The following is a 213439-nucleotide window of genomic DNA, read 5'->3' as shown; positions in this document are numbered from 1 at the left end:
TGTGGTCCACCCCCCAAATCACTCATGATATTTTCCAGACTCTCATCTCCCTTTTTGAGGCCTTTCACAATGGATACTGTATTCAAGTAACATTTGCCAACTGCATGTGTTAACTGCCAATTAATTAGATACTTACCTATCACTTCAGGAACTGTTTAAATCCCTCACTACAGGAAATACAAAGGGATATTAATTTTTGATCAGATCCAACAAAGTTATGTGGTTACTAATGTTGAATTCTTTAAAAATTGTTTGGAATGTGGATTGAATGAACACATTAAGAATGTCTGCTAATCTCTGTATTCCTTTCTCCCTGTAATGATAAGGGGTTGCTTTTATTGTCTGAAACTGGATTGGATATTTCTCTTCAATGCTTTGAGTGCTATAACTAATTTGGAATCTAGATCTATAATTATTGATTAAACAATTAGTTAGTGTATTATGCATTAGCTGCAATCTTGTATTGCTATTGTTATCAAATGAGAAATCTATGTCTTAGCACATTCAACAACCTTGAGTAAATGTTAGTCAGCTGTGTTCTGCTGTATTAGCCATGGGAGCTGTCAGTCATTTTGTGCTGCTGAGTCATGGGGAGACCTAACACACAACACCCCCACCCATCACACACTATTCTCCATCCCTCTCACACTCCCCCAACCCCTCAGACACCCCCCCATCCCTCACACCCTCCCACACGCTCTCCATCCCTCACACAGTACCCCACAGCTACACCCCCAAAGAACCTGCATCACACATACCCCCCCGTCACCTATGCCTGTTATCATGCACCTGCCTCACACACACACACTGGGTGGTGTAGTCAGGATGCCATGAGTTATAATTCAGCATATGTCCTGGGCCCATGGGGAATCCCACTGTGGCAAATGGTGAAATTTTGATTTGGTAGGGGAATAGCATTTAAGAGTCACAGAGTCATAGAGATATACAGCACGGAAACAGACCCTTTGGTGCAACTCGTCCATGCCGACCAGATATCCCAACCCAATCGATTCCCACCTGCCAGCACCTGGCCATATCCCTCCAAACCCTTCCTATTCATATACCCATCCAGATGCCTTTTAAATGTTGCAATTGTACTCGCCTCCACCACATCCTCTGGCAGCTCATTCCAAACACGTACCATCCTCTGAGTGAAAACGTTGTCCCTTAGCTCTCTTTTATATCTTTCCCCTCTAACCCTAAACCTATACCCTCTAGTTCTGGACTCCCCCACCCCAGGGAAAAGACTTTGTATTTATCCTATCCATGCCCCTCATGATTTTGAAAACCTCTATAAGGTCACCCCTCAGCCAGGGTTCAGAAAAGGGTTCAGAAAAGATTTACAAGGATGTTGTCAGGGTTGGAGGATTTGAGCGAAAGGGAGAGGCTGAACAGGCTGGGGCTGTTTTCCCTGGAGCATTGGAGGCTGAGGGGTGACTTTATAGAGGTTGACAAAATCATGAGGTGCACGGATAGGGTAAATAGACAACATCATTTCCCTGGGGTAGGGGAGTCCAGAACTAGAGCGCATAGGTTTAGGGTGAGAGGGGAAAGATACAAAAGGGACCTAAGGGGCAACTTTTTCATGCAGAGGGTGGTACGTTAATGGAATGAGCTGACAGAGGAAGTGGTGGAGGTTAGTACAATTGCAATATTTAAAAGGCATTTGGATGGGTATATGAATAGGAAGGGTTTGGAGGGATATGGACCGGGTACTGGCAGGTGGGACTAGATTGGGTTGGGATATCTGGTCGGCATGGACGGATTGGACCGAAGGGTCTGTTTCTGTGCTGTACGTCTCTATGACTCCATGGCTATCCCTGCTCCTATATTTCATGGCTATGAGAGCAATGAGCCTTTAAGATCCACATGCTCATCAAACTCCAGGCTTCACGCTGTGCACCTCTTCATCACCTTCTCAAGTGCAACTAGAGACAGGTCGTAAAAATGCTCACCCAGCTAGCGATGCCCACGTCCCATGAATGAATAAAAAAGAACTTAAGCAGGAGCCAGTGAGGGTCAGCAAGACTTGGATGATAAAGAAGAGGGACTTGAGGACAAGTTAAAACATAGGCAGCAGATCTTTGGCTGGCCTCAAGTTTGAGGTTTCATATCCTCGAGTTTCCATAAGCCCCAATCTTACAAACGCTGATGAGCAGGAAAGGATATGAATGTGTCCCACCCTCAGGGGACAGCAGGAGTCCATTGGAAGAAGCTTCCAATTTGTCAATGGGTCTGGGGCAAACATAATGGGCTGAATGGCCTCCTCCTGCAATACGAGATGTGATGATTTTATGAACAGGAGTCCATTGGAAGAAGCTTCCTGCACAGAGTCAAAGTTCATTGCCCCAACGTAACCTCAGCCCAAGATCTGTACCTGGTTTAAACCAGGCATCATCTGAGATGTATGTTTTACAAACACAAAAATAATAGTGCAGAGAAACAAGGCTGTTCAGACAATTGTGTCTGATTCAGTTCATTGAGTATTCCATTCAATTAGGCCCACTTCCCCATTTCATATGCACGACCCTGCAACGCTTCCCCCTTCAAGTATTCGATTGAAAGCTTCCACTGAATCTTTCTCCGTAAGAGCATAAAATGCTGAAGCAAAAGTAGGCCACTCAGCCCCTCAGGTCAGTTCTGCCATTCAGTGACATCTGGACTGATCTGTGGCCTAACTCCACACCCCTCCTTTGGCCCATATCCTTTCATATATTTGATTAACAAAAAAAAATAATCTCAGAGTTAAAGCTAACAACTGATCCAGCATCCACTGCCATTTGTGGAAAAATGTTTCAAATGTTGACCAGCCTTTGAGTATAGCAGCAGTTCTTAACATCTCTCCTGAATAGTCTGGCCCTAATGCTCACACTTTGTCCCCTGGTGCTAGAATTCCCATCTTGTAGAAATAGCTAATCTTTATCTACCCTGTCTTTTCTTGTTACAATCTTGAAGACTTTGATTAGATTAGTGCTCAGCTGTCTAAATTCTACAGAAAACAGGCCTAGTTTGTATAATCTCTACTGGTAACTCAACCACTGATGTACAGAAATCATTCATGTAAACCTACTTTGTATTCCTTCCAATGCCAATATACCTTTCTTGTGATGTGGTGCCGTGAGCTGCCAACAGTACTCTAAATGGGGTCTAACCAGAGTTTTGTGTAGCTGCAGCATAACCTCTGCATTCTTGAACTCCAGTCCTCTGAATATAAAGGCCAGCATTTCATTAGTCATCTTGATTATTTTCTGCATTTGTTCATGGCATTATAACAACCTATGCATCTGAACCCCCAAGTCTCTTTGGACAGTCACTGTAGTTAACTTCACACCACCTAGAAACTACCCTGATCTGTCCTTGCTTACTCCAATAGATAACCTCACACTTGGTTACATTGAATTCCATCTGCCACAGTTTTGCCTATTCACCCGATCTATCAACATCCCTTTGTAATTATATTCTATCGCTATCAACAATGCTGCCCAACACTGTGTCATCAACAAATTTGGATTTATGACCTTCCACGTGCTTATCCAAGTCTTTAATAAATAATATAAATAATTTAAGCCCTAACACAGATCCTTTTGGGGCACCATTGACCATTTCCTGCCAACTTGAGTATCTGTCCATTATCCCTATTTCCTGTCACCTGCCACTCAGCCAATTTCCAAGCCATGTCAGTAATTTGCCCTCAATTCCATGCGCTTCTACCTTAGGTAACAATCTCTTGTATGAGACTTTATCAAATGCCTTCTGAAACTCCAAATGCACAACATCTAAAGACATTCCCCTGTCCACTACCTTAGTCACCTCTTCGAAACATTCACTAAGGTCTGTCAGGAATGACCTACCTGTCACGAATCCATGCTGGCTCTCCCATTCTCAAGATGTTCAATTACCCATCCTTGATTATAGACTACAACAATCTCACCACCACAGATGTAAAGCCAACTGATCTCTAATTCCCTAGTTTTTCACTTTCACCCTTTTAAAAGGCAGAATGTGTGTTAATTTCCAAACCAGAAGGATAAATATCTACAATGTGCTGCGCTACTTCCTTTAACACCCTCGGATGGAAACCATCAGATCATAGTCACAGAATCATAGAGATGTACAGCACAGAAACAGACCATTTGGTCCAACCTGTCCATGCCGACCAGATATCCCAACCCAATCCGGTCCCACCTGCCAGCACCCAGCCCATATCCCTCCAAACCCTTCCTATTCATATACCCATCCAGATGCCTTTTAAATGTTGCAATTGTAACAGCCTCCACCACTTCCTCTGGCAGCTCATTTCATACACATACTACCCTCTGCATGAAAAGGTTGCCCCTTAGTTCTCTTTTATATCTTTCCCCTCTCAATCTAAACCTACTTCTGGACTCCCCCACCCCAGGGAAATGACTTTGTCTATTTATCCTAGCCATGCCCCTCATGATTTTGTAAACCTCTATAAGGTCACCCCTCAGCCTCCGACGTTCCAGGGAAAACAGCCCCAGCCTGTTCAATTCCCCCCCCCCGTTAAAAAATCAAAACTCCAACCCTGGCAACATCCTTGTAAATCTTTTCTGAACCCTTTCAAGTTTCACAACATCTTTCTGATAGGAAGGAGACCAGAATTGCACGCAATATTCCAACAGTGGCCTAATCACTTTGTTTTGGGGCTTTATCACTCTTTAGTTCCATTCGTTTCCTCATTATCAATATTGTCCTTACATTAAATTTATTCAGTCTCTGTCTGTGATCGTCCAATAATTTTCTCAGGATTTCGAGCAAGCAATCCTCCTTATCTACAATAATACTATAAATAAATACTAAATCCTCAACTCCACTTTCCTGCCTTTACCCTTGATTCCCTTCCTAATGAAATATCTGTCCATTGCAGCCCTCAATATACCAAATGACCCAACCTCAACAGCTCTCTGTGGTAAAGAGTTCCATACATTCACTGCCTTCTTCCTCAGCTCTGTCTTAAGAATGTAACCCAATCGTATGAGCATATTCCCTTTGGTCAGGGACTCTCCCACAAGCGGCATCAACCCTGTCAAACCCCTGAAAAATCTTATCTGTTAAAATTAGGTCACCTCTCACTCTTCTAAACCTTAACGAGTACAAGACCAACTTACGCAATCTCTCCTCGTAAGCCAGTCCATCTATAACTCCGATCAACTGAGTGAACCTTCTCTGGGCTACCAGTAAGTCTTTGCTTAGATAGGACCTCAAAATTGTTCATAGTATTCCAGAAAATCACTATGGAAAACCAACTTTTCTCATCTCTCTCTCTGGTTCTTTTGCTGATAATCATAATTCTCTGTGTCACACCCTGGTTTCCAACAAGTGAATTTGATATTTAGTTTATCAAAGCCTATTACAAGGTGCAATTGCTCTAACAATTATGAAAGGGTATTGAAGTGTAAGTTCCATCCAATTAATCCTCATCCCACCCCTTTCCCCATCTTCTTTATTCACTCGTGGGTGTCGTTGGCTGGGCCAGTGTTTATTGCCCGTCCCTAGTTGCCCCTTGAGAAGGTGAGGGTGAGCTGCCTTCTTGAACTGCTGCAGTCCTCCTACTGTGGGTTGACCCACAATGCCCTTATGGAGGGAATTCCAGGATTTTGACCCAGCGACAGTGAAGAAACGCTAACATATTTCCTAGTCAGAATGGTGAGGGGCTTGGAGGGGAACTTGCAGTGGGTGGTGTTCCCATGTATCTGTTGCCCTTGTCCTTCTAGGTGGGCTTGGAAGCTGCTGTCTGAAGATCTTTGGTGAATTTCTGCAGTACATCTTGTAGATAATGCACACTGCTGCTACTGAGTATCGGTGGCTGGACATTCTAAAGTAATCTCCCCCTCGTCCCAGGAACTAATTTAGTGAACTTTTGCTGTACAGCCTGCAATGCAGATGAACATACAAATTAATGGTGAGAGTGGATGTTTGTGGATGTAGTGCCAATCAAGCGGGCTGCTTTGTCCTGGATGCTGTTGAGCTTCTTGAGTGTTGTTGGAGCTACACTCATCCAGGCAAGTGGGGAGTAGTCCATTCACACTCCTGATTAGTGTTTTGTAGGGGGTGGTCAGGCTTTGGAGAGTAGCTCGCTGCAGTATTCCGACCTACTTTGTAGCCACCATGTTTATGTGATGAAATCCAGTTCAATTTCTGACCAATACAAATCCCCAGAGATTTGATAGTGGGAAATTTAGCAACGGTAACACCATTGAATATCAAGGGCCATTTCCCCTTCAAGTATTTATCCAACTCTCTTTTGGAAGTTACTGTTGAACCTGTTTCCATTGTTCTTTCAGGCAACACGTTCCAAACTCTGCCAACTCACAGCATCAACAATAATCCTCGACCACTCCTCTCTGTTGTTATTATTGCATTGTGTGATGACTGACCCTCTTCCAAACAGAAACTTTCTCTCTTTCTTTATATTATCACAACTCAGCTTGCCACAAGTTGCATTCATCCAATATATCAAGCAGATATTCAGAGGTTTGAAGAGAGTTTTACCCTTTGTTTCCATTTTCTCTTGTATCGTGCTTGTGTTTGTACTCTGTGGATGAGGTCACATATCCCACTGATCATATCATTCCTCAATCTATTAGATCAGAAGACACAGTAGTGGGTGTAAGGCCATTCAGCCCATCAAGTCCACTCCATCATTTAATCATGGCTGATGGGCATTTCCACTTACCCGCACTCTCCCCGTATCCCTTAATTCCTTGCAAGATTAAGAATTTATCAATCTCTGACTTGAAGACATTTAACGTCCCGGCCTCCACAGTGCTCCATGGCAAGGAATTCCAAGGCCAACCACTCTCTGGCTGAAGAAATGTCTTCTCATTTCCGTTCTAAATTTGGCCCCTCTAACTCTAAGGCTGTGCCCTAGTCTCCTCGCCTAACGGAAACAACTTCCCAGTGTCCACCCTTTCTAAGCTATATATTATCTTGTAAGTTTCTATTAGATCTCCCCTCAACCTTCTAAACTCTAATGAATACAATCCCAGGATCCTCTACTGTTCATCATATGTTAGGCCTACCATTCCAGGGATCATCCGTGTGAATCTCCGCTGGACACGGTCCAGTGCCACTATGTCCTTCCCGAGGTGTGGGGCCCAAAATTGGACACAGTATTCTAAATCGGGCCTACCTAGAGCTTTATAAAGTTTCAGAAGCACATCACTGCTTTTATTATTCAACTCTCATGAGATAAATGACAACATTACATTCGCTTTCTTAATCATGGATTCAACATGCAAGTTGACCTTTAGAGAATCCTGGACTAGCACTCCCAGATCCCTTTGTACTTTGGCTTTATGAATTTTCTCACTGTTTAGAAAATAGTCCATGTCTGTATTCTTTTTTCCAAAGTGCAAGATCTCGCATTTGCTCACGTTGAATTTCATTGGCCATTTCCTGGACCACTCTCCTAAAATGTCTAAATCTTTCTGCAGCCTCCACACCTCCTCAGTACTACCTGCCTGTCCAGCTAACTTTGTACCATTGGCGAACTTCACCAGAATGACCCCAGTCTCTTCATCCAGATCATTAATATATAAAGTGAACAGCTGCAGGCCCAACACTGAACCCTGCAGAACACCACTTGTCACTGGCTGCCATTCCTAAAAAAAGCCTTTTATCCCAACTCTCTGCCTTCTGTCAGCCAATCCTCAGTCCATGCCAGTAGCTCACCTTGAACACCAGGGGCCCTCACCTACTCAGCAGCCTCCTGTGAGGCACCTTATCAAAGGCCTTTTGGAAGTCTGGATAGAAAACATCCACTGGGTTTCCCTGGTCGAACTTACTTGTTACCCCTTCAAAGAATTCGAACAGGTTTGTCGGGCATGATCTCCCCTTACTAAATCCATGCTGACTTGTTCTAACCTGACCCTGCACTTCCAAGAATTTAGAAATCTCATCCTTGATGATGGATTCTAGAATTTTATCTACAACCGAGGTTAGGCTAATTGGCCTATAATTTTCCATCTTTTGTCTTGATCCTGTCTTGAGCAAGGGTATTACAATAAGTCAATAAAGTGAGAAGGGAAAGATTTAAAAGGGACCTAAAGGGTAACTCTTTCACACCTGTATGAAATGAGCTGCCAGAGGAAGTGGTGGAGGCTGATACAATTACAAAATTTAAAAGGCATCTGGATGGGTATATGAATCGGAAGGGTTTAGAGGGATATAGGCCAAGTGCTGGCAAATGGGATTAGATTAATTTAAGACATCTGATCGGCATAGACAAGTTGGACCAAAGGATCTGTTTCCATGCTGTACATATCTATCACTCTACTAACCTATAATAGTCCTACAGATTATCCTCACTGAGGCCTGAGGAAATTGCTGCACAAACCTTTCTCACAACTTTCCATGGGCCTTCTCAGAAAAAGACAGCATTTGTTCCACATCCCCCATCCCCCCACACCACATGGTAGAAATATTGGTTGGAGCAGATGTCCAGTTTTGGGAACATTGCTGGATGAATCATTCCTCGTCTTTTGTAAATCCCTCTTTTTAGCTGGATGTCATAAGAATACCCTGAGTGCCATCTGCTGGATAGCCAAAAAAACTGCACTTGCTGGAATCCAAAATCCTGCCTGTGTATCTGCTAGAGAGCTGCAGAATGGCTCAGGCCCAATCTATTTACAGAGGAGGATTAGACATTTAAAACTTTAATTCCTGGGGTATGGGTGTCACCGACTGGGCCAACATTTATAGCCCATCCCTAATTGCACCTTGAAAAGGTGGTCATGAGTTGCCGCCTTGAACTGCTGCAGTCTCTGTGCTCTAGGTTGACCTGCAATGGTAATACGGAGGGAATTGCAGGATTTTGACCCAGCAACATTTAAGTCAGAATGGTGAGTGGCTCAGAGGGGAACTTGCAGGTGATGGTGTTCCCATGTGAGGAGGGGAGGCAGCGGAAATAATCTGGATGTCATTGTGCCTGCACCATCACCCACTGACCCCTACAAAAAATGGATTCCAGATGGCGCTGACTCTGTGAACTCTGACAGCAAATTTTATTCTAACATTTCTTATGATCATTCTGCACTTTTAATCTTGCTTTGCGCACCTTCTTTGCAGCTGTAATCTATATGTCTCTCTCTCGAAGTACCCTATGATATGTGGGTCCTTGTTTGCTATGATCTACCTGCACTGCTTGCAAAATAAAGCTTTTCACTGTACTTAGGTACATGTGACTACAATAAATCAAGCAAATCTTATTTAGATGGCTTTTGGAGTAGAGAATGAGGAGGAGGAGGAACCCATCCTGAGCACCCATAGCCCATCACCAGTAACTGGAGAGTATCAGGGTTTCTGGCAACTTAAATGGAGTGGTACATCAGCGCTGGCAATCTGTTCAAGACTGGCACAGGAATCCATCAGCCCCATGTCTGAGTACGCCAACCAAGGGGCAGCCGTGGCTCAGGCGGGAAGATTGCCACCCTGGGACAGAGGTAATGGGTTCAATCCAAGCCTAAACCTTCAGGCTGACACTCAGTGATGAGTGAGTGCTGCACTGCTGAAGACGCCAACAGTGACGATGATAAATGATGGCCCAATTGCTTCTTCAGTAAATATGAACGGTCCCGGTGCAATGTTTCACAAAAGAGTGTTTGCCCAGGCCAAAGTATACATCACTGCTCATTAGCACACTGCTGTTTGTGCCATTCAGCTGTGCACATGATGACTGCAAGACACTAGTGACTGCACTTCCAAAGTACATACTTGGCTGTAACTACGGCTGGATTAGACATACTGAGCCATTAAACGATGCCGAGTTTAAGGGACCCCATAGCATTACTAAACAATAGTATTATATTTGCTTAATTATGTAGACAAAAGCACAGTTAGAAGTGTCTAAATGGATCTTGTGACTGTCGGAAGGTCACAGACTGGGGGCAGCACTGTGTTTAATACGGTGTTGCCTTACAGGTATATCTGAGGTATATCAAAACAAAAGTGCTGATTTAGGGAGTCTTTGTTCCCGGCCTCATTTATTTTTCAAACGATTATGTAAAACTTGAAATTTAAATGATTTGTTTTCCCTGATAGTAGGAGGCACTTAAGTATCACTTTCACAGCTGATACCTAAATCTGCACTTGATGTATTGCACAATGAGATGTGCTGAGAATGTGAAGGATGCCATATAAATGCAAGTCGACGAGAAAAGGGTCTTCTGGAAATGGCACTCTTCACCAGAGGATTCATTATCCCTGTACTCACATCTTCGTGTAATGAAGATTTGGAGATGCTGGTGTTGGACTGGGGTGTACAATGTTAAAAATCACACAACACCAAGTTATAGTCTGACAGGTATAATTGGAAGCACTAGCTTTCGGAGTGCACAACCACCTGATGAAGGAGCAGCGCTCCGAAAGCTAGTGCTTCCAATTAAACCTGTTGGACTGTAACCTGCTGTTGTAATGAAGGTTAACAATCCAATAGCCTTCCTAACAGCTTACTTCTCTGTCAGTTATCATTCAGTGACTTATTGATAAGGACACATAAATCCCTTCGCATATCTGTACATTCCAATCCCTCATCATTTAATACTCTGTACATCTGTTTCTCCTACTAAAGTGAGTAACCTCATATTTTTCCACATTGTCATCCATTTGCTGTGTTCTTGCCCAATCACTGAGCCTGTCAGATTCTTCTGAAAACATTCAATGTCTTCCTCAGATTCTCACTTAGCTTTGATCATCTGCAAATTTAGAAATCTTATATTTGTCCTCAATCCAAATTTTATATATACATGTGTGAACAGTTGGGGACAAGTACTGATCCTTCTGGTACCCACACTAGTGACAGCCTGCCAACGTGAGAGTGACCCACTTATTCCTATGCTTTGTTTTCTGTTTGTTAGCCAATCATTAACCCACACCTGGACATTACCTCCTATCCCATGTGTTTTAGTTTTACTAGTCTTCTGTGGGGGACTTTATCAAAATTCTCATCAAAAATACAAATAGGATTAGATTATTTACTTACAGTGTGGAAACAAGTCCACACTGACCCTCCGAATAGCAACCCACCCAGACCCATTCCCCTACACCTAACACTACGGGCAATTTAGCATGGCCAATTCACCTAACCTGCACATCTTTGGACTATGGGAGGAAACCGGAGCACCTGGAGGAAACCCACGCAGACAATGTGCAAACTCCACATAGACAGTTGCCTGAGGCAGGAATTGAACCCGGGTCTCTGACGCTATGAGGCAGCAGTGCTAACTATTGTGCCACCGTGCCCCACTACTTTCAGCTCCCATTTATCAATTTTGTGAGTACATTTTCAAAAAACTCTGACGCATTTGTCAAACATGATTTTCCATTCAAAAATCCATGCTGACTATGTCCAATCCGATCACTTTTATCCAAGTGTCAAAGTAAATATTTCACACAAGTGCAATGTTAATGCTGAGCCACTATGACACCAGGACAGAAGACAAAAAGCTTGGCCACAGAGATTTGTCTAAAAGAGCTTCTTAAAGGTGGAGAAACATGTGGAGAATTGGACAGGTTCAGGGAGGGAATTCCAGAGCTAATGGTCCAAGCAGTGACCAGGAAAGTAAGAAGCAGTGAAAGACAATGGCAGGGATTTTGGGGTAAAGTGTTAGAGAGAAGGTCATGAAAAGGGGCAATAGGATTTTAGGAAGGCAGCGGAGAGAAGGGGCTGAACAGGATCAAGGGGAATGAAAGATGAAAGGTTAAACACACTTCTAGTTCACACAAGGTTGAATAGAACTTTCCGGGCCACATTTCCTCATTCCTTAGCTCACATTCCAGCATCTAGATTGTGCAGAAGATGGGGATACAGTGGTTGTACAAGACCAGTGCTCACCTCACGGGGAAAAAAAATTCATACAATTGCAAAATGGCTACAGCACAGATGGAGATCATTTAGCTCATCAAGTCCATTTTGACTCTCTGCAAGAGTGATTCAGCTAGTCTCTACCCTCCACTATCTCTATTTCTGGAATTGTATTCTCTTCAGACACTAATCCATTTCTCTAGTAGGACAAGGGCAGCAGATACATGGGAGCACCACCACCTGCAAATTCCACCCCCCCCAGCCACTCACCATCCTGACTTGGAAATATATCACCATTTGTTTAGTGTTGCCGGGTCAAAATCCTGGCATTCCCTCTCCAAAGGCTTTGTCAATGTACAGCATTTGGACCACAGAGGTTCAGGAAGGCAGCTCAAGGGCAACATGAAATGGGCAATAAAGGCTGGACCAGCCAGCAACACCCATCTCCCATGAGTGAATTTACAAAGTCTTACTTGTTTAGAATTGCTCATTGATTTAGAACAGAGCCTACACTTCCCTCAGGTTTTAGCACCACCAGTAAATATTACAATATTGATAAAACAATACAATACTTACAATCCTGACAAAACTTATAGTTTTTAATAATACCAGTTACTGATTTATCATTTGATATTATGAACTTCAGAATTTTAGGAACGGTTCATGAATTGAATGAATCGACAAAATATAAATTGTTACACACCAGAAGCAGCAGCAATAGTTCTGCCTGGAATAAACTATTAAAGTCAGGGACAAAATTATACAGGAATTGAAACCAAATAGCCATGCCTGGGAGTTGAAATTGTTTTGCTATTTACTTAATAACTGGATGCCACAGGACATATGATTGTCCAGCAAAAGAATTTAAGGAGTTAACTGTAGGAAAGCTGTGTCTTTAAATAGATATTTAAGGCCAAATGTAACAAGGAATAGGGAAGCTACTTCTGATAGGAAGACAAGCTGCAAATTTGCAATCATTTGGATGAAAGGATTTTTTAAAAAAGCATCAATAATATCACACATATACCTGAAAGATGAAAATTTGTATAAGAATCGAACACCAGAACTCCCCCTTTAGCAGGACTTCGAAGAACAACTTTGCATAAGGATCGAACACTGGATATATCCAAAGACAGACACTCGAGTGGGAATGCAGCTGAGTTCCAACATTAATTGCATAATAGCCAAGTTGAGTTGTGAGGCTTAACCTGCTTACTTGAGGTATCTTACTATACTTGCTACATGCAATAAAGTTGAATTATAGTTTTGGTACTGGACTGTCTGTGAGATTTCTTAACACGTAGCCAAATTAAAGATTACTTGTGGTGATTTACCCACAGTAATCCGCTCCTTCGGCTGTACAAAAGTAGAAATTAAATGATCGAGAGAGAGAGAAAAGATTAGCAGAGAAAAACACCTCCTGCCAACCCTTCACTAACACAAACCCTTGAATTCTCCACTCAGCCCAATTTACATATTGCAGTAAATCTTATTTAGAACACTTCTTTATCCCTCTGTGCCAAATTCTCATTTGGAGCCAAATTTCTAGATGCTAAATCAGCCTTTTCTCAGTCAGGTCAATTCTTCCTTGCACTGATTATATGTCCTTAAACTATGTCACTATTATTACACTGTGGCCAGGCCAAAATCCTGCAAAGGTTTGAGAACACAGCTCACCACCACCTTCTTGAGGGCAATTAGCAAAGGGCAATAAGTGCTTGCCCAGTCAGCAATACTCACACTCCATAAATTAATTTTAAGAAGTCCCTTACCACCAACCACCAAACTCACCGGAGGTGGGGGGGGGGGGGGGGCACAAGTTCCAGCCCCGGGTCACTGAGTCAAACTTAAACTTAACCTTCTCAAGGGCAATTAGGTATGGGAAAGTCTATTCCCAAAACCAAACAAAAAACACAAGGGGTCCAGGTTCTTTGAGACTTTGAGGGAATGGTACAGGAGCAGAAAGAAAAGCTACTGGATGAGATTCTGATTTTAATTCAATAATTCAGAATAATGGATCAAGATGAGGTCAGCGCCACCAACTGGTGAAGCTTTGAAGGAGATGTTACGGTCAAATAGTGCCATTGGCTGCAGACAGGTTAAGAAGGAAGGGTGAGTTTATAGAGTCAAGAGTATTTCCGTATGGGAAGAGGCCCTTGGGCCATTACACACTGTATAACTATACTTCAGCCCATTTTGTCCATGCTGGTCAATTCTAATCCCATTTCCCAGCACTTGGGTAGCCTTGAGTGTATGGTATTTCAAATGCTCATCAAAAAGCTTCTTCAATGTTTTCATTTTTCACGTTTCTACCATCCTTTCAGGCAGTAACTTCCTCTAAACCTCCTACCCTTTACCTTAAATATAAGTCATCTAATAATTTACTCTCTATTAAAAGGTAAAGTTCCTTCCTATTGATTCTATCTGTACCCCTCATAATTTTGTACTCTTTGATGAGGTCCCCTCTCATCCAAGGAAAACAACCTCAAGCCTATCTCACCTCTCTTCACAGTTTCCAGCCCAAGCAATGCCTTGGTGAATCTCCTTTGTATTTATTTTACTCGGTTCAGTGATGCTATTACCCACCTCTGAAGCAGGTGGGACTTGAACCCAGGCCTCCTGGCTCAGAGGTAGGGACACTGCCTCTTCACTACAGAAGCTCCCGAATTGCATATGTACCCTCTCTAGTGCAGAGAGCTGTGGCTGTGATCAGGATGAATTTGTGAGTGAACTGGTCTTTTCCTGTTTCGACTAGACCTTACAGTGTGGCACCAAAAGAGGGCTCTCCATTCCACATTAATGTGATCTCTGTGCTGGGTTCTGTCACAGCAGTGACAACTCTGGGCTTCACCTACTCATTCTGCCCCTGAATGTGGCTCTGGCTCCAAGTCTGGTTTATCTACCAAGTGTGACATGTAGCTGACAAAGCAGTTTGCACTAACTGGAGCGAGGTAAGTGAGGTTAAAGCCTGCTGTCTGTGGACTTGTACTGAACATGCGGGGACGGGGGAGGGGGGGGTGGCGGAAGGTGATCATACAGACAGAGAAATAGGTTGCAGAGAACAGGCTTATAATCCCCCAAGTACAGAAGATTAAAGAATGCTTTAGTTGAGACGCGCAGAATCACAGAATTCTTACAGCACAGAGGGATGCCATTCAGCCCATCATGCCTGCAACAGCACGTTAAATGAGCATCTTTACCTTGTGGCACTCCCCTGCCTTTTCTCCACACCCTTGCACATTATTTTTATCCAAATAATCATGTAATACCCTCACAAATGCCTCAATTTAACTTGCTTCCACTACATGTCAAGTTGTGCCTAAATGCTTGCTGTGTGAAAATACTTGTCTGACATCTGACATCACTCTTGCTTCACTTGCAAACCACTTTAAATCAATGCCCTCTAGGTCTTGATCTTTTTACGAATGAGAACAGTTTCCACCTATTTACTCTGTCTCGCCTGCTCATGATTTTGCAAAGCTCTATCAGATCTCCTCTCAGTCTTCAGCTCTCCAATGAGATAAGTTCCAACTTCTTTAATCTATCCTCATCACTGAAGATCTGCATTCCTGGACTATTCTTGAATGCTGCTTTTGCACTTTCTCCAGTGCATTTACATCTAGTACACAATACTCCAGCTGAGATCTAAGATTACTAAAAAATTTATGAATGCAAATTTATAATTATAAATTTTAGCGTATTTTGGCCCTGTTTTGGTTTCCTTACCCCTGGGCTAGAAGATCTGGGTTCAAGTCCTACCTGCCACAGACACTCAGCATTTGATGATGATTCAAATATCTTTATATACAGTGTGAGTGACTGGAATGCACTCAGCTTCTAGCTTCTGGGTAGGGTTGACTACATACACATTATGCCGAGCCCACTGGTTTGTGCACAAATATGGAATAAGTGATGAGGGGAATCTGGGTGATTGTGGGCCATGTTCATTAAAACATTCCAGCTGATAGACAGGTTGGTAATCTATATCTGACCCCAATGATTAATCAGTGATGTGAGCATGCTGCGAGGAATGCCCTTTCCTCTGTAGAACTGTCATTGATCTTACTGTCTGCATGTCACTGAAAATAAATGTGTGGGTGCAGGGGGTAGTAAAGAAGGCAAATTGTATGTTGGCCTTGATAGTATTTGAATACAAGAACAAGAATGTCTTAAAATATTGTGTGCAGTTTTGGTCTCTTTATCTGAGGAAGGATGTTCTTGCTAACAGGGAGTGCCACAAAGGTTTACCAAGTTGATTTCTGGGATGGCGGGGCTGACGTATAAAGAGAGATTGGATTGATTAAAACTGTAATTCAGTGGAGTTTAGAAGAACGAGGAGGGAGGATCTCATAGAAAACTATAAAATTCTAACAGGACTAGACAGATTAGATGCAGGAGGGATGTTCTGATAGTGAAGGAATCCAGAACCAGGGGTCACAGTTTAAGGATAAGGAGTAAACCTTTGCAGAACGGGCTTGAGGGGTCGAATGATCTACTCCTGTGTTTCTCTGAATGGAAGGGACTCGAGGAGCACCTTTCACAATCCCAAGACTCCCAAAGTGTGTGTGTGTGTGTGTGTCTCAATATCGGTGACCGGTCGATATTGACAACGTCCGTTAAACAGCAGGGAGGGTATGGCCAAAGAACAACAGAGAAGAGATGAGTGAGCCCTGGAACATAGGAACAAGATGAGGCCATTCACCCCATTGAGCCTGTTCTGCCCCTCAGTGGCAGATTGCAACCTAACTCTGTATTGCCTACAGCCCACTTTGTCCCATATTCCTTGAGGCTGTTGGTTATATTAATCCCTGATTTAAAATGGACTCTTGGTCCATCATCATTTACCACAAAGACATTTTTTTGCATGTTCTGTTTTCTGCAAATTATCTTTCCATGCTAATGTTACCCACTACAATGTGAGCTTGCACAATAACCGTCTGATGTGGCACCTTTATCGATCCACTTACCCATACTATTCTCTTCTACCCTGTAATTCTTTGTTCCTTTTTCCTGCTCCCATTTGAATGGCTTTCTGTACCATGGTGCCATGATCAATTTGCTCATTTATCCTGCAGTCATTTGAACAAGCTCAGAGAACCTCAAACTTGTTGGACAACTGCAGAGGCTGATATTTCTGCTATCTGTGTCCCCTTATCTATCACTTGTAACCATGCACTCCTGCCCCTACTACTGACCAGATGACCCTCTCCTAAGTGGTCTGACTGTCTCCGAATACAAAGACTACTAATTCTCTCTCTCAGTGTCTGACTTAGCTTCCCTCTCAAACTTTGAGCCAGACTTGCATAAAGTTCAAACACTTGCTGCCGATATTATTGCCCTGGATCATGATGGTTTCCATAAGTTTTCACATGCTGCTGCCTTGATACATCACCTTTCCTAAGTGAGTTTTAGTTAACTATTATTCACTTCATAGAATCATAGAATCCCTACAGTGTGGAAACAGGTCATTAGGCCCAACAGGTCCAGATTGACCCTCTGAAGAGTACCCCACTCAGACTCATTCCCCCTACCCTATTACTCTACATTTGCCCCTGATGCATGCATCTAACCCACGCTATGGGCAATTTAGCATGGCCAATTCATCTAACCTGCACATCTTTGGACTGTGGCAGTAAACCAGAGGAAACCCACGCAGACATGGGGAGAATGAGCAAACACCACACACACAGTTGCCCGAGGCTGGAATTGAACATGAGTCCCTGGCACAGTGAGGTAGCAGTGCTAATCACTGAGCCACTGTAACTTATTTAAGTTTTTATAAGTTATATAATATATAAGTTTTTATATATTAACTTTACCATCAATTTGTAGACCGTTAAATCACTGAGACCTGAACCACTTGCCAAATACACAATAAATGGCTATCTCCTTTTTGTGAATCAAGCAACAGCACACATTAATTGTTCAAAGAAATCCAATAACCTGATCAGGTGTGTCTCAGACCAGAAGGCACAAGTTTCAGGTGAGGAGTAAGTGGTTTAGAGGAGATTTGAGGAAAAATGTTTTCACCAGAAGGTGGTAGGAATATGGAATGCCTGCATGAGAGGGTGATGGAGGCATATACTCTCTCAACATTTAAGAAGCATCTGGATGAGCACTTAAAATACCAGGGCATGTTAGTTATGGACTAAATGCAGGTAGTTTGGTGTTCATTGGTCTGCATAGACATGGTTGGCTGAAGGGCCTGTTTCTGTGCTGTATGACTCTATCCTACTTGCAGAATAAGATTCTAACATACTCCCATCCTGTCGAAGTTTTCTTTCTATGTTTTCCTCTATAGTTTATGTTTTAATGGCCCCAGTCAAAGATTTACCAGGATGCTATCAGGACTGAAGGGTTTGATTAATAAAGGGAGGCTGGATCAGCTAGGAATTTTTTCACTGGAGCGTAGGAGATTGAGGGTGACCTTACAGAAGTTTATAAAATCAGGAGGGGCATACACACAGTGAATGGCAAAGGTATTTTCCCTAGGGTAGGGGAGTTCAAAACTAGAGACCATATTTTTAAAGTGAGAGGGAGCTGAGGATCAACTTTTTCACACAGAGTGTGGTTCGTGTGTGGAAAGAACGATCAGAGGAAGTAGTGGATGCAAGTACAGTTACAACATTTAAAAGATACTTGAATAGGTACATGCATAGGAAAAATTTAGAGGAATATGGGCCAAACACGGGCAAGAGGGATTAGTTTAGTTTGGGAAACTTGGTTGACGAGGACAAATTGGACCGAAGGGTCTGTTTCCACGCTGTGTGACTCTAGTCCTAAATTTCTCAAACAGATTTCTCCTTAGATACCCTGATTGTTTCCCCCTCAATAACTTGAAATTTTTAATCGGATCACCCTTGACTTTCTAAAGTCCCTAACTGTGTAATTATGCCCCATGATTTAATGCCTTGTTAAATCTATTGTGGTGAAGGGGTTTTAATCAACATGCTCACAGCCTGTCCAATGATTTGCTGAGAATGAGCGGGTACTGGAGTGTGGACAGGAGTGAAATCAATGCAGAAGTGTTCAGCCTCCATACTCACACCTGTCGAATTGGCCTCTCAAATGAGGGCGCTTTAGGTGCTGACAGACAGTGATATTAGATACTAAGTCAGTGCCGTCAGAGATGGGATTGTTCGGCATAAATCACACCCAGTGCTCCTAATCTATTGCTCCACGTGTGGGCATCACTCAGGAATGGCAAGGAGCTGACTGCCACCTCCATCCTGAGAACAGACATTTGTAGGTCGGGAGACCCTGCTGATCTCAACTGCATTCCTCCCAGTGAGGGAGGAAATCAAATGAAGGAACATTTTTCCTTTAACTCCCTGGGAGCTCTCAGAACAGCCTGCCAACCAATATGTACCCACCCATCCCCAGTTGATTCAATCCCATTCTGCTTTATGGAATCAAAATAATGAAGGAAAAGTTATTGGAGACACAGGGAGGGTTTTATTTAGTTTTATTGGAATGGTCAATAGTGAAGGATCAAGGAACAGAGATAATAATGAAAAGAAATAAAGAAGAACTTGCATTTCTATAGTGGCCTTCATAATCTCAAGTAATCCAAATGGACCTCAGCAATGAAGTAATTTTTGAAATGTTGCTCATAAATGCACCCGCTTGATTGAGCACAGCAAGCTCCGACTAATGGATGAATGACCCGAAGTTCTATATCACAGATATTGGCCAGGACATCTTGAAAAATCCTCTCCCCAACAAGCTTTCACACTGCTCTTCCCACAGCTCTTCTTCAAGTGCAGCTTAACAAAGAGTTTGATACATTTTTAGATGTTCAAAGCATCAAACACTATGGAGCGAAAGCACGAATATGGCATTAAGATAGTAAATTAACCATGATCATATTGAATGGTGGAGCAGACTTGAAGGACTTAATGGTCTACTCCTGCTCTGAGGCAGCTCACTACTACCTTCTCAAGAGTAATTAAGAATGGGCAATAAATGCTGGCCTAGCCAGCAATGTCCACATCCCACAAAAGAACAATTAAAATATGTTTCTATGTTTCTGTATGTATGAGAGGGCAGGAATCCTTCATAGTTAAGGAGAAGCCAAAGGGATTTTATAAATACATCCAGGACAAAAGGGTAACTAGGAAGAGAATAGGACCCCTCAAAGATCAGCAAGGCAGCCTATGTGTGGAACTGCAGGAGATGGCCAAGATAATAAATGAGTAATTTGCATCACTGTTTACTGTGGAGGAGGACATGGGGAAATAGATGGTGATGTTTTGAAAATGTCCATATTATAGAGGAGGAGATGCTGGATGTTTTAAAACACATAAAGGTGGATAAATCCCCAGGACCTGTTCAGGTGTACCGTAGAACTCTGTGGGAAGCCAGCGAAGTGATTGCTGGGCCCCTTCCTGAGATATTTCAATCATCGATAGTCACAGGTGAGTTGTCGGAAGACTGGAGGTTGGCTAACATGGTGCCACTCTTTAAGAAAGGTGGTAAGGAAAAGCCAGGGAACTATAGACCAGTGAGCCTGACATTGGTGGTGGGAAAGTTGTTGGAGGGAATCCTGAGGGAGGGGTTTTACATGTATTTGGATAAGTAAGGACAGATTAGGGATAGTCAACATGTCTTTGTGCGTGGGAAATAATGTCTCAATAACTTGATTGAGTTTTTTGAAGAAGTAACAAAGAAGATTGATGAAGGCAGAGTGGGAGAAGTGATCTATATGGACTTCAGTAAGGCATTTGACAAGGTTCCTCATGGTAGACTGGTTAGCAAGTTTACATCTCATGGAATACAGGGAGAACTAGCCATTTGGATACAGAACTGGCTCAAAGGTAAAAGACCGAGGGTGGTGGTGGAGAGTTGCTTTTTAGACTGGAGGCCTGTGACCAGTGGAGTGTCACAAGGATCAGTGCTGAGTCCACTACTTTTCATCATTTATATAAATTATTTGGATATGAACATAGTAGGTATAGTTAGTAAGTTTATGTATGACATCAAAATTGGAGGTGTAGTGGACAGCCAAGATGGTTACCTCAGAATACAATGGGATCTTGATTAGATGGGCCAATGGGCCAAGGAGTGGCAGGTGGAGTTTAATTTAGATAAATGAGAGGTGCTGCATCTTGGAAAGGCAAATCAGGGCAAGACTTATACACTTAAATGGTAAGTGTTGCTGAACAAACAGACCTTGGAGTGTAGGTGCATGGTTCCTTGAAAGCAGAGTCTCAGGTAGATAGGATAGTGAAGAAGGCATTTAGTATGCTTTCCTAATTGGTCTGAGCATTGAGTATAGGAGTTGGGAGGTCATGTTGCAGCTGTACAGGACATTGTTTTGGCCACTTTTGGAATATTGCATGCAATTCTGGTCTCCCTCCTATATGAAGGATGTTGCAAAACTTGAAAGGGTTCAGAAAAGGTGTACAAGGATGTTGCCAGGTTGGAGAATTTGAGCTATAGGGAGAGGCTGAATAGGCTGGGGATGTTTTCCCTGAAGTATCAGAGGCTGAGAGGTGACTTTATAGAGATATAAAGGGCATAGATCGGGCATAGAATAGACAAGATCTTTTCCCCGGGGTGGGGAGAGTCCAGAACTAGAGGGCACAGCTTTAGATGAGAGGGGAAAGATTTAAAAAGGACATAAGGGGCAACTTTTTCATGCAGAGGATGGTGCATATATGGAATGAGCTGTTAGAGGAAGCGGTGGAGGCTGGTACAATTATAACATTTAAAAGGCATCTGGATGGTTATATGAATTGGAAGGGTTTGAAGGGATATGGACTCAGTGCTGGCAAATGGGGCTAGATTAATTTAGGATATCTGGTCAGCATGGACGAGTTGGACTATTTCCGTGCTGTACATCTCTATGGCTCTATGATTCAATGCAAAAGTCAGTACTGCACTGGAAGGTATCAGTATTTTTGTTCAAGCTTCGAGAGTGAATCAAGAAGCCACAAGCTTCAAGCTCAGGTGTGAAAATGATAAGTTTTGAGTTATAAGAGACCCTGCCAGGAAACAAGGCAAAATGAAGAGGAGAAAAACCTGTTGAGGGTTGTGGTGAGAAAGAGAAGATTCAGTGCACTGGTTGTTAATTATGAGAGGAGGGGAAGAGGGACAGAAACATCAAAACATAGGAAATAGGATCAGGAGCAGGCCATTCAGCCCTTCGAGCCTGCTCCACCATTTAATATGATCATGGCTGATCATCCAACTCAGTTGAGAGTGTGGTGCTGGAAAAGCACAGCAGGTCAGGCAGCATCCGAGGAGCAGAAGAATCGATATTTCAGGTCAGAGAAAATTCCTGATGAAGGGCTCCGGCCCTAAACGTCAATTCTCCTGCTCCTCGGATGCTGCCTGACCGGCTGTGCTTTTCCAGCAACACCCTCTCAACTCTGATCTCCAGCATCTACAGACCTCACTGTCTCCAAGTTGATCATCCAACTCAGTCCCCTGTTTCTGCTTTCTCTTCATACCCTTTGATCTCTTTAACTCTAAGAACTAGAAGAGAAGCAGATAGGTGTAAGCTCATCCAAAATGTCATCACTAACTTGTATTCACCCATCACTTAATGCTCACTCATTAATAGTGGCTCCCTGTACAACAACGCCTTGACTGAAAAATTCTTATATTTGTTCTTAAATACTTCCATTCCTTCAAACCCTTCCAGTCTGTGTAGTTCCCTCCACCTCCACATCCCTTTAAGGTCTCTGCAATTCTCCTCTGGCCTCTTGCACATTCCCAGTTTTAGCTGTTCTTCCTTTAGCAATTGTGCTTTCAGCTGCCTGGGCCCTAAACTCTTGAATTCCCTCGCTAAACCATTCTGTGTCTCTCTCTGTTTCTAAGAGGCTCCTTAAGACCAAAGTGATTTGGTTTTTGATCCTATTATCTCTTTGCGTGACTTGGCATTGAGGTCTGTTGAATAACCTCAGCCTGTGAAGTGAGACCCTGGAAACTCTTCATTACATTAAAGGTGTTATGAAAATTCAGATAGTTGCTGTTTGAAGAGAGTTGACTGATTGATTGAATGCTCATAATTTGAGCTAAAACATGGATTACATCAGAAAGATACTGGCAGATTGTCAGCAACTAGAAACTTCATACTGCCTTCATGAGAAGAAGAAAAATTGGGAGAAAGCAGATGTGTGAACTGATCAGAATACTGAATGATAGAGCTGACCCAGTTTTGAGAGGCTGAATGGTCTTCTCCTGTTCTGTAAGATTCCCTGATTGTATTAATTGCTAAAGTAGGAAGGTGGGAAAACAGTGGGTGGTATGTTTGATACCATGTCTTCCTCTAATACAAGGCCATGGAGCTTGGAGCTTTTCTCATCTCCCAGTTCAGTGTCACTGTGATATGGAAGGTGCTGCAAGAAGCAGTGGAAATTATTGTGCATGTGACTGTGGATTGGAAAGAACCTGCTGAGCGGAGCTGTTTCACAGGAAGGTCTGTGTGAGGACTTGAATTTATTGGCAGGCATTTGACCACAACACATGGCCCAGTGTTTATCCATTTACTGAAACAGCTGGGGAGAAGTAACAGCAGCAGCTGCTGCCTTTCTCAATATGGCAAATAAATAATAGCATTAAAGGGGCAGTGTGACATTGGAATGGGACGTCAGCAGCACAAAGAAAGGAATAAAGAGAGACTTGTGCCTTATTGTCTCATTCAGTAATAAGTACAGAGTTTCACATCTCTTCAATTGAATAGACATAAAACAACTGGTGTGATGAAGACAGGAGACTGATGAATGTGCAATGAGAATGGAACGGTACAGCCTCTTGTGTTTTTATAATGGGTGGGATCTATAGAGCTGAACAGCCTCGATTTTAACATCTACAACGGGACAGGAAGAAAACCGGTGGAGAGGGACAGGATGAACAGTATCTTTGTGCTGTGTGTAGGTTCTTTGTGTAATTCTTATTGTCTGATGATTGTTGATGGTTTATGCCATAAGAAAAATAACGACGGAGGGCCCAAGAATCACCTTCGCTGAGCCAAGGATTATACCTGTCCTGTCAGTGCTCTTTTGCATTACATTTCAGTCATCTCGCCAAGACTTTTGTAAATGCTCAGAGACAAAGTGTCTAAATCCAGGACCAATCTAGCCCTGTGCTCATTCAGTTGAGGCTTGTATGTTAGAGACACAATATGTTTCTCACCAGCTGCTTCTGCAATAATTATAGAACTACAAAAGGACAACCCTCCTCTAATGTGAACATACCCTTCACAATCTCTTGACATCCAGAGCACTTTACAGTGAACCCACAAGCCACGAATCAGATCTAAGCTCTACAGTCCTGCCATACTCAGTCATAACCAAAATACAAGGCTGCATCAAAACTTAACTCCTTAACTGTGGGAGAGCCTAGCACCTCAGAGCAAAAGACAGGCTGAATCATTTGTATCCATCTTCAGCCAGAAGTGCTGGATGGATGATCCATCTTAACATCTTCCAGGGATTCCCAGTATCACAGGTGCTTGTCTTTAGCTGATCCAATTCATGCTACATGATATCAAAAAACATCTGGAGGCTCTGGATATTGCAAAGGTTATGGACCCTGACAACATTCCAGCAATAGTATTGAAGAGTTATGTTCCAGAGGTAGCTGTGCCCCTAGCCAATCTGCTTTGGTACAGCTACAACACTGATAATCTACCTGACAATATGAATTTGATTCACGCAACAATATACTATATTCATAAAATATCTAATATTTCAAAGCATTACAAATTTGACATTATTGTAATTGCATTAAAATTCAACTTTTGTCCATTGAATTCTTTTGCCTCAGTCCAACTGAAACACACATGGCATTTATTCTATACAGTCAGCCACAATCATCCAGCCTGAGAGATTCTGTGGGTTTCCAGTCTCTTGTTACATTATGGCAAAAAGACCTTAGGAGCTGGTCTTTCCCGTTGCACTTCTGCAATGACTGTTCCAAGTTTTAGCACATCCCTCAGTATATAGTCCTGAACCTTGAAATGTGCCATTCTGCATTGTGTCCTCTACTTTTTGTCATTTACATAAATAATTGGGTGTGAGCATAAGAGGTACAGTTAGTAAGTTTGCAGATGACACCAAAATTGGAGGTGTAGTGGACAGTGAAGAGGGTTACCTCAGATTACAATGGGATCTTCACCAGATGGGCCTATGGGCTGAGAAGTGGCAGATGGAGTTTAATTCAGATAAATGCAAGGTGCTGCATTTTGGGAAAGCAAATCATAGCAGGACTTATACACTTAATGGTAAGGTCCTAGGGAGTGTTACTGAACAAAGAGACATTGGAGTGCAGGTTCATAGCTCCTTGAAAGTGGAGTCGCAGGTGGGTAGGATAGTGAAGAAGGTGTTTGGTATGCTTTCCTTTATTGGTCAGAGTATTGAGTACAGGAGTAGGGATGTCATGTTGCGGCTGTACAGGACATTGGTTAGGCCACTGTTGGAATATTGCGTGCAATTCTGGTCTCCTTCCTATCGGAAAGATGTTGTGAAACTTGAAAGGCTTCAGAAAAGATTTACAAGGATGTTGCCAGGGTTGGAGCTATAGGGAGAGGCTGAACAGGCTGGAGCTGTTTTCCCTGGAATGTTGGAGACTGAGGGGTGACCTTATAGAGGTTTACAAAATTATGAGGGGCATGGATAGGATAAATAGGCAAAGTCTTTTCCCTGGGGTCGGGGAGTCCAGAACTAGAGAGCATAGGTTTAGGGTGAGAGGGGAAAGATATAAAAGAGACCTACGGGGCAACTTTTTCGCATAGAGGGTGGGATGTGTATGGAATGAGCTGCCAGAGGAAGTGATGGAGACTGGTACAATTGCAACATTTAAAAGGCATCTGGATGGGTATATGAATAGGAAGGATTTGGAGGGATATGGGCCGAGTGCTGGCAGGTGGGACTAGATTGGGTTGGGATATCTGGTCGGCATGGATAGGTTGGAGCTGAAACTTTATTGCTGGAACAGCACAGCAGGCCAGGCAGCATCCAGGGAACAGAAGATTCGACGTTTCGGGCACATGCCCTTCCTCAGGAATGAGCAGAGAGTGTTCAGCAGGAGAAGATAAAAGGTAGGGAGGAGGGACTTGGAGGAGGGGCGTTGGAAATGTGATAGGTGGAAAGAGGTCAAGGTGAGGGTGATAGGTCGGAGTAGGGTGGAGGCGGAGAGGTCAAGAAGAAGACTGCAGGTCAGGAAGGCGGTGCCGGGCTGGAGGGATTCGGCTGAGACAAGGTGGGGGGAGGGGGGATGAAGAAACTGGTGAAGTCCAAGTTCATCCCCTGTGGTTGGAGGGTTCCCAGTCGGAAGATAAGACGCTCCTCCTCCGACCGTCGCGTTGTTGTGGTTTGGCGGTGGATGAGTCCAATGACCTGCATATCCTCGGTGGAGTGGGAGGGGGAGTTGAAATGCTGTGCTACAGGGTGATTGGGTTGGTTCGTCCGGGTGGCCCAGAGGTGCTCTCTGAATCGCTCCGCAAGTAGGCGGCCTGTCTCCCCAATATAGAGGAGGCCACACCGGCTGCAGCGGATGCAGTAGATGATGTGGGTGGAGGTGCAGGTGAATCTGTGGCGGATATGGAAGTTTCCTTTGGGGCCTTGGAGAGAAGTGAGGGGGGAGGTGTGGGCGCAAGTGTTGCACCTCCTGCGGTTGCAAGGGAAGGTGCCGGGAGTGGAGGTTGGGTCGGTGGGGGGTATGGATCTGACAAGGGAGTCGCGGAGGGAGTGGTCTCTACGGAAAGCTGATAGAGGAGGGGAGGGAAATATATCCTTGGTGGTGGGGTCCGTTTGGAGGTGGCGGAAGTGACGGCGGATGATGCGCTGTACATGGAGATTGGTGGGGTGGTAGGTGAGGACCAGTGGGGTTCTGTCCTGGTGGCGGTTGGAGGGGTGGGGCTCAAGGGCGGAGGAGCGGGAAGTGGAGGAGATGCGGTGGAGGGCATCGTCGATCACGTCGGGGGGGAAATTGCGGTCCTTGAAGAAGGAGGCCGTCTGTGTTGTGCATATTTTGAACTGGTCCTCCTGGGAGCAGATGCGGCGGAGACGAAGGAATTGGGAGAATGGGATGGCGTTTTTACAGGGGGCGGGGTGGGAGGAGGTGTAGTCCAGGTAGCTGTGGGAGTTGGTCGGTAGGTTGGACCAAAGGGTCTGTTTCCATGCTGTACAACTCTATGACTCTATGACTCAGCCAAGGATAAGTCTGTGGACTGGAAGACAAGCAAGTTTCAGGCAGTCTTTTACAGAAGTCATGTCTCTACAGTTTGTATCCCTGGTAAAAATTACCCAGGTATGCCCTGTCCACAAAAAGCAAAGCAAATCCAATCCCACCAAATATCACCCCATCAGTCTCCTCTGAATCATCAGCGAAGTCATAGAAAGTATCAACTTTTTTTTGTATTTTTTAATGGGATGTGAGTTTTGCTGGCTGGGGATTTATTAGCCATCCTTCATTTCCCCGTGACAAGATGATGACGAGGTGCCTTTTTAAGCCACTGCAGTTCATCAGTGTATGACTTGGATGGAAACTTGCAGTGGTGTTCCTGTGTACATGCTGTCCTTGTCCTTCTAGATGGCGCTATCGAGTGGCATTTAAGAAGTAAAATCCTTTTTCAATTATGGCATCAAGGAGCTCAAGCAAAGAGGAGTGAATAGGAAATGAAGGAATTCTGTATTCTGAAGAAGGGCCACTGAACCTGAAAGGATAATTCTGCTTTCTCTCTGTAGATGCTGCCAGACCTGCTGAGTTTTCCCAGGAATTTCTGATTTTGTTTCTGATTTCCAGCATCTGCAGGTCTTTGAGGTTTTTTGGGGTAAAATTCTAAGCTTCTGACCTGTTCTTGTAACCACATCATTTATATATCTGGCCTAATTTAATTCCTCTTCAATGACAACCCCTAAGATGTTGATGGTGGGGAATTCAGCAATCGTAATACCATTGAATATCAAGTGGGCAAGGTTAGTTTCTCTCTTGTTTTGGATTTTGGGTAATCCAAGATGGACGATGGGAAAAATTTCTGGCTGTAAGAGCTGCTCCTTTTTTTTTGAGGTATTTTAGGTGTTGGAGGGAATTCCAGGAGCAGCAATTACTGTTTAATATGCTGGTGCATTGTTTTGGAACTTTGGGAAAAAAAAGTCAAAACAACAGCAGTTTTAAAAGAGAGAAGAGCAGACAAAGGAAGCACATGGTGAGGACAGTGCAGGAGACAGAGAGAGAACCTGCACAGTTACCGCCTTTGCTGTTTGAATTTGTGTATTGCTGGACATCGGAGTGCATCTGGGAAAATTAACAAACAGTGACGTGTATGGAATGAGCTGCCAGAGGATGTGGTGGAGGCTGGTACAATTGCAACATTTAAAGGCATTTGGATGGGTATATGAATAGGAAGGGTTTGGAGGGATATGGGCCGGGTGCTGGCAGGTGAGACTAGATTGGGTTGGGATATCTGGTCAGCATGGACGGGTTGGACCGAAGGGTCTGTTTCCATGCTATACTTCTCTATGACTCTATGACTCTTGTTTGGATTGGTCATTGCCTCTACAAATGTAGAACCTTGTATAGAGTGAATATAGCTGAAAATGTGTTGCTGGAAAAGCGCAGCAGGTCAGGCATCATCCCTGGATGATGCCTGACCTACTGCGCTTTTCCAGCATCACATTTCCAGCTCTGATCTCCAGCATCTGCAAACCTCACTTTCTCCTCATAGAGTGAATATATCTTGGCATTTATTTATCCAAGCCTGAATGTTGTCCAAGTCTTATTGCATATGGACTGCTTCAGTTTCTGAAGTATTGCAAATGGTGTTGAACACTGCAATCACCTGTGAACATTGCAACATCTGACCTTATGTTTGAAAGGAAGCACATTAATGAAGCAGCTGAAGAAAGTTGGGCCAAGGACACATACCTGAGGAACTCCTACAGTGATGTCTGACATCTCAGCTAATTGGCCTCTGAGAACAACAATTTTTGTGTGAGGAATGATTTCAACCAATAAAATGTTTTTCTTCAATTTCCAGTGACTCCTCTTTTGCTGGGATTCCTTGGTGCCATAAATGAATAAGTGCTGCCTTGATGTAAAGGGCGATCATTCTCACCTCACCTGTGGAGTTTAGCTCTTTTGTTCATGTTTACACAGGACTATAATGAATTGCCCTGGTGGATTTCAAACTCAGCTTCAATAACCAGGATCTTAAGAAGGATCACTTGACCCAAAACATTAATTCTGTTTTCTGTCCCTACAGACTTGCTGAGTTTTTCTAGCAAATTCTGATTTTGGAATTTTATGTCATGTAACTCAACTCCTAACTCCCCCAAACCTGTCTACCCTCCCCAGGCACAAGTCAGGAGTGTGAGAAAATCCTCCCCACTTGCCTGGATGGGGTGCAGCTCCAACAACACTCAAGAATTTGACATGATCAAATTTGATTGGCACTCTATCCACCAACTTAAATATTCACTCCATTCACCATTGATGCTCAGTAGCAGAGAGTTTACTATCTACAAGAAGCATTGCAGTAACTCATCAAGACTCCCTTCACAACTTGTTCCAAACCTGCAACCTCCACTACCAAGAAGAATAAGGGCAACAGACACGTGGGAACACAACCACCTATAAGTATCTGCATACAGCATTTTGACTTGGAACTGTATCACCATTTCTTCACTTGGGGAAGTTGCTGAGTCAAAATTATGCTCTGTACCTACACAACATGGAAAGCAATGGATCACAATGGCATCTCACCACCATTATTTTTCCCCTAAAAATATAATTTATTCATAAAAGTCATAAAGATTTTACACAATTATTTTGACTTGGATATACAATCCTGTTGCACTCAATAGGATTGTATTAGATTTAATACTTACAAAATGCATTCCACGTCAAATATACAGCCCAGGGATGAAAACATTTCAAATAGGAAATTAGAGAAAGTGTAAAAGTTGCAAAATTATCCTCAATCCACTATTGTTCACTCTGAGGTGCATCAATACATTGCCAATACTCTTAATTTACTTTCTTTTTAAGGCACACAGCCTAAGGATTTCTGCAGTTCCAATTCACTTAGTACGCAATGCTTAAAATGCTTTAATCTGCAAACTATCCCCATTACACCTTTGTGGTGGCTGCCCCAAGCTTTAATGCAACTCTCAGTGTTATCACCTGCCTTCTCAACGGCCATTAGCAACGGGTAATAAAATGTTAGTCATGCCAACAATGCTCATATCCCATCAAGGAATTAACAAAAAGAGGTCAGAGGCTAGGAATCCTGCAATGAGCAACTCACCTCTTGACTCACCAAAACCTTTCCACCATCTACATGACACAAGTCAGGTGTGTGATGGCATATTCTGTACTTGACTTTCAATTCAGCTCCAAAAATACTCAAAGGGCTCAACACCATCCAGGACAAAGCAGCTCGCTTGATTGGCACCATATCCACAAACATTTACTCCCTCCACCATGGAGGCTCAGTAGCAGCAGTGTGTGCTATCTACAACCTAGACAGCACCTACCATATCACAACCACTTCCATCGAGAAGGACAAGGGCAGCAGTTCCATGGGAATACCACTAACTGCAAGTTCCCCTCCACACCACTCACCATCCTGACTTGGAAATATATCTCCTTTCCTACAGTGTCACTTGGACAGAATCATGGAATTCCCTCCCTAAGGGCATTGTGGGTCCATCTACAGCACATGGAATATGTGGTTCAAGAAAACAACTTAGCACCACCTTTGGGGGCAACTAGGGATTGACAGTAAATGCTGGCCGAAACAGTGACACTTATGCCCACAACTGAATAAAGAAAGCGCCTTCAAAATGCTGTGACTGATGCAATGTGACAAAATTCAACCAAATTGCTTACAAGCTATTTACATACGTTGTTAGCAGATAATGAAGGAACAAGGCACCAGAGACCTTTACCCTGCTCTGTTTCAGATAGTGTTGATAAAGTGTGGCCAACATAAAGTGCAGGCAGCATCTGAGGAGCAAAAGAATCCTGATGAAGGGTTAAGCCCGAAATGTCAATTCCCTTGCTCCTCAGATGTTGCCTGACCTGCGCCACACTTCATCCACTCTGACTTCTCCAGCATCTGTAGTCCTCACTATCTCCTTTTTCAGATAGTCCCATGGGATCTGAGACTGTAAAACAAGCCTCAGTTTTTACATCTTAACACATCCAAAAAAAACCGCATGTCCGACTGTGTAGCACTCCCTCAGTTTTTCCAGAACTAGAGGGCATAGGTTTAGGGTGAGATATAAAAGGGGCAACTTTTTCACACAAGAGGGTGGTATGTGTATGGAATGAGCTGCCAGAGGAAGTGGTGGAGGCTGATACAATTGCAACATTTAAGAGGCATTTGGATGGGTATATGAATAGGAAGGGTTTGGAGGGATATGGGCCGGGTGCTGGCAGGTGGGACTAGATTGGGTTGGGATATCTGGTCAGCATGGACAGGTTGGACCGAAGGGTCTGTTTCCATGCTGTACATCTCTATGACTCTATGCTGCACTTTGTGCTGAAATCTCTGGCATGGGATCTGAACTCAGTCCCAGACGCTTCATTTTGAAAACCCATTCAAACAGCCTCCATGAGCTCAATTCTCTATTGAAAAATGTTTGCAAAAACGTTCAGTACATAGCATTAAATTGTTAATAAACTCATCCGGAATAGTCCAGGGATTTTTTGTTAAATCAAAACTTCATGTCTTAATGGATAGGTGGTTAATTAATGCTCCTGAACTTTTCTCTAAGATCCAGATCAGGCAGCGTGGGTTGGGAGCTCCATATAAGGGAGAGAGGGAGGGAAGCTGATTATACTGTCCCAGACCCATTCATAAATTAGTCAGTCAGAGAGCAGACTCCAATTCGAGTGCTACAGTAGCAGCGTTTTCTTGTTGCTTCCATGCTCGCTTGTGTAATATTTTAAGGAGGGGATGGTTAGACTTCCGACCGACGTGTGCTTGAAGTGAATATCGCCTGAGTGACTTTAGATCCTGTGTATGTACCAGGAAGTCGATCCTTTACGTTGTTGAGCTGTGGTTCTGTGAAACACGCTGTCTGCATTCTGTAGGACTGATTTATCTGGAATGGCACTTTGATCTCGCATACAATGGCCACTAAAGAAGAGCTTTACAGCAAAGTTGTGCCCCGAAAGAATAGGCAGAACCGACCCGGGACCGTTAAACATGGATCAACACTCGAGGTCTTCTTATCAATGGGATTCCCTAAAGCCCGGGCGTAAGTTGGATGAGTTCAGATGTATTTATTTATTTCTTTGTTTCCTTTTATTTTGTAGCTTCCCACATTGTTACTGTATCCAAATGGCGTTTGCTCTGATTGTGTGTTTCCATTCTATGTAACGTTTCTTTCTATAACAGATCTTGCTACATTGTTGAAGAGGGAGTTGTCACATGGCCTAGAGATTCAAAATATGTTTAAAACAGGGAATAGTGTTTGTTCAAAACGCCCGGTGTTCAGTAGGGGATATGACAGGCGAACGTTTCACGGTCTATCTCTCCTTCGTATTTAAGACAAAAAAAGATATAAACGCGCCACTCTCACCCTTTCACACACACAATAACACAACTGCAATGTAAGGCCTGCAGGCAGGAAGGTGGGTGATGGTCCGGGTTTGTTCTGGAACTGAATGGAGTGGTTCCGTTGCAGTTTTATTGTCGGTCACCCAAAGGCTGCGGAATGGTTTTGGAAAGTAAACAGTCCCGGGGCTGTGAGGATTTCCCAATTGGGGATGTGTCTGTTTCAGTCACATTCCTTCCCCCTCCCATTTTTGTAAAAAGGCTGATTGAAAGCTGCTTTTTAAAAAAAAAATCAAGCGTGAAATTTTAACAAAGCAAACATATTGCTGTAAGTGTAACAGAAAATGCTGTAAATACTTAGATTTGGCAGCATCTATGGAGAGAAAGTAGAGTGAACATTTTCAGGTGTCGATGACCTTTCATGAACCCCCTGCGTACTTCTAATACATTTGTGTTTTTTTTACAATGAGCTGGCTCTGCATTCGGTCCAGAATGAACATACAGCCCTGTGCACGCTACTGTTTTCCTAAACCGCTAATGGAAGCCACTTTCTCTCTCTCTCCCCGCAAGCCGCTCATACAAAGGTGAATGCGGCAAAATCCTTTTCCCTAACTAGACACGATTTTCTAAAGCAAACACTGAGCACAGAAAGGCTCCTTTACTCTTATTTTACTGTGTTACAGAACAACGCATTGACATCCTGTACTAATAGTCCCTACACTGAAATACAATTTTAAAACATTAGACTGTTTCTCTCCACTCCCTGTATTATTCTGGAATACCACTACTTTTTATAATTATCCTCAAATGGAGAACTTTGTTGGTATGCTTCATTGTGGTCATGTCCACAGACTGTGGAGTCAATATAGAGACTGTTTCCACTGGCAGGAGAGTCAGCAACCAGAGTTAGGATCATTCAAGTCAAAAGCGCCGAGGGGAGGAAAAACATTTTTGAAATATAGTAAATTATAATCTGGAATGTGTTGTCTTTAAAAAAAAAAGTGATCGTAGCAGATTATTCAATTTTCAGAACTGTATAAATACCTGGAGGTGGGGAGAGACAACTGCAGGGGAGTGAGTCCAATTGTCCAGACTCAGCACAAACTAGATGGACTGAATGGCCTCATTTTCTGCTACAAAGGCAGATTCTGTTTTTCTAATGTTACCAGTTATTGAGCTTGCATTCTGTGATTATATCCAATCATTTATTTCAGTGGAAAACTGAAAACAAATGCCTTTGCCTGAGCAAGAAGGAACAAACTTATTTTTCTACGACATCCAGCATTACTTTTTAGAATGCCCCTATTTCATAATTATTGATTCAATTTTTTTTTATTAAAAATGCAGTCACTGTGGTAATGGGATTTTTTTTGTCTGCTGACCAGCTTTACCAGATTCCTTGTTGGGTACAATCACAACTCCATTAACCTTAATTTCCCAGTTTGCAGTATTTTGGTGTAGGTCTAGTGCATCCTCTGTTGTAACAAGGGATGTGAAGCTGCAATCATACAGCTTCTGCAGGATTTGGAATCCCATTGGGACTTCAGTCAGATAGATATTTAGAGAAAGGCAGCATTATTTAACCATCATAGAATCATAGGATCATCACTGTGTGGAAGTAGGCCACTCGGCCCATCAAGTCCACACTCACCGTCTGAACAGCATCCCACCCAGACCTAACCCCCCTACCGTATCCCTGTTACCCTGCATTTCCTATGGCTAATCCACCTGACCTGCACATCTTTGGACTGTGGGAGAAAACCAGAGCACCCGGAGGAAACCCACGCAGACACGGGGAGAACGTGCAAACTCCACACGGACAGTCGTCTGAGGGTGGCATCAAATCCAGGTCCCTGGCACTGTAAGGCAGTAGTACTAACCACTGAGCCATCATGCCACCTCCAGTTTTTCAGTTTTTTGATTAGGTTTTTTTTGATGAGGTAACAGAGAGTGTTGGTGAGAGCAATACAGTTGATGTGGTGTACATAGACTTCCAAAAGGTTTTTGATAAAGTGCCACATTAATGTTGTCAACAAAGTTGAAATCCATGGAAGTAAGGGGACAGTGATAACCTGGATATGTGGTTGATTGAGTGACAGAGAACAGGACCCTGTAAATGAATGTTTTTGGACTGGAGGACTGTATTAAGTGGAGTTCCCTAGGGATCAGTGATTAGGATTCCTCCTTTTCTTGATGTATATAAATGATTTAGATTTGGATGTGCACAGCTTGATGATGCAGAATTTGGAATGATTGTGAACTGTGAGGAGGGCAGTGATACTCTTCAAGGGTTTGGAGATAACAATTGCTTGTTGCACCAGTTTTTGAGATTAATTTAATGCAGGCAATAGGAAGAAATGCATTTGGTAGGATAGGATAGGAAAATATTAGAATACAATTCTTAAAAAGGGTGCAGGAGCAGGGGGTCCTGGGCATATATTGAATACAAATCAATGAAGGTGGCGAGGCAGGTTGAGAAAACAGCTAAGCAATACATTTTCTGCAGAGAGCTCTGTCAGGTGGACCTCAAAAATCCCATGACACTATTCTAAAGAAGAACAGTGGAACTTTCCCAGCACTTGGCTGACATTTATCTTTCAAACAGAATCAATTTATTTTATTTATGATTGCAAGAACTTGCCTTTAATTGCCTGTCAGAGAACCAGTGTCATTTTAAATGTAGCCACTTGATCATTTCCATATTGCTGTATGTGGAAGCTTGCTGTGTGCAAGTTTAGCTGAGCTTTATAAATAGAGAATTAAGTATAAACACAATAAATTTATGGTGAACCTTTGTATAAAATACTGGTTCAGTCTTAACTAGAGTATTGAGCAATTTTGGACAGCACACTTTAGGAAGGACATGAAGACATGGAGAGAATGCAAAAAATATTTACCAGAATGATTCCAGTTTTGTGGACAGATTGGAAAAGTGGAGGCTGCTTTTAGAAAAGAGAAAGTGGAGAGGAGATTTGATTGAGGTGTTAAAATCATGAGAAGTCTTGAATGTGTAGGCAGGGTAAAACTGTTCCCATTGACAAGAGGATTAATACCAGAAAGCACCAATTAAACGTGACTTGCAAAGGAAGCAATGGCGACATGAGGAAAGACCTTATCATGTTGCGAATGATTAGAGTCTGGAATGCACAGCCTGAGAATGTGGTGGAAACTTTCAAAAGGAAATTATAAACAATTACCTGAAGAAATAATGTGTAGGGTTACTGTGAAAGGGCCAGGAATGACATGAGCTGTGTGACTCCTACAGAGAGCCAGCATGGCTACAAGCATTCAGCTCCCCTCACTTTTGAGCTGCAAAATTCTATAATAAAGAAAAAGGAGTTAGTTTCCCCTCATAGCACTGCACCTGTCAAGGCAAACTAAAGATTATTAGCTCAGGGTACAGTGAGTCATGGAGGTCTATAGCACAGAAAAAGGCCCTTTGGCCCAATGAATCTGCACTGGTCAAAAACAACTGCCTAACCAATCTAATCCCGTTTTCCAGCACTTGGCCCATAGCCTTGTATGCCTTGGCATCACAAATGCACATCTAAATACTTCTTAAATATTATGAGGGTTTCTACATCTACCACCCTTACAGGCAGTGAGTTCCAGATTTCCACTATACTCAGAAAATATTTTTCCTTGCATCTCGTCTAAACTTCCTGTCCCTTACCCCCAGTCATTGGTCCTTCCAGCAAGGGGTAAAGTTCCATTCTGTCTATGCCCCTCATAATTTTAGACATTTTAATCACATGTCCCTCAGTCTTCTTTGAAGCAACAAAAACAACCCCAGTCTGTCCAATCCCTCTTCAGAACTACAATTTTCCAATGCAAGCAAAATCCTGGCAAATTTTCTTCTGCGCTGTGTCACTTGCAATCACATAGCTCCTATAATGTGGATTTCAGGACTATCAAATACAACCTCTTGGCTTGGTTACATCTCAGTACCAGCCTCACCTCCTGAATCAGAAGGTTCTGTGTTCAAGTCCCACTCCAGAGGCTTGAGCACAAGATTTAGGATGACATTCCTACTGCAGTACTGAGGGAGTGCTTCATTACCATACGAACCCTGTTTCAGATGCAGCTTTAAACCAGCCCCTCTCAGATGGACCTCAAAAATCCCATGGCACACAAGAACAGGAGAGTTTCTCCCTACTGCCTGTCTGGTATTTATATTTTAACCAGTGTCACTTAAAATCAAGTCATTTTCAGGTTTGTGGGAGCTTCTTGTGTGTAAATTAGCTACTGCCATTTCTATGTTATAGCAGTGATAATATTTAATTATCTGTAAAGCACTTTAATTCTGAGGTAATCAAATACACTATAGAAATGTGAGTCTTTTTCACTTCTGAGAGTGATGTGTATTTATGATCTCATATAACTAGCCAGACCAAAAACTGTATCGGAAAGATTGCACTCGCTGCACTCTCTCAATCTTTGTGATGCTGCTAATGCATTAATTTTAAACTGCTCCCAGTGCTTATAGCTCTTGCATTTCACATTGACAACATACAGCTCAAAATTCTTCTTGCTAGATTACAACCCAAGGTTACTGGGGTAAAATCTAAATTGGGTACTGCAGCAGTTTTTTTTTGACAATCAAGTGGCTTGCATTTCATATAAAAACTGACATCCCACTGACAACACTGATGTGTCGACATGAAAGCATGATTATTCTTAATACATGCAGTGGCTGAAGAACTTTCTGGCACTCGATTGCATATTAATTGCAGCAAAAAAAAAGTCAGCTCTATTTGAATCTTTCAGCATGGATGTAGCACTCTTGATGTTTGATGACAGGCCCAAAACCAAGTAAGACCAAAATGAGACATTTACGTACACAAGAAAGAAATGAGCAATTTTTGTGGGAGAATTGCAAGTATAGGTACTGGAAATAAATCGGAGCAGCAACTCCAGAATGATAAGAACAGCAGGTTTATCAGCCTTGGAGAAATAATGGACTGAATGGCCTCTTCCTGTCCTTTCTGATGCTACGTGAAATATACTTTAATGAGAGGTATTTGGCCCCTCAATTTGTTATTTCGACTTTAATTATAATCCTCCATTTTGTTTCTAGCTCTTCCAAATAAAAAATTCAATTTTTTTTTGCAAAGGAAGTACGATGATCATGGCACATATCAATGTGTCGCACAGAACATCAATCAGAAAACTTAATGGAATGCAGGCTGGTATCTCAATGGAGCAAAGTGGAGGAAACTGTGCTCTAGTTCTCCAAAGCCTTGATTACATCCCATTGGAGTAGTGCTTTGTTCTGCTCACTGAGCCTCAGAGAATATACCAGTGTAACAGATTCACCAGAATGAAACCAGGCACAAGTTTTTAAAAAAAAATTGGCAAAAGAACTAGGGATTAATTGAGACTTTCTTATGCACTGAAGTATTAAGATCTGCTTTGCCAATCTCTTGGAGAGTTAGAATCTGATTCCTTGGAAGATTTCAAAAGGCAATTGGTCGTGGACTTAAAGACTAATATGCAGAGTTAAAGAGAAAAAGCCAGAATGTATGGCTAATTGGATAGCTTTTTCCAATTGTAAGCACAGAAGAGATGGGCACAATTATCACCTTCAGTGCTATACAATTCTGTGACTCAAGAGAAGGATTAATTTGAGGCTGAATGAGACTTGATTAGGAAATTAAGGGGTGAGCTAATACCGATGTTTAAAATTTTGGTGATGCGGTAGGTACAAAGGAATCCTTTTCTGTGATATTTTGGGGCACTTTGGGGGCAAACACTTTAAAATTAAAGCTAGTCCACCTTGAAATGAATCCAGGAAACACTCTTCAACGAGAACCAGAATTTTAGAATTCTCTTCTCCCTAAAGACTGTGAATGTTAGATCAATTAACATTTTAAGACTGAAGTTGATAGTTTTATTCTTAGTTCAGGATCATCCATGATCTTATAGAGTGGAAGAACTGTTTCAAGAGGCTGAACTTTATAAGGGGTTATAGAACAAAGAAAGTTACTATATGGAGGTGGGCCATTGATCAGCCACAGTCTCATTAAATAGCAAAATAGACTCAAGGGACTGAATGGCTATCTCTTAATCCTAGATTCCAATACTTAATCTTTGCTTTCCCTTCCTTCTGCAGTATTTTAAATACAAATTCATGCCCCTGAATCAATTACTGGTATCTTTACCTCTCCATATTTAGAGTCTTTTTAATACATAGTCATCTCACTAACCTTCCAATATGCTATTTAGAGAAAGTTTGGCTTCCCTGCTCTGTTGAACCAGTTCTTTCTCACAGTGGTTACAGCCAGGGAGAGAGACTAACAATTGTATTTTGTAATTATTGAGGTGTGCAGATATTTCTGTCAAAATGTGACAGCCAGCAAGGAAGTTGTTTAAAGTGAGGGGTATCAAATGGAGGCTGTACACCAAGCAGATTAGTTCTTGAGTAATGGAAATCCTGTTCCCATTGCTCTGACATCAGTGATTTGCCTTATCTCTCAGTAGCAAAGCAACAGCACTGAAATTATTTGTTTAAACAAAAAGAAAATTTGGCATTAAAAATGAAGAGCTTTTGTTGAACAACCTCCCATGTTTGTAAATGGAGTTGTAGCCTCCATAACAAGGGTGCAATTGCCATGTAGTGCAATGGTAGTGTCCCTACCTCTGAGAGAGGAAGCCTGGATGTACATCCTTCCTGCTCCAGAGGTGTGTCATGTCTTCTCTGAATAGGTTGATGATAAAATACTTTTTTTGTAATTGCCATTCGTCGAATAATGAGGGCTATGTCATAATAATATGCATGAGAATAGATTTCATTAAATGGGCTACCATTTTGAATCTGTTCTTAATAACAGACTACATTTAATACCTTATTAAATACAAACTGCTCCATGGGTGACAATCCACATCTTGACTTCTGAATAAGAAGTTCCAGCACGTTCAATGGAGATGACTGGGAAGTATTAGAAATGCATGTTGTGTATTTAATAGCCCTGAATTAAGATTTCACAGCTATGCTGAAGAAGAAATTGTTTTACATTTAATAAGTAAAACAGAAAATGCTTATCAGGTATTTGTAGTTTTAAAATAATCATCTTTGCTACCATCTTTCTCCACGGCTTCACCCCGTACCAACTCTGGGAAGTCTGGTTTCAATTCTGGCTCCTCCAGCATCAACAATCTTTAATCAGACCATTATTAGAAGCTGTGTCTTCAGCTGCCTGATTTAATCCTGATGTGCATTAGCTTTTGGAGATTTTGTTATATTAAAGGTATTAGGTAAACACAAGTTCTTGTTATAATGAAAAAGGAATGTTAATATTTAGTTTTCGATCACTGCCCAGAATCATGAATGCTTCCGGTGCAGAATATTTATCGTTTTTTGAACAGTTTCTAAGCAGTTGGTGTTTTTGTAGAGTTTTCTACATGTGATCTGGATCTTCACTTGCCTTTCTTATTATTCATCCATGAAATAAGGGGATTGATCGTTTGGCCAACATTTATTGCCCATCACTAATCAGCCTGGAAAAGGCGGTGATGAGTAGCCTTCTTGAATTGTGATGGTCCTTCGCATGTAGGTACACCCACAGTGCTGTAAGGGAGAGAGTTCTAGGATTTTGACCCAGTGGCATTGAAGGAATGGTAATATATTTCCAAGTCAGAATGGTGAGTGGCTTGGAGGGGAACTTGCAGGAGATAGTGTTCTCGTGTATCTGCTGCCCTTGTCCTTCTCTGTGATTAAAGTCTACAAGTTTGGAGGGTACTGTCAAAGGGCCCTTGGTGAGTTGTTACAGTACATGTTGCAGATGATACACCCAGCTGCCACTGTGCATTGTGCTGAAGAGAGTAAATGTTGAAGGTGGTGGATATGGTTCCAATTAATGGGTTGCTTTGTCCTGAATGGTTTTGGGTTTCTTGAGTTATTCAGACAAAAGAAACATTCTATCACACTCCTGACTTGTGGTTTTGTGGACAGGCTTTGGCGATTCAGGCAATGAGTTGCATGTTCCTGATCAGCATTTGTAGCCACAGTATTTGTATGACTGGTCCAGTTCAGCATCTGGTCAGTGGTAACTGCAGGATCAAGAGTGTGGTGCTGGAAAAGCACAGCTGGTCAGGCAGCATCCATGGAGCAGGAGAATCGATGTTTCATGCATCAGCCCTTCATCAGGCTTATGCCTGAAACGTCAATTCTCCTGCTCCTCGGATGCTGCCTGACCGGCTGTACTTTTCTAGCACCACACTCTCGACTCTGATCTCCTGCATCTGCAGTCTTCACTTTCTCCTAGGTAACTCCAGGATGTTGATGGTGAGGGATTCAGTGGTAGTAACGCCAATGAATGCAAAGGAGAGACAGTTAAAAAATGTCTTGTTGGAGATGGTAATTGCCTGGCACTGTGTCATTATTAGCCCAGGTCTGTATGTTGTCATGGACTGTTTACTTGGCCTGTTTCAGTAGTTTTTAATGTTGTGTTTGAACTACCTTTTAGCTGTCTTAATACAATTTGCATTCCTTCGCGATGGTAAAAGTTTGTGAACTGCAGCATTAACTTGTGTTTCTCAGCAACCAGCTGCATATTATCACTTGTTTCATGTAAAGTAATTTAACACCATTGTTACCTTTGAAACACGGGCATCATTGTGTTGCACCTTCTGGTCTCAGTTATGATTCAGCGGGTGGCAGTCTTGTCTCCAAATGTAAAAATTGCGGGTTCCAATCCCATTGTGGAAACCGGAGTACCACATCCAAGCTAAGACTTCAGTGGAGAACTGAAAGAATGTTGTAGCATTTGAGATATAGTTTTTCAAATGGGATATTAAACCGAGGCCCAGTCTATAAATGATCCCATGATGCTGTTACAATCAGTAATTACATTACTGATTGTAATTTTGCTATGTGCAAATTGGCTGCCACTTTTGCAATGCATAGGTACTTTATTAGTTATAGTATATTTTGAATGTTGATTTTGAAACGTAAGACTTGTAAACCTTTTTTAAAACAGTACATCAAATAAATGTTCTGTCAGTGCTTCAGGTGTCACGCATGCATCTATCCAGAATTCCCTATTTGGAATAGGTAACAACTGAAGAGGAAGGGAAATGTAAAAATGAACCACCAAGAAAGGAGATAGAGAACCTGTTTTTGAGAAAAGACTGAAGATGTCAATAAATATAAAGAGATTGAGGAATGAAAGATCATTGTTGCCCACAGGCAAAGCTGCATCGGTTTAGTTTTGTGAATATTTTATAAATAAAACATGTTTTCTTAAGGAACACATTTAAAATTACAGGTGATTTAGCAAATGAGCCTTGAAGTTAAACTTTTTTTGGCTAACAAGTATAATTGCAGAAGTATTTGACAAAGCTGAGGAGATGCAAGTTACATTTATACAAAATATAGTTTTGATTATAAATTAATCGAGTAAAGAAGTTGTAAATTGAGTAATCAAATCGCCAGGATTCTTCAAGAAATTGGTGTCAGCAAAACCTGGAGATAGAGACATTTTTTATTTCGATACATTTTCATTTTTGCTTCAAATGTTTTAATTTATTGTTTACTAAATTATTGGAGGTGGGATTAAAAGGATAGGTTTAGTCAAGCATCATTAAAAGACTGTGATTATGATTCCAATTAGTTGTGGTTACAAGCTTTACATTCCAAGCTAGGTATATTGGTGGGAGCAACCTGCTCGCTTCATCTCTCATGGAATATTTATCTGCTGTCCTCACCAGATTTGTGTCAGTGTGACATTTTTCCAAAAATTCTTTCAGCTACAGATGATTTATGCTCAATATATGGATTGTTAAGTGGATTTATTCCCACTAGGGGATGTTGTGAAACTTTCCGGGTTTAATTCATTCTCAATTAAATTGTAACAATGACTAAATATTTGGTTGACAGCTTAATGTCTCTTATTGCACAGTATTGCAACTACAAATTACCTTGGGACATTTGACCTTAGTAAAGCGACTAAACAAATGCAAGTTTTTGTGATTGGGTTAACCTTTTGGAAAGAATATTTGGAACTGGGACAGATACAGACTCAACTTTTGGGTTCCACATCTACAATGGAAATATCACATTGAAACACTCCGTCTCAACACATACGGGAAAGATGGCAACGGGAGAACTGCTTGTGGAAGGCAACTTGAGAATTTTGTTTTGGAATGTACTTTGGGATGTTGCATTAAGTTAAAGGTATAATACAAAGATAAGTTGTTTTTTTGTGAAGAACCTTGTGACATTCTATATATGTTAAATATGTAACATAAATGCAAATTGTTCAGAACAAGGAATCAAATTTTTGGATAAAGTAATAATTTACAAAAGTGTATTAATAAGTGGAGATGCACAAAATTGATTCAAATTATTTTTGTCTTTGGATAATGTATTTGCTGCAAACTTGACATTTAAAACATGTTGTCAGAAGTTACTGATTTCCGTTTTCTCCCCCACAGTCCCCTCCTTCCCTGCCATCTTGCTAATTCAGGAACAATGTTGTTGATCCGACTTCCTTGAAATCCATTGAGCTGGTTTCAGACTGCATTGTGCATCCTGTTTGAATTGTGTTCAAAACCCATTCCCCACCTACCTGGCCCCATCCCCCTCCTTCCTAGTTGCTCTGCTGTTGAATTCCTGCCATGCTGTAGATACACATTGACTCCAGACAGAAAGAGAGCAGAAGTGAGGAAGCTAACACTGCCATCTACATCCTAATAAACCTTTAAGTGGCAACATTAGTACAGCTTGTTCAGTTGGACTGCATGCCCACGTTCCAACTCAAGACATTTCATTGAGTTACTAGGAGAAAGTGAGGAATGCAGATGCTGGAGATCAGAGCTTAAAAATGTGTTGCTGGAAAAGCGCAGCAGGTCAGGCAGCATCAAAGGAGCAGGAGAATCGACGTTTTGGGCATAAGCCCTTCTTCAGAAATTTCATTGAGTTACACCAAGTCCACAATGATGTTAAGTTTGGGATGCCAATAATCTGGGTCTTCTGAATATTTCTTCAACATCTCCCTCCAGTCTTGAAAAGAAAATTCTCAACCTGCATGTATATAGTGCTTTTTGTGACTTCAAGATATCACAAGATGCGCTACAGTCAGTTAATTTTTTTTAAAGTTTAGAAATCTAGAGATTCGAGAGCAAATTTGCGCAAACACAATTCCTAGTTGAAGGTTAAATCTCATCCCAAAGACACGGGGAAGAACTCAGTTGCTTTTATTCTTTTGGATAGGAACCATGGGGTCTTTTACTGTACAAGACATTTACTGTTCCAGAATATATATACCCTACCCTCATGTACAAAAATGGCAAATTATGGACAGCCTTTTAATACTAATGCATGAACTGTTGGAACAGGTTGCAGCAACAGCTTGTATTTTGCTGTTTGACATGAAATTACTTTGAGAATACTGTGCTGCTGGAAATGGGAAACAGTATTTTGTTGCTCTGTAATAATCTGCAAACAGCATTGTCAGTTTGTGTTCAAGATTCAGATGCATTGAGAAATCTGTAGTAAGGATAACCCAGAGAATTGGGGGTTTAGCTCAATGCTGTGCTAGTATGGTGCTGACTCTCCAGTAAGCCTACAAAACTATAATACAAACTGCAACATGCTACATTTTCCAGCAGTGTCTTTAATGAAGATATCCTCTCCAAACATTTGTAAAAGGATAAAGGTAAAGGGTTAGATGCCACACTATGTTGAGATAGTCATGGAGTCTCCTGGAATTGAAGGTTGACCTCCAGTTTACTACTGTAAACAATTTTAAAAAGAAGCCATTGAGCTGTTTTACTTTTGAAAATGTGCATTAATTTAGTTGAACACCATCCACCCCCATTTGTTAAAGGTGAAAAACATACTTAATTTCACAGATGCAAAACATCCTGAAGTGTTTACAGTCCAAGGCTAACTTCTGAAATGTAGCCAAAGCTGTAATATTTGGTTGGGGGTTGGGCGGGGAATCACATTTAGAGACGATGGTAACTGATGATAGAAGAGAGACTTGAGCACACAACTGGAGTTGGCATGTCAGTGCAGTATTGATAGAGTGCTACACAGTTAGATGTATGCTGTCTTTTGGATGGTACGTTTCCTTCTCATGTGGATATACAAGATCCAAAGGCATTATTTTGAAGAAGAGCAGGGGTGTTCTCCTCAGTGTTCTGGTCAATATTTATTTGTGAACTGTCATCATTAAAATGGTTTGGCTATTATGACATTTCTTCTCTAGGGAGCTTGCTGTGCACAAATTGCTGCATTTCCTGAATAGCACTGTCTCTGCTTCAGAATTAGATATATCATGAAAGATGCTGTATAAATACCAGTTCTTTCTTTTTCATATCTCTTCTCTCAAATGCAATTCACCAAAGGAAATGCCATTTGTCCTCTGGTCACCTGGTTTTTCTGGGAGGGTGAATGTCCTGATCAGTGCCTTACATTTCTTTAGTTCTGATTATAAGGTTTTTCCAAAAAAACTGAACATAACCTTCTGCAGCTGTGCACCTGTTGTTGTACTGATTGGAATTGAGAGGAAAAAATATCGAAGGAATTGAACTACATCTAAAGTTGGCAGTGTCTGTGCTGCAAGTGCTCCTCATTGAGCCACTGCAAGGAGCTGGTCAGACCTGGGTAGAGAACCTCTGGGCGCATCCTGCGTCACTGGAAAGAGAAACATTTCTGAAACTGATGACTGATTTTCTCCCTAACATGCTTCAGTGATTAGGAAGACTCTGACCACTCATCACTTAATCACCATACATCTTCTACAGAAATGCAATGGGATGTTTGAAATAATTTGCATAAAATAAAGCCATTTACTCAGCACTAACATTTAAGTTAGAATGCCTAGTTGTCAGATAAGTGATTATTTTTTCTCATAAATCCCTCTCTCTCATTCTCTCATCTTTTTTTCTCTCTCTTTTTCCTTTTTTTGTCTTTTCAATAACCAACACTGGCCATTCTTCATTTCGAATGAACTCGCTTGTCCCTCCAGTGCTTCACATTCTTCATCTTAAACCAGGGATTTACTTCAATGCATTCATTCATATTTCACTCTCAAGCTATGGAAATCCATCCATCTTTTTTGGTTTCAAAACTCAAACTTCATGTCATCCAACCATTACTTCTCCCTGACTCTTTCTAACTCTGGTGGTCTGGTCTGTGGTTCTGAACAGTTTTTTTTTAAAACAAAGGCAACATGGGCCTCTCTGACTATTTCCAAAGGGAAGAAATGTTTCACTGATCACAGTAATGCCAGCTCTACCAAAAAATATATTGGACTAAACTTGTTCACAGTTTAGGCAAAAGTGACGATTCCTGATGAAGCGCTTTTGCCTGAAACGTCAATTTTCCTGCTCCTCGGATGCTGCCTGACCTGCTGTGCTTTTCCAGCACCACTCTGATCTAAACCCTTATTCACAGTCTGTCTGCATTGCAAACCCTTGGAAACTCCCTAATCTAAGATCCTTGACACCCCCATGAGATAACAGTTGTCCTGGGAAACTTTGACAATAGTCAAGTGTCAGAGGAGATAGTGGGGTAATGGAAATGTTACTGGACTAGTAACCGAGCATCCCAGCAAAGCTCTGGGAACATGGGTTCAAGTCTTACTATGGTAGATGGCAAAATTTGAAGTCAACTGGTCTAATGGTGACCCTGACTGTCAATTGCCATAAAATTCCATCTGGTTCACTAATGCCCTTTTAGGGAAAGAAATCTGCCATCCTTACCTGGTCTGATCAAGTACTGTATAGATCCACAGTAAATCAGACTCTGGATGATTAGGGGTGGGCTATAAAAATATAAATTGAAAGCGAATTTGGCCCAGAACTATTCTATCTCATGTTGTATTGAGGGCTTCTTCTATGATCTTAACCTATTTAAGAAACTTTCCAGGCAGTCTCTGCTTAAATCAAGCACAAGGAGGCACTGCATGTGGAAGTTGATCCGGGGGACTTCATTTGGGTCAAGTGTAAGGGTTGGCTGGATAATGGAGTTGTGTGTGGGGTTGGATTCGTGCATGAATGAATCAGCTATCTGAACTATGGGAGTGCCAGGGATTAGAGAAAGCTTTGGTTTAACATTACAACATCAATCTCCTTAGCCAGTGACTGAGTTGTCTGACCTCATTTGAGGCCTCAAGAATTTTCAGCTAAAAGGATAGAAAAACTGAGTTATCTTTGGTGTTATCCAGTGGTCTGACTCTTTCATGGATTGACTGAAATTGAAACAGGAAATGCTGGAGAAACTCAGCACATCTGGCAGCATCCAATGTGGCAATTTCCAAGGTACTTTTTTAAAAAAATAGATTTACTGTGACTCTTCCCATGACTAAACGTACCATTGACCTCACTCCATATTGTTTCATATAGAAAAGGGTCATCACTTACAGAAGAGTTAACTGTATTGTACCTGTGAAGTTGTAGTCAATCAAGTATCGAGACATTTCGGGCAAAATCATCTGTGTATATTTTGGGTGGTATTTTCTAAGATCCTGTGCTAGTAACATACTGGAAAATAAGAAGCATACTGCCTACAATTATCCTTTGACTTGAATCAATGGATAGAACATCCCTGGGAAGTGCTACTGTCATTTCTAAGCTGCTCGCTGCCTGTAAAGTCCCAGCAGTGGCATAGAATCTCAAATTTCAAGCTGTAGCCCATCCCCAGATGAAGTAGTCATTTTTCTTTTCCAAACAAAACAAATGATTATCTGTCTGCAAATGATGTGCTGACCCACATCTCCCTTAATCCATGTCACTCTATAACAAATGCTACAGACTTGTCAAATATTCAGCACAGGCCATTGCAATATGGCCTTTTGTGTTTTGGAATTTGTCTGTGGTAATTTCCGAGGTACTTTTTTTAAAATGAAGGTGGATATGGATGCAGTGTGACAGGCAGCAGGAAGGCTAGCCAAGAGGCAGTACTCCTCCCGAAGGATTTTCTCCTCTTTTGTCAGTGACGTACAGGACTCCTCTCGAAGGTGTGACTATTTTACTCATTGGTTTGGGGTGTCAGTGGCCAGCATTTATTATCCATCGCTAATGACCCAGAAGGCAGTTAAGAGTAAACAACATTTGCTGTGCGTCTGAAGGCACATGTAGGTTATGCCACTAAAGGTGACAGATTTCCTTCTCTAAAAAACATTAGTGAATTGGATGGATTTTTATGACAATCAATAGTGGTTGCCTGGCCACCATTGTTTTGGATAAAATTTCCACTTTTGCCAGAATGGGATTCAAACCCATGTCTCCAGAACATTAGCCTGGGTTCTGGGTTACTAGTCCAGTGTCATTACCACTATACCATTGCCACCTGAAGTTCAGAACTTTTGGAGTTCTGAATAAAATTGTATCATGCTCGAAATATTAACTCTGTTCTTCTCTCTGTAAATGCTGTAAGACTTTCTTCACTTTAAACCAGTGAGGAAATTCAGGAGAAATTTCTTTAGCCAAAGTGTAATGAGAGTTTGGATATTGGCACCACGAAAAATTGAGCCAAATAGTACAGATATTTTTAAAGGGAAGCAGAATTCAGTCTGTACAAGAGAAAGGAATGGAAAGGTGTGCTGACTGAGTGGGATTAAATAAATTGACCAGAGGCTCATGTGACACATACATATCAATACATGCCTGTGTTGCACACTCTTTGCCTTTTGTTTTCATGGTTGGGGTTAAGAAACTGAGTTCAGTGGAGAATTGAGCTGGCTGTATTAGAATCAGAGATTGCTGTCTTTCACAGGAGCATGACTGTACTGCACATGGTTTATTTAATTTCCGCCTTAAGAGAGGCCTGACCCATAATGTCACTACCTTCACCATGTCTGGTGCAAGGAGGCAGGTACTGAATGCAGGCAGAATGGGTGTTGAACCCTGTACTGTTGGCTCAAAGCTGATCTATGCCAGCTGCTTGACTGAGCCAGTTACCTCCAAAATGGCTCATTCATGTTGCTGGGCCAACTGATACTTTTACGTGCATGAGGCCTGGAGCTCTGAATAATGATGGTAGATGCTCCAATTGTCTTTCCATCACATGGCTGAGTAGGAATCAAAAAGGGATTGGAAATCTGGAAGTTTTCGTCAAATCCAGAAGTCTGATGGTAGGGTGTGGGCCCCAATTGCAAGTTTCATTACTGTTACTAATACTCACAGCAAACAAAAAACTATCAAAAGTTATAGAATAAAGGCAATGGATAAAGTGGAGAGACTTATTTAATTTCAGTTAGATCACAGCTGAAAATGCTGAACGGGATGAATATACCCACATGCCTATACCAGATTTGTATAAAGGACAACTTATTTGGAAACTTCTACTAGTTGGTAGAAGTGGTTTCTCTGAAATTCATAGGTCAAAAGCATGAAGCCACTGTACCTAGAATTGTACACAATCATTCTTAGGAGGTTAAAAAGATTTTGGATCTGCAATGAGGAGCAGATGATAAACAGCCTTGTTACCAGATTGCTTACTTACTGTTCACTAAAGGCTGAATTGCCTCCTCCTGTTTCTTCAAGCCTGAAAACCAGTCAATGAGATAACAGCTGATCTCTACCTTAATTCCATATACCTGTCCTTTTTCATATTAATTAGGAAAGGTATCAATGTTGAAGTCTCCACTGGTCTGGATCTTTTGAAAGCATTTATGTTGTACTTGGTGTGAATAAATACTTTCTGAATTCTGTCCTAAATGTTCTTCCTCAAAATTTAATCCTGTCATCTTGTTTTTCAATTCTTACCAAAGGAAACAGTTTCTCTTTATCACTAAACAAATCCTAGATCTTATACATCATGATCAGATCACCCCATCATTTTTTACACCTCAAGGTAATAAAAGCCACGTTTTTGCAACATTTTCAAGTTGCTGTTTTACTAGGGGTTAGATTATTTCGTTCGTAACAGTTCCATTTAGTCACATACACCCACACTGTTACATGATCCTTGCACACTTCACAGAAGTGACTTGTATTCCCCAACAGGAAGGGAGCTCCCCGTATTACTAAAACAACCACGGGGGCTATTCAGATGCAGAACTAAAACTGCTCACTTACTCTTTTGTGGTTGAGTGATTCTTTACTTTCATTTCCACTGTAGGTTCTATCGTATTGAGCTCTGGCTGGTTGAGGTGTTGTACTTCTACCATTCCTCATTTATGCTCTTTTAAACATCAAATTAAGAAATGGTTAAAAGTAATAAAAATACAAAAAGCAGTCAACAGAAATTAAAATAATATTGTCCAGGATGATGATGCACCCCAGCCCCTGCGGTGCCTACTGGTCTCTAAAGGCCTTTATCATATCAGACGTCACATACTCCCTTCCCCCTCCATTCTGTTCCAAGCCTAAGGGCCTGCCTAATTATCAGTGATAGAGGATAGGCCACTGGTGAGTCTCAATGAGAAGAAGCACTTGCCTTATATAAAAGCGGGCAGTTTTTTGAACAATAGCAATAGGTACAAGTTACGTTGCCTTACATAAGTCCAACAAGGCAATCAAAGAGCTGGACATCTTGTGTCTGTCTCCACTGGGATCTTGAGCTCACCTGCCTGATCCTCCATGCAAGACTGTGTGACATCTTCAGACTGGATGGAGCTTATAACAACTTAAACATTAATTCTTTCATAATCATTACCTTATATAGCAGTAAAGTAAAAACAGCAAGTCCTGGAGAAGCTCAATAGATCTGGCAACATCTGTGGAGAGAGGCAAACAGAGTTAATATTTTGTGCTCAATATGTCTCTTCTTTGAAATATCCAAATGATCCTTTCATTCATTAAGAGTCTAGCTGGTGTACTGTTCCCAGGCCCCCTTTATGAGCCATGAGTGCAGGTTTGTTGCTTTCCAATAGCACAGGAGAGGAACCAAAGAAGTACAGAATGAGTATATTTGTGCTAATTTAATACTAGTACCTGGTATCCCAGCCCTTCACATTTTCTGAAGAATGTTAACAATTGACAACTGTTTCATAGTAAATTTTAGACTCTTAATCCCAACTATGGCAAATAGTGGAATTTGAACCCAGAACATTAACCTGGGTCTCTAGATTAATAATCTAGCAATAATACCGCTAGGCCATATTGATGAACAAGATCAGGAGAGGAGAACTAATTGGGCAGTTTTTCAAGGAGCTAGCATCAGTTCAATGGGTCAAATGGACTCCTCCATGGTCTTTATAGCAAGCCAAGAAATGACTGTCAAGATGTTTATGAATGAAGAAACTTAACAGCATCATGTGACATGGTTAGTCCACTCTTTGTTTAAGCAGGGACTTCCAACCATTAAAAAGAGAGTTTTTTTTCTTTATTCATTCACAGGATGAAGGTGTTGCTGGCTAGGCAGCATTCATTGCCCATCCCTAATTGCCCAGAGGGCAGTTAAGAGTCAACCACATGGCTGTGGGTCTGGAGTTGTATGTAGGCCAGACCAGGTAAGGATGGCAGCTTCCTTCCCTGAAGGACGTTAGTGATCCAAATGGGTTTTTCCAACAATCGACAATGGATTCATGGTCATTATTAGACTCTTAATTCCAGATTTAAAAAAAAATTGAATTCAAATTCCACTATCTGCTATGGCCGGATTTGAACCCAGGTCCCCAGAACATTACCTTCGGTCTCTGGATTAACAGTCCAGCAGTAATACCGCTCAGCCATCGCCTCCCCTCAGGTTAATGTTAAAATATTAGGCAGAGGATGAGGAGTGCCCTAAAAAGGGATTTATGCATTTCTGATAGTGGGTTCCATGCTTTCTACTTTTTAAAAAATAAACAAACAATAGTATTTAGATGACCCCCTAATGGGGCATTGTAACAAAGCAATCAAAAGGTCAATGAAAATTTCCTAATGCTTTCTATTTCATAGTGATTTTATAAATTGTGTTCATCCTCTAAAGGAACATGGTAAAAACAATGATTGCAGATGCTGGAAACCAGATTCTAGATTAGACTGGTGCTGGAAAAGCACCGCAGTTCAGGCAGCATCCGAGGAGCAGGAAAATCGACGTTTCGGGCAAAAGCCCTTCATTAGGAATAGAGGCAGAGTGCCTGCAGGGTGGAGAGATAAATTAGAGGAGGGTGGGGAGAAAGTAGCATAGAGTACAATAGGTGAATGGGGGTGGGGATGGAGGTGATAGGTCAGAGAGGAGGGTGGGGGAAGGTAGCAAAGAGTACAATGGGTGAATGGGGGTAGGATGAAGGTGATAGGTCAGAGAGGAGCGTGGAGTGGATAGGTGGAAAGGAAGATAGGCAGGTAGGACAAGTCATGGGGACAATGCTGAGCTGGAAGTTTGGAACTGGGGTGAGGTGGGGGAAGGGGAAATGAGGAAACTGGTGAAGTCCACATTCGTTCCCTGGGGTGAAATGTTCCGAGGCAGAAGATGAGGCGTTCTAAAGGAACATGGGTAAACCTGTCCACCATCGGCATGGCTCTGACTTTGCCTGACTACAGCAGTAGCAAGAGTGTTGTTGAAGCACTTGGAACCATATGCAGTGTTGACTGTAGTGTGTGCCAGACCCAAAATGCTGAAGGATTCCTGTGACAACTATTTAGTAAATACGTCTGCAACTAAAGAGGACCAGCTGCTGCCATGTACAGTTGATGACTGTTCTTTAGGCTCATGGGGCCAGGATATAAATAGATCTCAATTTCTATCGCTGTACTTTTGATGTCTAAATGTTTCTGTTTGTGCTTTTGTGGTTGCAGTTACTAGATGGCATTTGATTAAAGTTTGCTGGTTGGCTAACTCTGTAATGACCATTGAAGGCTTTGCTTGTCGTTTACACCTAATTAAGGGAGATTTACTGGTATTTTGTAGAAGGATAAATACAGGTATCAACAACACAAGTAATGTTACTGGACTAATTGGCAGAAGGAACAAAGTTTCTAAACAATTGCCCCAATGCCCTTTTTAGATCTAAGGGCAGCAGTGGAAACAGTGCACAGCCTGATCCTACATTGACCCCAATGCTCTTTATAGCTAGCTATTGAGAAATATCAGTGATCTGTTTCCTGTCTATGATTGGAAGGTGTCAGGTCCTCTGTTCACTACTTCTCCCTCCATGTTATTCACAAAGAGTAGAACAGGATTGATATTGAACCACTGCCATATGGGGAACTAATAGTTCAGAGGGAACAGTGATGATGGGTGAATGGGACTTAGTGCAGGTTAGGATTTGAACAGCAATTTTGAATGAGTTCAAGGATATGGATGAGAGAGAAGATGAAACACTAGCCAGGAATAAATAAGTCTAATGGGTTGAGGTTTTTGCAGCAGATGACCTGACATCGGACAGAATCGGGCCGAATCACAGAAGCAGAAGTAGGAAATTTTTATGATGACATGAATGTGTGGTTGGCAGCTCATCTTAAGACTAAGTATGATAAGATTGCAAAATGTCTGATTCATCCTTCAAAACTTACACTGGGTATTTAAGTTTCTGAGTCAAGAATCAAAGAATGAACTGGCACAAAGGAGACCATTTGTCCCATACTGCCTGGGCTAGCTTTTTTTTTTAAAAGAGCTATCCAGTTGGTCCTCTTCCCCTGTTCTTTCACCATTGAGTTGAGTAATTTCTCCTTATGGTGGTCTCCTTATGATGAAAGGAGATTTAAATTTTAGTTGAGCATCTGAGCCGGATAAACCTTAAAAACTGCAGGGGAAGCAGGAGGATGAACTTAATCAATAGGCTATGATTAGTTAAGGTTTTACATGCTCGGTGGGAGAAAGGAAGTATTCAATTTAAATGTTGGAAAGGATAATTGTATTTAACAGTTCAAATAGTCCAGGAACCAACTTTAAGTCTCTCGTCATATTATGGTCTTCTTTATTCAACACAATCAATAGCAGGGGAGATTCACTTGTTCCTTTGCAGTACATCAGATGACAATTACTTATTGCCCTTTTTACCATTGTTTGTCTATTAATTATTAACTTTCTAATCATTATTTATCTATTAATTATTGACTTTCCAATATCAATGTTGCATTTTTCCCACGTTTTGGGCTTACCTTACATTTTGCTATTCCCATTTGTAAACCAGGGATAGAATTGTTGTTGTGAAAGGAATTACTGTACTGCAGGCCTGAGAAAACCCAAACACTATCTTAATTGTAGATGGAACAAAGAACGATGGGGTGAGATTTCCTCCAAGCACACACTCTCTTCAGATTGACTTTTTGCATGTCACTCATCAGGAGTTTAAGATGAATCTCCCAAAGTTTCCATTGTGAATGGAACATTACACAGCATTCACACCACAGAAATAGTTGGTACAAATGGTCCTCATTTATGTTTTGTATATACTTTCTGAAGTTTATTTTCACTCTTCTTCTTATCTCTCTTAATATCCACTTTCTTCTTAAATGCATCTATATGTTATTCACCTCAATTATTCTTGTTTTCTGGGTGAAGAGGTTTCTCCTGAATTTCTTAGTGGATTTATTGGACACTATCTTATACGTAAGCTCCCTAATTTTGGTTACGCTCATAAGTGGAACATAGAGTCATAGAGATGTACAGCATGGAAACAGACCCTTCGGTCCAACCTGTCCATGCCGACCAGATATCCCAACCCAATCCAGTCCCACCTGCCAGCACCCCGCCCATATCCCTCCAAACCCTTCCTATTCATATACCCATCCAAATGCCTCTAAAATGTTGCAATTGTACCAGCCTCCACCACTTCCTCTGGCAACTCATTCCATACACATACCACCCTCTGCGTGAAAAAGTTGCCCCTGAGGTCTCTTTTATATCTTTCCCCTCTCACCCTAAACCTATGCCCTCTAGTTCTGGACTCTCCAACCCCAGGGAAAAGACTTTGTCTATTTATCCTATCCATGCCCCTCATAATTTTGTAAACCTTTATAAGGTAACCCCTCAGCCTTCAACGCACTGGGGAAAACAGCCCCAGCCTGTTCAGCCTCTCCCTATAGCTCAAATCCTCCAACCCTGGCAACATCCTTGTAAATCTTTTCTGAACCCTTTCAAGTTTCACAACATTTTTCCGATAGGAAGGAGACGAGAATTGCATGCAATATTCCAACAGTGGCCTAACCAATGTCCTGTACAGCCGCAACATGACCTCCCAATTCCTGTACTCAATACTCTGACCAATAAAGGAAAGCATACTAAACGCCTTCTTCACTATCCTATCTACCTGCGACTCCACTTTCAAGGAGCTATGAACCTGCACTCCAATGTCTCTTTGTTCAGCAACACTCCATAGGACCTTACCATTAAGTGTACAAGTCCTGCTAAGATTTGCTTTCCCAAAATGCAGCACTTTGCATTTATCTGAATTAAACTCCATCTGCCACTTCTCAGCCCATTGGCCCATCTGGTCCAGATCCTGTTGTAATCTGAGGTAACCCTCTTCGCTGTCCACTACACCTCCAATTTTGGTGTCATCTGCAAACTTACTAACTGTACCTCTTATGCTCACATCCAAATCATTTATGTAAATGACAAAACGTAGAGGACCCAGCACCGATCCTTGTGGCACTCCACTGGTCACAGGCCTCCAGTCTGAAAAACAATGCTCCACCACCACCCTCTGTCTTCTACCTTTGAGCCAGTTCTGTATCCAAATGGCTAGTTCTCCCTGTATTCCATGAGATCTAACCTTGCTAATCAGTCTCCAATGGGGGACCTTGTCGAACGCCTTACTGAAGTCCATATAGATCACATCTACTGCTCTGCCCTCATCAATCTTCTTTGTTACTTCTTCAAAAAATTCAATCATGTTTTCTACCTCTCGCCTATCGCACCCCTCCATCTTCTAGCCCTTCATCATTTACATCTCCTCTTTTATTGTTCAGAAAAGGAACTGCAGCCTCTTCAGCTATTTGATAATTTAAAACCTCACACAGTTCTGGTATTGTCTTTTTGCATTTACTATAGAATCATTTGAGCACAATATCCGACTGTGGTCTGGTTAACATTCTAAGTTTAACAATACCAACATCTTGTGGGAGGCACATGTTCAGATGTCTGCCTTCAGGAGCATAGTAAGCTCGACAGAAAAAAACATGGGAGACAAAAATTTGCCCCAGTTTCTGTATTACCCGAGGGCAAGTAATGCAACATTCAGATTTAGTCTGTGTTAATGTGCAGTTATAGATTATGTGAGAATGTTGTTGTTATTATTTAACTGGTTAGTGTTGACCCAATCCAATCTGAACCAGGTATCTACATACACTGTACAATTGAGAGAAGGTAATTTTGGTCCTTCAGTCCATTCTACTATTCAATTAGGTCATGGCTGATGTGTGTCATTCACTCTACCTAGCCATCTTCATTGTATAACCTTAATGCTCAATAATGATTTGTCCATCTCAATGTTGACATTTTTACTTAAGTCCTCACCCCTCACCTTTTGGATCTGAAAAACTATCAGCAGTGAGCACTCATAATGATGTTTTCCCTCAACAAGAAGGATACTTGTTCAATTTTAACACGTGCACTGCCATTATCAGATGGGTCAGAAGATGCATGTTGTTTTGTCAGAAGCCTAATTTTTCTAAACCAACAGGAAAGAAACCATATTTACATTCCCTTTGCCTCATCAGAGGGTTGCAGGACTGTTGAATCTGCAACAATTTCATGTGGAAATGGGATGGAAGAATAGGAGGTGTGAGTCCTGGACACGATAAGCTCAGCATTAGGGAAGGTTTAAATAGTGCTGTTAAAACTCTGGTTTGGAGGAAACTTGATGAATGTTTAGCTTGGTAAGTGCAGGAAAGGCAAGCATATGACAATGACAGCTGGTTGCAGGTCATGATCCAATAGGTTGCTGTTCAATTTCAATTATGCAGGAAGTATAGCTGTGATCCATTAAAAGGCCAAAGAGGCTGGAAGGGCTGAATGTCATCGTCTATTCCTGTGAGGGTTGAATTTGGAGTTAATGCATGAGAGGAAAGGAAAGAAGTGGTCAGGAGTCAGGAGCACAGTTATGAGATTTACCTTGCTTGCTTTCTTCTGTGTCATCTGTGTTTTATTTCAAGAACATTCCACAATGTAGGATAGGTCCTACTCCACAGAGAGAGAGATCTTAGACTCTTTGCCTTTACAAAGATGACCGCTTACTAAAAAATATGCAATCTGTTCAACTGCATTAGGAATGACTTATCAAAAGTGAATTCTGATGGTTCTGGGAAATAAGTGTTCAATAACTGGGTCATTAGCTGCCCTGGGCTGCTTCAAACCACACAGTCTTGGTCTTAATGTTGCCTTGGTGATGGTAATTTATTAATGCTGCCTTGTTCTCACTATTCTGTCACTCCTCTGAATTATACAGAACATATTATGTATAGCTTTTTTGATTAGCAGTGATTTGTAGTGCAAGAAGCTGGTTGATGAACAGCTATGTTTGACAGAGCAGACACAAGGACCTGAATATCCTTCTGCTCCCATCTCTCATGTTACTACCGTCCAACTCAACACTTTTTATTAGAGCTGGGGAGCTGTGCATTTTCTCCTAAATCATAGGGGCAATAAAAACATACTGAATAACTTTTATTTTTTCAAAATTCTTTTTGTCACTTGGAGAACAACTGGGATAGGCAAAAGAAAGGCAGATTTTTAATAGCTAAGAATCATTCAATCAGGTGAATCAGGTTTTTGATTGACCGTGGGAAATTGGCATATCTATATTGGGGAGACAGGCCGGCTACTTGCGGAGCGTTTCAGAGAACACCTCTGGGACACCCGGACCAACCAACCCAACCACCCTGTGGCTCAACACTTCAACTCCCCCTCCCACTCCACCAAGGATATGCAGGTCTTTGGACTCCTCCATCGCCAGACTATAGCAACACGACGGTTGGAGGAAGAGCGCCTCATCTTCCACCTAGGAACCCTCCAACCACAAGGGATGAACTCGGATTTCACCAGTTTCCTCATTTCCCCTCCCCCCACCTTGTCTCAGTCAAATCCATCGAATTCAGCACCGCCTTCCTAACCTGCAATCTTCTTCCTGACCTCTCTGCCCCCACCCCAGTCTGGCCTATCACCCTCACCTTGACCTCTTTCCACCTAAGACATTTCCGACGCCCCTCCCCCAAGTCCCTCCTCCCTACCTTTTATCTTAGCCTGCTGGACAAACTTTCCTCATTCCTGAAGAAGGGCTTATGCCCGAAACGTCAATTCTCCTGTTCCCTGGATGCTGCCTGACCTGAATTGAAAAATTGGAACAGAAACATAGCAATTAGAAGCAGGAGTAGGTTGTTCAGCCCTTTGAGCCTATTCCACCATTCAGTATGATTATGACTGATCCTCTATCTCAAAACCATATTCTCAATTTCTCCCATATCCCTTTTAAATCTAAAGTTTTTATCTAACTCTTTCTTGAATATTTTCAGTGACTTGGCCTCCAGTCTGCTATGGTAGACAATCCCACAGGTTCACTGCTTTCTGAACGGAGAAATGTTTCATCTCAGTCCTCAATGACATACCCTGTATCCTGAGACTATGCCACCTGGTTTTAGACTTCTCAATCAAGGGAAACACGCTCCCTGCATCTCGTCTGTTTAGACCTGTTACAATTTTATGCGTTTCAATCTGATCTCCTCTCATCCTTCTAAACCCTAATGAATACGGGCCCAGTTGAACAATGTCTTCTTATTGGACAGTCACGCTATCCCCAGTATCAGCTGAGCAACCTTCCACTGTACTCCTCTCAGGTAAGTATATCCTCTCTTACACAGAGACACCAAATTGCACACATTACTCTCCTCTAGCTGTAGCCTCACCAAGGCTCTCCTTCTGAACTCCAATCCCTCTTGCACTGGAAGTGGTACCATTTGCCTTCCTAATTGCCTGATGCAGCTGCCTGTCAATTTTAACTTACTGGTGTACAAGAACAACCAGATCTTTCTGTGCTCCACACTCCCCAATATATCACCACTTAAATAATAATCTGTATTTCTTTCTTCCACACTAAACTTCACACTTAATCATGTTGAACTGCATTGGTCATGTGTTTGTCCACTCGTGCAACTTGTCCAAATCATTTTTAAGTTTCCTTCCATCTTCCTGACAAGTCACAATCTTGCCTTGTTTTGTGTCATCAGTAAATTTTGAAATGTTGCATTTGGTTCTGTCATCCAGGCCATTTATATATAATGTGAGTAGCTGAGGCCTAAGTACTGACCTTTGCAGTACCTTACCAATCATTGCTTGCCATTTAGAAAAAGACCAATTTATTCCCACTCTGTTTCCTGTCTGTCAAACATTTCTTAATCCATGCCAATATATTGCTCTGTATCCCATGTGCTTTAACTTTAACAAGCATGATTTACAGATAGTGAGAACTGCAGATGCTGGAGAATCAGAATGGATAAAGAATTGAGTTGGAAAAAGTACAACAGGTCAAGCAGCATCAGAGGAGAAGGGGAGTCAACATTTCAGGTCGGAACCTTTCATCAGAACCTGCCTTTCATCCAATGTCACTTAATGCTTTCTAAATGTTCTGTTATCACACCTTTTATTATAGGCTTTAGCACTTTTCCCACTACTGATATTCTAACTGGTCTGTAATTGTTTTATCGCTCCTTCTCTTTTTTTTAAATACACTAGTGGGTTACATAAGCCACCCTTCAATCTATAGGAACTGCTCCAGTGTGTGTAGAATTTTGGAAGATGACAACCAATACACCCAATATTTACAGGGCCACTTCCTTTAGTGGTCTCGGATGTAGATTATCAGGCCCTGGGGATTTGTCCGCCTTTAACCCCATTAATTTTCTGAAGCACCATTTTTTTACTAATACTGATTTTTATTAATTGTGCTCTCTCACTAGACCTAGATCTATTTCTAGGAGGTTGTTTCCTCTTTTGTGAAGACAGAACCAAAGAGTGTTCAATTCTTTGTTCCCCATTATAATTTCCCCAGCTTCTGACTGTGAAGGGCTTGTATTTGTGTTTAGTAATCATTTTCTCTTATGTTTACAGAAGATTTTATGATCCGTTTCCATGTTCCCTGCAATTTTATTCTCGTCCTCTATTTCACCCCTCTTGATCAAACTTTTTGTCCCCAGGCTTGCTAATTTTTACAATTCTCCAAATCCTTAGGCTTGCTGCTTTTATGGTCGACTCTACATGTCTCCTCTTTTGATCCGATATTATTGCAAATTTCTTCTGTATGCCATGGTTGAGCCACCTTTTTTTTTTGTCAGACAGGAATTAATCATTGTTGTAATTAAAACACATGTTCTTTAAATATGAACTGTTGCCAATTTGCTCTTAACCCCTGCAGCAAATTTCTCCAACCCATCCTTGTCAACCTGTGCCTCATACTCTCATAGTTCCTTTTAAATCAAATTCAGGACCTGTTTCCGATATGACCACTTCAAAAATTATGTTAAACCTGCATTGAACTTTCCTTATGCGACACTTGAAATACTGTGTGGAGTTGTATTATATTTATATCTTAAAGTTTATTTAGAGGTGATAGGACATTGTAGTAAAGGTTTGCAAGGATGATGCCTGAAATGTCTGGGAATGATTCAGTCTTTTCCCTTGAAAACAAAATAAAGCTGAGAGGTAACCTAATCGAGGTGAAGGATTTTGGAAATTTACAATAAGTTTTAATAGAATGGAAACCAAGAGAATGTTTTCTTTTGTGGGTGTAACAAATCCACAGAGGCTGGTATCCTGTCACCAAGTCTCCCTTTACTAATACATGGAGAGTCCTTCACACTCATCCAGGTCCCTCTGAGCCAGGTCTCCGAGTGAACAGAATGTCTGACACTCCTGTTCTTATCTGTCAGCCAATGCTCTCTGACTGGACTGGATTAACAGCCCTAGTCAGAGAACATCTATTCTATGAAGTCCACCTGGCTGAACTCATCACAATCACTACATGGGTGATTTTACATGAGTAGAGCATTATCACCAACATGCACTGGTTGGACCGAATGGCTTTTTCTTGTTGTGTATTGTATATCACCAGAACCTTATCTCAATCCTTTCTAATTTTTTTTCTGCTGCACAGTCCTCATGTAGTCATTAGAGGAAGATTGCTCTGCATAACAGTACACTACAACTGAGTTTAATTAAATCTTCCAGATAAAGAACAGGCATTTGCTAATTTGCCCCCAGCCTAATTTTCCATTAACTTTCAAAATTCTGCTCATTTTGCAATTCCAGCAAATGAAATATTAACACAAAATCCTCAGTATCAGATGAGAGGCTGTTGAATCTGTTTCTGTTAGCCTTCTTCTTAGAAGCAGATCCTCCCTCATTAAGGATGTGGTGAAATATTCACTCTGCAAATGAGACCATCTCACTGAGCCCTCACTGTGATTCAGTGAGTTTACTGAGTGAATAATTAACTCTGTCACATACTCCAGTGAGTGTGCAATTTGAGAACTGCAGCTGGCCCCCATGCCCCAGAATAGGAAAGAAAAATCAGTCAGGGTGCCTGATTCTGAAAAAAAAACAAAGAACTGCAAATGCTGGAAATCTGAAACAAAAATAGAAATTGCTGTAGAAGCTCAGCAGGTCTGGCAGCATCAGTGGGGAGAGAAGGCAGAGTTAATCTTGTGAGCCCAGTGATCCAATTTCTGTTTTTGTACCTGTTTCTGATCATTTGCAATGATCATGGTCTCTCTGTCCACACTGGGACATGACCAGGTGCCTCTCTGGCTGTCTTTGCAGCAATCTACTTTTGTACATGTGTAAAGAATTTTTTTAAGGACTACGATGTGTGGAACTATTCCCCTACAGTCTGACCACATCTAGTAGTGAATGGTGGTGGACAATTAAATAAGACACTGGAGGAGGAGGCTCCACTTCCTCAATGCTGGAAGAATGACATATAATTGTAAAAGACAAGACTAAAACTTTCGCAGCAATTTTCATCCAGAAGTACTGAGTGGATGATCCGTCTTGGCCTCTCCATTGTTTCCTAGCATCACAGATACTATTTGATTCCCTCAACGTTATATGAAAAAGTAGTTGAAGGCACTAGATATTGCAAAGGCTATGGGCCCTGAAAACATTCTGGCAATACTACTGAAGTTGTGTGCTGCAGAGTTGACCACTCCCCTAGCCAAGCTGTTCCAGTACAGTTACAACATTGGTATCTACTGGACAATGTGGAAAATTGCCCAGTTACATCCTGTACATAAAAAGCAGGATAGATTTAACCCAGCCAATTAATGCCCCATCAATCTTCTCTCGATTATCAGTAAATAGAAGATGTCATCAACAGTGCTATCAAACAGCATATACTCAGCAATGACCTGCTCAGTGGTGCCCAGTTTGGGTTCCACCAGGACCACTCTGCTCCTGACCTCATTACAGTCTTAGTTCAAATGTGGATAGAAGGTTGAATTCCAGAGATGAAGGTTGCATCAAGGTTGCATTCAACCAGTTGTGAGATCAAGGAGCTCTAGCAAAACTGGAATCAGTGTGAATTAGGGGGCAAACTCTCCATTGGATTGAGTTATTCCTGGCACAAAGGAAGATGTGTGAAGCTGCTGAAGGTCAGTCATCTCAGCTCCAAAACATCTCTGCAGGACTTCCTCAGGTTAATGTCCTAGGCCCAACCATCTTCAGCTGCTTCATCAATGACCTTCCCTCCATCATAAGGTCAGAAGTGAGCTTGCTCACTGATGATTGCAAGATATTCAGCACCAGTTATGACTCAGAGACTGAAGCAGTCCGTATCCAAATGCAACAAGTTCTGGACAATATCCAAGTTTGGGCTGTCAAATGGCAAGTAAAATATGTGCCACACAAGTACCAGGTAATGAACATCAACAATAAGAAATAATCTGACCACTGTCTCATGACATTCAAGGTCTTATCATCACTGAATCTCCCTCTCTCAACATATTTGGGTTACTGTTGATCTGAAACTCAACTAGACTATCCACATACACACAGTGGATACAAGAGCAGGGCAGAGGCAAGTAACTCACCTCCTGACTCCTCAAAGCCTGTCCATCAACTACAAGACACAAGTCAGGAGTGTGATGGAACACTCTCCACTTGCCTGGATGAGTGCAGTTCCAACAACACCCAAGAGGATTGGCACTATCCGGGACATCATCAAGCATTCACTCCCTCCACCACTGATGCTCAGTAGCTGCAGGGTATACTACTTACTAGATGCACTGTAGGAATTCACCAAAGATCCTTACAGCATGCCTTCCAAGCTCATGATCACTTTCATCTTGAAAAACGTGGGCAGCAGACATGGGAACACCACCACTTACAAGCCACTCACAATCCTGACTTGGAAATATATCACTGATCCTTCATTGTTGCTGGGTCAAATTCCTGCAGTTTTCTCCCTGAGAGCATTGTGGGTCAATCCACAGCACATGGACTGCAGCGGTTCAAGAAGGCAACTCACCATCTCCTTCTCAAGGGATGATAAATGTTGGCTAAGCCAGTGACACCCAAGACCCACACATTAATTTTTAGACATCTGATTGGGGGGATAGAATTTTTCTAAAACCAACGATTCCCATATTTTTGCTCAACTGAATTACTCCTGACTTGGGTGGCTTCCTACATCATTTCAAGAGGCAGTTATGAGTCAAACATGTTGCTGAGGGTCTGGAGTAACACATTGGCCAGAAAAGGTAAGGATGTCACATTCCCTTACCAAAGGAGTTTAGTGAAACAAACTATCACAGCCACCATCACCAAGACTAGTTTTCAATTTCAATTTTTACTAAATTCAATTTCCATTCCAGTGGAATCTGTGCCCATGTCCCAGTACATTTGGCTATCCTTCTAGATCACAAATCCAGTGACATTACCAGTGCCTGGGTGGATGTTAGGATCTGCCTTTTCACTATTATTCCTCAATTGTTAAGCAACTCAGTTGCCTTTTCCTTTTCCCACTTATCACTTCTTTTTGAAATTAAAGGGATTTAGTCAGAATATGTGTAAGGCAGCCAGAACCTGGGAAACATCCATTAAGCAAGCGAGCAGATACGGAACAGTTCACAGTTCCACGAAAACCACTGGTGTCATCTAGCCAGTGAACACATCAAATTCTTCCGTGATTTAATGCTGAGTTAATGGAGAAACCAAACCAGCATATTAAATGTCAAACTGCATCATCCTGAGAAATTGGTACAGAGGAACATTTGTTCTTTGAACTTAGCCTTAAGGGGTGCCGGGGATGAGTACAAAGAGCCCTTTGAGTTAGGTTGAAAGAATTAGTCTACCAGCTAGCGGGGCTGGGTGTGTTGTTTTCTTGCAATGTAGTAGGGCCCTTGCCATCTAGACTCTGCTAAGTCATTTGTTTTTAAAAGCTTTTTCAAAAAAAGTCTAATTGTAGCTTTTTTAAAACAAGGCCATTTATATAACCCAGACAATCTTGTGCCATTTGGTCTGGTGATTATGAACATAATCCTCTTCTTGTATGCTTTACAGTGTATTTCCTAACTCATTGATCACTCCACTCAACTCCTCATCAAGTAGTGCTCAAGACCTACTTTGATTCCTGGTTCAATATCACATCACAAAACGATTTTTTAAAATTGTCATCCATGTTTACAAATCCATTTATAATCTCTCCCTGTGTGATCTCTTCCAGTCACCTTTTGAGATTTCTGCATCCTAATTCAGGCATCTTCCCCATCTCTAACTTTGATCATTCCATCATTGTTGTCTGTACCTTCAACTATCTGATGTTAACTTCGAAGGTTCCTTACCTAAACCTCTCCAGCTCCTGTTCGCAGTTTGTTAAGACATGCTTTAGAGGCAACACTTTGACCACTTTTTTCTCATATCCCTTGTATGGCTTGATGTCAGATTTTGCTTGATACATATTGGTGTGAGGCTCTTTGAGGTGCTTTAACACATTTAAAGGATTTATAGAAATGCAAACTCAATATCAGTAATTTTGCAGGTAATGAGGCATAGGAATCTTATTCAACATTGATATGAAATAATTGCTTAATTTTACAATTTATCAATGTTTGAAATGTCTGATAGAAGTAACTCTGAAGATGGACGAGGGAGATCCAGTAGATGTAGTGTATCTGGACTTTCAGAAAGCTTTTGATAAAGTCCCACATAGGAGGTTAGTGAGCAAAATTAGGGCGCATGGTATTGGGAGCAAAGTACTAACTTGGATTGAAAGTTGGTTGGCTGATAGGAAACAAAGAGTAGTGATAAACGGCTCCATTTCAGAATGGCAGGCAGTGACCAGTGGGGTACCGCAGGATTCAGTATTGGGACCGCAGCTTTTTACAATATATATTAATGATATAGAAGATAGTATTAGTAGTAAAATTAGCAAATTTGCTGATGATACTAAGCTGGGTAGCAGGGTGAAATATGATGAGGATGTTAGGAGATTATAGGGTGACCTGGACAAGTTAGGTGAGTGGTCAGATGCATGGCAGATGCAGTTTAATGTGGATAAATGTATGGTTATCCACTTTGGTGGCAAGAACAGGAAGGCAAATTACTACCTAAATGGAATCAATTTAGGTAAAGGGGCAGTACAGAAAGATCTGAGTGACTGGTGTACAAGAACAATGAAAGTAAGCATGCAGGTACAGCAGGTAGTGAAGAAGGCTAATAGCATGCTGGCCTTCATAACAAGAGGGATTGAGTATAGAAGCAAAGAGGTTCTTCTGCAGCTGTACAGGGGCCTGGTGAGACCACACCTGGAGTACTGTGTGCAGTTCTGGTATCCAAATTTGAGGAAAGACATTCTGGCTATTGAGGGACTGCAGCATAAGTTCACGAGGTCAATTCCTGGAATGGTGGGATTACTTTATACTGTAAGACTGGAGCGACTGGGCTTGTATACCCTTGAGTTTAGAAGACTGAGAGGGAATCTGATTGAGACATATAAGATTATTAAAGGATTGGACACTCTGGAGGCAGGAAACATGTTTCTGCTGATGGGTGAGTGCCGAACCAGAGGACACAGCTTAAAAATACAGGGTAGACCATTTAGGACAGAGATGAGGAGAAACTTCTTCACCCAGAGAGTGGTGGCTGTGTGGAATACTCTGCCCCAGAGGGCAGTGGAGGCCCAGTCTCTGGATTCACTTAAGAAAGAGTTGGATAGAGCTCTCAAGGATTGTGGAATCAAGGGTTATGGAGATAAGGCAGGAACAGGATACTGATTAAGGATGATCAGCCATGATCATATTGAATGGTGGTGCAGGCTCGAAGGGCAGAATGGCCTACTCCTGCACCTATTGTCTATTGTATCTATTGTAAGTAAGTCATCATATTAGATACTAAAGATTTTACATCTCTCATCTCTCCATTATCAAATGATTCAATTATAAATTGCCCTGTTTACATGTCCTTTGTAAACATGTCATATTGTGGTTTCACCATCTGACTTAATGATGGTGCTATTGTATCTTCACTTTGCATCTTCCAGCTTCAATGCGAATGTTCCAGAGAAACTCTGAACCAGGTTTTTGTATAGCAGTGCAACTTCTATCCTCTTGTACTTTCCAGGCAGAAAAGCCACTATTCTATGAGTCTTTCTTATTATTTTCCATACCCTGTTCATGGCATTTTAATGATCTAGGTGAACACCTACGTCTCTTTAGAACTCTGCTTTTTCTAGCTTTTTACTATTTAGAATGCCTGAAGTGGATGAACACATTCATGCCTATATTAAAATCTGTTTTGCCTCTTCATTTAATTTATTCATATTGATTTGTAATTTTATGTTTTTACACTGTTAATAATGCTACTTCTCCTTGTGTCATTGACAAATTTTATTATATGGCTTTCTGTCTAATTAGCTAAGTTATTAACTAATGCAGGGAATAGTTGAGGCCCCAACACAGATCCCTCTCCAATTAGTCATATCCTGACAATTGAGAACCTGCCTATGATCCACATGCTCTTTCCTGCCACTCAACCAATTTCTTAGTGATGATAATAATTTGCCTTCGAATCCAATTTAGAAGTTTCTTACAAGGAACTTCATCAGTTATCTTCCAGGTGTCCTTTTTAATAACATTTACAGGGATTCCTGTGCCAGCCACATTGAATTTTTTGAAGAAATCATTGATCTGATCTAATGGTGTCATCTTCTTCTAATTTAAAATTTGTTGCTGGTTCTGCTGCTGATCATTGTTTCCAGAGCCTCTAATCTAGTATGGGGGTGTGTCAAACAAGCAGTGCAGCATGTTTTAAGATATAAGTCGACCATTTTGAGTGCCCCATCTTCTGAGCCGAGTCAGTAATTCCAGAACAATGATGGTGACATTATCTGATTTATAGTCAGCCTGCTAGTCAGTTTGTCACTTAGTAAAATTGGATACTTCAAATCCTGAGAAAGACAGCCAGGATTGAAGCTGTTTTGTTTTCCCACTGTTGGTCAATGGTTAACCTTTAATTGGGAGAGTTACATTTTGCATTTGGGTATTGTATGGGACTGAATTGCAGTTGGTTATTGAAATAACTCCAGAGGCCAGTATCCTGTCACCAAGTCACCCTTTATTTACATGTGGGGAGTCCTTGACACTGATCCAGCTTCCTCAGAACCAGCTCTGAGTCAACTGGATATCTGATACTCATGTTCTTGTATGTCAGCCAGGACTCCCTGATTGAACCAGATTAACACTCCCAATCATGGAACTCATTCCATGAGGTCCACCTGGCTGAACGTCCATCTTCCATAGTTACACCGGCACCACTCCCCACCTCTTCCTCCGCTACATTGATGACTGCATCGGTGCCACCTCGTGCTCCTGCGAGGAGGTTGAGCAGTTCATCAACTTCACCAACACATTCCGCCCTGACCTTAAATTCACCTGGACCATCTCTGACACCTCCCTTCCCTTCCTGGACATCTCAATCTCCATCAATGATGACCAACTTGACACTTACATCTTTTACAAATCCACTGACTCCCACAGCTACCTGGATTACACCTCTTCCCACCCTACCTCCTGCAAAAATGCTATCCTGTATTCCCATTTCCTCCTCCTCCACCGTATCTTCTTCCAAGAGGACCAGTTCCACCACAGAACACACCAGATGGCCTCCTTCTTTAAAGACCACAATTTCCCTTCCCACGTGGTTGAAGATGCCCTCCAATGCATCTCATCCACATCCCGCACCTCCGCCCTCAAACCCCAGCCCTCCAGTCTAACAAGGACGGTTACATTGGGGAGACTGGACGCCTTCTCTCAGAACGCTTCAGGGAACATCTCCAGGAGACCTGCACCAATCAACCCCACCACTCTGTGTCCCAACATTTCAATCCCCCTCCCACTCTGCCAAGGACATGCAGGTCCTAGGCCTCCTCCATCACCACTCCCTCACCACCTGGAGGAAGAACGCCTCATCTTCCGCTTCGGAACACTTCAACCCAAGGGCATCAATGTGTACTTCACCAGTTTCCTCATTTCCCCTCCCTCCACCTTCCCCCAGTTTCAACCTTCCAGCTCAGCACCATACTCATGACCTGTACTACCTGCCAATCTTCCTTCCCACTTATCCACTCCACCTTCCTCTCTGACCTATCACCTTCCCCCCCCACCCCCCCCACCCCAATCCACCTATTGTACTCTTTGCTACATTCTCTCCAGGCCCACACCCCCTCCCATTTATCTCTCCACCCTAGAGGCTCCCTGCCTTCATTCCTGATGAAGGGCATTTGCCCGGAACGTCGATTTTCCTGCTCCTTGGATGCTGCCTGACTTGCTGTGCTTTTCCAGCACTACTCTGATGTAGACTCTGATTTCCAGCATCTGCAGTCCTCACGTTTTTGCCTTGTTACAATCACTACATCTATGATAATCCCAGGGTACAGTAGTATTCTCAGTTCTAACTGAAAGATGTAATCATGAAAAGTGATCTCTAGGGATCAGCTGTTCATACTTTCACAGGAGAAGAGATTGGAAAGTAAGGCAGGAGACTCATAAAAATCCAAAATGACTGCTTTTATGCTGCTAGTCTTGCGGTTTATAACTTTATTGATTTGTTAAGACATGAATGGGCGAGAGAGGCTAGGTTGTGTAATTCTGTAGATTTTCAGGTGTTGGAAAGGGAACAAGTGAGACAAGGAGATGATGTGACGAGTCTTGCTTCCAACATAGCAAGCATGCAAGAGTTAAGAAGAGTGTATGTGATGCTTTAGTGAATGGAGTTTTGATCTATAAACTGTAGAGAAACAGGGCCAATCAGAAGTGATGTTGCTGAGACTCACCAGGGTCAGAAATGATCTTGGAGTCACTTGTCTAAACTACCAACCTTTTCTTGTGTCTGACTAGATTTGGAAGAGAATCAAAGGTGAGCTTTGCCACTCATCTATTGAGTTTAGGATTTGGTATGTTAATTTTTATATTTAAAATATTTTAAATAATTTGGACCATTTCTTTAATTCATTTTAAATTTGACTGTAATCATTCTAATCATATTCACAATATCAATTTGGTAATGGTACAATTGGCCTTTAAAATAGTTCCCATTAAAATTAGGAGTTGCAATTTTTCACTTTTGTTAAAACTGTAATCTTTTTATGTGTAATTTCACATAACGAGTGCACATGAGTGAGTGTCAGTACCTCTACTGGAAATGATGAGGTACATTATGAAAACTCCTCTTGTAAATTGTTTTATTTTTGTTCTAATCTTGTGAATGATGTGAGCATATTTCTCTACACTTGCTGAAGCTTCTGCATCAAGATTGGAGGTGCAGCTTAAACAACAGTTTATAGAGATTTGCTGAGTTTTCTCTCACTCTGTTTGTGTGGGTGAGCTATTTTCTTTCAGGCACTGTGGTTCAGGATGCAGCGTTATCAGGGCTAGTCTCTGAAAGAGAGCTGAAAAGTCAACTCCAGTTTTTCTTTTCAAAACAGAAATGATCTGCACCAACTTTAACCAGAGTGAATGCTCCTTTAACTAAGTTGCATTTATTTAATAGCTCACAACTTTCCTTTACAGCCAGTGAAGTACTTTTTAAAGTGCAATGGTTTTCGTGTTGTTACCTAATTGAAAGTTGGAGCAGGAGTGGGCTTTCAGCCCTTGTCAACATTCAATATGTTCATTATTGCATGATCATAAATAGGACACCAGGCAGCCAATTTGTAAGTAGCAAGATCTTGGAGACAGCAATGTTGTGATGGCCAGCTCTGTTTCGTTGAGAGATTAAGTATTTGGCCAGGACACTGAGGAGAATCTCCCACCTGCTCTCCTTTGGAACAGTACCGAGTAATTGGAAGATCAAATGGGATCTTGCCTTAATATTTTATCTCAACAATCAGCACTGGAATGTCAGTCTTGATTTTTGGTCCAGTCTCTGGAGTAGGACTTGGACCCATGTCTTTCTTGGTGGGAGATCAGTGTGCTACTTACTGAGCTGTAGCTGACAGACAAGGCCAATCAGACAGCTTTCTACATTAATTAAGTTCAAGTGAAGTCACTTTTGTTGGTTCACCAATGAAGTCTTGGCTATGTTCTAAGACTCACACCTCCAACTGCAGTGACTTATCTGTCTTTAACTGAAACTATTCAACTGCCATTAGGTTTAATGAATCCTCCTCATTACAACACACCGGTGGCTGATTTACCATTTCTTTGACAGCTTATGGCAGCAGAGTTGAAAAGTGTGGTGCTGGAAAAGCACAGCCAGTAAGGCAGCTCCAAGGAGCAGGACAGTTGATGTTTCGAGCATGAGTTCTTAATCAGGAATATGCTTATGCTCGAAACATCGACTCTCCTGCTCCTCGGATGCTGCCTGACTGTCTGTGCTTTTCCAGCATCACACTTTTCGACTCTGATCTCCAGCATCTGCTATCCTCACTTTCTCATGGAGTAGAGCAGCACGGTCATTTGAGAGGTTGTTGTCTCTTGTGTGTCTCCCGATGCTCAGGTTTACAAGCCATGGCCAATGGTTTCAACCAAGCAGTGGATATTTTGTGGTGATGACAGAAGGGCTAGAGGGACAGCAACTGCTTACAGGCCAAGAATACGCTGACGAGAGGACGTGGGATTCCTTTTAACACAAGGAACGCATCAAGAAAAACATCTCATGTATTGCTCATCCTTGTTGTAAAACTAATTAAAGTGGAAAATGTGACGCTGTTGTCAGCAGTTGGAAAGGCAAGCATTGGATTGTAAGACATGCAGAGCTCCTGTCCTTGGGCAGACACTACTAGAGGCAAAATTGAGGACTGCAGATGCTGGAAATCACAGTCAAGATTAGAGTGGTGCTGGAAAAGCACAACAGGTCAGGCAGTATCCAAGGAGCAGGAAAGATGAAGGGCTTTTGCCCAAAACGTCGATTTTCCCGCTCCTCTGATGCTGTCAGACACTACTAGAGGTCTGGGGGAGAAGGGGGGATTACACTCCTTTCCTCTCCTCCTGCTCTGAAAATAGTGTCTAACACTGGAAACCCTTGTGAATGAAAAGTAGAGTTTTCTAAAACCTCTGAGTATCATCCCCAGGGTTTAATAGGATATAGAAATGTTGGTATGATACACAACTATCTGTGGCTTTGGTAGGATCCCTGTCACTTAGAAGATTGCAGGTTCAAGAATCATTCCAGAGACCTGAACACAAAATTCAAGCTGACACTCCCATTGCAGGATAGAGACAATGCTGCTTGTAAGAAGTTCTGATTTTCAGATGAAATATGAAACTATGGCTTACACTCTTGATGCAAAAAGGTTGCATGGCACCTTTTTGAGACAGGGGATTCACCTTGATATCCTGGACAATATTTATCCCTCAACAAATATCACTGAAACAGATGACATGCTTACTTTCACATTGCCATTTCTTAGAGATTCCCACATGCCAATTAACCACTACAGTACTTTTCCTACATTACAATAGTGACTACACTTTTTGAGACTTTACATTGTTGTGAGAGATATAATATAGACAAGTTTTTTTCCTAGAACAGATACAATGGGTTAAATAGCCTCTTTCTGTGCCCCAACTTCACTATAGTTTCATACGCAACAGTGCTCTTGACTGAATTAGTAATAGTTGTGGAGCTCCAATTGGTGCCACCCAGAGATAGTACGATCACTGCTAGATAAGGTGCTTTTGAGGTGCCAGATAATGGCATGATAGCACATGCTGTCCCTTTGCTGGCGTAGCAATTACCATCAGGATGAACAGTGTTTTGTATGTGTTTATCAGCAGATTAGAACTGCACACTAACAAGTCATGTCTTCAGAAAACCAGAGAGTGCCTTCAAGCAGGTGAGAATGTAATTAAAATGATTTGCCTGCAGCTGAGAAAATGATTTAATTGAAACATTCAAATTATTGATAATTAATCACCATATATGTAAAAGTGACTCACTGACACATTTTGAAATAAAGCATACTTGTTAAGATAGCCAATGTGTTAAGGGTGGGTTCAGGCTGCAGGATTTGGCTATGGTGATGCAGTTGAAGAGATGGGTAAAGAGGGTTATTTGTTGTAAGCAACTGAAATTTATGATTTTGGTTTTCTGGAGTTTGGAAAAAAGATTTTTTTGAAACACTAGATTTTGAGATAAATGGTCGTGCTCATTTCCATGGTGATAGTCATAGTTGGCAGTTGCAGTTTTTTTTTCTGAGTTTCTCCAAGCTTGTAATTTTTTAATGGTATCATAGAGGATTCAGATCCAGAAATGGAAGGAACTCCAAAGCTGATGCCAGAGACACTGGAAGGTGCTGATAATCAACTCCTTTGTCTGAATTTTACGGAACTCAAAATGCACAAACTGAGTCCATTCTCCCCCAACACTCCAGCGAACAGGTAACTCTGATTTATTCAGAAACTGTTTCCCCATTCCATTTCCAGCTGAACTGTTTGGTCAGACAGGGAAGTACAAAATATATTGCCAGAGGTGGTGGATAAAATTAAACATTTTAAAAGGCATCTGATGGGTACATGAATAGGAAGCATTTAGAGGCATATGGGCCAAAAGCTGGCAAATGGGACTAGATCAGTTTAGGATTGTTGGTTGGCATGGACAAGTTCGACCGAAAAATCTGTTTCTGTGCCTTATGATTCTATGATGTGCCAGTTACCTTTAATAAGAATCGTTTATAAGGATATAAATGTTCTTGCTTGTAAATGTACAAAATGACCTTTTTCTTTGACCTGTTGAGATCCACATATTCACCTTTTGCACACTCTTGATTCATTTATTGCTAATTCATATGTCAATTCTGGATAAATTTAATGTTTACCTTTTTTTCAGTTCCTCAACATCCCACGAGAGGCTCCTTTTGATGATGAGTTTGCTTTAAATTGTTTGCCAAATAGTAAATGAATAATGTAGAATGGAGCCTAGTGGCATTATCACTGGACTATTAATACAGAGACACCCAAGTAATATTCTGGAGGCCCCGATTCAAATCCCATTATAAATGGTGGAATTTGGATTCAATCTGAAAAAGATTTGGAATTATTAGTCCAATGATGACCATTAAACTACTGTCAATTGTTGGAAAAACCCATCTGGTCCTTTAGGAAAGGAAACTGTTGTCCTTATCCCATCTGGCCAGCATGTGACTCCAGACCCACAGCAGACACTTTACTGCCATCTGGGCAATTAGGTAATAAATGCTGGCCTAGTCAGCGATGCCCACATCCTGTGAATGAATAAAAATATCTACCGAGCCTATTCATGCCATGGCACAATGCAAAAGTTGCCTCAACCAATTGCTGCAGACTGGCACACTCAAAGGTCATTGCACTTAAGGTTGGGCAGCTGCTGCAGAGACACACTGGGGGGAAGGTCACTACCTAAGACCTTTCAACCATAATACACTGAGAGGGCTGGAAACTATAGTACCTTTCCGACCGTGTACAATGTACAAAGAGTGTACTTGTAAGTCAAGACAATTGAAAGTGAATTGAGGCATCTCAGAGTGGGATTGGTGTATAGAGGAAATCTTTATATCTCTTGCAATTTGTGTTTTGCTGTTGGGTTGTATACTTCATAGAGAATGTATTCTGTAAATGTTAATGCTGTTACAGTCGTATAAAATGGAACATGCTGTATTGGGACAAGTTGAATTTACTTGCAAATTCTGTAATGTTCGAGTTAAATGACTTTGTTTATAAATTGTACGAATAAAGTACATTTTTTGGAAAACAAAGCTTTAGTATATCAGCCATTGTGTAGAAGAAGGTGATATAACTAAGTTGACAATTTGCATGTTTCCAACTGAATTGAATGAAAATCTCACTCTTGCACAGGAAACTGCAGTCAGTTCAACAGCAACATAAAATAGCAAACTAATGCCATTTAAAATTACACACAGCTTTTGTGACCTCAGGATGATTCAAAGTGCTTCAGAACCAATGAAATACCTTTTGCTTGCGGTTACTGGTACAGGAAGCATGACAGTCCACTTTTGGACAGTAAGGTTCCACAAACAGCAATGTAATGTTGACCAAATAAGGTCCTTCATTTTTGGCTTTTGGGCAACCCTGATCTTCACCACTTTGCAATTTGCCATCAGCTCCTGGGCTTGAGTTGCCAACCCTCCAGGATTCCCCTGGAGCATTTATGAATTGAAGATTAATCTTCTGCAAAAAATAAAAAACAAAAGAACTGCAGACGCTGGAAATCAGAAATCAGCATCTGTAGAGGGAAACCAGAGTTGACATTTTGGGTCTAGTGACCCTTCTTCAGAACTGATGGTAAATCTATGATTAATTTTCTGCTCACTGCTGTCAATAGCCTAGGAATTATTTTTCTCTTTCTTCGCAATGGAGATGTGGCAGAAAAAATGGAGTTGCGATGGAAACAGGAATAAACCATTCAGCTTGTTCTACCATTCAATGAGATCATTGTTGATCTGTAGCCTAACTCCATATACCTGACTTTGGCTTATATCCATTATTACTTGTGCTTAGCAAAATTTATCAATTTCAGATTGAAAATTAACAACTGATCCATCATCCAGTGCTGTTTGTGGAAAAGAGTTCCAAATCTCTGTGACCCTTTGCTTGTCAAAGTGCTTCCTAACATCTGTCCGTAATGGTGTGCTCCTAATTTTCAAACTATACTCCCATTCTAGAATTCTGAACCAAGGGAAATTGTTTATCCCTATCTACTCTGTCTTTTAACTTGAAGACTTAGATCAGATTATGTCTTAACTTTCTAAATTAGGCCTAATTTGTATAATCTCCCCACATAACTTAACCATTGAATACCAGATGTCATTCTTGTAAATCTATATTTTACTCTCTCCAAGACCAATATATCCTTCCTATGGTGTGGTGCGCAGATCTGCTCACAGTACTCCAAGTGGAGTCTAACTAGGGTTTTGTATAACTGCAGCATAACTTCTGTTCTTGTACTCCCATCGTCTAGACATAAAAGCCTGCTTTCCATCAGCTGTGTTGATTATTTTCTACACTTTTTCATGGCATTATAAAGACCTATGCATCTGAACTCCCAAGTCTCTTTGAACATCCATTGTCATTAACTTCACACTGTCTAATAAATACCCAGATCTATCCTTTCTCAGTCCAAAATGCATAACACACTTGATGGTGGCATGGTTGGGGTCAGGTTTGTGATTAAAATCCCCCCCCGGAATCTATCCAAACAGCATGAGCTGCTCTATCCTTTGGAATTCCCACCCTTAAAATACTCTTTTCTCTCTCTTTCTTCTTTTATAAAATAATCTTTTGACCAAGCTTTTTGGTCCTGTCCTACAATCTCTTTTTATGTGGCTTGGTGCTGTGTTTTATCTGATGGTTGTCCTGTGAAGTGCCTTGTTTTATTAAATTAGGGTAGCTTCAATGCAATTGTTCGAATGATATTGCTTGAGAGAAAATGTATGTTTAATTTCTTTTCGTGGGTGATTTGGGTGTCACTGGCATAGCCAGTATTTGTTGGCCATCCCTAATTACTCTTGAACCGAGTGGCCTTTTGGACCATTTCAGAGGGCAATTAAAAGTCCACCACATTTGAGTCTGTTTGGAGTTACATAAAAGCCAGACTTGGTAAAAACTCAGCAGATTTCCCTCCCGAAAGACCTTGGTGAACCTAGATGGGTTTTTACAACATCCCAATTTTTGTCATATGACATCCCTGTGACTAACTTTAGATTTTGATATCAAAGTGGAATTTCACTAGCTGCTGTGGTGGGATTTGAACCCATGTCCTTAAACATTAGCCTGGGCCTCTGGATTTCTAGTTCAATGACAGTAACACTACATGACCACCTCCACCTACTCCTCATGTTAGAGGTCAAAGAAAAAGACCCAGTGCTCAACAGATGCAGTCTGACCTTGAACTGTAAACAGGAATTCACATTTGGCAACACTCATTTTCTGGGGTAGGCATTTTAAAAAAGTTTAGAATCACAGAATCATTACAGGACAGAAGAAGGTTATTAACCCATCATGTCCATGCTAATCCTCCTGAGGAGCAATTCACTTATTATTACTCTCCTCTCCACAATCCTCCTCTTCAGGTGTTTAGAATATTCAGAAAACATGGAAATATTGACAGCACATAAGGAGGCCACTTTGCTCATTGTGTCTGTGTAGCTTAAAAATGTGCCTCCCAGCCTAATCGCAGTTCCAGCACTTAGTCCATATCCATTGAAGTTATTAGACTTCAGCTGCATATACAGACACCTTTTCAATGAGTTGTGATTCTGTCTCTACAATCCTTTTCAGTCAGTGAGCTACAGATCTCTCAACTTTTAGGTGAAGAAGCCTTTCTTTATCTTCCCCTTATTGGAAGGAAGGGATGGAGGAAAGAAGGATGGAAGGAAGGAAGAAGTGGAGGTAGCAAGGAAGGAAGGATAGAAGGAAGGAAGAAGTGGAGGAAGCAAGGAAGGAAGGATAGAAGGAAGTAAGAAATGGCAAAATGGAGGAACGAAGCAAGGAAGGAAGGAATTGAGGAAGGAAGGAAGAAAGGAATGGAGGAAGGAAGGAAGGAAGGAAGGAAGTTCCCTAGTCATTGATCTCTCTGCTAAGGGAAATAAATCCTTCCAATCCATCTCAGCCTTGCGTACCTCAATCAAATTTCCCCTCAGCCTGCTCTGTTCCAAGGAAAAGAAACACAGTCTACCCAACCTTTCTTCATAGGACTGCGTTTTTCCAGTCCTGGCAACATCCGTGTCAATTTCTTCTGTACCTACTCCAATGCAATTGTATTCTGTGTTATGAGGTGGCCAGGATTGTACACACTGATGTGAATTTGTCTCCAACATGATTTTTTACCTGATGAGGCAACACTTTTATGTTATTTCTTGTAACATAATAAATGAGAAATGGATATCATGTTATTGAAGAATCCAATGGGAATGTGTTACAAATATGTACAAACATTACATTCCCCAGGTATAGAAATGTCCAGGCTAATAGGAAATTAGGTTACTACAGAGGAGATTGGTTCGAGCAGAATATCATGTTTCAAGTGATCTGGGATATGACTGAATTTGATAGATACTTTTTATACCCTGGGGTCACATGCTATGATATAGTGATGAGATCAAGAGCATATCTCTTTTAAAGACATGCAGACATACTTCCCATAACACATAATACAACACACAGTTGTCAACCTGAGGTCTAACTAGGGTTTATATGTCTCTAGCATAACCTCCTTGCTCTTGTATTCAGTACCTACCCACTGAAAAGGGAAATAAATCTTTTTCACCCTGTCATAAAATCAGCACTTTCAACTGGAAATTGAAATTCTGTACACACATTACAAAATATGAATCCTCTGGTGTTGAGCAGCACCAGGTCTCTTGTAAGCCTGTGTATTTACTATGTGTTTTTCTTTCCCTTCCTGTGGTCACCACAGAGGTCACATTATCTATTATCTCTGCCAATTGCTGATTCTAAAGCCATTTCCTTAGAGTCTGGTAGTTATCTTTATTCTTGAGCTTTTCATTTGATGTTAAATTTTGAATTGATTTGTGTAGGCTGATGAGAAAGAAGCTGTGTGTGAGATACTATAGTAGCCCCTGTGTTTGACCAATTTTGTGTGGGTGGTATTTAAGAATTTGATCTATATCTGCACAGCATCTCTTGTCTAAAGCAACTCTCTTTGAAACCAAACAGCAAATGTCCAAATTTGTTTTTGTTTATACTAAATTGTGGTTTATTGAATTTGCTGTCATCTGGAAGCCACCTGAAGCCTATCCACATTGGGAAAGTTAACGCTTGTTGTGACATACAAAGTTCAGGTTGGCTTGGCATTGCGTTGTTTCCCAATATTCTGTGGATTGTGGGGAGCACACTGCAATTGAGCTGATCTTGTCCTCACTGTTTGTACAGCTTTGCAATGCATGTGGATGGTGTTCAATTTTATACTGTCTTCACCAGGCTGCAAGAAACTTCAAACTCACCCTAAACTTGGTCGACTCCATTCCATTCTGCTCTATGTTCTGTTCTCTGCTTCTGCATCTGAGGGTTCAGAGGAGGTTTACCAAGATGCTACCTTGACTGGAGGGCTTATCTTCTGAAGAGAGGTTGACTGAGCTCGGACTTTTTTCATTGGAGAAAAGGAGGAGGAGAGGGCACCTAATTGAGGTATACAAGATAATGAGAGGCACAGAGAGAGTCGATAGCCAGATACTATTTCCCAGGGCAGAAATGACTAACACGAGGGGTCATAGTTTTAAGCTGGTTGGAGGAAAGTATAGAGGGGATGTCAGAGGTGGGTTCTTTACACAGAGAGTTGTGAGAGCATGGAATGCCTTGCCAGCAGCAGTTGTGGCAGCAAGGTCATTGGAGACATTTAAGAGACTACTGGACATGCATATGGTCACAGAAATTTGAGGGTGCATACATGAGGATCAATGGTCGGCACAACATCGTGGGCTGAAGGGCCTGTTCTGTGCCGTACTGTTCTATGTTCTATCTTGGTGCTTGCCTCCACTGGTCACTCAGCCTCAAATGCAATGAATTCAAAATCTTAATTCCTGTTTACAGATCTCGTCCAGATTCTGTGTTGTCTTCAGCTCAATAACAAAAGGGTAACAAGGGAGAGAATAGGGCCCCTTTAAGATCAGCAAGGACACCAATGTGTGGAACCACAGGAGATGGGGGAGATATTAAATGAGTATTTTGCATCAGTGTTTACTGTAGAGAACTTGGGGAACTAAATAGTGACATACTGAAAAATGTTCATTACAGGAGGTGCTGGATTTCTTCAAACGCTTAAACGTGGATAAATCTATGAGAACTGATCAGGTGTACCTTAACACTTTGTGGGAGGCTAGGGAAATGATTGCTGGGCACCTTATTTGTATTATTGATAGATTAGATGCCGGAAGGCTGTATGTTGGCTAATGTGGTGCCACTATTTAAGAAAGGTGGTAAAGAAAAGCTAGTGATTTATAGACCGGTGAACCTGATATGGGCAAGTTGTTGGAAGGGATCCTGAGGGACAGGAATTATATGTATTTGGAAAAGCAAGGATTGATAGGGATAGTCAACATAGCTTTGTGTGTGGGAAATCATGTCTTGTTAGCATAATTGAATTTTTTTTTGAAGAAGCAGTGTAAATGATTGATGAAGGCAGAGTGGTGTACATGATCTATATGGACTTCAAATAAAGCGTTTGACAAGATTCCTAAGCTAGACTAGTTAGCAAGGTGGTGGTGTAGAGCTGAAAAATGTGTTGCTGGCAAAGCGCAGCAGGTCAGGCAGCATCCAAGGAGCAGGAGAATCGACGTTTCGGGCATAAGCCCTTCTTCAGGAATGAGGAGGGTGTGCCAAGCAGGCTAAGATAAAAGGTAGGGAGTAGGGACTTGGGGGAGGGGCGTTGGGAATGTGATAGGTGGAAGGAGGTTAAGGTGAGGGTGAGAGGCTGGAGAGGGGGTGGGGGTGGAGAGGTTGGGAAGAAGATTGCAGGTCGAGGAAGGTGGTGCTGAGTCCGAGATTTGGGACTGAGATAAGGTTGGGGGGAGGGGAAATGAGGAAGCTGGAGAAATCTGCATTCATCCAAACAGAAATATATCCAAACAGACCCCACCACCAAGGATATATTTCCCTCCCCTCCCCTATCAGTGTTCCGGAAAGACCACTCCCTCCACGACTCCCTCGTCAGGTCCACACCCCCTACCAACCCAACCTCTTCCCCTGCAACCGCAAGAAATGCAAAACTTGCGCCCACACCTCCCCCCTTACTTCCCTCCAAGGCCCCAAGGGATCCTTCCATATCCATCACAAATTCACCTGCATCTCCACACACATCATTTACTGCATCCACGGCACCCGATGTGGCCTCCTATACATTGGGGAGACAGGCCGCCTACTTGCGAACGTTTCAGAGAACACCTCTGGGATACTCGCACCAACCAACCCAACCGCCCCGTGGCTGAACACTCTAACTCCCCCTCCCACTCCGCCAAGGACATGCAGGTCCTTGACCTCCTCCATCGCCAGACCATGGCAACATGACGCCTGGAGGAAGAGCGCCTCATCTTCCGCCTAGGAACCCTCCAACCACAAGGGATGAATGCAGATTTCTCCAGCTTCCTCATTTCCCCTCCCCCCCCACCTTATCTCAGTCCCAACCCTCGGACTCAGCACCGCCTTCTCGACCTGCAATCTTCTTCCCAACCTCTCCACCCCCACCCCCTCTCCGGCTTATCACCCTCACCTTAACCTCCTTCCACCTATCGCATTCCCAATGCCCCTCCCCTAAGTCCCTCCTCCCTATCTTTTATCTTCGCTTGCTTGGCACATCCTCCTCATTCCTGAAGAAGGGCTTATGCCCGAAACATCGATTCTCCTGTTCTTTTGATGCTGCCCTGACCTGCTGCGCTTTTCCAGCAACACATTTTTCAGCTCTGATCTCCAGCATCTGCAGTCCTCACTTTCTCCAAGGTGGTGGTGTAGTGGACAGCCAAGAAGGTGACCCCAGATTACAACAAGACCTTGATCAGATGGGTTGATGGGCCAAGGAGTGGCAAGTAGAGTTTAATTTGAATAAATGTGAGGTGCTGCATTTTGGAAAGGCAATTCAGGGCAGGACTTATACACTTAATGGTAAGGTCCTGGGGAGTGTTGCAGAACAAAGAGACCTTGGAGTCCAGGTTCATAGTTCCTTCAAAGTAGAGTTGCATGTAGACAGGATAGTGAAGAAGGTGTTTGGTATGTTCTGTTTTATTGGTCGGTCCATTGACTATAGGAGTTTGGAGGTCATGTGACTATACAGGGCATTGGTTAAGCCACTTTTGGAACACTGCATTCAATTTTGGTCTCCTTCCTAAAATCTTCAGAAAAAGACTTACAAGGATGTTGCCAGGATTGGAGGGTTTGAGCTATAGGGAGAGACTGAATAGGCTGGGGCTATTTTTGCTGGTGCGCTGGAGGCTGAGGGTGAACTTCTAGAAGTTTATAAAATCATGAGGGGCATAAACAGTGTGAGTAGCCAAGGTCTTTTCCCTAGGGTAGTGGAGTTTAAAGCCAGTGGGCACATGTTAAAGGTGAAAGGGGAAAGATTTAAAATGAATCTAAGGGGCAACGTTTTCATGCAGAGGGTAGTGTATGTGTATGGAATGAACCGCCGGAGGAAGTGGTGGAAGGTGGTACAATTACAACTTTTGAAAGGCATCTGGATGGGTATATGAATAAGAAGGATTTAGAGGTATGTGGGCCAAATGCTGGCAAATGGGATTAGATTAATTTAGGATATCTGGTCAGCATGAACAAGTTAGACCGATTGGTTCGTTCCCATGCTGTACAATTCTATGACTCCAGGTACATAAAAACAAAAGGAGTAGGAGGAGGCCATACAACCTCCTTGAGTCAGTTTACTACAAGCATCCCGATCTTTGTCAACACTTTTTTTTTCCCTCTGCTACTTGTAAAGCTCGAAAGTTCATTGTATTCTATCAACCAACTTAAACAATGGCCTTTTAATTTTCATTTTGGGCTCTGCGAAGTTGCAGTGTAGTGTTGGCGCCAGCCTTCGTTTCTATGCTGAGTATGAGGGCCTTCATTAACAAGATAAAGCACTTGTCCTACATTTCAAGAGGTAATTTACTGCATGATGGCAATAGCTAAAGGTAACTTTGATTAGGTATGCATAATAATTGAAGACTATTGGGAACCAGAGATAACACCTGTCTCTCCATCATGACATGCTAGACTGTTTCTTCTCAACCCAAAGACTTTGTCACATCATCAGATTGAGTACAAAGTATTGCAACTTCAACATTAATTATTTCAAAATCATTAATCACTACAACAGTATACTCCTGCCCTCAATTGCAGTTTTGGGAGCCTTTAGCCATGTTGTCCCAACACATCATCCTCCCTAGACTCCAATTCTCCCCTCATCTTCACACTCTTCAATTCACTGTCTGATTACTAGAAAATGTTGGCGCAATTATTGAAGTTGAAACTGAAGTGAACAAAGGATCAGGCTCTGCTATAATAATCCCTCGTGATTGATTAGAGTTGTCTTAATCTGCTTTTATTAAAAAAACTGCCACTTCCTGTGAAACCTCTGTGAGTCAGTACCTTCAGGAGAAAAAAAATTAAGAGCAAATAAAGATGTATTGTCTGTAGTATTTATATCTATTTTATAATTAATTTTAGACTTTTTCCATTCTCAAACCACAATATGGTGGATGGAAAAGCCTCTCAGGCTAAAAAGAGTTCAACTGTGTTTGAGTGATGTAGATAACCTCAATATGAACCACTTGGTGCAGCTGTGCACCCTGCCTGTGTATACTCTCTTGGATCTAGACCAATTTTTCTTTTGTAATTTTCCACTTTCTGAAGTAAATTCTTTATTTGCAAAATCTGAATGGAATTCTTTTGCTGAAAATATTTGGGACCCAGTGCTTACTTCTCTCCACCTCACATCTCACTGGAGGGAAGCTGCTGCAAGGGGATGGTAGTAAATGTTAATGCTGGCTCTGGTCTGCCATCTTTGTTCTTAAATAGAAGTATTTCCTAACATGTTGACTTGACCCCAGTGGTAAGAAGAGAATGTCCCTCTTGACACTTACTATCAGGGGTGCAGACAATTGACCAGAAAACTCCCCGAGATGATGGTTTCATTTCTACTGAAGCATTTCTACTCCATGCTTGACGTAGAAAAAACAGAAAAACACAGCCTTTCTGTAAATATATCAAGGCAACTAAATAAACACAGCATGAGCTTAATAGGCCACAATTTTCAATTTATTTGTCCATCTTCTAATCACCCCTCCCATCCCACTAATGTTTGGAAGTTGCAGTCAAAGCTCCCCTTTTTTAGTTGTGCATGCATTTGCGTGCATAGTATCTTGTTTTGAGTGGCTGCATGGTTATGGTATTTTCAAGGGGACAATCTGTAAGCACCCTGCACGGACTGCTGGAACTGCCTGTGTGTTTAGCTAACGGGGAACTTGGTTGAGTTGTAGGCAAAACTGTAGGCGTGTTTGCACACAGCAAGATCCCACAAACACATTGTGATAATGGCCAGTTTCCATGATGTGGGATGGGGAATGGGGCATGGATTTTGGGTGGGATGCAGCCCAGAACATGCTCTCATTCTTCATAATCTTTTGTGTCTAGCTGATCTTTAGCACATTTCAAGTTTTTTTTCAAAACTCTCACCATTTCTCTTTCCCTGTGACATTGTCTCTTTGCTATGAAAGAAGGCAAAGTGAATATGTGACAGGACGGTTGCATTTTCAGCTCATCCTGTCTAAAGCAGCCCTCCAAAATGAGCAATTTTTAAAAATAGAGTTGTTACAGTGCAGAGCAAAACTGTTACGGTGGGGAACTGGAGGGAGGGGATTAAATAAGTCAGAAGGCCTTTTTCAAATTTTTGACTTTCCTGCTGTTGAGTGTTGCCAAACAGAATTGTGTTTTTTATATGTTATCCTCCGAGTGTGACTCCTACTTTAGCAACTAGAGTTAAAGGGGTTGTAGCTGCTTTGAGAAGAATGTGGTGATAATGAGGAAGATGGAAGCTACCTTGGGAAAAAAAATCAACAGAATAAAGTTTAATTCCCAGTCTGATATATTTGATGTTTTATACAATTCATGTGTTTGCACAAGCAAGGTTATTAATTGTGTGAACCACTGTATTGGGCTCCTCCCCTGAATTTGGTTTTTGTATTGGAACAACTTAATGGAAATTGTTTAATGGAGTTTGTAAACAACAGATTACGTGATTGACATTGGCCGACCTGTGTCAATGATCCAGTTTGTGCAGACATGGCCCAGGGGGATATGGCTGAAATTTGAATGGTGTAAAAATGAGTGGGTGTTTTTCTCTTGCAATGACAAAATAAGAGAGAACACGGCCTTGTTTCGGAATTTATCTCTGCCCCACCACAACAAGCCTCGTGTTTTAATCAGGCACATTCTGAATATTAGATGAGAGTCTAAAATTGTACAGCCTGAAACTATTAAAACAGAATCTGCTCATGTTATCTTCTCACACTCTGAATTCTCACCTTCTAGAATCTTTCTTTAAACCGTGGCTCTTCTGCAGAGTGACCACTCAAGTAGTGTCGAACCTCAGAGATATGTCAGCCAGTGTTGAATTACATTCATGCAACTCAGCAAACTTTTCAGTACTTTCCACGGTACCTTTTGGTCTGTTTTGTTTTGTGCCTGTCTGACATTGGCTTCGCCATTAAACTACCACAAGTGTCAGTGCTTCATTGACTCAGGCACTACACTCAAAGCTCTGAAAGGTTTGGGTTCAATTCCCAAACCAGAGTCTTTGAGAATGTGAGCTAAGCTGCTAGGCCCCAGTGCAATATTGAAGTAGTACCAAACCTTCAGGGGCACCATCCTTCAGGTGAGATGTTAATCAACTGGATGACTACAATATTCAAAGATGAGCAGCGGAGTTCCTCCTGGCCATTGTTTATCTCTCAACACCGCTAAATAACCAGAACTTCTGTGTTCTGATCGTCTTGCTGTTTATGGGAGCTGACTGACTGTTGCATTTTGTACTTTATAATAGTGACTGCACTTTAAAGAAGACTTCACTGGATACGACGTGCGTTGAGATATTGTAAGACTGCAAATGGTGGCTATAGAAATGCAAGATCTTTACTTTCCTCTTTATAAATACTTCTGCTTTCTCTGGAACACTTATCTGGATTTATATTCACAAGATGGTTGTGCAAATTGATTGGGTAATTTTCATGTAAACGGCAGAGGAATTTCACAGCATGATCTGTGTAATTGTCTTGTTGTAAGGGCCACAATTTACTGAAACTTCCTTTTTTAACCTATTGCAGCACTTATCAGTCAATTTTCGAACATCCTTCCTCACATGTTTGTGGTTTAATTTTTTTTCTTTTACTGAAGGGATTATGAATCTTTTAGGAATCCTCTACCCGAGAGAGTTGTGGATGCTCCATCATTGAATGGATTGAAGACGAGGATAGAAAGATTTTTGGACTCCAGGGAATTGAGGGATATGGGAGTAGGCAGGAAAGTGGAGTTGAAACCTAAGGTCAGTCAAGATCATACTGAATAGATGAACAGGCTTTACTCCTGTCTGTATTTCTTTTGTTTGTGTTCTGCATTTGGACTCCTAATCCTGAACCTGAATATACCAGTGAATGAAAGGTCTAATTCCATGACATTAGTTTGAAAATTTAAAATCAAAAACTGCCATCAGTAATATTGATCTTTGAAGCTGTGATTTCTGGAAAATAGAAATTCTATTTGTGGATGCGGTTTGTTGTCTTTGCACAGAGTGTGTGTCCTGTTGAATGGACACCCCTGTGGTGGAAAATGAGAACCTTCAGGTAGTTCACTATTTTTAACTAATGTTATCACTTTGTCACAGGCAGCAATTTACTTAGATTTATCAAACAAATAACCAATGGCTCAAAAGGGCTCATCACCACCTTCTTGGGGCAACTAGCGATGGGCAATAAATTTTGGCCTTGCCAGTGACACCCACATCTGAGAATTAAATTTTGTTACCGGTACACATTACTTTATGGTGGCTTTGCACTGTTTTGATCTATCACATCTTCTGATAATTCATGACCAATTTAGAGTGATAAAGTCATAGAGATGTACAGCACGGAAATAGACCCTTCGGTCTAACCCGTCCACGCCAACCAGATATCCCAACCCAATCTAGTCCCACCTGCCAGCACCTGGCCCATATCCCTTCAAACCCTTCCTATTCATATACCCATCCAAATGCTTCTTAAATGTTGCAATTGTACCAGCCTCCATCACTTCCTTGGCAGCTCATTCCATACACATACCACCCTCTGCATGAAATAGTTGCCCCGTAGGTCTCTTTTATAACTTTTCCCATCTCACCCTAAACCTATGCCCTCTAGTTCTGGACTCCCCGACCACAGGGAAAAGACTTTGCCTATTTACCCTATCCATGCCCCTCATAATTTTGTAAATCTCTATAAGGTAACCCCTCAGTCTCCAACGCTCCAGGGAAAACAACCCCAACCTGTTCAGCCTCTTCCCTGTAGCTCAAATCCTCCAACCCTGGCAACATCCTTGTAAATCTTTTCTGAATCCTTTCAAGTTTCACAACATCTTTCTGATAGGAAAGAGACCAGAACTGCACACAATGTTCCAACAGTGGCCTAACCAATGTCCTGCACAGCCGCAACATGACCTCCCAACTCTTGTACTCCATACTCTGACCAATAAAGCAAGCATACCAAATACCTTCTTCACTATCCTATCTATCTGCGACTCCACTTTCAAGGAGCTATGAACCTGCACTCCAAGGTCTCTTTGTTCAGCAACACTCCCTAACCTTACTATTAAGTGTATAGTCCTGCTAAGATTTGCTTTCCCAAAATGCAACACCTCGCATTTATCTGAATTAAACTCCATCTGCTACTTCTCAGCCCAATGGCTCATCTGGTCAAGATCCTGTTGTAATCTGAGGTAACCTTCTTCGCTGTCCGCTACACCTCCAATTTTGGTGTCATCTGCAAACTTACTAACTGTACCTCTTATGCTCACATCCAAATCATTTATGTAAATGACAAAACGTAGAGGACCCAGCACCAATCCTTGTGGCACTCCACTGCTCACAGGCCTCCAGTCTGAAAAACAACCCTCCACCACCACCCTCTGTCTTCTACCTTTGAGCCAGTTCTGTATCCAAATGGCTAGTTCTCCCTGTATTAGGTGAGATCTAACCTTGCTAATCAGTCTCCCATGGGGAACCTTGTCGAACGCCTTACTGAAGTTCATATAGATCACATCTACCACTCTGCCCTCATCAATCCTCTTTGTTACTTCCTCAAAAAACTCAATCAAATTTGTGAGACATGATTTTCCACACACAAAGCCATGTTGACTATCCCTAATCTAGAGAAGTGATTGCTGGGCCTCTTGCTGAGATATTTGTATCACCAACTTGTGCAGATTAGAAAGCAGGATGTGTTTTGAACTTGGGTGACATTTCTGTTTGCTATCCATTCAGTCAAGCCTTGGATTGCAAATATGTCACCTGGAATAGGACAATAGACACTAGGTGCAGGAGCAGGCCATTCGGCCCTTCGAGGCAGCACCACCATTCATTATGATCATGGCTGATCATCCACAATCAGTATCCTGTTCCTGCCTTATCCCATAACCCTTTGTTCCACTGTCTTTAAGAGCTCTATCCATCTCTTTCTTGAAAGTATCCAAAGCCTTCGTCTTCACTGCCTTCTGGGGCAGAGCATTCCATATATCCACCACTCTCGGGTGAAGAAGTTTCTCCTCAACTCTGTTCTAAGTGGCCTACCCCTTATTTTTAAATTGTGTCCTCTGGTAGGAGCAGTGTTGATCACTGGTAATAAAGATGTTGGAAATTCTAATGTGAACAGAGACGTTAGGAAACAATGTTAATCATTCCTTGAAAATTTAGGAAGAGTTTGGAAATTTTCTCAAATTAACAAGCTGCTAATTTTTAGTGTAAAGTCAGTGAAATATTACTGAATGATCAATTCTGTCATTTGGTTCATTTTTCTTTATTTCTCCTTTCTTCTTTTCCCAGCCCATCTTTCATTTCATTTTATCCTGATTTGAGATTCCATTGCAACTTTCAAAGCATAAATGGGTAAACAGTTGAAAAGAAGAACTTCAAGATCAGGAGTGTGGGATAAATTAAATACCTCATTCACCAATCCAGTAATGACTCGATGGGCTAAATAAGCTCCTACTTTGTTGTGTGAGCTCACTCAGCACTGAGCAATGATTTGAATCTGAGATCTTGATGTCTTGAGTATCATGTGAATTGACTCTTCCTGAGCACACTGAGAGACATCAACAATCAGATCAAAGGTTTTGGCAATCAATTCTCTTATTTTTGTAATATTCTCTAAGCAGGAAGGATGTTGAGATGTATATTTCTAAAAATGAGTCCCTGTCAGTAGCATAGCACAGCATAGCTGGTTCCCTACCTGCTAGCAAGACTTTTACAGCTGGTCGTACTTAATTAAACACCAGAGAAATCAGAGTCATGTCCACCTCCACTCATGGCATTTTTCTGGATTTATTGGTAAACCAGATATGGCAAATTTCCAACAAGAACTGTTTCACTTAACTGTCTCTGGCTATCGAGGGCAGTTCATTGCACTTGTCAGTGGGAGGCTTGAACCAGAAGAGAGCAAACTGTCCACGCTGGATGAGGAAGTACTGACTGCAAACTGGACTTTGCAGTTATTCTGAGCAAACTTATTTTCTTTATCCCTGACTCCCACAAACATCCTAATAATTTAGCCATAAATTTGCAAAAAATTCTCATAATGCACTGTCATATCCTGGAGACCATTTATCATTTAAAAAAATATGATTTGTACTACTTAAATCTTTCCTAACTATTTAGCTGATAGAAAGGCCTCTACATATGCATATCATTTTTTCTTCTGACTACTGAGTTTTAAGACTGTGTCACTGACTTGAAGTCAGTCTTTAGTAAAGGAATAGGAGGAGACCATTTATTTCCTCAAGCCAGATGCACTTAAATCATGGCTGATTTGCATCATATTATTGAGTTTTAAGAAAGTGCTACTGATGAGGCTGAATGTAGGCAGACTCGATGGGCTGAATGGCCTAATTCTGCTCCTATGTCTTATGGTATCTTGACTCCATCAGTCGTCCTAACCCTTAATAGTCTTAATAACAAAATTCAAGCTTTACCATTGGGCTTTCCTTCTCATTAAACAAACTTCTTATTGAATTTAGTCTCAGATTATTAAGGACACTTTTTAGGGTATATTTTGTCTTCAGCTTCCTCTTGTAGGGGTAGGTGAAGCCATGACCCTAGTTATTAATGACTACCCTCTCCCCAACACCAAGGCCATTACAATGGGTGGGGTGAATGAGGAATATCACTATAATTTCAGTCATAATGAAGGGACATAGAAAATATGCACTACTGAGAAATTGTTTTGATATTGGGAAGACTTCTTGCCATGGGGTATTTATTAGATTGGGTTGCTGGAGGCCTAACTTTGGAAGACAAAGTTAAATAGTATCTGAGAGCATTGGGATACTAGACACAAACTTGCATTGATCTCTTTAGGTCCTTTAATTTCCTTCATGGTCTTGCGTAACTCTTCACCAGTGTAGGAAGCCCCAGGGGATATTTGTGTACTTAACCTATCTGATCAGGATGTTCTTGATGTCAAATTGTCTCAGAAAAAAATGACAAGTGCTAGAATTAGTTTTCAAATGTTGGCCAATCTGTTCCAACTGGGTTGGATTATTTCACTGACCAAATGTAAAAGTAGAAATTACGGACAGGGCAGTGAGTGACTACCAGAAGTGGATAAAAGTCTTTTGTGTGATGTGTAATTTGTGTTCCTTCTCCTTTTCTGCTAATGATTGTTTGATAATTCTTTTGATTAACAGCAAAATGTGTGATTGTTATTGAGCCCTGATTAGATACAATCATTGTGTTAAATGTCAGAAGATCATGCATACATGTCAAAATAATAAAGTTCCTGAGTGGATTTCTCCAGTTTCCAAGTAATATAATTAAGTACTCTCGCTGTGAGTCAAAAGTTTTGGGTTTAAGCCCCGCTGGAGAAACTTGCCATAATAATACAGATTGCCGCTCCCAGTGCAGTCTGAGAGAGGGCTACACTGTTATTGGTGCCATCTTTAAACTAGGATGTTGTATTGACACCCTGTACTATCTCGTGTGAGGATGTAAAAGACCCCTTGCCACTGTTACAAACAAATCCAGGAGAATTCTCCCTTTTTCTTCCGATGAATATTTATCCCTCCATCAATATCGCTAAAGGAACAGTTATCAGTTTATTTATCACACTCTGCTGTTTGTTGAAGATCAGTGGGTGCAATTGGCTGATGTGTTTTCTATATTACAACAGTGATTATACTGGTTCTTTGGTATGTCCTGAAGTTGTGAAGGTTGCTATATAAATGGAGTCACTACATAAATACAATAAATATAAAAACATTAAGATGTTCAGAATGAGCAGAAGGCACTTAGCCAATGAATTGCACCCCATTCAGAGACAATGCACATTATTCTACCCCAAAAATGCCTCCCGCACCACATCCTTCTTATCTTTAGATGCCACCCATTTCCTTTTCTGTTCTGTTCTCTTCTCTCCCCACCCACTGGAGGGTTTGTGTTAGGAAATGCTAGGAAATCCTGTTAAAGTATCAGTGCAATTTGCTATCAAGCTTGACTTTGCCATTTGAACCAGGCTTTGCAACAGGTGAACCCGGGTAAAGCTTTCTGTATAAACTGGGATTAGATTTAAAGTAAAGCTCTTTCTAACTGTCCCCATCAAATCGTCCTGGGGCAGGTACATCACGGAAATAAAAACAGAAATGCTGCAGAAACTCAATAAATCCACCAACATCTGTAAAGAAAAAACAAAGGCAACATTTTAAGTCTAGTGACTCTTTTCTGCAGTTCTGCAGAAGAGTGATATCAGACTCAAACTGTTACTATGTTGCTGTCTCTGCAGATGCTGCCAAACCTGCTGAGTTTCTCTGCAATTTCTGTTCTTTTCTCAGCATCTATAATATTTTGCTTTTATAACAGGTACAGAGTAGACTCCTGTGTGTCTTGCACTGTCTGTATGCGTCTCTTGCCTTCTAAAAACCACATACTTCTGCATTGATGAAGCACAGCATGTTGGTTTTGATCCCAGTGACCCAGAGATGGATTTCAGTAACCACAGCTGGTTTGTTGTCTGTATTTGACCTTCAGAGTGAGCTTGAATCCACCAGCCTGCTGCATGCAGTGTAGTTCTAACAACCCACTTCCATCTTCAGAGACTTGTCTTTTAATTAACATATCCAGATATTTTTGGTTAGAATATTTTTGTTAGGCATTTGAGTTAGTACAGCATTTAAGTTTTCCCTTTTTAGAAAAAGAAGTGAAATTTACATTTTTTTTTCTTTATCCAGCTTGTGTTTTCCCTGTCTCTTTCTGTTGTGTTTTAACTTTTTTTTTAAGCGAGGTAGTGTAGATACATTGGTCAATTTCCCCCCCCAACATCCCTAATATATAGACTTACAGCACCTGCATTTGAGTTGGGCTGGGGGAAGCATGTGACTATGAAGAGGTCTGTAACAGTGCACTGGGGAACTACAGGCCACATGTTACTTCCTTAATGGTACAATACTGTGTTATGGGCCATACCCTTCATTCCTTGATGGTGTTGAAACAGCAATGTGATCTTCATGGGTTGTTTTGTGTTGTCTATCTTTTTAAATGGAAAAAATTTGAATTGATAGTAGTTAAAATCCACCCCTCCTCAGCGGTGGCTCTTTTTCTGTCAGTCCTATGTGAGATATGTGTGTGTTTAATCCAGGTTTGTATTCCCAATGCTGCAGTGTCTGTAGTGCTGCCTTTAAAAGGGCATAGAAGATCCCATGACAGAATTCAAGAGGAGGAAGGCTGGGAGAGGCAATCTATATTATTATGGCAAGTTTCTCCAGTGTGGCTTAAACCCAAAACTTTTGACTCAGTGAGAGTACTGCCCACTTAACCGTATTACTTGGAAACTGGAGAAATCCTTTAGCTCCCATTGTCCCAGCCAAAATCTATCCCTTTTCTATTTTTCTTTATTTTGGATTGTGGACCAAAAATGGGAAAAAGATGCTTTTTTAATCCAAGAACCTTTGAAAGAACTATTGCAGTTCTTTCAAATGAGTTACTGGAATTGACCATGTTGCCATGTTCTAGCAGCGGGGGAAAACATTGGAGATCCATCAGTGCTGTGAGTGAGAGTTCAGGGCAGTTTTACCTAGAGACAGGCTGTTTATTAGTTTTTCAATTAGGATCAGTTATGTGGGTCAAGAGTGCTCAGCTATCAACAGCTCTCTGGCTTCTGAGTAGGTGGGCAGCCTGTGAGTGTGCAATTGACAGCAGAAAGCCCCCAATCTCTCTTAATGATAAGAACCTAATGAATAATTTGGAAGATAGTTAATTATTCTCACTCACTAGTTGCCAATCAGTGTCTCTAATCAGTGATTGAGAGACTGGTTCAATAATTGTTCAATCAACCAGAAAGTTCAGTAAAGAATTGAGGGGACTTGGGATGAAGATGATTGGAGGCAGGAAGGACATAGAGGAAGTAAAAGAACCCCTCATTTAATCCTGTTGACTGGTACTATTGAACTGTGCTCCCTTAAATTTTTTTTCTGCCCATAACATGTGTTTTTTTGTTTGCCTTTGTCTGTCTGCATGTGTGTTTAGGGTTTAAGGGCAGAGTTTAAGTTAGAGAGTTATAAGTTGTTATTTTCTTTACCTGTGCTTAGAATTTATTTTATTTGTAATAAACAGAAGTTTCTTGTCCACAGGAATTTGTTTAGTGTTTTCTATTGACCTGAATCAGGCAGGTAAACTGATGATTTTGAGCAATTTGATTAAATGTTTAATATTCCAAAATTTTGGGGGTCAAGTAATGATACCTTTTAATGAACTACTAAAGGAAAGTTTCATTTCTTCATTACTTCCTTGTAGTCTGTGACAACTTGCATTGCACAAATTCAATTTATTTATGTTATAATCATGACATCACTTCATTGGCTGTATACCTTTTGGGATGTTGTGAAATGCATGTAGTGCTAATCTTTATTATCAAATAGTTGATGGGGATGTTAGCTGTGCTTGGAATGTCCTCCTTCAGTTCTGGCCTTTTCTACATCCTGACTTTCCTTTGCTCCACTAGACAACCTGTTCAACTGCCTGGGCCCTAAATTCTGGAACACCCTCCCTTAACCTCTCCACCACCTTCTGTCTCCTTTTAAGAGGGTCCTTAGAATCTACATCTTTGACCAAGCTTTTAATCATTTGCCCTAGTAGCTCCTGATGGGAGTCAATGTGATTTTTCTCTTTGTCCTTTCAATGCTTCTATAAGGATTGTAAATTGTGAATGTACATTCTGTCTTTGATCATGGGAGAAGCAGCATATGCATAGTGGTAACAGCAGACAGCAAAGGTTATATGAGAAATAGGACCTTCTTCAGACATTTGTTCTCAAATATTCCAAACAAATGCTTATCTCTTTTTTTTTTGAAGACCCTTTCATCAGGAAATTACTTGAACTGGAGTTGACTGGAGCTGGGGGAAGGTGATGGCCTCGTGGTATTATCGCTAGGGTATTAATCTAGAAACTCAGCTAATGTTCTGGGGATCTGGGTTTGATGGCAGATGGTGTAATTTGAATTCAATATAAAATAGCTGGAATTAAATATCTACTGATGACCATAAAATTTATTGATAGTTGGAAAAAAATCCATCTGTTCACTACTGTCTTTCAGGGAAGGAAATCTATCATCCTCACCTGGTCTAGCCCACCTGTGACTCCAGACCAACAACAATGCGATTAACTTTTAACTGGTCTCTGAAATGGCCTAGCAAGCCACTCAGTTGTCTCAATTATTCAACCTACAGCATTTGGACCGCAGCAGTTCAAGTCGGCAGTTTGCCACCATCTTCATAAAAGGCAACTAAAGACCGGCAATAAATACTGGCTAGCCAGCAACTCCCATGTCCCATGAATGAGTTTAAAAAAGTGTTAAAAAGAACAGTTGAGCAGGTGGGGGATGAACAAAATATTAGTTAATCAACATTGAGAGGATGTTGGATTCTAATTTACACCTGGAATGTTCTCTTTCACTGCTGGCCTGTGTTACATCCATAATTTCTTCCATTCAGTGAGGCTGTTGCTTCAATTTTCTGGGCCCTAACTCTGGAATACCCTCCCTAAATCTCTCCCAACCCCTCTCTCACCCCTTCCCTGTTTTATAGACTCCTTAACACCTGTCTCTTTGACCAAGCTTTTGGTCACTTGCCCTAATATTTCCATATATCCCATTTTATTTTGCCCTTTTAATGCTCCTATGAAACACATTAACTTCATACTATAATATGATATTTGTTTTGTGATTATTATGTTTCCAAAACCAATTCAAATTTGGATTGAAATTGCTCGCTTGCCATATCTTCTCCCCACCCTATAAACATTTATGACCTTAATGTTTATCACGTTCTCAGATGCTGAGCCAGATTTTATTCACTACTAGTTTCCACCCACAGTTTCTGAGACTGCTGAGCTGGGCAGAGGGTGAGATTAGTCGTTTGATGACTTGAGTGGAAAGTAATAATCATCTTTATTAATACTGCCTTTCTAGAACATTCCACTCTAATCTAACACATGCATGTTAAGATCCTGACACAGGCTCCTTTGGTCTTTTGCTTGAAGAGAGCGAAAAATTTTTTTTTCTAATTGCTGTTTTCTACAATGATTCTGAGCTGTTGTTTCCATCTCACTCTGAGACCCATGGCAGCATGTATGTATGTTGATGTCTATCAAAGTCACAAGGTAGCCATTTTAACACCGAATCTTTCAGACTGTGTATCTTCCTGGCTATTTCTGTGATATTCTAAACATAATCTAGATTTTTTTTTTACAATAGTGTTTTCTTTACAAACTCTGGCCCCGCTCTGCATCTCCTGAGTTTCTTTGCTTCCATCATTAGCATTTGTGCATTTAGCTGTCTGGACCCGAGCTCTGGAATCATGCCCTCAAACCATACCATTTCTTTCTTGTCTCTTTTTAGAAACACTCCTTAGAGCCTACTACTTTGACCAAAGATTGGATCCTCTCTTAGTATCTCCTTTATCGGGTTCCGTATGAATTCTGTTTGATAACATGCTGAATATGTCAGTGCTATCTGAATGCAAGTTTATTTGTTCTATGATTACAAGTTTGTATTAGAATTGTGTTTATACCTGATTCATGGTGAGATAATCCAGGGTGAGATTTGCATGCCTCTCAATACTGACTGTAACACCATCTCATTTCTGATTCACATTCTGCTCACTTTTCTCACTTCTATCTCTGAAAGACAATACTGAAAATGGCGTGGATAAGTTTCAATTACAGTGATGGAAATGTGTACTCTTGTCGGTTACTCTGTAAGGTGAAGTCAAGTCAGTTCATAAATTGATACCTTTTTTGGTAAAGATGTGAGGTTGTTCATTAAAGATTTAAATTGATATTGATGCATTTTCCAAAACCTTCTATTATGATTTAATAAAACCAGATCATTTGAATCTTTCTCAAATTAAACAGAAGGTTTGGGCCTGGAGTTGTATATGCCATTTTGTGAGGGATTTACAGTTCAGGCCTCTGTGTGCAGCATCAGACATTCCCAGGGCAGCTACAGCACAGTGTTAGATATGTTAAAGCTCCCTCTAATCTTCTAAACTAAAAGTAGAGCTCCCTCTGTGGTCCTCATCAACCACTCCCAGGACAGGGATAGCATTGGGTTTGACTGAGTGAAGCTTTCAGCTGGCCTACCCTATTAAATGCCCTTAGCCACAATCTAAGTGGTTAGAGAAGTGTTTCCTGTTGTTACAATGCAACATTTTCCACCCCAGCTATCATTATACACTGACTATTAGTGTGCACTTGTACTACAGGTACAAATTTGAGTTTATTAACCTTTTTCTATTTGATCATGTGATGTGGACTTTGCTGGCTGAGCCAACACTTATTGCCTGAAACGAGAATGCTGCAGAGGTTGGAAATCTGAAATATAAACTGAAGATGCAGGAGAAGCTCATTGAGTTCAACAACTTCACAACATGACTTCTGTCCTCCGTTGTGATTTATAGATTCTCCCTACCCCACCCACCGTGAATTGTTTGTCTTGTTGGCTTTTCTGTCAGCATCAGTGGACCCATTTTTCACATCTATCACTTACACCTATTTTAAATCTCTACCACTCTTCTACTATCTTTAGTGCTCCCTTTGTCTTTTGCTATGCCCCCTCCACCATATTTTTCCACTAGCTCCTCCTCCCCACTTGTCAGCAGCATAAAACCATTTCCCAGTCCCTTTCAGGCTTGAATAAAAGTCATATCAGAATCAAAATGTCAACTCTGTTTCACTCTCCATAGATGTTGCCAGATTTACTGAACTTCTCCAACAATTTGTTTTTATTTCAATATTTATTGCCTGCACCCAATTGCTGTTGAGAAGGTGGTGATGAGTTGCTTTATTAACCGCTGAAGTCCTTAGTTGTATATACTTCCAGTATGCTATTAGGAGGGGATTTCTAGGATTTTGTCCTGGTGGCAACCATGATGATTCAACAATTTCATTTAAAGTCAGGATTTTATTTAGCTTGGGGTGGGGGGAGCTATTTAAGGGACTTGCAGAGCCAGTTATTTTGTGAAAATGCTGCCAATTCACATTACTCTCTAGTCAGAAAGCATGTAGCTGCTTCCACCAATATAGAAGTAGCTGACATAGTCCCACTGGAGCATAGGGCTGCTCTCTCATTAGAGAAATGTCTGGTGGTAAGTTTAACCTGAGGTCACCACACCTCAGGGCAGGGGTGCGGTCAAAAAAGTGGGGCCATCATGGTAACCTCAGCTGGTGTGGGAATTGAACCCATGCCGTTTACATCATCCTGCATTGCAAATCAGCTATCCAACCAACTGAGCTAACCAATAACTCCCCACCCCCAAAGTACATGATGAATTGAAGAAATAATAGGGTAAATAGCTTCTTTCATAATATCACAGGTGTCCACATTTTAACTTTCAGCAGAATTCAGTTGTCCTCAATCTTATTTGACTCTTGGTGCAACAATGAAAGAGCTGTCTATGTGCTGTTGTATAAAGCTGAATTGTCAGGAATGAAAACAGTGCTGCTGACACATTGAAGTGTAATAGCTTCACACCATTTTGTAACACATTTGTAAACATAATCTTTCAATGGTTACTGTTAGCACTGAACAATGCAAATCCTCTCCTTTTTGACACAGCATTCAAGATGGGATACTGTATATCTGACTGACTCTGACTCTGTGCTGTCCATGTCCTAGGAGTGTTTGCTGGGGAGAGTGTAGAGAGAGCTTTACTCTCTCTCTCTTCATTAAATGTTTGTTGTAAGCCATCTACTATTTACAGAAATATTAAGTGACTTTTGAGAAAGGCAAACAAAGCTCTCAAGGAGGTAAGAGATGGAATTCATGGCCCTTAATTAATTACTGGGAGATCCTGGTTTTGAAAAGACTAAGGGGACATTTATGCTATTGGTTGCCTAGTAGCCCTTTCTGGATTTGGTTCTCTTTTTTTTTCAGTCCTAAGTGGTCAGGAGGATAAAACCTCCCAAGGCTTGCAGTAAAAGCAAGTCGCAGTCTCCTAAAATTATTTTCTCAGTAGACATTCATGGCAACCTGGGTCTGAGGGATAACTTTTCACACAGAGGGTGGTGTCTGTATGGAATGAGCTGCCAGAGGAATGGTGGAGGTTGTTACAATTACAACATTTAAAAGGCATCTGGCTGGGTATATGAATAGGAAGGGGTTAGAGGATTTGGCCAAATGCTGACAAATGGGACTGGGTCTGATTGGGATGTCTGGTTGGCATGGACAAGTTGGACTGAAGGGTGTTTCTGTTCTGTATGACTCAATGACTCAATGATTCTATGAATCGATTTAACACTCACCTGGGAGTGTTTGTTGGGGACAGTGTAGAGGTAGCTTTACATTGCAATCAGGTTCTCCTATATGTATTGCATTGTATTTCCTTCTGTATGGAAATGTTTTATTTCCTTGATTTCTTTATGTAGACTCTGACTGAATCTCGAAATTCACGCACAGAGGTATATTCATCCAATTGTCTAACAAGGAGTCATCCAACCTATAACATAGAACTTTACAGCGCAGTACAGGCCCTTTGACGCACAATGTTGCACTGACCTGTGAAACCAATCTGAAGCCCATTTAACCTACTCTATTCCATTATCATCCATATGTTTATCCAATGACCATTTAAATGCCCTTCAAGTTCGCGAGTCTACTACTGTTGCAGGTAGTGCGTTCCATGCCCCTACTATTCTGAGTAAAGAAACTACCTCTGATATCTGTCCTATATCTAGCACTCCTCAATTTAAAGCTATGTCCCCTTGGGTATATGAATAGGAAGGGGTTAGCATCACCATCCGAGGAAAAAGGCTCTCACTATCCAACCTAACTAACCCTCTGATTATCTTATATGTCTCAATTAAGTCACCTCTCAACCACCTTCTCTCAAATGAAAGCAGCATCGAGTCCCTCAGCCTTTCCTTGTAAGACCTTCCCTCCATCCCAGGCAACTTGGGTGGCAACTCTTAAGGATCTATGTTCCTAGACAACTCAGATCTTTCTGTTCATCTACACTACCAAGAATCAAAGCCTAATCCCGTTTCTCAACTCTTAGTCCATTTCCAAATTGTTTGCAGCATTTCAAGTGCCATCTGAGTATATTTTTAAATTGCAAATAGGGTTTTTGCCTCCAACAACTTTTTTCATGTAGTGAGATCCAGACCCTTGCCATCCTGTGGATGAAAAGAATTCTGCTCAAGTCCCCTCTAATTCTTTTGCCAATTATTTTAACTCTGTTCTTCTTGAGGTTACCATGAAGTTCCACCTTCTCAATCTTTCCTGTCACCTGAAGTGTGGTGATCCTTAGGTCCATCTGCCACCAGTCATCTCTGCCTCTCTGTAGAGAGGAGCCCCATGGTCCTCTGGGATTATGGCCACATCATCTTACTTTCTACCTTTTTATTCTCTCTAGTTACTGACCTCTCTTCTAAGGGAGGTAGGTACTTTCAAACTACTGTGTTGATGGTTCATCATTTTAAGACAACTCAATTAAATCTTTTCTCAGCCTCTTCTGTTCCAAAGAAGATAATCCCCAGCTTTTGTAGTCTTTCCTCAGCTAAAATTCTCCATCCCAGGCAACATCCTTGCAACTTACACTCACTAATGCAATCAAGTCTGTCTTGTAATGTAGTGAACAGAACACAGTACTCTGCCTGTGATCAAACTACAACTTTCTAACATAACTTTCAGCTTTTATGTTCTATACCTCTGTTAATAAAGCAAAATATTATATGTAGTCTTTGTAAAAGTATTAACACTTTGCACCATTTTTTAAAAAAAAAGTTTTATTCTCTATTTTTAAAATTGAGAAGCTGCTTCTTTGTATGGAATCTTAGAATAATTTGAAGATGACTTGTTCATTGTTTCTTCCTCCCATTGTGTTTTGCTTCAAGCTTACCTTGGGATGGAAAGCTGATGCTGTCATTTTAAGAGTTTACAGCTGTGTGTCCCAATAAACCTGCTGGATCTGAGTACATTTTCTCTCCCTACACCAGCACATATGAATCTTCTCCCTTCTTCCGCACTTGTGTTCCTTTCACTAAAGATTACCTATACTCTCTCTATCAGTTGCATTGCTGTAGTAGCCATGGCATTGAACCCAAAAGTTGAGAGTTCACAACTTTTATTAGAATATGTTTTTGAATAAGTCTGTTAATGTACAGACTTGTAAGATTAGATGACCATATCACTTGCATATATATTCACCAGATTCCCTGCACCTTCTCCCCCTTATGTTCTCTGTGACATTTGATGCAAAGATGTGCAGGTTAGATGGATTGGCCATGCTACATTTCTCATACTTTCCAGGGATTTGCAGGCTAGGTGGATAAGCCATGGCAGGTTTACAGAGACTTTTGGGGGGGAGGGGGTGTGTGGGGAGGGGAAAATTACAGCTCAGCAACAGGCTCTTCGGCCCTCCAAGCCTGCATTGACCTAGATCCTCTATCTAAACCTGTCGCCTATTCTCTAAGGGTCTGTATCTCCTTGCTCCCTGCCCATTCATGTATTTGTCCAGATAAATCTTAAATGACGCTATTGTGCCTACCTTTACTACCTCTGCTGGTAATGCATTCCCGGCACCTAACACCTATGTATAAAGATCCTTGCATGCATATCTTCCCTAAACCTTTCCCCTTTCACTTTAAACTCATGACCCATAGTAATTGAGTCCCCAACTCTGGGGGAAAAAGCTTCTTGCTATCCACTCTGTCTATACCTCTCATGATTTTGTAGACCTCAATCTGGTCTCCCCTCAATTTCCGTCTTTCTAATGAAAATAATCGTGATCTACACAACCTCTCTTCTTAGCTAGCGCCCTCCATACCAGGCAACATCCTAGTGAACCTCCTCTGCACCCTCTCCAAAACATCCACATACTAAACGCAGTATTTAAAATGTGGCCAAACCAATGTCTTATGCAACTGTAACATAACCTGTGAACTCTTGTACTCAATGCCCCGTCCAATGAAGGAAAGTATACCATATTCCTTCTTGACCACTCTATTGACCTGCGTTGCCACCTTCAGGGAACAATGGACCTGAACACCAGATCTCTCTGTACATCCATTTTCCCCAGGACTTTTCCATTTACTGTATAGTTCGTTCTTGAATTGGCTCTTCCAAAAAACATTACCTCACATTTGCCTGGATTGAACTTCATCAGCCATTTCTCTGCCAACTCTCCAATCTATGTATATTCTGACAGTCCCCTTTTCTTTGCAAAATTTTTATTGAGAAAAAGGTTTTGAATTTTTTTAAAAATTAGAAAATTACTACAAAAAAGCACAGCAATCTTAAAAGTAACAACAATAACAATAATCAAACTACTATACTCCACAAACAATTTAGAAGAAAAAAAGAATAAAGAGGAAAAAAAACCTACGCAAACTACAATTCAACAAATAACTGAATCAAAAAAAAGATACTAAATTAAATCAAATTGAATCAAGGCAAATTAAATTAAGTTACAACACTCAGGCAATATCACCAAAACTCACCACGACCAGGAACATCAGTTGGCATTTTGAGGAGAAAGTGAGGACTGCAGATGCTGGAGATCAGAGCTGAAAATATGTTGCTGGAAAAGCGCAGCAGGTCAGGCAGCATCCAAGGAGCAGGAGAATTGACGTTTTGGGCATGAGCCCTTCTTCAGGAATGAGGAAAGTGTCCAGCAGGCTAAGATAAAAGGTAGCGGGGAGGGGCGTTGGAAATGCGATAGATGGAAGGAGGTCAAGGTGAGGGTGATAGGCCGGAGTGGGGGCGGAGAGGTTAGGAAGGCGGTGTGATTTCGAGGGATTTGACTGAGACAGGTGGGGGGAGGGGAAATGAGGAAACTGGAGAAATCTGAGTTCATCCCTTGTGGTTGGAGGGTTCCTAGGCAGAAGATGAGGCGCTCTTCCTCCAACCGTCGTGTTGCTATGGTCTGGCGATGGAGGAGTCCAAGGACCTGCATGTCCTTGGTGGAGTGGGAGGGGGAGTTGAAGTGTTGAGCCACGGGGTGGTTGGGTTGGGTTGGTTGGTCCGGGTGTCCCAGAGGTGTTCTCTGAAAGGTTCCGCAAGTAGGCGGCCTGTCTCCCCAATATAGAGGAGGCCACATCAGTTAGCATACCCGTATTTGTTTGGAATTATTTCTTCCAAGGGCCCCTTGGAAGCCCTCATAGTTACACAAAGGCCCTGATCAATATAGCTGACAAGTTTGCATCTGTATAATGCAGAAAAGGCTGCCATGTCCTATAAGAGTTCTATTTTCTGATGCACCATACTTGTAAGGAAGTCCAGGGGGATGTGCTCCATAACTAACCTATGCCACCCTGAGACTCCTGGGGGATGTTTCGACACCCAACTCATCAGGATGTTCTTCCTCGTACAAAATGAAAGAATATTAAACAGTTTCTTCCCATGTGCATCCAAAGAGGGGAGATTAGGCAAACCCAAGAGGAGGGACACTGGATCTACCTTGTCAGTCCTCTTCACTATCTGCTACTCCACCAATCTTCGTGTCATCTGCAAACTTGCTAATCAGACTACCTATACCTTCCTCCAAATCATTTATGTATATCACAAACAACAGTGGTCCCAGGTTGGATCTCTGTGGAACACCACTAGTCACAGTTCTCTATTTTGAGAAACTCCCTTGCACTACTACTCTGTCTCCTGATGTCAAGAAATGGTTGGAGACATTGGGTACTGCAAGGGCTATGGGCCCTGACAATATTCCAGCAATGGTACTGAAGACATGTGCTTCAGAACTTGTTGCATCCCTAGCCAAGCTCTTCTGGTACAGTTATAATACTGGCATCTACCTGAAAATGTGAAAAATTGTCCATGTATGTACACAAAAAGTAGGAGAAATCTAAGTTGGCCAATTACTGCCCCATCAGTGTACTCTTGATCATCAGTAAAATGATGGAAGATATTATTGACAGTGCTATTAAACAAGCAGCACCAGCACAGCAATGACCTTCTCAGTGATGCCAAAGCAGGAAGCTAGAAGAACAAAGCAAGCCAGACAGCATCAGGAGGTGGCAAAGTCAGCATTTCAGGTGTAACCCTTCTTTAGGACTGGGGGTGGGTGTAGGGGGAGCTGCAGATAAAGGAGATTTTGGGGGCAGCGTGGTGAGGTGGGGATAGAGGAAGACAGGTAGTGGGTATGACCTGGTTGGTCAGTGGAAGGAATGAATCCAGTAGGTGGCTGAGAGGATTGGAAGGGAGGGGGAGGGGCTGGGAAGGGAGTCCGGGGGATCGGAAGGGAGGTTGACTCTTTTCATCCCTGGTCAAAGTGGCTGATACCTTATTCAAAGTCTGTGAGCTCCTAGGTCTAGACTCTCCAGGGGACAATGTTTTAACAACTTCCTTGTCCACTTAAGAATTCTTTTTATGTTAAACAGTGAAATCGTTATGTGAAGTGTACTTGCTATGATGTCTCAAGTTTGATTATAGTATTTTTGTATAAGTTTTTGGCTTTTGTGTCTTGGACTCAAGGAATTGTTTTATGCACTTGTTTGTCTTTCAGAGCCTAACTGAAATGATTTTTGTATGAATGAAATGTTTTTGCCTCTTTACAGCTGATTTTTAAAAAAGTATTTATAGATTATTCATTCCATTGACAAACTCCTCCATGATGATACTTGATCTGACACTTGACTTCTTTAAATTTAGATATTCCTCCTTCACCCTGTTTTGTTCAATGTAATGAAGTGGCTCATTTCTCCTTCAGTTCTGTGAAAGTAATAACATCTGAATGTGTTAATTCCCCTCTTGTTTTCCTCAGATGCCTGTATTTCAATCATTTTCTGTTTCAGGTGTTCAATGCTTGGCAGTACTGTACTTGTTTTTTTTTCAACACAGGGTATTGGCTATATCATCTTTTTGAATGTGTTGTGTTATGCCTTCTGGGCAGTTTGCCAGTGTAGCTTTTTAAAGGTGCATGCTCATGATATCATCACTGTATCATAGCTAATGACTTGAGGATACAAAAGGTCTCAAACATCATCTTCCCTCGGATCTCTTGAAATATGTCACTCTACTGGAAGCATGCTCCTCTGTTGTAACTTAATATCTTAATGTTAGCCGAAACACTAATGTGTCTGAATGTGATATTTGTACATATTAGTGAATATTAATATATATCAGTTGGATTCTTTAGTCCAATGTTATTCAAGTAAGTTGATATAATTTGCACCATTATTTATTTTTCTATCATAATAAAATTCTACTTAGAAAGTAAAAATAGAGCTGTGTTTGTTGAATGTGATTAGAAAAGCTGCAGTACATTCCACTTTATTTAACATTCTTTCACTGGATGTGTGCATCACTGGCTATACCAGCACTTATTTCTCATTCTTAATTGCCCAGAAGACTGTTAATAGTTGACCACATTGCTGTGAGTCTGGAATTATATGTATAGGGCAGACTAGGTAGGGATGGCAGATTTCCTTCCCTAAAGGACATTTTTATGACAGTCAATTGTGATTATATGGTTAGATTAGATTAGATTACTTAGTGTGGAAACAGGCCCTTCGGCCCAACAAGTCCACACACACCCGCCGAAGCGTAACCCACCCATACCCCTACATTTACCCCTTACCTAACACTATGGGCAATTTAGCACGGCCAATTCACCTGACCTGCACATCTTTTGGACGGTGGGAGGAAACCGGAGCACCCGGAGGAAACCCACGCGGACATGGGGAGAACGTGCGAACTCCACACAGTCAGTCGCCTGAGGCAGGAATTGAACCCGGGTCTCTGGCGCTGTGAGGCAGCAGTGCTAACCATTGTGCCACCGTGCCGCCCTGTTATTTTACCATTAGGCTAGCTTGTTATTACAGATTTTTAAAAATTAAATGCTAATTTCATTATCCGTCAAAGTGGGTTTTAAACATATCTACCAAGGACATTAGCCTGGGGTTCTGGACAGCTAGACCAGTAACATTGTCATTATGCTATTGCCTCCCCAAGGTGTAATTTTCTTCTTGAAATCTCTCTCACACGAAACACTTGGCACAATTTGATCTAGACCACTTTATTTCTGAATTGCACAATACATTTTATATTTATGTGAAGCCAAAAGTGCTGTCCATTGATGTAGCAGATATTGTAAACACACTGTATACCTGTAGTCAGTTTATGAAAAGTGATGGGCAGAGACTTCTTTAGGAACTGGATGGTAGAAGTTCCAAACTCATTTCGTGGTAGAGTGGGTGTCTTATTAATTAATCATTCTTGATTAGGCTTTCACTCAATTTCACAATATTCTTTGCCTCCTCAATACAAGTAACCCACAGAACTAAGGGGTTTACACAATCCTGCACAATAGCATCAAGTGTTTCCAAGTCTTGCAATTTACAGTTGGTTGCAGAGTTATTCCTTTAACTCTGCTGCAGTTGAGTTGCTAACTCTGGATGTACTCCTGGAGGTTTCACCACATGAGTTCCTGAACTTGTGCTTTCACTACATGTCCATCTTTATAGGCACTCAAATTGTGACCGATTGGAAAGTGATCAGATTATTTGTTGCCTGATTGGACGATTCCTGATGATCAGTTAAAAAGCTTTCCTCCCACTTGTCTTTCCCAATATGTTTAATATTCATAACCTGTGAGGAATAGTGCCCTAGATTTTCATCCTTAATTCCTGGAGAAATGGGAACCCTATGGTTACGATATTTCCAAATCTAACTAGTGAAGAGCAGTCACTGTTGAATCAATAACTTATAAAGAGGAAAAGTGTAGGATTTATGTAGCTCTAGCCTTTTCTGACTGACAATGATCTTTTGTACATGAACTCAGTTGACATAGGACCTCTGACACACAGAGAGAGGCTTCTAACCTCTCTTTACTAATTCCATGTTGGTGAGAAAAATGTATGCTGAAATATTTGCTGATTTTAATTCTTTTGATTTTATTTCCTTCCAGGAAAAGATGCTATATCTCTATTTAGATTTCTAATTGCAGAGTACAAATAGAATATGAATGATAAAAAAGAAACAGCTTGCTTCATTTCAATGATATTAATCCAGCATATAGACTGGGCAATCCAGCAAACTTGGATATCCATTTGCAATCTTGGTCATTTTTATTTTTGTTTATTCCCTTACTCTTGAATAACATCTTGGAAAGTGTCATGTTCTATAGAGTGTTTGGTTGTCTCTGTTTACTTCTTCTGGCTGTTGGCACTTATTTGTAAAAATGGCCTAGAATTTTCTGGAGCAGTTCACCATGTTCTGTCAGTTAAATTGTTTATGTTGTAATATGCTGGAAGTTAGCACTGATAATGGTATGAAGTTAATAATGAGCCATCTGGGATCTTGTGAATATTGGGACTAACCGTCTTCAATCAGTGAATTTTAAGGACTGAGGGAAAAACTGCAGAAATGCTGCAGAAGAAAATTGGGTGACTTAGAACCAAGGCTGAAAATGTGTTGCTGGAAAAGCGCAGCAGGTCAGGCAGCATCCAGGGAACAGGAGAATCGACGTTTCGGGCATAGGCCCTTCTTCAGGAAGGGCTTAGAACCAAATCAGGTACAGAAAGAGGAATAGAAATAGAGGGAAGGAAAGAGTGGGTTGAGAAAGGAATTAGTTTCAGGCTAAGTTCTGAAGAAGTGTTATATTAGATTCAAAACATCTACTCTTGTTTCCCTCACCACAGACTTGCCAGACTTGCTGTGTTTCACAAGCATTCTGTGTTTGTTCAAATTGTACTACTCTACAGAGAGCTGGCTTGAAATTGGCGGGCTGAATGGTCTCCTTTCATGTTGTTTATAGCTCTATGAATCTTTATCCCATAGGCTACTGACTGGCAGATGCTGGGATACAGTTCACTTTCTACCAGCAACCTTGTGAAACTTTGAAGAGTAAACATTCACCAACACATCTTGGCAGGGATTTAATAAGATCGGTTCACACAATAGAGTTAGGTTCACACAGTTGAGTTCACCAATGGTTTTGGTTACCCAGCCAAGTACGTACTTCAATGGCTCAGTATGAAATTTTCTTTGATAATGGCTTCTGTGAAATACCTTGAATAGTTGTTATACTGAAAACATCACAAATTACATGTTGTTGGTTAGAAACCGAAATTGTAACATTTTTTTAGATCCCCTTATCCCCTTCATTAACCCAGGACCATCGGTGGCGGGTCCCTATCCAGAATCTTGGCTGTTCTTCAATGTCTCGACAAAGATTGTAACCAAAGCGGGGCTCTTCTGGCCTGTAGAGTCCAATACTGGCTGAAACTGTGGCTTATAAGGAATTTTTGTTGGCGTATTAAGATTCTTCCCTGCTTAAGTTATGAACACTAGTACAAAACTGATATTTTTTTCTTATTGTTTGCTCATCAATAGAGTTTGTTGGACCAGTGCACAAACCAGGACATCTGTTATTGGGAAAATATTACAGTCAGTTATAAAGGATGTAATAGCAGTGCAGTTAGAAATCCATAATCTAATTAAGATGAGTCAACATGGTTCCACGAAGGAGAAATCATACCTGACAAATTTATTAGAATCCTTTTGAGAAGGTAACAAGCAGTTAGATAAAGGGGAGACAGTAGATGTGATATATTTGGATTCCTAAAAGATTAGATTAGATTCCTTACAGTGTGGAAACAGACCCCTTGGCCCAATCAGTCCACACAGTCAGAAAGGTACTGCACATAAAGCTACTTAATAGGAGCTCATGGCTTTGCAGGAAATATATGAACATGGATGAGTAGGGCTCTTGAGGCACAGGGGTAATGTCCCTATGTCTGAATCAGATGTTCCAAATTCAAGTCCCATTTGCCCCAGATATATGTTATAATGTACATGAATTGGTTACTTAAAAATATCTATTAGCATGACTTGAGAATTAGCAAACTAATAGAAAACAGAGTTTGATAGGGGAGAACATTTTCATGATGGCAATCTCTAACTATTAGAATACTGCAGGAATCAGTGCTGGGGTCATAATTATTTGCAATATATATTAATAACTTGGGTAAGGAAAGTGAATATACTATAGACCTATTTGTGACTGACACAAAAATAGCTAGAAAGGCAACTGAGGGCGACACAAACAGTCCTTGGAGTAATTATAGACTGGTTAAATGAGATTGCATCTGACAAGTTTTTGCACAATAATGTGGAAAAGTGTGAGGTTATGCACTTTGGCAGAAAGAATAGAAGAGATGAATATTATTTCAGTGGAGAAAGCCTGCAGAAAGCTGCAGCTTAGGTTCTTGTGAATAAATGACAAAAAACTAGCATCCAAATTCATCAGTTAATAGGGAAGACAAATAGAATGTTGGCCTTTATTTCAAAGGAAAAGGAGTATAAAATTGGGAAAATCTTGCCATAACTATACAACTACACTGGCTTCTGCAGTTACTGATGCCAAAACAGTGAAGGCTATGAGCTAAGTGCTGAAAAATTGGATTAGGAAAATCAGGTGGATGTTTTTAACTGGTGCAGACTTGATGGGCCGAAGTCCTTTTTTTCTGTGCTATAGATATCTATGGCTTTAAGGCACTAGCTAAACTATACCTAGAATACTGTGAACAGTTTAATCCCTTATCTAAAGAAAGATTTACTTACATTGGTGGCAGTCCAGAGAAGGGTTTACTTGGTTAATCCCAGATATGCAGGGTTTTGTTTTAATATGAGAAGAGGTTGACAAAGTTGTGCTCATTGGAATTTAAGAGAATGAGAAATGGCCTTATTGAAACATAAGAGATTCTTGACCAGGTAGATTTTGAGAGGTTGTTTCCCTTGTGAAAGAGTCTAACACAAGAGGGAATAATCTCAGAGTGGGGAGGGGGGGGGGTCATTCATTTAAAACAAATGAGGAAGAATCTCTTCTCTGAGAGGTGTGATTCTGTAAAGTTATTTGTTACGGATGGTTGGAATAGCTGGGTTGTTAGTATATTTAAGGCTGAGATAGGCAGATTTTTAATCAGTAAGGGAATTGAGGGTTGTGGGGAATAGGCAGGAAAGTGGAATTAAAGACTATCAAATCAGCCATGATCTCACTTTTGCTCCAAGATCTTACAGTTTTGCCAATGTGGATATGGTTTCTCATCTGGATTGATAAACAATCATGTTTGGTACCATAATTAATTTCAACCACTGCTTGGGAAAAGCAAAGTCAGTGACATTTCTGCTCCTGATTTACTATCAGAATCACTAGCAGGGATACATTCAAGGGGAAACTATAAATGTATTTTTTCCTCCCTCACTTATCTAAGGGCATATTGATAAGAGTGAGATAAAGTAAGAGACTTATATGGGCATTGAGAAGTTGGATTGAATGGCTAGTTATGGCACCATACACTTTGTCTTTCTGTGTAATGACTTAAAGATACTATCAGTTGAGACAAATATCAAGTATGGATATATTTTCTCCATTTCCTTCTTCCTCAAGGTTTATTCAGTTTATTCTCACACCTGAACCACACACAGGCCTTTCTTCATTAAAAGGGTATGGCAAGTTCAAGGTTATAGGTATGGGTTCTGCCTCAGAACTTGAATGGGTAATCTGCCTTTTCCTTTGTAGAGACACAGTTTTGCCTTTTTGGTTCTTATTTCAGCTTCCTTTTTATATTTAGTGAATGCATAGAGTTAACCTGGCTTGTTTAAAATTGAACAAAGCTTGGCACTGAACTACTAATCATCAACTAGTCATCTGGGATATTCACCATGGCAAGGACACTTACAATCAGAGTCAATTTGCCAACCAATCAGCACTGTCCTCTTATACAGTATAAATATTGTTTTCCCAATACTTTGGTATTTCCTGAGAATTGTCTTAATAATTGCAAGGTGAACAGTTTTGACAAAATGTATTTTCAACAACACTCCAGTTCTGTACTATAGAACAATGATATCCTGTATTTGTGACCACAGATTGCATGGTTACATTTCAGTTTAGTACCAAAAAAAAATTAAGATTGTGCCTTTTAACATAGAGAGTGTAAAAACGGCCAAGGAATGTTAAATAAAAAGGTGGAGGAGAAAGGAGGAGATAAACGGTTCTTGTTGGGAGAAATAGACAAAATTATTGGTTCTGAAATATTCTCGGGGCAGAGAGAATATGAACAGTTTTAGATGGCAGGGTGGCTGAAGCTCACATGATAAAACCTCCGGAAGGATGTCTGAGCAGAGTTGACTAAAGAGTTTAGGAGTTTAGGAAAGAGAGGTGCAAAGGGATGTGGTTAGATCTCTGGTGTGCAAATTTGACCTCTGGAAAAAGATGGACTTTTGCCAAACGATTTTCTCCTGTTCCAAAATGCTTGTTATTAGCCTTGGGTATTGCAGATTGATGGGATGGATTTTATTTTCAATGTTATATTTTCCTGAAGGTGATGAGTCTGACAGATGGTTGGTTTGTCAATCATGTATCAGTCGTCCACTATTTCATGGTTACAAGCCAATAACTGAAGCAGTTAAGAGGATCCAATCCTTGATTTAAAATTTTGTGCTGTTAACCTTGACGTTGCTGGCTGTTACTCAATATTAAAATGAGTTTTCAGTTTTAAGACTGGTATTCATAGGGACAGAATGTGGTCCTTCAGCTCTTTGAGCATTCATTTGGCTCACTGGTGATCTGATGCTTAACCTCTGCCTGCCTCGGTTGTAACTCTTCATGTACTGAACAACAAATCCTATCCGTTTTGAATTAAACCCCAGCCTTGATAGCCTTTTGGAAAAATGGACCAGGTTTCTAATACCTTTTTCTGTGATTAAATGTTTCTTGACATCACCCCTGAATTTTGATGTTTTGCCCTCTTCTTGATTCCCTTCAGCAGAGGGAATAGTTTCACTTGTTCACTTCTCAATTCATCATCTGAAATGACCCATTTTAAACTCATTCTATATTTAAACCCACTGCCTCCTGCTTCATTTCTTTGTATTTCCCTGCACCCACCCCATTCTCCATGTGTACATATAGTAATGCTGGCTCTGGGAGCTATGCAAGCCCAAGGCAGGGTTCACATATTTTCTTTCTCACTGTGCAGAAGAACCTCCTGTTCCATCTGTTCAAGGACTCTGGCAGATGGCCCAGGTGAGGTCAGAAAATTGTCACTGTGGGCGGTCAAAGCAAAGAAGACTGTGACCTTCAGCTTGGCAGTCAATGTAACTGGGAGTCAATGCCCCAGTGATCAATCTGTGGGGAAGTTGGTGCATTTGCTGGTTAATCTCACCCTGTGAAAGCTTAAATTATCGGAAGTGAAGCCGAATCTGACTGTTATCTGTTTCAAATTAAAGACCCAGAGAGACAACAACTTTCTTTTGAGAAATGTAATTTATTAGAAGCATCAAATCATTTAATCATATATACACCATTAATTTTCAGGCATATAATGCAAATTGTCAGTACTGAAGAGTCAGAGGCCTGTGGGTTTTTCAGTCAAATTTCTTGCTCTCCTGAACTCAACTCCCAACTAGACAGTGCACTTCAATTTCTGTGCACATGACACCAGATTAGTAACCAAAAGGAGCGGTTAATGAGCTGAGGTGCAGGTTCAAATCTCGCCACAACTGCTGTAACTTAAAATCAACAAAATTCAGAATTGAAAGCTAGATCAGTAATGGTGACAATGAAACTAGCATTGATTGTAATAAAAATCCATCTCATTCACAAATGCCCTTTTGGAAAAAGCATCCAGAAAAATCTGCAGTCTTTACCTTGTCTAGCCTACATCTGACTACAGACCTACAGTAACTCTTAACTGTCCTCTGAAGTAGAATTGCAAATCCGTGAGGGCATGCATTTGCTGAATTAAGGTACTGACATTATTTTAGCCTATTGACATTAACAGTAAAACTCAACTCGTGGGAGGGGAGTCGGATAACAGGCTAGCGCATTGTCGACCATCATAGATCCCTTCTAAATTTATTGTACCTTGAATCAAGGCTGGAATATGCATTCATTTGCCTTTCCAACAAATACTTGCTGTGAATTATTACATTATAAATCTAACATTCAAAATTCTGAAAGTAACTTTTTTGAGGAACTAATTAGATTACAAGAAAACTAAATTTAGGTGCAGTTTGAAGCATAATTTTCTGTCCTGAATTATGCTGTTCACAGATTTTTCTTTTCTCTCTCAAGGGGATTTTGTGAACCAATGGCCTTTTACAACCCCTCCCCTGACTTGGGCTTCGGCTGTTGGGTTTACTTCTGTTTAACGCTTGACATTTGGACAAGGAAGTAGCGTTTAAGCAAGAGATAGTGGCGTTTGGTATTTATCAAATGGTATCATTGGAAAGATTTGACTTTCAAATTAACGTATATGAAACGAAAAAGGGGGAGCCGTTAAAACAAATGTCTACAGAGAAATACTGAGCAAAAGATTCAGTCCTGAATCCTTTTACCTAGCAATAGTTATTTGTACGTTTCTTTTCCCGAGCATTAAGCTGAATAAATATTTCACTAAACTGGTTGGTTTGTAGAAAAAAGAACCTGCGGATGCTGGAAATCAGAAACAAAAACAGAAATCGCTGGAAAAACTCAGTCCCTAAAACGTTAACTCTGCTTTCTCTATACAGATGCTGCCATATTCGCAATTTCCAGAAATTTTTGCTTTTGTTTCTGTCAATAGTTTATAAGGACATTGAATCGATCATGCATTTCGCCATGCGTCTCAAACGTCTTGCATTTAATATTCAATGAATTATCTTGAGCTCGTGATAGTTTTTTGGGAGGATCCTTATTAACCTCTGGTAAAGATGTCCCTACGTGGCTCCTAAACCAATGAGTGTTGTCTGGTTCCTTTTGTCTGGTTACGTTGCTTGGAAAGGGTATTGGAAAATTTAGCGTTAAAAGCGCAACGTGTTGTGATAGACAAATTCAGCAGTCCATTTTCTTGTTATCAAGATGTTGCAAACAATAATGGAATAGAACTAGTTAATCTAATTTTTGTTCTTTTTTCCTCGAAGTTACAACGTTGATGAAACACAGGTTTTGTAAGATACATTCACATGTCTTTCTTTGGTGAGGAACTGTCTGATGCAGTTTAGAGTTCCAGAAAGTGGTTGTTACGGTTTATTATAGTGAGGAAGTGGTCTTAGATTTCTCACAAGTTCTTCCTGTTACTTGTCAGAAAAATGTCTCCGTTCACTGGGACACAGAATAACCACAGTCTCTCTGGGTGAGGATGAATGGAGAGTGGCATTGCTTCCTTTGACGGTCACGATCAGCTGTTCAAAGTCGAATACTTATGTCTGGCATTCCACATTCATGTTCAACATAATGTGTCTCAGACCACTGGAAGTATGAGAAACTTAACATTTTTATCATTAAGATCACCTTTTGATTAGTGTGATTTTTCCACCTCAGCAAGATTGGACTATCCACCCACACTCCTTTCAGAATCTACAATCACTATATTCTTTATCTCTTTTCTTTCACCTCCCAATTGTGTTAGATTTTTCACTTACACTCATTGGTTTAGGTGTTAGTCCTTGATGCTCGATTAATGTAATCAATATATTAGTGTAGTTATACAGTAACTGGAGAACATGATAGAAAATCATAGATGTTTCAGAAGGAAGCCATTCAACTGATTTATACCTGTAGCTTATACCTGTTTATTAAGTATAAATAAGATGAAGCCATTTGGTTCCTCTAACCTATTCTTTCATTCAATGATAGAATGGCTGATTTACATTCTCACTCATCTTAACTCCACATCTATTAATACCTTTAGTTAACAAAAATATATCAATCCTAGTTTTGAAATTAACAATTGCTCTAGGATCAATTACTATTTTCAGAAGAGAGTTTTAAATTTTAAGCAAATTTTGTGTGAAGATTTTTCAAATTTTACAGTTGGGAAGTTCTGATTTTAATTTTTTGACAATAATCACTAGTCCTAGATTTTCTGACTAATGGAAGTATTTTCTCCCAACCTACCCTCTTAATATATTGAACATTTGATTGTATGAACTCTTAACCTTCCAAATTAGAGGGAAATGAAGCACTGTTTATTCAATTTCACTTTATTTCTTAATGCTAGTTTAATGCTAATTTAACTTAATGCTTAAGTCCAGGTACCATTGTATTAAACCTACACAGTACTTCAACCAAGGCAAAAATATCTTTTCAAATATGAACTGAACACAGCATCCTCCCAATTCCCAGGTGTTGACTGACCAGAGCTTTGTAAAGCTAAAACATTGCTAGGAGAAAGTGAGGTCTGCAGATGCTGGAGATCAGAGATGGAAATGTGTTGCTGGAAAAGCGCAGCAGGTCAGGCAGCATCTAGGGAACAGGAGAATCGACGTTTCGGGCATTAGCCCTTCTTCAGGAAACATTGCTAACCCATTTGAATTCTAAGTGTTTACCTAGTTCTCTCTTAAGTTCCATTGCCAATAGTTTGCTGGGCACTGAATAAAGTATTCCATTGTTTTGTAGTTGTTTTGCGTGAATATATTTTTGAACTCTCCTTATCAGTACTAATAATTGAACACCCTTTGTTCTGGTTGATGTGATAAAACCATCTGTTGGAGAAGGAGGGGAAATGTCCACTTGCGATGCTCCTAGTTTCATGAATAGTCAAAATCATAGGTCAGGTTGTTGAAGTCAGTTTTTGTTGACATTCTTCTTGCATCTATCTGAACAAATATGGAATGAACTGTCAGAGGAAGTGGAAGATGCAGGTACAGTTACAATATTTAAAGAACATTTGGACAGGTACATGAATAGGAAAGACTTAGAGGGTATGGGCCAAATGCAGACAAATGGGACTAGTTTAGTTTGGGAAACCTGATCGGCATGGATGAGTTGGACCGAAGGATCTTGTTGGATGGGTGGCTGATTTTTCATGCCTGTGCACAATTTTAGTTCGTAATTTCACAGACCAGAAAACATTTGGGCAATTGCTACATTTGATGTTTTGGACCCCAAGAAATAGCAGGGAGGGGAACGCAAAAAAGATCAATGCTGCTGTGCTAGAGAATAAAGCTGCAGGAGAAATGTTCTGTTCCTGATTTAAAAACCGATATTGCTGGAAAATGCAGAAACAGAGCAATTTTGAAGAACGGTCACTGGACTTGAAACGTTAACTCTGCTTTCCCTCCACAGATCCTGCCAGATCTGTTGAGTTTCTTCAACAACTTGTTTTTGTTTCAGATCTTCAGCATTCACAGTTCTTTGTTTTATGTTATTGTTCTGTTCCTGATGATTGTGTAGTAGTGAATGCTGTATGTGTTGTAATTGTCTGATGAGGACAGATTGTGGAACAGTTGTGATCCCCTCCACAATGGTTTTCTGGCAGTTTCCGAGATATTGAATAGCTGATGGAATGCTGAAGGAGAGGTGTCTTTGAATCCAAACATTATGTTACACCTTTTATTAAAGGAGAGAAAATCGGCATCTCCTTATTTTTCCACTTGTTATAAGTGTAAATTTCTGCCCCTTGTCCACGTTATTATTGCTATATATTATTAGGAGGAGGGGCCACTTGTGGCATTGCTTAACATGTGACGGGATAAGATACAGTAGCTACTTCACCTGGTCGCTCTGCATTTTGTGTAATTTCATTTAGCACCCTGGCCTGTTTATTTAAATGTTTTTAAGATTTAGAGAGTAGCACCTTTTCATATCTCCAAGATGTTCCCAAATACTTTACTTCCAAGTAAAGCCACCATTGTAGTGGAGTAAAACGAGATGGGCGGTGCATGGCAGGATCCTACACATGATAATAGCCTAAATAATTAAGTAATGGTGCAAAAACAAATTGTTGGAGGAACTCAGCAGTCTGGCAGCAACTGTGGTGGCAGAAAGCAGAGTTCATGTTTTGAGTCCAGTGACCTTTCTGAAGATCTATTGATGCTATCAGACCTGCTGAGTTTCTCCAGCAATTTTATTTCAGATTTTCAGCATCCATTGTTCTTTTTTTAAATCAGGTAAAGGATATTTAGTTGAGGGATGTAGTTGGTGGGGATACTGGGGAGTACTCTTCTTCTTAATTGTGACTTTGGATCTTTCTCAACATCTAATAGCCCAGACAGGGTCTTGATTTAATTTCTCAGCTGAAAAGTGGTACCTCCAAAAGTGCCACACTGGGAGTGTTGGTCTCCAGGCTTAAGCCTGTGGAGTGGGGCACAAAACCACAATCTTCTCACTCCAAGACAAAAATGTACTACTCACTGAACCACAGCCTCAGTGTACAGTGCAAATACATATTCTAGCTGTCAGCAGAACTCAGCAGTGAATATTAGGGTTGAAGTCATGCATTTTAGCCTCACTGTGGAAAATGGCTTATAGAACTGTGGAATAAGGTCAGAGGTCAGTTATGTGACTGTGATATATCACCTCATTTTCTCAAATACAGTTTTTATTTTTGTCTTGTTCCTTCTTTTTATTCCTCTTTCATGGTCACTGACAAACTTATAGGGTAACAGCATTTTCGAGGGTGGAGGATGTTAGCCCCTCTGAATGTCACAAAAAAAACTTTTATCTTAAAGTAATACTTTTTTTATTTTGCAATATTTACAGAAAATGTTAATTTCTTTGAGACTCAACTCGATGTTTACGCTTCATGGCTGGATAGCAAGTGCCTTTAACTCTAAAACCCACAAAAGAAAATAGGGTTAGGGAAGGAGTTGAGATAATTTGAGTTTTACGCTTTTCAAAAAATGAATTGGACTATTCATTACATGGGAACAATTCCTGCTAGTCATTGCATCAGTTGCATGACACTTTGATCCTTGACTATAAATTCTGTGTCCTATGATCCTGCCCCACTAACTATCTGATGAAGGAGCAGTGCTCTGAAAGCTTGTATTTCCAAATAAACCCTTTGTACTATAACCTGGCGTTGTTTGATTTTTTTTAACTTTGTCCACCCCAGTCCAACAGCAGCACCTCCAAATCATGTTAGTCTATTGCCATTCAACAGAAATCTCTTATTTCTACAAATGTGCAACAGCACCTTGTATTAATATTGCAGCTCCTAAAGTAGTAAAAACATCCCAGGGCATTTTACAGTTGTCATCGGACAAAAATGGATAGAAACAAAGACTTTAGGACAGCCAGCCAAACAGAATGAAAGGTTTTGAAATGGTTAACACTGAACAGTGCCTTAAGCACCATTCATTATGTTAAGGTCATATAGACTTTTAGGACCTCTAATTAGTGAGACCTAACATTTGGTAACATCACTGTAACAATATCTATCACATCAATGTAACCTGTAACTAATTGCTAATGTCTTATAAATCATATATTGGTCAATTGTAAAGCTTCTTTTATTTAGACAAGTAGATGGTTTTCCTCTATCACAACAGACCATGCAGAACCAGTCGATTCATCCATTTGAAGAAGAGCAGCCGCAAACCTACCACATGATGAGCTGCAAACTTGGTCTGTTGCATATACAATAGAACATTTTAGAGAGGGTCTTAAAGGAAGAGAGGGCGAAGTAGAAACTTCAGATTGAAACTGCTGACAGCACAGTGACAAGAGGTAGAATGAAAGAAATGGGGAATGCAAACGTGCATGATGAAGTCATTCAGGGCATTACAGCCTCACTTCCTAGACACTTGCATGGTGAATTTACCATGTGCTTTCTCTGTCTCACCCCAATTTCAGGGGAACAAACACGAGAGAGATGAATGTGTGAGATTGGGTGCTGCTGACATATGTATGTTTCACACCTGCTGTGCAGTTTGTCACACTCTTGTTATAAGCTATCAGTATAAACTTTAGCAGCATACTGGAACCTCAATGTGAACTGTTTCTCGGTTTTCTAATAAATATTGTGAGAGTGGGGGCTTGCCACATTGCATGGGTGGCAATGATAAGCATATTCAGTTTCTCATTGGGGGAGCAAGGAGGCAATGACTACAGTTACACTCAGAAACATGTTTTTCAGATCAAACAGTTTTGGGTTTGATCTCCAACCACCAAGAATAACTTTAAACTGCTCTTCATTCTTACAAGTGCAAAACAAAAAGAAAGAGGTTACATTTCTAAAGCACATTTAAATTATCAGGGCATCGAAAACCACTTTACAGCTAATGTAAGTCATTGTTCTAATGTATGAAATGTGACAGACTTTTTTTTATTCATTCTGGTTTGAATGATGCTAACTTTATTGTTGGATGTACAAAATGTGAGATCACAAGATAGATTTTGACCAAAACTATTCCTCTGTCCTTCTGAACTCCCTCTTTCAGAGGGATTCTCATTATACAATCCAATTGATTCATAAAGGGACCTGGAAGAGCACAGCAGTTCAGGCAGCATCCAAGGAGCAGCGAAATCGACGTTTTGGGCAAAAGCCCTTCATTAGGAATTCCTGCACCACTAATCCAGAATCTGGTTTCCAGCATCTGCAGTCATTGTTTTTACCTCATAAAGGGACCTGTCAATGGCAGCTATTGAATACCTTGTGCATCAATATATCTTGGTGCCTGTATTCCTTTTACCTAAGTCCACATTGATATACTCCTCTAAAACATTCTGTCAGAGCTGTCTCATCCGTAACATTCCCAACTGTCCTTGAACATCCCGGAGACTTTAGGAATGAAAGATTAACATCCTCCCTAATCAGGTCTGACTTTACTCAGCTGTCTAAATTTGACATTAGATTGTTTCACCTAGAAATGCAGCAGGAACTATGTGCAACCAGTAAGCGTCCTCTTGTTTTATGGATTGGTGTCCCTTTTTAAGTTTGGTTTCTTGCATCCCAGTCCAGATGAGTGCAAGACAATATTTTGCCTTTGTTACATACAATCATGTGAATTAGGAACATGAGGTGGTCATTCAATTCTCAAACCTGCTCTGCCTTAACCAATATGATCATGGCCTAACTGATAACTTCAAACTGCCACATTACTACAATAACCTTTGCTTTTCAAGAATCTAATCAGCTCTAACTTGAAATATTCAAGAACTGCTTCCCCCACTTTTTTGAGGAAGAGAATTCAAAAGATTTATGACCCTCTGTCAGAAAATAAAGTTACTCCTCCTCCACCCAGCCTGACTCCACCTTCAGCATTATCTACCAAGCTTTTCCGAGCTACAGTCAGTCTGAAGAAAGGTCACTGGACCCAAAACATTAACTCTGCTTTCTCTCCATAGATGTTGCCATTCCGACTGAGTTTCTCCAGCAATTTCTGTTTTTGTTATTCTCATATCTTTGTGTCATTGGCAAATTTAGCAACTTTATCTTCAGCCCCTTAATCCAAGACATTTATATAAATTGTAAAAAGTTGAGGCCCAGCACTGATCCCTGTGACACACGATTCATTACATTTTGCCATCCAGAAAATGACCCTTCTATGGCCATTCTGGTTTTTGTTAGCCAGCTGATCTTCTATCTATGCCAATATGTTAACCCTCACACCATGGACTTATATTTTCCACAATGACCTTTGTGGCATCCCAATGAAATTTCTTCTGGAATCTAAGTACAATACATCTACTGGTCTCCCTTTATATACAACACATGTTACCTCCTCAAAGAACTCCAAAAGAATTGATTAGACATGATTTCCCATTCACAACACCATGTTGACTCTGCCTGATTACCTTGAAGTTTGCTAATTGTCCTGCTGTAATGTATTTAATAATAGCTTCTAACATTGTGGGCGGCACGGTGGCACTGTGGTTAGCACTGCTGCCTCACAGCGCCTGAGACGCGGGTTCAATTCCCGCCTCAGGCGACTGACTGTGTGGAGTTTGCACGATCTCCCCGTGTCTGTGTGGGTTTCCTCCGGTTTCCTCCCATAGTCCAAAGATGTGCAGGTCAGGTGAATTGGCCATGTTAAAATGCCCGTAGTGTTAGGTAAGGGGTAAATGTAGGGGTATGGGTGGGTTGCGCTTCGGCGGGTCCGTGTGGACTTGTTGGGCTGAAGGGCCTGCTTTCACACTGTAATGTAATGTAATCTAATCTAATCTAATCTTTTCTGTGATGGACATTTGTAATTTATGTTTTCTGTCTTCCTCCATTTTTGAATAAAGGAGTTACATTCACTATTTTCTAATCAAATAGAACCTTATCCCAAATCTACGGAATTTTGGAAAATTAAAAGCAACATGACGACAACTTGCTCACTAGTCATTTTTTTAAAGACTGTAGGTTAAAGTCCATCAAGACCCGTGGACTTGTCAGACCCTGATTCCAATTATTTGATCAGTATCATTTCCCTCATGACCATAATTGTCCTGAGTTCTTCCCACTGTTCCATTTCTGATTTGCAGCCATTTCTGAATATTACTTGTATTCTCTTCAGTGAAGACAGATGCAAAATACCTGCTCAATCTCCATATTTTCTATTAATAATTCTTCTAACTACTTACTATGGGACCAATGCTTACTTTGTTAACTGTATTATAATTTGAATATCTCTAGAAGCTCATACTGGCTTTTTTATTATATTTGTGACAAGCATTCTCTTGTGCTATAGGTCTTCCCTTTATCAATTTGTTTTGTTATTCTTTGCTTTTTTAATATATTCTGTTCAATTGTTCATATGGTATCTAATTTTAACAATCTGGATGATTAACTTAATTGCTACAAGTTAAGTTAATGCTTTTAGAAAAATCATTGAAGAATTTAAATTTTTTTAATATTAATTTGTTTATTTTGTTATAATAATTGTTTGGCTTACGTCCATACTTATACGGAATCCTGGAAGTGTTAATATTTACAAGCAGGTCCCAGAATGCACTAATATTTATGAGGGTGTTGCTGGAGTGTGTTAGTGGATTTTTAGGCATATTCATTTCGAAAGATCTCAGAAATCACATTTCCTTTTCTCATCCTTCTATCTGCTGTATTGATACAAGTGACTGATGTGTTATGTTCCTGCCACCTCTCCCTTTGTTCCATTTTAGCATCCCATCTGGAATTCTGTCCTGTTTGCCTGTTGTTTTTTGAACTGAAGACGAAGCCTATCTGTATTTTATATTTATGCTGAATTATGTAGTGATAAGTGTCGAAACAAAAGCCATATGATTTTCATGCTAAACACAACACAACAAAAATATGACGTGGAGGAGCCGGTGTTGAACTGGGGTGGACAAAGTTTAAAAATCACACAACACCAGGTTATAGTCCAACAGATTTATTTGGAAGCACTAGCTTTAGGCAGCTACCTGATGAAGCAGCAGCACTCTGAAAGCTAGTGCTTCCAAATAAACCTGTTGGACTATAATCTGGTGTTGTGTGGTTTTTAACAACAAAAATAGTGATCATTATTTTTGCTGTGATTCCACCAGCAATCTACATCATTCCCCCATCACCACTCCTCAACCTCACTCACTTAAAATAAAGACGGTTCCCTGAGCAGACTGTCAAACTCACTTGGGAGAATGCCATTTTGAACAAGTGGCTAGATGTTGGACATTGGTGAGAAGGGCACCACTGTCAGATCTTTTATGTATGCCCAGACTCTGTCACTGTACTGAGGCAGCTACAATGACGAAGGGACTGTTGCACGTATGTGTCTTTGCAAAGAAGCCTGGGAGAATGATGCAGTGATTTATCTTGTGGTTCATCTTGAACAGTTCTGTGACACAGGACTCTGTGCTCTGTCCTCTGGGATGCACATTGAGACAAACATCAATTGTGTCTGGAGGTCCATCAATTCAGTGAAAGACACTCTTTGGTCTGCTTGAAACTGTGTTGTAAACTGGCACATTTCGAGGTCCTGAACTACGTGCTGACGGATGCACTAAAACCTGGGGCAGCTGCTGTCTTGATGCAGTGGGGAATGTAAATAATTTCTGGTCATATTTAATAAATAATCCTATTTTGCATTTGGATGGAGATAACCTAGGAGTGCAATGCTCAAATGGAAATATGATATTTTTATTGTATTTTTTGTAATGTTCTATTTGAACTGTTTTACAATTTACACATATATAATTTGTGAATAGAATATATTTTTGCTGAATGTATAGACCAGTGTTTTTTAAAATGACTTCTATTAATAAATATTCCCAAATTCTTTACAGCTGTTGAAGTCCTACTGAAATATAATTTCTCACTTCCTTCTCACGCTGACGCTGTTGGGTGTGAATTGTGGTAAATTTATCAGGGTGATTATACAAAATTCAGTACTTGCTTCCATGCATGTGCAGCTGTGGCCAGTGATGTCAGTAGATTGCAGGAGAACATGCACTGATGATGTCATCACAGTCTCTGTGCACTGACATTATCATCAGTGTGTGTAGAGGGATGGGGTTGGGGAGGCTGGGAGGCCCTCTCCATTATTGCCTTGCACCCCCTGCCCCCTTATTCACACATTTACATGTTCAGCCAATTCCTTTTGTCACTTCTGTAATGCTGAGTTGTGATGGAGCGCATACAATAAACACACCTTTAAGTTATATTGCAGGGTACGGACACTGAGACTGTAACCCCCTGATTCTCTACCTGGACAGCATTCTTCTTGTATACATCTTGAATTAAACTCCACTAGGGAGGACCATACATCTCACAGTGTGGGAGTCACAGATTATCCAAAATTGGCAGTTGAGAATTTGTATGAATTTAAGGTTGGTTTATAATAACCCTTTACTGACTCTGGAGGACAAAAGGATGGATGGCACAGTATGTGTTATCTCCAACATCTGGCAGCAAATCTCTGCTCAGTTGCTGAGGGAAGTTCTTCCCCTGATCTTTCTCCCATTTGAAGAAGACAACTACTTGATGAGGACAGCCCCTGTCTTCATGAATATACTTTCATTTAGGTCCTCTCTTTTTACCCTGTGTTAATTACCTGTTTGAATTGCTCTAGCTGAAGACTGCAGGACTCTAAGCCTCGGTGTCATCCTGCCCGTCCGTTACTTTAGTTCAAGTTCACCTTTAACTTTAACTCATACTAAAAATCTTTCAATAACCTTTGCCAGACCATGTAAAAGACACTGTTCTATTAACATGAAAGCCTGATCTAGCACACCTTGACATTTCCAGCATCTGTTAATATTTTTCTCAAGAGAGGAAGAAGGAGAAGAGAATCTACTTTTCTGCCAGTGACTTCTTGCTTGCCTGCTAACACCATAAGAAAATCCTAGAGTCTGCAAAGTGCTATTTTTTGCAAGGCCCAATGCAGTGCTCAACTGAACACAAGCCAGGCACAAATGTGTGTGAGCAGATTCAAAGCTCCAAAATAAGACTAGGGAAATATATGAGCTGCTTTTCCTCTAATGGATTGGAACTAAAATATAGTACTGGCCAGTTTTCCCATCTCCTAGTATAAGGCTTTGGGATCTACTAGCATGTAGCTATCATACGGTTGTCCAGCACAAACTTACAATCAAACCAAGGATGGGCATTGTGATGATCCCATTGTATCAAGAGGATGAATTGGGGAAAAAAATACAAAATCATAAAACCAAATGAAACTCAGCCACATCAATCTTTCCATTAGAGCAGGACTACAATACAGTCTTTTACTGTGCACTTCTTTTCCTGATGTTTAAACCTCCTGCGACTGTAGTGAGCTTCTCAATGTTTGACACACACACATTAATTTAAAGTATAGTGTTTTATGTAGAAATAGGTCTCCCCGCCCAACAGGTATTTTCTCCAAATAAACCTCCTCCCTTGACACCCTGTCAGCACTGACCTCTTTTTTTTTCTTCTTTATGTATTTTTCCAGCTTCTCCTCTGTTATAGTAGTCCTAATCTATGCCAGGGCAGATCCTCTAATCATTTCTCCATACCTCACAGTCTTGTGCTTTCTGCCTCAATTACTGTTAGGACTCTCCCATGATTAGTTTTGATGAACCAAATAATTATGGAAAATAAATGATTTTCCCATTGCCTGCCTCATGTTTACTTGAAGGGATTAAATGTCCTCTTCCTGAAAGCATTTTGGAATATTCTGGGATGGATAAGATTTTATATACATTTCAGAATTTCTCTTTTGAAAGGCTATCAAGTACCTTCCGCACTCTTTAATCAGAAAGTCCATTGCTTTCTTGGCCAAGGCTCTGTCTCCTGCCAAGATCTCTTACCTGGTGTCTTAAGTGAATCATTCACTGATGTGGAGCTTAATGGGCTGTTTATGAGCTGGATAGTAATGAATGAGATCAATGCATGCTAATATCATAAGAAGGGAAAAGAGGAAACCAGACTTGATGGGACAACAATTGAGGTCCATTATTTGTGACCTTGCCCTCATTTCCCTTGGAGACCTTGTCCATTTTTGTTGGTGGATTGGAAGGTTGTTGTTAACCCTCTGAGTGACTGTGTTTTCTTTTTTTCCACTGTCCACAGTCGCATTTTCATTCTTTTGTTTGGTGTTTACAGGCTTCTGAGAATCCAATCAACATTTATGTTTTGCTTTCATAAATAACTGTTATATGTAGTCAGGTGGAATCGATGACTGAGTAGATCATCCATTTCTATATCTTACTCAGTTCTGGGCAAGTGATAAACTTGTCTGATGGGCCACCTGTCTCTTACTTCCAGTTCTATAACACCTCTCATTTGCTTGTCATGATGATAACTCAATCTGATCTATTTCTTGGTAAATACCTACCACCTTGTGTTACCAGTTTGCAGTTAAGTACAGGAATCTTGATCCTTACCCATCCTTTTATTAGTCTGCAGTCCGTGAAGCAAGTTATATTGTTCCCATCACTGTACGGGGCTAAGTAGAACTAGGCATTTTGAGATGATTAGCAGATTTCTATTGTGACCACCGACCCTTCCACCGACACCCTCCTTCGACTGACCGAACTGGTCCTCACCCTGAACAACTTTTCTTTCCAATCCTCCCACTTTCTCCAAACAAAAGGAGTAGCCATGGGCACCCGCATGGGCCCCAGCTATGCCTGCCTCTTCGTAGGTTTTGTGGAACAATCCATCTTCCGCAACTACACTGGCCCCACCCCCCATCTTTTCCTTCGCTACATTGATGACTGTATCGGCGCTACCTCGTGCTCCCACGAGGAGGTTGAACAGTTCATCCACTACACTAACACCTTCCACCCCAACCTCAAATTCACCTGGACATTCTCGGACTCCTCCCTCCCCTTCCTAGACCTCTCTGTTTCTATCTCAGGCGACCGAATCAACACGGACATCTACTACAAACCAACCGACTCCCACAGCTACCTGGACTACACATCCTCCCATCCTGCCCCCTGTAAAAACGCCATCCCATTCTCCCAATTCCTTCGTTTCCGCCGCATCTGCTCCCAGGAGGACCAGTTCAAAATACGTACAACACAGATGGCCTCCTTCTTCAAGGACCACAATTTCCTCCCCGACGTGGTCGACGGTGCCCTCCACCGCATCTCCTCCACTTCCCGCTCCTCCGCCCTTGAGCCCCGCCCCTCCAACCGCCACCAGGACAGAACCCCACTGGTCCTCACCTACCACCCCACCAATCTCCATGTACAGCGCATCATCCGCCGTCACTTCCGCCACCTCCAAACAGACCCCAGCACCAAGGATATATTTCCCTCCCCTCCCCTATCAGCTTTCCGTAGAGACCACTCCCTCCGCGACTCCCTTGTCAGATCCACACCCCCCACCGACCCAACCTCCACTCCCAGCACCTTCCCTTGCAACCGCAGGAGGTGCAACACTTGCGCCCACACCTCCCCCCTCACTTCTCTCCAAGGCCCCAAAGGAAACTTCCATATCCGCCACAGATTCACCTGCACCTCCACCCACATCATCTACTGCATCCGCTGCAGCCGGTGTGGCCTCCTCTATATTGGGGAAACAGGCCGCCTACTTGCGGAGCGATTCAGAGAGCACCTCTGGGCCACCCGGACGAACCAACCCAACCAAACTGTAGCACAGCATTTCAACTCCCCCTCCCACTTCACCGAGGATATGCAGGTCATTGGACTCATCCACCGCCAAACCACAACAACCCGACGGTCGGAGGAGGAGCGTCTTATCTTCCGACTGGGAACCCTCCAACCGCAGGGGATGAACTTGGACTTCACCAGTTTCTTCACCCCCCCTCCCCCCACCTTGTCTCAGCCGGATCCCTCCAGCCCGGCACCGCCTTCCTGACCTGCAGTCGTCTTCTTGACCTCTCCGCCTCCATCCTACTCCGACCTATCACCCTCACCTTGACCTCTTTCCACCTATCACATTTCCAACGCCCCTCCTCCAAGTCCCTCCTCCCTACCTTTTATCTTCTCCTGCTGAACACTCTCTGCTCATTCCTGAAGAAGGGCCTGTGCCCGAAACGTCGAATCTCCTGTTCCCTGGATGCTGCCTGACCTGCTGTGCTGTTCCAGCAATAAAGTTTCAACTTTGATCTCCAGCATCTGCAGACCTCACTTTCTCCTCGAAGATTTCTATTGTGTACAAGGTGTAGAGATACTCGATGAGAATTTTGATTTGCACTTCACTGGGGAAAATATAGTTTGATAGGGGTTAATAATCCATTCATCGACATCAAAAGTATCCCAGGACATTGTGGGAAATTAGGGAGGAAGCTGCAGGGTCCCTAGCAGAAATATTTGTATCATCAATAAACACAGGTGAGGTACCAGAGGACTGGGAGTCATTAATGTTGTGCTATTATTTAAGAAAGGTTGTGAAGAGAAGACTGGAAACTACAGACCTGTGAGTTTGTCATTGATGGGGTTAAGTTGTTGGAGGTGATTCTGAAGGATAGGATTTACATGCATTTGAAGAGGCAAGGATTAATTAGGGTTAGTCAGCATAGTTTTGTGCAAGGAAAATTTGATTTGAGTTTTTTAATGAAGTAACCAAAACGACTGATGAGGGCAGATTGGTAGATGTTGTTTACTTGGAGTTTAGTAACGCCTTTGACAAAGTTCCACATGATAGACTAATTAATAAAGTTAGATCACATGGCATTCAGGGTGAGCTTGCCAATTGGATACAAAATTTGCTTTATAGTAGGAGACTGAGGGTAGTGGGGGAGAGTTCTTTTTGGATTGGAGGCTTGTGATCAGTGTAGTTACACAGGGATTAGTGCTGGGTCGACTTTTGTTTGTCATTTATATAAATGATTTGGACGAGAATATAGGAAGCATGCTAAGTTTGCAGATGACATCAAAATTGGTGGTATAATGGGCAGTGAAGGTTATTTAAGGTTATAAAGAGATCTTGATCAATTAGGTCAATGGGCTGAGTAGTGGCAGATGAAGTTTAATTTGGATAAATATGAGGTATTACATTTTGGTAATACAAACAAGGACATAACTTATACAATAGATGGGACGGCCCTGGGTAGTGTTGTAGAACAGAGAGACCTAGGGGTTCAGGTATATAATTCTTTGAAATTTGCATCATAGGTAGAGAGATTGGTTGGTTAAGAAGGTGTTTAGCATGCTTGCCTTCATTGCCTAGACTTCTGAGTATATCAGTTGAGATGTCATGTTGGGGTTGTACAGTACTTTGGAGAGGCCTCTTTTAGAGTACTGCGTGCATTTCTGGTTGCCCTGTTATAGAAAGGATATTATTAAATTGGAGAAGGTTCAGAAAAGATTTACCAGGAAATTGCCAGGAATTGAGGGCTTGAGATAGAAAAATAAACTGGAAAGACTAGGACTTTTTTCACTGGAGTGTAGGAGGTTAAGGGATGATCTTATTGAGGTTTATAGATTAATAAGAGCCACAGATGAGGTGCACGATGAGGGTCTTTTTTCATAGGGTGGTGTAGTTCAAAACTAGGGGTCATATTTTTCAGGTGATAGGAGAAAGCTTTAAAAAGGACACAAAGTAACTTTTTTAGAGAGAGTGGATCATTTGTGGAATGGACTGCCAGGGAAAGTGGTGGATGTAGGTACAATTATAATGTTTTAAAGACATTTGGATAGATTCATGAATAGGAAAGGTTTTGGAGGAATATAGGTCAAGAACAGACAGGTGGGACAAAGTTAATTTGGGAACATGTTTGGTGTGGACTAGTTGGAGCAAAGGTTCTGTTTCCATGCAACATGACTGTATGACTTAAGGTGATGCAGTGTGAATGGCTGTGAGGCCTCTAGAATTGGTTCTTTCAGAGCAGGAGTTCAGTGTGTGGGTGATGGTCTGACTTTGATGATCACAGTCACAATTCGAGCTGTTCCTCCTGTTCCATTTGTGGAGCAAGTAGCCACATCTTCCCAGCTTGACGTTAAGCAGTTGAGGGTTGCCCAACGTTTCCATAGATGGTTTAGTGTTGGACTTTACTGCTCAGATCAGTTATCAGATTGTGATTAATGATACTTATCACCCATGAGGTGAGCCATCAAGAAGCAGAGCTGGCGTTAATTTGTAGAGTGCGAAGTGTGTACCAGCAGGTGCTGTGGATTTCAGACAGGTGCGTGGGTTTTACTGTGACAGTAATTTTAGTTCTTAAAGCTGACTATTGGAAAAATACTTATACACTTAAATGTTTTAAATGGGTAACAAAATCCCAACAGAGAATTTCATAATTACCTCTGACTCTGATACCACAACTTCCTGCCTTTAAAAAAAACCACTCTGTTTCCTGCCTTGCTTCCAGTGGTCTTATTCAAACAATAGAGAATTTTTATTTTCCAAAAACAGAATGTGCAACCACAGGCCCCACCCAAATTTAGTTAGCATAGGCCTAAGTAACTGGAAAGTGTTTGTGGAAAAATTAAACTACTAATCTTAGCTGCTGTTCTACAATTAGGGAAGTTGGAGTAGTGTGTGGCACTGTTGAGGAGCACCAAAAGACATTTTCATGCTATTGCCAGCAGCATAATTGGTCAAAAACAAAATGAGTCATGAGATTATTGGTTAAGAGTCCAAAACCGTGGTCAAAGAGGTAGGTGGGTTTTAAGGTAAATTTTAAGGAGATAGAGGTAAAGAGATTTAGGGAGGGTATTTAGGCCCCAAGCATAGCTGCCGATCGTACAGTGTTTAAAAGAGCTGAAGTTCATGAGGACAAAATGGGAGGAGCACAGCAATCTGTAAATTGTTAAGGGTTGGAGGATATTACATAGGGAAGGAGGGATGATGCTTTGGATGGCTTTGAGCATAAGAATAAGATTTTAAAATTAAGGCTTAACCATATCAAAAATCAATGTAGGTCACAGGTAATGGATGAAAATTACACAGTGGGTGTTCTTTCTAACATAATAAGTCCATAATTAGGCCTGACTGTGCTTTGGTCTTTGCACTCCCTGTAATGTGACAGGCTAATTGAATTGGATTTTATGATTGGTCTGATTGCTCACAGCTTGATTGAACTATGCTAATGCTGCTGACTAGAGTCCTATCATTATTATCTTTGTAGCATCTAATGACAGAGATGGATATTATAGGATCTTCATACAGACCCCTTTGCTTTACTTTGTTGCAATTCTGCTCTACTTTACGTGACTTTATTAAAAACTCTTTTCTCTTACCTTCACAAATGCAAAATACTCCAAGTCCTGGGGGTCCGAAATAAAAGTTAGAGAGGCAATGGCTTAGCGGTATTATTGCTGGACCGTTAATCCAGAAACCTAGGTAATGCTCTGGAGACCTAGGTTTGAATCCTGTTAGAATAAGCCTAGCGAGCGACACCCTCATCCTGTGAATGAATTTTTTTAAAAATGCTGGAAATACTCACTAAATCAGACAGTATCTGTGGAGACAAACAGTGGGTGAGTGGGATCCTACATTATAGAGTTGATGCTTGGTTTTGACTGCAAGTGGCCATCATTTGCTCTTGGAATAGGCCAGCTCCTCTAATGCAGTCACATGATTCTCCTCTCATTACATGTGTCTTCGTAAGTAAATCCTTCCCCCTCGCTAGTACCTTTTGGGGTCAAATGTCCTGCTGCCCTTCACTCACTTTCTGCAAACTAGGAGTGTCACACTGGCTTTTGGAATGGGCAATAAACATTCTACACACTTTTCCCCAGTCAGCTAGCCAGCCAATTTCAGTCTCCCTGACTAGTGCACATTACCCTCTAGTCTCACTTATCTTTCATGCCCAATGCAACTTCTTCACTACTCAATCACAATCATGGCATGGCATGGATGAATGCTTCCCAAATAGGATAAAGCAGCAGTTACTCCCTCTATTGTCCAGTGAGTCAAGTACCTAGCTGGCATGCATATATGGGAAAGCATATGTTACCTATTTGCGACAAACATATTAGGACAGGGAACTTAGATGATGAGTGAGATGATTTTTCAGTAAGCATGCACGTTATGCAAATATATGCAAAAGGACCTCTTGACATTTACTGTTGGGAAACTAATCTGCCTTTTAAAGTTCAGAGAACTTGATTGCAAATACTCATTCAGCTGTAAGGATTCTGAATTTTGGCCTCCTGCAAAATTAAGTTTTTCTGCCCACCTCTGTTCCTGCTCTTGGGAGCAGCACAAAGTTCCACATGGGGTTTCTGGTAAATGATCATTATCAAACCAACAATGGGTAGAAATGGAGAACATAGAACAGTACAACACAACCACAAGCTCGTCGGCTGATTTACAAGGATGTTGCCACGGTTGGAGCATTTGAGCCATAGGGAGAGGTTTAATGGGGTGGGGCTATTTTCTCGGAAGCATCGGACGCTGAGGGGTGACCTCACAAAAGTTTATAAAATCATGAGGGGCATGGATGAGCTAAATAGACAGGGTCTTTTCCTTGAGATGGGGGAGTCCAGAACTAGACAGCATAGGTTTAAGGTGAGAGGGAAAAGATTTAAAAGGCTCCTAAGAGGCAACGTTTTCACGCAGAGGGTCGTGCGTGTATGGAATGAACTGCCAGAGGAAATGGTAGAGACTGGTACAACTACAACATTTAAAAGGCATCTGGATAGGTATATGAATAGGAAGGGTTTAGAGGGCTATGGGCCAAGTGCAGGCAAATGGGACTAGATTAATTTAGGATATCTGATCGGCATGGATGGGTTGAACCGAAGGGTCTGTTTCTGTGCTTACCTCTCTTTGACCCTATGTCTTCACTGACCATGATACCATTCTAAACTAATCCCATCTGCCTACATATCGACCATATCCCTTGATTCCCTGCCTGTTCATGTGTCTATCTAAATGTCCCTTAAAAATTGCTATCATATCTGCTTCTTCCACCTCCCCTGGGAGTGTTTTAGGCACCTATCGCCCTTTTTATAAAAAAAACAACTTGCCTCACGCATCTCCTTTAAACTTTATCCCTCTCACCTTAAACCTATGCCCCCTATTATTTGACATTTCCACCCTGGGGAAAAGATACTGACTATCCACACTATCCATGCCTCTCATAATTTTATATACATCTATTAGGTTGCCCCTCCACCTCTAACACTCTAGTGAAAACAATCCAAGTTTATCCAACCGCTCCTTATAGCTAATACAGTATACCCCAACCCAAGCAACATACTAATAAACATTTTTTTTGCACCCTCTCCAAAACCTCCACATACTTCCTATAATGTGGTGACCAGAATAGCAAATGACACACCAAATGTGGACTAACTAAAGCTTTATATTGCTGCAACCTGACTTGTCAACTTTTATATTCATTGTTCCAACTTATGACGGTAAGCATACCACATGCGTTTTTGACCACCTTATACACTTGTTGCCACTTTGCGGGAGATATAGACGTGTACCCCAACATCTCTCTGTATGTCAATGCTCCTAAGTTCTAGCCGTTTACAGTATTCTTTCCTCTTGCATTTCACTTTCCAAAATACGTTACCTCATGTTTGTCTGGATTAAACTCCAGCTGCCTTTTCTCTGCCCATCTTCTCAGCTGAGCTATATCTTGCTGTGTTCTTTGATAACCTTCCTCATTATCCACAACTCCATCAACTTTTGTGTTGCCTGCAAACTTACTAATCAGAACACCTACATTTTCATCCAAATCATTTATATATATATATATTATAAACACAGAGGTCCCAGCATTGATCCTTGTGGACATCACTGATTATAGACCACCAGTCAGACCACCTCGAGAACTACCCTCTGTCTTCTATGCCCAATCCAATTTTGTATTCAACTTAACAACTCACTGTTGATCCTGTGTGACCTAATATTCTAGACCAGCTTACCAGCCTGTCAAATAATTTAGTAAAGTCCACGTAGACAACATCCACTACCCTACTTTCATCAATCATCCTCGTCACTTCTTCAAAAACCTCAATCAAATTTAGTGAGACAAGACATAGTTGAGTCTGAGAGTAGGCTCCTGAATCTAAAAGGAAGAAACTGTGATGGTATGAGTTAGCAAAAAAGATTGGGGGAATGTTATTCAAAGGGATGGTGGTGGAAAGGGAATGGCAAATATTCAAAGAGCGCATGGGTGAACTGGGATAATTGTTCAGAAAATTGATCAAACTGTGACTTACAAGGAAAATTAGAGATAGTATTAGATCCAACAAAGAGGTATAAAAATTGGCATGAAGTTAGATCCAACAAAGAGCCTTACAACTTGGCATGAGAAAATAACAGACCTGAGGAGTCCAGATAGTTTAGAATTCAGCAAAAGAAGACATAGGTTTTGGTAAAGAAAGGGAAAATAGAGTTTTGAGAGTAAGATGGCAATGAACATATAGATTGATAGTACACTATAGCTATGTGAAGAGGAGAGTATTGATGAACACAAATGTAGGTCTCTTACAGTCAAAAACAGGGAAATTTATAATAGGAAAACAAAGAAATGGCTGACCAACTAAATACATTCTTTGATTCTGTGTTCACAAAGGAGGTCACAAATGACAAACAAGAAATGTTGAGGAGTACAGGAATTAATGAGAAGGAGAAACTGAAGGAAATCAGCATTAGCAGGGAAATGGTGTTAGGAAATTGATGGGATCGAGTGAATCCAATGAATCCTCAGGGCCTGATAACTATATCCCAGAGTACTTAAGGAAGTCAGTCTAGAAATATTGGATGCATTGATTGTCAATTTCCAAGATTCTCCAGACTTTGGAACAGTTTCAACAGATTGGAGGGGCTTGCTAATCTAACCCCTCTACCCCTCTATTTAAGAAGGGAGGCAAGGAGAAAACTAGGAATTGCAGACCATTTAATCTGATGCATATTGGGGAAATTTTAAGGGTCTATTATAAAAAGATTAATAACTCAGCATTTGGAAACCAGTGACAGGATCAGACAGAATCTTCACTGACTTACAAAAGGAATACATGCTTGACAAATCTTCTGTAATTCTTCAAGGATGTAAGAGTTGATGAAAGGAATCCAGTGCTGGCTTATTTGGACTTTCAAAAGGCTTTAGACAAAGTCCCACTTAAAGATCAGTGTGTAAAATTAAAGCACGCAGGATTGGGGGTAGTGTATCGAGATGGATAGGAAATTGGTTGGAAGACAGGAAACTTAAGGGTAGAAATAAAATTTTCTGAATGGCAGGCAGTGAATAGTGGGATACAGCAAGGATCAGTGCTGGATCCCCAGCTATTCAGAATATTTATTAATGATTTTGATGAGGGAACTAAATGTAATATCTCCAAATTTGTAGATTACACAAAGGTGGGTGGGAGGGTAAGCTGCGATGAGGATGTTTGTGTGATTTGGACAAGCTGAATGTGAGGCCAAATGCATGAAGGATGCAGTAGAATGTGGACAAATATGAGGGTATCCACTTTGGTAGCAAATACAGGAAGGCAGATTATTACCTGAATAGCTATCAAACTGAAATGTTAATTATGCCTCTGTCACCACTGATGTTGCCTGACTCCTGGTTAATTCAGCATTTACTGTGTTTATTTTCCTCTGCTCTGTCAGCCTTTCTTCTGTCGAGTTCATTTGTTTTCTTGCCTTGGACTTTGAGGGTCTGGATTCTGCACAAAACCGAGGGAGTGCAACACTGTGCAATCTTTGGGTGTGATTTTAAACATGGGTGGTCTTAAAAGATTACATAGCACTATTTTGAAGATGAGCAACACAATTCTCCCAGGTGACCTGGCCAATATACATCCCTCAACTAATACCTCTCAAAACAGATGGATGTGGTTGTCTAAACAGTCCTGATTGTTGGATCTTGCTGTGTCAAATTGCCTGCTATTTTTACCTTATTAGAAAATGTACTTATTTTTAAAGGTGTTTAATTGGCAGTAAAATGTTTTGGGATGTGTTGAGGTCCTACATTGTCTCTAAAAAATCTCTATAATCTACAGGTGATGGTTCTTTGCTCATGAACAGCTATACTTAGTAGGAGAATGGGATGGGATGTTGTTGAGAAAGACATTTGTGGGTTTGTTAGTAGTCTGTGACATGGGTGAAAGGAAGCTGCAAAGATAATTAAACAATATTTATCTAATGTTTTCTCCAATACAAAGCACTGCCCAATACAGTAAAAGATTACTCATTTAATAGGAGGATAAAGTAAGTAACTTTGAGAAAATCGATGGGAGAAAGCTGGGGTATGTTTTGTTTGATCCACTTGCAGATACTGGACCTGCAGTCTCCACTCTCACCAAGGTTCAGTGGGTAATATATTAACCTGGACCACTGATCATTTCTTTCTAGCACAGAATGACACAAAAGATTCACTGCATTCTAGGTGTGCTTTCTATCTATTCTGAAATATTGCAGGATCGATGTTAAAATTCATCAGGAAGTTCAGTTCCTGCTGTGAGGAAGAGCTGGATACTATTTTAAACACAAGCTTTTTGAAGTTATTTTCTTCATGCTTGTAATAGGACTGAATGTTTCAGCACTGACTGACTGTGTCAGGAATTGGACCATTCTGCTTGCCGTTTGATGATCTGTTCCAGTGCTGCTTAACTAAGGAATAGAATCAGTATTCAGTAACCATTTGCTTTTGTCCAGGTGGAATCTGCATGGACTGCAATGTGCCAGTAACTGATGGATGAATTCTCTCGATTTCTGCAAATACCCAGTGTGTTAACAATTCTCTTTCGTCTTTTTCTTCCAGACTAAAGGCGTTAGCATCCACAGGCGGGAAGAGTGTCCAGGCAGCTTGTGATTGGTTGGTATGAGATTAATATCTACAAATGCAGCTGGTTGTTTTTTTCTTGCAGCTTTAACTTGTACTGTGATATGATAGTACCTTTCTGTAATTTATTAATTTCTAGAGTCAAATGATGGTACTTGCACTCTTATTGCAAACCTAGATTTAAGGTGAATTGAACATTATGGAAGTGGACTCCCTTCTTGTTCACTTGGGTTCCCCTGACCAAAAACTCCGCATGAACTCCAACTAAAGGTTCTCCGGAAAAGGGGAAAGGTATAATCCTATATCACCACTCAATAATGAACAAATGGTATCACCACATTTAGGGAATTAGATTGCGTGGCTATGGAAAAACTATTTCCAATGGCGAGGGAACCTAGAACTGGGTGACAAGATCTTAAACTTGGAGCCAGGTCAACAGAAAAGTCAGAAAGCACTTTTTCCACACATGGGCAGTGGCAGAAATCTGGAATTCCCTTTTTTCCAAAAAAGGGGGATATTGGGGCACGATTAGAGTCATGAAGGGTAATCTACTCTACAGTTGTAAGAAAACACCAAGAATTCCTGGTAACTAGACATGTCTCTTTATAGATTTTAATGTTAAATGTAGAATGATATAGCACAAAAGGTGGCCAGTTATCTATACACAACCACTGGAACAAATACTTTCATTGGATGTGAAACCAATACTCTTCTATCTGGAGCTTTCTATAGTGAGGCCTGAACCTAAATCTTTCTGACCTATTTTCCTTGGGCACTGTGTTTTGGAAACACTCACTAAAGCTCTCTGAAGGGTTTCAGGGCCAAGTATATAAAAGGCACACTTACATACACATTGTTATGAGATAGCAGTTACTCTAACTGGATACAAGCCACAGATAAAAATAGACCCAGCATTACACCCATGTTTTACTTTCTACTGAAGATGGGTCTGAGTACATTGTCTAGAGGCAGCATTGCTCAGGTCTTTGGAGGTTGTGGACAATAGACCTGTAAAAACTAAGAAATGTCTTTAGGCAACACGGTGGCTCAGTGTTTAGCACTTGGGTGACTGTCTGTCTGTGTGGAGTTTGCACGTCCTCCCTGTGTCTGCTTGGGTTTCCTCTCACAGTCCAAAGGTGTGCAGGTCAGGTGAATTGGCTATGCTAAATTGCCCATAGTGTTAGGTGCATTAATCAGAGGGAAATGGGTCTGGGTAGGTTACTCTTCGGAGTGTCGGTGTGGGCCTATTGGGCTGAAGGGCCTGTTTCCACACTGTAGGGAATCTAATCTAATCTAAAATTGAATGAGGTGTGTTAAATTTTGCCCTTAACTGAAACTATATTAGAAATATGAGCTGCACCAAAAAAAAGAGGCTAATTAGCATGGAAGAAGATGGCAAAAAAATTCAAAAATCTAAATTGAGGGAAGGAGAGAAGAAACAAATCATTTCTGGTGCTATTGCATAATACATTTCTAGGTATAACCCTTGCTAATACCACTATCGATTTGAGGCAATGTAGCAGCACTAACCAGGCCAACCCAAGCTACTGAGTGTTTCCTGCTTTGCCGACTTCAGTTTTGTGCTCAGGGGATCCCTTAACTGTCTACAATTACTGCATCTCTACTCACAGGATGTGGCTAGTGTGGTTAGCCCTGTGTGTGTTCTCTCTAAGGTGGCAGGTGCTGTGTAAAAGAAAATGCAGAGTAGAACATTTTTGCCAAGAAAGGCTTTTTAAAAAAAGAAAACTTTCATCTGTTCTGTGTGTGCTGAATCGCTTTGTCGTCTGGCTATTACAGTGCTTTACGTTAATGACTTAGTGTAAAATCTACTTAAGTAATGTGTTCTTAGATTCTACAAGTAGACACTTTCACCTTCAGCCTTTATTAATTAGACTTTCTGTCAAAAGCTCACACAAAAATCCCGATCAAAATCCTGCAAATAAATCAATGAATTAAACCTGAGACTGTGTGAGACCACTACCTCAATCATGTCTTTTTTTGGGGAAAAATAAAATTGTCAATGTTATTGTATTGATCTTAAAGCAGACAGTAACTTTGGGAGATGAATGTTCAAAGTGATGTGACTTTCCTAAGTTATTCCTTTATCACCAACAATTTCCTGCTCTTCTGTCAAAAGCTTTTATTTCTCTTCATTCTTTCATGTGATGTGCTCTTCTTAACCAGACCAGCATTTGTTACTCATTCCTCATTGCCCTGGAGAAGATGTTAGTAAGTTGCTTTCTTGAACCACTGTAGTCCTTGAGTTTTAGGGACATCCAGATTGCTGTTAGGAAGGGAATGCTAGGACTTTGACACAATGACATTAGCACTGCGCCCACCATCTTTTTCTGTTATGGATTATTCTTCAGTTCTGATTCTGTGGGAGGTGGCAACTTTTCACCTCTTGTCAACCTTTTGGATAAATGGTGGCAGCTTAGGAAAAGATTATTTAGATTTTTTAATTTTTTTGCCATGGTAGAACAGGTGCAGCAGGCAGTGAGGAGAGCTAATGGCATGCTGTCCTTCATAGCGAGAGGATTTGAGTGTCAGAGTAAGGATGCTTTGCCGCAGTTATATAGGGCCTTGGTGAAGCCACACCTTGAGTATTATGTGAAATTTTGGGCTCCTAGTCTGAGGAAGAACATTCTTGCTATTGAGGGAGTCCAGCGAAAGTTCACCAGACTGATTTCCAGGATGGTAGGACTGACATATGAGGAAAGGTTGCATTGACTGGGCTTGTATTCGCTGGAATTTAGAAGAATGAGGGGGGATCTAATAGAAACATATAAAATCCGCATGGGACTGGACAGACGAGATGCAGGATGGATATTTCTAATGTTGGGGAAGTCCAGAACAAAGTGTCACAGTCTAAGAATAAGGGGTAAACCATTCAGGACTAAGATGAGGAAGAATTTCTTCACTCAGAAAGTTGTGAACCTGTGGAATTCCTTCCCACAAAAAGCTGTTGGGGTCACTTCATTAGATATATTCAAGAGGGAGCTAGACGTGGCCCTTGCAGCTAAAGGGATCAAGGGTTACGGGGAGAGGGTGGGAATGCGATACTGAGATTGCATAATCAACGTGATCATATTGAATAGTGGTGGAGGCTCAAAGGGCTGAATGGCCCACTCCTGCACCTATTTTCTATGTTTCTATAAATCCAGAGTGTCAGCATGTTCTTTGAATATGAACAGAACTTTATCATAGCCAATCCCAAATTTGGATTTCTGCATTTACATATTCTTGAGACCCCAGAGATGCTTTAAGGTCCCTAGTCTACGGGGCTGAAATGAAACATGGCACGCGTGTGCGCACACACACACACCTGCAACCCCTTCTCCCCACTCCCTTCTCCAGTTATTCAGCACAGATATGGGTGGACAAGGAGAGTGGGTAGGGTGACTAGTCTCTCCCAACACCTCAGATGAATACCCTCGACTTTACAGTTTTGTCTATTCAAAAGTTTTCATAAGGTGACCATGAGCTATGTTCTCTTCAAAGAGAACAGCAGACTTAAGTTTGCTACCAAATGACCATGACAAAGGTATTAATCAAATGCTTTCTACATGGTTTTCTTCCCTAAAATAAACCAGTTTGAGTTTTATACTTGGCAATCCAACATTTTTAGATGTTTCTTATGTGCAAGCTCAGATTAATTAATTTCAGTTTTTTAATTTCCCATGACCACCCTGCTGGTGAATCCATTGAACAATGGAATTGGTCAAGAGCGACCAGCAATGGTTGGATTATTGGATCCAAGAAACATAGAAGGATAATTTAACAAGGTGATTGTTTAAGTCCTTGCTCAACGAGGTGAGGTGATCTTTCACTTATTGTAATGACCAATAATTTAAAGTTGAAAATTTCAATTCATTATGGAAATGCATATTTAAATCTTATAGTATCTAGTTAGGCATCAGCAGACTATGAAAATCTGCTAAATTGTCAACACACACAACTGACTCACCGATGCCCTTCAGGGAAGTGGACTGAATATTCCAAACACAATTTGCTTGACTCCATGTGACTCCCGTTCCACACTATGGTCAGAATCTTTCATTCAACAGTCCACATTTGTCGGCAGATTGGAAGTATGTGTCACTTCCAGGAGACAAGTTAGCTTTTCTTGCATGATTAGGGGGTTCTCAGATCATTACATGTGCACCCATGAGAGCACAGTCAATCTTGTGGTGAGCGTATCAGGAAATCAATGCCCCACAGTTACCATACAGAATTGGAGATCCTAGCATCACATTTAAAGGACAGCAGGACAGGTATAAACTGCCTATAAGCCAGGAACATCGCTCGGATTCTCAGAGTGGATACCTGCAGCTAAACAATCTGACCTTTCTACCCTTCCCAGGTCAGCTGGTCTTCCTTGTCCAGACAAATTTGTACCTTTTACCTATCAGTTATGACATGGTATTGATGAATGCTCTCCAAAGGAGACAAAGCAGTGGCTACTAACCCTAATGTCCACCAATAGAATGCTGTATGGTTCTTCTAAGCAATTGGCAATTGGAAAGTATGCATTGCAGAGAACTTAATTGGGAAAATAATTTAATTCTGGTGAGCTGGCCTTTTAACGAGCAAGCAAGGTATGCAAAAGAGCTTCCTAATTCCTGTTGTTGGGAAGTTTGACCTGCTTTTATAAAGTTCTGAGAACTTACTTGCAACCTTCTTCACTGTGCCATGACAAAACATAGTTTTGGACATTTTACACAATTAAAACCTCCAGCTTGCCTTGCTTCCCACTGTATATTCTTGATTTTTAATAACCATCATTGCAACTTGGAATACTGCCTACAGTCCAACATAGAACTAGAGAGAGACCTGCAGCTCCATTCAACCTATTTTACCATTCTTTTAAATCATGGCTATAAGACGAGAGGACGTAGGAAGAAAAGTAGGCCATTTGGCCCATTGAGTTTGCTTCGCTAACCAACAAAATCAAGGTTGATCTGATAATCCTCAACTCCACTTTCCTGCCTTTCCCCCATTACCTCTGATTTGTTCACAGATAAAAGAAAGTCTGTCCATCTTGGCCTTGAATAAACAAAATGGTCTAGCATCTACAGTCCATTGCAGTAAAGAATTCCACAGATTGAATACCCTCAATAGAAGAAATTTCTCCTCATCTCTGCCTTAAGTGGGTGACCCCTTATTCTGAGAATGTGCCCTCTGCCCTCTGGTCGTAGACTCTCCAACAATATGTGATAACCTTTTTGCATCCACCCTGCCAAGCCTCCTGAGAATCCTGTATGTTTCAATAAGGTCTCCTCTCATTTTTCTGAAGTCCAGTGAATACGATCCCAAGCTCCTCAACTTCTCCTCTGATGTCAATATATCTTTCCTTAGATAAAAAGACCAAAACTGTTTGCAGTATTCCAGGTGTGGTCTGCATCGTGCCTTGATAGTTTTAACGTGTCTTCCGTACCCTTTACATTCCATTCTCTTTGAAATAAAGCCCAATAATGCCAATTGCCTTCCCTATTACCTGCTGAAACTGAATGCTTTTTTTTGCAATTCATACATGACAGCCCCAAACCCCTCTGTGCTGCAGCTATCTGCAGTCTTTCCCCATTTAACTAATATTCTGCTCTTCTAATTTTCTTCTAAAGCCGATAACGTCACATTTTCCTACATTATATTTCATGTCAATTTTTTGCCCACATATTTAAACTTCTAAATCCATCTTTTGACTCTTTTTTGTATCATCTTTGCTCATCAAGTAGGCTGTTTTGTCCTGGCTGGTGTCAAGCTTATTGAGTGCTGTTGATGTCCACCCATCCAGGCAAGTGGGGAATATTCCATCACACTGATGTCTTGTGCATTGTAGATTTTGTTTTGGGAGGGGGGTCAGGAGGTGAGTTATTGTTGCAGTCTTCCGAGCTTCTGACCTGCTTTTGTAGCCACTGTATTTATATGGCGAGTCCAGTTGAGTTTCTTGTCAATGGTAACCCTAAGGACGTTGATAGTAGGGGATTAAGTGATGGTAACACCATTGAATGTCAAGGAGCGGTAGTTAGATTTTCTCTTATGGGCTATTACCTGTCATTTGTGTGGTGCGAATGTTACTTTCCACTTTTCAGCCCAAGCCTAGATATTGTCTAGATCTTGTTGCCTTTGACTGTGGACTGCTTCAGTATCTGATGAGTCATGTATGGCACTGAACATTGTACAATCATCAGCAAATATCCCCACTTCTGACCTTATGATGAAAGAAATGGCATTGATGAAGCAGCTGAAGATGGTTAGGCCTGGGACACCTAGCCTGAGGAACTCCTGAAGTGGTGTCCTGGAGCTGGGATGATTAACTACCAACAACTGCAACCATCTTCCTATGTGCCAGGTATGACTCCAACCACTGGAGTGTTTCCCTCTAATACCCATTGATTCCAGTTTTGCTAGAGCCCTTTGATGTCACATTGTCAAATGCGGCCTTGATGTCAAAGGCTGTCACTCTTGCCTTATCCCTGGAATTCAGCTCTTTTGTCGATGTTTAACTAAACTGCAATCAGGTCAGGAGCTGTGTGGTTCTGTAGGAACCCAAACTGGAATTAGAATTAGATTTTGATTTTATCATCACTTTGCTCAAGTATAAGAATATATGAGGAGAAAGTGAGGTCTGCAGATGCTGGAGATCAGAGCTGAAAATGTGTTGCTGGAACAGCGCAGCAGGTCAGACAGCATACAGGGAACAGGAGAATCGACGTTTCGGGCTTAAGCCCTTCTTCAGGAATGAGGAAAGTGTGTCCAGCAGGCTAAGATAAAAGGTAGGGAGGAGGGACTTGGGGGAGGGGCGTCGGAAATGTGATAGGTGGAAAGAGGTCAAGGTGAGGGTGATAGGTCAGACTGGGGTGGGGGCGGAGAGGTCAGGAAGAAGATTGCAGGTTAGGAAGGCGGTGCTGAGTTCGATGGATTTGACTGAGACAAGGTGGGGGGAGGGGAAATGAGGAAACTGGTGAAATCTGAGTTCATCCCTTGTGGTTGGAGGGTTCCTAGGCGGAAGATGAGGCGCTCTTCCTCCAACTGTCGTGTTGTTGTAGTCTGGCGATGGAGAAGTCCAAAGACCTGCATATCCTTGGTGGAGTGGGAGGGGGAGTTGAAGTGTTGAGCCACAGGGTGGTTGGGTTGGTTGGTCCGGGTGTCCCAGAGGTGCTCTCTGAAATGCTCCGCAAGTAGGCGGCCTGTCTCCCCAATATAGAGGAGGCCACATCGGGTGCAGAGGATGCAATAGATGATGTGTGAGGAGGTGCAGGTGAATTTGTGGCGGATATGGAAGTTTCCTTTGGGGCCTTGGATGGAGGTGAGGGGGGAGGTGTGGGCGCAAGTCTTGCACCTCATGCGGTTGCAGGGGAAGGTGCCGGGAGTGGAGGTTGGGTTTTTGGGGGGTGTGGATCTGACGAGGGAGTCAAGGAGGGAGTGGTCTTTACGGAATGCTGATAGGGGAAGGGAGGGAAATATATCCTTGGGTGGTGGCGTCTGTTTGGAGGTGGCGGAAATGACGGCGGATGATACGCTGTATATGGAGATTGGTGGGGTGGTAGGTGAGGACCAGTGGGGTTCGGGTTCTGTCCTGGTGGCGGTTGGAGGGGCGGGGCTCAAGGGCGGAGGAGCGGGAAGTGGAAGAGATGTGGTGGAGGGCATCGTCGACTACGTCGGGGGGGAAATTGCGGTCCTCGAAAAAGGAGGCCATCTGGGTTGTACGTTTTTGGAACTGGTCCTCCTGGGAGCAGATGCGGCGGAGACGAAGGAATTGGGAGAATGGGTTTGGCGTTTTTACAGGGGGCAGGGTGGGAGAAGGTGTAGTCCAGGTAGCTGTGGGAGTCGGTCGGTTTGTAGTAGATGTCCGTGTTGATTCGGTCGCCTGAGATAGAAATAGAAAGGTCGAGGAAGGGGAGGGAGGAATCTGAGACTGTCCAGGTGAATTTGAGGTCGGGGTGGAAGGTGTTGGTGAAGTGGATGAACTGTTCAACCTCCTCGTGGGAGCACGAGGCGGCGCCGATACAGTCATCGATGAAGCGGAGGAAAAGGTGGGGGGCGGGGCCAGTGTAGTTGCGGAAGATGGACTGTTCCACATATCCTACGAAGAGGCAGGCATAGCTGGGGCCCATGCGGGTGCCCATGGCTACTCCTTTGGTTTGGAGGAAGTGGGAGGATTGAAAAGAGAAGTTGTTCAGGGTGAGGACCAGTTCAGTCAGTCGAAGGAGGGTGTCAGTGGAAGGGTACTGGTCGGTACGGCGTGAAAGGAAGAAGCGGAGGGCTTTGAGTCCTTCGTGATGGGGGATGGAGGTGTACAGGGACTGGATGTCCATGGTGAAGATCAGGCGTTGGGGACCGGGGAAGCGAAAATCATGGAGGTGGAGGGCGTGGGTGGTGTCCCGAATGTAGGTGGGGAGTTCTTGGACTAAGGGGGACAGGACCGTGTCGAGGTATGCAGAGATGAGTTCGGTGGGGCAGGAGCAGGCTGAGACAATGGGTCGGCCGGGGCAGTCAGGGTTGTGGATTTTGGGCAGGAGGTAGAAGCGGGCGGTGCGGGGTTGTGGGACTATGAGGTTGGAGGCGGTGGATTGGAGATCCCCCGAGGTGATGAGGTTATGGATGGTCTGGGAGATGATGGTTTGGTGGTGGGAGGTGGGGTCATGGTCAAGGGGGCAGTAGGAGGAGGTATCTGCGAGCTGGCGTTTGGCCTCAGCGGTGTAAAGGTCGGTGCGCCAAACTACTACCGCGCCTCCCTTGTCTGCTGATTTGATAGTGAGGTTGGGGTTGCAACGGAGGGAGTGGAGGGCTGCACGTTCCGAGGGTGAGAGGTTGGAGTGCGTGAGAGGGGTGGGGGAGTTCAGGTGGCGGTTAATATCGCGGCGGCAGTTGACTATGAAGACGTCGAGGGCAGGTAGTAGGCCAGCATGGGGTGTCCAGGTGGATGGGGTGTGTTGGAGGCGTGAGAAGGGGTCGTCAGAGGGTGGGCGAGAGTCTTGGTTGAAGAAGTAGGCACGGAGGCGAAGGCGGTGGAAGAATTGTTCGATGTCACGCCGCGTGTTGAACTCGTTAATCCGAGAGCGTAGGGGAATGAAGGTGAGGCCTCTGCTGAGGACTGATCTTTCATCCTCAGAGAGGGGTAGGTCTGGGTGGATGTTGAAAACACGGCAGGGCTGGGAGCTAGGACCTGGTGTGGTGCTGGAGTTGGGTGTGGGGGCGGGGTTAGGCCTGGGGGCGGGGACGGAGATCGGCGTGGGGGCGGGGTTGGGCGTGGTGATGGAGATCGGCGAAGGGGCGGGGTTAGACGTGGTGACGGAATCGGCGTGGGGGCGGGGTTAGGCATGCTGTCGGAGATCGGCGAAGGGGCGGGGTTAGGTGTGGTGACGGAGATCGTCTTGGGGGCGGGGTTAGATGTGGTGACGGAGATCGGCGTGGGGGCGGAGACACATGCGGCGTATAAGAATATATGAGTATAGTGAAAAGTGTACAAAGTCACCATTCTCCGGTGCCAACTTGATGACAAAACCAGGATTTAAAACAAAACAGCAGGAATAAAAGAAACCCAAAAAGTAAGTAGAATGTCCAGATCTTAAAGTCTAAGTCTTCTCTCCATAAAGTTCTTTGGAACCACTGATGCAGGTTTCTGGGCCTAGTCACAGCCTGGGGTCTCGCATTGATCACCAGGAGGATTAGCAGGTTATTGCTGAACAGGTGCTGCCTGGAAATACTATTAATGACAACTTCCATCACTTTACTGTTGAAGCTGTAATTGGCTGGGTTGGATTTGTCCTGCTTTTTGTGTACAGGACATACCTGGACAATTTTCCACATTGTTGGGGAGGTGTCAGTGTTGTAACTGTACTGGTAGAGCTTGGCTACAGAAGTGGTATGTTCTGGAGCACAAGTCTTCAGTACTATTGCTGGAATGTTGTCAGGGCTCTTAGTGTTTGCAGTATCCAATGCCTCCAATTTTTCTTGAAATCATCTGGAGTGAATTGAATTGGCAGAAAACATGTATTTATGAACTACTGGAGGAGACCAAAATGGAATCATCCGCTTAGCATTTCTGGCAAATTCTTCAGCCTTATCTTTTGCATTGATATGCTGGGTTCTTCCAACGTTGAGGTTGGGGATATTTGTGGAGCCACCTCTTCCTCCAGTGAGTTGTTTAATTCTACACCACCATTCATGACCAGCTGTAGCAGGACTGCAGAGCTTAGATCTGACCCATTGGTTGTAGAATTGCTTGGCTCTGTCTACCACTTGCTGTTTATGCTGTTTGACATGCTGTTTGGTAGCATCACCAGGTTGATATTTCATGGTTGGGTATGCCTGGTGCTGGTCCTGCCCTCCTGCTTTTTCCATTGAACCAGGGTTGATCCCCTGACTTGATGGTAATGATTGGGTGGGGATATGCTACGATTGTATACAATACTGAAAAATATACTCTGTTGCTGTTGATGACCAACAGTCCTTTATGAATGCCCAGACTTAAGTTGCTAAATCTGTTTGAAGCGTGTCCCATTTAGCATGGTGATAGTGCAATACAACACTATGGAGGGTATTCTCAATCTGAAGGTGGGACTTTGTCTCCACAAGGACTGTGCAGTAATCACTCTCACTCATACCGGCATAATTGATGACTCAGGGCACACAAAAGATCGAAATATTGTGGATGGAGATGAACAACTCTGATTCAGTTTTCTTTAGCCAAGGACAGGATTTATGAAAATTTGAAAGCAATCTTCGCACTTACTGAGGCTCCTGTAAAGAGGATTACCACATGATTGATTGTCTTGTGTTTTACACACTGAAACAGGAAGATATGTTGAGACAGACTGTTGCCAAATTGATTGACTGCTCCATGAATTCCCCAGTGCTTGTGTACAACCAGGAAGTTTGTTTCTCCACAGTCCTTCCCCCAGCTAATGGTTTTCATTCTTTTCTGTTCTAGTACAACAATTGATTTTGTTTGGAGGGGGAGGATGTGGTGAGTCAGTCCTGGCTGAGAATTGACTGAAGAGCACCACATTGATTTTTCTTCTAAGTCTGTGTGTGAATCTGACAACTGATTGTTTAAAGTAGTGTGGCATGGCTGTGCATTAAAGTGACAGTTGCAATATGCCATCTCTTATGTAAGAAAACTCTTTTCAACTTCTTTTCTACCATTTTCCTTCACACTAGGCTGTTTTCACATGTGGATGACCCCTTCCTGGATGACCCTCTTCCTCGAGAATATGTTCTTTACCTGCGTCCCACTGGACCTTTGGCCAACAAGCTTTTTGAGTACTGGCATCAGTCACGGCAAGTGTGTGGCAAAAACAAGGCGCACAACATCTTCCCTCACATCACCCTTTGCCAATTCTTCATGGTGAGTGATTTGGGTTTTCAGAGCCAGTTTCTGAGGAGGGTTAGGTGTTAAAGTGCAGGGTCAAATAGTTCAGCAGAAGGTCATTCAGTCCACCCCGTGCCTGTGCTGAAAATAGGTAATTTGTCATTGAGCGGAGGGAGTGAAAGTTATTTTTTCTCACTTGTCTAGCTCATGTTGGGTTGCAGATTTCCAGAGGCACCAACTGCCCCGTGATGTAAAGTTTGTGTGCCCCATGTTTGAAATTGAGCAGGTTATTTGGTGTCATACATAGCAATCACCTCCACATATGATCACTATTTGAGGTCTTTGTGACTGATTTTGCTTTCACCTCTCCCAATGCTAGCTAGGAATGTGGAAGCTGGTTATAATACCCCAGCTTCTTTGACTTGGGCATTTCAGCACAGCCCAGGCACTGACCTATGGTCTTTTGGACCATGGTCTTTTGGGCTCAGTATTGTATGATAGTGCCATAATCCATGTCGGCATTGGAAACACTATTGTGAATAAAGCAGAAAATGTAACTATTAAAAGCATAAAATGTCTGTGGTATGAGGTGTGTTCACTGGGTTCAATGGCAGTGAGTGTAATGTGTCACTGGGTTCCATAGCAGTGTGAGTGTAATGTGTCACTGGGTTTTATAACAGTGCAGGAGTAGTTGTGGAGGGGAGTGGGTATTTAGTGCTCAATGCCCAGGATCTGATAGTAAATAGACTGACACTGGTTGCTGTTGTTCCTGTTTCAGTGTGAGGACAGTAAAGTAGATGGTCTCTGTGAAGCTTTGCAGAACACAGTGAGTCGCTGGAAAGAGACCTTTCCTCTTCCCCTTCCCCTGGAGCTATACACTTCATCAAACTTTATTGGCCTCTTTGTGGAGGAGCAGAGCGCAGAAATCATCAAGAAATTTGCTGCAGATTTTGCATCAGAAGCTGCAAGTAAAGCAGGTGGGAAATCTGCCCGTTAAACATTGTGTTACCAAAGACTATGAAAGTGAAATTGGACTTGAGCAGCATACAAAAGTACTTTTGCTGTTTTTACAACCAGCTGAGGAAGGGCAAATTCGCTCCTCTCTTTTTAACCCTCCTTTTGATCGGTTACAACGAGTTTTGTTTTAACGTGCAGTTCAAGAGTAGTTTGCTAGAATATGAAGAAGCCAAGTACTAAGATTTTCTTGAGTGAACAAAAGAGGGATTTTGTTACCTACTAACCTGGAAAGAAAGTAATAATAAAATGCAACATCAAAATAAATACACAAACACATGTAATGAGTTTTAAAAAAAGGTGTGGGGAAGGTATGTAGGACAAACAAGAAGATGAAAACAAATTCAGTTTGTTCTTTGTAGGGCCCTTGAGTCCTGATTGTGAAAGCTAAGTTCAGCACTGTTTAGCTATTGTCTTGCTTCCTCGGCAATAGTGAGATTTGTAGAATTCTGGAGTTCATAGAATAGAATTCTACAGTGTGGAAACAGGCCCTTCAGCCCAACAATCCACACTGACCCTCTGAAGAGTAACCCACCCAGATCCATTCCCCTGTCCTGTTACTATACATTTACCTCAGACTAATTCACCTAACCTGCACATCTTTGGATTGTAGGAGGAAACCCATGCAGACATGGGGAGAATGTACAAACTCCACACAGACAGTGGCCCGAGGCTCGAATTGAACCTGGGTCCCTGGCACTGTGAAGCAGCAGTGCTAACCACTGAGCCACCGCGCTGCCACAGTGAATGATTGATTATTTTTACAAGTGACCTTTATAATGGACACTGAATTCAGATGGTGAGAGAAAGCAAAAGGAAGAGAGAGAACAAACCTTCCATGTTCTGTTGTTATAAATCCATATTTCCCTTTCTTTCGGCTGTGGTAAACAAGCTTCTGAAATATGGTCTGTTTGTATATTCCCAAGTTGAGTTCTACTGTTTTTTTCCAAGCTGAATATACCATAGGCAACCTTTCATTTCCCAATATGAGAGATTATTATGCATGAAAATTTTTTTAATTGTCTGGCTTTATTGTTTTTGGACAAAATTGTAATTTTAACATATCTGGTTTAGTTTGTTCAATATATATTCCCTGAACTTGCCTCAATCTATGGTCAGCTAATCACAGTAGCCATTTTAGGTCACAATTTGTTTATTTTAAAAATCGCTTGAGTCTAGGCCATCTCAATTATTACAATCAGGCAATTGGAATTGAATATTAATCGTCCATATTCACCACAATCATAGCACTGTCAACCAGAGCTCAGTGGGCAACATATTCACTTCTGTGTCAGAGGGTTGTAGGTCCAAGTCAGGGTGGAGAACAAATACTGGTGTTACCAATGACACTCACATCCCACAAATGAGTTTTTTTAAGAAGTCTTGTTTCAGAGATTTGACTTCAGAAGCCAGGGTGAAATTCCAAATCCAATACTGAGAGGTAAATATAAATTATTTTGAAGGCGAGCAGGGGAGCTTTCTGCAGTGTTCTGAGGATTGAATTTAACCTGTGATCAATATAATTAAAAACAGATAATCTGATCACCATCACATTGACTGTGAGATCTTCCTGTACACAGAACATTTGTTGCATTTTCCATATTACAACACTACAACACTGACAACACATCCAAAATACTTCATTAGCTGTAAGTGTGTTGGCATGTCCTGGGATTGTGAAAGGTGTTATAAAATACAAGTTCTTGGAATTTTTTTTCTCTTTGTATTTCTGTATTTCCCATGGACCTCTTACTCTTGGCCTCTTATATCTGACCTGCTAAGTGCATCTACAGATACACTGTTGGCTAGTCAAGGACATTAGGTGATATGAAACCAAGGCAAGTGAATATGGTTATGAGATAGATCAGCCATGATTTTGTTCTGTGGTGAGATAGGCTGAAGGAGCTGAATGGCTTCCTCCTGTTCCTATAAAAATTATTTCTGGTTTGCTCGTCCATTAATTAACATTTGTGCTTTTTCTTCCTCTTTATTCTCTTTGTCTCTCTTTCTCCATCATTCTTTTGTAGATGTGCAAGTGGAACCCCACAAGAAGCAGCTTCATGTCACGCTTGCCTATCATTTCCAGCCCAATCACCTGGCCACACTGGAGAAATTAGCTCGCATTGTAGACCTGAAGTTGGGCTGTGATTGGGTAGCTGCTCTTTATTCCCGTGATATTCGATTTGCTAACCATGAGGTAAATAATCTTACACAGAAGAGTCTGAGTATAGGCAAGTGCAAGCTTATAGTTACTCTTTATTGAAGGTTAAGGGGTGATCTGATTAAGATGGTTCAGAATGACTAAATGATTCAATAACTAGGATAGAGAGAAACTGTAATCTCTGTTTGGAAAATCCTGAACAAAAAGTCTTAACATTGGAATTAAAGCTTGGAGTGATGTCAGGAAGAACATTTTTACATAAGGGGTGGTGGACTTGTGGAATGCTTTCCCACTGCCCCCCCTTCAAAAAAAGCATTTGATGCTGCAAAATCAATTAAACATTCAAAGTTTGTGAGAAGATTTGTAGCTCGGGTGCTCGTTGTTGTGGTTCTGTTTGCCGAGCTGGGAATTTATGTTGCAGACGTTTCGTCCCCTGTCTAGGTGACATCCTCAGTGCTTGGGAGCTTCCTGTGAAGCGCTTCTGTGATCTTTCCTCCGGCATTTGTAGTGATTTGAATCTGCCACTTCCGGTTGTCAGTTTCCAGCTGTCCGCTGCAGTGGTCGGTATATTGGGTCCAGGTCGATGTGCTTATTGATTGAATCTGTGGATGAGTGCCATGCCTCTCAGAATTCCCTGGCTGTTCTCTGTTTGGCTTGTCCTATAATAGTAGTGTTGTCCCAGTCGAATTCATGTTGCTTGTCATCTGTGTGTGTGGCTACTCAGGATAGCTGGTCGTGTCGTTTCGTGGCTAGTTGGTTTTCATGGATGCGGATCGTTAGCTGTCGTCCCGTTTGTCCTATGTAGTGTTTTGTACAGTCCTTGCATGGGATTGTTGTTGAATGTGAAATGTGTTGTGAGGCACAAGTCCAGTAGTTTGAGTATGCCGTCTTTGTTGATGGGTTCCCATGCAAGGACTGCATAAAACACTACATAGGACAAACAGGAAGACAGCTAACGATCCGCATCCATGAACACCAACTAGCCACGAAACGACACGACCAGCTATCCTTAGTAGCCACACACACAGATGACAAGCAACATGAATTCAACTGGGACAACACTACTATTATAGGACAAGCCAAACAGAGAACAGCCAGGGAATTCCTAGAGGCATGGCACTCATCCACAGATTCAATCAATAAGTACATCGACCTGGACCCAATATACCGACCACTGCAGCGGACAGCTGGAACTGACAACCGGAAGCGGCAGATTCAAACCACTACAAATGCCGGAGGAAAGATCACAGAAGCGCTTCACAGGAGGCTCCCAAGCACTGAGGATGTCACCTAGACAGGGGACGAAATGTCTGCAACACAAATTCGCAGCTCGGCAAACAAAACCGGAGGTATGGCATTGAGGGTGAGTTGGAGGTTTGGATTAGGAATTGACTGGCTGGAAGAAGACAGAGGGTAGTAGTTGATGGTAAAGGTTCATCGTGGAGTGCAGTTACTAGCGGTGTTCCGCAAGGATCTGTTTTGGGACCATTGCTGTTTGTCATTTTTATAAATGAGCTGGAGGAGGGGATAGAAGGTTGGGTGAGCAAGTTTGCGGATGATACGAAAGTCGGTGGAGTTGTTGACAGTGAGGAAGGATGTGTCAGGTTACAGCGGGATATAGATAAGTTGCAGAGCTGGGCAGAAAGGTGGCAAATGGAGTTCAATGTAGGTAAGTGTGAGGTGATTCACTTTGGTAAGAGTAACAAAAAGACGGGGTACTGGGCTAATGGTCGGATACTTGGTAGTGTGGATGAGCAGAGGGATCTTGGTGTCCATGTACACAGATCTCTGAAAGTTGCCGCCCAGGTAAATACTGCGGTGAAGAAGGCATATGGCGTACTGGCTTTTATTGGTAGAGGAATTGAGTTCCGGAGTCCTGAGGTCATGTTGCAGTTGTATAAGACTCTGGTGCGGCCACATCTGGAGTATTGTGTGCAGTTTTGGTCGCCATACTATAGGAAGGATGTGGAGGCACTGGAACGGGTGCAGAGGAGGTTTACCAGGATGTTTCCTGGTATGGTAGGAAGATCGTATGAGGAAAGGTTGAGGCACTTGGGGCTGTTTTCATTGGAGAAAAGAAGGTTTAGGGGTGACTTGATAGAGGTGTACAAGATGATTAGGGGTTTAGATAGGGTTGACCATGAGAACCTTTTTCCACGTATGGAGTCAGCTATTACGAGGGGGCATAGCTTTAAATTAAGGGGTGTTAGGTATAGGACAGATGTTAGGGGTAGATTCTTTACTCAGCGAGTCGTGAGTTCATGGAATGCCCTGCCAGTAGCAGTGGTGGACTCTCCCTCTTTATGGGCATTTAAACGGGCATTGGATAGGCATATGGAGGATAGTGGGCTAGTGTAGGTTAGGTGGGCTTGGATCGGCGCAACATCGAGGGCCAAAAGGCCTGTACTGCGCTGTATTTTTCTATGTCTATAACCACAACATCAATTGAACATGCTTGATAACGTTTTAGTTGACATGACTGGACCATTATAGAAAATGTAGGTGGGGTTTAGATACAGATCAGCTATGGACTTTTTGAATTAAGGAGATGTTGTGATTAAGTGGTACAGTCAGTGGGGTAGTAATACAGAACTCTATAGGCTAATATTCTGAAGGCATGGGTTCAAATCGCACCATGGTGAAAGTTGCATTCAATAAAAGTTTTAAAATATGGATTATAAAGCTAGCCTAATGATGACCATTTAACCACTGACAACTGGTCCCCCAGTGTCTTTTGGGAAAGAAATCCATCTGGCTGACAGGTGTCCAGACCCACACACTGTGGTTGACTCTTAACTAATCTCTTGGATGGACGATAAATGCTGCCCTAACCAGAAATGTCCACATCAACAAATATATAATAAAATGATAGAATAGGCTCTTCCTATGTTCCTGCTACATGATATGCTGAAGAGTGGGGATGATATAAACAAAGGAGCCATATTTAATTTCTTCAATTCTTTCACAGGATGTGGGTGCTGCAGAATGAGCATTTGTTGTCCATTCTTAATTGCTTTTAAACTGCATTGTTTGCTAGGCGATTTCAGAGGGCAAGTAAATGTTAACCACATTGCGTTGGGTCTGGAGTAACATGTAGATCATATTGGGTAAGCATGGCAGATTGACATTAGTGAACTAGGTGGTTGTTTATGGTCATCATTATGAAGACCAGCTTTTTGGACTTAAATTCCACTATTAGAAGTGGGATCTGAACCAATGTCCTCAAAGCATTATCTTTGTGTTCTTGATTGGTAATGTAGTGCCACTGTACCACACTCTCACAATATAAATTCGTATTACAGAACCAGAAGGAGTTATTGTTCCACCTTCAGTAAACTGATTTCATTGCTGAATACAACAATCAAGCCAACAGGTTATTTTTAATTGGACAATAATCTGGAGTTTGTTGTTAACTGATCTGTCTGTAAAAAGTTCTAACATATAACCACACTCCAAATATTGCCTCCAAGTATGATTGACAGGAGAATTACCCAACCATCTCCCTTGTGGCTGGGACTTGTGCACCTGAGTATGCAACTTTTAGGTGATGAAAGAGATAATGGGTTTATCTTGGTTGTGCTTTGGATAAAATATAAACAATTATTTTTAATTTTTTTGTGTGGATGGGTTCTTCATGGCTTGTTGGCTTGACCTACAACATTTATAACCTGTTTTGATTCCATTTTCCTGTATGTTCTTTATTAGACTCTGCGAGTGATGTACCCATACACACCCCAGAATGACGATGAGTTGGAATTGGTGCAGGGCGATTTTATATTCATGTCCCCAATTGAACAGAGCAGCACGAGTGAGGGCTGGATATATGGTACCTCCCTAGCAACGGGCTGCTCAGGGCTACTTCCAGAGAACTACATAGCCAAAGCGGATGAATCTGATACATGGGTCTTCCATGGGTAAGTGACGTATTGCTGACTGTGTTGCAAAGAATAATGATGATGTAATATTGCCGTGGTACAGGCATCAGGAGGAGAATGAAAACCTTCTAAACCCATAACCACTACCATCTAGGAGAACAAGAGCAAAAGGTACATGGAAAAACACCCACCTGCATGTTCCCCTCCAAGCCACTCTCATTCTTGATTTGGAATCATCTTCATTCTTTCATTGTTGCTGGGTCAAAACTACCTTCTACAAACAACGTCAAGAGTAGCTTAAGTGATCTAAATGGGGAAGAAAGAACAATGAATTAGAGTCAACAATACACATGACTTTTATCTTTATGGCACCTTTAACTTGCTTGGGTCTAGGCAACTCAATTCATGGCCACTAATAATGGAGCCATTGAAATGGGAATGCATAAGAAGCTGGAATTAGAGAACTGCAGATATGTTTGAGGGTTGTAGAGCTGGAGGGCATTACAGAGAGATGGAAAATTGAAGCCTTGGAGAGATCTGAAAACAAGGGCTTGAACAAGAATGAGCATAATTTGACATGCACAAGAGTTATAGGGAATTAGAATGTGCTGCAAATAAAGACACTGGAAGCACGTTTTGGATGATCTCCAGTTTATAGAGGGTAGAATGTGGAAGAGCAGTCAGGAGTGAATTGTAATGGTCAAGTCGATGATGAGGGATTCAGCTGAAGATGAGCTGAAAAGTCAGGAAATGTTGGTGCTTGAGTTTTAAAAACAATAATTCATCAGATAATATGGTAACCTTAAGTTTAGGAGGTTGTATTTATTTTTGACAGGTTTAGACGCTTTGTAACATCACTTCTTCCTTTGCTATGCTATTCTTGGGATGATCTCTTAGAGTCCTGGCATAGCTAAACTTATTCCAGCAAATTACCTGGTCATGATCCCATTATTGTATTTGTATAAATTGGCTGCATCTTCTATGTTATAGCAATGACTATATTGCAAAAGGGACTTCCTTAGCTGTAAAATACTTTGAATATCCCAATTCCCTGAAAGGTGCTTGAGAAATAAAGTCTGTCTGTCTTTATTATATGGTGAGAATTGATTATATTTTTGAAGTTTTAATACTTGAGGGAGAACATTCTCTTGATACAAAAGGGTAGATGATTCCAGGACCTTTTGTACAAAGTCCCTTCCCAATTTATTGTGCTTTCCAAATTGTAGTTTTCTTTACTTTTTACATACCTGAAAATATTGAAGTACATTCAAGACACTGATCAATAGCTTTTTGGGAACAAAGGTAATTGAAGAACACTGGCATAGCATGGGAGAAGAGGAGTTGAGATAGGAGATCAGATATGATCTTGTTGAAGGGCGGAGCAGAATCCAGCGGGGCAAATGGCCTGTAGATTGTCCAATAGAGATACAGTCCCAGACATTGAAGGGGATATTTCAGAATATACAGCATAATTACAATGCAACTACAAAGAAAAAAATTACTGTGCTTTAGCAAGAAAAGTTAAAGATAGTATCAAACTTAAAGAACAAGCATATAATTGTGCGAAGATGGTGGTAGGTCAGAAGATTGGACAGAATATAAAAAGCAGCAAAGAATGACTAAAAGAAACTAGCATACAAGAGAAAGCTAGTGATAATATAATAATAGATGTAAAGAATTTATGTTGATGATTTTTAAAAATGGGTTAACAAAAGAAGTATAAATAAAATCTCAGCCAAACTAAATAAGAGGGAAGGGGAGGCATTCCAGAAAATTACACTCATCAGGGAAGTGTTACTAAGCAAATTGTTGAAGGAGCAAATTACTGCAGATGCTGGAATCTGAACTGAAAACACAAATGCTGATCCAGGTCCTAGAATCTCAAAAGAAATGGCTAGTGAGATAGTTATAGATAGAGTTATAGAGATGTACAGCACGGAATCAGATCCTTCGGTCCAACTCGTCCATGTCGATCAGATATTCCAACCCAATCTAGTCCTACCTGCCAGCACCTGGCCCATATCCCTCCAAAACCTTCTTATTCATATACCCATCCAAATGCCTTTTAAATGTTGCAATTGTACTAGCCTCCACCACTTCCTCTGGCAGCTCATTCCACACACGCACCACCCTCTGCGTGAAAAAGTTGCCCCATGGGTATCTCTTCTATCTTTCCACTTTCACCCTAAACCTATGCTCTTTTGTTCTGGACTCCCCCCAGCGCAGGGAAGAGACTTTGTCCACTTATCCTATCCATGCCCCTCATGATTTTATAAATCTCTATATGGTCACCCCTAAGCCTCCAATGCTCCAGGGAAAACAGCCCCAACATATTGAATCTCTCCCTATAGCTCAAATCCTCCAACATCCTTGTAAATCTTTTCTGAACCCTTTCAAGTTTCACAACATCCTTCCTATAGGAGGGAGAATCAAAATTGCACACAATATTCCAAAAGTGGCCTAATCAATGTCCTGTGCAGCGCAACATAACCTTTCAACTCCTGTACTCAATACTCTGATCAATAAAGGAAAGCATACCAAACGCCTTCTTCATGATCCTACTCTACTTTCAAGGAGCTATGAACCTGCACTCCAAGGTCTCTTTGTTCAGAAACCCTCCCTAGGACCTTACCATTAAGTGTATAAGTCCTGTTAAGATTTGCTTTCCCAAAATGCTGCACCTCGCATTTATCTGAATTAAACTCCATCTGTCACCTCTCAGCCCATTGGCCCATCTGATCAAGATCCCATTGTAATCTGAGGTAACCGTCTTCGCTGTCCATTACACCTCCAATTTTGGTATCATCTTCAAATTTACTAACTATACCTCTTGTGCTCACATCCAAATCATTTATATAAATGATGAAAAGTAGTGGACCCAGCACTGATCCTTGTGGCACATCACCGGTCACAGGTCTCCAGTCTGAAAACAATCCTCCACCACCACCTTCTTCTGTTTTCTATCTTTGAGCCAGTTTTGTATCCAAATGGCTGGTTCTTCCTGTATTCCATGTTGATACATGGTTATAATTTTCCAAAGCTTCCTTGATTCAGAGAAGGTTCTATTAGATTGGAAACTAGAGAATGCAACTCATTTATTCAAAAAGGGAGACGAACAGCAAATGTTAGAAACTATCACTAAAGATGTTACAGCAGGACATCTTGGAAAAATTCAAGATAATCAAGCAGGGTTAACATGGTTTTGTGAACCTGCTCTTAATTTGTATGTTTGTAGTTCTGCTCATATTAGGCAATTTGGCCCCTCTAGCCTGTTCCACCATTCAATAAGATCATGGCTGATCTGATTGTGATTTTAACACCACATTCCTGTCTATCCCTGATATCTTTAGACTCTTTGTTAGCCAAGAATCTTTATATTCTTAATGGCTTTGTTGGTAACTCGTTAATGTTTACACTTTGATAACATATCTTCTTGTGTCAGTGATGTTCCTGCACTTTGAGAGGTGCTACATTATTGTGCTTTGACTTAGCTATCTGGTGACACTTATCATCTCTCCCTTTTTGTTTGCTTAGCTCTAATTCATTTTTAACTGCGACTGCCTCTGCTGGTGCCAGTCTATGCGACAGGGTTTTTCGAAGGAGATGCCAGGAGGAGCAGGGACCGGGCGAGGCTCTGTCATTGCCAACCAATGTCATCTGTCAACCAATGCCAGTAAGCTCCATTCTAAAGAGTGAATGTGAAATCTTGGTGTTGGGGAAGATCCCCATGAGATACAATTCTGAATCAAAGTGGCAGTTACACACTTTGAACAAATCAGATGTTGAGGGAAGGAAATTGATCCTCATAAATCAGGCAGGGGAAATGCAGAATCAAAGAAGGAAACCATTCAGCTCATCATGCCTATGGACTCTTGGACAAGGTTATCAAGTTAATCCCATGCCTTTGCTTTCTCTCCACAAACATGATAATATATTCCCTTCCAGTCTTTTTTTTAACTCCCTTTTCAAAGTTACTTGTTAAATCTGCTTTCAGATCATCATTCAAGAATTTAAAAAAAACCTCTTGATCTTGTTTCTTTTGTCAAATACTTAAATCTCTGGTATTGAGCCATCTGACTGTTCTCTGCTCTAAGTAAAAAAAACACCAGCTACTCCCTTCATCCCTGGTGCCATTCTAATAAATCTCTTCTGCATCTTCCTAGTGTTTTCAGACCAACTGGAATTCAACCTTAACATTTGTAAGAAGAATTGGGTCAAAACGAAGAACTTTTGACCTCCCCAATTCTTTGATACAAAATGTGCACGGTACACCCTCTGCTGGACAATATGGGCCAAATTCTTTTCCCCTTATCAGAGCATCTTCACATAATTTCCATGAGGGGCTGTTGTGTGGAAGTAATAATGCACTTCTAGAACCACCCCACTACCGATCTAAGTCAGCTTCCAAAAGAACAATGCTGCCATTTGAAAGCAAACATTAATGAAAAACAACAGAAAACCAGCAATGAATACAGATATGTCTCGATTGCACATTGTCAGATGCCCCTGCTCAACCGCCCTCTCCCCTATTCAAAGTCCCACAGGGGCCCAGGATCAATAACATGAAATCTGTGGAATGAACGTTCGACATTTTGGGAAGGTGAGAGGCACTGAGAGATGAGTGGATGAGGGTGCAAGGAGGGATAGGAGTTTACCTCCAACTCCAGGAGGAAGAATCAGGCTCATTTTGCAAGTATGTCAATCAAACCATTAAGGCAAATTCACTCTCCTTCACCCATGAGAGGCCCACTCTGGCTATTTTGCTCATTCCCACAGGCCAGTGGCCAGAACAAGTTCAACTGTCCACTAAAATTCTTACTGACAGTGTTCATTGGATCTAGATGCAAAGTTTCTAAATCCTTTGTGTTTTTTAATAGCCTCCCCATTGCCCATTTTTAACTATTCACCTTCTCGGCAAAGCTCTGGCACAAATGACAGAAAACTAACAGGTGGCATTACCTGTCTCTTCACAAACCAGAGCATATCACAGTGGGAAAGCTGAAAAAATTCACAAAGCATTTCACTCCAGATCTGTTGGGAAATTGCATTTAGGTCAAATTGGAATCTGGGGCAGAATGTGGAGGCCAAACTATACTTTTTAATTCATGTGTGTCATCTTTAACTGGGTCAATCCACAAGCAGATCACTGAAATATCTTTGTGTGAAAGGGGACCCAGATAAAAATCACATTATTTCCTGCAGCAAAGAAGGTCAGAAAAGCTTTTGCATTCCTGCTGTATTTTTTAATTGAATTGCTGGTTGTCTTGAACTGTCATTGAGAAATGGTAATGTGTTTTGTCTGTCACAGATGGTGTCCAAAAACTCCCGGTCCTGTCTGCAAAAGCGGGATCTGTATGTCTGCCGACATGGGGAGAGGATGGATGTGGTTTTTGGAAAACACTGGCTGACTCAGTGCTTCGATGCAAAAGGTCTGTCCTGTCCTTGTGCTATGCCAGCATGGACAGTCAAACCCCTTTCATTTCTCCAGTCATTCCATTTTCTCCACTCCTTTTGACTTGAGTCAGGCTGACACACCTCAGTGTAGTATCAAAAGTACTGCATTGTGAGACGTGTCATCTTTTGCCGAGATATTAAACAAAGTCCTGGCCTGCTCTTTCAATTGGACACAAAAGATCACAGGGTATTATTTGAAAAAAATTGGGAAGTTTTCTGAATGCGCCATCAAAATAAAACCCTTAGCTAATATATCTCAGACAGATTATTTAGTCATTAGTAAATTGCTATTTGTGGGAGCTTGCTGTGCACAGATTGGCTGTTTATTTTTACATTCCAACTGAGACCACACTTACAAAGTGCTTGACTGATTGTTCAAGCATTTTGGAACATCCTGAGGTTGTGAAAGGCGTATGAAAGTGCAAGAGTTTTTCTTTCCAGGGAAACAGTTCCACAAGTGACTCTTCATGTGGCATGAGTACTCAGGCAAGTTATTAAGCCATTGTGAACATGCCTGCTGATCATAAATCCATACCTGCTTAGTGTTCATGTGCACATTTTACGATGGGTGTTTTTGGGTTACAATCAGCAATGGAAATGTTGACTAATTTTCTTCATTCCCTCAGATACTGGGGCATACGTTATTTTTCTTTACAGCCTTACTGTCACTATAAATTGAAACACATGAGAGATGCAAATGGATCAATCTGATTGCTCAAGATAATCTACATAACCTTTTGAGGCTGCCCTTCTGCTGATTGCCATCTATTTACGACTAGCAGCCATGCCTTCAGTTGCCTAGGGTCAGGGATTCTTCTTAAAATCTATCTGTGACCCAGCTTTTGGCCATCTGACTAATATTTCCTGATTGGATTTGTGCAAAATCTTGTTTGGTAATGTCCCTGTGGAGTACATTGACACTGCTTATTATGTGAAAGGTGCTATATAAATGCAGGTTCACTATTGTGCTACCTGTTACCCCTTGCTGGAGTTGCAATGGCACAAATGAAAATTTACCATGTGACATCGGCATAGCTGTGATAGGACAGCTGATGGCAAGGTTTTGCGCAAACATGAGTGATTGATGGAGTTCCTTTAATACATTGTTGATGACTGTCAACTTTGTACCCAAAGGCCAGGGGACTGAAATGCTGTCAGTTGGCTTTTAGACTGTCGATCTTCATGAATGTTATTGGATCTTATTAAACCTCCTTCTTCCTTAAGGCAATATCCAGCACATTCAATGTTTCTTCTTTGTTTTGTTAACTAACAGTGTTACTCACTGAGGACTCTGACTTGCAGCTGTTGATTCATGGTTAATGTGGGGGTTGGTAAGCTCAGTCAGCTGGTTGGTGATATACAATGACGCCAACAGCATTGGTTCAATTTCTGTGCAAGTTAAGGTTCACGAAGGTTTCTCTTTCTCAACCTCACCCTTACCTGACGTGTGCTGACACTCAGGTTAAACCACTGCTAATTGTCTCTCTCTTTCTCTCCCTCTAATGAAAGAGCAGGACCCTAAGGAGTTCAAAACTAGAGGGGATAGTTTTAAGGTGAGAGGAGAAAGATTAAAATGGATCCGAGGGGCAATGATAGGGATATGGGCCAACTGCAGGCACATGGGACTAATTTAGTTTGGGAAATCTGGTAGGCATGGATGAGTTGGATTGAAGAGTCTGTTTTAATGCTGTATGATTCTATGACTCTGGGTCTATGGTTAACATAGCACTAATTTCCCCTCAGAGTTACGAGTGTGCAAGTTCTGATTTAGCTGCAGGGATATTGTTCACAGCTGTGAAGAGTTATTTTGCTGACATTTACTTTTGAAATAGGTAATTACATACGGTCCAATTTGAATATGCCACCGATTCTACCTCAGAGAAATGGTGGATACCGGGACTATGAGAAAGATGCTCCCATCACTGTGTTCGGCTGTGCACAGGCCAGGCTTGTCGGTGAGTTAATTTTGTCAACACTTGTGAACCATTTTTAACATATTAGTGTTGTTTGTTTAATGGTTTGCTCATTGTCCCTAATCATATTAGCTCTCCTATGCCATTTTAACTTCTTGGTGATGCAACAACAGAGCAAGTCTAGAAATGTTATTCTCTGCCCCCATTACTTTTACCTCTAGGCAGTTGTGTTACAAAGAGAAAGAAATTATGCTTCAATTGCACTGAGCCTTACTCTGATCCCATTCAGTTTTGGTTCCTGTATTTAGAGATAGATATATTTGCCTCAGAATGAAAACAATTCTCCTCCACTTCCATCTAATTCTTCTGGCAGTTACTTTAAATCTGTGCCTCCTGTTTTTTTGTCTCTGTGCTTTTTTTAACTCCATCTTGCCCCCTCATAACTTTATATACCTCAATTATCTCTCTTAGCCTTCTCTGTTTCAAAGAAGACAATGACAGAACAGATGCAGTCAGTGCTCTTAATCAGATTTCAACCAAGGATGATGCAGTGATTTTAACGATTGAGAGAAAAAGACTTTATTGCCTACTTACTCTCAGGACAACTAAAATGGGAAAAGTGATTCCTTTGGGGTATTTTATAACTGTAATGATTCTCATCGGAAATGCTGATGCATCCTATCTTTTGGGAGCTTGTGAAAGATTTATGATTTTAATTGATTTTAAATAAAATGAGTGGCCCATCTTCATGAATAAATTGTTTAATACTCTATCTGTGACAGTGACTTCACATGTCATGAGAGGTGAACAAAATAATAGACTTGTCTGTTAGATTACATATCAGTGTCAATGCATGGGTCTAATTGATAGATCTTTCAGAGACCAGGTACAGGTATGATGGTCTGAATTGGTTGGGCTCTAGCTGTGAAAGATCCCAAAAGAATTGGTCTAAATGTTTCAATTCAATCTCTTTTTTTTTAAATTTTGAGGAACAGGAGGGCGGTAAATTCATAGGCAAGCCTTGATGATCAATAGGTTCAGAGACATGGTCTCTTCATATTTTACAAATGCTGAGTCATCTTCCTGCTTCTTGAATTATTTAATCAATACCCATCACAGCCAGTTTAATAATTTAACATCATAGAATCATACAGCACAGAAGAAGGCAATTCTGTTCATCATGTCTGCCCTGGTTATATTGCAATATTGTAACTAATTAGTCTCAAATTAGTCACTGCACTTTAGATAGATCTGAAAAATTTTCCTTTCCCAGTATTACTTAAGTAATCCAATATTTATCCAAACCTTTGTTTGTTAACGCCCCTGCGGAGTGCATCAAGGCTTTTTGTTATGTGAAAAGTGCTATATAAATGCAGCTTCACAATTGTGTTGCCTGTTACCTCTTACTGGGGTTGCAGTGGCACAAATGATTCGAAATGTTCCACGTGACTGGAGCAATGTCGGGCAGGTGGATCTCATAGAATCTGAGTTCCCTGATTGGGGTTATTAACCTGTCCCAATCAGGGAGTCCTGGCTGACAGATATAAACAGGAGTCAGGGGTTCTGCTCTGGGCTAGTTAGATTAGCATTATGTATTATGCACATGTAAATAAAGGGTGACTTGGTGGTGGAATACTGGCCTTCGTGGAGTTATTTCAGTGACATCTGCATAACTGTGATAGGACAGTTGATGGCAAAGCTTTGCACAAACATGAGTGACTGATGGAGTTATTATGATACATTGTTGATGAGTATCCACTTTGTACCCAAACGCCAGAAACTGAAAAAAGTGTCAGTCTTGTAGGCTGTGGACCTTTATCAATCTTATTATCCTCCTTCCTTAAGGCAATAACTAGCACATTGCAAAACTCTCAGTTGACAGTTACTATTGGTTCTGAATCTCTCGCACTTTTAGGTAGCACATTCTGTGTCATATAACTCCTCTCTCCAAACCTCTCATGATTTTGATTTTTTTTTTTTGCTTTATGAGATGTGGGCACCGCTGGCGAGGCTTTCACCTCCAGTCTCTCTCTAGCTTAGTGGGTCTCTAGGCCACTTCACGGGTCAGTTAATAGTCAACCACATCACTGTGAGTCAGGAGTCATATGTAGACCAGACAAGGTAAGGAAGGCAAATTTAATTCCTTAAATGATATTAGGGAACCAGATGGGTTTTTACAAAAATGGTTACATGTGTGCCATTGGTCAAGCTTTTAATTTCAGTTTATTATTGAATCAAATTTCAATATGTCACAGTGGGATCTGGATTACAAGGCAAAATGACAATACCACTATACCATCATCTTCCCTTGAATACCTCTACTTCATCTCTGTTCTCTTGGAACTTACTAAAACTTAGAGTCATCGAGTTATAGAGATGTACAGCATGGAAACAGACCCTTCAGTCCAACTTGTCCATGCAAACCAGATATCTTAAATTAATCTAGTCCCATTTGCTAGCATTTGGCCCATATCACTCTAAACCATTCCTTCCTATTCATGCACCTTTGCAGATACCTTTTAAATGTAACTGCATCAGCCTTCATCACTTCCTCTGACAGTTCATTCCATACATGCCCCACCCTCTGCGTTAAACGTTGCCCCTCCGATCTCTTCTAAATCTTGCCCCTCTCATCTTAAATCTATGCCCTCTAGTTTTGGACTCTCCTACCCTGGTGAAATGACCTTGACTATTCATCTTAACCATGCCTGTCATGATTTTATAAACTTCAATCAGGTCACCCCTCAGCCTCTGGCGCTCCAGCAAAAATTGTCCTTGCCCCATTCAGTCTTTCATAACATCATAGAATCCCTACAGTGTGGAAACAGACCATTTGGCCTAACAGGTCCACACCAACCATCAGAAGAGTAACTCACCCAGACCCATTCCCCTACCCTATTACTCTACATTTACACCTCACTAATACACCTAACATACACATCTCTGGACACTCTCTGGGGCAATTTAGCATGGCCAATTCACCTAACCTGCACATGTTTGGATTGTGGGAGGAAGCCAGAGTACCCAGAGGAAACGCATGTAAATATGGGGAGAATGTGCAAACTCCACACAGACAGTTGCCCGAGGCTGGAATTGAATCCAGATCCCTAATGCTGTGAGGCAGCAGTGCTAACCCTATAGCTCAAACCCTCCATTCTTGACAACATTCCTCTAAATCTTTTCTGAACCCTTTCAAGTTTCACAACATCTTTCCTATAGCAGGGGTCACAGAATTGAGTGCAGTGTCCTGTACAGCTGCAACATGACCTCCTAACTCCTATACTCAATGCACTGACCAATAAAGGTAAGTATATCAAACGCCTTTTTCACTGCCTTGTATGTTTGCGTCTCCACTTTCAAGGAACTATGCATCTACACTCCAAGGTCTCTTTGTTTGGCAACACTACTCAGGGCTTTATTATTAAGTTCTACATCCTTGGTATTATTCTCCTCTATACCGTTTCTAAGGCCTGGCACCCTTCCTGAACTTCAGCAGAATTAGACAAACTATTCCAATTGTGGTCTAACCTGTGCTTTATGAAGTGTTTAGGAAACTTCCTTAGTTTGTAAAGCCTTTTCTCTAACTCTTTTTCAATATGTCCTGTCATTTTCAAAGATTTAAGTACATACACTCCCAGATCCCTTGGTTCCTACATGCTCTTTAAAATTGTACCAATTAATCCCCTCCAAGCCACTACACATTCTAACTTGGAAATATGTCGCTGTTCCTTCAATGTTGCTGGGTCAAAATCCTGCAATTCCTTCCTTCACTGTAGGTCTACCTACAACATTAGGACTGCACCAGTTCAAGAAGGCAGCTCATCGACACCTTCTCAAGGGCAACTGTGGACAAGCAATAAATGCTGACCAGCCAGTGATTTCCACGTCCCACAAGAGAATAAGAACAAATTATGTTGTCTCTTGGTTTTAAATGCAAATTTGACTTAATTACCTGAACTGTAAGTATCAGATTTCTGGTGCACTTTGTGCAGTCTGAGGCAGATTGATCACCTATACCCTCAGTCATTATAGGAGCAAACAGGTAGCTCCAAGAAGTCACAAACAGCCCAAAAATGGAACAACTAAATGTACAACATTAGCTGAAATTGGCTAATTCAGTGCTGACCTGGCTAATGAAGAGACAGCATTGTGATGCTATGGTTAAGTACCACAACTGCACTTACATCCCATTAATGGGGAAGTTCCATTACAAACCACTCCAGTTCAGGGTAATGAGGCGAAAGTAGAGGAAACCCAAGAAAAGGCTTCCTGCCTGAACTGCTGTGCTCTCCCAGCACCACTAATCCAGAATTCCTATTCAGAGTTGATCTTAGATGAATCTGATTGTTGGATGTTATTAACTTGCAGGTGAGGCTTTACTGGAGAGTAAATCGAGCATTGATTACGTATATTGCTCACCATCACTACGCTGCGTGCAGACAGCATTCAACATACTGAAAGGTAATGTAACACCCTCCTATGTTCACAAAACCTATCGTTGCCTCCCCCTGTACAGACTCTCCACATTTCTCTTGATATAAAGAAGAAAATGAAACTTTCTGCTCTTCTGCATTAGAATTTATGAATTCACCTGATTTTCAATTCTCTTTTTCACTATGACCAAGTCTTCAGACTCAATGCCCTTGCACCCTTAAATTGTCTTCCCATACTTATTGGCTTTGGTGCATCTGTTTTGCATCCCACTCCTGACTTTTCAACAGAACTGCTTGAAACATATCCACAGGCCTCTTGAGCACAGATACTCAAACCCAGGGAGAGTTGGTGTTTGTGTGGAACTGTACCCCAGGGAGAGTAAATGCCTATGTGGAACTGCACCACAGGGAGAGTTGGTCTGTATATGAAACTGTATCCCAGGGACAGTCAGCATATGGAACTGTACTCCAGAGAAAGTCAGTGTATGTAGAACTGTACCCCAGGGAGAGTTGGTGCGTGTGAAACTGTCTGTCAGGGAGAGTTGGTTTGTGTGTGTGTGTGTGTGAGAAATTGTACATAGAACAGTACAGTGCAGATCAGGCTGTTCGGCCCTAGATGTTGCACCAACCTGTGGACTAATCTAAGCCCATCCCCCTACGCTATCCCATCATCATCCATATGCTTATCGAAGGACTGTTTAAATGCCCTTAATGTGGCTGAGTTAACTACATTGGCAGGCAGGACATTCCATGCCCTTACAACTCTCTCTGAGTAAAGAACCTGTCTCTGATATCTATTTTAAATCTATCACCCCTCAATTTGCAGCTATGCCCCCTCATACAACCCAACGTCGTCATCCTAGGAAAAAGACTCTCACTGTCCACTCTCTCAATCCTCTGATCATGTATGTCTCTATTAAATCCCCTCTTAACCTTCTTCAATGAGAACAGACCTAAGTCCCTCAGCCTTTCCTCATGGGACCTTCCCTTCAGACCAGGAAACATCCTTGTAAATCTCCTTTGCAAGCTTTTCAATGCTTCCACATCCTTCCTGTAATGGGGCAACCAGAACTGTACACAATATTCCAAGTGAAGCCCCACTAGAATTTTGTACAGTTGCAGCATGACATCACATCTCCCGAATTCAATCCCTCTACCAATAAAACCTAACACACCATATGCCTTCTTAACAGCACTATCAACCTGGGTGGCAACTTTCAGGGATCTATGTACATGAACACCAAGATCCCTCTGCACATCCACGCTACCAAGAATCTTTCCATTGACCCAGTATTCTCCCTTCCTGTTATTCTTCCATCGTGAATCACCTCACATTTATCTGCATTGGACTCCATTTGCCACCTCTCAGCCCAATTCTGCAGTTTATCCAAGTCCCCCTGCAACATTCTTCCACACTGTCCACAACTCCACTGACTTTAGTGTCATCTGCAAACTTACTAGCCCATTCACCTATGCCTGCATCCAAGTCATTTATAAAAATAACAACAGCAGTGGTCCCAAAACAGATCTTTGTGGCACACCACTAGTAGCCGGACTTCAGGCTGAATATTTTCCATCAACCACTACTTGCTGTCTTCTTACAGAAAGACAGTTTCTAATCCAAACTTCTAAAACACCCTCAATTCCTTGCCTCCGCATTTTCTCCAAAGGCCTACCAAGTGGAACTTTATCAAACACTTTACTGGAGTCCATGAACACCACATCAACCTACCCTACCTGCTTGGTCACCTTAAAAAAAAAATTCAGTAATACTTGTGATACATGAACTGCCCTTGACAAAACCACGTTAACTATTTCCAATCATATTATTGCTTGGTAGATGATTATAAATCCTATCTCTTATAATCCTTTACAAAACTTTTTCTACAACAGATCTAAGGCTCATTCGTCTATAATTACCTGGGCCATGTCTACTGCCTTCTTGAACAAGGGCACAACATTTGCAATTCTCCAGTCCTCTGTAGACAATGACGACTCAAAGATCAAGGCCAAAGGCTCCGCCATCTCCTCCATGGCCGAGGGGAGGTTGGTGTGTATGTGGAACTGTACCCAAGGAGAGTCAGTGTGTGTGGAACTGTACTCCTAGGCATGTTAGTGTATTACAGGAAGATTCAGCACCTTCAGGAGTAATGTTGATAAAGTTTTATGATTGCAAGCCCATGGTTTATGTACCCCTAATTTGAAGAGTCTCCTTTAATTGAACATGAAGGGTATCGCCTGTAGAGAGAAGAGTTAATGTTTTGAGTCCAGTGATACTTTGTCAGAAATGATGAAGGGCATTACTGGACTCAATATCTTATCTGTTTTTCTCTCTACAGTTGCTGCCAGACCTGCTTGAGTTTCTCCAGGATTTTCTGTTTATGTTTCATGTCTCCAGCATTTACAGTTCTTTGTTTTATTTTATTATACTAATCTGTTCAAAGCATAAGCATATCTCTGAATTTTCAGTTGATTTTGATTCTCTGCTCCACTTCACAAACAACACTTCATCAATCTTTGTCCTGTGTCACTGTATCTTCAATTTGTTTACAGGACTTCAGCAGGAAAACAAGATAAAACTTCGGGTGGAGCCTGGGCTGTTCGAGTGGACTAAGTGGGTCTCTGGAAATACCTTGCCTGCATGGATGTCAACAGAGGAGCTTGCAGCAGCAAACCTGGGAACTGATACGACCTACAGGTAGGAATTGGCACAGGAAGTGCTCACTAAACACTAATGTTTAAATGAGACACTTCCCCTTTGAATGGATTAAATTGTTTGGTCATGAATCATTCTATGGGAAGTACTCAAATCCTTTGAGACTATGTGGGTACGTCTATAAAACCATTGAATGACACAGCGAAGGAGGAGGTTATTTGGTTTATATTTGCATGCTAGGGCACTTAGAATCTGAACCACTATTAGTGGGACATACTTGAGGTTAAAGTTACTATTCTACAGTTTGTATTGTGTCTAACCACGTTTGAGTTCCATGTGATTATTTGGAAAGATTGGATAAGGAGAAATGTCTTATGAATACTTAGAGTTAATTCCCCACAAGGGCTTTGGATGCAGTGTCATTGAGTATATTATGATTGTGTTTTTGTACACTGCAGGCCACATTTTCCGGTGAGCAAACTGGGTATTTCAGAATCCTACGAGACATACATTAGCAGGAGTTGCCAGGTGATGAGGGATATCCTGGCTGAATGTAAAGTCAAAGGTAACTGCAAGACTTGGCTGCTCCTTATCATGGTGCTATTTGTGAGATTTTGTTTGCAAATCAGCTGCTGGGTGTCATTCTTAATGGTAATACTGATGCTGATTAGGGCTCTTGTTGTGCAGTGGTTGTGCACAAACAGGAGGCCTGGGTTCAAGTCCCACCTGTTGCAGAAGTGTGTCATAACATCTCTGAGTAGGCTGATTAGAAAATATTGAATGCTGAGTGAATGATGGAACAGGCTCAAGGGGTGTCTTAGAACCATAGAAATGAAACAGCACAGAATGGGGCCACTCAGCCAATCTTGTCCAAATGCACTGAGAGACCCTTTCTAATCCCACCAGATACCCTTTTGTATGTGCCCCTACTCGTTAATAAGATGCTCTTTTTTGTTGCTTTTAACTTGCATTGGCTCCTCTAAGGAAGCCTTTCTATCAGGGAGTCCTTTTTCAGTCAAGAACCTGTTTGATAAGGATATCTGTTTCTTATCACATTTTGTTTGTGTGAGTTTGCTAGTGCATAAATGGCAGCTATACTTCTTGCATTCCAATAGCAGTTAAATTTTAAAAGCACTTCATCAATTGTAAAACAACTTGAGACATCTGAGGCTGTCAAAGGCACTACATTAGATGAATGCAAGTTATCTTCCTCAAGCTGAATTGTGAACTGAAATGATTGTTGGCTTCTTTTTGCCTTTTAGGTACCAGTGTCCTGATTGTAGCACATGCCTCCTCCCTTGAGGCTTGCACTCGGCAGCTCCAGGGTCTTTCTGCACGCAATTCCAAGGACTTTGTTCAAGTGGTTCGAAAGGTCAGTGTGTTGTGTGTCCTCTCACTGAAACAGAGAGTACTACTGTGGGGTGGGAATGGGAAATATGTTTTCAACTATGACCATAGAATGGTTAAAGGTCAGAAGGAGGCCATTGTGTCTGCTGTGTATGTGCTCTGAAGAAACATTTTACCTAAAGCCACTCCCCAATAATCTCCCCACAACCCTGCACATTCCTCCTTTTTAGATAATGATCCAATTTCCACTTGAATACCTCAAATGAACCTCCAGTATACTCTTGGGTAGCACATTCCAAATCCTAACCAGTTTATGACAGTGAAGGTTTTTGTCATTGTCTTGGTCCTAATTTGTTCCCAATCATTTGATGGCTTTGAAAATAATTTAGAAGTGAAATGACTGTTTTTCACCTACAGTCACGCACGCTATTGAAAACTGAAACTTTGTAAGGTTAGCAATACTCTGTTTTCAGGATTTACTTCTTTTAAATTAATCTCTGCAACTGTCAGATCAGGCAGCATCCAAGGAGCAGGAGAATTGACGTTTTGAGCATAAGCCCTTCTTCAGATTCCTGCAACACATTTTTCAGCTCTAATCTCCAGCATCTGCAGTCCTCACTTTCTCCTAACTGTCAGATCAGGTCAGACCTACTGCAACGAAGCAAAGGAATTAATTATTTACACATCTAATACCTCTTTGCTCAGTGCCTGACATGTAGAAAATCTCAACACTGCATTTAACAGATTTGGTGACAGTACTTCTGAATCTTTTTTCATAAACATGCGTACCTGGAGGTGATGAAGGGTGTTGATGTTAACTAGAAGTGAGTATATGCTGGGTGAGGTAGGGTGGTGATTTTAGCGATATGAAGGGAGGAGGCAGTTTGAGGCTTTGCAAGTTTCAACTGCCATGTCTTGTTTTGACTCCACTGGCCAAATGAGAAAGCTGGAAATGGGGAGCAGACCAACTCTGGACAGATCAAAAGCCTTGGGCCTACTGGCAGCTCACCTACACTTAGGTAAACATTGAAGGAGTGGGCTAACAAATGGGAACATTGAAGTCATTTCATGAGTTGAACGGGGTCCCTGGGCAGCAGAAAAGCACAGTTAATACTGATTACATTAGAAGAAAAGAAATTTCAAAGTGTATTCCCTCCATGCAGAGTGGTAACTGGAATTATCTGGCAGAGTAATCACCCAGGAGGGAAAGGGAAAGGAACAGTTTGAAATCTTAGTTGACTGGAGTAATAGAGTTCTAGGAAGGGGAAACATGATTGGGCCTTTCCTTATCTGTAAATCAGTTCACAGAATCATGGAATCCCTACAGTGTAGAAGCAGGCCATTCAACCCATTGAGTTTGCACTGTATCACCCTGTGTATTTTCCATGGCTAATCCACCTAACCAAGACATCCCTGAACAGTATGGGCAATTTAGCACAGCCAGTCCACCTAACCACGTCTTTGGACTGCGAGAGGAAACCCACAGAATGTGCAAACACCACACAGACAGTCGATCAAGGGTGGAATCGAACCCAGCTCCCCAGTCCTATGACACAGCAGTGCTAACCAATGAGCCATCATGCCTTAAGTTGTTTTAAAGATAATCAAAAGAAATTCAATGATTCACAGCCGATTTCCCTCCATTAAGTTTTCTGTTGTAACTTGTGTTTCGGCTAATTTAGTATAATTTCTAATGCATCAGTTCATATTGCACAAATTAATATATGAATTGAGAATGAGAAAAGACAGTAACAAATTATTTGGAACAATTTACATTGGAGTTAGGATTATAGAGAAGCAAAATAAATTTTCAAAAAATTATGTTACAACTGTTAAGACTCAGCATTCCATGCTTCAAAGGTTGGTGGGAATGGATTCAATAGCAGCTTCCACAAAGGAACTGGGCACAATATATGTTTTGAAAAAAAAAAATGCCATGCTATGAGAAAAGAGAACAGGAATGAGTAGCTCTTCAAAATACTTGGCACTGGCATAACAGACTAAATGTTTTTCCTATGTGTTATTTGATTCCACTATCAAAATGTATTTTTTATTTTCGCATGGAATGTGAATATCACCAGCAAGGCTGCATTTGTTGCCTGTCCTTAGTTGGCCTTGAACTGTAGGCATTTCAGAGGACAGTTAAAAGTGAATCACATTATAAAATAAGAGATCAGCTCGAACCTTTTCACCCAAAGTGCAAAAGTCATTCTTTTATAGAATTGGAAGCAATCAGGAAAATGCATCCAATTACTGTAGAATTGAGTAATTGCGTTTAAAAGATATGTTTCTGGAGAAAGAATGTGATATGAAGATGGGTTTCAGATTAGTCTTTTTGGTCCAAATAGTTCTTACAGCAGTGGAACTGAATGGCTCTTTTGAAGAGCCAGCATAGGTATGATGGACTGAATGGCCTTTTCCTGTACTGAATGAATTTATGATTTATGTTTTCTTTCCTTCCCACAGATCCCGTATTTGGGTTTCTGCGCCTGTGAAGAATTAGAAGATGCGGGTATATGGCAACTGGTAGATCCACCAATCCTACCACTCACACATGGTCCCAATCACAGTTTTAGCTGGAGGGACATCTTATACCAGGACTGAAATAAAAGAAGAGAAGCCCATCCATCACTGGAAGATAGAGCCATTAATAGCATGTGCTTCCACTAACTACTTCATCTCTTTCCCACATACTTGTACAGCAGGTTCATTCCACTGCCACACTCAGTATAATGTGTGATTCAACAACCATCTGAGGCCCTGTAGTTTTAATTAATTAATTGTCTTATATGCCTGTACAATACTTTTGTGTTTTGACAGGAATGTTTTTCATTCATTTAATTATATTATGAATGATTTATATTATTTGGTGCCAAATATATTTAGATATAAACATGACAAAGTTCTGAGGTCTAGTTTGAATGGAACTTTTGTGAATATTTTAAAATGTAAACGTAGTTGAGGGATCTTGTGGTTGCTGTAGGTCTACAATATATTTTTGAAAGATGTGTGACACGGTTTTACTGAAGCCTGTGGTGTATAAGAGTCATAATTGCAGCATAGGATTCTATGCAGATGGCTTCAGAAGCAACAATGGATGACTTAATGCATTTCATGGAACAACGCTGACTGGGATTCCTGCTTCATGTATATGGATTCATGAGATTTTACTTATCTCAGATTCTTGGGACAGTCAAGTGATTTTTGTTCTCTTCCTTGCTGATTCAACTGAAGCCAAATAACGAAGTATTTTATGAATTTAAGCCAAAGGAATGGCTCATGAGATATTACCGAAATCAAGTTCATAATCAGATACTTAAGGTATAGTGAACTTTCACCCTTAGTTACTAGATTACAATTAAGAGATCCTATTTATTGCATGTAATGTTAGACTAATCTGCTTTAATGATTGTCCTGGAAACACAATCATGTGAAATGTTCTGGCAGCAGAGAATTTTTAATTTTTGATTTGGAACAGGTAGCTTACTCTCAAATGCAATGTGGCTTAGAGACTAGCTACAACATTGATTGCCTTTAATTCTACCATTGATGTTCCATGCAAGCAGGATTCTGTACTGTGAGTGCAGGATTGGGAATTAGTTCAAATGTTCTAACTGAGATCACATATTAAGGGTGAAGTATGACTAAAGGAAGCCTCAGAAATATGGAGTCATGCATCTGAGCCTCCTTCATAGTTAATTCCTTATTCCATTACTCAAATGTAGGCTTGATCCTTCTCCCTTCATTCAGCAGAACTCTTCAATGTGAACACATTCATCTTCCTTGCACTGTGCTTCACATGTATAATTTTAAGAAAGGCATGTCATAGCTGAGAACCTTTATAATATGTCAGAACCTTTTCTGACCAATCTTAATTTCTAATGAATAGCTTTATTTTCCTCAGGGTAGAGATTTCCAGCCTGATTTGTTCTTCATCTGAAAAAGGAAGGTAATTTTTGTCTTTAATAATGTGTGATTGTTGTAAAGCAGCCCTCTATTATCTCTATTATAGTAACAGCTCAATTTCCATCCAAATTGTTTAAATGGGATGAAGAGAAAGATAAGTTTCACACTGGGTTTTCAAGTACTAACATTACATCGCCTGGTAATGGTGGGGGGGGGGGGGGAAGAATGGTAAAAACTATCCCCTTGTTATTTTTATTTTAGATATTGCCTATGTCCTCCCCTAGAAGATTGTTCTGTGAGTTTCTTAAGTAGCACTATAAGGGTTAAAATAGCAAAAGTGATTTTGTTTTGGTTTTATGGGTAAAGGGGGGCTAGAGAGAAATGAGTACCGCTTTGAAATTTCTGGACAATCATTTTGATTCTCAAACCTAAACTGGGCGTTTATTTGATAATTTTTCACAGATGGAATGTTAAGCTGTTGCATGTGGATATTTGGATAATTTGGGAACAAAGCACTGCCACGTGCACTGATGCCTCAGACCGCCAGGGACCTGGGTTCAATTCCAGCCTCAGGTGACTGTCTGTTTGGAGTTTGCACATTCTCCCTGTATCAGCATGGGATTCCTCCCACGGTCCAAAGATGTGCAAGTTAGATGGATTGGCCACACTAAATTGCCCATAGTGTCCAGAGGTGTGTAGGCTAGGTGGTTAGCCATGGAAAATGCAGGGTTACGGATATAATTAGGGTGTGTGGGGTGCTCTTTGGAGGGTCAGTGTGGACTTGATTAGCCAAATGGCCTACTTCCATACTGTAGGAATTGTATGATTCTATGATTTGATGATGATGATGATGGGATAGTGTAGGGAGACGAGCTGAGAATAGTTCACAGGTCGGCGCAACATCGAAGGCCAAAGGGCTTGTTCTGTGCTGTATTGTTCTATGTTCTATGTCCTATGATTTGTTTTATTTTATTTGTGAGGTGGTATCTGCACAATCATTTCAGCAGCATGAAGAATATTAAACTGTTGCCCACTATTTTGTCCCTTAACATCACATTCTCTAAGGAGATAGTTAAACCCAAAACAAGACTTGATTGAATCTCTTGAAGTGGTGTAATGCATTTTTGCACGTCTTCTCTCTCAAGCAAGCATTAAAATAACATGTGATAATAACAAATCATTCAATCACAATTCCTAGGGCATAACTTTAATGCAGAAAGGCAAACAAATGTCAGTGGCATGGAGAATTTGGTACCATGATTTATAAATGTTGAGCGATCCTTCTATCTTGTTCAGGTGACACTAGGCTTTTAGGGTGTGGGCTGGACATTTATAGCTTCCAAGGTTGTGATATCCTTTATTTGTGTCAATTTGCAGTTGAAATTCTCTCAGTAGAGCCTGTCTACTTCAAGTTATACTTAATGAGCTACTTGTGTAGGGGAGATATGTTTGTGGCTGAGGAATTGAAGATTCAGGAATGGACAAGCAGAATATGCTTTCAGAAATTCTAACTGCTTCTCCTTCAGTAGTTAGATAAATATTGTCTAGTAAGTTGCTGTTTCACACAGACCATGGAAATCCCAGGTTTGTTTATTTGACCAGTTTTGTAACATTTGATGTTAACTGAGCTATAGTGGGGATGAGTAGCTATATCTTGCCCCTTGAGGATATGAAATTTATTAAGGATCCTGTCTAGACTTAAGTCATTATGATGCACAAGAAGTTGAACAATTTATTGCCATACTGGTAAAACACTAACATGAACACAATGGATGAGAGGAAGATATAGGTAGATAACTGCAATTATAATCCAGCAATAGGTCAATACCTAGAGGAGGGAAGGCACTGTAACTTTGATGAACCTCCAAACACAACCACACAATCAGTAAAACCACCCACTTCCTACCATTGTAACATTTCCCAACTCCACACCTGTATCAGCATATCTGTTGTGAAACCCTTATCCATCTCTTTACTGTCTCTAGACTTGACCATTTTAATGCACTGCTGGTCGGCCTCCAACATTCTACATTTCATAATCTTGAGATAATCAAAACTCTGTTGACTGTGTCTTAACTCCTACCATGTCTTTCTCACTGCTCTGCTGGATGAACTACATTAGGTCCCACTTAAGCAACCCCTTGATTTAAAAAAAAAGTTTCAGCCTTTTTTTAAACCATTTCCTCCAAATCTACTATCTCTCCAATGACTTGTAGTCCCAAAAACCCTCAGAGATATCGCCACTCTTCCAATTTTGACCAATCAAGTATCCCTTACTTTAATTCATTGGTGGTTGTGCTTTCAGATGACTAAGACAATATTTACAATAAATTGAAGGTAACAGTGGTATTGGACAGGGTTTAAATGTGATGATGCGCTCAATCCTTGGCCTTCCACCTGGCAAGGTAATTTACAATTTCTTATGTTCCAATGTCTTTCTTCCTCCAATCTAGCCAGCATCGAAGAGGTGAGGCTGAGGGAGGGAGGAGGTTGTTCAAAAATTTTCTCATTCTAAGTGTTACAATTCTATGTGAAATAACATTGGTCATCCTGTTGAGTGTTTATTGAAATTAATGTGCAGTGTAAAACGCAGTCATCTGTAATTTGAAAAGCTCTGTACAGACATCAGATTAAGTCTTACAGAGTTGTATCACTGAACCAAATGAAGAGTACTAATTAAAAAGAAAACCATGCAGCATTAGAAAATCACAGCGCAGTTAACCCATCCCATCACAAAAAGTTGACCTTCACCAAATGGTTATTAATATTTTTGTCTTGTTTCCATTTGCATAATTTTGGCATTTCTTTGTGGTCATTCATTTATTTATTCAACTCCATGTTGACACATTCTAAGCAATGAACTGATATGCAAAATCAATTCTTTCAGCACATTGTGATACCTTGCTTTTGCTTTCTACTGCAAGTTCAGTACAACTTTGTTTGCTAAATTATCACAAGTCCAGACAAAACAGTGAGAACTACAGACTCCAACAGGCCCACTCGTACCCAGTAACAGAATACAATTATAAATATGGAGAGGGTTCCTCATGGGTCATGGTTTCATCCTTGAGATTAATTCAAAGATTAGCAATAGCCTGGGAATTGATGAAATTCTGATGGTCATTTTTTTTTGTTGCATTTCCTTTCTGTTGTCATCGGTTGAAGAACAAATAGAGCATCCAAAGTTCCTAAACAATTCATTGTACAAAAACATCCAAGTCCACTCAACTAAACATTTTTTTCTTTAGATGGATCCTATTTACTTTGCATTTTAAGAGCATAAATATATTAAAAAAACCTCATGTTTTATGAAAAGACTGAGGCGAGTGAAATTTAGCTTGGGTGGTACACAAAATCAATAGTATTGCTTTTCCTGCCAGTTGAGCATTGTGGTTTGCTATCCAGTTCCATTTGTTTTAATGAAAATAAACATTGCAGAGGGTAGGCAATTAGTGGAAAATGTGGTGCCAACAATATTTTCTCCTCACCCAAGTTCAGTTTCACCTTCAGAATTTTCCATGAATGACAGAGTGGATCCTCTTATAAATGGTCTGCTATCAAGCATTACATTAGCTTGTGGAAGGCATTCTTCAGTGGGAGGGAGAATCAACTGAAGGGCACAACATTTCAAAGGATGTCCATTCATGACTGAACAACTTGTTTGTACAATTAAACATGGCCTCTTAAGCAGTTATAAACAAGTTCTGACTAAAATAAAACAAAGAATTCCAGATACTGGAAATCTGAATCAAGAATAGATATTGTTGGAGAACCTCAGCAGTTCTGGCAATATCTGTAGAGAAAAAGCATAGTTGATGTGTCATGTGTTCTGAAGAAGGGCCACTGGACTCGAAATATTAACTCTGCTTTCTCCACGCAGATGCTGCCAGACCTGCTGAGTTTCTTCAGCAATTCCTGTTTTTTGTGACAAAATGATCTTGCTGGTTAGATTCAGGAGGATTTGGACATCCTAGCTTTCAGCTGGAAAACCTATATATCTCTTTTCTCCCCAGTTCCTCTCTGATTTTGAACATCTTTGAAGTCATACCACAATGACATCAATCTTTTCCATTCTTCCTATAATCCCCAGGTCTTTACAAGCTTGGGGTCAATTAACCACACCTTCCTGGTTTTGTACCTTCTTCTTTCATCTTTAATATTTGCATTGTACTGCATTATGGGCCCTTGGTTTATATTTAACTAAATATTGCTTGACACAAAACTGATCGCCTGTAAATTCTTCTTCATTATGCCTATAACTAGAAACTTAAATAATCTAATTTTTAGGAAAAAACTTAAATAGCAATTGATGTATTTACACTGTTGCTCACTCAAGGATTGTAACAACTATTTCATTTTTGAGGGGATATGCTGTTAGTCTGTCCACCTTTGTGCAGCTTTTTCACTCATTGTTTATCTGACTATCTTCTATTTTCTTTCAATTTCTCTCCATTTTAAAACTCACTCCCTCATTGCATTCTCATGCATTCTGTTTTACAGCATTGCAATTTCTGCATCTACCATCTAGGTGAATGTGATCACTTGCATTGCTGTTGTCTACAAACTAGGCATGCATTATTATTTCATGTTTTTGCTAAGCACTACAATGACGTACCAACTCTGTCAGCAGGATTATTCTGATATTAATACTTTCTGCAGAAAAGTCTGTTTTAAATTATTGGAGCTTGGTTTTATTAAACAAAAAATATCTAACTATCCAATTCAAGTAGATGAGAATAAATGGTATTTAAAACTACTTAACTAAACATCTTTATTTCTGGAACAATCAAGTTCAAGGCGAACTTCATCTCCTTTATTGTTTTGAAAATGGGGTATGTCGAAGACCAATCAAAACACCACAAAAATTCCCAACCAAATTCCAAGGGTTAATTAGCTTTGCCTATTACTTAAATCTGCTTAACTTTTGATGGAACAATGACACTTGCTACCATGTAGGAGTGGGACCGGGATGTGCCTGTTGGAATCCAATCCCAACTGTGTCACCATGGGATGAGAATAAGCCTTACCAATTCTTGTAAAATGACATTGTCTACAGCTTGGCGAGGGTTCACCACCTGACCTCTTAGTTGTCAAAAGATCAAGTTAAAGGAAAAGTTTGCACCTTTTGCAAAATAAAACTTCCAAAGATTGTCATCTACTGGATGAGCTGAGCCATATTTTGGAGATTGGTCCCCAGTCAAAGAAATTAATTGTTGGGTTGCAACTGCACCAGCTGCTCTAGCACAGCTGTCAGGGCCAACTCGCACCTTACATTTGGTCAAAGATTGAGAAGTTGAATAAACCAGAGCCAAAGAAACAAATAAAATTGGCTTAAAAATAAACGTAAAGCCTTGTAAAATAGCATTTCCAGCAGAAATGTGTTCAGTTCACATCAATCAAGCATTAGATTGCATTTCTTCTTTAACAATGTAAACCTTACAGTATATGTTTTCCACATTAGTTTTGTGTCAGAATTGTGAGTCTCAAGTTGACCCTGGTTGTGTCTTGGATCTTGTGGTCCCTACTTTTCTCTTATTTGTAGGCAATATACATAAGCAGACTATAAATAAATTAAAAAAGAATATATTAAATTAAATATACACACTCTATTAAAAAAAGCCTGGTGCTTTCATGATTATATGGTGGGGTGGTAGGGGGAAACGCTAGTTTTTGGCATGTCATTTAGTAGTAATTTGTTTTAGCTCTAACAGGCACACCTCAATTCAAATGTCAAGTCTCTTGTTCTTCTAACAAATGCTTTATGTATTTAAATTATTGTTCCATTTTATATATTCAGAAGTGTTTTCAAGAATGTGCAATTTTTTTGTTACAATTGTCTGCCTCGACAATTATTTACTGCTTCCTACTGTGTAAATTATGTTGCAAAATAAATGTTTCATTAGCGTTAAATATCACCATTTCTTTGGTGTATATTTTCAGGTTGTTTCAACTGTTTACTTGGTATAGTGAGTGTGTAATCATTGTGAGTCACTGCTCTATCAAGGAATTAATAAATAGGCAAGAAAGTTAGACTGAGTTATTGTTGGAATTTCGTTCAAATATAATGTTGGGTGTCAGAAAATTTCATACTGAGCTCTTGAAAATCAGCCAATAGGAGAGTTATGAATTGTTTCCTTCCAAACCTGAGTTGTGTGGGGAGGTCCATGAGCTGGGTGACACCACAATGAATTAACGCTGGGAACAGATCCATTGTTGATGCTGGTTCTGATGGAGACAATTTATAGTAGTAAATTAACAGTGGCAGACAGGCAATCTTCACACAACATTAAAGTGCCTTAACTTGTATGAAACCTTTTCTATTGAGTATTACAATACATTAAGCATTGTCCCAAAGCTGAACATATTTATTGCTGAGAGTCTTTTCCTCACCAGTTAAGAAGGATTATACCAAAAGAGAAGGATTTACAGTGTACAATTTCAGGAGATCACCAACTAGCAATCAAGTCATGTACTGAAGTACTTTTGAAAGATGGTCAGAGTTACAATGTAGAAACCATGGCAGCCAATTTGTCCACAGCTAGCTCCAATCAACAACAATAAGCTAAATTTAAAATTAATAATAAAACAAGAGAATTGGATATCTAACTGAAAAGAAATTTTCAGAGCTATGGGAAAAGGCAGGGAATGCAACTAAATGAATTGCTATTGCTAAGAGTTAGCAAAGACACAACAGGCTGAAAGATCTCTACTGTAGCTGTTTTCTGATATACAATTATGTAGTCATATTAATAAGAAATAAGTTTTGGTGAAAGACACTGGGAAGAATTCCACTGTTATCCTTAAACATGCCATGCAATCTTCTACATCCACCTTTACCGGGTAGATGGGGCCTAGATTTAATCTCACACGTAAAGGTCAACACCTACAACTGCACAACAATCTCTCAACCTAGATTATGTGGTCTCTCTAGTGGAACGTGATGCCATGATATTATGACTAAAGTAAGAGTACTAAACACTAAGCCATAGCTGACTTAGCTTCAGACATTCAGTATCAAAAAAATCTAGACTGGTGAGGACTTGGTAAAGCATATACAAGGAGGGGAATAGATAATTAACAGAGGTTCCCACTGGCGATCATTCGGCAGTCATGTTGGTTGGAAAGTATATTTGGGATTGAGTATAGCTTTGGTTGCCCTTCCGTTTCCTGAAAGCTCAAGGTATGCTTTATAATGCTGAATATAACGCAATTTTAAAGTCTGGAAAATTACTCATTTTAAACATGGATGAGTGTTTTAGGTAATCCACTAAATTTTCATACTAACAAACTCTGCTGATTAAGGATTGGAGTGGACCCTTCCCAACATGCACGCTTCCGTCACCAACAGTGCGCGCGTCTGCGGCTTGATTCAATCAGGAGCGAAATTCGGGTACATGCACACGCACCCAACTGTCACTACGTCAGAGAGCAATAACTGCAGGTAATATCATTTAAACTGTTAGTCCAGAAATGGATGAGACTACAGAGAATAGTTACTAGATTGCCTTTTAAAAAAATAACATTAAGGTTTTGTCATATCTCATTTAGTTTGTGCAGCTTTTTTTTCATGGTCACCGATTTATTCTGTTAAGATTAGAGGATTGACCATTTTAAAATGTTCAATTTCTTATGGTGTCCCTTCCAACATTTCAATTGAAAATAGGTGGGAAATTTTGGGTGTGCTTCCTGTCTAAATATTGCAAAGGTTCACAATTTTCCAACTCCTTTCAATTCTGAAGAGGAGTCATACTAGACTCAAGAGGTTAACTCTGTTTCTCTCTCAGATGCTGCCAGACCTGTTGAGTTTCTTCAGCACTTTGTTTTTATTTCAGGTTTCCAGCATCTGCATTATTTTACTTTTATTTATTAGTGAATCAGATAGGTATTTACAACAATTGATTTCAATGTTACCATTAGGTTAATTTTTTAAGTTCAAATTTCACCATCTGTCACACCCATGTCCCCAAAACATTAGCCTGGATACCCACTTCAACATGGGCTTGCAGTTGCCTACCAGTTCAACATATCATCATGTTCCCTAGCAGACATTTCTGTCTCAGGCTTGTTGCAATGCTCCAGCAAGGCTCAGTGCAAGCTAGAAGAACAGCATCTTATTCCCCAGTTATGGATCCTGCGGAATCAGGACTCAGTATCGAGTTCAATAATTTTAGAGCCCAAATACTTCCTTCCATGTCCTTTACCCACCCCACACCCAAGGCCCTGTCATGACCTGAGTTGCTTTCAGCACAACCAACCCATTTTCACCTATTCATTGCCCCCATTATCAGCTTTTCTCCTTCCTGCCATACCATTATCTCTTTCTTAACTTTCTCTCCCTCTGGGCTCCATCTCTACCTATCCATTCACTCCTTTCCCCCTGAACCCCTGTCATCACCATATAGCCAATCTTTTCTTAACTACTATGAGTTCTGAAGAAGGGTCACTGGACTTGAAACATTAGCACTGCCTTCTCTTTACAGATGCTGCCAGATAATCACAGAATCATAGGTATTCAGCACAGAAACAGACCCTTTGGTCCAACTTGTCCACGTCAACCAGACATCCAATCTGACTGAGTCCCATTTGCCAGCATTTGCTTGTATCCCTCTAAATCCTTCCTATTCATGTACCCATCCAGATGCCTTGTAAATACTGTAATTGTACATGTCTCCAACCACTTCCACTGGCAGCTTGTTGTGTACATGCACCACCGTTTGCATTAAAATGTTGCCCCTCAGGTCCCTTTAAAATTTTTCTCCTCTTACTTTAAAGCTATGCCCTCTAGTTTTGGACTCCCTTATCCAAGAAAAAAAGACCTTGGCAATTTACCCTATCCATGCCCCTTATGATTTTTATAAACCTCTGTAAGGTCATTCCTCAGCCTCCAACCCTTCAGGGAAGAAAGACCCAACCTATTCAACATCTCCCAGTAGCTCAAACCCTCAATTCTGACAACATCCTTGAACCCTTTTTGAACTCTTTCAAGTTTAACAACATCCTTCCAACAGCAGAGCGACCACAACTGAATGCAGTATTATAAAAGTGGCTTCTGTACAGATCTGCTGAGTTTCTTTCACAATTCCTGTTTTTGTTTCAGATCTTCAGCATCTGCAGTTCTTTGTTTTATATTAGCCTAGATCACCAGTCCGGTGACAATATTACTGTGTCATTGCCTTCCCATGTTGCACAGCAGGAACAGGCTGGGAGAGGAACTTTGTTTTTACAGACACTTAGCCTTAACCTCAAACTCTCATATAGCTTTGTGAATACATGGACAATGGCTTAGAGCTCAGCCTCTGAATGTGTATTCATACTGCAATATGATGACAGACAGTGGGATGGTCTTGCTTCTGGACTGGGTGGTAGGGTCAGGGTGAGAATTGAAAGGTTTCTCCCTTGTTCTGAAGCTCCATTCCAGTAGAAGTATTGTGATTAAGAAGATGGAGAACAGCATTTGTGTAATGACAACCTAGCTTGACCCATTTTGCCACAGATTGGATCAGTGGTGAATTAGTTGATGAGGATCATAGCTTACATGTTGTCATGTGGCAGGTGAAATTAGTGACACGTTTTTGTGGACTGTTAAATTTGAGGAGATTGCTTCAGAAATTTCTCTCTTACCGGAGAAGCACTGCATGAGGTCAAAGAAGGCCATGTCTTGCTGCTGCTTTCTGCATTTTGATGGACTTGTCTTATTGTGCAGTTCTATTGTACAGCCCTTGTACATCTTGAGAGACAGCATTCGCAATTTGATTCTGATGGGAGCCACTGGAGAACGTAACTGAAGAGGATTTTTCCAATGGATTTCCTTGGTCAGCAGTGAGATGTCTCTGAAGTTAGCACAATTAGTTTTACTTCCTTTCTTAAAGATGGTCAATGTTACAGTGCCATGCTCTCCACATTCTAGACTAGAGAAATGAGGCATGTATTCGTACCAAGAGAACTCCTGTGCCATACTTCAGAATTTCAGTAGAGATTCTGTCTGTGCTGGCATCCTTGTTCGCTCTCAGCTGGAGATTGCTTGTTCAACTTGTGTCAGGCTAATATTATGCTCATGGTGATGGGTGGCAATCTGTGGGATGTGGTGTAGGTCACCTTTATCAAGGGCTGAGCTTTGGTTAAGGAGATCCACGAAGTGCTCCTTCCAATGAACACACAGTGTTTCTCTGTGTTCGGTGAGCATAGCTCCATCCTTAGCTCTCAGCACAGTAGATCCTTGGTGGTTGATCTGCAGATAGTCTTGACTGCACTGAAGAATCTGTGCATATCACAGGGCTCAGCTAGTTGCTGAATTTCCTGCACTCTTTCTGTCCACCATTTGTTCCTTAGGTCACAAGTTTTTTTTTTGTTTGACTGTAGTCTTGATTTTCTGTATAGACCTGATTTCTTTCCTTCGAGCTCTGCAGTTCCTGGATCTCCCAGTCATCGTAGTGAAATTGGTCTTGATGTTTCCTTATAGAGAAACATACAGTCTTTTTGAATGTGTTGTATGTGACAGATTTAAGAACAGACCTGGTGCTGTGGATAATAGTGAATGATTATGATGTAGTAGGCATCACAGAGACTTGGTTACAGGGGGGTCAGGACTGGCAGTTAAACCTCCATGGTTTTTCAACTTATCGAAAAGACAGAGAGGTGGGCAGAGGGGGTGGGGTTGCCTTGTTAGTTAAGAACAAAATTAAATCTATGGCGTCGGATGATGTGGAGTCTGTGTGGGTGGAATTGAGGAACCACAAAGGCAAAAAAAACATAATTGGAGTTGTGTATAGACCTCCTAACAGTGGTCAGGACCAGGGACGCAACATGTATCGGGAAATAGAGAAGGCATGTCAGAAAGGCAAGGTTACATTGATCTTGGGAGACTTCAATATGCAGGTGGACTGGGTAAATAATGTTGCTAGTGGATCTAAAGAAAGGGAATTCATGGAATGCTTACAGGATGGCTTTTTGGAACAGCTTGTCATGGAGCCCACAAGAGAGCAGGCTATTCTGGACTTAGTGCTTTGCAATGAACCAGACTCTATAAAAGATCTTAAAGTAAGGGAACCCTTAGGAAGTAGCGACCATAATATGGTAGAGTTCAGTCTGGAGTTTGAAAGGGAGAAGGCAAAATCGGATGTAATGGTGTTACAGTTGAATAAAGGTAATTATGAGGGCATGAGAGAGGAACTGACTAAAATAGACTGGAAGCAGAGGCTAACCGGGAAGACAGTAGAGCAAAAATGGCAGGAGTTTGTAGGTATAATTGAGGACACTGTACAGAGGTTCATTCCCAAGAAAAGAAAGATTAACCGGGGAGGGATTAGACAACCTTGGCTGACAAAGGAAGTCAGGAAATGTATTAAAGAAAAAGAGAGATCCTATAAAGTGGCTAAGAACAGTGGGAAATCAGAAGATTGGGAAGGATACAAAAGCAAACAGAGGATAACAAAGAGTGTAATAAGAAAGGAGAGGATCAAATATGAAGGTAGGCTAGCCAGTAATATTAGAAATAATAGTAAAAGTTTCTTTCAGTACATAAGAAACAAACGACAGGCAAAAGTAGACATTGGGCCACTTCAAACTGATGCAGGAAGCCGAGTGATGGGAGATAAGGAAATAGCAGGAGAACTTAACAAGTACTTTGCGTCAGTTTTCACAGTGGAAGACATGAGTAATATCCCAAAAATTAAAGGGTGTCACGGGGCTGAGTTGAGTATGGTTGCCATTACGAAAGAGATAGTGCTAGAAAAGTTAAAAAGTCTTAAAATTGATAAATCTCCTGGCCCTGATGGGATACACCCTAGAGTTCTGAGAGAGGTGGCTGAGGAAATAGCAGAGGCATTGGTTGAGATCTTTCAAGAGTCACTGGAGTCAGGAAAGGTCCCGGATGATTGGAAGATGGCTGTTGTAACCCCCTTGTTCAAGAAAGGATCAAGGCAAAAGATGGAAAATTATAGGCCAATCAGCTTAACCTCGGTTGTTGGTAAAATTCTAGAATCCATCATTAAGGATGAGGTTTCTAAATTCTTGGAAGAGCAGAGTCTGATTAGAACAAGTCAACATGAATTTAGTAAAGGGAGGTCACGCCTGACAAACCTGTTGGAATTTTTTGAAGAGGTAACAAGTAGGTTAGACCAGGGAAACCCAATGGATGTGGTCTATCTAGACTTTCAAAAGGCCTTTGATAAGGTGCCACACAGGAGGCTGCTGAGCAAGGTGAGGGCCCATGGTGTTCGAGGTGAGCTGCTGGGATGGATTGAGGATTGGCTGTCTAACAGAAGGCAGAGAGTTGGGATAAAAGGTTCTTTTTCAGAATGGCAGCCGGTGACGAGCGGTGTCCCGCAGGGTTCGGTGCTGGGGCCACAGCTGTTCGCATTATATATTAATGATTTGGATGAGGGAACCGGGGGCATTCTAGCGAAGTTTGCCGATGATACGAAGTTAGGTGGACAGGCAGGTAGTACTGAGGAAGTGGGGAGGCTACAGAAGGATCTAGACAGGTTGGGAGAGTGGAAATGTGTTGCTGGAAAAGTGCAGCAGGTCAGGCAGCATCTAGGGAACAGGAGAATCGATGTTTCGGGCATTAGCCCTTCTTCAGGAATGAGGAAAGTTGGTCCAGCAGGCTAAGATAAAAGATAGGGAGGAGGGACTTGGGGGAGGGGCGTCGGAAATGTGATAGGTGGAAAGAGGTCAAGGTGAGGGTGATAGGTCAGACTGGGGTGGGGGCGGAGAGGTCGGGAAGAAGATTGCAGGTTAGGAAGGCGGTGCTGAATTTGATGGATTTGACTGAGACAGGCTGGGGGGAGGGGAAATGAGGAAACTGGTGAAATCCGAGTTCATCCCTTGTGATTGGAGGGTTCCTAGCCGGAAGATGAGGCGTTCTTCCTCCAACCGTCATTTCGCTGTGGTCTGACGACGGAGGAGTCCAAAGACCTGCATATCCTTGGTGGAGTGGGAGGGGGAATTGAAATGTTGAGCTACAGGGTGGTTGGGTTGGTTGGTCCGGGTGTCCCAGAGGTGTTCCCTGAAACGGTCCGCAAGTAGGCGGCCCGTCTCCCCAATATAGAGGAGGCCACATCGGGTGCAAAGGATGCAATAGATGATATGTGTGGAGGTACAGGTGAATCTGTGGCGGATATGGAAGTTTCCTTTGGGGCCTTGGAGGGAGGTGAGGGGGGAGGTGTGGGCGCAAGTCTTGCACCTCCTGCGGTTGCAGGGGAAGGTGCCGGGAGTGGAGGTTGGGTTGGTGGGGGGTGTGGATCTGACGAGGGAGTCACGGAGGGAGTGGTCTTTACGGAATGCTGATAGGGGAGGGGAGGGAAATATATCCTTGGTGGTGGGGTCCGTTTGGAGGTGGCGGAAATGGCGGCGGATGATGCGCTGTACATGGAGGTTAGTGGGGTGGTAGGTGAGGACCAGTGGGGTTCTGTCCTGGTGGCGGTTGGAGGGGCGGGGTTCAAGGGCGGAGGATCGGGAAGTGGAAGAGATGCGGTGGAGAGCATCGTCGACCACGTCTCCAGCAGGCTAAGATAAAAGATAGGGAGGAGGGACTTGGGGGAGGGGCGTCGGAAATGTGATAGGTGGAAAGAGGTCAAGGTGAGGGGGATAGGTCAGACTGGGGTGGGGGCGGAGAGGTCGGGAAGAAGATTGCAGGTTAGGAAGGCGGTGCTGAATTTGATGGATTTGACTGAGACAGGCTGGGGGGAGGGGAAATGAGGAAACTGGTGAAATCCGAGTTCATCCCTTGTGGTTGGAGGGTTCCTAGCCGGAAGATGGGAGAGTGGTCCAGGAAATGGCTGATGGAATTTAACGTGAGCAAGTGCGAGGTCTTGCACTTTGGCAAAAAGAATAAAAGCATAGACTACTTTCTAAATGGTGAGAAAATTAATAAAGCCAAAGCACAAAGGGATCTGGGAGTGCTAGTCGAGGATTCTCTAAAGGTAAACATGCAGGTTGAGTCCGTGATTAAGAAAGCGAATGCAATGTTGTCTCTTATCTCAAGAGGGTTGGAATATAAAAGCAGAGATGTACTACTAAGACTTTATAAAGCTCTGGTTAGGCCCCATTTGGAGTACTGTGTCCAGTTTTGGTCCCCACACCTCAGGAAGGACATACTGGCACTGGAATGTGTCCAGCGGAGATTCACACGGATGATCCCTGGAATGACAGGTCTAACATATGAGGAACGGCTGAGGATACTGGGATTGTATTCGTTGGAGTTTAGAAGATTAAGGGGAGACTTAATAGAGACGTACAAAATAATACATGGCTTGGAAAAGGTGGATGCTAGGAAATTGTTTCCGTTAGACGAGTAGACTAGGACCCGTGGACACAGCCTTAGAATTAGAGGGGGTCATTTCAGAACAGAAATGCGGAGACATTTCTTCAGCCAGAGAGTGGTGGGCCTGTGGAATTCATTGCCACGGAGTGCAGTGGAAGCTGGGACGCTAAATGTCTTCAAGGCCGAGATTGATAGATTCTTGTTGTCTAGAGGAATTAAGGGCTACGGGGAGAATGCTGGTAAGTGGAGCTGAAATACGCATCAGCCATGATTGAATGGCGGAGTGGACTCGATGGGCCGAATGGCCTTACTTCCACTCCTATGTCTTATGGTCTTATGGTCTATGGACATTGAGGTTCCCATTTGCTGAGCATTGTCAGGTTGGCTGAGAGGTATGAGTGAGTAGGTATCTGTTCACAGAGACCTTGTGTGCATCAACATCGAATTTTGAATTTCCTGGAGCAATGATGCTTTGCTGCAGGTGCCATTTTTTGGACCCGGCTGGAGATGGTTTATTAGATAAGGTGAAGGTCGGTCTAGCAGTTGTCAGCTTTTGTGATGGCATGGGTGATGTGAATATCTTGTGGTCTCTTGTATGGACAATGATCTAGACAGGTAGTACCAATGTCTGAAGCAAGGGTGCTGCCATGGGGATTTGTCTTTGATGTAGTAGTGTCTTCATTTTGATCAGACCATTCTCCAGACAGTTCATCAGGAGGAGGACTCCATTAGGGCTTACCTTCCTTACCAATCACAAGTTTCCAGAGGTTTGTGTCCTTCCCAACTCTGACATTCAAATCACTTCAACTCCCTTTGGGACGGGGATCAATAACTGATCACAGTAGGAGTCAGATTCCTCTTTGGTCTTATCTGGTGTTTCCAGGGTTGGGATATGAGGTGATTGGGACCAGGTGGGACCTTGTTGACTATGAGGTTCTTGACTGGGGTTGTTAACCTGGGTCAATCAGGAACTTTGGAGTCACTGAGGTCCATCTGGTCCTAATCACTACAGGATGTATGCTCTGATGACTGAGGTGCACAGCTTCTAGGTTTGGGTGAGACAAAGAGTAATGAGGTACTTGTTTTCTCACCAGGGATCCTCACTAAAATGGTCAACTAGTTTATTTTTTAATCATAAAACTAACCTCATGGAATTGACATTCTTCCTCAAACATATCTGCCATCTTGTTCTTTGAACTGAGCTTCTCCTATCACAATGTTTCACTTTGGACAGTGACATCAATATCATAGCACCAGAGTTCCCAGTTTGTAATTGCCATTCAACATTCAGGTCTTTCACTGCTGGGGCTGTCCATGAGGGTCATGATTTTCCAGGTCCCAAATTACATTTGTAGGAGTAAAAGATGCCTCTGTGATGGTAAGTCTTACGTGGAGTGGCCATTACACACAAATTATCAAACGGTCCTGGTGGAGCAAAGTCTTTGTCCAATGGCAGAATAACTAAGACAGTGGCGATCATGCTTTGTGACAAGGATGGGGACTAAAACAAAGGGACAGTTGTAGAGAGTATATTGAAACCCATTGGTTTATTTTCTGATACACGATTATCCTTATTATACATCCTTAATCCTTACCTTGTCCTTGTGTATGTTCCCATCACCTCTAGCCTTTCTGATCCATGTCAGTTTCCTGTTGCCCAATGATTCACTTTAAAATTCCTTATTCTGTGTTTATCTTCATCCTAACATATTACAGATTCTGTCATCGGTTGTCTAAATCCCAACCTCTGGAGTTCTCTCTCCTCACTCTTCACTCCTCATGCCTCTCCACCCACTTCTTTGGCTTTAACAATCACTGACAAGGCTTTATGATCACTCTTCATTTTCTGATCCAGGGATTTTTTTCTAATTTGCAGTTCTGTTCAGAGTTTTGAGATTTTTCTATATTAAGGTTTGTATTAATTTATGTTGTATGTAAAAATGCCTGGTAATACAGAACTTAAACATTGCTATAAGGAGATTATAACAATAATCAAGAATAATGGGATGAATAGAATAAGAGAAATAGAATCAGCATACTGATGCATGTTGACAAAGTTTTTGGTTTTGTGTCTCTTTCATTCCACAGTCAACTGAGACTTGGCCAACTATGATCTTTTCCAGCCATGGTTAACAAAGATACTCTGGTTTCAGTAAGTCATAGAACTTGTACCATGGTCTTTGCTCTGCTGTTATTTCTAGGTATGTCGTGGGCATATCTGGCAGGATTCCAGCTCCTCTTAAATGGTTATAAACTCATTTCGCTTGGGGTTTGTGGCTCTCTGATCATTATCCACCTCTTCCTTCAAACAGTCTTTGCCTTATTTGAGTGCAGCACAACAAAAGATAATGTCTTGCATCGCAGTAGCGCCAAGTCGGTAGCCATAATCATACCTGCTTATCAGGAAGACCCTTTGTACTTGACACAGTGCCTTAACTCTGTGAAGAACATTGAGTATCCAAGTCACGAGCTGAGAATCATCATGGTTATTGATGGGAACTCAAAAGAAGACCAATACATGATGGACATGTTCAAGGAGGTTTTCTGCAAGGAAGATATTGGGACGTATGTGTGGGAAGGCAATTATCACTCAAGAAACTTTAATAGAGTTATTCAGAATAAAGAGGAGGATAACAACAAGCGACCATACAGAGACCCTGTCAATTTGTTTTATGGGGAGTCATGTATTGGAAATCCAGAGAGATTAGATGTGGAGTCACTAATCAGGAACAAACATTTTGTTTGCATCATGCAGAAACGGGGAGGAAAAAGAGAAGTAATGTATACAGCCTTCAAAGCTATTGGGAATTTGGTGGATTATATACAGGTATGTCTCTAATTTAGCCTTTATACAGGTGAGAGTCAATCTTCTGCATCAAATAAATGTCAGTTTGTTCCAGCACTATGAAGTTAAAAGTTGAATTGAATTTCTGTCTGACCTACACTGTTCCTTGTCTTCAGTTTCTGGTCACTTCCAGTGGTTGAGAATCTATGATCTCAACTTCCCCAGAGAACTCTAAAGCATAGATTTTTAAAATGTGTTCTCAGGATGTGGTAATTACTGATAAAGCTGATTTTTTTTCCCATCCATGGCTTTCTTGACATGATAGTGGTTAGCTTACGTCTTGAGCTGCTAATGGAATACTGATGCAACTGAGCAGCTTGCTAGGTAATTCCAGAGTGGACTTAATGATTATTTCCAGGATTATTTCCAGATTTATTTAAATCCTCCTCTTGGTTATTGGTTCAATAACTTAGCAACTATGTTATGGTATGCATATTGGCCCATAAACTGAAAGTATTGGGTTCAAAGTTCATATAGGGACAACCTATCACTGTTTTGGCTGAGATACCAACGAAAAGGTATTAAATGCAAGGAGTGCAAAGATTGTCCGCAAATACTGAGTTGGCTTCTGCTGCTCTGGCTCACCCCCTAGTGACGAGTTCCACAATGACAACACATCAAATCAAAGGCCTTATAGGAAACAAGGCAAGAGAGGGGAAAAAAATGAAAATCAGTGCTGGAAACAAAGTTCTATTTAAAGTAAATAAAATCCAGATCAAAGATACCACTCTAGTTCCACAGTTTGGATGCTTTTTTTTTATATACAATGAACAGACATTTGTGCAATTGCTGAAGTTTAAGAAAGCAGAAAGTTATCAGCTTGATGTTATAATTTTACAAAAATACAAACTGTACTCAATGTACAAGTTCTGGATGGAAGAATCAAGGCTCTGATTTGTTTTTTGGTTTGTTTTCAAGAGTCCCATCCCAGCATGACAGTTTTCATATAAGCCCATAGGAAAATTACAATGCAGAAAGAAACCATTTAGCTCATTGTGTCGTTTGGACCAGCGGGCTTATCTGTAGTTTGGCAAGTTACAATGCTTCACGTGCAGATCCAGATTCCTTTTAAATTAATTAATTAATGATTTCCACCTCAACCATAGGAAATTCTAGACACCCGTCACTGGATGAAAAGATTTTTCCTCAAGTTTCCTCTAGTCCTTCTACCAGTCATCTGAGATCTGTGCCCCCACTAATTGACCTTTCTGCTCAGGGAAACAAGTCTTCCCTGTCAACTCTACCCAAACCCCTCATTATATTTTATACCGCAATTAAATCACCCCTCAGCATCCTCTGTTCTCAGAAAAACAACTCTAGCCTATCCAATCTTTTGACATTGCTACAATTTTCAAACCCTAGCAAACCATTATTGTAAATCTCCTCTGTTCTATCTCTACAGCAGTAATATGTTGACTGAAACTGTACACAAAACTCCAGCTGTGGCCTAACCAGTGTCTTACATAATTTTTAAAAATTAATTTGTGGGATGTGGGCATCACTGGCTGGCCAGCATTTATTGCCCATTCATATTTGCCCTTGAGAAGGTGGTGGGAAGCTGCCTTCTTGAACTGCTGTAATTCATGTGCTTTGTGTTGACCCACAATGCCCTTAGAGAGGGAATTCCAAGATTTTGATCCAGCAACAGTGATGTAATGACAAAATATTTCCAAGTCAGGATGGTGAATGGCTTGGAGAGAACTTGGTGGTGGTATTCCCAAGTATCTGCTGTCCTCGTCCTTCTAGATGGAGTTGGTCATGGGTTTGCCTGAGGATCTTTGATAAATTTCTGCAGTGCTTGTAGATAGTGAATACTGCTGCTACTGAGCATCGGTGGTGGAGGGAGTGGATGCTTGAGGATGTGGTGCTAATCAAGCAGGCTGCTTTGTTCTGGATGGTGTCAAGCTTCTTGAGTGTTGTTGGAGCTGTACTCATCTAGGAAAGTATGGAGTATTCCAAAACACTCCTGACTTCTGCCTTGAAGATGGTGGATAGCCTTTGGGAAGTCAGAAGGTGAGTTACTGCTTGCAGTATTCCTAGCCTCTGACCTGCTCTTGTTGTCACTGTGTTTATGTGGTGAGTTCAGTTGAGTTTCTGATCAATGATAACCTCCAGGATGTTGATAGCAAGGGAATCGGTGATGGTAATACCATTGACTGCCATGGGGCAGTGATTAGATTGTCTCTTATTCATCATGGTCATAGCCCTAGCATTTCTGTGGTGCAATGTTACTTGGCACTTGTCAGCCTAAGTATGGATGATATCCAGATCTTGTTGCATTTGAACAGGGACTGCTTCAGTATCTAAAGAGTCACGAATGGTGCTGAACATTCTGCAATTGTCGGTGAACATCCCCACTTCTGACCTTATGATGGCAGGAAGCTCATTGATGAAGCAGCTGAAGATGGTTGGGCCTAGGATACTACCTTAAGGAATTCCTGCAGAGATGTCCTGAAGCTGAAGTGACTGACCTCCAACAACTACAACCATCTTCCTATGTGCCAGGTATGACTCTGATCACCGGAGAGTTTGCCGCTGATACCCATTGATTCCAGTTTTGCTCGGGCTCCTTGATGCCACAATTGGTCAAACGCAGCCTTGATGTCAAGGGCTGTCACTCTTACCTCACCTCTGGAGTTCAGCTCTTTTATCCATGTTTGATCCAAGATTGTAATAAGGAGCTGAGTGACCCTAGCGGAACCCAAACTGGGCATCACTGAGCAGGTTATTGCTGAGCAAGTGTTGCTCGATAGTGCTGGTGATGACACTTTCCTTCACTTTACTGATGATTAAGAGTAGACTGATGGGGTGGTATTTGGCTGGTTTGGATTTGTCCTGCTTTTTATGTACAGGGTATACCTGGGCAATGTTCCACATTGTTGGATAGATGCCAGCATTGTAACTGTACTGGAAGAGCTTGGCTAGGGGAGCAGTAAGTTCTGGAGCATGTCTTCAATACTATTGCCAGAATGTTGTCAGGGCCCATAGCCTTTGCAGTATCCAGAGTCTCCAACCATTTCTTGATATTATGTGGACTGGATTGAAATGACTGAAGACTGGTATCTGATTGTGGAATCACTGGAGGAGGTCAAGATGGATCATCCACTTGGCACTTCTGGCTAAAGATTGCTGCAAAAGCTTTAACCTTGTCTTTTGCACTGATGTGCTGGGCTTTTCCATCCTCGAGGATAGGGATATTTGTAGAGCCTCCTGCTCCAGGGAGTTGTTTAATTGTCCACCATCATTCATGACTGCATATGGCAGGTCTGTAGAGATTAGATCTGATCCTTTGGTTGTGGGGTGACTTAGTTCTGTTATTTGCTGTTTGCTATATCCCTGGTCTTGCTTTCAATACTCTATCCAATGAGAGCATCTCCTTCAGTGACCTTGGACATGCACTCCAGGATCTCTCACCTCCACTATCTCTCTCAATACCCTCCCTTTTCATATGGATTCCCTTGCTTTGTTTGTCCGTCCAAGTGCTTTGTCGTTTGCCGGTTTGAATTCTGTTTGTTCCCATTCAACGAAACCATCATTCTGCAGTTGACCTCTTCACTATCAACAATCCAGACTATTGTCCCATCTGCAAATTTCCCAAACATAGCTCTTACATTTAATTTCAAATCATATTAATATATGTCACAAACAGTGAAGTCTACAGCAGATGCCATCTCCCTGGCCCTATACTCATCCCTGGAGCATCTGGATAACAAGGATACTTGCTCATTAACCACAGCTCTGCATTCAACACTATAATTCCAACCAAACTAATCTCCAAACTTTGCCATCTAGGTCTCTGCTCCACCCTCTGCAAGTGAATCCTTGACTTCCTGACCCACAGATGCAATCAGTGAGAATAGGTAACAGCACTTGTTCCAAGACAATCCTTAACACTGGCGTCCTGCAATGCTGAATACTCAGCTCCTTATTATATTCTCTGTACACTCATGACGGTGTAGCCAAATTTCAATCTAACTCCATCTACAAGTTCGCTGATGACACCAATGTTATCGACCGGATGTCAAACAGTTACACAACAGAATACAGGAAAGAGATAGAGTACTTGGTGGTGTGGTGTAAAGAAACAATTTTTCCCTCAATGTCAGCAAAATGAAAGAGTCAGTCATTGACTTCAGGAAGCAAGCTGGAGGGTACACCACTATCTACATCAATGGAGCTGAAGTGGAGATGGTCAACAGCATCAAGTTCAAAGGAGTGACTGGGACCAACAATCTGCCCTGGCTTGCTCAAATTGATGCAACAGTCAAGAAAGTACAACAAAGCCTCAACTTCCTCAGAAGGCTAAGGAAATTTGGCATGTCCACAAAGACTTTTACCAATTTTCATAGATGCATCATGGCTTGGTATGCAAAATGCTCTGCCTGGGACTGTAAGAAACTACAGAGGGTTGTTCTGTACAGTCAATCATGCAAGCCAACCTTCTATTCATTGACTCCATCTACACTTCCTGCTACTTTGGAAAGGCAGCCAACATAATTATAATCCTGGTTACAATCTCTCCCAACCTCTTATGTTGGGCAGAAGATACAAGAGCTTAAACACATGTACCAACAGAGTCAAAAACTGCTTCTTCCCTGCTATTATTAGATCTATGAATGGACCTCTCAAATTTCAAAATTAATATTGACCTCGCTCTTTGTGCACCTTTTCTGCAGCTGTATGGTATGATCTGCCTGAACTGCACGCAAAACAAAACTTTTCACTGTACCTAGATACGTGACAAAAATAAATCAAATAAAATCAGATCAAACTCAAAACTGAGCTCTGTGGAACACCACTGGAAACTGCCTTCTATTTGCAAAACAGCCATTGACAACTATCCTCAGTATCCTGTCACTGAGCTAATTTTGTCCAACTCTCCACATTCCCTGTATTGCATAGGTTTTAATTTTTCCTAACAGTCTGCCATTTGGGACCTTGTCAAATGCCTTACTAAAATACATGTAGACAACATCTATTGTTCTACAACTCATTAATCCTCCTTGCTACTTCCTCACATAATTCAATTAAGTTAAAAAGACATTACCTTCTCTTAAAAAGACTATATTGACTATTCCTGATAATCCACATCTCTCTAAGTAACAGTTAGTCCTATGTCTCAGTATCTTTTCCAGTAATTTGATCACCACAGAGGTCATAATTATTACCTATTCTTTACCCACTTTTTGAATAATGGTGTAACATTCACACACTTCCAATCACATAGTCATAGAGGTCTACAACACAGAAAAAGCCCATCAAGTCTATGCTGGTCAATCCTATTTTCCAGCACTTGGCCCATTGCCTTGTTCATCTAATGTGAAATATTAATTTAGTATCAGCAAGGGACCCAACACTGACCCCTGTGGGACCCCATTGCGACAAGCTTCCAGATAAAAATCACCCCTTGACAATCACCTTGCCACTTCTGGATCAACGTAACCAAATTTCCTGGTTTCCCATGGGCTTTTACTTTCACGATCAGTTTCCCCTGTGGCAACGTATTAAAAGCCTTGCTGAAGTCCAGATGGATGTGAATTCTGAAAATTCAATCAAGTTGGTTAGATGTGATCTCCCCATATCAAAACAGTACTGTTTGTTCTTAATTGATCCCTGTCTCTCCAACTGCAGATTAACTCTGTCCCTCAAAATTGCTTCCAGCAGTTTCCACACCAGAGGTTAGACTAATTGGCCTGTATTTTCCTGGTTTGTCCTTTGCTCCCTTCTTGAATACCGGTACCATATTGGCTCTCCTCCATTTCTCTGGAACCTCTCCTGTGTTCAGAGAAGCAGTGTGACAACCGGCCTGTGAAGCCTGGAGTGGGACTCCTTCTTCTGCGAGGAGTGGGCCCCTTGTGATGGCATGATGTGGGCTGATGTAGCCTGGAGCAGGGATGCTAGTGTCGGCATGGCGTGGGCTGGTATAACCCAAAGAGAGATTCTGGCGGCAGCATGGGCTAGGAAGCCCGGAGAGGTATGGGCTGGGAAGCCTGGAGTGGGACTGTAGCAGCAAAGGAAAAGTTGGACTCTCTTAAGTTATCTTTCTTTATTTTTTATTTTAAGTTAATGTGAATGGTGCCTCTTAATGGTGACGGTACACACTTTTCACGGTATTTTATATTGAATACATGTGACAATAAATGATCCAATTCAATTTAATGCAATTGAAAATTATTGCTAACGCCCCTGCTACTTTCTCCTTTGCCTCACTCAGCAGCCTGGGAAATATTTCTTCCGTCCCTGGAGATTTACTTACTTTTATGTTTGCTAGACAACTCAGAACATCCTCTCTATCTATGACAGTTTCTTTCAGTTTATAAGAGGTCTTCTCCCTGAATTCTATACCCACATCATCCCTTTAATTGGTGAATACTGACACAAAGTATTCATTTAGAAACCTCCTACATCTTCTGGCTCCATGTGCAAATTACCACTGTATTGCTTAATGGATCCTTGTCTTTCCCTAGTTATTCTTTTACTCATAATGTATTTGTAAAATAACAAGATTTTCCTTTGGTTTACTTTCCATTATTCATGCCCTGCTTTTCCTCTCCAAATTTCCTTTTAAAGTTTCCCCTTGCACATTCTGTACTCCCATAGCCGTCAGTATTTGCCATAACCTTCCTTTTTTCTTTTTCCAATCCTGTATCAATCCCCCCCCAGTATCAAGATACCAGTATTCAGCCAATTCAATTCACTCCATATGATATCAACAATTGACTGAAAGCACTGCAGAGCTGTGGATCCTGACAACATTCCAGCAACAATGCTGAAGACTTAGGCTCCAGAACTTGCCATGCCCCTATCTTAACTGTTCCAGTACAGCAATAACAGTAATATTTACCTGACAATGAAAAAAGTTTCTGAAGGGTCACTGGACCTGACATGTTAACTCTGCCTTCTCTCCACAGATGCTGCCAGACCTGCTGAGTTTTTCCAGCAATTTCTGTTTATATTTCTGATTTCCAGCATCTGCAATTCTTTCAGATTTTAGAAAATTATCCTGTTATATTCTGTACACACAAATCTGGACAAATTCAATCTGATCAATTACTGTCCCATCATTCTATGCATGATCAACAGTGCTATCAAGCAGCAACTGCTCAGCAATAACTTGCTCATTGACACTCACTTTGGGTCATCAGAACCACTTAGCTCCTGTCCTTAGTACAGCCTTGGTTCAAGTATGGATAAAAATGCTGGATCAGAGGTGAGGTGAGGTGAGATGAGAGTGATAGCCATTGACATCAAGGCTACTTTTGACTGTGTGGCATCAAGGAACTCTAGGAAGACTCCAGGGAGAAAACTCTCTGCTGGTTAGAGTCACACTACGCGCAAAGGAAGATAGTAGTTAGTTATCTCAGCTCCAAGACATCTATGCAGGAATTCCTCAGTGTAGTCTCTTAGGTCCAACTATCTTCAGCTGCTTCATCAATGATCTTTGATTCATCATAAGGTCAGAAATAGGAATGTTTGCAATAAAATTGCACAATGCTCAGCACTATTTGTGAGTCCTCAGATACTGAAGCAATCCATGTCCAAATGTAGCAAAACCTGGATGATGTTTGGAACATGTCTGGTTTTATTGTTGGAGTTGTACTGTGAGAATTAATGCACAATGAACTAGATGATGGACTATACACCATTCACCCTCATGTTTAGTCCTTTCAATTCTCACATCTGCAATGTATTTTTGGTTGATGAACACTTTGTGTATCAAATACCAATGTTTAGAATACTGATATAACTAGATCATTCCATATATCTGAAGACAAGGTTTGTGAAGGTTTGTAGCTCAGGTTGAGGTTTAGGGTGTAGGTTTGCTCGCTGAGCTGTAGGTTTGATATCCAGACGTTTCATTACCTGGCTAGGTAACATCATCAGTGGCGACCTCCAAGTGAAGCGAAGCTATTGTCTCCTGCTTTCTATTTATATGTTTGTCCTGGATGGGGTTCCTGGGGTTTGTGGTGATGTCATTTCCTGTTCATTTTCTGAGGGGTTGATAGATAGAGTGTGTGCAGCACAGACGAACTTCGGAAAACAGAGGAGAGCCACCTATACAACGTATTCAAGAAAAATGGATACGCAAAAAATACAGTCCGCAGATTCCTCGAACAAACCACGACAAGCAGACCAAACACAGCCAGAAACCCTAACCACCTTACCATACATCAAAGAAGTTTCAGAAATGACAGCCAGACTACTAAGACCCCTCGGAATCCTAGTAGCATACAAACCCACCAACACTCTCAAACAAAAACTAACAAACTTAAAAGACCCAGTACAACCCATGGACAAAGCCAGGTAATGAAATGTCTGAATATTAAACCTACAGCTCAGCGAGCAAACCTACACCCTATATCTGAAGACAGCCTTTGCAATAATACTAAAGTTGGATATACAGATTATTTTAAGAATGGTCCAGTATTATTTATCTAGCTAAGTTCAGTGTAGTACTGGGGACAACTGCCCAGATATAGTTGAATGAATGATTAACATAATGCAGGGAAACTTTTATGAGCCCTATGGGATCTTGGCTTACCAGCAATGAATACTGGGGACACTAGCAATAATTATTATAAAATTATGAAAACAGTGTGCTTGAAATACAGATATTCCCTGCTTATACATGATGATCCCTGCTAGTAGAGTGAATTTATCAAATGAGCTCATGTATTTTATCAATAGATTATTTATCTTTAGCTATTAATTGTGCATCTTCATCTATGGATTGTGTAATTGTCCACATTTTAGGTCTGCGATTCTGATACAAAACTTGACTCACGTGCAACCATGGAACTTGTTAAAGTCTTAGATTCAAAGGAAAACTATGGAGCAGTTGGAGGGGAAGTCCGAGTACTCAATGTTACCGACTCATTTGTTAGCTTCATTAGCAGCCTGTGTTACTGGATCACGTTCAATATAGAACGAGCCTGCCAGTCTTATTTTGACTGTGTGTCCTGTATCAGTGGACCTTTAGGTAAGGAATGTGAACAAATCAGGTTCTTTTGGAGGATGCCATTCAAGATAGTTTTAAAAATAATCTCTTTTATATCTTCCCAATGCTGGAGAGAAAGCCCAGGTCATAGCCTTTACCGTTTAGACAACCAGGGCAAAGAACAATTTTCCAGCAAATGCTAAGGCTGATTAAGAGTCAAAGAGAATAGAGGTCACAACAATAACATCATGTTTGGGTTTTAAAAGTCAGCCATTTGTAGTATAGAAAAAAAAAGATGAGGGAAGTTACGCATTTGATGGTTTTAAATGTGATGATGCTATCACTTTAAGAGGTTATTTGCCCTGTTCTTTTTTTTTTGGAGAGAGTTTGCAAGGCAGAGGTGTTGAGCTGGCTAGCTCTTGATCACTTAAGTAAATAGCCTGGGAGGCCTTAGATTTTTTTTTAACAGACTGAACGGATGTGGTCAGCTCTCACAGATTAGGATTTCTGGGTTTTGGTTTTCCAGTAGCATCAGAAGCTATTGGGGTCTCAACAGAATTAGAAGCTTCAGTGAATGCCTCCTGGCTACTACTGTCTGAGTTTTCTGTTGATTTCTTTTACTCCAGGATTGATGAGTTGCATGGGAGAATCTGTTTTTGAATTTTCTTTTTTTGCCAGTAGTGTGTTTGTGAGATGTTACTACATTGTAATAGTTACTGCATAATTACCCTGTTAAGTTTCCAGTAGAGTTAAGTTGTTCTAAATTCTTCTTTCTTTGGTTGTATTTTAACTACAGTGTTTAAATAAATTGTTTTGATTAACATCGAGTAGTTTGACCAGTCGCATTGCATCAGGAACAGACACTTTACATTTGTCTTTAAAATAAGAAAAAGGTATGGTTTAAGCTACCTTCTTAAAATGTTTTGAGGGGGTCTGGTCTGGTATGATAAGTCTTAATTTCAACACCATGAGAAAGCAGGAAAGAGGAACCATATCAGAGCTTAATAAGTAAAGCAAGGGACAAAAGTTCAGATGGGGAACTAACCCCTGAGGTATTGGTAAACCATTAGAGAGCAGTTGTTTAGCTTTGCTACCCAGTCTGGCTTTCTGAATAGCTCAGCAGAATTACCTTATGTCTAACTTCCTTAATTTTAACTCTATCCTGGTTTGAGAACCATCCATCAATACATACTGAAATGTTTGACCAGACTAAGTCCATTATCTGTTTTCAGTTCTGACAATGACATTCTGTTTTAGGGATGTACAGGAATAACGTGCTTCAACAGTTACTAGAGCCCTGGTATAATCAGAGATTCTTGGGAATCCGGTGTACGTTTGGGGACGATCGTCACCTGACTAACAGGGTGCTTAGTCTGGGTTACTCCACCAAGTAAGATGTGAATCTATTTTCTGATCAGTTTTTTTCAATTTAACAATTATGTTGTAAAAAGACCTGCTATTTCTACAAATAACAGTTTCCTGGACAACATTTTTAAAAATGCATTTTTTTACATGATTCGATTTCCCTAATTTTCTTTCCTTCTAGCTGGAAGACATTGCTTCTTGCTGTGATACAGTCCAAATAGAGTCCCCACCCAGAGTTACTTCTCTGCCTTTGTTACCCTTAGAATATATTTATAGGTGGTGATGGAAAAGTCAGGGAGATTGAATGATTTTCCGAGTGACTATGTTTGAATAGTCCCTGGGACAGATTTCCCAATTTTGGTGCAAGCTTCCAGATGTTAGTGAAGAGGGCATTGAAGTTTGACTGGATGTGTCTTTGTCACGTTCAGTGCCTAGCTCAATTCTGGGTGATTTGTCCATTGATATTTTTATTTTGCCCGGTGGCAGTTTGATACAACGACCTGCAAGTGCCTGAGCTCATTCTCCCAATCCCCACACAACAGGCCTCATAACTGTGATTACTGTAAAATTAAAACCAAATACACAAGTAAAGGAAGTTAATTAATGAAAACTCATACTCATTTCCAACAGGTATACACCCAAAGCTTGGTGCTACACAGAAACCCCAGCTCAATATCTGCGCTGGCTCAATCAACAAATACGATGGTCCAAGTCTTTCTTCATAGAATGGTTCTACAGTTCTCTCTGGTGGCATAAACAAAGTCTGTGGATGACATATGAGTCTGTAGTTATGGGAATGTTGCCATTCTTCTTGATTGTGGCCATTGTCAAGATATTCTATCATCGGTGTCTCTGGGATATCCTCTGGGTGCTCCTCTCCTTTCATTGCATTGCACTGGTCAAAGCATTCAATGCTGCATGCTTGAATGGGGGTATGGTGATGATGTTAATATCTCTGTATCCTATCATCTATCTGAGTGGGCTGCTGCCAATTAAATGCTTTTCACTTCTTACCATTACCAATACCAGCTGGGGAACATCTGGACGCAAAGAAAAAGTCAAAAACTACATCCCATTGCTTCCACTCTTTATTTGGGGGTTCATCCTCCTTGTGGGTTTAATTGAGACTGTATTCACAGAGACTGAAAGATCTTGGATCCATGCTGAACAGCCATTGTATAAATACTACGCACTCTATGGATCACTGGCCTTGTTTGCATACTGGGCATCTATGGTTGCAATTTATCATATATGGTCATGGCAGCGGTGCAGAAGAAACACTGCAATGTACCGTGTTGAAGTGTAGACCGATTTTGTCTAAATCACTTCATGGAAAATTTGAGGAATAGTTAGCACTTTGAAGCATAATTTATACAATATAAACTTAGAGGTTCTGCATTTTGTTCCTGACATAATAGTTCTCTGCAGTCTGTCCTGGACAGTGCATCTTTTGTAGTCAGAAGAACAGCAACAATACTATCTTCCACCTTTCTGTTGATTTCATTCTGTCAGCCAGTAGAACAACAACATCATATTTTGCCAGTTCTTCATCAGATTAATGGATAAAAGCTCAGATTATGATGATGATCCAAACAGATTGGGAAGGATGTTACTTCAAGATGAAAGTATAGGGCACCATAACTATCCTTAATGGCTTTATACTAACAGCACAGATCATGTGTAGTCCAGTTACACTTATTGGAATGTATTGGCTGAGAATGGGAATTGATTCTAATGCTCACGATGACCAGTATAACCTGTTAACACTCATTGTTTGGCATCATATCAAAAGAACACTTCTCATCAAGTTATACTCCACGCTAACCAACGTACATAGGAGAGGAGGAACATTTTTTAAAACAAAACAATACATTTATTATTGTGACAGAATGTAAATGCGCCTTTGGGCAGTGTTATTTTGTGAAAGGTATGTGTGTACAATGTTTTAGATCTGAGATATAATACTGTACATTATGCTTTTAAGAATGGAAGGCTAGTATAAATAATAATTAAATAAAAACATACTACAGACTGACATTTTAACATCAAGTCTATATAAACTTTAGCTTGATAACATGTGGCCCTACATTTTTGAGAATCAACCTCCATTATGCCAGACAGTTTGCATTTGTTTTTTATCTGTTGATTTGCCTTATTTTAAATGTTGTGAATTTGTAAAACAATTTTCTATCATCTCATGCTGTACAAATTCTGAATCACTATTCAAATATCTAATTGTATCAGTAAATTGATGTAATACAGATTTGAACTTTAAACATGGTTGCTGAGGATTCATGGTGCACACCTTTATAATCCACTAAGGCACTGCTAACAACCATGAGAATCAATCACTATGCTTGCTCTTACAGAAAAGTTTTAAAATTAGAATCTTTCACAACGGTATTGCCAATGAGATACCAAAAGTAAGCAGATACTAAATGTCATCCACTTGATGCAGGTGATAGTTGCAGTTTAACCGCTTTTTAAAATTGTTTTTGTATAATGGTTGCCAAGACTTATGTCATGTGCTCTTCAAATTGGGTAAACCTTCTACTCATTAGAACACAGGAGACAATACCAGTAATGATAGCGAAAGAGGAACCAGCATTTATTGGTCCAAGAACAGTCTGGGAATGATCTCTATTCCATTTTAACTGTACTTTCTTTAGACCATTCACTTCAGCTCCTATTTGAAAATAAATCTTAGACAAATATATAAATCATATAAATTGAATACATTGATTCCAGACGTGCTCTTTATTTCTTGCACAAACTGTATACACCCCTAGAAAAGAGTCACCCTATAACTGAAAAGTAATAATTAAGGGGAAAGCGGAAGTAATGGAGGTGATTATGTAAAAAACAGATGGTTGCACTTCCCCTTTTCCTCCACAAGATAGCATCACCATCCTCTGTAATGTGAAATTGAATTTACTTTTGCCACACTGTGGCAAGTCTTGGTATGACATGAATGTCAACTCCATAGTCCTAATGAAAAAGGTATTCCTCCTCAATGTTATATCTATCATCAGTGGTAACTGTGGAAAATGTTAGCACTCACCCTGTAGCACTTTTATTTGAAAACAATCTGCCTTTAAAAATGTTTGTGGAGTACAGCTCAATTGATTAAGATGCAGGTGCAATATCTTGACAAGGAAGATTTTGGGTGTCTCAACCACCAGGCTTGAAGGCAGCAAGTCTGGAGGTGGTAGTAAAGTTAATTAGTTGGGTGATGGAGGGCCAGAACCTTGTTGCCTGCCAGACCTTGCCCTAATTAAGCACCAATTGAGGCCCTAAGTGGTCAATTAAGGCCTACTCAACAGCGTCATCCCACCTTGAGTGCAATTACAGGCAGAACAAGAAATAGTCAGCCTATTAGACTGGTTTTCCATGTGGGCAGGCTATCATTTTTTTGGGAGTGGGAATCTCTCGATCTGCACTAATTTGTTTAAAATGAATAATTGGACCTGATTTTGGGAGCTGAAGGTTTGCTGAGAGCAGACCCTTGCCTTTGCTTCTAGCATTCCTGGGCCTCTTACCTCATAATCCTCACGCAGAAGTCTATACCCTGTACTAATACTTATCTTTCCAGTTTGTAATGCTCCATCCTAGGGGTTCAGTGATCAGCTATGGCACTGCCAAGTTTGGAACTGCCAGCCTCTATTGACCAGTAGCTTTAGATTGGTCTGACTTCCCGGTCTGGGGTCCTACTTTTGGTATAAACTGATCAGTTGCCTGATTGTCAGAGAATCTTGCAGGCTTTTTCATCTTGGGAGGCAACAGGGTTTCCTTCTGGAAACTCTCCCCAACTGGAAAAGCCTTGTCTGTGTCCACATAGGTAGCATGGCCAATTGCTTATTCTGCAATTCTCTGCAATTGGAAACATCATCCCTGTGTATAAACCATCAAACCTTTTTAATTCTAGGTAATATAGGTTCAATCCAATCAACCTCTGCCTTAAAAATACTCCTCATTCCAGAAACCTGTTTTCTCAACCTCCATCAAGGCTAGTATCTCTATATCTATCTCCAGTTATGTAAACCAAATCAGCACTCCGTGTACTACAGGTATGGTCTGATCAAGGCTCTATGCAATTATAGGGGCAAGTGAGGACTGCAGATGCTGGAGATCAGAGTCGAGAGTGTGGTGCTGGAAGGGCACAGCATGTCAGGCAGCATCCAAGAAGCAGGAGAATCGACATTTCAGGCATAAGCCCTTCACCAGGAATGAAGCATAAGCCTTTCACCAGGCATTCATGATGAAGGGCTTATGCCCGAAACATCGATTCTCCTGCTCCTTGGATGCTGCCTGACCTGCTGTGCTTTTCCAGCATCACACTCTCAACTCTATACAGTTATAGTAATACTTTACTCCTGTATTCAAATTTTATAATAAAGACTAACAAAACACGAGCCTTCCAAATTGCTGCATATGTGTGTTAGTTTACAAGGACACATGTCCCTTTGCAAACATTTCCCATTCATCTGTCGTTTCAAATATATTTTGCTTTTCTATTTTTCCAACCAAGGTGGGTAACTTTGCATTTCTCTGCATTACTTTCAAAGTTCTTTCCCACTCGTTTAACCTACATCTTTATCCCCTGCAGCCTATTTGCATCCAACTTTTCCCAATTGTTTAAAATAGTAAACTTGGCTATTTTACATTTGGTTCCTTTATTAAAGTTTTTGATGTAGATTGTAAATAGTTCAGGTCCGATTTCTGATCACTGTGATGGTTACAGCCTGTCAATTTTTTAAAAAAGCATGTTTTCTTACTCTGTATTATGTGCAATCTTATTGGTTCAATTCTGTGTAAATACCCCTCAGATAACATCTTTCAAATACACTATAATCATGGTTTTCCCCAATATCCACCTTGCTAATCACAATTCCTAAAACATTTTAACAGATGTCAACCATTAATAGCTCTGCCTTGATTCTCACTGTAATAGAGGTATACAGCACAGAAGCAGGCCCTTTTGTCCAACTCTCGTCCATCCTGACCAGGTTTTCTAAACTGAACTAGTCCCATTTGCACATTTGGCTCATAACCCTCTGAACCTTTCTTATCCATGTGCCTGTCCAAATATATTTTAAATATTGTAATTGCACCCACCTCTACCACTTCTTCTGGTAGTTTGTTCCATATATGCACCACCCGGTGTGAAAATGTTACCCTTCAGGTTCCTTTTAAATATTTCCCCTCTGACCTTAAACCTATGCCATCTAGTTTTGGACTCGCCTGTCCGTGTAAAAAGACCTTTGCTATTCACCTTATCTATGCCCCTCTTTAAGGTCACCCCTCAACCTCCCGTGCTGCAGGGAAAAAGTATCAGCCTTTCCTTATAATTCAAACTTTGCAGTCTCGGTAACATCTTTCTAAATCTTGTTTGCACCCTTTCCAGTTTTCAACCTTTCCTATAGTATGGTGACCAGAACTTTAAACAGTACTCTAACATGTCCTTACCAATGTAACATGATGTTCCTGTGTATTTTTGTTGTGATATTCTAAATTTCCTCTCACCACAGCCCTAATAATAGATTAGATTAGATTAGATTACTTACAGTGTGGAAACAGGCCCTTCGGCCCAACAAGTCCACACCAACCCGCAACCCACCCAGACCCATTCCCCTACATTTACCCCTTCACCTAACACTACAGGCAATTTAGCATGGCCAATTCGCCTAACCTGCACATTTTTTGGATTGTGGGAGGAAACCAGAGCACCCGGAGGAAACCCACGCAGACACGGGGAGAATGTGCAAACTCCACATAGTCAGTCGCCTGAGGTGGGAATTGAACCCAGGTCTCTGGTACTGTGAGGTAACAGTGCTAACCACTGTGCCACCGTCCCGCCCACTAAATAAATCCTAGAATTATCATACTACCTTTACACTTGCACATGGCTTTGTTCTGTTGGACCATTTTATGTCAACTTTTTCATTACAGATTTTTGCATCCACAAATATAATGAAACTGCCTAAGCAAACTTATCACATTGTAAATGGTAATTGCACCTGTCAGTGGTAGCTCAAGCTTGTTCTGCATCTTCTTATCCTGTACAGCAGAAAAATGCCTATATTCCAATGAGCTCTATTCCTATGCTTCAAAAATGCCACAGGGAATTGAAATACCCTACATACTTGTGTCTATGTTGACCATGTGTATAAGTTCACTCCTTGTTTTGGGTCAAAATTAGATTAGATTACTTACTGTGTGGAAACAGGCCCTTTGGCCCAACAAGTCCACACCAACCCGCCAAAGCATAACCCACCCAGACCGATACATTTACCCCTTCACCTAACACTACGGACAATTTAGCATGGCCAATTCACCTAACCTGCACATTTTTGTGACTGTGAGAGGAAACCGGAGCACCCGGAGGAAACCCAAGCAGACACGGGGAGAATGTGCAAACTCCACACAGTCAGTCGCCTGAGGCGGGAATTGAACCCGGCTCTCTGGCGCTGTGAGGCAGCAGTGCTAACCATTGTGCCACCCATGGTCTAGTATTTTTTCATATACCTTGTGTATAGGTCGACCCCAATATTTCAGGGGTCTCTTCCTAACCATATAAGCACCCTTAAAGGACATGATTTGTCCACTTTTGATTTAAATACATACTTTTGATTAAATAGTCATCACATGTTACATGCAGCAGTATATATTTGCACAATGCGATTTTCAAATCATTAAACTGAATGTTGATAACTACATATACTGTATAACAAATATTACATAAATATATACAGTATATATTACATACATATATTTAACCCGTGCATGCAAACACTCTACAGAATCTTATGGCAGCCTTGTCTTCCTGCTGTTGCCTCAGTTTCTTAAAAGTAGGTGTCACATACGGTTGTGCACTGAACGTACTGTAAGACAAAATGGCATCACGAAGAAACAAGTAAACAGCAGAGTTTAAACTAAAAGTTATTGAAGTTGCGGAGAAAAGCAACAATAGCATAGCTGCAAGGGTGTTCTGTGTTTCTGAAAATCTTGTCTGAGATTGGAGGAAAAAAGCCACACAGTTAAATGCTATGTCAAAATAGAAGTATGCCAACCGAGGAAAGCTGAACCAGTGGCCACAACTAGAAGAAAAGATGCTTACTGGATAATTCAATGTCGTCAGAATGAAAGCACAGTGACTCGACAATGCATCAGAATACACGCCAAAAATGAAGCAAAAAAAGATGGATTCAGTGATTTCAAAGCCAGTGCTGGAAGGTGCAGTAGGCTTATGAAAAGATATGATTCAGTGCTTAGATAGAAAAGCAAGATTGCTCAACATCTACCCGCAGAACTTAATGAAAAGTTAATAGAGTTCTGTCACTTTGTAATCAGAAGCCGAAAAAAAACCGGGTTCAAGCTCTCATGCATCGGCAATATGGATGAAACTCCAATGAACCTTGATATGCCATGGAACAGAACTGTGGACAAAACTGGAGCAGAAACAGTTTTAGTTAGGACTACTGGCCATGAAAGGAGTTGATTTACTGTGGTACTTGGTTGTACCGCAGATGGAACAAGGTTAAAGCCGACGATGATTTTTAAGCTGAAAACCCTGCCCAAACAGACATTTCCGAAAGGCATTGTTGTCCTCATCCATGAAAAAGGGTGAATGGATGAAGGTATTTTGCAAGACTTGGATTAGGAAGGTCTGGAATATGCGACCAGGTGGACTTAGACAGGAAAAAAGCTTACTGATTTGGGATATGTTCAGATCACACAGAGTGAAAAGTGTTATCACTGAAATTCGAGCCAACAATACTGCCATTGCAATGATTCCTGGAGGCCTTATGAGCCTGGTGCAGCTAGGCTCAATTAACCTTTTAGTACAGAAGAAATTGGTCACTTGGATGCAAGAAGGACAAAACAAGCTTCATAAAGGATGGCAACACGTGTGCTCCATTACTTGCAACTGTATGTGAGCGGATTGTTGAGTCCTGGAAGGAGATGAAAACTGAAATTATTCTGAAAGCCTTCAAAAAATGTGGAATTTCTAATACTTTAGATGGTATGGACGATGACTATTTATGGTCAGATGGAAGTGATGATAATTAATTGATGATCCCCTTGAGAATGCAGAAGTAAATAAATGATCCATACGATGATATGCTTGACCCAGGCGACTGGAATGAATTATTCAATGGTGCAACCGATGAGGACAATGAATTTGAAGGATTCTAATGGACTTTTGCATGCACCAGTAACTTTTGTTTTAAGCAGCTATCTCATAGTATTTGTGATATACAGTGAGAAAAGTGTTTTGCTGTGAATGTCAGTTTTTTTTATGCAAAGTATTTATTGTATATTATTAACAGTCTCATGCACTCTTATTTTAATAATATACTACCAAACTTTCTTTTTATTTTTATTGTTCCTCTGTTGTTATTTCATGAATTGTGTGTTGTACAAATACCCCTGGTAGATGGCCTGACCACCTGCTGGTATGTGCTTATGCCCGAAACATGGACTCTCCTGCTCCTCAGATGCTGCCTGACCAGCTATGCTTTTCCAGCACCACAATCTTCAACTCTGAATCACATCTGCAGTCCTCACTTTCTCCCACCTGCTGGTCTGTCTATTAACTTTTGGTATATGTGTGTAGACCTACATGCATTTTACGGTACAGGTAACTGGAATATGACATGATAGTACTGTTCTACCATAGCAGGCAGAATGGAGACAGTATTTTGCAGATAAATATTTAATAATGCTCATAATTTTTTTTCCTTTGTTGTTTATTATGTTATATAGAGATCTGGCTCTTGTTTGTCTATTTTTTGACTCATGCCAAGCATGAATTTCATCCCTTTGAAAACAATACCTCTAGAGCGAATTATACAATGAATGGAAGAGCCTTGGGAAAAGTTGATGGGCAGAGAGATCTGGGAGTGCAGGTCCATTGCACCCTGAAGGTTGCTGCACAGGTGGATAGAGTGGTCAAGAAGGCATATAGTATGCTTGCCTTCATTGGACAAGGTATTGAGTATAAGGGCTGGCAAGTCATGTTAAAATTGTACAAGACATTGGTTTGGTCACATTTAGAATACTGTGTACAGTTCTGGTTGCCACATTACCAAAAGGATGTGGATGCTTTGGAGAGAGTCCAGAGAAGGTGTACGAGGATGTTGCCTGGTATGGAAGATGCTAACTATGAAGAGAGGTTGAGTAGGTTAGGTTTATGTTTTCACTAGAAAAAAGGAGATTGAGGGGGAACCTGATTGAGGTTTCCAAAATCATGAAGGATATAGACAGGGTGGATAGAGACAAGCTTTTTCCCAGGGTGAAGGATTCAATAACGAGAGGTCATGCTTTCAAGGTGAGAGGTGGGAAGTTTAAAGGGGATACAAGTGGCAAGTACTTCACACAGAGGGTGGCGGGCATTTGGAACATGTTGCCAGCAGAGGTGGTAGAGGCAGGCACGGTAGATTCATTTAAGATGTGTCTGGACAGATGCATGAGTAGGTGGAGAGCAGAGGGATACAAATGCTTAGGAAGTGACCGACAGGTTTAGACAGTACATTTGGATCGGTTCAGGCTTGGAAGGCCGAAGGTCTGTTCCTGGGCTGTAAATTTTCTTTGTTTAAGTCGAGCCCCTAATTTCAGCCTAACAAAGTGGTCTTCAAAAGTCAGCTTATATACGAGAAAAATGGTATAAATTGTTATGAAGGTGTAAAGGATACTGTACCTTTAAGAAAGTTGAAAGCTAGCAAGTACCTAGAGAAGCACACAGAGTGCTGAAGAATTTATAATGTAACTTTTTGTTTAGAACAGCTAGCTGGGTTGCCTGGAGACAAAAATGAATTCAAATTCAGCCAATCAGTTTAAATTATACCCCAAAACACCAACCTCCAAATCAAGTTTGAACTTAGGATATTGACAATATTAAAGACCAATGAAACGATCCAATGCTTTGGGGTATAAGACCGCAGGAAATTAAACAGTTAGGGAGGCGAACTGCCAAGCCACCAACATTTGCAGATTGCCCGGAGAATAGCTCTCTTAAAGGTATCTTTATCTATTATTGACCTGTGAAACAGAAATCCCTAAGAAGAAGAAAAGAAGACAGTGCAAGATGCAAACAGAAGATTCAACAGCTGGCTGGTTTTGAAATTTGAATGTTTTGGTAAATCTTAATTGGGAGGTTTTATTGGACTAGTATTGTAGAGGGAAAGTAAAAGATAGGTTAGAGAAAGGAGTTGTAAATAGTTGTTAGTTAATTATTCTCTGTTAGACTTAAAAAAAAAGTTGTTAATTTTTACTTTAAATGGTGAGCTTTGGGATAGGTCTTGGCCTCTCAAATTTTAACAGATTACATGGGGTAAATCCTTTCTCTGTTGCTGTTTAAATTAGCAGAGGGGGTTTACCCCATGTCATAACAAAATAATAATATCAAAGAATTATTGGAAATGAACAAATAAAAGTTGTTTAGAAAAGGAAAAATAAGTTAATTCTTTGGTTTACATCCAATCATCTCTCCTCTGCCCCACTTCATTTGAAAATACTTGTCTTTGCCTATCTTCATTCGATGCTAAAGGTATGGTCAGGGGTATAGCCTATAAATGGAATGTTGCTGTCAGTTTTCTATAATATGTTGCCAAAACATTACATTACCCCTGCTTTCATCCATGTTGTTTATGTCGAAGATGAGGTTCACTGAGGATAGCTTGACCAGACCTGGGATCAAGATTAGAGAGGTCCTGGAAAAGCACAGCAGGTCAGACAGCATCTGAGGAGCAGGAAAATCGATGTTTCGGGCAAAAGCCCTTCAGTACCCACTCTCTGCAGTACCCACTTTCGCCTAGTTAATTTTTACCAGGTTTTGGCTGAACAAAGCCGAAATGGACTGAGATCATGATCATAAGTTTGGTTTGAATGATGCAGGCACTTAAGGCTTTTTGGTCTCTTATTTTTAGAATGCCATCTTTACTATTTCCTCATAATCCAAATGAGTCCAAACTTTACAGGTGACATTAGGAATTGATCTTTTAATATTAGAAAGGAGTTATATGCAGGATGAAAGACACCTTTTCTGAGGACAATAGCAAACTAATTGAGCTTCAATTGATAAATCAACAGCCTTCAAGGCTTTTCCCAAGGTGGCTTCTCACAAGTTAACAAATTTACTGTATTAATTTTCAACTTTCTATCAGAATTACAACCCCAGACAGAAGTCCTGCTGGAACAATTGATATAAATGGTACAAACAAAAGTAGGACACTGCAGTTAGTAATTACAGGATACACATACATAAAATTTGAAATTAATTCATCACAGCATGAGTATGATAGCATGATAATGCTAGGATTTATTATTAAGGATGTGATAAGCGGGCACATTAATTCAACTTTTTTTTGAGGTGAGTGTCATTGGCTGGGCCAGCATTTATTGCTCATCCCTAGTTGCCCTTGAGAAGATGGTAGTGAGCTGCCTTCTTGAACTGCTGCAGTCCGCCTGCTGTGGGTTGACCCACAATGCTACGAGGGAGGATTTTCCAGGATTTTGACCCTGCATCAGTCAAGGAACGGTAATATATTCCTATGTTAGCGTGGTGAGTAGTTTGGAGGGGAACTTAAAGATGGTGGTGTTCCCATACATCTGCTGCCCTTGTCCTTCATATGAATATGGAAATTGCAAGGTTTTCATCAAGTTATAACCCCTGAGGTACCACTTCAATTTCATACCCATTATGCTACCATAATGTACCCTGAAAACCTCACTAAAACCCTGGCATTGTCCCTTGCTTTCCTCTTCTCTAAATAATATAGATCCTCATGAATCAGTCATGCTAAATTGCACGGCTGGGCGGGATGATAAAAGTATTGGCCAAGAATTTCCTGCTCAAGAGTTTCAAGAGGAAAACCTGTGGATTACCAAAGTGAGAAAGCCTGTTGGACCTCCCATCCATCAGGCATCTCATTGGCTTTGGCTGGCTTTCTACTAGAAATAGGACCACACTTTATAGAATGCTATCTAATAATTACTACTGAAAAAGTGAGCATAGATGTGAGATGAAAACATATTAGCTTTGGCTGTGATACCCTTTGAATGCTAATGTTACAATTTTATTATGGCTGATTCTTGTGTCTCAAACAACCCTTAACAGACAGACAAAGAATGCTACATTCTGCAACTGTCTTTCTTCATCACCATGCCACAAAGTTTAAGCAGTTGGTCAATGAGCTGTGGTTGGCATTTGTTAGGTTTTCCTTGTCTGTGCAATTATCGTGATATTTTATGTGGCAAACTGCTGAACATGATAGATGGAAATGGCATACAGGAATCTAGGAAAAGCAACTAAGTAGCTCTGAGGTAAATTAGGTTGGAGAATTATGGAAATAATAGAATAAGAAATGTGAGGAAATGTGAATTAGAATGTTGAATATATTATCACACAGGTACAGAAAGAAAAATAAAGAGGGAAAGAAAAATTGGTCCACAGAGAGAAAAAAAGAGACTAAAAGAAAAGGTAAAAATAACATTTTATTTTTACTTTATTAATAATCTCTAACAATTAAAACCTGAAGGAATGAGTTTCCATACTTGTATTTGTTCATTTTCAGTGTCTAATGAGGTCAACATATCACTTATACAATCAGCAAAAGGGTACATAAACTTGGAATGGCCTGACACAACTTTCTGTGGTGAGTTCACTTAATATCTACAGGAACTTCACACTGCTCAATATATTTGAATTGGGAGCCAGATGGTGAGTTTGATTTTGCAAAGCTAGTGGCAAAACAATGCATCTTGAACAGAAAGTTTTTGATTTCTGTATTTACTCATGCATCTGTTTTTGTTTGAATTTGCTGTGACATTTGCACATTAAGAACTGCAACTGTTATTTGCCTCACATTAATTTCAATAGTAATATTTTGGCTGACACAGATTGGCCATCTGGGGTTGCATAGCACTGCCCTATATTCAAACGTAAATTTAAGCTCTGTACAAAAGATATTAAGCAGTTTTAAGGTCAAGTGAGCTTTTGTGCTATTTGTTTTAATTTCTTTTCTGCTTCCAGCACCATTGCTGACGGCAATGAACATTCCAAATTGAATCCTGCTTTTGATGGATTTGTAAGAAGAGCTGGACAAAAGAATGCCCTGTAGATCCATTTATAGAATGTGTCTTGTGACCACCAACAACACTCTTACAATAATAAATAGGGACTGAGGTCTCACACAGGTAAACATCAATCTGGAGTCTCCGATTCTCTTGGACCTCGTCACACAGATACATCTGAAGGTACAAGTACATTTTATGCTAGATCGCTGTTGAGAAATAGCCCAATTTTGCATGAAATAAAGCATACCAGAGTTCGCAAGTAAAAGCGAATTGGTGATTAACGATGCCACTAAATGTATTTGAAGGCACTTTTACATTTGCCTGGCACCAATGGGTATTGATATTGATTAATCATCATAGAATCCCTACAGTGTGGAAACAGGCTCTTTGGCCCAACACGTCCACACTGACCCTCTGAAGAGTAACCCATCCAGACCCATTCCCCTACTACTCTACATTTACCACAGACTAATGCACCTAACCTACACATCCCTGAACACTGTGGGCAATTTAGCATGGCTAATTCACCTAACCTGCACGTCTTTGGATTGTGGGAGGAAACCGCAGTACCCAGAGGAAACAAACACAGACATAGGAAGAAACTGCAAACTCCGTACAGACAGTCATCCAAGTGGGAATCGAACCCAGGTCCCTGGTGCTGTGAGCCAGCAGTGCTAACCGCTGAGCCACCATGCTGTCCCTCAATCTCAAACCTGATTCTACTGCCTTACTACATTGCAAAGTTTTGAGCATAGTATAGAAAAGCAGGCAAAATACCAACCATCTCATTGTCATATCTCATGCGGAAATATCTCTATTTCAAAAGCCATCAAATGTGGCTTGGGTGAATAGTTGATTCGTCATCTGCCAGCAAGTTCATGGTTTCCACCTTCTTAATTTTTGTCTGGCACATCTTCTTCCCCTTGACAATGAGTTGTTATGCCATTTTGCCAAGGTTGCTAATGAGCTATGTTGCTTTTGAATCTTTCTAAAAGCTTTCACTTTCTTTGGACCAATCTAAAGATATTTCACAGCCCTCTGGAATGCAGTTTAATTCTCCTCAGTGTTCCAACTATCTTCCGAGGTAGTCCTTCCGTTGTATTTTGGTCGCACAGTTTTCTATCTTTTCTTAATTGTGAATGACTCAGTTCTTTGTTTGGATTGTTCGCAGATACTCAACTAGCTTCCACAGCTTTCTA

At 41.2% G+C, this 213439-nt stretch overlaps 2 protein-coding genes across 3 annotated transcripts; both read left to right on the top strand.

The window, feature by feature from the left end:
• Window positions 1-31660: 31660 nt before the first annotated feature.
• Window positions 31661-177664, top strand: LOC122540579 (ubiquitin-associated and SH3 domain-containing protein B-like). 2 transcript variants are annotated; one of them, XM_043676456.2, is made up of 14 exons: window positions 31661-32040; window positions 133656-133709; window positions 144843-145029; window positions 145772-145970; window positions 148035-148204; window positions 151874-152082; window positions 155578-155716; window positions 157352-157472; window positions 159330-159452; window positions 163779-163871; window positions 166397-166541; window positions 166958-167064; window positions 167762-167871; window positions 170313-177664. In XM_043676456.2, exons 1-14 carry the CDS (start codon window positions 31913-31915, stop codon window positions 170448-170450), a joined length of 1923 nt encoding a protein of 640 aa, XP_043532391.1. In that variant the 5' UTR covers window positions 31661-31912; the 3' UTR covers window positions 170451-177664. The 2 variants fall into 2 exon arrangements, with proteins under 2 accessions (XP_043532391.1, XP_043532392.1); XM_043676457.2 differs by lacking the exons at window positions 31661-32040; window positions 133656-133709 and adding an exon at window positions 143097-143227.
• Window positions 177665-188218: 10554 nt separating this feature from the next.
• LOC122540538 (hyaluronan synthase 1-like) lies at window positions 188219-200469 on the top strand. Its single transcript, XM_043676402.2, has 4 exons — window positions 188219-188842; window positions 197615-197840; window positions 199056-199188; window positions 199794-200469. The coding sequence occupies exons 1-4, from the start codon at window positions 188219-188221 to the stop codon at window positions 200467-200469; spliced, it is 1659 nt and encodes a 552-aa protein (XP_043532337.1).
• Window positions 200470-213439: the final 12970 nt, after the last annotated feature.

Source organism: Chiloscyllium plagiosum, unplaced genomic scaffold (assembly GCF_037043375.1).
Source record: "Chiloscyllium plagiosum isolate Xiang-an unplaced genomic scaffold, Cpla_swu_hap1 HiC_scaffold_29, whole genome shotgun sequence".
Taxonomy (NCBI): Eukaryota; Metazoa; Chordata; class Chondrichthyes; order Orectolobiformes; family Hemiscylliidae; genus Chiloscyllium; species Chiloscyllium plagiosum.
Note: the sequence above shows the minus strand (reverse complement) of the source record. Positions and strands in the feature narration are given on the sequence as shown.

Excerpts from the sequence above, each read along its gene's own strand:
- LOC122540579 (XM_043676456.2), top strand. The coding sequence starts at position 31,913 with ATGGCCACTAAAGAAGAGCTTTACAGCAAAGTTGTGCCCCGAAAGAAT. Across the intron at positions 145,030-145,771 it reads CCCTTTGCCAATTCTTCATG|TGTGAGGACAGTAAAGTAGA; the intron begins GTGAGTGATTTG and ends TTCCTGTTTCAG. Across the intron at positions 167,872-170,312 it reads TTGTTCAAGTGGTTCGAAAG|ATCCCGTATTTGGGTTTCTG; the intron begins GTCAGTGTGTTG and ends TCCTTCCCACAG.
- LOC122540538 (XM_043676402.2), top strand. The coding sequence starts at position 188,219 with ATGTCGTGGGCATATCTGGCAGGATTCCAGCTCCTCTTAAATGGTTAT. Across the intron at positions 188,843-197,614 it reads ATTTGGTGGATTATATACAG|GTCTGCGATTCTGATACAAA; the intron begins GTATGTCTCTAA and ends TCCACATTTTAG. Across the intron at positions 197,841-199,055 it reads CTGTATCAGTGGACCTTTAG|GGATGTACAGGAATAACGTG; the intron begins GTAAGGAATGTG and ends ATTCTGTTTTAG.